Raw genomic sequence first — 244534 nt, 5'->3', positions numbered from 1 at the left:
TCACCTACTGTCATAGGACACTGAGTAGTGTCAGCCACATTATGCCCTCCTCTTCCGGGACCCCGGGCAGTGACAGCCGCACTGTCCCCTCCCCTCCACAACACCGGTCAGTGTCTGCCACACTGTCCCCTCCTCTTATGGGACCACGGGCAGTGTCAGCCATGCTGTCCCCTCCCCTCTGGGGACACCAGTCAGTGTCGGCCACGCTGTCCCCACCTCTCTGGGGACAATGGCCAGTGTCTGCCACTCTATCCTAACTCTCCGGGGACATCAGCCAGTGTTGTCCGCTCTGTCCCCTTCTCTCCGGGAACAGTAGACAGCGTCGGCCGTACAGTAATCTCACTTCGGAGACACAGGGCAGAGTCCACCACGCTGTAACCTCCTGTCATAGGACACTGGGTAGTGTCAGCCACGCTGTCCCCTTCTCTCCCAGGACCACGGGCAGTATCAGCCTCGCTGTCCCATACTCTCTGGGGACACTGGTCAGAGTCAACCATGCTGTCCCCTCCTCTCAGGGGACGCTGGTAAGTGTCAGCTCGCTGTCCACTCCTCTCCTGGGACACCAGACAGTGTCAGCCCTGGTTTCCCCTCCTCTCCAGGGACAATGGTCAGTGTCAGCTGTGCTGTCCCCCCTTTCCCAGGACAGTACACAGTGTAGGCTCTGCTGTCCTCTCCTCTCAGCACCCTGGGCAGTGTCAGCTGTGCTTTCCCGTCCTCCAGGGACCCCAGCAGTGTCTTTTGCGCTGTCACCTCCACTTCGGAGACACCAGGTAGGGTCGTTCTCGCTTTCACCTACTGTCATGGGACACTGGGTAGTGTCAGCCACATTATCCCTTCCTCTTCTGGGACTCCAGGCAGTGTCCACCTCGCTGTCCCCTCCACTTCGGGGTAAATGGGCAGTGTCAGCCTCGCTGTCACCTCCTGTCATGGAACCATGGGCAGTGTCAGCTGCACTGTCCCCTCCACTTCAGGGACACCAACACATGTTGTCTGTGCATATCATGGGGCACTGGGTAGTGTCAGCCGAGCTATCCCCTTCTCTCCTGGGATACAGGGCAGTGTCGGCCGCTCTGTCTTCTTTCCCAGGACACCGGGCAGTGTCAGCCATGCTGTACCTTTCTCTCCCGGGAAAATGGTAGTGTTAGCGGCACTGCATCCTCAACTTTGGGGACACCAGGCAGTGTCATCTGCACTGTCTCTTTTCCCCCAGGACCCCGGAGAGTGTCTGATGTGCTGTCCCCTCCTCTCCCGGGACACTGGACAGTGTCGGTTGCACTGCCCTTTCCTCTGCAGGGACACCGCTCAGTGTCGGCCGTGCTGTCACCTCCTCTCTCAGGACCTGAGAAACAAGCGTTCCTTGCAGTCAGCTTCTGACTAGCTTCTAACCAAGGAAGTTAGAAGCTATTTCCACAGTATGTGTGGAGGCCCAAGGGACAGGCCCTTTGCTCAACTCTCAGAAAGAAGCATTCCTTGGACGTAATTTTAAACTAGTACCTAGGGATCCCTGGGTGGCGCAGCGGTTTGGCGCCTGCCTTTGGCCCAGGGCGCGATCCTGGAGACCCGGGATCGAATCCCACGTCGGGCTCCCAGTGCATGGAGCCTGCTTCTCCCTCTGCCTGTGTCTCTGCCTCTCTCTCTCTCTGTGACTATCATAAATAAATAAAAATTAAAAAATAAAAAAATAAAAAAAAAAAATAAACTAGTACCTAAAGTATCGGAGTTAGAAGCTGCCTCTACTGTAGGTGAGGATGTGGAATGGAAAGGCTCTGTGCTGACCTCTGAGACAAGCATTCGGGCCTGCAGCCTGCCCTTAGCCACTGAGCCCCAGGAGGTACGAGCTAGCTGCACGGGAGTGGAGGCCCATGGAAATGCTATGTAGTGAACTGTGAGCAGCCAGCGCTCCTGCAGAGCAGCTTTGCACTACCCTCTCACCTCACCGACAGGCCTTAGAACCTAGGTCAACAGCACGTGGGGAGGCTTGCAGGAAACGCGGGTGGCTGAGCTCGGAGATACAGGCGTTTCCTAGAGATAGCTTCCGACAGGACTCTACCATAGGGCAGTTGGAAGCTATGTCCACAGTAGGTGTGGAGCCCCGAGGGAGAGGCCCTGTGCTCAACTCTTAGAAGGATTCCTTGAACGCAGCTTTCAACGAGGCTCTCAAATATGGGAATTAGAAGCCAGCTCCAATGTAGGTGAGGAGGTGCCATGCAAAGGCGCCGTACTGATTTCTGAGATGCCAGCATTCCGGCCTTCTGTGCTGTCCCCCCCTCTTCAGGGACACCGGGCATTGTCGTCCGAGCTGTCACCTCCTGTCATGCGACACTGGGTAGGGGCAGCCGCACCGTCCTCTCCCCTGCTAGAACCCCATGCAGTGTCAGCTGCGCTGTCACCTCCTCTGCTGGGAACCTGGGCAGTGTCGGCAGCACTTTCCCCTCCTCTCCTGGGACACTGGACAGTGTCGGCCGAGCTGTCTCCTCCTCTCCCAGGGCACCAGTCAGTGTCGGCAATGCTGTCTCCTCCTCTCTGGGGACATCAGTAAGTGTCGGCCTCCCTATCCCTTCCTCTCTGGCAACCCCGGGGTGTGTCAGCTACGCTGTCACCTGTTCTCCCGGGACCCTGGGCACTGGCGGCCATGCCGTCACCTCCTGCCACGGCACCTTGGGTAGTGTTGGCCGTGCTGTCCCCTAATACCCTGGGACACCAAACAGTGTTGGCTGCAAATCTATTCCTCTTTGGGGCACCAATCCGTGTTGGCTGCGCTGTTCTTTCCTCTTCTAGAACACGAGATAGTATCAGCCTCACTCTCCTCTCCACTTCGGGGACACTGGGCAGGGTCGTCTGCATTGTTACCTCCTCTCCTGGGACCATGGGCAGTGTCGGTCATGCTGTTCCCTACTATCCTGGGACCCCAGAGCATGTCAGTCGCTGTCCCCTTCTCCCCCCTAACCCAGGCAGTGTCAGCCCTGCTGTCCCCTCCTCTCTTGGCACCCCACACTGTGTCAGCCGCGCTGTCCCCTTCCCTCCCAGGACCACAGGCAGTGTCGGCTGCACTCTCCTCTCCTCTCCTTGGACCCTGCGCAGCATCAGCTGCATTGTCCCCTCTTCTCCCAGGACACCAGTCAGTGTTGGCTGCGCTGTCTCCTCCTCTCCTGGGACACTGGTCAGTGTCGGCCGTGCTGTCCCCTCCTATCCCAGAACACCAGAAATTTTGCCCGAGCTGTCCTCTCCTCTCCCAGGACCCCAGACAGTGTCGGCCACGCTGTCCCATAACCCTGGTCAGTGTCAGCCATGCTGTGCCTCCTATCCGGAGACACCAGTCAGTGGAGGCTGTGCTCTCCCCTTCTCTCCCGGGACACTGGACAGTGTCAGCTGCGCTGTCCCCTCCACTTCGTGGACACCGGGCAGTGTCTTACATGCTACCACCTCCTGTCACGTGACACAGGGTAGTGTCAGCCATGCTGTCGCTCCTCTCCCGGGACCCCTGGTATATCAGCCGCGATGTCCCCTCCACTCCTGGGTCCTCTGGGAGTGTTGTCCATGCTGTTTCCTCCACTTCAGGGACCCCAGGCTGTGTTGTCTACACTGTCACCTTCTCTCTGGGACACCAGATAGTGTTGGCCCCACTGTCCCATCCACTTGGTGGACACTGGGCAGTGTCTTCTGCGCTGACACCTCCTGTCACGGGACCCTGGACAGTGTCATCCGCTCTGTCACCTCTTATCACGGGACATTGGGTAGTGTTGGCCGCGCTGTCCCCTCCTCTCCCGGGACCCCGGTCAGTGTCAGCTGTGATGTTCTCCTCTCCCTGGACCCAAAGGAGTGTAGGCCTCACTATCCCCTCACAACCTGGGACCCTGTGCAGTGTCAGGCATGCTGTGACCTACTTTCCCGGGACCCTGGACAGTGTCAGCTGCACTGTCCCCTCCTATCACAGGACATAGGACAGTGTTGCCCACGCTGTCCCTTCCTCTCTGGGGACAACAGTCAGGGTCAGCTACACTACCCTTCCTCTCCCAGAACACTGGAGAGTGTCGGCCCCACTGTCCCCTTCACTTTGGGGACACCAGGCAATGTCGTCCACACTGTCACCTGTGGTCACGGGACACTGGTTAGTATCATCCACCTGTCACCTCCTCTCCTGGGACCTCAGGCAGTGTCGGCCACGCTGTTCCTTCATCTCCCTTGACCCTGGGCAGTGTTGTCTGGGCTGTTCCCTCCACTTCTGGGTTACCGGGAAATGTTGCCTGCACTGTCCCTTTCTCTCTCGGGATATCAGCCAGTGGTGGTGGCGCTGTCCTTTCCTCTCCCAGGACACCAGACAGTGTCATATGCGCTGTCCCCTTCTCTCCAGTGACACTGGTCAGTGCCAGCTGTGCTGTCTCCTCCTCTCCCCAGACACTGGACAGTGTCAGCCCCACTGTCCCATTCACTTCGTGGACACCGGGTAGTGTCTTCTGCACTGTCACCTCCTGTGCTCTGTCACCTCCTATCATGGGACATTGGGTAGTGTTAGCCACACTGTCCCCTCCTCTCCCGTGATCCTGGGGAGTATCAGCTGCAATGTCCCCTCCTACCACAAGACAGAGGACAGTGTCAGCCACGTTGTCCCTTCCTCTCCAGGGACACCAGGCAGTGTCGGCTGTACTGTCCCCTCCTCTCCCAGAACACTACAGAGTGTCAGCTGAGCTCTCCCCAAGAAGTGTCAGTCACGCGCTGTCCCCTCCTCTCCCAGGAAACTAGGCAGTGTCAGTCACGCTGTCCCCTCCTCTAATAGTACAACAGTAAGTGTAGACCATGCTGTCCTCTCCTCTCCAAGACAATGGGCAGTGTCTCCCCTGCTGTCCCTTTTGATCCCAGGACTTTGGCACGGATGGCCATGCTATCCACACTCCTAGCAGTACAATGGGTAGTGTCGGCCAAGGGATCCCTTCCTCTCCCAGGACACTGGGCAGTGTTGCCTGCACTGTCCTCTCATCTCCCAGGACAATGGGCAGTGTCTCGCCTCGGTCTATTTCTCTCCCAGGATACTGGGAAGTACCAGCCTTGCTGTCCACACTCCTAACAGGACAATGGGAAGTGTCGGTCGAGATATCCTTCCTCTCTAGGACACTTGGCAGTGTCGCCTGCAATGTCCCCTACTCTCCCAGGACACTGGGCATTGTTGATCATGCTGTCCCCTCCTCTCCCAGGACACTGCACAGCGTCAGTCGAGATGCCAATCCTCAATCAGGACACTTGGTATCGTCAGACATGCTGTCCCGTCCTTTCCCAGAAGCTGTGCAGTGTTCGCTGTGCTGTCTCCCTCTACAGAACACTGGTCAATGTCAGCCGTGCTGTCCCCTCCTCTCTCAGGACCTGAGAAACAAGCGTTCCTTGCAGTCAGCTTCTGACTAGCCTCTAACATAAGGAAGTTAGAAGCTATGTCTGCATTAGGTATGGAGGCCAAGGGACGGGCCCTTTGCTCAACTCTCAGAAAGAAGCATTCCTTGGACGTAATTTTAAACTAGTACCTAAACTATCGGAGTTAGAAGCTGCCTCTACTGTAGGTGAGGATGTGGAATGGAAAGGCTCTGTGCTGACCTCTGAGACACAAACATTTCCGGCCTGCAGCCTGCCTCTAGCCATTCAACCATGGGAGGTACAAGCTATCTTCGCAGGAGTGGAGGCCCATGGAAATGATATTCAATGAACTGTGAGCAGCCAGCGTTCCTGCAGAGCAGCTTCGACTACCCTCTCACCTCACCGACAGGCCTTAGAACCTAGGTCAACAGCACGTGGGGAGGCTTGCAGGAAACGCGGGTGGCTGCGCTCGGAGATACAGGCGTTTCCTAGAGATAGCTTCCGACAGGACTCTACCATAGGGCAGTTGGAAGCTATGTCCACAGTAGGTGTGGAGCCCCGAGGGAGAGGCCCTGTGCTCAACTCTTAGAAGGATTCCTTGAACGCAGCTTTCAACGAGGCTCTCAAATATGGGAATTAGAAGCCAGCTCCAATCTAGGTGAGGAGGTGCCATGCAAAGGCGCTGTACTGAACACAGAGACACAAGCATTCCAGGTCTGCAGCTTGTCACTAGCCTGTCACCCATGGGATGTAGAAGCTAGCTCCATAGGAGTAGAGAGCCCATGAATGTGCTCTATAGTGAACTGTGACCAAACAGCATTCCTGAAGAGCAGCTTTCCACGACCGTATCACCTACAGGATTTAGAACCTAGGTCAAAAGCACGTTGTGAGACTCGAGGGTAATGTGCCCTACGGCACTCTGAGAAATAAGCTTTCTTGCATGCAGCTTCTGACGAGCCTCTAACATAAAGGCGTTAGAAATTATATCCACAGTAGGTGTGGAGGCCCAAAGGATAGGCTCTGCACTCTCCTCTAAGAAAGCAGTATCCCTTGAATGCAGCTTTCAACTAGCCTCTCGCCTATGGGAGTTAGAAGCCAGCTCCACTAGGCCAGTGAGTGCCATGGAAAGGCGCTGTACTGAACTCGGAAACACAAGCATTCAGTGCCTGCAGCTTGTCGCTTGCCTCTCATCCATGGGAGGTACAAGCCAGGCCCACAGGAGTGGAGGGCCCGTGGAGATACCATGGAGTGAACCGTGAGCAACCAGCGTTCCTGGAGAGCAGCTTTGCTCTACGCTCTCACCTACCAGTCCTGGAACCTAGAATAAATACACTGGTAGACACTCGCGGGCAATGTCGCCTACCGCACACTGTGAAACAAGCGCTCCTTGCAAGGAGCCACTGACAAGACTCTAAGTTAGAAGTTATGTTAGAAGGTATGTCCACAGTAGCTGCTGGGTCCCTTGGGACAGGTACTCCCCTCAACTCTTCGAAGAAAATCTTCAACCATAGCTTACAACTAGCCTCTCACCTATGGGAGTTAGAAGCTAGCTTCACGCTAGGCGAGGAGGTGCCATGGAAAGGTGCTGCCCTGAACACCGAGACGCAAGCCTTCTGGCCATCCGTGCTGTCCCCTCCACTTCAGGAACAATGGGCAATGTCGTCTGCACTGTCACCTCCTGTCATGTGACACTGGGTAGTGTCAGCCACGCTGTCCTCTCCTCTCCCAGATCCCCAGGCAGTGTTGGCTCTGCCGTACCATCCTCTCCTGGGACCCCCGGGAGTGTCTGCTGCGCTGTCAACTTCTCTCCCAGAACCTTGGGCAGTGTTGGCCGCGCTGTCCCCTCCTTTCTCGGGACTCCTGCAAGTGTTGAGCACGCTGTCCCCTCCTCTGCCGGGTCACCAGACAGTGCCGGGCGCACTGTCCTGTCCTCTCCAGGGACACTGCTCGTGTCGGCTGTGCTGTTCCCTAGTTCCTGGGGACACCAGGCAGTGTTGGCCATCTTGTCCACTCCACTTCTGCAACAACAGGCACCGTTGCCAGTGCTGTCACCTCCTGTCACATGACACTGGGTAGTGTCAACCATGCTGTCCTCTCCTCTCCTGGAAGCCTGTGCAGTGTAACACACTGTCCCCTCTTCCCTGGGACCCCAGGCAGAGTCAGCAGCGCTGTCTAGTCCATTACATGGACCCCATCAATGTCGGCCATGCAGTCCCCTCCTCTACGGGGACGCTGTCTGTGTCTGCCATGCCGTCCCCTTCTCTCCAGGGATACCGATCAGTGTTGGCCATGCTGTCTCCTCCTCTCTGGGGACATCAGTTAGTGTTGGTTGTGCTGTTCCCTCCTCTCTGAGGACACCAGTCAGTGTCTGCTGTGCTGTTCCCTCCTATCCTGGGGCACCGGACTGTGTCGGCCTCGCTCTCCCCTCCATTTCGGGGACACCGAGCAGTGTTGTCATTCCTATCACAGGACACTGTGTAGTGTCAGCTGCGCAGGAACCTCCTCTCTGGGCATATAGGGTAGTGTAGGCATCATTGTCCCCTTCTTTCCCGGGACACTGAACAGTGTTAGTCACACTGTCCCTTCCTCTACAAGGACACTGGACACTGTCACTGTGTTGTCCATTCCTCTCCTGGGACACCAGTGTCAGCCATGTTGTCCCCTCCTCTCTGGGGACACCAGTCAGTGTCAAGCACTGTCCCCTCCTATCCCAGGATACCGGACATATCATGAGCACTGTCCCCTCCACTTCAGGTACACAAGGCAGTGTCACCTGTGATGTCCCCTCCTTTCCCAGGACACCAGAAAGTGTCAGTCAGGCTGTCCCCTCCTCTATCAGGACACTGTGCTGTCAGCTGCGCTGTCACTCTTCTCCCAGGACCACAGGTAGTGTCAGAAGCAATGTCCCCTCTTCTCCCGGGACCCAGGGGAGTGTTGAACGTGCTGTCTCCTCCTCCCAGGACACCTGGGAGTGTTAGCTGTGTTGTCCCCTCTTCTCCCAGGAACCCAGGCAGTGTGGGATGAATTGTTCCCTCCTCTTGACCTTGGAAATTCTTGGCATGCTGTCCCCTCCTCTCTGGGACATTGGACAGTGTCGGCCTTGTGGTCCCTCCTTCACAGGACCCAGGGGAATGTCAGCTGTGCTGTCCCCTCCTCTCCCTGGACCCTGGGCAGTGTCCTGCACTATCCCCTCCCCTCTCCAGACCCCGGGGAGTGTCAGTTGCACTGTCACCTCCTTTCCCGGGATCCTGGTCTGTGTCGGCCACACTGTCCCCTCCTCTCCAGGGACACCAGTCGTGGTCAGCCATGACATCTCCTCCTCTCTGGGGGCCCCAGGCATGCCAGATACGACATCACCCTGGCAGGGTCACCTGTGATGACGTCCCTTCCTCTCCAGGGTCCGCCATGACATCCCCCCCTCTCCAGGGACCCCGGGCAGGGTAGGCTGCGAATTCCTTTCCTCTCTGGGGACCCTGGGTGGGGTGGGCCGTGAGGTCAACTCCTTTCCAGGGACCCTGGTCAGGGTCTGCTGCGACATCCTGTCCCCTACTGGGCCCCGGTCGGTGTTGGCCATAACATCCTGACCCTTCCAGGGACCACGGTTGGGGTTGGTCATGATGGCTCAACCCCTCCTGGGACCTTGGTCGGGGTTGTTTGCGTCGACCTGTTCCTTCCCAGGACCCCGGGCGCGGTCAGCTGTAAACTCCCAACCCCTCCCAGGACCCCAGTCAGGGTCGGCTGCGATATACCCTCCTCCTCGGGCACCTGAGTAGGGTTGGGCACGAAATCCCATCCCCTCTCGGGAACTCAGTCAGTGGTCGGCCGCGACACCCCCTTCTCCCCTCAGATCATGGGCAATGTCGTCCGCGATGTCCCCTTTTCTCTGGGGACCCTGGGAAAAATGGACTGCGATGTCCCATCCCGTCCCCTCCTGGGACCCCGTTTGGGGTTGGGCATGACGTCCTGACCCCTCCCGCGACTCCTGGCAGGGTCAGCTGCAACATCCCCTCCTCTCCAAGCACCCCAGTCAGTATCAGCCATGCCGTCTCATCCCACCTGGGACCCCAGTCGGTGTCAGCCATGACATCCTGTCGTCTCCATGGACACTGGACAGGTTCGGCTGTGATATGCCCTCCTCCAGGGAACCCAGTCAGTGTTGGTCGTGTCATCCTGTCCTCTCCCAGGTCCACGGGTGGTGTCAGTCACGACGTCTTGTCTCCTTCCAGGACCCCGATCGGGGTTGGACATGAAGTCCAGTCCACACCCAGCACCCTTTCTGGGTCGGCTGGGATGTCTCATCCCTTCTGGGTGGGTTTGACCGCTATGTCCCCTCCTCTCTGGGGACCCCGGTTGTGTTGGCCATGACATCCCGACCCCTTCCGGGACCTCAGTCGGGGTCGGCCGCAACATCCAGTCCCCGGGCCCTGGTCAGGGTTGGCCGCGATGTCCAGTCTCCTCTCAGGACCCCTGGTGGGACCAGATGCAATGTCCTGTCCCCTCCTGGGGCCTCAGTCAGGGTCTGCCAGGACGTCCCATCCCCTACTGGAGCCCTGGTTGGGATTGGCCAGGATGTCCCGTCCCCTCCTGGAACCCCGGTCAAAGTCAACCACAACTTCCAGTCCTCTCCTGGAACCCTGGTGGGGGTTGGCCATGACATCCTGTCCCCTCTCAGGACCCCTGGTGGGACCAGATGCGATGTCCTGTCCCCTCCCGGGACCCCGATTTGGGTCTACCAGGACATCCTGTCTCGGGGAAACCGGGTGGGGTCTGCCACGACATACCCTCTTCCTTGGGGACCCCAGGTGTGGTTGGTCGCGATGTCCCATCCCCTCCCGGACCCCAGTCGGGGTCAAATCCGTGACATCCTATCCCCTCCCCAGATCCCAGTCGGCGTCACCCACGCCATCCCGTGGCCCCCGGGTGCACCAGTTGGTGTCAGCTGTGATGTCCGTCCCCTCTCGGGACACCAGTTGGGATCGGACGCAATGTCCTGTCCACTCCTGGGACATGGTCAGGGTTGGCTGCAATGTAACGTCTTCTCCTGAGACTCCAGTTGGGGTCGGCCAGGAAGTCCAGTCCTCTCCCAGGATCCCAGTCATGTCAGCTGCAAAGTCCTGTCCCCTGCTGGGAACATGGTCAGGGTTGGCTGCGATGACCAGTCCTCTCTCGGGGACCCTGGCGGGACCCGATGCAACATCCTATCCCCTCCCGGGATCCTGGTCAGGGTCTGCCGCGATGTCCCATCCCTTCCGGGGACTCCAGGCCGGATCGGCCATGACGTCTCCTCTTTCCTGGGGACTCTGGTGGGGTCAGTCGTGACTTCCTGTTCCCTCCTGGGACCACAAGCGGGGTCAGCTGCGATGTACCCTCCTCTCCAGGGACCCCGAACGGGTTCTTCCGTGATGTCCCCTCCTCTCCGGGGACCCCAGTCAGTGTCGGCCACCCCATCCTGACTCCTTCCAGATCCATGGGCAGTGTCAGCCGCGACGTCTTGTCTCCTCCCAGGACCCTGATCGGGGTTGAACACGACATCCCATCCCCTCCAGAAATCCCAGTCAGGGTTGGCCACGACGTCCAGTCCTCTCCTGGAACCCCAGTCAGGGTTGGCCGCGACATCCAGTCCCCTCTCGGGACCCTTGGCAGGACAGGACTCGATATCTTATCTCCTCCCAGGACCCCAGTCGGTGTTGCCTTGATGTTCCATCCCCTCCAGGGACCCTGGTCGGGGTTGGCCACAACCATCCAGTCCCCTCCCGGGACCCCGATCAGTGTTGGCCACAATGTTCCATCCTCTACTGAGACCATGGTCTCAGTCGTCCACGATGTCCTGTCCCCTACCAGGACACGGTCGGGGTTGGCCACATCATCCCATCACCCCCGAGGACCCTGGTCAGTGTCAGGCGCGAGGTTCGTCCCCTACCGGGACTCTGAGGTTGGCTGCAAAGTCCAGTCCCCTCTTGGGACCCCGATCGAGGATGACTGCGACGTCCAGTCCTCTCCCTGGGACCCCAGTAGTGGTCGGACGCAACATCCAGTCCTCCCCCCAGGACCCGGTAGTGGTTGGACACAACATCCCGTCCTCTCCCAGGACCCCAGTTGGGGTTAGCTGAGACAGCCCGTCCCCTCCCGGACCCTTGGTCAAGGCCGATCACGACTTCCATTCCTCTCCCCGGGTACCAGTCGAGGTTGGCCACGACATCCAATCCCCTCTTGGGACCCCTGGTGGGACCAGATGTGATGTCCTGTCCCCGGGACACAGGTCGGGGTCTCCTGGAACTTCCTGACTCCAGGGAAAACCGGCGGGGTCTGCCGTGACATACCCTCTTCTCCAGGGACCCCAGCTGTGGTCCATCGCACACACAGCTGTCCCTTCCCGGGACCCTGGTCGGTGTTGGTCACAACATCCCATCCCCTCCTGGGACCCTGGTCGGGATTGGCTGCAATGTACGGTCTCCATCCGGGACCCTGGTTGGTGTCAGCTACGATGACCCGTCCCCTATCGGGACACCAGTGGGGTCGGTCGTGATGTTCCATGACCTCCCGGGACCCCAGTCGGCATTGGCCGCACCATTCCATCACCCCCGGGGACACCTGTTGATGTCACCATAACGTCCATCCCTTCCTGGGACACTGGTCAGACGCACCGTCCCATCCACTCCTGGGAAATGGTCAAGGTCGGCTGCAACATAACGTCCCCTCCCAGGACCCCAGTCGGGGTTGACCATGAAGTCCAGTCCCCTCCCGGGGCCCTGGTCGGGGTTAGACGTGATGACCAGTCCCCTCTTGGGACCCCTGGCGGGACCCAACGCAACATCCTGTCCCCTCCCTGGACCCCGGGCAGGGTCAGCCACGACATACCCTCTTTCCTGGTGACCCCAGGTTGGGTCGGTTGGACTCCCCATCCCCTCCCGGGACCCAGGGCAGGATTGGCTGTGACATCCCCTCCTCCTGGGGTATCCTGGGCGGGGTCAGCTGCGATGTCCCATCTCCTACCTGGACTGTGGTTAAGGTCAGCAGTGAAGTCCACTCCTCTGGTCGGTATCGTCCGCAATGCCCAACCCCACCCGCGACCCCCATTGGGTCAGCCACAATATCTCTGCCCTTCCATGAGCCACAGCAGGGGTCAGCCATGATGTCCCTACCCCTCTCGGGACCTGGGCAGTGTTGGCCGCGATGTCCTGTCCCCTCCTGGGACCCCAGCCCGTGTCAGACATGACGTCCCTTCCCCTCCCAAAACCTCGGTAGGGGTCAACTGTGACATCCCCTCCTCTCTGGGGTCCCAGGGCAGGGTTGGCCATGACGTACCTGTGATTGGCCGTGAAGTCCCCTACTCTCAGTGGACCCTGGCAGGGTTGGCTGCGAAGACTTGTCCCCTCCCAGGACCCCAGTTGGTGTCAGCCACACCATCCTGTCCCTTCCCGGGACCCAGGTTGGGGTTGGCCGTGACACCCCATCCCCTACCGGGACACCAATCGGGGCCGGCCACGACATCTCGTCCCCTCCTGGGACCCCAGGTGGGGTCAGCTGTGAGGTCCCGACCCTGCCCGCCCTGAACACTGGTCGGTGTTGTCCGCAATGTCCCATCCCCTCCCAGACCCCGGTCGAGGTCAGCCATGACATCCCGTCCCCTCCCAGGATCCCGGTCGAGGTCGGCCATGATGTCCACACCTCCCCAGGGACTCCGGGTGGGATTGGCCACGCCATCCCATCCCCAACAGTGACTCTGGTCGGGGTGGGACATGAAGTACCCTACTCCAGGGGGACAACTGTTGGGGTCAGCCACGATGTCCAGTCCCCTCTGGGACCCGGGTCTGGGTTTGCTGTGACATCCCCTCCTCCCTGGGGACCCTGGGCGGGGTCGTCTGCAACATCCCATCCCCTCCCGGGATCCTGGTCAGCGTCGGCCATGACGTCTCATCCCCTACTGGGACCCCAGTCGGGATCAACAGCGACGTCCTCTCCTCCCCGGGGTCCAGATGGCGTCGGCCTCAACGTCCCGTCCCCTCCTGGAAACCTGATTGGGGTCAGCCGTGACTTCCCCTCCTCCCCGGGGACCCCGGGCATGCTCGGTTGCGACGTTCCCTCAACCCCAGGGACCATGGTCGGGGTCGGACGCGATGTCCCATCCACTCCCGGGACCCCAGTTGAGGTCAGCCGTGACATCCCATCCCCTCCCGGGACCCAGTCGAAGTCAGCCATAATGTCCCGACCCTCCTGGGACCTCTGGCAGGGTCAGATGAGCCATCCCAAACCCCTCCGGGGACCCAGGGCTGTGATAGCTGCAATGTCCTCTCCTCCCCGGGACCCTGGGTGAGGTCAGCCACGACTTCCCATCCTCTCTAGGGAGCCTGGGCAGGGTGGGCCGTGATGTCAACTCCTCTCAGGGAACCCCGGTCAGGGTCGACCAGGATATCCTGTTCCCTCTCGGGACCCAGACCGTGGTAGGCCACGACATCCCTCCTCCCCAAGCACACCGGGTCAGGTCGGCTGCAACATCCCTTCCTCTTTTGGGACCCCAGTCAGGGTCAGACGCGACATCCCAACCCCTCCGGGGTCCCAGGTTGGGGTTGAACATGACGTCACATCCTCTCCCGGGACCCTAGTCCTGGATGGTGTCACATCCTCTCCCTGGGACTCCAGTTCAGCAGGGACATGACTACCCCTCCTCTCCGGGGACCCCAGGAGGGGTGGGCCACGACATCTTGTCCCCACCCAGGAACCTATGGAGGGGTCTGCCATGATGTCCTGACAATCACGGGACCACGGTTGGGAGAGGCCGACATCTGGTCGTCTCCCAGGGCACCAGTCGGGGTAAACCACGATGTCCCCTCCTCCCTGGGGATCCTGAGTGGTATAAGCCATGACATCCCATCCCTACCCAGGACCCCTGTAGGGGTCGGCCACGATGTCCTGACAACTCCTGCCACCCATCCGGGTTGGCCACTACATCCCAATGCTTCCTGGGACCAGATTGCAGTTGGCCGTGAGGTCCCCTCTCCCAGGGGACCCTTAGCAGTGTCAGCCACGACGTCCCATCCCCTCACAGAACCCCAGGCAGTGATGGCTATCATGTCCCTACTCCCTCCAGGGACCCCAGTCTGGGTCAGCCACGACGTCCCTCAGAGTTCAGTAGGACACATTTCCCAAGATCGAACACATGTGTTTTTGATTTGGGTTCTAAGGCCGGTAGGTGAGAGGGTAGTGCAAAGGTGCTCTCGAGGAACACTGGGTGTTCACTGTTCACTGCAAAGCATTTTCATTTAACCTCCACTCCTGTGCCCCTGGCTTCGACCTACCATGGATCAGTGGAAATAGGCAAGGCGCATGACCAATAGGCTTGTGTTCACTACTCTGAGTTCACTACTGCACCTTTCAATGGCACACCCTCACTTAGAGTGCAGCAGGCTTCTAGCTCCCATACTAGAGGCTAGTTGAAAGCTGAGTTTACGAATGCTACTTTCTGACAGTTGAGTACAGGGACTGTCTCTCGCAGCTCCACACCTACTGTGGTCTTAGCTTCTAACTCCCTTATGTTAGAGGCTTGTCAGAAGTTACCTACAAGGAACACTTGTTTCTAAGTGTGGAGTGGCCATATTTCCGACGGCCCTCACATGTGCTTGTGATTTAGCCTACTAAGGCTAGTAGGTGAGAGTGAGGCTGGTTGAAAGCTAGCTTCAAGGTATACTTATTTCTGAGAGTTGAGCACAGGGGCTGTCCCGTGAACGCTGACACTAAATTAAGCCTGTGGACTTAGCTTCCAAATCACATACATTAGATGATGTCAGAGGCAGTGATAGTCAAATGGCAAGCTTCGAGCCCAGAAGGATTCTGTCTCTGAGTTCAATGCAGCAGCGCTTTCCATTCTAGGTGAGTGCACAGAGAGTCTAACTCACATAGCAGTGAGGCTAGTTGAACCCTGGCTTCAAGGACTAGTTATGTCTGATAGTGGAGCAGAGGTTGCATCCCTCACAGTTTCACACAGTCTGAGGATTAGGTCTCCAACGTCCTCATGTTAGATGCCTGTCAGAAGCAGCATGAGCATCAAGTGGCCAGCTGCAGGCACGGAAGGCTTGTGTCTCCGAGTTCTGTCATACAGCTTTTACGTCGCTAAATCCTAAGGCACCATGAGGTTTGCCGGCAGCTCCCAAGGAGCGAGTCTGGCTGTAAGCTGGATTCGAGGCGTACTTCCCTCCGAGAGGTGCGGATGTGACGTGTGGATCCCGCAGCCTGATTTCCTGTACACTTGTCTTCTCACATCCTTGTGTTCGATGCCTGAGTTGTGTGAGAGGCATGAGAGAGTACAAGACTCAAATGTCTGGTGTGTGAACGTTCAATGCACCGTTTTCCTAGGAGCACACTCCTTTCCAATGCAGTTAGACTGCAACTGCCATCAGCGAGAGGTTGATTGAAAGCTGGCTCAAGGCATACTTACTTCTGAGAGTTGAGCACATGCCGTGTGTGGGACACAGGTCCACGCTGCCTGGGGATTGAGATTCCACATACTCAGGTGAGCTGATCTTCAGAAGCTACGTGCGAGGCGAGTCACTAGCTGCAGGCCTGGATGGCTTGGGGCTCCCAGTTCAATGCCGCTTTGGCCACACAGTAAATTCTACCGCACAATGAAGTTAGCCTCTAACTCCCAAAGGATCGAGGCGACCTGTTAGCTGGATGCGAGGCCACTTTTCTCCCGAGTGTTCAGTATATGACCTGTAACTCCCGCATCCTGATTGTCCGTACACGTAGCTTCTGACATCATTATGTTTAATGCCCGAGAGAAGTTGTGTGTGAAGCCGCTCAAGGACTCAGGCCCAAAAGGCTGGTGTCTCTGTGTTCAACACACGGATTTGCATGTATCGTCCACGCACAGAATGGAGCTAGATTCTACTTGCCATAAATGAGAGAGTCTACATGAAAGCTGGATTCAAGACATACTTCCGTCTCAGGGTTGCACACAGCCCGTGTCCGTCACAGTTCCACATGGCCTAGGTAGTGAGTTTCCAACATCATCATCTTAGATACTTTTCAGAAGCTGCGTGCGAGGCAAGTCACTAGCTGCAGGCCTGGAGGACTTGGGGCTCACAGTTCAATGCACCTTTGGCCACAGTAAATTCTATCGCACGATGCAGTGAGCCTCTAATTCGTGTAGGAGTGTTTCTAGGCGTAAGCTCGTTTCGCGGCATATTTACTTCTGAGTGTTGAGTATGTGACCTGTAACTCCCTCATCCTGATTGTCTGCACACGTATCTTCGAACATTATGCTGGATGCCTGACAAAGGTTTTGTGAGAGGCTCCTGAAGGATTCAGGCCCAGATGTCTGGTGTCTACGGTCAACACAGTGTTTTCCTCGGATCCTCCTCGCTTAGGATGGGGCTAGATTCTCACTGCCGTAAATGAGAGGCTAGTTGAAAGCGGGCTTCAAAGCTCACGTATTTCTGAGAGTTCAGCAAAGTGTGTGTCCCTCCCAGTTTCATACATCCTGGGGATTGATTTTCCAACATCATCATGTTAGAGGTTATCCAGAAGTCATGTGCGAGGCAAGGCACACACTGCAGGTATAGAGGACTTAGGGCCCACAGTTCAGTACAGCTTTTGCTGCGGGAAATCCTACCGCACAATGGTAGAACCCTCTTAACACCCACAGGAGTGTGTCTAGGTGTAAGCTCGCTTCGAGGCAAATTTACTTCTGAGAGTTGAGTATACGACCTGTGACTCCCACGTCCTGATTTCCCGTTCCCTTACCACCCACATCATCCTGATGGATGACTGACAGAAATCGTGTGAGAGGCAAGGGAAGCTCGCAGCCCCAGATGTCGGTGTCCTCACATTCAAGACCGGGATTTCCTAGGATGCTCCTCACAAAGAATCGAGCCAGGTTCTTACTGCCTTAATTGAGACCCTAGGTGATAGTGGGCTTCAAGACCTACGTATTTCTGATCACCGAGCAGACGTCGTGTCCCTCACATTTCCACACTCCCCGGGGATTTAGTTTCCCACCTCATCATGTTAGATGCCTGTCAGAAGCAGCATGAGCATCAAGTGGCCAGCTGCAGGCACGGAAGGCTTGTGTCTCGGAGTTCAATACAGCGCTTTTCATGGAACATCAACACCTAAGGTGGAGCTAGCTTCTAACTCCCATAGGACATAGGCTAGTTGATAGTAGGTGCAATGCATACTTATTACTGAGAGTTCAGCAAATGGCTTGTCTCCACGGCTCCACATATACTGTGGACTTAGCTTCTAAATCCCTTATGTTAAAGGATTGCCAGTAGCTACCTGCAAGAAAAGCTTGTTTCTCAGACTACAGTGGCCACATTTCCTATGAACCACCATGTGTGCTTTCGATTTGGTTCTAAGTCCTGTAGGTGAGAGGGTAGTGTGAAGCTGCCCTCAAGATACATTGGTTGCTCACCATTCAGTACATAGCATTTCCCTGGGCCCTCCACCCCTGTACAGCTATCTTGTACCTCCCGTGGGTGAGAGGCAAGTGTCAAGCTGCACGCCTCGAAGACTTGTGTCTCTGAGTTAAAGAGAGTTCTTTCCAAGCTACCTCCTCATCTAAGTGGAGCTACCTCCAAACTCCAATAGAAGTGAGGCTAGTTGAAAGCTGGGTTAGGGGGCAAGATGGCGGAAGAGTAGGGTCCCCAAGTCACCTGTCCCCACCAACTTACCTAGATAACTTTCAAATCATCCTGAAAACCTATGAATTCGGTCTGAGTTTTAACGAGAGAACAGCTGGAATGCTACAGTGAGAAGAGTTTGCGCTTCTATCAAGTATACCTTGTTTTTGGCCACTCTGCACTGAGCAAAATGACTAGAAGGAAAAACTCACCACAAAAAAGAATCAGAAACAGTCCTCTCTCCCACAGAGTTACAAAATTTGGATTATAATTCAACGTCAGAAAACCAATTCAGAAGCACAATTATAAAGCTACTGGTGGCTTTAGAAAAAAGCACAAAGGATTTAAGAGACTTCATGACTGCAGAATTTAGAACTAATCAGGCCAAAATTAAAAATCAATTGAATGAGATGCAATCCAAACTGGAGGTGCTAACGACAAGGGTTAACGAGGTAGAAGAACGAGTGAGTTACATAGAAGACAAGTTGATGGCAAGGAAGGAAACTGAGTAAAAAAGAGAAAAACAATTAAAAGACCATGAGGATAGGTTAAGGGAAATAAATAGCCTCAGAAGGAAAAATCTACATTTAATTGGGGTTCCTGGGGGCGCCGAAAGGGACAGAGGTCCAGAAACTGTATTTGAACAAATTATAGCTGAGAACGTCCCTAACTTGGGAAGGGAAACAGGCATTCAGATCCAGGAGATAGAGAGACCCCCCCCAAAAAAAATCAATAAAAACCACTCAACACCTCGACATTTAATAGTGAAACTTGCAAATTCCAAAGATAAAGAGAAGATCCTTAAAGCAACAAGAGACAAGAAATCCCTAAACTTTATGGGGAGAAGCATTAGGGCAACAGCAGACCTCTCCACGGAGACCTGGCAGGCCAGAAAGGGCTGGCAGGATATATTCAGGGTCCTAAATGAGAAGAACATGCAGCCAAGAATACTTTATCCAGCAAGGCTCTCATTCAGAATAGAAGTAGAGATAAAGAGCCTCCAAGATAGGCAGAAACTGAAAGAATATGTGACCACCAAAACAGCTCTGCAAGAAATATTAAGGGGGACCCTGTAAAAGAAAGAGGAAGCCCAAAGAAATAATCCACAAAACAGAGACTGAATAGGTATTATGATGACACTAGATTCATATCTTTCAATAGTAACTCTGAACGTGAATGGGCTTAATGATCCCATCAAAAGGCGCAGGGTTTCAGACTGGATAAAAAAGCAGGACCCATCTATTTTCTGTCTACAAGAGACTCATTTTAGACTTATGGACACCTCCAGCCTGAAAATAAAAGGTTGGAGAATCATTTACCATTCAAATGGTCCTCAAAAGAAAGCAGGGGTAGCCATCCTCATATCAGATAAATTAAAGTTTGTCCCAAAGACTGTAGTAAGAGATGAAAAGGAACACTGTATCATACTTAAAGGATCTATCCAACAAGAGGACCTAACAATCATGAATATTTATGCTCCTAATGTGGGAGCTGCCAAGTATATCAATCAATAACCAAAGTAGACATACTTAGATAATAATACACTAATACTGTGAGACTTCAACACGGCACTTTCTGCAAAGGACAGATATTCTAAACACAACATCTCCAAAGAAACAAGAGCTTTAAATGATACACCAGATGGATTTCACAGATATTTACAGAACTTTACATCCAAATGCAATTGAATACACGTTCTTCAAGTGCACATGGAACTTTCTCCAGAATAGACCACATACTGGGTCACATATCAGGTCTCAACTGATACCAAAAGATTGGGATTGTCCCCTGCATATTTTCAGACCATAATGCTTTGAAATTTGAACTCAATCACAGAAACAAATTTGGAAGGATTTCAAACACGAGAAAGTTAAAGACCATCCTGCTAAAAGATAATAGGGTCAACCAGGAAATTAGAGAAGAATTAAAAAGATTCATGGAAACTAATGAGAATGAAGATACAACCGTTCAAAATCTTTGGGATGCAGCAAAAGCAGTCCTGAGGGGGAAATACATCGCAATACAAGCATCCATCCAAAAACTGGAAAGAACTCAAATACAAAAGCTAACCTTGCACCTAAAGGAGCTGGAGAAAAAACAGCAAATAGATCCTACACCCAGCAGAAGAAGAGAATTAATAAAGATGTGAGCAGAACTCAATGAAATACAGTCCAGAAGAACTGTGGAACAGATCAACAAAACCAGGAGTTGGTTCTTTGAAAGAATTAATAAGATAAACAAACCATTAGCCAGCCTTTTTAAAAAGAAGAGAGAAAAGACTCAAATTATTAAAATCATGAATGAGAAAAGAGAGATCACCACCAATACCAAGGAAATACAAAGGATTTTAAAAACTTACTATGAGCAGCTATATGCTAATAAATTAGGCAATCTAGAGGAAATGGACGCATTCCTGGAAAGCCACAAACTACCAAAACTGGAACAGGAAGAAATAGAAAACCTGAACAGGCCGATAACCAGGAAGGAAATTGAAGCAGTCATCAAAAACCTCCCAAGACACAAGAGTCCAGGGCCAGGTGGCTTCCCAGGGGAATTTTATCAAACGTTTAAAGAAGAAACCATACCTATTCTCCTAAAGCTGTTTGGAAAGATAGAAAGAGATGGAGGACTTCCAAACTCGTTCTATGAGGCCAGCATCACCTTAATTCCAAAACCAGACAAAGACCCCACCAAAAAGGAGAATTAAAGACCAATATCCCTGATGACCATGGATGCAAAAATTTTCAACAAGATAATAGCCAATAGGATCCAACAGTACATTAAGAAGATTATTCACCATGAGCAAGTGGGATTTATCCCCGTGATGCAAGGCTGGTTGAACACTCATAAAGCAATCAACATGATAGATCATATGAACAGAGAAAAAACAAGAACCATATGATCCTCTCAATAGATGCAGAGAAAGCATTTGACAAAATACAGCATCCATTCCTGATCAAAACTCTTGAGAGTGGGCAGCCCTGGTGGAACAGCGGTTTAGCGCCACCTGCAGCCCGGGGTTTGATCCTGGGGACCCTGGATCAAGTCCCACATCGGGCTCCCTGTGTGGAGCCTGCTTCTGCCTCTGCCTGTGCCTCTGCCCCTCTCTCTCTCTGTGTCTCTATGAATAAATAAATAAAATCTTAAAAAAAAAAAAAAAAACTCTTGAGAGTGTAGGGATAGAGGAAACATTCTTCAGCATCTTAAAGGCCATCTACAAAAAGCCCACAGCAAATATCATTCTCAATGGGGAAACACTGGGAGCCTTTCCCCTAAGATCAGGAACAAGACAGGGATGTCCACTCTCACCACTGCTATTCAACATAGTACTAGAAGTCCTGGCCTCAGCAATCAGACAACAAAAAGAAATAAAAGGCATTCAAATTGGCAAAGAAGTCAAACTCTCCCTCTTTGCAGATATATGATACTGTACATAGGAAACCCAAAAGACTCCACCCCAAGATTGCTAGAACTCATACAGCAATTCGGCAGTGTGGCAGGATACAAAATCAATGCCCAGAAGTCAGTGGCATTTCTCTACACTAACAATGAGACTGAAGAAAGAGAAATTAAGGAGTCAATCTTATTTACAATTGTACCCCCAAAGTATAAGATACCTAGTAATAAATCTAACCAAAGAAGTAAATGATCTATACCCTAAAAACTACAGAACACTTCTGAAAGAAATGGAGGAAGACACAAAGAGATGGAAAAATATCCCATGCTCATGGATTGGAAGAATTAATATTGTGAAAATGTCAATGTTATCCAAGGCAATTTACACATTTAATGCAATCCCTATCAAAATACCATGGACTTTCTTCAGAGAGTTGGAACAAATCATCTTAAGATTTGTGTGGAATCAAAAAAGACCCCGAATAGCCAGGGGAATATTGAAAAAGAAAACCAGAGCTGGGGGCATCACAATGCCAGATTTCAGGTTGTACTACAAAGCTGTGGTCATCAAGACAGTGTGGTACTGGCACAAAAACAGACACATAGATCAATGGAACAGAACAGAGAATCCAGAAGTGGACCCTCAACTTTATGGTCAACTAATATTCGACAAAGGAGGAAAGACTATCCACTGGAAGAAAGACAGTCTCTTCAATAAATGGTGCTGGGAAAATTGGACATCCACATGCAGAAGAATGAAACTAGACCACTCTCTTGCACCATACACAAAGATAAACTCAAAATGGATGAAAGATCTAAATGTGAGACAAGATTCCATCAAAATCCTAGAGGAGAACACAGGCAACACCCTTTTTGAACTTGGCCACAGCAACTCTTTGCAAGATACATCCATGAAGGCAAAAGAAACAAAAGCAAAAATGAATTATTGGGACTTCATCAAGATAAAAAGCTTCTGCACAGCAAAAGAAACAGTCAACAAAACTAAAAGACAACCTACAGAATGGGTGAAGATATTTGCAAATGACCTATCAGATAAAGGGCTAGTATCCAAGATTTATAAAGAACTTATTAAACTCAACAGCAAAGAAACAAACAATCCAATCATGAAATGGGTAAAAGACATGAACAGAAATCTCACAGAGGAAGACATAGACATGGCCAACAAGCACATGAGAAAATGCTCTGCATCACTGGCCATCAGGGAAATACAAATCAAAACCACAATGAGATACCACCTCACACCAATGAGAATGGGGAAAATTAACAAGACAGGAAACAAATGTTGGAGAGGATGTGGAGAAGGGGGAACCTCTTGCAGTGTTGGTGGAAATGTGAAATGGTGCAGCCACTCTGGAAAACTTGTGGAGCTTCCTCAAAGAGTTAAAAAATAGATCTGCCCTATGACCCAGCAATTGCACTGCTGGGGATTTACCCCAAAGATTCAGATGCAATGAAACACCGGGACACCTGCACCCCGATGTTTATAGCAGCAATGTCCACAATGGCCAAACTGTGGAAGGAGCCTCGGTGTCCATCGAAAGATGAATGGATAAAGAAGCTGTGGTCTATGTATACAATGGAATATTACTCAGCCATTAGAAACGACAAATACCCACCATTTTCTTCGACATGGATGGAACTGGAGGGTATTAGGCTGAGTGAAATAAGTCAATTGGAGAAGGACAAACATTATATGGTCTCATTCATTCAAGGAATATAAAAAGTAGTCAAAGGGAATAAAGGGAAAGGAGAGAAAATGATCGGGAAATATCAGAGAGTGAGACAGAACATGAGAGACTCCTAACTCTGGGAAACAAATAAGGGGTAGTGGAAAGGGAGGTGGGCAGGGGGTGGGTTGACTGGGTGATGTGCACTGAGGGGGGCACTTGATAGGATGAGCACTGGGTGTTATGCTATATGTTGGCAAATTGAAGTCCAATAAAAAAAAATTTTTTTTAATCTTTGGTGACCTGAAACTTTGAAGTTGTGCTAGGTTAATTGATAGATTGGGTTAAATTCATCGGATACCTACATCTTTTCAACATAAGGTAAAATACTAAAGCATGAATCACTAAGACACTCAAGGAGGTTTTTTGGTTTTGTTTCCTTAGGTTTTCCTTTCTCCCCCCTTTTCTCCCCGCCCCCCCCCCAGTTTTTCTTTTTATCTTTTGTCTTGTTCAGGAAAACTTCAGATACTCGGGTGTGTTAGTAAACATGTTTCATGCTTTCTTAAAAATTGTATTGTAAACACACACACACACACACACACACACTGTGTTTCTGAAAACTATGACAAGTATTCATACATTTGCCAATCTAAAGAATTCTGGTACAATAGACAGTGCATGTTGGTTCCTACTGACTTTTCACCAGAGACTGAGGTTCCTAGGAGTTTAAGGTCTACCACATGGGGGATGCCTGGGTGGCTCAGCGGTTGAGCATCTGCCTTTGGTTCAGGGCATGATCAGGGTTCTGAGATCAAGTACTGCATCCAGCTCCTTGCAGGGAGCCTGCCTCTGCCTATGTCTCTGGCTCTTTCTCTCTCTGTGTCTCTCATGAATAAATAAACAAAATCTTTTTAAAAAAACAAAGATTCTCTCTCTCTCTCTCTCCCTCTCTCCCTCCCTCCTCACCTTCCCCCCTTCACACAAGTGCTCGCTCTCTAAAAAATGTAAATAAATACAATTTTTAAAAAGTCTGCTACATGGAATCGAGATTGCTGGAAAACAACTCTGTGTGTGAGAAGGTAGGAGACGTGTAGAAGAGGTACAAGGCATGAGAATACATTTTTTGTTGAGGGAAAAAAAATAATTTTGTTCTGAAATGAGCCTGGCTATTTTTTTTTTAACTTTTAAAAAGATGTTATTTATTCATGAGAGACACAGAGAGAGGCAGAGATATAGGCAGAGGGAGAAGCAGGCTCCCTGCAGGGAGCCCAATATGGAACTAGGTCTCAGAACTCCGGGATCAAGCCCTGAGCCTAGCCACCCAGGTGTCCCCCTCCCCTTTTTTTTTTTAAGATTTTATTTACTTACTCATGAGATACACAGAGAGAAGCAGAGACCTAGGCAGAGGGAGAAGCAGGCTCCTCGCAGGAGCCCCGTGTGGGACTGGATCCTGGATCCTGGGATCACAGCTGACCGGACCCGAAGGCAGCCACCCAACCACTGATCCACCTAGGCATCCCATGAAGGAGACTTTTTGAAAAGGAATTGATTGCATGGTCAAGATTGACTGAGATTGGGAGAAGTGAGTTTTACAAGTAACTGATATAACATGGAGATTTGCCTCTTCTCTCTGTTAAAACGACAAGGTTTTCTTGCATTGTTAGTCTACTCTTGATAAGAGATTGTGAACAGAGAAGAAAAGACCTTTTTTCCTTTACTTGCCCAGAACAACAAGGTTTTTATATTCGTTTTTATCCAGTCTTTACCTAAGTAAGAGAGTGAAAATTTCTCAATATTAAAGGAACTATATTTTGGTGACAACTCTATAACCTCCTGTAGAATTGTCTAGGGCCACCTTGGTGAAACAGATACTGAAGTTTTCAGTTTTGTAAGAATCCATGATCCTTTGTAGGCACGTGCCTTGAAACCTTCTGAGATGTTGGTTGGTTGGTTGGTTGGTTGGTTGGTTGGTTGGTTGGTTTGGCTGGCTGGCTGGCTGTTCGCTCATTCATTCATTCATTCATTCATTCATTCATTCATTTTCAACATATTCCCAGAAAGTCAAACCCTAAATAGTCTCTTGACTAATTAATGTAGTTTACCTGCTATGTGAAGTCACAAGAGAAGCATTGTCAAACCAATAATATAAACCCTCTTAGATTATATTGGGTGCATGAATGCTGTCACTGTTCCAAAAATTAAATGAAATTCCTAAAGTTGTAACATGTTCTGGTACAGTGCCATCACTGGACATTCAAATTGTTAAAATGCTGTGTGTTACAGAAAACAATCAGTTTCTTATCGACTGCATTATAATGAGATCTCATTGGGTCTTTAGCCATGTCCATTTTTTTACTGCCCTGTCATTTACAGGTGTTGTTCTGATGCTCTTGCAAAAATATGGTCCAGCTTCAAGAAGATTCACAAAAAGGGCTTTTGACAAATACCGGTCTCTGGTCACCCTGAGATCATAAAACTAAAGTATGAATTGTCAGAACTAAAAGCTGCATTTAAACAGAACAAAAAGAAACATGGAACTGAATGAGTTAAGGACAATGATGATTGTTTTTAATGACTCTTGTTCAAAACATTGTTGATCCCCTCATGTTTGCTCCTCCAGATTGAAGGAAACTGGTCTCTAGAGATATCTGTAACTTACAGAAATTTTATGAAAGTGCTGTTTTGTAAACAAATTAAAATATTTATCTTTTCTCCCTACCTGTAACCCTCCAGAGTTCAGAAACCCTCAGTGAGTATTCTTTCTTTTAATGGCAATTGTAAATCATCTGCTTAGGTTGGGTGGGAATCTGTTCTCATTATAACCAGATACCGCTGGAAGGATTGGTTATATTACCAAGGCCTTGACTAGAACGGCATCTGTTTTTCTTTTTCTTCCTCCCTCTCCTGCCACCACCACCACCACCCACCCCCCCCCCCCCCCGGTTTTATTTTTTAAAGTAATCTCTACTCCCAATGTAGGGCTCAAACTCACAACCTTGATGTCAAGAGTTGTGCTCTCTACTGTCGGAGCAGGCCAGGTGCCCCTGGAATCTCATCCTTAGACACATCCATAGACTCAGATAGGATCAGACAGCTTTAAGAAATTCAGATCAACTCTCCGGAGCCAATCAAGCCCCTTGGAAAACGTTGGCCTGATACCTTCCTTCCAGAGTTCCCCACGGCCTGACCAGGTGAGTGAAGAGTGCCACCTCCTGGCAGATGAAAGCAAGAGTCAGATGCTTAAGGGGACTGAGCCTCCCAGGTGCCCCTAAAAAGGTGCTTTGAAATGCTGGAATTCTTCCTTCTTGCCTTGCCTTTACAAGGATGACAACAGTGACCACTTCCGTCTCCCTGGAGAGGAAGAAAATGTTCCAGATTGCTGAACCCTGGTTTTCTTTTTGTTGTGCCCAAGATGGCTAATCGGAGAAACCACCGAGGAGCCGACACTGATGCAAACACACGAGGGTTTATTTACAAGCTCGAGCTTGGGTCCAAGTATACCCCACACAGAGGAGCAGGGACTTGGACCCCAGGTGGGTTTCAGCTTCGTTTTAAGGGCTGGTCTAGGGGACCTCCAGGAGGGGGGGCGAGAATTTCTCAAGTTCTGTTTACATTTTGATATGGGGCCTTCAAGGGCATTGAGCTCTGTTCTCATTCTAATAGGGGCTTCCTGCCCTTGGCTCGGGCTCTGTTCTTATTCTAATATGGGGCTTTCTAGGAAGTTAAGCTGTAAGCTGTTTTCTTCCTGTAACTGAAGTAATGTAAATGTCAGCTCTTATTCACAGGGGCCCGGGATGGCTGTACTTGTGCTAACGCTGAACTTGAGGGGTGGAATGGCCTTGATTTTTCTCGGCCTCCACACTGTGACCTTTCTCCTGCTGAGCAGCCTTCTCCTCAGTTGCCCTCCAGGTGGAAGAAATACCAGGAATGCACCTAGCTTAGCCAACTGAGGAAGGATTCCCTTGAAAGAAAATCCTTCAAGTTTCTGATGTTCGGTTAAGGCTTCCAACCCGCTGGACGTCCAGCCTTCCGAGTCACATGGCTTGCGTGATTTGTCTCTTGTGGCATCTCATCAGTAGCTTTCATAGTGCTCAGGATGTAGGATTTACAGGGAACAGTTTTCATCCCGGGCTGGGTGGACACTGTGAAGTGGGATCAGGGATTCACACAGGTGAGAAGAAGGCTGAGAGAGAGGCTCAGAAATGAAACCCTTAAAATCCCATGGCCAATTGGTGATGCTACATGGTAAAGACTTACAGCTCTCCACTGGCCCCTTCTGTGAGGAAAGTCAAACCTCTCAGCCCAGCAGACAGAGGAGCCAGGGCAGTGGCAAGGTTGTGGGCTTCAGTGTGAGAACCAGACCCTTCTGGAGGGAACCTTTCAACGTGCCAGCCCTCACAGCTGAGGGAGGTTAGCAGCTAGGGCCAACCTCGGTGGGGGAGGGGCAAAGGCAGAGGCCAGGTATTTTTAATGAGAAAGCAGCTTTCCTGGCCTGTAGCTGACCACGAATCTGTTAGCACAACCTCTCCTCAGGGTTGTGGAGGTGCATATTCCTTGTGACCTCCTGAATGCTGAGGAACTAGTGTGCCTTGAGTGAAACTTTCAGTTAGCCCCTCCAGGTGGGTGGTAGGCTCTAGTCCCATATCAGCCTTGAGATGCAATGAAACTGGCTGTCTTGAACCCTAAGCAGAAGCTTACCTTAATGTCAGCTATCCACTGGCCTCTCGATGAGTGGTTTTTGAACCCAACTCTTTAGTAAGTTTGGAGGGGCCATGTAAGGCACTGTGCACCTCTAAGGGATAGAGACCTTCCTGGAATGCCCCCTCTGACAAGCTTTTCACATCAGGGAGTTTAAATCATATGTTCCAGCAGTGGTGCTGGTGCAAAGGGAAAGCAGTCTACTTATCTCTGAGGACAAATCTTTCTCTGAGGGAAGCTCTGCACTAGGCCTCTCACATAGGTGAGATAGACTCTACCCCCACAACAGCTGTGAAGGATCAGTGGCAATGAACTGGCCATAATTAGACACTCAGGCCTTCCTAGCTGGATAACCTCTACATCAAGGCAGTTCAAAACTATCTCAATAGATTTGGAGGTGTGGTACATATGCGTTGGAGCACCCCTGGGACACCACATTTCCTTGAATGCAGGTTTTTACCAGCATCTTCAAAAAGAAGGTAGAGCCTTCCCCACAGGGTTGCATATGGGCAGCAGAAGGTTGTCTGCTTCACTTGGAAAGAAAAAAAGCCACGCCTTCCCAGAGGTACCCTTCAACAAGCACTCACCCTGAGGGAGCTTAACAGCTAACCCTACAAGTTGGTGTGCTGGCACAGTGGAAAAGCCAGTTACTTAACACTTTAGAAAAAGCTTTCCTGGCCTACAGCTTGCAACTAATCTAACACCGGAGTGAGTTAGAACCTCTCTCAAATGTTGGTGTGGAGGTGCAGGTACAAGGAGATATAGGAACTCTGTGACACAGCATTCTACAAAGGAAATTTCATCTAGCCTTTGTTTTTAGGCAGGTAGGCCTTGGCTCAACAATGGACTGAAGGCCCAGTGGAACTTACTGTCCTACCCTGGGTGCGAGCGTCCTTTGAAGACAGCTTTTCACCCGCCACTCAATTAAGGGGTTAGCAGCTATATGACGTATCTGGAGGGGAACTAAAATGCACTGAAAAACACGCTTGGAGACAAGCCTTTCTAGAATGCACCCTCCAACTAGCTTCTCACATCAGGGAGTTGAAACCTAGTGTCCTCAGCTGTGTTGGAAGCGAAAGGGAAAGCAGTCTACCTATATCTGAGGACAAAGCTTTCCCTGAAGGAAGCGCTGCACTAGGCCTCTCTTAAAGGAGATTTAGACCCTACCTTCCCAGCAGCTGTGGAGGCGCATTGGAAATGACCTGGCATTAACTGTGACTCAGACACTCCTAGCCAGCTAGCTTGTCGATCAAGGAAGTTTAAACCTATATCTACAGCAGTTTGGGATGCCTAGTAAATATGGGCTGGATGGCCTCTGGGAAGCCACAGGTATTTGAATGTAGGTTTCCACTAGCCTCTTCAAAGAGAAGGTAGACCCCTCTTCAAAGGTTGTTTACTGGCAGTGGAAAGGTGTTCTGCTTCACTTTGAAACCAGCCTTCTCAGATGTATACTTCAACAAGCACTGACACCTGAGGGACGTTAGAAGCTAGCCCCATACTTTGGTGTGTTGGCTCAGTGGAAAGGCCAAGGTGTTTAACACTGAAAGAATCTTTCCTGGCCTGTAGCTTGCAACTAGCCTATCACCAGAATGATTTAGAACCTTTCTAAAATTTTCATGTGGAGATGCAGTGACAAACTGATACCGTTAACTTAGACACTAGTGTTCTAGGGTTAGGGTCAGGATCAGGGTCAGGGTCAGGATTAGTGGTTAGGGGATAGGGTTAAAGGTTAAGGTTAGGGTGTAGGGTTAGGGTTAGGATCAGGGTGGGGTTAGGGGTTAGGGTCAGGGTTAGAGTCAGTTAGGGTCAGGGTCACCTTAAGGTTAGCATCAGGGTTATGGTTATGGTTTAGGGTTAGAATTAGGGTTAGGGTCAGGGTCAGGGGTCAGGGGTCAGGGTCCGGTTAGGGTTAGCATCAGGATTAGGGTCAGGGTTAGGGTTATGGTTTAGGGTTAGAATTAGGGTTAGGGTCAGGGTCAGGGGTCAGGGTCCGGTTAGGGTTAGCATCAGGATTAGGGTCAGGGTTAGGGTTATGGTGTAGGGTTAGAATTAGGGTTATGGTCAGGGTTAGGGTCAGGGTCAGAGTTAGGGTAAGGGTCAGGGTTAGGGTTTGGTTTATTGGTAAGGTCAGGGTCAAGGTTAGGGTAAAGGGTTAGGGTTGGCATTAGGGGTTAGGGTTATGGTTATGGTTAGGGCTGGCATTTCGGTCAGCTGTATGTCTTAGGAGCTTATAGTTTGTGTTTGATTTTCCGTTAATGACACATCTAGTATTATGGTTAGGTTAAGGTTAGGATTAAGTTTAGAGTTAGGGCTATTATTTGTGTAGAGTGTGAGTTTATGTCTCGGTATGTGCCTGGTATCTGGGACTCCCAGTATCTTTGGTGGGTTAGATTTAAGCGGTATATTCTGGTGGTTGTTTTGAGGATGGCCTGGCTCTGCCAATTCAGAGGCCTCTCCAGAGAATCCCATTCCAGGCTTCTGCTAGGATGAGAATAGACATGACAGGCATCTCCTGAGCTAAGGAGGGGATTTGTGGCTCTAAGTACTCTTTATATGGATATTCAATTTACTTTCTCTTTTTATCTGTATGTGTGCACCTTTGTCATCTACTAACAGTTGTTATTTTTAAAGTTTTATTTAAATTCCTGTTTGTTAACACAGTATAATATTAGTTTCCGTTGTACAACATAGTGATTCAACACTTGGATACAATGCCTGGTACTAATCACAGGTGCCCTCCTTCATCCCCATCTCCTGTTTTCCCCAACCCCCCTCACCTTCCTCAGGTTTTTATTAGTTTATTCTCTATAGTTAAGAGTGTGTTTCTTGGTTTGCTTCTCTCATTCCCCTACCCTTTGCCAGTTTGTTTGGTTTCTTAAAATCCACATATGAATGAAATTCATATGGTATTTATCTTTCTCTGACTGATTTACTTCAGTTAGCATAATTCTTTTTAGGTTGTAAATGGCATCGTTTCATCCTTTCTGCAAATTGAGTGATATTCCAGTGTGCATATTTACCAAATCTCCTTTATCCATTCATCTGTTGATGGATAGCTTGGCTGTTTCCATAGTTTGGCTATTATTGTTGATAATGCTGCTATAAATACTGGGGTGTATGTGCCCCTTCAAATCTGTACTTTTGTACCCTCTCGGTAAATACCAATTGTGCAATTCCTGAATTATAAGGCTATAATTAACTTATTTTTTAAGTCTTTTATTTTATTTTTTTTATTTTAATTTATGATAGAGAGAGAGAGAGAGAGAGAGAGAGAGGCAGAGACACAGGCAGAGGGAGAAGCAGGCTCCATGCACCGGGAGCCCGACGTGGGATTCAATCCCGGGTCTCCAGGATCGCGCCCTGGGCCAAAGGCAGGCACCAAACCGCTGCGCCACCCAGGGATCCCTATAATTAACTTCTTGAGGAACCTCCATACTGTTTTCCACAGTGGCTGCACCTGTTTGCATTCCCACCAGCAGTGTAAGAGAGTTCCCCTTTCTCCCCATCCTCAGCAATACCTGTTGTTTCTTGTGCTGTTAATTTTAGCCATTATGACAGGTGTCAGGTGATATCTCATGGTTTTGATTTGCATTTCCCTGATGATGGGTGATGTTGAGTGTCTTTCCATGTGTCTGGTGGCCATCTGGATGTCTTGTTAGAAGCAATGTCCATTCATGTCTTCTGCCCATTTTCAATTGGCTAATTCGTGTTTTGGATGTTGAGATTTATATTTTGGATACTCTTTATTGGATTTGTCATTTACAAATATCTTCTCTCATTTCGTATGTTGCCTTTTAGCTTTGGTTGTTTCCTTCACTGTGCAGAACCTCTTTATCTTGATGAAGTCCCAATAGTTTATTTTTGCTTTTGTTTCCCTTGCCTCAGAGGCATATCTAGAAAGAAGATCCTATGACCAAGTCAAAGACATTACTGCCTATCTTTTCTTCTTTTTATGGTTTCAGGTCTCACATTCAGGCCTTTAATCCATTTTGAATTTATTTTTTATATATGGTATAAGAAAGTGGTCCAATTTCATCCTTCTGCATGTGGCTGTCTAGTTTTCCCAACATCATTTGCTAAAGAGACTCTCTTTTAACCATTGGATATTCTTTCCTGCTTTGTTGAGGAGTAATTGAACATAGAATTCTCGGTTCATATCTCATTTCAGTTTTCCATTCTGTTCTATTGATCTATGTGTCTGCTTCTTGTGCCTGCACCATACTCTTTTGATCACTAGAGCTCTGTGATATAACTTGAAGTCTGAAATTGTGATGCCCCCAGCTTTGGTTTTCTTTTTCAAGAAGAAAAAATAGCTTTGGCTATTTTCAGTCTTTCATGGTTCCATACATATTTTAGGATTATTTGTTCCAGCTCTGTGAAAAATGCTATTGCTATGTTGATAGGGATAATTAAATGTATAGATTGCTTTGAGTAGTATAGCCTTTTTAAACAATATTTGCTCTAATCCATGAGCATGAACTGTCTTTCCACTTTGTGTCATCTTCAATTTCTTTCATAAATTTTTTATGGTATTTACAGGTCATTCACCTCTTTGGCTAGGCTTAATCCTATGTATCTTATTGTTTTTTGGTGCTAGTATAAATGGGATTGATTCTGTAATTTTTCTTTCTTCTGTCTCATTGGTACATAGAAATGCAACATATTTCTGCACATTAATTTTACATCCTGCAACTCTTCCAAATTCATGTTTGACTTCTAACAATTTTTTTGATGGATTCTTTTGGGTTTTGTACATAGAGTATCATGTGGTCTACAAATAGTGAAAGTTTGACTTCTTCCTTGCCTATTTGGATGTCTTTTATTTCTTTTTGTTGTCAGGTTACTAAGGCCAAGACTTCTAGTACTATGTTAAATCGGAATGGTGAGAGTGGACATACTTGTCTTGTTTCTGAGTGTAGGAGAAAGACTGTTTTTCCCCACTGAGCATGTTATTGGCTGTGGATCTTGGTATGTGGCCTTAATGATGCTGAGGTATATTCTTTCTATCCCTACCTTGAGAGAGGTTTTTTTTTCCCCCCAAGGAAGAATGCTGTATTTTGTTGAATGCTTTTTCTGCATCTATTGACATATCATATGGTTCTTATCCTTTCTTTTTTTAATGTGGTGTATCACATTGATTGATTTGTGATTGTTGAACCAACCTTGCAATCCAGTAATAAATTCCACTAGATTGTGGTGAATACTTTTAATGTACCGCTGAATTTTATTTGCTAGTATTTTACTGATAATTTTTGCATCCATGTTCATTAGGAGTATTGGTCTGTGGGGTCCTTGTCTGGTTTTGAGATCAAGGTAATGCTGGCCTCATAGAACGAGTTTGGAAGTTTTCTTTCCATTTCTATTTTTTGGAAACGTTTGAGAAGAATAGGTATTAACTCTTCTTTAAATGTCCAGTAGAATTGCCCTGGGAAGCCATCCAGCCCTGGACTTCCATTTGTTGAGAGAGGCTTTTTTTTTTTTTTTAAGATTTTATTTATTTATTCAGAGAGACATACAGAGGGAGAGACAGAGATAGAGGGAGAAGCAGACTCCCTAAAGTGAGCCCGATGTGGGACTTAATCCTCTCAGACGCTCAACCGCTGAGCCACCCAGGTGCCCTGTTGGGAGCGTTTTGATTGCTGAATCTGTTTTTTGCTAGTTATCGATCTGTTTATATTTTCTATTTCTTGGGGTTTAGTTTTGGTAGTTTGTACATTTTTTGAGATTTGTCCATTTCTTCCAGGTCTCCCAGTTTATTGGTATATACTTTTTCATAGTGTTCTCTTACAATTGTTTTATTTTTGTGGTGTTGTTTAGTGATCTCTCCTCTTCTATTTGTGATTTTATTTATTTGAGTCTTTCCTCTTTTTGATAAATCTGGCTAGGGTTTTATCAATTTTATTAATTATTTTGAAGAACCAGCTCTTAGTTTCATTATTCCATTCTACTGTTTTGTTGTTTCTTTTTTTAATATTTTATTTATTTATTTATGAGAGGCACTCACAGAGAGAGAAACAGAGACACAGGCTGAGGGAGAAGCAGGCTCCATATAGGGAGCCTGATGTGGGACTCCATCCTGGGACTCTAGGATCACACCCTGGGCCCAAGGCAGGCCCTAAACTGTTGAGCCACCCAGGGATCCCCAATGTTGTTTCTCTATCATTTATTTCTGCTTTAATTTATTTCCCTTCTTCTGCAGGCTTTAGGTTTTGTTTGCTGTTCCTTTTCTAGCTCCTTTAGGTGTAGGGTTAGGTTGTGTATTGGAGGCTTTTCTTGTTTTTTGAGGTATCCTCTGAAGGGTGGGGCCAGAGTTGAAGACGGAGAGGAGACAGACCATCCAGGGTCAGGGGTGGAGACTCCTAAAATAATGTTTCTGGGTCACAAAGGATGGTCATGTCAGGCCCTGGCCCAGGTGGCTCCTTTGAGGGCGGGGCTCGGGCCTGTGGTGGCTGGAGCGCCAATTTCTCCTTCAGTGCAGCATTCAGCACCTGTTCCTCGGGCACCTGCAGGCTCACCAGGTCTCGGAAGAGCCTCTTGGAGCGCGGCACGTTCAGCCCCTCTGCCATGCTCTCCTCCAAACCTCAGCCTTTGCTACATCCCAGAGATTTGGACAAACACGTTTTCATTTTCATTTTCATTCATTTCCATATATTTTTTAAATTTCTTCTTTAATTTCCTGGTTGCCCCATTCATTCCCTAGTGGGATGTTCTTTAATCTCCATGTATTTGTGGTCTTTTAAATCTTTTTCTTGCAGTTGACTTCAGATTTCATTGTGTTGTGGTTTGAAAATGTACATGGCATGATCTCAGTCTTCTTGTACCTGTTGAGGGCTGATTGATTGCTCATTATGTGATCTGTTCTGGAGAATGTCCCATGTGCACTTGAAAGGAATGTGTATTCTGCTGCTTTAAGATGAAATATTCTTAATATATTTGTTGAGTCCTTCTGGTCCAGAGTGTCAATCAAAGCCATTATTTCCCTGTTGATTTTCTGCTTAGATGATCTGTCCATTGGTGTAAGTGGGTGTTAAAATCCCCTGTCATTGTATTATCATCAGTGAATTTCTGTATGTTTGCTGTTAACTGGTTAATATATTTAGGGACTCCCATGTTGGGGGCATAAATATTTACAATTGTTTGATCTTCTTGATGGATAGTCTCCTTAATTATGAAATAATGTCCTTCATCTCTTGTTGCAGTATTTGTTCTTTCTCCTTTTAAAAAATATTTATTTATTTATTTATTCATGAGAGATACACAGATAGAAGGAGAGGTAGAAACTTAGGCAGAGGGAGAAGCAGGCTCCTCACGGGGAGCCGATGTGGGACTCGATCCCAGGACCCTGGGACCACACCCTGAGCCGAAGGCAGACACTCAACCAATGATCCACCCAGGTGTCCCCAGTGTTTGGTTTCAAATCTAGTTTGTCTGATATAAGTATGGCTCCTTTAGCTTTCTTTGATGTCCATTAGCATGACAGATGATTTTTCATCCCCTGACTTTCTTTTTCTTTTTTTTTAAAGATTTTATTTTACATATTCATGAGAGGCACAGAGAGAGAGGGAGAGAGAGAGAGAGAGGCAGAGACACAGGCAGAGGGAGAAGCAGGCTCCGTGCAGGGAGCCCGATACGGGACTCGATCCCTGGTCTCCAGGATCACTCCCTGGGCTGAAGGCAGCACTAAACCGCTGGACCACTGGGGCTGCCCTCCATCCCCTGACTTTCAATCTGCAGGTGTCTGTAGGTCTAAAGTGAATATCTTATAGGTAGCATATATATGGATCTTTTAAAAAAATTTTTTCTTAAAAAAAAATTTTTTTTCTTTATTTATGAGAGAGAGAGACAGACAGACAGACATAGGCAGAGGGAGAAGCAGCCTCCCCACAAGGAGCCCAATGTGGGACTTGATCCCAGACTCCAGGATCATGCCATGAGCCAAAGGCAGACACTCAAACCGCTGAGCCACCCAGGCATCCCAGATCTTGTTTTTTAATCTGCTCTGATACCCTGAATCTTTTGATTGGAGCATTTAGTCCATCTACATTCAGAGTGATTATTGAAGGATATGAATTTAGTGTTTTGTGTTACCAATAGAGTTGGTGATGTTCTCTGGTCCTTTCTAGTCTTTGTTGCTTTTGGTCTTCTCTTTTCTCCACTAAGAATCCCCCTTAAAATTTCTTGCCAGACTGGTTTAGTGGTTATGAACTCCTTTATTTTTACCTGTCCAGGAAACTCTTTATCTCTCCTTCTACCCTGAATGATAGCCTTGCTGGATAAAGACTTCTGGTTTCATATTTCCCATTCAGCATATTGAATATTTCCTTTTATTCCTTTCTGGCCTGTCAAGTTTCTGTGGACAGGTCTGCTGTGAATCTAATTCATCTTCTCTTGTAGTTAAGAACTTCCCCCACCCCACCCCCACCCCACCCCAGCGCTTTCAGGATTCTTTCCTTTTCTGTATATTTTGTGAATTTGACTATGATGTGCCTTGGCGACAGTCAGCTTTTGTTGAATTTAGTGGGAGTTTTCTGTGCTCTTGGTTTTGGTGTCTGTGTCCTTCCTCAGATTAGAGAAGTTTACATAATTTGTTCAAATAAAACTGCACCCTCCTCTTTTTCTTCTGGGACTCCTATAATATGAGTGTTATATGATGTTTTATATGATATGTTGTTTATATGATATGTTGTTTTAATAAGTTGCTGAGTTTCCTAAGTCTGCATCTCTCGTCCATTACCCTTCTTGTTTTTATGGCTTCCCCTTGGGACTACATCTCAGTTATAGTATTTTTAATGTTGGCCTGACTAGATTTTAGTTCTTTTATCTCTACAGCAAGGGATTCTCTAGTGTCTTCTGTGCTCTTTTCCAGCCCAGTACTATCCTTTTAACCATTGTTTTAAATTCTAGTTCAGACATCTTACTTATATCTGTATTGATTTTTTTTTTGTATTGATTAACTCCCTAGCTGTGAGTACTACCTCATGTTCTTTTGGGGGGATGAATTTCTCCATCTCATTATTTTGTCCAGAAAAGAAAGACAAAGAAAATATAAGAAAAATCCAATAACAATAACAACAAGACCCCCCAAAAACTAGATCCTGGGTGTGTTTTGGCCTGCTTGTTAAAAGAATCTAAATCCCGAAATAAGAAAGAAAAAAAGTAAAGTACAATGAAAGTAAACAAAGAAATAAAGTATATACATAAAAATTAAAATTAAATAATTAATAAAAAGAATTGAAAGATAAATGAAAAAATAAAGAACAAAGTACAAAAGGAAGCTAGATCCTACTGTCCCTATAGTGCTGAAGCTTTGCAGCCCTCTGTGATCAGTAAACTTGGTGGGAGCAAGCTGTTGAGCTGTTTGTGTGGTCTCTGGGGGAGGGGCCCACTGAGCTGATTGTCAGGTGTGCCGTTACCTTAGTGGAGATGTATCCGCAGTGCTCAGAGGCGGGGCTCGGTGTAAGCACCTCTAACCTCCACCAGGCGGCGCTGTTCTGCTCCCTGAAGACTCAGCGCTGCTGGAAGGGGTGAGTCTGGGGCCACTGGGTTCTCTGGCTCTGGAGCTGAACATCCCGCCCCCCAGTCTGCAGTGAGCCTTCACAGAAGAGCCATCAAGCCCTCTTGTCCCCACAGTTCCGGCCAGAACCCTGCATTCACCCTGCCTGTGTCTGAGCTTTTTTTCTTTTTAATCTCAGGCAAGTGACTGGGTTTCAAAACTCCAAATTTTAGGAACTCCCCTGATGGAGAACTGTGCTCTTCCTACCTGGGAGGGTCTCCTCCCACGTCTGCCCTTTACCGGCCTATCCCAGGAAAGCGATCCCAGGACTGCACAGGGGTTTGCAGTTTATGGCCACACAGGGCAGAAAGCTGGCCCCTACCCATTGCTCTCAGCTGGTTTCCCTGCTCCTGTGCCTGGGAACGGTTGGAGCCACCGTCCTTGTGACCCCAGGGATCCTGAGCACACCCTGTTGCTCCAGGGGCTGCCCCCCACTTGACCACCTGAGCACTGTTAAGGCTGGTGTGTCCGCCACTCTAGCAGACTTCTGAAAGTTCTGATTTTGTGCTCTGCTACTTATAATACTGTGCGTAGACCTGTAAGCTGGCTCCCTGCCCCTGCAGGAGATCAACTGATTTTTTTTAAGACTTTGTTTTTCTGTAATCTCTACACCCAACATGGGGCTTGAACTCACGACCCCAGGATCAAGAGTCGCATGCTTTTACCAACCACACTGAGCTGGCCAGGCTTCCTTTGATTGATTGATACCTATTAATTGAAGCAGACATACAGCATGTGTCAGGGCAGAAATTGAGCCCACACTTTGAGGTTTGGTGGAGTCATTTGGACCTTGATAAATGTTAAAGAAAGCATAGCTTCCCCGGGAGCCCAGGGAGTGGGGCCTACACACGTTAAAAGTTGACAATTTCCTTTACTAGTATTCATTTAACTGATGATTTATTTAAAGTGCTATTCAGTGGCAAATGTCATTCTAGGAATGGGATATAACAAGAACGTTCGAGGATTCAGAGGTAGCTAAAGCTCCCCCTTCATGGACTCAGTGTTACAGCTGGATGCAGAGATAGGTAAGCAAGCAAAGAGATATAAAACATGGCACTGGGGTGCCTGGCTGGCTTGGTCAGTGGATCTTGATCTCAGGATTGTGAGGTTTTTTTTTTTTTAAAAAGATTTTATTTATTTTTATTTATTTATTCATGAGAGACACAGAGAAGAGAGAGAGAGGCAGAGAGAGACACAAGCAGAGGGAGAAGCAGGCCCCATGCAGGGAGCCCGATGTGGGACTGGATCCAGGGACTCCAGGATCACACCCTGGGCTGAAGGCAGCGCTAAACCACTGAGCCACCCAGGCTGCCCAGGATTGTGAGTTTGAACTCCATGTTGGGTAAAGAGATGACATAAAAAGAAAATATTTTAAAAATATATGGATGAAAAAAAAAAAACATGACATCAAAGGTAAGTGCTTGCTTCAGAAAAAAAGTCAAACCAGACTATGTCTAACCTACAACCTATTCTTTATCGCCCTTGCTTTCGCTGCTTTGCCCAGATGACGTTTTCCACAAGTGACGGTCCCGCCTGAGTGGGAATGGGCTTCTTTCATTGTAAGACCTGTGTTCCCCCTGGTTCTGCAATGAGAGAAGAGCTGTGAAGGCACGAGTTAGGTGGATCAGCATAAACCTAGGCAATAATCATTCCTGAACCTGGTAGCCAGAGCTCTGCCTCCTTTTAGGACCCAATGTCATAAAAAAAGCCCATTAGTCACTGGCTTGGATGAAGGGTGGAGGCTGAAATAGAATTATGAAGAACAAAATAGGGGGAAAAAAAACAGAAGCTGAAAGAGAGAAGGACAGATTTCACCATCTGTAGCCTTTTGAAGGAATCTGGTGTCCTTTCCTAAGAGGGGGCCCACCCTCTGTAAGATATTTCCTACCACTCCTCGCTCATTGTCCAAACCCAGCAAGCACATCTCCTTGCCTCCAACACCTCTCTGCAGTCGTGATTTGTAGTATCTTCGATCTATTCTATCGTGTGACTAAAGCATCGTGTATGTAACCATCCTGCTGCTGTTTGACAACGTTCAGGGGGATTCCGACTTTTGTTCGTTTTGGGGTGTGTGTGTATCTATCGCTGTGCAGCTGATCCTCAGGCTGTGTCATCCTAACACCAAAATTGCTTGAAACAACAATCTTTATCATTTCTGGTGCTGGCATTGTGTGGCTAGTTGGGTTTTCCTGGTTGACCTTGGGCTCACTCAAGCCCTGACTTTCCGCTGGAGGGTCTGCTGAGTTTGAAGGTCCATCTTGGCCACATTCACATGTCTGGCAGTGGGTCCCAGCTGAGTGCCAGCTGCTTCTCTTGTCCTAGATGCCTCTCCAGCTGGGAGCCAGACCTCAGGGCCACCCTGTGGGGCAGCTCCTGAGGAGTAAGCTGCCCATGGAGGGAGCCCTGGGGCTGCCTGTGTGTGGGAGTCGGGGTGGGGAGGAGGTTGGGGTCCCTCGGTCCCCTCTGCTGCCTGGCCCCCAGGCCGAGCCCCATTCTCACCCAGCCCGAGCCCCACTCTCACCCAGCCCCTACTTGCTAGGGCATGAAGGATGCCTTCAGCATGCTGGTGTGAGAGATCCAGCAGCACAAGGTGCGCAAGCTGAGCCTACGCGGTGAGGGTGGCCCCGGTTGCATGAGCTGCAAGTGTCTGCTGTCCTGGCGTCCCTTCCAGGGCCACACTGATAGCTCCCCTGGCCCTCTGTACCCCAGGAACACAGGCATGGGGTGAGGAAGGGAGGAAGCACCCCCGGAGCCCAGCCAGCTCAGGCTCCCTGGACAGAGGAAGCACAGACCTCCCAGGGCACTTTATATAGACCATGGTGAACTGAGGCCAACGGCCCCCCTGGCTGTCACTCTCTCCCAGCCCCAAATGGCTCGCGGGGCACAGGCTGAGTGACAGTAAAGTCTGTGATGGTCCTGACCCTGGCATCTGGCCGACCTTGGAAGGCATGTGGGAATGTCAGCTTTGTGTGCCTGGCGGCCCCTCTACAGGAAAGGACTGGTCAGGGGCCTGGACGGTGCCCTCCACCTCTCTGGGTGTCTGTCCACGCTGCTTGCACAGAAGTCTGGGAGACACAGAAACAGGCTGGCCATGCATTTTAACACAACACTTTATTGAACTTTCAACAGCAAACAGGGGCTAAGAGCCCAGGGTGCATGCCTTCCCCTGGGGAGGGAGACCTTCCTGTCTTTTAGGGGAAAGCAGAAATCACACAGGGGTATAGGTCCTAGAGCCCCCCACCTTGGAGCCTGGGCAGACTCCAGGTGGGGGCACATTTCCTGAGGTTGGGGCCTGAGAGGCAGTTCTGAGGACAGCAGACCTGACCTGGACCTACAGCTTATGGGCTCCTGCGCTGGTCCCAGCATGTCAGCTGGTCCCCAGCCTCTGGCCACTGGTGCCAGGTGACTGACTTCTGGAGACCCAGCATGTGGAGAAGCCTGCCTTCTAGTGTGGGTGAGGGTGGGGCCCACCGGCCTGCCCCTGCTGCCCCTGCCCTGAGATGTCCTATTATTCCCAGCGCTGCCCTAGGTCAGCAACCTGGATCTGTGGGACATGCCCAGGTCCCAGGAGGCCAAATACTGCTCTGAGAGGGCTTGCTCAGCCTTGAGGCAGAATCCAGGACTGGCTAGGGCCACAGGGGGCTTGATCCCATCAGTCTTCATTCTGGCCCTGGGGGAAGCTCATGTTGAACCTGCCCCCACAGAACCCAGGGAAAGGCCAGCCCAGGTCCCTCTGGGTCAGGGGCTTGTGTCCTGTGTTTGTGTGTGTGGGGGGAGGAGGGGGGTGCTGCCCTCTAGGAAGGACAGTGAGATGAGGCAGGGCATGGTGCCAGCTGGCCAGAGCCTCAGGGCCCCCACACTCACCATCATGCTTGCTCCAGAGGCCTGCAAGCATTGAGCTTCCCTGTGGATGCAGAGGTCAGAGGGTCCCGGGACTGTGCGAGGCCTTGGGGCAGCAGGCTCAGCACTGCCCTAGCTCTGCCCTGGCTGTGCCCATCACTGCCCAGCGAGGGGCTTCAGCTACAGTGGGCACAGGGCAGGAAGGGTGTCCTGGGCCCTACAGCATTGTCTTTAGTGGGCTGGGTGGACCCTGTGATGGGAGTCCCAGTGGGGGTTCCAGGGCCTGGTCTGTAGTGTAGCCTCTGGGGTGGCCCAGGCAGGTGCCAAAGGGAAGGGGACCCAGTGTTCTGGCTTCAAGCCCATGTCTAGGGGCCACCAGCCTGCACCCTCCTTGTTCACTCGAAGGATGAGGAGGGAGTTCCATTGCTGTGGGGGCAGCTGGGCCAGCGAGGGGTCCTGGGCTGGGGGCAGCCAGGCCAGAACTGGAGCCCTCAGTGTTCCTGGACGTAGGTGTGCAGCCGTAGGCTCTGGGGAACTTCCCTCCTGCAGTGGCTCCTCAGCCTTGAGAAAGGAGGAGAGGCCCGCGGGCTGGAGACACTCACTCCAGGCCCAGGGGCCTCGTGGGGGAACTCGTCAGGTCCCGTTGGAAAGAGGCAGACGGGGTTAGCATCTCCAGCAGGCTATGGGGGGCCCCAGGGGTCCTCACGGCTCCCACGTGGCGCCCCAGCCTGACCGTGTCCACAGCCCTCCACACTGCCGGTGCCCAGCCCCAGCGGTGAGTGCCGGCACACCCAGCCCTGGCCTGGTTTCCCTGAGGTTGGAGCAGAAGAAGAGAGGCCCAGAGATGAGGAGGAAGGCCCTGGGGGCTCTGTCCACTGTGAGCAGCCCCAGGAGGCTGAATCGGGAGGGGATAGAGCCCTGAGCCCACCTGGGAGGGCAGGTCACACTTCATCCTTCAGAGCTGGGTCATGGAGGCCAGAAGGTGTCTGAGCACCACCTCGTCCTCCAGGGCCCATGCCTGGGCCAGCAAGTCCTGCAGAAACTCCCTAAGACCTTCCAGGGGCAGCTTCAGGAGGCGCTCTGGGCAGTAGGTGTGAGTCAGACCCAGAGGGGCCCCACCCTGTGGCCCCCAGGTGCCTCACGGGGCAGTGGCTGGGGGTCCAGCTGTGCCCAGGAGCGCCGTGGGCAGTGCTATGGCCAGGGGAGGCCCTTGCCTGCTGCTCCTTTCAGGGAGCCCCCCCTCAATCTGCCTGCCCAGCCATCCCCCCCACCCCCAGGCCAGGGTGTGGCTCAGCAGTGCCCCCACCTTCCTTGGGCACACCTGGGTTCCCGGGGCTCACTTATTCCTGTGCACCTTGAGGATTGCGCAAACCGTGGCTGTGAGCACTTGCTCCTCGTCCAGGATGTAGGCAGCCCAGAGCTTCAGGGTGAGTGAGAAGGGGGTCTAAGGGACAGCAAGATGGGACGAGCGGCCTGAGCAGGGCCCCTGGGGGTCTCAGCTCGGGCTGGGACTCCCAACTGCCCACAGCCCATGTCGCCCTCCTGGCTGCATCCGCCGAGGCCCCACAGGCCTCCTGTGCACGCACTCCTCCCGGGGAGATCCGGGCTCCAGGCCTCTCCACTTCGGACCCTGGCCAGCACCACCCACAAACCATGCCTCGAGGGGACCCCAGGCTGGCTGCAGAATAGGCCGAGGGCTCGTCCACATCCCAGGCTGACGCGGCCTTCCCCGAGGGGAGCTGAGGCAGATAGCCCATCCCCCAGAACCTCCTCAAGGGAACCTCTGGGCTTCCCCAGGATGGGTCTGGGCTGCAAACCTCAATCTTAGGGCCCCGGGGTTGGGTCTGGCTTGTCTGGAGGGTGGAGCTGAGCTTGGCCCTCCCCCGGGGTCCGGGGGCAGGTCAGGGAGCAGGGGTCCTTAGGTGGCCTTACTTGGTCAATGGAACACTGAAGGAACCACTTGGGGGTATAAATGCCAGTGCGCATATGTTCCTCGTCCCGGCGGAGGGGCAGGATGTGCTCCGGCCCACGCCGCGGCCCTGTAGAGCCAGATGGACACACTCCCACGGCCCCCGCCCAGCCCTGATAGCGCCCCCGGCGCCCCCAGGAGGAGGAACTTGACACCAAACTCTGCCGCCCCCACCCCTGCCCCGGCCACAGGGATGGAGCCTCTGGGGAGCTTCTATCTACATGTGCTGCTTCAGCTTGGGGAGGGCTTGGTCTCAAATGTATTCGAGATGTGCCTGGAATCTCAGCAGTTTGGGGAACCATGGAATGAAGAAGCCTGAGAAGGCCCCAGGCCCCCAGTGATCAGGGATGTCCTGGCAGGGGCCTCCTCCCCCGCGCCCTGACCCCAGTGTGCCCACAGCCCTCTGACCCCGACTGGACCTGCTCTTCCCAGAGAGCAGGACTGCCTTCTAGGCCGGGGGTGGCAGGGCCCAGCGACCCTTATCCTCACAGAGACTCTGTGGGGTGGGTGCCCTGGGCTGAGGATCAGGCCCGTCTGACCCAGCACCCATTTTCCTGCAGTGGCCGCCACGGGGGCAGGCGGGTCCCCAGCACCAAGGGGCAGTGAGTCCAGGCCACGGGGAGGGTGATGGGTGTGCATGGCCATTTCTGGGGCTTGGGAGTCAGGCTGGGGGCATACAGTAGGGGAGAGACGCTGCCACCTGGGCTTCGTCTGGCTGTGGGCTGACAGGATGGCCTAGGGGGCAAGAAGGCAGCCAGACAGGAGGCTGCAGGAGTGCAAGACTGGTCTGCACTTGTGAGGCCAGTGGCCCTGGCTCCAGCACACCGAGGGCCACCTAGGGAGGTGGTGCCCTTGCCGGTGGGGAAGTGGGCTGGGTGGGAGTCCCCGCCTGCCCCATGGCTGCAGCTGCCCTGCAGGGAGGCTCTCCTAAGCTCCAATCCCAACCAGCGGCCAGGCCAGCCCCTACAGTGCATGGCGTGCCTCTCATTGGTCATCAGCTGGGCCAGTGACCAGAGGGCCTCTTCCTCAGTCAGGAACATCAGCAGGGTGGCCACGATCTGGCTCATGCCCTGGCAGTAGCCCACCTCCTGCAAGAGCTAGAGCCCCATGGAGGGTGTCCACCCCTGAGGCCCCCCTCTGAGCCCTCCCTACTTGGGCGTCAGGCTCCCAGGATCCCAGAGGGGGCTCCCAGAGGGTGAAGAGAGCAGGGTTCAGGGCCACCCAGACCAGCTCAGGCGCCAGCACCATGTGGCCCTGATACCGAGCCCTGTGGCTACCATGCCATGGCCCCCTTCTTCAAACCAGGAGGAGGGGCCTCCGTGAGGTATGCCAGGCTGAAGGGGACCAGCCAGGTCTGGATACCCCACCATGAGTGCAGGTTGTGGGCCTGACTGTGGCCTCTGAGAGGTCCCACAGGGGTAGTAGGGCTAAGACACCGCCATGGAGCCATGGAGCATCTGAGCTGGGACTCCTCGGGGGACCCTTCTGGAAAGTGCCATGGAAGGGGAGCAGCCTCCTGGTCAGCCATGGTCTCATGGGGACTTCAGGGGAATGGGAGCCTTCCTCCTGCCCAGGTTCTGATTAGTAGTCCTATCTCTTCAGGGTCCAGACCTGAGTTTTAGGATAGCAGTGGTGCACGCGAGGGCCCCAGGCAGCCCCAGCAATGGGGCACTCAGGCACCCTCCTTCCCACAGGGAGGTCTGCACCCCAGTCCCCTGCCTGGGTCCTAGAAGAGAGAGACCCTCCCTTGCATCTTGGGACAGTGGTATCTGGGGTCCTAACTATGAGTCCTGTTGGTCACCAATACTTAGGACAAGGACATGCGCGGGGCAGGAGGCCTGAGGGCAGGGACACTCACGATGTTATACACAGAATAGGCCAACAGCACATGGAACAGGGCTTGCTGCCTAGAAGGGGGAACACCAGGGTGCTCTGCTCAGTCTGGCCCCCCGCCCAGTAAGGCCAGCGAGGTGCAGACACCAGCCATGCAGACCCTGCGGTCTTCAGGGCACCTCAGTGGGGGATGATTCTCTGGGGTCAGGTCTGCACATGGTGACAGGCAGCAATCTCATACATACAGTGGGTTTATCTGCATTCTGGGGTTTTCTGTGTGCCTCCATTAGAACTCCTGGGGTGGGGTGTGCAGCTCCTGGGCTCTCCCAGAGCTGCCAGCACCCCCTCCAGCCCTGGAGCAGCCCCGCACCCTGAATGCCCCCCTGGGAGCCAGGAGCTCCCACTGCCCCTGCTCCTGGCAGCTCCTGACACCTCTCCCCCTGCTCTGGCTTGTTCCCTGTGTCCTGTGAACACCACCAGCCACTATCTGGCCCCTGCGCTGAGCAAACACAGCCGGTGCATCCGTGGCACTGAGTGCATCCACAGCACCTTCCTATGTGTCCCTGAAGTGGATTCTGTGTGGGGGACCCCGTGCCTGCTCATCCCAGAGCATCTTTGGTGCTTCCAGGTTTGAGCTGTCACAAAGGGAGCAGGGAACGTTCATGCAGGTTTGACACAGATACAAGGATTCAAACCACTTTGGTCACTATGAGCACTTTGGGGTATACAGGGGTGAGACCCTGCTCAGCTCTGCCAGAAGCCACCCATCTGCCTTTTCGCAAGGCTGCCTGAGTCTGCACCCCCAGCACCCACTGCCCCTGTACCAGGGCTGCTGGAGGCCAGCTCCCCCTGGGCCAGGGGTCACAGGTCAGCTCTACCCAGCTGCACTCTGAGGGCCAAGGGAGACACAGGGGTCACCAGGCTCCTTGCAGGGAGGAGCATCGACCTCTCGTGGTGAGACGGTCTGAGCGGCCTCCAGGAAGCCCCAGTGCACCTCTGCCTGTGGCTCCTAAGCCCCATCCCTGGCACCCCTCAGGTCAGCCCCTCTGTGTCCCCAGCCACTGCACACTGCACACAGACAGAGCTCCATCCTCTGCTCCATCTACCTGCACCGACCCTGTCTGCGGGCACACTGCCTTCCCCTCCCTCTGCGTGGCCCCTGGGGACTCTATGGGACACCTGGGCTTCTGATGGGAACAGACTGTCCAGAGAACCCCAAGGTGGCCAGAGAAGTGTGAACATGTCCCACACTAAGCAGCTGCAGGAGGCAATGGTGTGGGGGAGATGGTGTGGAGGGCGATAGCGCAGGGGGTGTAGGTGTAGGATGATGTCATGGGGGGGTGGAGTAGGATGATGGCATGGGGGGCGGTGGCATGGGGGGAATGGTGTGGGGGATAATAGTGTTGGGTGATGGTGGGGGGGTGGAGTGAGGGGTATGGTGTGTGGGGTGCTGGCATGGGGGGCATGTAGACACAGGGCATCCCCATTCTCTAAGACACATGCAGACAGGTTTACAGATAAATTCTACCCCAGGTCTGGGGTTTGCTGTGACACATTTGCTGCTGGGGACCCGTGTGGTTAGCGCAGGACCCTGGCTGGACCAGGGGCGGCATCTGGCTGGGCATCATACTATGTATGTTTACAAACAGTGCAAACTGTCTAAGATAAAATGCACAAAATTCAGAAATACATAAAAACACTGAGGGCGGGTGTCACTTTGACCCATCCAACCTTCATTCAGTCCATGTGTGTCCTGGTCCAGCCGCGGCCGTGTTGCCTGGACCCCAGGTCCCCTTACTGCCCCTCCACAACCCCCACCCCTGCCCCCTCCTCTTCACGGGGCAGCTCCACATCCCCTTGGGGTTCAGCTCACACAGTGATACCTGGAGGCCCCATCCTGGTGGCCTCCCCATCCCCAAGACCCCGGGGGGTGGGGGGCACGTGGGTCATCCCAAAAACTTTACCATGCAGGAGTGTTTTGAGGATTTTTTGGTTTTGTTTTTGTTTTTTTGCTGCCATCATTCCCCCTGGCCTTCAGAGACCCCATGTTCCCTACCCAGAAGGCCCCTGGGGCTCCCGGAACCCTGTTTGCCCAGCAGCCTCACCCAACCCCATAGCGGTCCCAGAACATGATATGGTTGCGGAAGGTTCTGTTGATGTCTAGATCTATTTGTTTGATGTCCTGGGAGGAGACCTGGGCCTCCTCCTTCATTTCCTGTGGGGAGAATCAGGGAGGAGGAGCCAGCATCAGGAACACAGAACCCTAACTGTCACCAACTGCCATCCTAAGCAGGGGGCACTGCTGGCCACCATGTGAGTGTGTCCTGCAGAAACCTCCTTCCTTCCCCTGTGAAGCCAGGGACAACACAACTGCCCCCTGTGCCCATGGGGCCTACCTGAGGGCCAGAGCTCATCCTGCTTCGTCTAGCAGGAACTTGGCACCAGCCCACCTGTTCAGTCCCACTTGGGGCTCCAGGCCTATCCAGGGTGCCAGCTCCCATCACCCTGCCCAGGAGGAGCTCAGAGCCCCGCAGCCCTGTCCCTCTCTGGACCCTGGGCCACCCTGCTCCAGGGACAGTGGGACTGAGGTGGGGGCAGCAGAGAGGTGGACGGGGCCCTCATGTCAGAGAGACACCAGGAGATGCTGGGGCCACCCTGGGTCCCCAGGCAGGTGACCTCCCCCGTCTCCCCAGGTTCCCCTCAGCTCTTGCCCAGGCCTCCCCTCAGGGCCATGCATCTGCCAAGAGTGGAAAAGCCCTACCTGGTATTTCCCTGGTTCCTTTTTTTTCTTTTTCTTTTTTTTTCCCCTGGGTTCCTGACTTTAACCTTCTCGATGTCAAGCAAACACAACCACACCTGTCCCCGCACCTGGGGTGGGACCCCTTGTAGACCCAGTGATGCAGCTGCAGAAAGGAAGGCAGTGCTGGTGAGATGGGCCAAGGGTGGCATCTTCAAGTCCAGGGAGTGGGAGGTATCTAGAAGATTCCGGCTTTGGCTCCACGGTGTCTCCGGAGAGGCTGGGTCTCCCTAGAGCTGGGCCCCGTCCCCCAAAAGAGCAGGGGACCATGGCTCTGAACTGACGCTCCTCCCCCACCATCCTTGGGCCTGGGAGGCTTCAGCTCTGGCAGCAGACTCTCCCCAGGCAGGGGACTCTCCCAGGGACGGGGCAGGAGGAGACTGTGGGCGGCTCCCCAGCTCCATCAGGACACAGTGCCCTCGGGGGGTACCCAGCACCCCACCTTCTCACTCTGATGGTAGTGGCCCCATTTCCTGAGCATTGTTAGTCACTTGTAGTCGCACCGGGTCTCCTGGTGATGTTTCTGGAAAAGGACAAATGGGGGCACAGATGAGCCTCCAGCCGTGGGAGGTAGGTGCCACACCCAGTCGCCCTGTGGGGACTCAGAGGAGCCAGAAAGGCACAGGGCCGCTCGTGCTGACCACGGTTCTGGGTCTGGGGCATGTTCCCAGCAGCCTGTGCAGTGCTGGGATAGGGGTTTGGGGAGATACCCCTGGAGACGTCCTGGGGGACGGGGTTTGCGGACAGCTGGCCCTAAGTCTACCATCCACATCCTGCCAGGCGCCCTGGACGGCCTCTCACTTTGGCCTCGTGGGGGCTGGAGACGGGCAGCTCCTTCTCCCTGGAAGGCAGGAGATGCAGAGCCCTGAGGCCCAGGCCATGGCCCCACAGCCCCCACATCTGGGCTCAGGGAGGGCAGGGGCTGCCAGCTGCCTGTGGTTGGGCAGGGGCAGCATTCTGGGGAGTCTGAGAAGGGTTGTTGCTGGTGGTGGGCTGGGCAGGTGCCCCTCAGCACCCCCAGGAGGTGACATGCCCCTGTCCTGGGATGGACCTGCCTGAGAGCTGTCAGCATGGCCCAGGTACCCCCATGACTATCTGGCTGAGGTCCCCCCACCTTCCCGGGGCCTGACTGCCCAGCGTCTAGTTGGCCTCCCCCTGCACCCTAGCCATCCCCCTGCTGTCCCCTGACTCCACCCCTCTTGCTGTCACCTCTGCTGCTCTGGCCCATTTTTACCTCTTATCTTGTCAGAGCCCCTGAGCACAACCCACTCCAGACTCATCCAAGCAGCCACTGGGCAGGGAGCAAGGCTGAGGGGGCCGGGAGCAGCCCTGTTGACCCCACATGGAGTCTCTAGCCTCCTTGATGTTCTTGTGGGGCCATTGACCCAGAAGCCTCCTCCCCTCCAACCAAGGCCACTGGGCTGTCCCCCTTCCCTTAGCCCCTTCCCTCATTCCCACCCCAAGGCAGCCTCCTCCTCCTCTTCCCTCCTCCTGCTCAAGCTGGTCGGCCCCTCCCTCTGCTGCCCACCCTCCCTCCCTAGACTTACCTTGTCCCTGGCATCTACCTGCAGCCGCACAGAAGCTTTCGGGTGTGTGGAGGCCCTGGCCTGGGGGGTGTGAGTGAGGAGCACCCCTCTGACCTCGCCATAGACCATACCGTCCTCCTACAGAAAGCACGCCACTGTCCCAGAGCCCCTCACTCTCAGGAACCCTGGCCAAAGGGACTGGACACTTCCCTCATCCCCCAGCCCCTGGATGCAGGAGGCAGACATCTGACCCTCCCTGAAGCAGGCATGGAGGCCACTCTTCTGAGTACCCAGGGTCCTGCCCCCAGGCCCAGCTCCCTTCCTACCCACTTCCCGGGTTTGCCTCCTGGGTCTCTCAGCGTCAGCCCAGGGCAGACATGGCCCTCAGAGGGCTCCAGGGGATGAGGTCCTGACCTCGGAGCATGGGTCAGCTTCCAGAGAGGCGCTCCTCAGGCGTTCCACCCCTGATATGGATGAAGGAGTGTCCAGGGGACTCACTGCAAAATCCCTGATGGTCCGTGAGCTTCCACAGTGACAGGTCAGCATCATCCCAAGGGTCCTGTGGAGACCTTGCTTGGCAGCCTGAAACAGAGGGGGCCTCCTGGTGGGGACCGATCAGAGCCAGGGACATGGGGAAAGGAAGGAGCAGAATGGCTCCTCTCTCCCCTAAATCCCAAGGGAGCCCAGGACTCTTTGAGATTGGCCAGGCATGAGAGGAAGGGCCTGTATGCCCAGTGGGAGCAGCCTGACAGCCTTACCCGCTTCTTCCAGCAACAATTCCCACCTGGGCCTCACCTGGACCTGGTGACTATGGTCCCCACCTGGGCTCATCGGCTACCAATGACTAGGATCCAGGATGGACCCTCACTTGCTACTGAGCCCAGGACCTCCCCAGGGTCTCACTTGTTCCTGATGACTGTGGTCCTTGTTTGGCTTTACCTGGCTCATCCTTGGCTCTGATCTCCTGGGCCTCACCTGCTCTTGCAGGTATGGTCCCCACCTCTAGTGGGTGCTCTAGCATCTATGGTACCTGTCTGGGCCTCACCTGATGGTATTTGGCTATGCTATCAGCCCTTATCAAGGCCAGCAGGTCCTCCAGGTCCTCTTACATGGTGCTGTAAACCGAACACATCCAAGAATGACACCACATGAAAACCTTCAGAGGACACATGTTTCTGTGTGCTCCGTGTTGGCAGAGCCCCATCTGTCTGATCGGAGCATGGAGACAACCATATAGCTCTGAGGGGGACATGCATGGCTGGAGGATCACACATGGGCACTCACGGTCCCAGGACACGCTGTCATGCTGAGATGACAGAGTTCTCCCACCCTGTTATCAGGAGCACACGGGGGTGCCCAGGAGGCTCCAGGGAACTGCCCACCTGATGCTTGGGGTGACGTCTCCCAGCCCGGGGCCAGCGCTGAGATGGTGGTGGATGGGCCGGCCAGCGAGTGTTCCCGCAGGCTTGGGGGGGATCAAAGGTTTCTCTTAGATTCCACAAGCACAACAACCAAAGGGAAAAAGCAACGAATTGGACTTCATCAAAATTAAAAACTGATGTCAGCCAAAAAAAAAAAAAAAAAACTGATGCCAGCAAGAGTGTGATTAAACTACTCACCCTGAATTCAACGATTTGTAAATAGCCTGAAGGTGGGGCTGGAGGGAGCACAAGGGACTCCATGTTCCAGTTCATGAAGAACAAGCCTGCTCGTGGGCCAGGAGGATCCAGAGAGCCCTGACCGTCCACCCCAGATCACAGGGTGGGGAGGGGGTGTCATCACATGTTGGGGTCCATGCATCTAGGATGGGCTGTAAAGGTCATGGCTTGGGTCTCCCCTGCACAGCACAGGGCTTACAGGGGAGTGAGGGTCCCGGGTGAGCTGCCCGAGCTCCGACCGCAGCCTCCTTTCCTGGACTGGGTGCAGGGTGACAGCCTTCACCCCATGGAGCTGTGGAAGGGCTGCAGGAGCTGCCTCATGGTCATCGCATGAGGGTCAGGGTGTTCTCGACCCCAGGCTGGGAGCAGTGTCCACAATAGCTACACTGTGGGAGGAGCCACGATGTTCTCGGACTGATGAATGGAAAAAGATCCCCAGCACCCCCACCCGGCCCCACAGCCCCACAGTGGCCTGCAGGGACAAGGGAACAGCTGCCACTCACCTGTGACAAGTCGCTGTGTGAGCACCTTCTCTTTATGCACTGCAATACTGGGGAGAGTGGGATAGTTTAGTCACTGTGAGCCGGATCCAGAGGATGAGTGCCTCCAACAGCCTGTGGACTCAGAGTGAATGCCAGGCAGTGGTGGAACCATGGGGTACCACAGTTCCACCCACAATGGGGTCCCACATCATCACTGTAGGTCAGCAGGGTCCAGTAAGCACTTAGCCCTTCACCCTGAAGGCCAAGGGTCCTGGGGGAGGGTCCTGTCACCACGCCAGGTGAGAAGGGGATGCATCCTTAGTTCACATCCTCAGGCCCTCCAGGCCTCCTGTCCTTCTAGGCAGACTGGGGGTCACAGATGTCCTCCCACCCCCAAAGGTTCACAGCATGGGTTTTGCACTTACGAACATTTGAGGGGCTCTTGGGTGGTTCAGTCAGTTAAACGTCAACTCTTGATTTTGGCTCAGGTCAGGATCTCGAGGTTGTAGTATAGAGCCTCACGTGGGGCTCAGGCTCCTGCTGGGTGAGGAATCTGCTTCAGATTCTCCCTCTCCCTCTGCCCCTCCCCACTGAACACTCTCTCAAATAAATCTTTTAAAAATTAACATTGAAGACATTTGAGAAATCTTTATCATCTCTGCAGAGGTGCCTTCGTATGTATAATGGCTGTGTAAATGCCTTTCACGGACCAACCGTGATTTGTATCAGACACCCTTATTTTTTAATATTTATTCAAGTGTACTCACAATGTTACATTAGTTTCAGAGCTACAACTTAATGATTCAACAATTCTGTACATTACTCAGCTCTTACCAAGAGAAGTGTAATCACCATCTGTCCCCGTACAAAGTTATTACAATAGTACTGTTGTACTATTGAAAGCTGCATTCATGGAGCCCTTATTTCTTAGATTGTAAGGGTATGACTAGGGGTATGGATAGTGGTGAGTTAGGGATAGGCATAGAGTAGATTTAGGGACATTTAGGTTTAGGGATACATTTAGGGTTGGTTTAGTGTGTTAGCATATGGGTTAGAGATAGGGGGAAGAGGAGGCGTCGGTGTAGAAATAGGGGTAGTTATAGGGAATGTGTTTGGGGTAAGGGAAGTGGTATGGTAGGAGTAGGGTTATATGTCGGGTAGTGGTAAAGGTAGGAGTAGGAGTTGTATATGGTAGGGTTAGTGGTATGGGTAGGGGTGGGATTGGGGTAGTCTTATAGGTAGTGTAGGGGTAGAGATGGAGTTTGGTTAGGCGTAGGGGTTGGGGTAAGGATAAGTTTAGGGGTATTCGTAGGTTTAGGGGTTGCAGTTAGGGTTAGAGGTAGAGGTAAGCTTAGATAGTGATAAGGATGGTGATTGGGGAGGGGGAGAGGGAAGGTAGAATTAGGGGTTGGAGTAGGGGTACGGCTAGGGGTAGGGGTAAGTGTAGTGGTATGGCTACATTTAGGCATAGGGGTAGGGTTAGGGTTAGGGTTTTTGGGTATAATATGGTTAGGGGTAGGAGTAGGGGTAGGTGTTGGAGAAGGTGTAGGATTATGGGTAGGGTAGGAGAAGGGGTAGGGTTAGGGATATGGGTAAAGTAGGGGTAGGAGTATGGCTATGGTTATAAGTATGGTTAGTGTTAGGAGTAGGTTTAGGGTAGGTATAGAGGTGAGGTTAGGTGTAGTAGTAGGGGTAGGACTAAGTAGGCTTAGGGTTGGTGTTAGGGTTGGTTTAGGGCTAGGCTTGGGTGTACAGTTAGGGGTAGGGATAGAGGTAGTGATGGGGGAGGGGAAGCGTTGGGGTAATCATAGTGTAGAGGGAGGTGTAGTGGTTAGGGTAGGGGTAGGTTTAGGGGTTGGGGGAGGTGTAGTGGTAAAGGGTTAAGGTTAAGGGTAGGCGTAGTAAGAGGATTAGGGTTCAGGGTAGAGTTAGAGATAGGGATAGGGGTAGGGGTAGGAGTAAGGGTAGGTGAAGTGGTAGGGGAAGGAATAGGAGTGAGGTAGGGGTGAGTGTAGGGTTAGGGGTGGGGGAGAGTGTTAGGGGTATGTGCAGGGGTAGGGTTAGTGGTAGTGTTCAGGATAGGTGTAGGAGTAGGGGTAGGTGTGTGTGTAAGAGTAAGTGTAAGTTTAGGAGTAGGGATAGGGTCAGGGGAGGTGTAGGGTTAGGGGTAGGTGTAGGGGTAGGAGTGAGGTTGGGGTAGGGATCTGGTTAAGGGTAGGGGTAAGGGTAGGTAAGGAGTAGCATTGGGGGTGGAAGGGGTGGAGTTAGGTGTAGAGAGGGGTAGGGCCCAGCCTAGGTTAAGTGTAGGTGTTGGAGTAGGGCAGGATTACATGTTGGGTTGGGGGTAGTGGAGGGGAGAGGTGGGAGCAGCATGAGGGGTACCTCCTAGGACAAGGGTTCCTTGAATGCAGCTCTCACCTACCCCCTCAAGTGGGGAGGTAGGGTGTACCCAACAGTAGCTGGGCGGCTCCATGAAATGTGCCACATGTCACCCTGAGAACCAAGCTGTCCCCATTGTAGGACCATCGTCCACCTGACAGTGAACTACACCAGGCCAGGCAAACGCCAGGGGAGATCAAGTGAGTGCTGGTTGTGCTCTGGATGGAAACCTACCTGGGACAGGTCGTCAGGAGACATAGCTCATACTCCTCCCGGGGCATTCAGTCGGAGTGCTACTTGCCTTAAAAGTCTCCATATGTCTGTCCTGGGGACTGAAGTCCAAGCGAGGAGAGTGGAGAACTGGGCTTTGTTACCAGACAGACTTGCATTCGAATCCCGCTCTGTCACTCTTAGTTGGGGGGTTCTGAACACGTTACTGAACTTCTCCAAGCTTCCCCCTCTCTGTAAGCAAGGATGATTACAGTACCCACATGGCACGATAGTTGTGAAGATTAAATAAAATACAAGTAAACACTCAGCGTGATCATCAGCACACAGCAGACAAGTGAAATTTCCTCTCCTCCTTGGGGACCTGTGATTTTCTAAATTCCCCTCAGAAAAATACCAAATACCCTTACAAAGTTAGTAATAAGGGATGGACATTACAATCCCCATTCTGTGCACAGAGCAACAGAAACTTGAAAGGGTCAGACAGGCCACTCTGCTACTAAGTGGTAAAACTAGAATTTGCTCCCAATTCTATCTGATTCCCATCCTGTTTGTTGACAGATCTTACACACTGTTGCCTCTAAGGCACCTTCATCTGATTTATAATTTTCTTTGGGCTGGCTTCAGTTTCTGATTCAGGAACTGTTTCCTTTTCCATTTTAGTCTTCCTCCCCGCCACCCGCAATGACTCAGTTGAATGAACACACAGTATGTGTTCTTGCTTCAAGAATAATGTTTAAAAAAATAATAATAATGTTTTTATTTTTTAAAGTGAAACACAATATAAAATCGTCCCCTGAAAAAAAATACGGAAAAGTTTACACTAAAAGATAGGTTCTCGGTCACACTAGCCCAAGCCCCAAATCTCCCTGCCTAAAGGCAACTACTGTTAGTTTCTTGTGGATCCTTCCAGAAGGAATCTTTGCATTTATAACCAGGGCACAGCTGTAAGGTGGGAATTGAGGAGTTTTTGTATATTAGGAAAATGAGGGATTAGTGTCAATGATACTGCAAGTCAGTTGACTTCTGGGGGGAAGAATCAGATGAGCCCGAAAGAATACTGAGGATAAAGGCTACCCAAAGGCCAAGGCCAACCATTTTGGGAAGAGAAAGGATTTTTATTTCATTAAAGTGCTTTCAGCTCTGAGCTTCTGGACCTAGGTGTCCCATGGACAAACGCTCCAGTGACTGGCTTCCATTTAGAACCAATATCATGTGCCCTCCGGAAACATTGCCCTGAGGAATCTTCAGGTGCAGGGTAAGCCAGGAGCTGGGAAAAGGAGTTAGGCAACCACGCATTTGTCATTTCTGCTTCCTTCTTTAACTGTTTTTCCAGCCACTTCTTTTTGTCATTTCATCTGAGCTGCCCAGAAGCCCTGGGGTCAGAGAGCATGTGGCTGACACGCAGCGGAACACCGACCTCAACCCACCTCTTCTGCCAGCACAGTGCGCTCTTTTCTCGACGTGGCTGAAGCTCTCAGAGTCCGGGATCTAAATCCTAGAACAAACTCTTCAATTACTCCAGGTGAATTACTGGTATGATGCTGAGACTCCACATCCATGTTCGCAGCAGTATGATTCACAAGAGGCAGAAGGTGGAGGCAACCCCCGTCCATGCCTAGATGGCTGGATAACATGATGTGATGCATACGTACGGTGCAATATTATTCAGCCTTAAATTCCTGGCATTTTTTCCCCCATGCACATACTAAATGCTCACACAAAATTAGATTAGTGAAGAACACATTTTGGAAAGTATTTAATTCCTCCTTAGTTACCTTATATTGTTGAGTTTTTTTTTTTTTTTAGTGTTCTGGAGAACACTAACACAACATATATGAACATGCATTAAAAACCAATCTGGAAGTGTCTAAGAAAAATCTGACATGTGGCACAACATGGATGAACACTGAGGACATTGTGACAAGTGAAATAAGCCAGTCATGGAAGGACAAACACAGTATGAGTCCATCTGTGGGATGTAACCAAGGCAGACAGATTCACAGAGATACGGAGTAGAATGGTGGTTTTGGAGGCGCTGCAGGGAGGGGGAGGTAGCAAGGTATGGCCCAGCGGAGACAGGGTCTAGATGGAGGCTGTGATGGCTGCACAACAATGGGAATTATGCTTCGTGCCACTGAAATGTACACTTAAAAATGGTGAAAGTAGCGAAGTTTGTTATGTGTATTTTACCACAGGTTTTAAAAATTGAAAATGAAAACAAGTCAAATGAAAACATGCTGAGACTCCTATAATACTGAGACAAGTAACGAGCAATGCCTCTGCTGGAGTCTGTTTGTGTTGCCACGTGCTGAAACCAAAGTGATTGTGCAGCAGGCATCTGGACACATCTGACTGCCCTGCACCCCTTCCCCATCCTTCTGAAAACAGAATCCTTTTCTTTTGGTGGAGCCATCTATACCATGCAGTTCAGGGAAACTCAGACCAGGCCACATATGCCACCACTCTCATCAGGGTCATTTGAGCAAACAGAAGCTTGGAAAAATTAAGTAGTTTTCATTAGAATTTGTTCCAATGTAAGTTCAAATGGTAGAGTGTTTTTAAAATATGTTTACAGGGGGCCTGGGTGCTTCAGTCAGTTAAGCATCTGCCTTCAACTCGTGTCATGATCCCAGGGTCCTGGGGTCGAGCCCCGTGTCGGGCTCCCTACTCTGCTTCTCCCTCTGCCCTTGCCCTTCCTCCTTGTTTGTGCTCACTCACTCACTCACTCACTCTCAAATAAATAAAGAAAATCTAAAAAAAAAAAAAATACATCTAAAAAGACTTGAACACTAGTCCCTTCAAAAGGTACAGATTAATATCCCTCTCCTGAGTATGAGCTGGACTCAGTGACTCACTACTATCAAAGAAGACGTTGCATAAATGATGAAGAGTGTGTCATGATGATGAATGTGTGGCTAGATCATAAACAACACGTGGCTCCTCTTTCTCTCTCTCCCATGACATGGCTTGCTCTGGGGGATGCCAGCTGCCATGTTATGAGAACACTCAAGCGGCCCTGAGGAAAGGTCAATGTGTGGGAAATTGAGGCTCCCTGCCTCAATTGAGGTGTGGAATGAAGATCTCCAGCCAGCAGCCACGTAATGGCCATCTTGGAAACAGACACTCCCACCCCAGTTAAGCCTCTGGATAGTCAGGTGACTATGGCCCCAGCCAACATCCAACTACAACTTTATGAGGCCCTGAGCCAGAACCACCTAGCTAAGCTGCTCCTCAATTTCTGACCCACACAAATAGTGAGATGATTAAAAACAAATTTTTTTAATTTGTTGTTAAATTTTTTAACTTATTTTTAATCATAGTAAAATACACATAAAATTTACCTCCCTAATCCTTTTTAGGTGTACAATTCAGTGGCATTAAGTACATTCACATTGCTGTGCAGCTATCACCATCATCCATCTCCAGAACTTTTCTTCATTTTGCAAAATCTTTGAATTTCATCTGCATTATCAGCTCTCCTGGGTCTTGAGCCTGCCTTGCCAGCCTTCATAATTGCATGAGCCAAGTCTTTATAAATTCCTTAAATCTCTCTCTCTCTCTCTCCCTCTCTCTGTCATGTGTATACACACACACACACACGCACACACACACACACACACTCATATACATATACACATCCTACCTATTTGGTTACATTTCTCTGGAGAACACTAACACAACATATATGAACATGCATTAAAAACCAATCTGGAAGTGTCTATAATCTTAGAAATGCTCAGTATGCACCCTTTAGGTGCCGTAACCACCTATGACTCCTGTGAGCAAATTCACCCCAGCCCCTTTGGGGCACATCAGCATGGACAGCTGAGTTAGCAGTGTGACATGTCACTTCATTTACTCAAGATGGCAAGAAGAAATGACCGAAACACAAGATTCCTGGCATTTTTCCCCCATGCACATACTAAATGCTCACACATAATTAGATTAGTGAAGAACACATTTTGGAAAGTATTTAATTCCTCCTTAGTTACCTTATATTGTTGAGTTTTTTTTTTTTAAAAAAGGCCACCTATACTACAGTGTATACATATAAATATGGGGTAATGTTTGTGTAAGAGAAGATAGGATCTACATATATATATGTATTTACAAAAGAAATCGATAACACTGTGTCCAGGGAAACAAACAATAAAATTTAAAAAGGAAAACAGGATGGAGATTTGACTTTTCACTATCCAACCTGGTATAACTTCTGCATTTTGAACCACTTGAATATATGACTTATTAAAAAGAATTCCAAAGGAAAATAAACAATTTTGCCTCTATTTCCTCCAAAGTTTGTTTTGGGCAGGCATTTTCACTTAAGATACAACAAATAAGTCCTTGGAGAAAAATTCTGAAAACTGAGCACCACACAGTGCCAGGCCCACAGTGCAGGGGACATGCAGATAATAAATAGGTAAAACATACAGCAAGTTAGAAGGTGATAAGAGCTATAAATAAAAGGAATTGAGCTGGATTAAGGAGGTTTGAGTAATGAGGGGATGAGGGAGCAATAAAGGGGTACAATTTTATTTTATTTATTTTTTAAAGATTTTATTTATCAAAATTTTTATTTTTATTTATCAAATAAATTATTTGACAGAAAGAGAGAGAACATGAGCAGGGGGCAGGGGGAGACAGAGAAGCAAGCTTCCTGCTGAGCAGGGAGCCTGATGTGGGCTTGATCCCAGGACCCCGGGATCATGACTGAGCTGAAGGCAGATGCTTAACTGACTGAGTCCCGCCAAGTGCCCGAAAGGGGTACAATTTTATTTTTTTTAAATAAAATAAAATAAAATTTTATTTATGTATTCATGAGAGACACAGAGAGAGAGGCAGAGACACAGGCAGAGGGAGAAGCAGGCTCCATGCAGGAAGCCTGATGTGGGACTTGATTCCAGAACCCTGGGATCATGCCCTGAGCTGGAGGCAGATGCTTAACCACTGAGCCACCAGGTGTCCCAAAGGGGTACAATTTTAAATAGATTTTTAGAGCAAGCCTAAACACAAGAAACAAACACTCGACTCTGCGAAGTTGAGAGTTTATGATTTTTCCTAGGGTGCTCATTCATCCTGCCGGATCATTTGAAATGATCTGATTCTAACTTGCATTATTTTTCTGATTAAAATTACTTGTAGAATACTAGGACTATCAAATATGTTGTAAAAGAATCTATGGGTAATAGTTGGGTGCAGTGTTCTGAAGTTAAATGCAGCAAGAAAATTTCTTAGAATCATATCAACTCTTATATGGTGGGCCATAGAGACAAGACAACATGCAAAAAAAAAAAAAATCCCTCTGGAATTTACTTGTGTTTAAGAGCAGGGCTCTGATGCTGATGTGAAGTTGTTTGGGACCAGCCTCAACTTTCTAGCTGTGTCAAGTTGGCCCATTTCTTAACCTGTCTCAGGCTCAGTTGCCTTAACTGGAAAATGAGGAGAATAATACCCCAGTCATAGAGTTTTAGGTACCCAACAAGATAATGCATGTAAATGCTCAGTACATGGTAGGCATGGACTGGCACTAGCCAGCCTGCTTTGATTCAGATCCTCATTGCTGTGCTGGCACAGATTGGTTGTGTTGACTTTAAGTGAGCTTTGTAGTACCTCTGTGCTTCAAATTTCCACATTTGAAGAATGGGTGTAATAATAAGTGCTTACTTTCTAGGGTGTTTATGAGACTAAGTTAATACATGTAAAACACTGAGAATACAGTAAGTATATCAGTCTGCTTGGGCTGCTGTAAAAAAAAAATACCATAAAATGGGTGTCTTCAACTACAGAAATTTACATTCTCACAGTTCTGGAGGCTGGAAGTGTGAGATCAGGGTGCCAGCAGGGCTAGATTCTGGTGAGAACCCTCCTCCTGGCTTCCTGAGGACCGCCTCTCCCTCTGTTCATATGGCCTTTCCTCTGGGCATATGTGAGGAGAGAGAGAGAGAGATAAAGAGAGACAGAGGTAGAGGAGAGAGACACGGGGAGGTGGGGGGAGAGATAGAGGGAGAGAGAGGGAGGGAAAGAGAAGGAGAGGGGAAGGGAGGGAGAGACAGAGACAGAGACAGAGAGACAGAGAGGAGGAGGAGGAGGAGGAGGAGGAGAGAGAGAGATCTCAGTTCCTTTTCTTAGAAAGCCACCAATCCTGTGGGATTAGGCCCCCACCAAGTCTCACTGACTGGCAGTTGGACTTCAATGTTTGAATTCGGGGGGGGGGCGGGGGTTAGGGAGGGCACACAATTTAGTCCCGGGCAACAACTGTTAGCTGGATTTATTGTTATTGTAGTTATTCTTATTGAATTTCCTGAAGGTAACTGACATCATATCACCTTTTTTTTTTTTAAGATTTATTTATTTATTTATTCATGATAGATGTAGAGAGAGAAAGAGAGAGGCAGAGGAGGAAGGAGAAGTAGGCTCCACGCTGGGAGCCCGATGCGGACTCGATCCTGGGTCTCCAGGATCGCGCCCTGGGCCAAAGGCAGGCGCCAAACCGCTGAGCCACCCAGGGATCCCCCTATCATACCATCTTTTAAGAGGAGGTTTTGATAGAGAGAAAGTGGTAGGTCAACAGAGGGAAAGGTGAAGTTCTTGGTTGCCTGAAACCCAATTAGCTTTCCAGAAAGCCCCCTTGCAGTGTTACCTGGTTCCAGTCCTAAATTGTATTTTTCCCTGGAAGCAGTGCATTCAAACTGTTCACACAGATATTTTATTTTATTTTATTTTATTTATTTATTTTTAAAGACTTATTTATTTATTTATCATAGACAGAGAGAGAGAGAGAGAGGCAAAGACACAGGAGGAGGGAGAAGCAGTCTCCATGCTGGGAGCCCGACGTGGGACTCGATCCCCGGACTCCAGGATCACGCCCTGGGTCAAAGGCAGGCGCCAAACCGCTGAGCCACCCAGGGATCCCCTCACACAGATATTTTAAAATAAAGAAGTACAGATTTGGTGTACTAGAAAAAATGGGGAAAATACAGAAAAGTAGAGGATAAAACACCGACACTGCACCTCCCAAAGACAAGTACTCAGAGCCATTTGGTGTCTTTCAGTGCAGGCTGGCAGCATCCCCCAGGTGCATGAGGCAAAGAGGGAAGGGTTATTCTCAGGTTGCTCACTGCCGCTTCAGGGTTCTCATGAGAGACCACTGGGCAGGGAGATCCCTGTTGCCCACAACTCTGGAACCATCTTTATTCTGGCCCAATTTCCACTGGGTCTCCAGCTTCACTTTGCTTTTGGGTGGCCTCAGCCTCTAACATCTTTCCACAAGTCCTCTCTTGCTCAAGTGGGCCAAAGACAATCAACAGACCTTAGCTGATAAACCTAAGCTGTCAATTTTTTTTTTTTTTAAACTGAGTTTTTGATGGCTACATGAGCTTCCATCTCAGGTCTGTACCTCAGTGCACTTAGATTAATTTTGCTGGATGCTTAGGTTAGATAAACAACTTTGGGTGGTTTGGGCTGAATGACTGTGGCCCCCCAAATCCACATGTTGTAGCCTAAACCCCAAAGTGATGGTACCTGGAGATGGGGCTTTAGGGAGGCAATTAGAGTTAGATGAGATCATGAGGGTGGGGCTCTCATGGGATTAGTTCCTGCCTAAAAAGAGACACCAAAGAGCACAGGACCAACCTCTCTCGCAGTCTCTGTCTCTCCTTCTCTGCCAGGTGAGCCCATAGTGAGAGGGCAGCCTTTCTGCAAGCCAGGAAGGGGGTCCTCACCGGAAATTGACCCTGATCTCAGAACTCCAGCCTCCAGAATGATAAGAAAATTAGTTTCTGTTTAAGCTGTCCAGTCTACGGTATTTTGTTTGGTGTGGCAGCCCAAGGAGACCAAGACAGTGCTTTTAAAGCTTTTTCAATATGTAAATTACCACCTTAGGACAGAGTCCCTGAGGCTACCCTGTTTCCAGGCGTCTCCATGCATTGAGATGCCATCCCTTCCCCGGGAAGGTCAGTTGTTTGACCTGCTCCCAGTGGAATTAGCCATCACCATCAGCCATGAGCTCCGCAGCTTAGAAATCACCTACCCCCAGCTCCACCTGAGCAGGAGTTTCACTGCTTTTTGCCCAGTGTGCCCCTAACACTTTTTTCTATTTCTATGCAAAAGAAGCCTGGCCAGCTCTGCTCACTGCAACAGGCCCTTAGGAGTGTGACAGCAGGGGTACACCATGGTGGTGGTGGGGGGGGGGGAGTGGCCGCTCTCACACATTGCGGAGGGGAGTGAACGAATGCAACACAGAAATTGTCCTCAAAACAACAAATGTCCTTAATCTCTAACTCTTCAATTCTGCTTCTAAACACATCATATCCTGTAGATGTAATCCCACAGGTACAAAGTGATAATGGGTTCTTTGTAATAAGGAGGTTTTTTGCAACAAAAGATTAAAAACAATCTAAATGTCCAATGTTTTCATCCCGTTGGGGCTCCTATGGCAAAATACCATAAACTGGGCAGTTTATAAACAATGTAAATTTATTTTCACGTTTCTGGGAGCTGGAAGTTCCAGATCAAGGTGCCAGCAAATTTGGTGTCTGGTATACATCAGCTTTCTGGTTCATAGAGAGCCATCTTCTTGCTGTACCCTCACCTGGTGATGCTCTGGGATGCTCTGGGGGGATCTCCTTTATAAGGGCATTAATTCCATTCCTGGGGGTTCCACCCTCACAGCCTAATCACCTCCCAAAGGCCAACCTCCTAATATCATCACTTCGGGCATTAAGATTTAACATGTGAATTTGGGGCAAAGGAGGGATACACAAACATTCAGTGAATAGCACCCAGCAAGAGGGGACTGGTTAAATAAATTATGGCATATCCATAAAATGGAAGGCTAGGACCCCATAATGAGAATGAGCAAGCTCTTATGTACTAATGTGCACATTCTCTAAAATAGTCCTTAAATACAATAGAGCCAGAGCACAGCATGTAGCCATATGCAAAACATACTATCATTTTTAAAAAAGGGAAGGGGATTGCCTGGCTGTCTCAGTCAGTTAAGCATCTGCCTTCAGCTCAGGTCATGATCCCGGGGTCCTGATATCAGGCTCTCTGATCAGCAAGGAGTCTGCTTCTCCCCCTCCCTTTGCCTCTCCGAGCCTGGCTTGTGCTCTCTCCCTCTCAAATAAATAAAATATTTAAAAAATAAAAAGAAAGTTTTAAAAGAGAAGAAGAATCTACATATATACTTACTTATTTTTTTAAAGATTTTTAAAATTTATTCATAGACACAGAGAGAGAGAGAGGCAGAGACACAGGGAGAGAGGGAAGCAGGCTCCATGCAGGGACCCCAACCACTGCGCCACCAGGGCTGCTCTATATACTTACTTATAAATATAGATAATATCTCTGAAAGCATTTATAAACTAGTAAAAGTAATCTCTCACTTCTGGTAAGAGATTAGGTAACTGGAGACAGATGAGAGTAACTTTTGCTGCATGCACCTTTTGGTACCTTTTGACTTTTGAACCATATGGATGCAAAGCATATTAATAAAGAGGAAGAAACTTAAAAAAATTATAGCCCAAGGAAGGTCACGGTGAGTGGGGACAGAGCAAGGAGAAAAAGAAGACAGAAAGGCAGCTGTTGCATGAAATTTGGTCTTATTGTTGATATCTAGGGGGAAATGTTGGGACTACAAAGAATGTATATATGATCATCTAGGTGTGTGTGGCTGGAGAGGGGTGCAAATTCACCAGGCACGCCATCCGTTACCAGCTCGGCCTTCTCCTATTAGTGGTGTGCTTAGAATGGCAGGTGGGTATGGCCTAGAGTCAGGGAGAAATAGCCACCCTTCGGTATTTAAGGTATCATGCATGATATAGAATTCTCCTATAGGGCTTTAGGTTATGGGAGAGATTGTGGTAACTAGTCTCTGTGGACCAGGTGGAGGAAGGTTTACTTCTCAAAGGATGTGTATGAAAGGTTGCAGTCAGGAGTAGGGACGGAAAACAGGTCAGGGAAAGAACAAAAATTAAAATTGTAGAAAACTTAGTTAGGACCAGCCACTGTCCTTGCAGAGGCTACTGCAACATCCAGGCATCCCGTCCTCTGGTAACAGCAGAAACAGAAATCTCCACACTGTTTCTCAAAGTGGCCGCACCATTTTGCATTCCCACCAACAGTGTAGGGTGCAATTTCTCCACATCCTTGCTAACACTTATTATTTTCTGCTGTTGTTTTTTTTTTCAGACTAGGTTTTATTTTATTTTCTTAAAACTCACCGGATGCAGCATGAACAAAGGAGGGATTCCAGAGTTAACTCCTGTGGGCCTGGATGAGTTGCTAAAGTAAGAAATGGATGTGCATAGCACTGGCCTCTGGCCAAGACAAAAAATGTACCATGGATCCAAAGCAAGTTTCAGGGCACTTCGTACCAGCTTGTCAGCATTGCTGATTGATACTGGTGAGACTGGTGATGTACACCTGGTCTCAATGAACCCCCCACTTTGGGCTCTGCCTTTGGGATGGTTCCAGAGCAAGAATCTCCTGTGCGACCAGCAGGGTTTAAGAAGCCCAGCCTGCACATGCAGTTTGGACACTGATTCTAAGATGTCGAGTGTACATGTTGGTGGTTCTTGATCCGAAAGAGAAAGTACATCTGTTCAGCCTTGCAAAGAAAGGACGATGGTGCCCACATCTGGCATCTCCAGACCCTTTGTTGTGATGCAGACTTTGGCTACTCCCTATGCATGACCTGACTTTAATGCTATTGCTACATTTTAGCCTTTTCCTGCAATGTTGTCATTGGGTGTCCTATTAAGCTTCTTTAGGGATCAACCCCTAACTGCCACCATGATGGCAAAGGGGGATGACTGGTTCTATGGTTTCCTGGTGCCCAGCATAAAATATGCTTGTATCATAAATATTTGTTGAACAGCACAGGTTAGAGGTGGTGAGGAGGGAGAGTGGGGACAGGAGTTCTACCAGCCAGCTCCTTCTGCTCCCCACTGAGCCACACAAGTCTGCTCATCAGGGCCTAGTCCATAATAGAAACTATCTTTGTCAAATGAGTACATGAGCAAGTAAATGTAAGAAGAAATAAAATGTTCTATTTACTTGGACTCAGCAATGATCTCAAGGTGCTACAGAACAAAAGAAAGCAAGGTCAACAAGTAAACTGTATAAAGGTTATCTTTTCCCAGGCCTCCTGGACATACCTTTCTTGTTGAGAGATAGAGGGCTGGGGGTGAGAGGGGCAGAGGGAGAGGCAGAGAGAGAATCTTAAGCAGGCTCATGACTCCGAGATCATAACCAGAGTCAAAATCAAGAGTCTGATGCCTAACCACCTGAGCCACCCTGATGCCCCCTGGACACACCTTTCTAAGGAGAGCTTCTCATGGATCCTTTTAGACAAGTTGTCCTGAACTTATTAAGTTGTCCTGAGGCTGACTCTTGGTGAGAGAGCCCAACTGATTTTATTCTCACAGATATCTCACCCATGCTCCTTTCTCAACATCACTATATGGGGTCACTGACCTTCTTTGAACTGCCAATAATGGTTTAAAAGCAGATTTTTTTTCCCTACTAGTTTATTCTTGTCAGTCCTGCCTTTTTAACAATTTCCCTTTTCCCAAAATGGTCCATAATTTTGCTTTGCCCTAAAAACCTCTAAACAGAGAAATTCTCCACTTAAAAGAATATCTTTTGAGGTCCTATATATAAAGAGATTTTAAAGTGCCTCCATTTCTTGGGCTTCTCTCCTTTTATCTTCCTTAAATGCCAATGACTCTCCAATCTGTGAGGTGGTTCTCAAGATTCTTTTTATTTCTATTCGGTAGCCATGGAACACCTTTTGTGCTTGAGATGGGCTTTGACAGAAAGACCTGGAAACTAAGTGTTCATTTTGGATTTTTTCTGAGCATACATAAGAATGAACTCAATGTTTCCCTGAAATTACTGAGAGTGAGGAGTGGAAATGCCCCTAGACTTAGTACTTGGAAAACAAGCGCCAGGTTTCTTAACCCAGCCCTTTTAAAACAGCTGCACAGATAGCATTTGTAACAATAATAATAATTAAGGTGTTAGTAATGCAAAAGAGAACTAAACTAAAGAGTTTATTTTGGGCAAAGGAATGCATTTTGGTTTTTGTTTTTTTTAAATAAGATTTTATTTTATCTATTTGACAGAGAGAGAGCACAAGCAAGGGGAGCAGTAGGCAGAGGCAGAGGGAGAAGCAGGCTTCTGGCTGAGCAGGGAGCCCGACACAGGGCTCGATCCCAGCACCCTGGGATTACTACCTGAGCTGAAGGAAGATCCTTAATCAACTGAGCCACCCAGGCATCCTGCATTTGTTACTTATATTTGGAAATGGGTTTGCCTGATTTCTGGTTACTTCCTTGCCACATATCCAGACAAGAATGAAGCTGCTCTGTGAGAGACTGGCTCAAGAAAGGCTGAAGAGATAGATACACAGTTTCCTCATCCAAAGGTTCTGCCTCAGGCACATTTCCTTCACCATGCTGTGGGGCCAGGGCCTTACTTTTCATGTCTAATCCACACCTACTCTGAGTAAACCTGAGATAATAATGAAGCATTTTTTGTTTTAAAGGTATAGGCATTGGGGACTCCTTCAGGTGCAACTGGAAGAAACTCCAAACTAACTAGATTAAATGAAAAGACAATTCTTGGCTTATGGGAAAGAAAATTAGTTGGCTTCAGGCACAACTTGATCCAGGAGCTCAAATGATGTCATCAGGACTCCCTCTACAAGGCTTCGCTACTGGAGATCACAATGATTACTGGAAACCTAGATTTACATCCTACCAGCTTAGCATTCTCCAAGGATGGAAAGCATCTCCCCAAATTTCTTTGGCAAAAAATGTCTCACGGAGGGCTGTGAATGGTATGGCTTGGGTCATGTGTCCAATTTTTCCATTCATCATGTCCAAGGGCATGGAGTTCCTTGGGAAGTGGCTATAACCAAAGCCGCTCAAACTATACAGGGCAGATTTCCAATGGAAAAAGAAAGGAAGAAGAATGCCATTTCCAGAGACAGAAGGAATGTCAGGCAGAAAAACACAACAGATAATTCCCACCAAAGGCCTTTCAGAGGAACTTAGTGGAACAGGGGGGCAGAAGGAAGGAAGTCAGGGATGGGGTGCCAACGGTGGGACACAATTTTTTTTTTCTTCCAATTTTTTCCTTTCCTCCTTCCTTCCCTCATCTCTCCCAACAATGCTCCTCCCTTGCTGGAAACAGCAGCATCAGAGGCTGTGACTGTGGACTTTGGACACGTTAAGATGAAGATTTTAATAGCGATAGGAACTATGGAGACTGAACAGGCTTCCGGAGAATGAGATCTTGAGTCAGGAGGGAGACTGCTGGCTGCAGGGGGCGCGGTGAAGACAGGCCCTGTAAAGGAGATGCCTGGCATCAAATTATGGTGTTGCAGCAGGGGAGGCATGTTCATTCAGTACTGGAACCTTCCGGGCAGAGGCTGCATGGGGGGAAGAAAGGTCGCAGGAGAGGAGCCTGAGGAGGGGCCCCAGGGGAGACTCCTTGAACCTCGTGCCAAACTATTTGAACTTGACCTTATCTCTAGGTTCAGGAGAGCAGGGGAGGTCTTTAACCCCTGAATTAGTTTTTCAAATATTTTCACCATGATCTCTGGAACAGCTAAGGGGGAGGTGAGGCAGGATTGGGAAAGACTGTTGGCAAGGAGCCCAGGTAGCAATCCAGGGTGGGAATCCCAGTAAGGAGTGACAGAGACCCCTAAGACAGTGGGGAGTAAGGGTGGGATTCCAGAGGGAGCTCAGGTAAAATCCATGGGATCTGGTTCTGCCACAGCGGAGGGAAGAACTGATTTACAGAAGAGGGAGGTAGAGACATGAGTTGCAACCCCTGGCAAATTATTGATAGAATGAATCATCCATAAGAGACAAAGTTCATTGTGTTCTCAGAACAGAAGAAGCCTGACCCTGGGAAACATCAGAAGATACTTGTTGTGTAAGTGTAGCTTTTCATTTCATTCACTTCTCCACAAATATTTATTAGGCTCCTATCGTGTGCCAGCTCCTGTGCTGGATGCCGGGCATAAGGGGGGGGATGGAACCAGCATGGGTCCTGTCATCAAGCAGCTTTCCATATACCGTCCTGGGGCAGAAGGATGACAAACATCGTGTATCGTTAAAGTTTATAAACGGTATTAAGTGTATGAAGGCAATTGATTCAGGCGCAATGAGAAGAAATGAAGAGATAGGGAGCAGAGAACTTCCTAGGAAGAGGGGTCAAACTGAAGCTGGATTCTAAGTGGGACTGTTTGGAGGATCTCTGGGTGGCTCAGCAGTCTCGCACCTGCCTTTGGCTCAGGGCGTGACCCTGGAGTCCCTGGATCGAGTTCCACATCTGGCTCCTTGCATGGAGGCTTCTTCTCTCTCTGCCTGTGTCTCTGCCTCTGTCTCTCTGTCATGAATAAATAAAATCTTTTTTAAAAAAATAAGTGGGGGGATCCCTGGGTGGCGCAGCGGTTTGGCGCCTGCCTTTGGCCCAGGGCGCGATCCTGGAGACCCGGGATCGAGTCCCCACATCAGGCTCCCGGTGCATGGAGCCTGCTTCTCCCTCTGCCTGTGTCTCTGCCTCTCTCTCTCTCTCTGTGACTATCATAAATAAATGAAAATTTAAAAAAAATTAAAAAAAATAAATAAGTGGGACTGTTCACAGCTCCTTCCTCTGGGAGAGCATTTTCAAAGTAACAAAAATTTTGATATATTGATAAGCTTCATTTTGAGTTCACAAATCACTCTTTTCCCCAAGTATTTGCACCCTGAGTAACAACACTTGTTTTGGCATCAAGGGGTCATGACTATAACTCACTTGGTATTTTAAAGTTTACAATATGTATCTTCATACCTGCTGATTGACTTATGTGATATCCCAGTGGTAGATTGCTACAACAGTGGCTCTCACTCAGGGAGGTTTTCCTGTAGCCAACCTCGTGGGTAGACCCCTCCCACACTGATCTTTCGTGTAGCCCCGTGACTTGCTTTGAGCAATGGGACATTAGGAGACATGATGCAGCCCTTGACCACTGGGGCTTGCTGTCTCTTCTCTTGCTCTCAGAGCAAGGCATATGAGGAAGCCTAAACTAGTTTACTGGAAATTAAGGAGCAGAGATAAGCATCCCAGCACGGTCTCCTAGGTCAATCAGCTCCCAGCCAACCGACAAGAGTGACTTCAGATGAACCCAGCAGAAAGACTACCTAGTTCAGAAAATCTGTCTAGCTGAACTCAGTCCAAATTACTAACACAAAGAAACTCTGAGCAAATTAAAGGATTGCTGTTTTGAGCCACTACATTTTAGGGTAGTTTTTTATGCATCAATAGATAACTGATAGGGTGTAATCCTCAAACAGTTTAACTATTTTTGTTTTGCAAATGAGGAAACTTAAAAGCAGGAAAGGTAAATTACTCTGAAGATCTCACCACAATTTGGGGGTAGAAAAAAAATTAAAAAAAAAAAACAATTTGGGGGTAGATCTGAATTCTTACATCACTTCCTAGACTAAAGACCACTTCATCTCTGCAACTTCCACATCTCTCAGAAGATATCCAAACCTTAATCTACTATTTAATGATGGATCTCTAACTCTCCAGTTTTCTTAGAAGGTAACTCAAAGTGATATTAAAAGAATGGGCTTCCATTCAATCTTAAATGATTAAGAACCAAGATTAGATATAAGTATATGAATAAATAAAACTAAACTGATCATTTTCAAAATAGCCATGCAGCCACCCCCAATATTTATAGCAGCATTATCAAGAATAGCCAAAATATGGAAAGAACCAGATGTCCATCAAGAGATAAATGGATGGGGCAGCCCCGGTGGCTCAGTGGTTTGGTGCCGCCTGCAGCCTGGGATGTGATCCTGGAGACCCAGGATCGAGTCCCACGTCGGGCTCCCTGCATGGAGCCTGCTTCTCCCTCTGCCTGTGTCTCTGCCTCTCTCTCTCTCTGTCTATGAATAAATAAATTAAAAAAATCTTTAAAAAAGAGATAAATGGATAAAGAAGAGATTATATATATATATAAGAGATTATATAACCTTATATATTATAGATTATATATATATAAGAGATTATATAATCTCTTATATATAAGAGATTATATATATATATATATATATATATATATATATATATATACACACACACACATACACACAATGGAATATTACTCAGCCATCAAAAACACCAAAATCTTGTCATTTGCAATGATGTGGATGAAACTAGAGCATATTATACTAAGTGAAGTCAGTCAGTCAGAGAAAGATGAATATATGATTTCACTCATATGTGAAATTTAAGAAACAAACCAGATGAACATATGGGAAGGGAAGGAAAGATAAGATGAAAACAGAGAAGGAGACAAACCATAAGAGACTCTTAATTCTAGGAAACAAACTGAGGTTTGCTGGAGGGGAGGGGAGTGGGAGGACGAGGTAACTGGGGGATAGAGTTTAGGAGGGTACAAGATGAAATGAAGACTAGGTGTTATGTGCAGTAGAATCTGGTGTGCAGTAGAATCACCAAATTCTACTTCTGAAACTAATAATACACTTTATGGTTTTTTTAAAAAATATTTTATTTATTTACTCATGAGAGACACAGAGAGAGAGAGAGAGAGAGAGAGTGAGAGGCAGAGACACAGGCAGAGGGAAAAGCAGGTTCCATGCAGGGAGCCTGATGTGGGACCCGATCCCAGGTCTCCAGGATCACACCCTGGGCCCAAGGCAGGCACCAAACCGCTGAGCCACCCAGGGACCTCCAACCCACTCTATGGTTTTTTTTAAAGATTTTATTTATTTATTCATGAGAGACACAGAAAGAGAGAGAGAGGCAGAGACATAGGCAGAGGGAGAAGCAGGCTCCCCACAGGGAGCCTGATGTGGGACTCAATCCCAGGATTCCCGGATCATGCCCTGAGCCAAAGGCAGACACTCAACCTCTGAGCCACCCAAGCATCCCTAACACACTGTATGTTAATTAAATTGAATTTAAATAAATAAATACATGTATAAATAAACCTAACAAAATCTCTGTGCAATATCATACCCAAATCTCCTAACTTTTTGGGAAAAATATTATTTTATCATTCCAAACAACAAACTAGTTGAGAGGAAACAGAAGGACATTTTACTCAACTTGTTAAAAAGAAGTCATTTTGACTTTCTTTAACATGCTTAGAGGAACTACATTTTTCCAGTTCTCTGAAATATTAAAACAATAACAAACCTCAAGTAGGTTAATCTAACACATATATTTCTAAGTCTTTACAGATAGGAAATAATTTGCTTCCCAAGACATAAGAGAAACCCATATCTCTTTAATGTTTTCTGTCCTTTTTTTGCAACTTGAGAATTACTTTAAACTTTCTTAATAATAAAGATTTGAAGATGTTAAATTACTTGCCCAAGATTACAGATTATAAATCATAGACATGTAATCAAATATTTTTCTTTCTGGTGCCAAGTCTCAGTCTCAACTGACCCAACCAAAATAACTATTATATAAGTAAGATAAACTCATAGAAATCCAAACTACACAGAAATATACAGATTTAAAAGTTCCCCCTCATTGTAGCAGGCACTACTGGTTACTTACCTAATATTCATTCCCCATTTCCTTCTTCCTAACAGAGCCTGGATTTTTTTTTTTTCAGTTTCTTATCCTCCGATAAGAACAATTTTTTTCAGTTTCTTATCCTCCGATAAGAATGATAGCCAAATGATTCCAGGGAGCTGGGCACTAGCTGAGTCTAAGGTGTGGTTCTGATTGATTTATTTTTAAATCAATCATAGTGGTCTTGTTGGCTGAGACAGGGACATGTGACGTATGTGACATATAGGAGACATCAGCTGCGGCATGTGTTCTTAAAAGAGAGTGCTTGCGGATGTCATGAGAATGTCCTCTCAGATCTGCAGCTACAGGGAGCAAGAGTGAATGAAGGTTGCTGCAGTGTCTGAGCCTCTGAGCCACTGCTTCCCAGGGGCTGCTTCCAGGCATGAGGGAGTGTGACAGGGATACTGAGACAAGCTTTTTTCTGGGAGACCTGGGGCTCCTCTGCAGATGACTTTGACCACCTCTGCCAGGGACGTAGAGTTTGAGTGTTTCTCCTGAAACTACTGTACCTCTCCCCCAAGAGGGGAGCTGCCTGAGAACAAAGCCTAATTGCTGACAATGGCAATGCCAAAAGATGGAAAGAACCGGGGTCCCCAGTGATCTCCTGAGCAGCTGAGTTAGTAAACCCCAGAATCCCTCTCCCCATGGACTTCTTGTTTTACAAGATAATAAATTCCCTTATCGCATGAGCCACCGAGTTGGGGTTTTCTTTACTTGTAGCAGAAAGCATTGCCACTGATACAGTTACCCTCCAATCCCACTTCCCAGAAAGAACTTTTGATAACAGTTCACTATGAGCCTTACTAGTATATTTACCAACATACATACTATTTTGCAACTTGATTTATTTTGTAACCATTAATATACCATGTATATCCTTCCACATCATTACATATAGGTCTTCCTTCATCTTTTTCATGGCCACATAGAATTCCACATAGGATATGCCCTAATCCATGTGCTTTTGTCCATAATCATTTATCTTGTACCCTTTTTCTTCAGCAAAAGACACAGGGACCCACTGGCAGAGCCTTATCTACAGTCAAATTACCATGTTCTTCTCTTCTCATTAGAAATGGGGTCATATTTAAAGCAGGGGAAATACACTTTTAAGTGAAGACCAAAGGTAGTCTGAGCAAATAAATCAGATTTTAGAACAAGAGAGGGCAGATGTTTTGTAGAAGACAAGATCTCCCAGCAAGTCCTGGTGACAAAGATGCAGCCTGAGACTGCAGAAGAGGGCTACTCTCCAGACTATTCTAGCTCTCCTCCTGCCCTTTCCCCTTCCCTTCCTTGGCTCTGCTCCGTTGACCTGGCCTCCTTCTCAGCTTTCTGAGGGCCCAGAGGGAGGTGGGGAGTGAGCTGGCTTAGCCGGACAAAACGTCTGGCTGGAAGAGGCTGAGATGAGCTGGCTGGGACCCGGTAAGGTAAAGGTCCACCTGCCCCCAGCCCCGGGGGCCTCCGCTGCACCTGCGTCCGGGCCCCGCCCCCGCCTGCCCCCACCCGCCTCCTGTTCTCTACGTGGAAGGACCATCTCCAGCTCTGATAATCCACATCCCTAATCGCTTTTGGTTTTTTACATTTTTTTAAATTCAAATTCAATTTGCCAACATATAGTATAACACTAAGTGCTTATCCCTAATAGCTTTAGATGGGATTGTTTTGAGTCTGTAAACAAACAAAAAAACAAAACAAGATTACCCGGAAGTATTCATTCTAACGTGCTGTTATTATCAGAGACAAATAGCCAGTGTGGTTCCCCTAAGGAGAGCCTCCACCTTACCTTCTGAGAGTTGGGAGGGTCCTCAATTCCTAACCCATAACAAAGGTCTGTTGTTGAAGACTCAACTCTGCACCCTGACCCTCACAGGAACTGCTTCTGGGAAGAGCTGCACTTCCTTGCCCTTCCAGGATGCTTCCCACGTTCAGCCAGCTGATTGCAGTCCCTCTATTGACCTCAAACTGGCCTGACTTTGAGGTAGATTTTGTCTGGGTGGGAAGATAAAAGCAGCTGGCTTGACTTTTTCTGAACTGTTGTAGGCCTCCCTACCTGTTATGGCGAAATTAGAATAGCACCCAACCACATCACACATTAAATATACTTTTTGGGTTTTGCCGTAACTGTTATTTGATCAAAATGGAGACAAGTGAGTAGATTATACCAATGTTTCTATAAAAAGAGGGGGATACAACGATAAATGTGTTTATTTACTTATTTGGAACAAGAAAGGGCACTGGAACTACATACCATCATCAAAAGGAAGTTTTGTTTTGTTTTTTTTTTTTTAAGATTTTATTTCTTTATTTGACAGAGATAGCACAAGCAGAGGGAGAGGCAGAGGGAGAAGCAGGCTTCCCACTGAGCAGGGAGCCTGAACCGGGGTTCCATCCCAGGACCCTGGGATCATGACCTGAGATGCTTAACTGAATGAGCCACCCAGGTTCCCCAACAAGCAATTTTCTATAGAAAAAGGGAAGAAACAAAATAGAACAGAAATAAAAGCTGCACTTCTTTGAATATACTTTGTTTTGTAGATTCAAGGAACCATGTAATACTTTATGTAATTATAAAAAGAACTAAATGATAAAAAAGCAATATCTAATACTGCATGTGAACTTTTTCATTGCCAGCATAACCACACTGTGAAGAACTAAGACCAAGATAACCACCGACACTCTTGGGGCACCATCAAAAGGTACTAGAGCACCAAGTCATGATTTTGAAAACTAGCAAGTAAAAGGAAAGAATCAAACATTTCTCTTGCCTTTTCTACACAAACTCCACTTCAGGATAACCAAATAATTGATGACAGGGTATTTCTTTTTATAGTATCCCAACTATTAAAGGAATGATAAAATTAAAATATCACCATTTTACAACTTTTAATGAATTAATGGATCTAAGCAAAGATCACCAATGGTCGCAAATATCTCAAAAAGAACAACAACCAGATGTGGTGTGGCCCTAATGGATGCACCTCTGAAGGAGGCTTCAAAATACCTGCATCTAAATCCAATCAAGTAACTAGACTGTTATTAGTTACAAGTAGGTACATGTAATTTCCTTCTAAGAACATGTTAAATGATTCCATGAGGTGCCAAATAGCAAAATCCAGACTATAGTAAATTCCAGAAGACAATCAACCTGTTTTATTCAACAAGAAAAACTGTAAGTAAAAGGGAGATGAAGGCAAAAACTTCTAGATTAAGAGTACTTGAGTAGTCATTTGCAATGAATTGACTTTATTTGGATTCTGATTCAAAGACACTATTAAAAAAATCAATTCTATAAATAAACACAAAAGTTTTAACACTGGCTAGATATTTGATGGTATTACTTTTTTATGTTATTTTTGGGTTTTGGGTTTTACGTTTTAGTTGAAATATTTACAAATGAAATGATAGGGTGTCTGACTTTTTTTTTTTTTTTTTTCAAAATGATCCTGGGTTGAGGGGCAGGGGAAGGGGTAAAGGTATAGGTGAAACAAGAGTATCTATGAGTTGTTAACTGTTGAAGCTGAGTGAAAGGTCCAGAGGTTCATTATATACTACTTTCTTTACATTTGTATTTGCTTGGAAATTTCATTGCTAAAATGTTTTAAGAAATCCTTTGAAAAGAATTTTTAGAATTTTGTTTTGAAATTACTTGAGTAGCTCATTTAATTTAGCTATGATTTGTTAGAAATCCATTCATATTTTGGAATGCTTTCCAAGTGGGAAAATAATGGTAATAACAGCAATTAGTACATATCCAGTAGTTAGAATGTACCAAACTAAGTGCCTTGCTCATTTAAATCTTGCCGACAGTCTTTGAGGTTGGTGGCATAATTTTCCCTTTTTTTACATAGGATTACAAAGAAGGAGAAAACTTGAAGCTCAGAGAGATTGAGTAACTCGATGAAAGTCACACAGTAAATGGAGGAGTCAGGATTTGAATACAGGCAATTTGGTTCTACAGCCTATGCTCTTAACTATTATGTTAACCTGTGAATTATTTTCCTGTAGAAGAACATGTTTATGAACACTAGATTGAACAACTTACAAAGTTGACAAATGTGATACTTCGCACACATTTATTTAACATTTATTAACTTTTCGAGCTTTTTTCTTTGCATTTTAGAGCAATATTTTTTTTTGCAAGGTCCCAAATATTTTCATAGGCCCAAGTATGTCACAAGCTCTATGCCCAGAGCCTCTTCTGCCCGGTATACAAGGCAGCCCAACACCTAGGGCAGAAATTGATGAATTATCTGGTGTACTTAAGCCTGATCCTCTTGTCCTGCAGATCTCTAGGTTTTGTCAACTTTCAACATCCTGGATTGCTTCCATAGCCTCCTTTAGTATATCCACAACTCACCTTCTTAAGTGGACTCCAGTCTGTTCTGATCGTGGATTCTGTTTTGAACAGCTACTATTGGTTTGCACTTAGAGAATGCGTTTTGGCTTTCCCGTCCTCCCTCCTCCATACCCCCCACCCCCACCACCATGGCTCACAGGCTGCCTGGCCACCCTTTGGTCAGAATTCATATAGCATGTGGCCCAGAGAAAGGCCACAAGAAGGTCCGAACACATCTCACTTCAGACCTTCTTCCCAGTCCCCACTGATAAAGTTCAGTCTGTGCCTGAGGACTTTGAAAGATTCTATTCAGTGGGATTCCTAGATCTAGCTTCTGTGTCGTGACCACCTGGGTATGGCAATAGTTCAACCAGTGGGCAATAGAAAAACTGAAAGGCCTGCCCATGGTCTGCCCATGGATTCTTCCAACACTGCAGGCAGGCAGGCAGGTCAGGGGCCCCTGGACTCCCTCATGCCCCTCCATCATCTTGTGGTGTCTTATCTTCCATTTGGGGCCATCCTGTGCATTGGTTTTATTATCAGCTAATCTACAGTGTTTTGAGCTAGGAGGAAGGGACAGGGTATAATCTTCCCTGGGCCCTCACTGGCCAGGGAGAGCTACTAGCTGTGAACCCTCCTGAAAGGTAACTCTGAAAATGGGATAAGAGTGCATTCTAAGCAGGATTTAATGAGAATTCTGTAATGAACCAAAAAATAAAAAAGATAAACATAGACCGACTTAAAGATCAAAAGAACAGGGAAACTTCGAATTTGCAGATCAGGTTTTTATAAAAGATTTTATTTATTTACTCATGAGAGAGAGAGAGAGAGAGCCAGAGACATAGGCAGAGGGAGAAGCAGGCTCCACACAGGGAGCCCAATGTGGGACTCCATCCAGGGACTCTAGGATCACGCCCTGGGCCAAAGGCAGGCGCTAAACTGCTGAGCCACCCAAGCATCCCCACAGATCAGTTTTTCCTCCAAAATATGTATTTAAAAATCTGTATTGATAGCAAGCCTGAAGGACTTTGGTTTTGTGATCTCATATGCAAGTGTATTGACAACTCCAAAGGCTCAGGCCTTCCAGCATCGGTTCTTTCCTTCATTAGTGAGTAAGTAAGTGGCTCCTGGCTGAATTGCCTCTATGGTCGCTGCACTGCCCTTAGAACCTTAAGAGGTCTCTGGAATTCAACAGTTGGCCTGCTCAATCCTATCTAGCTTAGGCAATTTTAAAATGGCCCAAGGCAAATAGGACTCAGCACTAGAAACACAGCCTGATATCACCAAGAAGAAAAACAAGAAAAGGACAAAGCCAGACTGCATTTTATCTTGTAAATATTTATGGTGTGATTTGCTCATTCCAAGTGAGAGAGGGCCGGTGCACAAATTAAGTTTTCTACAGTTCTTATGATGTGAAATAGTCGAGTGTGCTAGGCACACTCTGAGCGTGGTGGTGGTATGGTGTGGTGGGGAATGAGTTAAAATAGAAAATGAGATATGACAGGTGTAGGAAGTGGGGTGAGCCAACATGTTGCACAACTCCAGAGGATCCCATTCGTTAGAGTCTAAGTGAGTGGTGCTTCTTGGCATTGTGCAGTGCACCATCTGGGTCCTAGGACACAGGGTAGGCACTCAGTAAATGTTTGTTGAACTTCACTGAATGCAAAGGATGGTTTCATCTTCTTTTAAATTTAAATATGGAGATAAGATAAGCATTTCCTAAAATGTGGCCCACAGAACAGTAGTCCCAGAGGAATATTTTTCCAGAAAAGGGAAATGCTGCAAGCAAATTAGAGAGTCATGATGCACATTATATAATACAAGCTCTAAAAAGCCCTGCAATTAAAATAATTTTTTTCCCCACTTACTTTTGAACTCAGAATTTTCAATCTCATTGGAGCATAGGATTCTCCCTGTTTTGGCTAACATAGCATTTCTACAGATGCTTAAGAAACACTCTATCAGGGCATCTCGATGTGTGTAAACCAAGCTCTGTTCACAATCCTCAAATCCAAATGTGAAGGCTGTTTTCTTAGTTTGCCCATGGGGAAAAAAATCATTTTATTCATTTATATATTCATTTAACTAACACTTATGGAGTGTCTATATTTGTTCCTATGCTAGGAATAACAAAAGATGCCCTAGCCTTCCAAGAATTCATGGTGAAGATAAGAAGACAGAATGCTACACAATTACAATGCTACTGGGAAGGCTGTATGAGGGAACGAGCATGTGCTGCCTCATGCTGCATCACTCACAGTCTAGATCAGTTGGGAGGAGACAGGAAGAATTCACCTGACAGGTGTCTCAAGCTATTTGTGGTGAGGATCCAGTTAGGTTTCATGATTTTTTTTTTTAAGATTATATTTATTTATTTATGAGAGACATAGAGAGAAGCAGAGACAGAGGCAGAGGGGAAAAAGCAGGCTCCCTGTGGGGAGCCCGATGTGGGACTCAATCCTGGGACCTGGGGATCATGACCTGAGTCAAAGGCAGACGCTCAACCACTGAAGCACCCAGGTGCCCCAGGTTTAGTATAAGAAATAGGTATTTGGTCTTCCTAAAACCTTTAGAATTTTTTAAGTAAGAAGAGGATAAAAGTGTCTTGATGTTTTTAACAAACCCCTTTCAAACACATCCAAGTTTATGTCATTGAGTGACTTTGGAAAGCCACAAAGGATGGGAGCTGATTGCCGGGAGAACCAACCAGGTAATTAGAGAATTGGACTCTCCCCCACCTTCAGAGAGGAGAGAGGAGCTGGAGATTGAGTTCAATCACCAGTGGCCAAAATTTAATCAATCATGCCTATGTAATGAAGCCTCATAAAACCCCAGTAGGTCTGGGTGTGGAGAGCTTCCAGGTTGGCAAATATGGGGAAGTGCTGGGAGTGGCGCCCCTAGAGAGGCCACAGAAGCTCTGTGCCCCATCGGACACAGCTTGCCCTAGGCTTCTCCTCGCTCTGTTCATCTGTTTCCTTTATAATATCCTTTATAATAAACTGGTCAATATAAGTAAATGTTTCTCTGAGTTCTGTGAGCTGTTCTAGCGAATTAATTGAACCCAAGGAGGGGGTCATGGAAATCTCCAATCATTAGTCCATGGTCAGAAGTGCAAGTGACAACATGGACTTCTGACTGGCAACTTGAAGGGAGTACAGACAGTCTTGTGGGATTGAGCCCTTGACCTGTGTGGCCTCTGACACTATCTTCAGGGAGATAGGTTCAGAATTCAGTTGAATTGTGACATTCAGCTGTTGTTGGAGAATTGCTTGTTGGTGTTGGGGGAAAACACACACACACACACAGTGGGGTTTCTCTTTTTCAATCCATTGTGAATTGATACCATTGCAAAATACATTAAAAATGGATTACTAGGGCAGCCCCGGTGGCGCAGCGGTTTAGCGCTGCCTGCGGCCCAGGGTGTGATCCTGGAGACCTGGGATCAAGTCCCACGTCAGGCTCCCTGCATGGAGTCTGCTTCTCCCTTTGCCTTTGTCTCTGCCTTTCTCTCTCTCTCTCTGTGTCTCTCATGAATAAATAAATAAAATCTTTAAAAAAAATGGATTACTAAGTCAGTGTGATACTGCCATAAAGAAAGACATATAGATGAATGGAACAGAATTGAAAGTCCAGGAATAAACCCTCATGTTTATGGCTAATTGATTTTCTGTTTGTTGTTTCTGTGCCAAGACAGTTCAATGACAAAATACTACTCTTTTCAACAAACAGTGCTGTAACAACTGGATATTCACATGTAAAAGAATGAAGCTAGATCCCTCCTTACACCATTCCCAAAAATCAACTCCAAACTGACCTAAATGTAAAAGCTATTCTTAGAAGAAAACACAGGAGCAAATTTTGAAACATTGGGTTAGGCAAGGTCTTCTTAGATACAGCACCAAAAGCATTAGAGAAAAAAATAGATTTAACTGTATTTCATGAAAATGAAAATCTATGCTTTTTTTTTTAAAGATTTTATTTATTTATTCATTCATTCAAGACACACAGAGAGAGAGAGAGAGAGGTAGGCAGAAACACAGGCAGGGGAGAAGCAGGCTCCACAAAGGGAGCCCAACGTGGGACTCGATCCCAGGTCTCCAGGATCAGGCCCTGGGCTGAAGGCCAGGCTAAACCACTGAGCCACCCGGGGTGCCCAGGCCTATATTTGTTTTTTTACTTTCTTGATGATGTCCTTCAAAAGCACAGAAGAGGACAGCCTGGGTGGGCAGCCCGGGTGGCTCAGCGGTTTAGCCTGGCCTTCAGCCCAGGGCCTGATCCTGGAGACCTGGGATCGAGTCCCACGTTGGGCTCCCTGTGTGGAGCCTGCTTATCCCCTGCCTGTGTCTCTGCCTCCTTCTCTCTCTCTAATAAATAAATAAAATCTTAAAAAAAACAAAACAAACAAACAAAAAAAAACAGAAACAAAAAAACAACAACCCATAGAATGAAAAAAGGTATTTGCAAATCCTGTATCTGATGGCGGATTTATACCCAGAATATATAAAGAATTCTTACCACTCAATAAAAAGGATAAATAACCCAATTTAAAAAATGTGCAAAGGATCCAAAGAGACATTTATCCAAAGATATACAGAGGGCCAAAGATGTGAGTGGGGTTTAGGAAAATCCATAGGAGACTGTATTTCTCCTACATTTACAACATCAGGAAACCATTAGTACCCAGAGGTCTCAAGGAGCAAGGAAACTGAATAGTTCCAGAATCTATGGAGAGTAGCTGAATGGAAGGGGCTGCCCAGACAGGACTGTACTTTGATAGGAGGAAGCCACAAACCCACAGCTTCCAACAGGAAATAACAGAGGAAATAAATACACCAGCCCACTCTTCTCTGCTGATACCTCCCTTGTTGACCAAACTCTGAGCTTGAGTTTCACAGTTGGAAGAAGGTGGTGGAAACAGGCCTGGGCAAAGAAGAGTATGTGATTTAAGGAGTAGGAGGCAGAGGTAAGATTTATTGTGTAGGCTGTGGATGTGGAAAATTCAAATGAGTGGCAGAGAAGGTGGGAGTGGGAACAAAACATAAGGCTGATTTAGATGTGATAACATTTGCTCTCTGAGCACCAGGATATTGTCTGAGGGGCAGATCCAAGGGGCAGTTCAGCTTGGGGAGAAGTGGCTTAAAACTCCTGTATAGGCCCTGGACTTCTGTACTTCTGTAGGTTTCAAGCATTGCCCTAGACCAACAAACATTTTCTTAAAGGGACAGGTGGTAGGTATTTTAGAGGTCTGCAACACAACTCCTCAGTTGCCCCGGTCATGGGGAAGCAGCCGCAGATAATACTTGAATGAATGGTGTGGCTGTGTTCCAACACAACTTTCTTTATTAAAATAGGCGACGGGCCTGCAGGCCATAGTTTGCCAACCCCTGCCCTAGACATTTAAGAATGTTTTCATCATTTTGCTTTCAGATAGGTTTGATGTATCTATTTGAATGCGCCTTTGCCCAGGTCTGCCTTCTGACTGATAAGCAGCTGGACCTCTTTCAGAGAACCAGGAATGAAATGAGCCAGTAGATTCAGCTCAAATTCCTATTGATGTCAAGAAAGAGGGTGTATGAAGCTGACCAGCCACTCTGAGAAGGGAGCAGGGAGGATAGCCAGCTCCAACATCTGGATTTCCATTTTCCTGAGAAAATGTTATGTTATAGGAAGCTTTCCCTTTCTTGCCAGGAACATACCCTAGTTGGTGAAATGAAGATGAAACTTTGAAGTCACCCAGACTGGAGTCAAACCCTGTCACTTTGTTTCTGAGTGCCTCCGGGAGCCAGCTCTGATGAAGAGGATGCTTGCCTCATGGGTAACCAGAGCTGTTATTATTAAATGTCTGAAATGAGAGTCCAATTCACAGTTCTCCCCTTCTTGATTCCTTTCAGGGCATCTCCCACTGTCTGCGTGCCACCTTCCTTGGCTCTATCGGATGCAAGCCAGTGTGTCTCCCTCATCTCCCTCATTCTAAGCTCTGTAATGACTTCTTTTGCATTGTGTATCACCCACAAAGCTGGTGGAGAGGTGGGTATGTGTATTCATGCAGACAAAAGGAGATGGCAAGCAGCATCACAATGGACAAAATTAACTTCCCCTTTGTGGTTATTATTCCTGGGAGGGACTAGACACGTGATGTTACTCAGCACTTCTTTTCAAGAGAGGGAAACTCGACTTGGATTGGCTTAGACGAAGAACCAGAGAGACCAGACTCTCTTCTGTTTCTCCTCTCTGCTTCTCTGTGTGTGTGTGTTGGCTCTCTCCCTAGGGCTGGTGGCCAGGCCAGAGAAGGCTCCTCCCCCTTGGACCAGAGATGGACTGACACCCACCCCGCTCTCCTTGGTGTCAAGTTTACAGTCCTGGGTAAGGAAGGGTTTTTACTTGGGGTAGTTGGAGGTATAACCAGCAACAGTGGACATAACTCAGCTCTGTCATCAGGGGGGCAGTGAGTTCACAGAAATGCGAGGAATAGCCTGCTGGAAGCCAGGGGTTGGGGTCTGGGGCAAATGAAGGAAACCATCACTCCCAAATGACTTAAATTCTTCACTCTCCACTCCAACCCTTCTAGAGGTCAAATAAAAATATGTGTGCTGCCTCCAAAGACCGCACTGGCTGGGTAGGAGTTCATAACCTTTGAGCTAGAAGATTTCAGGCCTTTCTTCGCAATTCGGCAAATGAATCTGTGACATTTTCAGTAAGCAAACCAAGGTGGGAGAGGCCTTTCCAGGTAGGACAATGCTAATTAAGAAAGATAATTAAGGCGGGGGATGCCAAGTTGGGAGGGACATCCTTTGTGTTTTGTAAAACTCAGCAACTTCTCAAAGCGAGGTCCTAAATGCCTTTTAAAAAGACTATCACTCTAGGCTCGGAAAATTCAGTCATGTAAATTCAATCTGTGCTTATAATTTGTATCCTTTGATTGGTTAGGACTCTCATTGGACTCAATCTGTGTCAAGACAAAGGTAGGGTGGTGGCATGGTCTCCGAGACAAGGGGAAGTGTAAGAGTCCTGAGGCAGGTGATCATAACCTCCACAGAACCTGCCAGATAACTTTGCTCAGGTCCTTGTCAGTGGCCAGAACCTTCCAGGCGGAATTACCTATTATGCAAACCAAGAATGAGCTTAGATAGCAATAAAGCAGGAATATATATATATATATATATATATATATATATATATATAGAGAGAGAGAGAGAGAGAGAGAGAGAGAGACACAAAAAATGGGAAAATATTTGGGAGGAAGAATCTGATCTTGAAAAACATATCAAGGTATCAAGGTGTCCATTTTTTTGGAGAAAGCCAAAACTTTTGGGGACTTTCTCCATGTATTTTACAATGAAGCATCCTTTTTGTTTTAAATCATATATGGGAGACATGGCACCATCATAATCCTTTCAGTGCTTAGAGCCACTAATGGAGCTCATTAGGAGCATCCTGGACCCAGAAGTGGGAGGGAGATATGTGGCCTCCAGTTTCCTCCCCTTCAGGTACCTCTGTCAGCAGTTCCTTCCTGCTGCTCAACCTGCCTCATCACCCCTCCCTGGTAGGACCATTCCCTAGAGTCCCTATTAAAATTTATTGCCCTTTTATTCCTCCCCCAGACACCTCTAATCCACAGTGATGATGGTGTTAATGATGACATAGCATATAAATGACTATAACTAGGTAAACTAGATAAACTTTAAAGTGGCAAGATTGGGGATCCCTGGGGGGCTCAGTGGTTTAGCACTTGCTTTCAGCCCAGGGCGTGATCCTGGAGTCCTGGAATCGAGTCCCACATCGGGCTCCCTGTATGGAGCCTGCTTCTCCCTCTGCCTGTGTCTCTGTCTCTGTCTCTCTTTCTCTCTCTGTGTGTGTGTGTCTCATGAATAAATAAAAACTTAAAAAAAAAAGATGGCAAGTTTCGACTATAATAAAGAAGTATTGATGGCTATCATGTCATTCTTGGTTTTAATTTTTTTTTTCAGTTGTCCTCATCTCAATAATTATAACCATAGTAACAATGGCTAACAATCTGGGCCCTTTTTTGATGTTTCCATTTTCGATTTTCAGACACTCTTCTAAGCACTTTATACTAATGCATGTCTCCCCATAACCTTGCATGACAGTGTTATCTCCAAAACGGTTGAGGAAAAGCATTGATTTGCAAGTACGGAGACTGAGGCAGCAGAGACTGTGTGGTCCAGGGACACAAGGTCCCCCACTGGCAGTTGACCACACCAGGATGTCATACAAAGAAGTCTAGTTCTAGAGTCCTCCATTCAGGTTAGCCAAGCTAATTCCTTGAGAGGAAACCCCATTTCTTCAACTATTCCATTTTTAGAACAAAAATGTTCTACCTCTAAAATGTATTGCCGGTCTATGTACTACTCTTCATCTCTCTCTCTCTCTCTCTCTCTCAAGATTTTACTTATTTATTCATGAGAGACATACAGAGAGAGGCAGAGACACAGGCAGAGGGAGAAGCAGGCTCCCTGAGGGGAGCCCAATGCAGGACTCGATCCCAGGACCCTGGGTCACACCCTGAGCAGAAGGCAGATGTTCAACCACTGAGCCACCCAGACATTCCTACTCTCCATCTCTCTGTCTCTAGTGCTGCCACCAAGAAAAAAACACAAGACGATATCATCAAGAAATAAATTACACCAAACCAAAGTCTTTTTTTTTAAGTAGTATAAAAAGTAGTATTAAAAAAAATGTATTTGAAATAGTAGTATACTATTCTAGCTCATGACATATTTTAACCATTTTCAAGTTGTTAGACAGTTAGTTTGTATCAGTTATCTATTTCTGTGTGACAGATTCCCCCCTAAACAAGACAGCTCGAAACAAGTTTTAAGTTTCTGTAGGGTGAAAATCTGCGAGTGGCTTTGGCTCAGGGCTTCTCAAAGACACAACCAAGATGCTGGGTGGGCTGTGGTCATCTTGAGGTTCAAACTGGGGAAGACCCATTTCCAGGCTTACTCGGCTATTGGTAGAATTCAGTTCCCTGCAGGCTGCTGGTTGGAGACATCAGTTCCTTTCTCCCACTCTCAATAGGTAGATGTCAGTAGGTATCTTGGTATCAGGAGACATCTGCCTATCTATAAAGAGAAAGTGAGGAAGGCTACTCAAGAATTCAGGGTCTTCTTATAATCTAATTGTGCATGCTGTACTCTATTCATTAGAGGTGAGTCAGTAAGTCCAGCCCGTACTCTAGGGGAGGGGATTGCACAAAACTGTGACTACAGGAGGTGGGGATCATACTAGAGTCTGCCTACCACATAGGTTTCCCCCAATTTTTCTACTGCTAACATGCTCTTCTGAATATCTTATTACCTGCATTACATATCATTTCCTTATGATACATTTATTGACTAGAAAGGTAAGAACACCTTTTTTAAAAGATTTATTTATTTGAGAGAGAGAGAGAAAGTGTGAGCAGTGGGGGAGGTGGAGGGAGAGGGAGAGAGAAAGGGAACGAAGCCGACTCCCTGCTGAGTGTGGAGCCCCAAACAGGGCTCAATCCCAGGATCCTGAGATCATGACCAGAGCAGAACACTCAACTGACTGAGCTGCCCAGAAGCCCCTTTTCTAGGCATTTAATATAAATGAAATCACATGCTCTGTGATCTTGTGTCCAGCTTTGAAAGAACTTGCATCATGTTTTCAAGGTTCATCCTTGTGGAGCATATATCAGAACTTCACTCCTTTTTATGACTGAATAATATTTCATTGTACAGATAGACGTTGCTTTGTTTATCCATTCATTAGTTGAGGGACATTTGAGTGATTTTCACTTTTTGGCTATAGGAATAATACTACTATGAACCTTCACATGTAAGTTTTGTGTGGATATATATTTTTTTCATTTTCCTCCAGGGTATACCTAGGAGTTGGAATTGTTGGGTCAATTGGTGACTCTATGTTGCACTGTTTGAGGAACTGCCAGACCCTTTCCTACAATGGCTGCACCATACCGTGTTCCCGCCAGTGGCATATGAGGGTTCTGATTTCTCCATGTCCTCAGCAACTGTTTATCTTTTCTATTATAGCTTAACTAATGAGTATGAAGTAGTATCTTATTGTCGTTTTCATTTGGGTTTCCCTTATGGTTAATGATGTTGAGCCTCTTTTCATGTGCTTATGGGCTATCTGTATATCTTCTCAGAGAAATGTCTGTTCAGATCCTAGGAATGGGATGGATTTTATGGGAGGGATTGGGACCAGAATGAACCTGCGGTGCGGTGAGATCAAGACAGAGTCGTAGGTTTAAGACTTGGTTCCCCCAACTTCTAGCTGTGTGATTTCTGGGTTTCTGAAGATCTTAGCCTGTTTGCAAGTCTTTATTAGATGGGGATAATAATAATAGCTATTTCATGAGGTCACCGCATGGCTGAAATGAGAAAACAGACATGTAGGATTTAGCAAAGCACCTGATACACAGTAAACATGCAATAAATTGGAGCTCTTTTCATGATCTGTAAAGGTAACAACATGATAAGAACTGTGTTTCAGGAAGATAAATCTGGCCATGTTATTATATGAAGTAGATTAAGGAGAGATTGCAGACAAGGCCACCAGTTCAGAGGATCCCCAACAGTTGAAGCCAAAAGGAAGTTTTCTGGCCTTCTTTCCTATTCAAGACAAGTCTTCCTCTAGTTCATGGCCTGAGCAGCCCCAGAAAGGAGTGATCTTGTTGATTTTTCAGGTTGATCAAAGATATTTTCAAAGATATTTAATTAACTCACTAATCCATGAGGAAATAGTGATGAATATGTTTTGAATATTGTGATTAACACTTCATAAGAACTTGAAGAATTTTAAATATGTTTATTAACTGTTTCTCCAGAGAGAGATGACATATCAAGCTTTAGTAATTTCAGGGTCATTTATATTATCAATTAAAATACAGTTTTATCCAATGCCTGCTTATGCATTCAATCCCATACATATCGGGGATCCCTGGGTGGCGCAGCGGTTTGGCGCCTGCCTTTGGCCCAGGGCACGATCCTGGAGACCCGGGATCGAATCCCACATCGGGCTCCCGGTGCATGGAGCCTGCTTCTCCCTCTGCCTGTGTCTCTGCCTCTCTCTCTCTCACTGTGTGCCTATCATAAATAAATAAAAAAAAAATTAAAAAAAAATATTTCAATTCCATACATATCTATAAAGCTCCCATTATGTGCCAGGCACTGTTTCAGGCACCAAGTATATAGTGGCAAACACAAGGTCTTTGCACTCAGAGAGTTTATATCCTAATAACGTGAAATATTAAAAATCTATTCATGTAAAAAATATTTATTGAGTACCTACTAGGTGCTCGGGATGCATAAACAAAACAAACATCCTTGTCCTCATAGAGCTTACATTCTAGTGGGAAGACAGACAATAAATCATGAACAAAATAAATGTGGCAACTCTACAGTTTATTAAAGGTGATGAGTGTCATTGAAAAATAAAGCAAAGCAGTTAAGGGAGAGTGGGGAGAGGGAGCTAGAACTGCAACTTCTAGATAAGTGATCAGGGTCAGTCTCATTGAGAAATGGAAGGAGTTGAGAGAGTGAGCTATGTGGATTTCTGAGGGAAGAATGTACAAGGCAGATGGAACAGCAAATGCAAAGGCCCTGAGGCAGGAGCATTCCTGATAGAAATAAGAACAAGAAGTGGAGCGAGCAAAGGAAAAAGTCCAAGTTATAATGGGAAAGCAGAGAGGGGATAGATCATAGATCGCTAAGGGCCTGGCCCGGTGAAAAGGCCACCATTCGTTTCTGAGAGAAACAAAAAGTGCTGAATGTATTTCTTGCTAAGCAAAGGATGGCTGCATTGTAAGCAAAGCCTGTGAACAAAGAAAGCTGTGGTCTTACATAGTGTTTTGGAAAGTGTAGGCTCAGAGATTCACACTTTCAGAAGCTGGACTGTTTGGGGATGAGCTGACCTTTAGCTAAGGAAACAGGATCACTGAAGCGGGGCTGCGGCTGATTGGCTGACTTTCTATAGTGATGAGCTGTCTCTGAGTGAGAGGTTGTCACTGATTGATTCGAAGATTCTGGCTGTTACTTATACTCGGACCAAAGAACAATGAGTCTTTTCCTTTGTCCAACTTAGAATGAACAAACTTGTCACTCTGTGCTTTGCCAGGTCACTGTAAAGTCTTTGTCTTCTACTTGGAGGGAAACGGGGAGGTTCCAGAGGATTTCCGAGCAGACGGGTGACAGGATCTAATTGACATTTTCAGAGGATCACTCTGGCTGCTGTGTGGGCAAGGGCAGAAGCAAGGGGGATCAGTTAAAAAGGTCACGGCAGTCATCCTGGTGAGAGGAGATGTGGCTTCAGCCATGAGGGTAGTAATGGGGGGCAATGAGAAGGGCCCCCACTTTGAATATAGTTACAAACAGAGAAGATAATCCAATTCGGCTAAATATTATTGGAGTGAAGAGAATAGTATTTACCTTCACACGAGGTGATATGGTAGAAGACATTACAGAGCAACCAGGTGGGGCTCCTTGAGGAGGGGTGAGGGAAAGCCAGCTAGGACCTTAAGGCAAGAGCCGCAGGAGCGCACTTGTGTGTGTGCGTGTGTCAGAGCCAAGACCAGTGCAAGTAGAAGGTGGAAGCGGGTAGAGGGAGAGTTAGAAGTCAGCGAGGGAGAAAAAAGCAGAAGCCAGATCCTTCCAGGCCTTGAGTGCATAGAATGGACTGAGAAGAGAGGGGCAAGAATAGAATCAGGAGTTTGGAAACAGAGACTGTTCTATACTGGACACTGTCATTATGGAAATTCTATGAGGCCTCATCAAAATAATAAAGTAAAATCCAACTGGGAAGTCTTTGTCGTGCCAAAGATTCCGCTTTGTTGTCTACTGAACTATGACTCATATAAATAATGGTACAAGCTATGGGGCAGTTATGGTGTGTGGACTAGTAAAAGAGACAATCACCTGTCCTCTGACCTTTAATGAGAGGTCCAAATTAAGCTTTGCACAGTGGCAGTATCATAGCCAATGAGGTTTATCCGAGGCGCGATCATTGCTAATTGAAAAGTCCAGATTAGCCTAGAAATAATAAAACATTTGAACAGCCAAGAGGCGGAAAAAGGAAAGTCTTGATTAGTCTAGATAATGTCTTTTCCACAACTAAACTGTGATCCATGTCTTCTACCCTGTGATCATGAAAAATGGGGTTAACATTTACTGGGGGGGCTTCCTGAATGCAGGTTTAAAAGGCACAGAGAACACAGGTTGTTCAACATCAGAGGCATGTTGACCAGGTCTCCCATCTTCTAGCATTAGCTCCAAGGATAAGGAGAGTGCCTTATCCACCTTTGCGGCCTTGGGGCGCCTGGCACTGCCCCAGGTAAACAGAGGGAGCTGAATCACCTTTTTGTTGAATCTGGATGAAGCATATGTCATTTAGATGGACAGTAGTGAAGTAAGAGCATATTAACTCAGGGAAGCAGGCATCTTGTAGCGCTTGGTTCATCATCCAGTGCGCGGATTAGTCATATTTCTCTCAATCCTACTACTTCCTTTTTTGTATTTCCTGTCTTTTGAGCACATCATTTCACTCTGAAAACCCCACTCTTATGGGTAATCATAAAGGGAGAAGTCCAATGCAGGCCAATTTTACTCCTTTTTAGCGAATAACGGTTTTTAAAAGTTTGATGGATGTTGAAATTCATATCATATAAAGATCTTAAGATAGTTGGCCAACTTTTTTTTTTAGGGCTTTCTATGTGCATTTTCTTTAATTCCAAACAATCCTAAGAAGCTACTATTAGTGTCATTACAGAGATGTGGAAACCATCACGGAGTGGGCAAAGAAATTTGGCTAAGGTCACAAGCCAGGACAAGGAAGAGCTGGACTTCAAATCAGGTTGTTTGATTCCACAGTGGCATTGCCACTTACTCTAACTCTTGGAATAACTTGGAGGCTCTCACTTGTCTTTGCTTCCTTGTTTGCTCTTGAAATGTTAAAATATGCGGAGAAACAGTAGGAGCTCTATAAATAAAACATGTCTATATATTTTTAAATGATTAAAGCTGGAAAGTTTAATGTGGCACCGGGCCACTTGTTTAGTGGAAGTAAAGGGAGGGCGATCGCTGGCTCCCATGGCAGAAATCCTGCAGCCCTTTGCAGCGAGCGGTGCCTGGCTCACCGCCCATCTGCGACGGTCGCAGCCCAGGGAAGCCCGACCCACACTGCAGCCAGGGAGGGACGGCGGGGGAGCCTGGCTGCAGAGGCAAGAACCGGCCGTGGATTCGTGCGGCCCAAATGATCATCGGGGTGGGAAAAGCCACAAGTCAGGGAGCGACTACGGGGAGTGCGGGGCAGGGGGTGGCGTGTGGGGGGAAGACAGGAAATGCAGCATTTTAAACTCGGGGTGAAGGCTGGCCAGACTGAGCAACCTGTTAAACCTGAAGGAGAGGATTGTATCTTTAGATGAAATCTCGACCACGCACGTCGGAGCTCAGTGACCGAGGGGGAGCCGCTCGTGCATTTGGCAACGTTTTCAGGCACACGCGGTGCTGGAGACACTCCGGGAGAGAGCCGTCGTTCAAGTCCACCCGGCGGGGCGGCGGGCTCTGCCCTTGAGGTCCCCTTCTAAAGAGCCGAGGCGCAGGCAGGCTGCGCTCCCGTGGTCGGACGCTCTCCCGTGGGGGAGGGAGGGGCCTGAAAAGGGAGGGAAGCCTGAGAAATCACGCTTCGCCCGGGCCCGGGCAAACACCGGGGGTTGAAAGCCCGCACAGGCCTCACGAGCGTGCCGGGGTCCCGGCCCCGAGGAGCCCCCGCCGAGCAGCCGCTGCAGGACCCGCCCGCCGCTGCCCGCAGCCCGCTCCCGGCTCCCCGCTCCCCGCTCTGCAGGCTCCAGCCACTGCAGTAGCTCAGCACACCCGGCGGGGGCGGGGCGGGGCCTGGGGGCGGGGCCTGGGGGCGGGGCCGGGGGCGGGGCCGCGGCGGGCGGGCTCGCGGGAGGCGCGGAGGGAGGGTGTCGCGCCGAGGGAAGCGGCCCGCGGCGGAGGGAGGGGAGGCCGAGTCCTGGAAGCGGAGCTCCGCGCTGGGACTGGTTCCTTCGCAGCCATTTTCTGTCCAACCAAACAGCCGATTGGAGACGGGAGCCAACCAGGGCTGCATTGGAGGTTTGTGTCTCGCTTCGGCCAATGATCGCTCCTAAACCGACTCCACTTTAGCTCGAATGAAATGTCCGTCTCCTCCCGGCGCCGTCCCCGCCGCCAACGCCGCCGCGGCCGGGGCAACTCGCCTCCCTCCCGCGCGCCCTCCCGCCCGGGGCCGGGGCCGGGGCCGGGGCCGGGGCCGGGCCGGGCCGGCGCCTGCGAGGCCGCTCCCGCTGCGGGCCCGGCCGGGGAGCGGCTCTTTGTGCGCCGGGCCGAGGAGCGGCGGGACGCGGGCCAGGCCGCCTCCTGCCCGCCGCCGCCGAGCTCCGGCCCGAGGCCGAGGAGGGGGCGCCGGGGCACCGTCAGGCCCGTCCCGGCCGCGTCCCGGCGGCGTCCCGGCCGGCTCCATTTTGTGCGGGGAGCCGGGCGGGGGGCGCCGGCCCCGACCCTGCGCCCTTGACCGGGCGGCCGCGCGGAGTCCCCGGGGGCGCCTCCCTCCCGCCCGCCGGCCCGCGGGGGCATGGCGGGGCCGGGCCGCTTTGTCTGCCCCGGCGCCTCGGGCGGGCGGCGGGCGGCGGGCGTTGGGCGCGGGCCCGGGGCCTGGGCGGGCGAGTCGAGGGACGCGCGCCGGGGGCGGCCGCCCCACACCCGCGGGACTGACAGTCGGCGGGGCCGGGCCGGGCCGGGCGGTGGGGCCGGGCCGGGCGGTGGGGCCGGGACCAGCCCGCGCACCTTCGTGGGGAGGAAGCGAGGTCCCCGGGAGGAAGGAGTGGATTTGGTCTCCCCGCAGTCTGGCTTCACGTAAAGAATGCAGCCATCTGGCGGCTTGCGGTCCCTGGACTTGCCCCGAAGGTGGGAAGGAAGGAAGCCTTTCGGATTGGACTAAGGTTTTAATCTTCGGTGGGAGGCGGGGAGGATCTGCCAGCCCTGAGGAGCGGTAGTCTTCGAGAACAAAGAATTACAGAGCACCCACAAGTCGCAATCTTGCCCAAAGTACTGCAACAGGATAATTTAAACAAGGTTAGGTAGCATACGACCTTAAGCAGAAAGAGCATCCCACCAGCCCGCACGCACTCCACGGTGCCCTGGTTCGTGCCACGAATCACTGGGGTGGTTTGGGCGTTCGTTCTTAGTATGGAAACTCATCGGCAAAATAAAGTGGTAAGATAAGCTGATCGATATTAGTGGCATTAATAAATAAGGGTTTTATTTGTAAAGTATTGAAAGTTTAACCAGAATTCCTTAAAAGGCAATTATTCCTTCCCCGCACTGCTCCTGTAGCTTAATTTAAGGATTCTATTGATGCAAAACTCTGGTTGTTGATGCCAAAGAATGGAGGGTGGAGGAAGGGTCTGCTGCTTTTCTTGGATACAAATTTGCATTTCTTCAAACATTAAACAGATGTATGCATTCCCTTGAGCTTTCACATATATCATAACCTGCCTTTAGGAAAATGTATACCATATGAGGTGACAGTGTTTATCCTTAATATATTGAATTTAAATATATACTGAGTCAACTATTTGGGCGAGAGTGTGTGGTGAGGTGTGCCCACCCCGACCACCCCCCCCCAAACAAAATACATAAATATATATAGCTCCATTATTTAAGTGTACTGAGGATTTCCATTTTCAAAGACACACTTCAAAAAACAAGGAAGGAATCTTCTGGGCAGTTTTGGGGTTAGATGAGAATATTTAAAAAGAAATTAGACATTGCTTTTAAGATTATAGCAGAGTAGACAATGTCAGCCAGTCTATGCTGCCCCGACTGACATTTAAAAAATTCAATTCGTGGCTATAATTTTTTTTTTCTGTTTACTAGATTTCATGCTTGAATGCATATCATTTTCTCTTCCTTTAAAATTAGCACTGAAAGGATATGTTTTTGTTTTGCCCCTCCCCCCAATTTAATTGCTTCACTTGAAAAAAAGGAAAGGAGCAAATGAAAAATGGAGATTGTAACATTGTAATTGATACCAATTTATTCAGCTATTTATGCCTTACAGCGAAAATGAAGTGCTATTCAGATGCAATTTTAGTCCAAAATGGTGGTGCTTTAAAATGATAAATAAAGGTCCTAATTGATTATGTTCCATGTATGTTCTCTTGGCAGCATCTATCTTCTTTTCAGTATAATCTGAGGTGCTTAATTTAAAAGCATTGTATTCTGAGATACTCTTCTCCCCTTTTGAGCTTTTGAACTCCTAAATCTCACTCTAAAACGTTAAGAAAATCATCACCGAAAAATTAAATTGGGGTGTTTGTGTCTTAATTGAATAATTTAGATGTGTAAATTTTGGTCTCGTGCATATAATTTGGGATGTTGTGATGAATATTTATGATGAACATGACTAAATTCAGGGTTATGTTGGAAAAGCAGTTCCTTCCTGCCATAGAATTAACTTGTTTTGCAAGGTCTCCAAAATATATCTACCAATTTAAGAAACTTTGACTGGGTGCCTGCTTTTTTGCACTCTGTTGAATCAGAATAGATGCCTTTTAAATTTTTACTAGGAAGAAAGCCTGTAGGCTATACGGTGTTACTACTAATAGTTGTTTATCTTCTAGGTTGAAATTGGGTGAAGATTGGATCCCTTTTTAAAAAGGTGTTCCTGAACACCACTGACAACACAGTTCTGACAGTATTTCATGACAGTAAGTATGCTTACCACTTTGGTTGTCAATTAAACAGTAATTAGCTGGAAACAAAATTATAAGTAATGTATATTGGAGATCCCAAGTAGGATGAATGCTCTTCAAGTCTAGACAGACAGTATCTCTACTCATTCTTGTTGCTTCTTTCTTTTTAGTGACTTGCACGTATTGTTGTGGGCTCCTAAGAGCTGTGGAAATTACAAGATAAAAAGCTCTTAAGAGTTTGTCTCTTTTGCTAGGACTTTAGTCAAGCACCAAATGGGAAATGCTGGTTCTAAGGGTAGCAGAGGTGAAGAGACCAGTGGTGTGGTATGCCTGGGTAGTTGGGAATGTTGTGGATTTAGCCTTGAAGGATGAGTGGGATGTGGATAGGTGGAAGGTATTGCCGAAAACAAAAGCCTGGAGGGAGGGATGAGTAACTGATTTGTTTAAGGGATGAGAAGTAGATCTACATCGTCCAAGTGGAGATTTCATAGGGTAATTTAGTGAGAGATACCGCTTGCCATGTCCGGATACTTAGTTCTGGATCTGCTACTATATTTGTGATGTCAGGCATGTTACAGCTTCATTGAGCCAGGAATCATGCCTCACTCCTAAAATAAAAGAGCTGTACCTGGTGATCCTTAAACAGGTACATGCTAGCACTAAGATTTTTATCAGCCCTGAAAACAGAGTTGGAAACAAGTTCAGTGAGGTTAAGTGGGGGATCCACTAATGAAAAGCTGTGAAAAACTAGGTTTTGATTTGTTGCTAAAGACTTTGAGAACCATTCTAGGTTCAGGAGCCATAGAAATGGTGTTTTAGTGGGCCCTGTCTTAAAACAGTGTGCACCCTGGTAGGTTGGGTAGTGATGCAGTGGCAGTAAAAAAAGGAAGGGCATATCCAGGAAACTTACTTACCCCTTTTAAGAGGTAACAGCTTAGGTAGAACTTAGAGGAGATAGAATATTCTAAGTATCTGGTATAATACTGATACTGGTATAATTAGCCTGGGAGGGTGGGATTGCAGTATTTGAAAAGGAGATCAGGAGCTCTCATCTTTCGCCTCCTTGCAAGAATGGGGAGGGTGAGTTTCATTTTCCAGAATCCTAAGTTGGCAGTGATGGGATATCAGACATGTACAGGCAGGATATGGTTGTAGGTTTAGGACTTCTAAGCATAGAAGTTGTATTTAACGAATCAATTAAGAGAGTGAGGGAAGAAAGAGGGAAGGATAACCTTGGAGGAAAAAATAAACCAGGGAATGATGTAGCTTTTGAAATCAAGGGAGAAGGAATTCCATGTGTAAGTGTGGGGTCTGATTACCAAGAGCAGTCAGGTAGGATGAAGGCAAGATCATACTGGCAACTTCAAAGAACAGTTTCAGTACCTGATGGGGTAGAGAAGCGCATGCCAGGAGTTGAATGGGGATGAAGAGGTGTATGAGGACTGTCGGGGTGACAGTGATAGCTAGACAAGGGTGTGGAGCAGAATTGTGGTTTTACAGGTCTGTGTGTACTTGTGTGTGTTCAGTGAGGGAGCCTAAACATGTTGAAAAAAGAGTGAAGCAGCTGGTCGGGGGTGGGGGGGGGTGGGGGGGGCACGGAAGATCCAGTAGAGGTGAGGGACCTTTGTGTTCTTATCCTCAAAGAGATAAAAAAGAATTGGTCCAGACGACAGGTGAAGGGGTTATGTGAGAGAGAAAACTATGCCTGAAAATAAAGGTGAGAACTGCATTTGAAGGGACAAAAATAATATTAGGTTACATTTGTTGAGTTCTTATTATGTATCGTGCACTTTGCTAAGTACTTTTTATAGAATAGCTTCGCTTCCCATTGCAACTCCATTTTAAAAATGGGGAAGCCGAGGCACCAAGAGAAGAGTAAGTCAAGACCAACCTGGGTAGTCTGTCCTAAGGGCCAGTGTTCCTGATCCTGAACCCGAAACCAGGTGCCTTGCTTACATCTCACACATAGTGTCCTTACTTGAGAATACATGTTTTTAATATACAACCAGTAGACCCAGAATTTAGAGAGGGCAAAGTAAACATTTAGGCTGATGGACTATAGGAAAAATTATTAGGAAGAAATGCTGTAAAGTACTTGGCATCTGACACCTTGGATTTAAATCCCATTTACTCTGCCACCTTGGGCAAGTCATTAGCCTTTTGTAACCTCAGTTCTCTCATTGCTTCATGGGGTCATGAACATTGCGTGACATATTTAGAAAGTGTTCAATAAATGTTAAACATGTTAAAGAGGGAACTGTTTCCTCCATTTGGGCAACAAATTATTAACATAATTTAAAAACTGCTACATCACAGAATTGTAGAATAAAAATATATTAGCCAGCTGACCATTCCTTTCACATAATATTTTAGAGAACAGTATCAGTTCAACTAAGTAATCAGAATAGTCATTAAACATTAATTAAATGCGATTGAACTACTCTTTGTCCATTCTTACCAGTTCTCTTGGATCTTTTTTTTTTTAATAATAAATTTATTTTTTTATTGGTGTTCAATTTGCCAACATATAGAATAACACCTAGTACTCATCCCATCAAGTACCCCCCTCAGTGCCCGTCACCCATCCCCCCAACCCCCGCCCTCCTCCCCTTCCACCACCCCTAGTTCGTTTCCCAGAGTTAATAGTCTTCATGTTATGTCTCCCTTTCTGAAATTTCCTACCCATTTCCTCTCCCTTCCCTTCTATTCCCTTTTACTATTATTTATATTCCCCAAACGAATGAGACCATATAATGTTTGTCCTCCAATTGACTTATTTCACTCAGCATAATACCCTCCAGTTCCATCCACGTCAAAACAAATGGTGGGTATTTGTCGTTTCTAATGGCTGAGTAATATTCCATTGTATACATAAACCACATCTTCTTTATCCATTCGCCTTTTGATGGACACCGAGACTCCTTCCACAGTTTGGCTATTGTGGACATTGCTGCTAGAAACATCGGGGTGCAGGTGTCCCTGCGTTTCATTGCATCTGTATCTTTGGGGTAAATCCCCAGCGGTGCAATTGCTGGGTCGTAGGGCAGGTCTATTCTTAACTCTTTGAGGAGCCTCCAGACAGTTTTCCAGAGTGGCTGTACCAGTTCACATTCCCACCAACAGTGTAAGAGGGTTCCCTTTTCTCCGCATCCTCTCCAACATTTGTGGTTTTCTGCCTTGTTAATTTTCCCCATTCTCACTGGTGTGAGGTGGTATCTCATTGTGGTTTTGATTTGTATTTCCCTGATGGCAAGTGATGCAGAGCATTTTCTCATGTGCGTGTTGGCCATGTCTATGTCTTCCTCTGTGAGATTTCTGTTCATGTCTTTTGCCCATTTCATGATTGGATTGTTTGTTTCTTTGCTGTTGAGTTTAAACAGTCTTTTTTTAATTTATTTATGATACAGAGAGAGAGAGAGAGACAGAGATACAGGCAGAGGGAGAGGGAGAAGCAGGCTCCATGCACCGGGAGCCCGACGTGGGACTCGATCCCGGGTCTCCAGGATCTTGCCCTGGGCCAAAGGCAGGCGCTAAACCGCTGCACCACCCAGGGATCCCTGCTATTGAGTTTAATAAGTTCTTTATAGATCTTGGAAACTAGCCCTTTATCTGATACGTCATTTGCAAATATCCTCTCCCATTCTGTAGGTTGTCTTTTAGTTTTGTTGACTGTATCCTTTGCTGTGCAACAGCTTCTTATCTTGATGAAGTCCCAATAGTTCATTTTTGCTTTTGTTTCTTTTGCCTTCGTGGATGTATCTTGCAAGAAGTTACTGTGGCCGAGTTCAAAAAGGGTGTTGCCTGTGTTCACTAGGATTTTGATGGAATCTTGTCTCACATTTAGATCTTTCATCCATTTTGAGTTTATCTTTGTGTATGGTACAAGGGAGTGGTCTAGTTTCATTCTTCTGCATGTGGATGTCCAATTTTCCCAGCACCATTTATTGAAGAGACTGTCTTTCTTCCAGTGGATGATCTTTCCTCCTTTATTGAATATTAGTAGACCATAAAGTTGAGGGTCCACTTCTGGATTGTCTATTCTGTTCCATTGATCTATGTGTCTGCTTTTGTGCCAGTACCACACTGTTTTGATGACCACAGCTTTGTATTACAACTTGAAATCTGGCATTGTGATGCCCCCAGCTATGGTTTTCTTTTTTAAAATTCCCCTGGCTATTCGGGGTCTTTTCTGATTCCACACAAATCTTAAAATAATTTGTTCTAACTCTCTGAAGAAAGTCCATGGTATTTTGATAGGGATTGCATCTAATGATTCATTAGTTCACCTACTGTCTTGTCATTCTCCTACATGCCCTTCCTCTTCATTGTCTGGATAAAACTTGACACTGTAGCTTCTCTACTCTTACACCGGGTACATGTGTGACGCCTGGCCATGCTGGTCCCATTGTGCATTTGTGGTCGTCAGCTCCTGCTCAGCTCTTCGCACTGCCCAGTGCTCCCATTCTGTCTCCAGCTGCAGGAACCCCAGCAGCGTCTCCTCCATCCTTGTCTGCTTTGTTTTTACTCAGTGCCCAGGCCTGCTCATCTGACCTCCTGAAAGGCTCTTTCATCAGTCCCCTTGATCCCTACTGCCGTTTTGCTGGACAGCATCTGGGGAGTGTTATCATCTCGCCAGAATTCATGCTCTGACTATGGCCTCATGGTCCTTTGTGGTCTTCTGCCCCCATTCTTGCCCTGTTCTGCCTATTTAGACACTGGACTGTAGCCAGAGTGATCTTTTCAAAAAATCTTTTTTGCACAGTTCTGCAAAAACTTCCTTTTGATTTGTTCTTATGCACAAGGCACTGCTTGATCTAGCCTCTACTTTGTCCATTCTGGTCCACCAGTAGTAGATTTCTATTTCCTTGGCCTGGAACATTGTTTTCCCATTTTTTCCTTGCCTGACCAATTTCTGTCTTTGAATCTCAGTTTAAGTGTCATTTCCCGTGACCACTTCCTTGACTCCCCAGACAAATGTGGCCCCTTTTGCAATAAGCTCTCAAAGCATACAACAAAACACTTGTTTCCCTTAGCACTTGGCACTAGCAATTAGTCAGTTGTAATTATTTAATAGCTATATACATAACGTTTACTGGGTATTCCTGTTAATACTGTGCTGTCTTTCCATGGGGAGTCCCGTCTCGCTCAAGGTCTCATGCCAAGTAAGTAGGAAGGAATTCAAACCAGGTGATAGGATTCCAGAGCCTGTGCTGTGGAAATATTAATAGACTACACTCCCCACTCCTTTCCCCTGCCACTAGTTTGCATAATACCTGTCTTCCCTGCAAGATGAGGACAGAGATCTTGTCTATGCTGTTGACTGCTACATCCCCAGCACATAGCACGGACCTGATAAATACCAGGTGCTTACTTGGTAAATATTTGTTAAGTGGCTTACTTACAATCTGGCTTACAATCTCCACTTTATTTTGAATATTTTTAAAATTTTTTAAATACTTATTTATTTATTCATGAGAGAGAGAGAGAGAGGCAGAGACATAGGCAGAGAGAGAGAAGCAGACTTCTTGCAGAGAGCCTGATGTGGGACTCAATCCCCAGACCCAGGATCACCCCTGAGCCAAAGGCAGATGTTCAACCGCTGAGCCACCCAGGAATCCCTATTTTGAATATTTTAATAGAAGTTTAGACCTTGTAAAAGCCTTCAGGATGTATCTAGCAAGTTTCCCTGCCTCATTTCCCCCTTCAGATGTTTGAGTGGCTAGCTATTGTAAACATAAAAGATGAGGCCAGTTTGTTGAATGGAAGGTACTAATCCTTGGGGATTCAAAGAAGGGAACACTAATATTGGACGTGCAGGATGGAGTAAATCAAAGATTTCAGGAGGATGGGAGAACACTGGGATTAATGGCAGGATTTTAACGGTAGAAAGATAGAGGACAGGAAGACAGAGATGGGGTGAAACGACAAGAGGAGCTACGACTTGTAGACCTAAAGACACACACAGCTAAGCCTGCTATGTGCAGCTTATCCTCAGGGAGGGAGGATGGGATTGCTGTCTCCTGGGTACACCACGCACCAAACATAGCTCTTGAGCAGGTTCCCTTTCTTTGATTCTGACAACAAATACTTGCAGAGTATGTTTTAGAAGACTGAGGTTTCGAGGCTAATGCTGTGAATCCAAATGATAATCTTGCTACTAATTTCAGTGTATGACAAAGGTAATGTGATTTGAACTTTTTACCTTTAATACTTTTTTAGTGTTCTATTTATAAATTAATAAATCTCCCAGGGCCAGCCCGGGTGGCTCAGCGGTTTAGCGCCGCCTTCAGCCCAGGGCCTGATCCGGGAGTCCTAGGATCGAGTCCCACGTTGGGCTCCCGGCATGGAGCCTGCTTCTCCCTCTGCCTGTGTCTCTGCCTCTCTCTCTCTCTCTGTCTCTCTCATGAATAAATAAAATTTTAAGAAAAAAAAAATCTCCCAGATACCCACCCACCCCACCCCACCCCAACAAAGATTTGTTTCCAGTTGTAGGTTCTGAAACAGCGGCTTTGGTCCTTTCTCTTGAACCTTGATCTCTCTAATCTCCCTTAGGGCATTGTAAAAACGAGTCAGTTCACAGCTATCCTAATTGAGCTTTTATGGTTAATAAATCCATCATCAAATCAAAGAGCACTCTTCTAGTATCTCGTTGATATTTTAGGATTAAAATGGCATTTTATTTTTGGGTAATGTTTCACATTAGCTGTTTAATATGGGGAAGGTGATACTATTTCCATTTTATATAGAAATACATTTAACAGGTAGGGATGCTGTTTTCAGGGATCAGCAGGAGAGTCAGTATCAGAGCTCACTAACTGTTGTTTATTACCTTTTAGAAGCCACTAAGAAGTATCAATAAATAGATACCCTCTACTTGTGCAAATTATTAAAGGTAGGTAAACTCTATTCTCTAGCCCCTTAGAAAACTATGTAGATTATGGAAATGTATCTTTATCAACAATTAAATTAGACACTGCAGTCAACAGATGTATCAAAGAAATGCCATGTTATTGAAGACTTGGAAACTAGCCTGCTGTTTTCCTAGTAGATGAAAATCCAACAGCCAGAGAAGGACATGGTACACAAGGATTTAAATAGTGCAGTTAATAACATTAAACTTGTTATCAAGGTCCTGGGCCTGGATAAACATTTAGGGTCAAGTGTTTTTTTGATTTGGCCTGAAAACATGTATAGATTGTACTTAGTTTTACTACTCTTTTTATTCAGGTAATGCATTTACAATTTTTCCACCTACAAATAGCTAGTCCCTTATTGTTTTGTATAGTAGTATTTGCAAAGCAGAAAGACTTCCAGGATTTGCCATGTTGGTGAAATGGAATGGAGACAGTTCAAGGCTTATGGTTGTTTTCTCTAGATTTTCCCTCTTAGAATTCTTTTAGCTCTAAGCAAACTTAATCAGGCTTCTTTCTTTTTGTTGTTGTTAAAGATTTTATTTATTTAACAGAGAGAGCACACAAAGGGGAACAGCAGAGAGAGAGAAAGAAGCAGACTCTCTGCTGAGCCAGCAGCCCAATGTGGGGCTCTATCCCAGGATATCCCAGATCATGACCTGAACCAAAGGCAGACACCCAACTGACTGAGGCATTCAGGCATCCCTAGCAGACTTCTTTTAAAATAGTCATTTTAATTCCCATTCTTGTCTATGGTTATAATTTTATTGTTTTCATATGTAGATCTTCAATCTCCCTGACCCTGCCTTTTTTTTTTTTTTTTTTTTTTCTAATTTTAATTATTTATTCGTGAGAGACACATTGAGAGAGGCAGAGACACAGGCAGAGGGAGAAGCAAGCTCCATGCAGGGAGCCCGATGTGGGACTTGATCCCGGGTCTCCAGAATCATGCCCTGGGCTGAAGGCAGGCGCTAAACCGCTGAGCCACTCAGGCTGCCCCTTTTCTTTTTTCTTTAAAGAATCTGAAGTTTGAGGACAGAGGTAGGACTGTTGAGTAGAATTAGAGGTTATAGGCTCATTTAAAGTATTAGTGTGCTTTTGGGTTGCATGGGCACAGATTTATCCAAGGAATCCATATGCATCCCATACCAAACAACAGTTTGAACCAAGGCATTGCCTCTCGTGGAGCTTTTGTGAGACATCAGAGAAAGTTTGCAGCAGGAGCAAAGTATTTGCATAGGACTATCATGCTTTAGCAAGACAGCAGAAAGTGTTGGAAATCGGTGACTTTTAGGTGACTGCTAAGCTGACTTTGGCTTTGCTTGTCACTCCAGGGACAAGCTAGGTTGTAAGTCAGGGTTGTCTGCACTTATGATGAGTATGCAGTTGAAAAGAAAGAGGTGTGTGTTTTAGATTCATTTTGTTTCCTTGTTGGTCTTATGCCTATCACTTATAGAGTGTAGATAGGGGAATCTTGAATCACTGGAAAATTATCAAAAGGTTTCCAAATCAAGAGATATCTTTTCTTTCAGTAAGCTTAATGTCTTGAAAACTAATTGACCCATCCTATGACAGTTATGAGCATTGAATCTATTACGCTTTTTAGACGTTTTATTGAAGAGTATTATAAAATTTCTTTCCTCGTAGATGGATGGCGACAGTGCTACCACAGATGCTTCTCAACTAGGCATCTCTGCAGACTACATCGGAGGAAGCCACTATGTTATACAGCCTCATGATGGTAAGAAAGCCACGGTCAAAGACATTCACTAGCAGAAACAACTTAGTGGGAATTATATTAATGTGATGCTCCAGGTTACTTTTATCTTTACAGGAAAATTAGCAGTCTTGTGTCAAAGTTCAGTGATAGTCTAAAAAGATGTACCATACTGTTTTTACTAGAAATAGTCATCAAAAGAGAGATGAAGTCTAGAAAAGAATTCTATTAAAGTATGTTTTTGGGGCACCTGGGTGGCTCAGTCAGTTAAGCATCCAATCTTGATATCAGCTCAGATCTTGATCTCACTGTTTGAGTTCAAGCCCCTCATTGGGCTCCATGCTGGGCATACTTAAAAAAGGAAAATATATATATGCTTCTTAAAATTGGCACAGTTTCTTTAAAGATTTGTTACTGATGTCCTGTTTAAGTATTAAGTATGACAAATTCTTACTTAATTGGTAGAGTAAATTAAATAGTTCTTTAGAGGGTGAGTTCCTAGCTATTGTATTTCTAGTACTTATGAGCAGACTATTTTTGGGTTTTATTCAATATTAAGTTTGAACTATGTTAGGTATTAGAATGGCAGTATCATGTTGGCCTATGAGAAATAATGTACTTCAGTGTCATTCTGATGTGTAATATTAAAAAAATGTGAGAGAGATGTTTGTTTTTGAGAGAAAGATATATACATTTTATTTTTATTTTTATTTTTATTTATTTATTTATTTATTTTAGCGAGAGCTTGTGTGTGAGTTGGGAGAGGGGCAAAGGGAGAGAGAATACCAAGCAGGCTCCATGCTCAGAGTGGAGCCCAACTTGGGGTCAGATCTCATGATGAGATCAAGACCTGAGCTGATATCAAGAGTTTGATGCTTAACTGAACTGAGCCACTTAGCCAGCCACCCCGAAGATATATTTTTTAGGAGGCAGTTGGAAGTGGGTAATTAGTTACTTCATCCTGAAACAGAGATACACATAAAAATGTAACTAAAAAAAAAAAAAAAAAAAAAAAGTAGCTCGAATCAGCATAAGTGCCTTTCTTTTTTTAATACATACAAAGAGTGGGAAATTTACTTACAGGATACTGTATTTCATTATAAGAGAATATTAGTGGTACTGTGAAAGCTGCAGTTATATCTAAGTCTGGATAATTTGAGGATTCGTTTTTATATAAACATTGGATCAGACTACAGCTTTGTTCAGAAACTTACATTAGTTTTATCCAATTGGGTCAGTAATATTCAAGTCCACTTTTTCCATTCTATATAAACTTGGTTTTGCATAAACATATAACCTCATAATCTGGCAATTTGCAAGGAACCATAGGTCATAGTCTGTAAGTTTTCTAGTTAAGCTATGTAACAGATATTTATGAGTACCTCTTCTGTGGAAGATAATCTACCAAGTTCTGGGAAGTATATAGAGCTGGTCCCTGGCCTCAGATAGTAAACATCGAATAGGGAGGATGAGAAATAAAAGGAATTATAAAATATGTCAGAAAAGGCTCAGAGAAGCACTTTGATATTCTTTGAGAGATCACTTCTGAAGGTGCTGTGGAGATGTTTTTGAGCTTTCTGGAGAACAGATACGTAAGGTTTTAGCAGGCCAAGTTGAGGATAAAAGGACTTGAGGCCGTGGGTTTGAAACTAATAACTAGGTTCGGTTATGGCTGTGAGAATGTGAAAAGAACTACTATTCTCCTCCCTAAAAGTGATTAGGAAATGAGCCAGAATGGTTCTTAGTTTCAGGTAGTCTTCTCTATCTTGAAGTAAAGATGATGAGAAACTTTAAACCAAGTCCTTTTTGTTTCTTTAGATACTGAGGACAGCATGAATGATCATGAAGACACAAATGGTTCAAAAGAAAGTTTCAGAGAACAAGATATCTATCTTCCAATTGCAAATGTAGCAAGGATAATGAAAAATGCCATACCTCAAACGGGAAAGGTAATGCAGAGGACACATTTTACCCAGTTTCCTTTTCCAGGGAAGAGGGGAACATAGACCTACATGGGTGTGTAGTTCCTGAATACGGTCAGTTGTAGATTTCAGCCATTCAGCCCTCCAGCAAGTCCAGTAGCTCCTACAGTTCTGCACACTTTTTTTCTTTTTTAAAGATTTTATTTTTCTTCATGAGAGACACACAGAACGAGAGAGAGGCAGAGACACAGGCAGAGGGAGAAGCAGGCTCCATGCAGGGAGCCTGACGTGGGACTTGATCCCGGGTCTCCAGGATCAGGCCCTGGGCTGAAGGCGGTGCTAAACCATTGAGCCACCTGGGCTGCCCCAGTTTTACACACTTAGTTACGCTGTTTGCAGTTCTCACACCGGCGCCCCCCACCCCCACCCCAAACAACACTGCGTCCCCTTCCCGACTTGAAGCTGATAAAACAAAATTAAGAATCTCCTTTAAAATAGGTACATTATGAGAACTATCAGGTTTGGGTATATGGAGTTGTAGCTTCTATAATGTTGCAGCAAAATTGGGTCATTTTGGTCTAATGAAAAAATCCTTAGATTTGGAATCAGCTATTTTTATATAATCATAAATATTAACATACATTTAAATTTAACTGGCATGATTTTTTTAAAAAGTAGTTCTGTCTTGAGACAACCATATAGACATTTATACCAACTTACAAAAACTCGTCACTCTACTCATCACTTGTTCTGAATTACAATCCACATTTTTAATATTTTATATTGCACAATAAACTTTTTCTCACTGTAGCTTATAAAGTACTTACAAAAGTAATAAAGCTCACAAAGAAATATATTATTAAAATACATAGCTAAGCCTACAAATTCCAATATGAGAGGTTCTCCTTATGTTCTAAAGGGAAATAAAGCACAACTGCTGATTACTGTTTCTGTGGCTAGGCCTGTGTTGTCTAGTACCTCAGGCCACCAGCCAGATGCAGTTATTGAGCACTTGAAATGTGGCAAGTCTGAATTAAGATGTGCTGTAAATGTAAAACATACTTCAGATTGTAGAGGCTTAGTATGAAAAAAAGAAGGAAAATAATTTTAAAATAGATTCTGTGTTTAAATATTTTGATTTATTGGGTTAAAATAATTATTAAAATTAATTTCACCTTTTTTTAAACATAGCTACTAGAAAATCTAAAGTTATGTGTATAGCTAGCATATTATCTTGCCCACCTACATTTATGCAGCTCTTTACTTTTCTCGGGATGTAAAATGGGCAAGGAGGTAGAAGACAGTACGTTTCAGCAAGGCTTTTATTATTCCTGTTAGAAGTGGCTTTGGAAGACGAATGGATAAAGAAGATGTGGTATATGTATACAATGAAATATTAGCCATTAGAAATGACAAATACCCACCATTTGCTTCGATGTGGATGGAACTGGAGGGTATTATGCTGAGTGAAATAAGTCAGTTGGAGAAGGACAAACATATGGTCTCATTCATTTGGGGAATATAAAAAATAGTGAAAGGGAATAAAGGGGAAAGGAGAAAAAATGAGTGGGAAATATCAGAAAGGGAGACAGAACATGATAGACTCCTAACTCTGGGAAACGAACAGGGGTGGTAGAAAGGGAGGTGGGTGGGGGTGGGGGTGACTGGGTGACAGGCACTGAGGCGGGCACTTGATGGGATGAGCACTGGGTGTCGTGCTATATGTTGGCGAATTGAACTCCAATATAAAGAAAAAAGAAAAGAAAAGAAAGAAGAAAGAAAAGGAAGGAAGGAAAGAAAGAGGAAAGAAAAGGAAAGGAAGGAAAGAAAGAAAGGAAGGAAAGGGAGGGAGGGAGGAAAGAAGGAAGAAGGAAGGAGAAGGAAGGAAGGAAGGAAGGAAGGAAGGAAGGAAGGAAGGAAGGAAAGGAGGGAGGGAGGGAAGGAGGAGAGAAGGGAAGGGAAGGGAGAAGAAAAGAAAGAAAGAGAAAGAAAAGAAAAGAAAAGAAAAAGAAAAGAAAGAAAGAAAGAAACAAAGAAAGAAAGAAAGAAGGAAGGAAAGAAAGAAAGAAACAAAGAAAGAAATGACTTTGGAATTGCATGATTTAATTCATTAGTTTAACTTTGAAACCCCACACCTTTAAGAGAAGAATTGCTTTTATAGTAAAGTGGCAGGTGTATGCTGCTTTTTAATAAACTCAAAATCTATACCTGACACTTAATATCTTCAGTAATAAAAATGTCACAAGATGTCATTATTTCACTCCCTGTAAGCCTTACATGAATTCATTGTTTTGTCTTTTAAAAATTTTTTCTTGTCCTTATTTGTGGAAGTGCTAGGGCAAAGAGGTGATACCTGCATCTAGCCCACACTATACTATATACACTATGGGATTGATTTTCTTGGGGTACTTGGTTAGTAAGATTTCATCTTTACGGGATGGTAGGGACATCCAGTGGTTGCTTTTTTTTTTTTTTTTTTTTTTTTAAGATTTATTTATTTATTCATGAGAGTCACAGAGAGGCAGAGACATAGGCAGAGGGAGAAGCAGGCTCCCTGTGGAGAGCCCAGTGTGGGACTAGATTCCGGATCTTGGGATCACGCCCTGAGCCAAAGGCAGACGCTCAACCACTGAGCCACCCAGGCAATCAATCCCCAGTGGTTGCTTTTATAACCTAAACTTACCTGTTTTCTGTGAATAGTTGTCACAGTGGCTTCTTTCACTGGTATTTGAGTTTTTATCTCACTCCGAGTGTTGGGATTTTGATAGTACACATTTTGTCAATGTAATTAGCATGTTATTTCAAAGATGAAATGTCAACAGCCATGAACTAAAATCTGTATTCTTCTAAATAGCTTTTTATTTTTGTAGGTTGTTATGAATGGGATGGTTATATTCCCTTCAAATTTACCTGTGATTTTTCTCTTCAGATTGCAAAAGATGCCAAAGAATGTGTTCAGGAATGTGTGAGTGAGTTCATCAGCTTTATAACATCTGAAGCAAGTGAAAGATGTCATCAAGAGAAACGGAAGACAATCAATGGAGAAGATATTCTCTTTGCCATGTCAACCTTAGGCTTTGACAGTTATGTAGAACCTCTAAAATTATACCTTCAGAAATTCAGAGAGGTAAGTAAGATGATCTCCATTTGCTTTTAAGAAACTAAGATATACTATTTACTTTAATTTTTTAAATGTATCATCGATCAGAAGAAGCATGTAATCATTTAAATCATTTAAATAGTATGTCAAAAAAGGAAATAGTATATCCTTTCTTTTTCCCGTTGTTACTAATGACATCATTGTTGGGTAATGATTGAGAGCATTGGACTCTGGATTACAACCACCTGAGGCTGAGTCCCAGCTCCACATGTGACATCAGGCAGATTATTTAATACATTAGGCTGTAGTTTCCTGGTCTGTAAAGTGAGGTTACTAATAGTACCTACCTCCCAGGGTTAATGAGTGAACTAAGTAAAATAATCTATGTACAGCCCTTAGCTTGGCATATAGTGAGCACTCAGTAATCGTAAAACATGCTATGGTTATTATTAATTTAAAAGAGGTAGCATCTTAAAGCTTGGGGCCTTCTAGATAAGAAAAAAGGAATTATAACTATCTCTTTTTTTTTTTTAGTTAAATTCTTCTGCATTTCCTTTTGGATTTATCTTTGCCCATGGTATGAATTTTGTGGAGATAAATTGAGATCAGCATATTTATTTCTACACTCCAACTTGGGTGTCAGATTCACATTGCTTTCAGAATACTTTATTAGCTTTAATGTTAGAATCCCATTAAATTAGTGATCTATGCATCAAATGATTAAAGTATGAAGAGAATGTAAAAATTCTTCACAGTACTTTTCCAAATTTTTTCATCATAGAATCTTAGAGTGAATGAATGGAAACTTAGAGCTATATTATGTTTGGTCCAAACTATATTTTTGATTTAGGAATTAAGACTTTTAAACTTGCTGTTATAGTACTGCCCACTTGGCTGAGAGTGGCTCTATATATATAGTTAAATGATAATTTGGATCATTTATAGTAGATATATGAGCTGAACATTTATAGTATTTTGCAGACTACTTCATCTGTAAGTAGATTTCTATTTTCCTTTTGATGTAGTGTGGAATTAGAATAATTTTATTTTTATCCATAAATATTTTAGATTTTCTAGGCCATTACTAACACTGTCTTGTGATGAATACTGCTTATATAAAAAGTTAGCATTTTGAAGGACCTCTTCATATATAATTAACCAGAAGTGTAAATAAATATTCCATGCAGTGTTTGTAATAATAGAAGCTCCTAATTTTAGGAAACAAGCATTTTCATCTAGAAAACAGTTTCTTTTGAATACCAGTGATTACTTATTTAATTTTTCCTTCCCCAGGCTATGAAAGGAGAGAAAGGAATTGGTGGAACAGTCACAGCTACAGATGGGCTAAGTGAAGAACTTACAGAGGAGGCATTTAGTAAGCAGTGTTACGATACATTTATGCAACTAAATTTGTTCTTATAAGTCCTGTAGTTTGTTAGCAGTTATTAATACTAAATGTAATGGTACTTTTGGAATATCAGCCCCGACTATTTTGACATAATACTATTTTGAGTAGTTCTTACTAGTTCATGATCTTCTAGTTGAAGTCAGTGAGGGATAAGTATAGAAATTTAAATTCTGCAGACATTATAATCTTTTACCCATAGTTCTGATTTCCATAGCTTCTAGTTTTTGGTTTAAGATTCACATGAGGGCAGCCCGGGTGACTCAGCGGTTTAGCACTGCCTTCAGCCCAGGGCCTGATCCTGGAGTCATGGGATCAAGTCCCACATCGGGCTCCCTGCATGGAGCCTGCTTCTCCCTCTGCCTGTGTCTCTGCCTCTCTCCCTCTCTCTCTGTGTCTCTCATGAATAAATAAATAAAATCTTTTAATAATAAAAGATTCACATGAGATAGGAATATTGAGAATTGTAGCTTGTAATAAAAAATCTTGTGATTTAAATAAATTTGAACTGAAGGATTTAAAAATAAAAAAACTGAATGGGATGCCTGGCTGGTTGGAGGAGTATGTAACTCTTGATCTTGGGATTTGAGTTTGACCCCCACCCATTGGGTGTAGAGATTATTTAAAAATAAAAAATCTTAAAAAAAAAAAAAAAGCAATATTGTCATTGGTGAAATAAAAGGTCTATGGTGATTCTACTTCTCATATAAAATTTATAGGTATATATTTTGTATTTCTCATATGTAAAATACATGTGCTTAGTTAATGTAAGTGTTGCTCCCAGCTAAGCCTCGTGATATAGGTCTGCCTATGAATTAGAAACCCCATCTAGTCTCTCTGCAGATTTGTACACACAGGCAGTTAGCTCAGCTACATTTTAGAGAAATGAAGATTCAGAAAACTGAAAACTGTACGAGGAAAAATGTTTTTTTAGGGAACTTTTTTTAAAATGCTAAATATGATTTTTGTCCAAGATTACATTGATTAGTGGCAGAATTGTAATGAGACTAATGGCACAACCTTAGGGTTCAGACCCAAAGTCAATGCAATATCTTCCTGCTTTAACTTTTGTCTTCTAGCTAACCAGTTACCAGCTGGGTTAATAACTGCAGATGGTCAACAGCAAAATGTTATGGTTTATACAACGTCATATCAACAGGTAAATACAACCTTCTTTGTATTTTAAGTTATCTAAAAAATTGATTGTAGTCATTGATTTTTATTACAGGTAGTTAATTGCAGCACATTACGGTGGACCCATGAACAACATGGGTTTGAATTGCACGGTTCCACTTATGTGGATTTTTTTAATAGTATTATAGATGTGTTTTTCTCTTCCTTATGATTTTCTTAATAACATTTACTTTTTCTAGCTAGTTTTGTTGGAAGAATACAGTATATAATACATAAAGCATACAAAACGTGTTAATTGACTATGTTATTGGTAAGGCTTTTGGTCAATAGGAGGCTATTAAGATTTTGGAGAGGCAAAAGTTGTGTGAGGATTTTCAGCTGCAGAGGTTGGTGCCCCGAACCCTAGTGTTGTTCAAGGATCATCTGTATTAAGGACCTGATAGGGGATCCCTGGGTGGCTCAGTGGTTTAGCACCTGCCTTCAGCCCAGGGCATGATGCTGGAGTCCCAGGATCGAGTCCCGCATCGGGCTCCCTGCATGGAGCCTGCTTCTCCCTCTGCCTGTGTCTCTGCCTCTCTCTGTGTCTGTCATGAATAGATAAAATCTTTAAAAAAAAAAAAAAAGGACCTAATAACGTTATTGAAAATTGCTTTCTCAAAACATATAATTATATATTCTCTTATTGATTAAAAATATGTACACATATACTCATATTTGCATAGATTTCTAGAAAGATACATAAATTATTAAAGTAGCTCCCTTGGGTAGACAGAATGGAGATTTGGGGGTGAGAAGTGGATTTATTTTCCATTGTCTATTGCTTTTATTTGAATATCTACAATATATGTTATTTTTAAAATATGTATGTTATTTTTAAAATATTTTTTTCTTTAATTCTGCTCAATTTAAATTTTCTGCTCTTAGATTTCTGGTGTTCAACAAATTCAGTTTTCATGATCTGAAGAAATGGTGGCATGGGGAGTGGAGAGAAGCAAAAGAGTCTGTATGATTCTGGAAACAGAGACCTTATAAGGAAGTGATTGGGGAAAAGATGTCTCTTTGTATATTAAATAGCTGTAATGTAGCTTCCTGATGCTTGACTAATTGAGGTGTTAATTCTGACTTGAGAATCTTTTTTCATGAATGATTTTAAAGAAAAATTTGGATTTTAAAGGTATTAAAATATTTTTGTTTTGTACGAGAGTTTGTTGCTCTGTATGACTCCTGTATGCATTGTATATTGCAATTTATTACTGTCAGAGATTTGTAGACAGTTTCTTATTTTCATATTGAATCATGTTACTTTTGTAATTCAAGTAAGCAGCTGGGTTAATTCATGATGTTTGCCCTTTTAATAAAATACAAGGGTAGAGTTCATTTTGAATGCAAGTTGCCTTTATTATAAATTTGAGTTTGTCTTGGTTATATAATATCTTGCATGGTAACCTAGCTAGATTTTTAGCATTTGCCATATTTATTAAAATTAATTTTTTGTAAAACATTCATAGCTTAAGCAGCACCATTTTTTAAAAATGTAATTGAAAAATCAAGTGTAAATGCAGAAGCAAACATTGTCTGCCCTATTAAACTCGGTGCCCGTTAACAGTGTTTACACTGTTCATTGTGCCTGTTAAGATAGTTTTAGTTTATTGGAGCTTTTGTTAAGACCAGATTTGTTTTTGAGTTATGTTATTATGAGTGTTGGAATTCATTTAAGCTTAATGTAGTCCTAGTGCTCTTGAAATGGTGCCCTTTTCATTTTTATATGATTTTTCCAAAGCATATCTTCAAATACTAAAGTATCCTCTTCCAGAAGAGGAATTTTATAGTCTGATGGTAAATGTCCTCGTTTTACCTTTTTAATTGATATGTCAAGTTTCCTAATTATACTATGGGAACCAAGAAACGTCAGACATCATTGTGTGTGTACAGACCTTTCTCTACATGGGTGAGTGAATGCAGTGGAGAACAGAGTGTGTGCTACAGATGGTGTGAAACAGAAGCCCCAACTTCTAGTGCTGTCTTGATCTTTGCAATAAACTAAACTTAGATAATGTAACTTTGTATAATTTAGTAGTATGTACTTGGGTTGTTCCTTTTTTAAAATGAGGATTTGTATATTCTCATCTGGTTTTTTTTGGTGATGATTAACCTGTTTTGGGTTTTGTTTTGTTTTTTTTTTTTTAATATCAACAATTGCTATTGTATAATAGTTTGCCTAAAAGACGATTTAAATGTCATCCTGGAAGGACACTCAAATTTATAAGATAGAAGCAATTTCACAGATATGGGCTGAACAGAAATATTTACCTTGTCAGAGGGAGACTTTGGGGCACATATTTGGGCTAATCTGAGGTTATTAATAACTTCCTCAATACCCTCCCATTTAATTTCAGTATAGAAAATTCAAATAGGCAAAAAAGGGGGAGGGGGCATTAAGCAAAATCAACTATCATCCTACTATGCTGAAATAACCAATGTTAATATTTTGGTAAATATCACTTGTCCTCTTACTTTGCTAAATATGTATATTTTTATAAAAATGGGCTCATACTTGCTTACTGTTTTGTAACCTGCTTTTTTTCACTTAACAATATATTGTAAACATCTTTCCCAGGTCATTACATAGTCTTTTATTTTTATTCATTTATTATTCTGTTAGTATGGCTGAACTATAATTTATTTAATCCTCTATTGGACATTTTGACTATATGCATCTTTTCACAGTTAAAAACACTTCACTGAATCGTGTACATCCATGACTATTTTCTTAAATTCTTAGAAGTAGAATTGCTAAGGTTAACAGATACACAAAATTTTAATGCTTTTGATACTTCCATAGTAGTGTATTTCTGAAATAGTTTCCATTTGATCCAGTACATAACTGATAAAAGCATTTGGTGTTTGGTTATCAGATTCTTTCTCTAAAATTAAAGATTGTGCTATGTTTAATTATCAATATAAACCGAAACAAATTTCTAAATTTAATAATTTGATGGTAGTAATAAAACCTTAGGTGAAATCAGGTCAGGTCAACTTTGGGTTATATGGCCTTTGTCCTAGGAAAGAACACTGACATTCTGCATGTGTCACACACATGCTCTCCTTTTATGCATCTGGGAGGTACTGTCACCTTTTTACGTGGCCTGTGTTACATTTCGTTAAATGTCATGTTTTCTTCCTCTAGAACTTCTTAAGTAGATAAACTCCTACAATAACCTAAAAGTGTTTTCTTTATAACTTTGTAGATACTGCTTTTCTGAGTATCTGAGAAATGGGCTTCAGTGACTAAGTCGTAACAGGACTTGAATAGCTCCTGTCTCCCCTCACTACCTTGTAACAGATGCTTTAGTCTAGAGAGAATTATTATTTTTTGATGCTACCTTCCCAGTGTCATACATTTGGGTATGATGATGTGTTAAGCTGTTTGTATTTCTTTTCCTTCTACAGTGTAATATCTATGCAGTATTTTCCTTTCTTCAAAAATATGCCTTATTGTCTGTTTTCTAGAATGCCTTAGTGATTTAAAGGAGTATCAGTTCTACTGATACTAACTGAACACAGGTCTGAGGGCCCAACTAAAAGATTTCTGCAGTGGTAGAAGTTAAGCATGATAAACTAAATAGCTTCTCCCATTTGCCAAGAATAAAGTCTTATAGTAGAAGGTTTTAAACATCTATATATTTTCTCTTTAGGGAAAGTTATTTTACAACAGTCCAAAACAAGACAATATATGTTGCTTTAGGTGATAAAGTACATTTCTGAATCATTCAAATGATATCAGGTAAGATCTATACCAATAGCTGAGCTATCCTAAATGTATATTTTTGGTTTCTCTGAATTAGGCAACTTATTTATGTTTATGTAACAATTTATGTATATTATCTTAAGCTCAGTATAAAGTCATGATGTGTTCATGAGTAAAAAATAGAACAATCTCAACTAATTTTATTTCTTAAAGAAGTATACTATATTGCCTGAAAAATGTTTAGTTTTAATTTATGGTTTCTTTTAAAGCTGGAAATGTTCCTCTGCTTTCTTCATCAAGTTTAGCTTTCTCTTGCTTGTTATGCTCTAATCACCCCAATCTCTTGGCTCCTTCTGCCATGTTCTTTGCCTCCTCTACCCACGTATCCTTCCCTCTGCCTAGAACATTGTTTCTTTTCCTATGCCTGGCTAAGTCTCGCTCATCCTTCAGGTTTTAGTTTAAGCTTCATCAGGAAAGCCTTTAAAACTTTTGTTTCATACTAATTACCAAATACAGGAAAATGTCACCACCTAAACCTGAGTAGGTTTGTACACAGTATTTGCTGGCTGCCACAGCCCCTCAGAAATTTCTTTCAAGATTACATTTCTCTTTATACCTGATTTTAGGGATTTTAAAACCATAAGGCAGAATCTCTTCAAATCATGGCCACAGATGGCATTGGGATGGATGCTTTTCTCTGGCTTCTAGCCATTACCTTTCAAGAATGTAAACTTGCCTCATGACACAGTTACGTTTCCTTCTGCGCTGCAAAGTAGATGTCTATGCAAGGCACCTTACTGTAAACCCTCCTTTGACAAGGTGAATGCCAGCAAGCTTGCCAAATAGTCAACATGTGCTGGCTTTGTCTGTAGAAACCTAATGGCTATGTATTAGTTTTAGGGGTGGAAATTACAAGTTGATAAGTAATTCCTCCATCTTGCACAACAATACTGAAGATTAAAATATTCTGACACTGCAGCATAAACTTTGTCTTTTCCAGGTATAATTTGAGTCTTCCTTGAGCATCCTCTAAGAGCAAATAGTAAGTCTTCACCTATTTTCCAGGGCACAATTTCAGAGTACATCTGAATGAAAGAGATTTCAGAACCTTAAGCACTAGGTACTTGGTTGAAAATACACAGCTAGGCAAAGACCAGCCATTACAAACAGTGCCTTACAGCCAGAGCAGCTATGCCAAGAGGCCTATTCATGCATCATTCTAGATGCCCAATGCCCAATGTTTGATTTGCAAGAAACCAAGACCAAATCCTTTTTTCAGACCAAAGCAATCACTAATCAAAGAACACAAAGGAATATATTTGGGCTGACATTTAAGAAAATGGCAGAGGAAAAGTATAACTTCAAAAATATGGTTTCTTTGTGTACATTCTAACCTTGCAAGTAGCAGTGCCCACAGCATAGGAGTGCTACCTTGCAGGACAGCACAAAAGGCAGAACTAAGCTCCTATAATTTTTTATAGACTACAGACTCCCACATGAGTAGGAATACTCATGTCAAGGGCAAAGTAAAACAAATTTTAATTTTTAGAGGCGGGGAGAGACGGGAGGAGCAGAGGGAGGAGAAAGAATTTTAAACAGGCTCCACTGGCAGTGTTGAGCCCAACATGGGCTCCATCTCACAACCAAGAGTCCCGCTTAACTGAGCCACACAGAGGCCACAAATTTTAATTTAGACTACTTTTCTGAGAGTAAAGTGGTCTAGGTCGATAATGCCTGGTTCAAAAAACCAGATGCTAAAAACAACAACAACAAAAAACAGATGCTGAATAAAACATGCCATTAAGTAGTATAAAATATTTAAAATATAATACTTTATGAAAGTAAGGCAAAAATCCATAAAAATGAAGTGAAAATAGGAAACCTGTGAGGTAAGTCATCACACCAAAGCCTGCTTTTGCCCAAAGGGTTCTGTTGAACTCTGGAGACTAAACTAGCAGTAGTTGGGTGGTGGACTGGACATAAACCTAGGCTGGAGTCTGGAAGGGCCACCACAGAAGTGGGCAGCAAGGAATATTGCCAATCTCAATTTCGGTGCTGGGTGGAGGAGGATAAATAACCACCTCCCTCAAATTCATAATCACAGGCCAGCCCTCAAGGTTCATGATCTGAAATCACAGACCTTCCAGTTGATAACAAAGTGCACTCAGGTTGGTAGTCCTTGGGTGTCTGGCAGAGCAAACATATTCTCTTATGGGTGTCAATTTTAGCCCATTCTTAAAAAAATAAATCCCTATTTTCTATCGAAAGTAAGTTTAAAGTAAAATGGCACCATGAATGGGGAAAAACACGGCTTATACAATAGACAACAGAATTGCCCACAAAGACTCTTCATATTGGTATCAACAGGGGCACTTGGGGGTTCAGTGGTTGAGTGCCTTTGGCTCAGGTTGTGATCTGGGGTCCTGGGATTGAGTCCTGCATCAGGCTTCCCATGAGGAGCACAAGGAGCCTGCTTCTTTTCTGCCCATGTCTGTCTCTGTGTGTCTCATGAATAAATAAAATCTTTTAAAAAATATTGGAATCAACACAGGAAAATTGATTATAAGTAAAGGAATAGAAAGAAGCATGCAAAATATGAATAGGGAACAAAAGAATACACAGGACAAGCAAGATTTATAAGCCAGATAGAACTCGTAAGAAAAAATAAGAATTGAAAATAAACCAACAAATATAGAGGAGGGAAAAAAAGAATAAGAAAATGAAAAAAGAAAAGGCAGAGTGGGGAATGGGCAAAACAAAAGACATTTTGACAACAGGGACCTAGAAATAAATCCAACTTATGTTTGTAATCACTATAGATATAAATGTACTTAACTATCTAGTTAAAAAGGCAGGTTTTCTTTGGCCTTATCTTTGCATGTGTCTCTTGCAAACTCAAAACATAAGGCCAAAGAAAGATCTAAGATATTCAGATTAAAACTAACCAAATATTTCTTTTTTTTTAAATTTTTTTTTTATTTTTTTTTAAATATTTTTTTTTTAATTTTTATTTATTTATGATAGTCACAGAGAGAGAAAGAGAGGCAGAGACACAGGCAGAGAGAAGCAGGCTCCATGTACCGGGAGCCCGATGTGGGAATCGATCCTGGGTCTCCAGGATCGTGCCCTAGGCCAAAGGCAGGCGCCAACCCGCTGCGCCACCCAGGGATCCCAAACCAAATATTTCTACAGTAAGTAACAACGAAGATGAAGGCAACAAGTATTCATAGAGATAAGAATCACTACATAATTCTTAGAGGTTTAATTCACCATGGACAATCCAAAAGTTCTAAATTTAGGCATCTAATAATAATGGCAAAGAAAAAGCAAATATAACTTAAAGGGAAATTGAGAAATCTAGCTATCATAATGAGATCCTATGACTTATATAAATAAATCTAGAATAAAGTTCTCAACTGGGGAATACATACATATGTACTCTTTTCTCTCTTTTTTTTTTTTAATTTATGATAGTCACACAGAGAGAGAGAGGCAGAGACACAGGCAGAGGGAGAAGCAGGCTCCATGCACCAGGAGCCCGACGTGGGATTCGATCCCGGGTCTCCAGGATCGCGCCCTGGGCCAAAGGCAGGCGCCAAACCGCTGCACCACCAGGGATCCCCATATGTACTCTTTTCAAGTGTACATGGAGCATATATGAAAACTGATCACATAAATCATAAAGCTAGTCTCAAATTTCAGAAAATTAAAATACTGTAGCTCATATTCTCTGGCAAAATATAAAGATTAAGACAGCATAAGCCACCTTAACACTTAGAAATCTACTTTTAAAATAACAATGGGGGGCAGCCTGGGTGGCTCAGCCCAGGGCGTGGTCCTGGAGACCCGGGGTCCAGTCCCACGTCGGGCTCCCTGCATGGAGCCTGCTTCTCCCTCTGCTTGTGTCTTTGCCTCCCTCCTCTCTCTCTCAATCTGTGTGTCTCTCATGAATAAATAAATATTAAAAAAATAAAATAAAATAACAATGGGTTAAATACTCAACCATCTAGAAGGATTAATCAAGTGAGAAGGCACTTTACAAAATAAGTAGGAGTGAAAACAGGTCATAACTACACATGCTGTGGAAACTAAAAACAAAGGTAAAATGGATAACTTCATATCAAAAAAATTTTAATGAAGTGGAGAAATCTTCAGCAAAATTTATTAAATTTAACAAAATTGACTCGAATATAAAATTCTAATGTTCCTGTGCTCTCTAAAGAAATGGAATCAATAGTTAAAAATCTCTTAATGATCAAATGGTTTTAAAGACTAGTTCCGATCTTAAACTCTTCCAGACAATCAAAAAACTCATTTCAGGAGGCTAGAATACTGAATCTAGACCAGGACAGGATATAAAAAGTAGAGTACTTATAAAGTTAGTTTTACTAATAAATGCAGAAGCAAAAATCCTACACAAAATATTGACAAATTGAGTCCAGCAATGTATTATAAAACATACTACAACCAACTTGGGTTTATCCTAGAATTAAAGGTTAGTTCAATATTAAAAAGTTAATCACCATAATTTAATACATAACATTAAAAAACATTAAACCATTTAAATAGATGAGAAAAAAGCATTCAATAAAATGTAACATCCATTCAAAATAAAACTATTAGCAAACCAGAAATAGAATCTTAACTGATAAAGACCATTTATGAAAAAATACTGAGTTGACATCTGAAAGTATTCCCTTAAAATTGGGGCTAAAACAAGGATGTTCACTATCAGTTCTTTTCAACATTGTACTACAGGTTACAGCCAGTGCAGAAATGAAAGAAGAAATTTTTTAAAAGGTAGAAGGATCAGAAAGGAAGAAAACTGTCACTATTTGCTGATAGTAACTACATAAAAAAACTCAAAAGAACATCTAGATACATTATTAAAATAAATAAAAATTTAGCATGGTTGCTGGATTCAAAATCAACACATAGCAACATTATGTTAATAATGACCAGTTAGAACAGAAATTATAAGTTTAAAAAATTTACTATAGCATTAAAAATACATAAGATTCCTAGGAAGAAATTTAATATAATACAAGAAGGCCTTTGTGGAGAAAAATCATTAAAGTTTATTGAGAGTTATTAAAAGAAGACCAAATAAATGGAAACACAGTGTTTTTGGTTAAGAAGACTTATTGCTGGAAAGATACCAATTTTCTCCAGGCTGATCAACAGATTTGATATAATCACAAAAGGTAATACATAAACTGGGATAAGATATATACATGACAAAGAACTGGCTGGTATCCAGAATGTGTAAAGAAATCATATGAATCAATGAAAAAAAGACACACACCTAATAGAAAAATGGGGAAGAGATATGAATAAATATTTCACATAAGAGAAAACACATTCATATATGAAAAAAAACCCCACTCGATTTCATTAGTAATCAGGGAAATGCAAATTAAACCCACAGTAAGACACAATGTAATCACCACCCAATTGGCAAATATAAAAGAGAGTCAAGACCAAGTGTTTGCTAAGATATGGGGCAATGGAGCTCAACCATTGCCAAGGGAATACCAACTGGTACAAATGCTTTAAGAAACAGTTTAGCATGACCAAGTAAAATCTGCTTCTTAGAGCAGTGGTTCTCAAATGCTTGGTCTCAGGCAAGGAGGTTTCCTTATATCCTTAAAAAGTACTGAGGACTTCAAAGAGCTGTTTTTCCCATGGGTTATTATATTTATCAGTTTTTACCATATTAGAAACTAAAACCGAGGCATTTTCTTTTCTTTTTTTTTTTAAAGATTTTATTTATTCATGAGAGACACAGTGAGAGAGAGAGAGAGAGGCAGAGACACAGGCAGAGGGAGAAGCAGGCTCCATGCAGGGAGCCCAGCCCAATGTGGGACTCGATCCTGGGACTCGCCCTGGGCCAAAGGCAGGCACCAAAATGTTGAGCTACCCAGGAATCTCCCCAGAGGCATTTTCAAAACACAGTTATACACAAGAATGCACTTGATTAGTTCTCAGAGTAAAGATGTCATCATATCTGGAAAATATTTAAACTCATGAAAAATGAGAGTGAAAAGGACAAATAATGTTTGAGTATTTTCATGAAAATAATTTTGTCCTCACAAACCCCCTGGAAGGGTCTCAGGGAACCTAAGGGTACCTCAACCACACTTTGAAAACAAGTGCCCTGGAGCAAATCTTGTACATGTGCACCAGGAGACATATACAAGAACTCATTCATTCCTCAAATATTTTTTGAGCATCTACCATGTGCTCTGCATTGTTCCAGATATTGTGAATGTCTCAACAGACAAGATCAGACAAAATAGACAAAATCCTCACCCTCACGGAGCTTACACTATAATTGGCAGAATGTTCAGAGCAGCATTGTTTGATAGCCCAAAATGGAAAACCATCCCAAACTCCACAAACAGAAGAACAGATAAACAAACCGTGATTTAGCATACAATGGAATGCTATACAACAGTGAAAACAAATGAAATACAGTTACATGCATAAACAGGGATAGGAATCTCAAAAACAATGTCAAAAAAGTCACGGAATGATATAATGCAGCATGAAAGCATTTACATGAAAGTTCAAAATCGGGTAAGTCTAAACAATATACTATTAGGGATACATATAGAGATGGTAGAGCCATAAATAAAAACATGGGAATTATTAACAAAAAAATCCAGAAAAATGTTTGCCTTGTGTGATGTATGGGGAAGGACAAATGGGAGGATTCTGGGTATCTGAGAATGTTCTAGTTCTTATGCTGAAAGTTGAACACATGTCTTTATTTTGCAAGAAATATTTTTTTTTTGCAAGAAATATTTTAAAAGAAAAAAGATACGATTATTTACCACATAATTTCATCAACAAAGGGAATATCTCCCCATATTTTAGTCACTGCTGTGTACTGACTATCAGCTAATTATTTCAACTGATGGGGAGAAGTAGCCGATAATAGGAAAAGAGGAACGAGTATGGGCTATTCCTCACAGAAGTTAACTAGGCTCCCAAAGGTCAGGATCCCACAAGATGGCAGCATTACAGGACTGCTCTGCCAAGTTGAATCAGTCACTAGTCTGATTCTGGTTAACTGGTTACTTTGTTCACTGGATATAATCATTTGTATAAAGCAGAGAAAAAAGACAGGTGATGCAAATTCCAAAATAATGGACAAAGATCCTGCCTCTTTACTGAATTCTGTTGACTTTCAATAATACAGATTCCCTTTGGCACATTCTCCTAATAGTGTGCTTACATACAAAGTAATCCAAAAATACAGAAAGTGCATGGTAGTTATTGTTTCTCCACATTGATCAATAACAGGTGTTAGGTTTGTCACACAAATGTCAGAACAATTTTGCAATCATGTCTTTGCCAGGCTCATTGCTAGCAATGCCATCGTGCAGATTAAATAAGACACAGTTAAGGTGCAATTTTTCCTGATTCAGGAAAATAATTATTAATTTGGTATACAATTTCAAAATTTGAAAAGAAGAAAAAAGAAAACAAAAGATCTTGAAACATTTGATCCAGCCCCTTTACCCAAACAGGGCAAGCTACAGTTATTCTTGGGTGAGGCAGTTGTTTTCAAGAGGTCGACTAGGCCTGGCAACAAAAGGCCTGCAACCCATTCCCAGGAAATGGGGAAGTCACAAAGTATTCTCCAGGTCCCAACTCCCCAGCTGGGTCTAATCTAACACAGGTGTGCCAACTCATCAGAAAGTTCCAGACATTGCTGTAGCTATTTTTAAAGTCCCAGAGGCAGCTGCTACAAGACCTAAAATCTCACCCATCTTTAAACTGGAAGGGACAAGGCCACCAGGGGTGCTATACTGCAACTGGTGGCAAGACACCTTTGTAAACACAGGACACAGTGAGTTAGGGTGCTGCTACTCCACCATCTTGGACCCCCAGAGGCAGTGGGAGCGCTCAGGGTCACAAAGTCAGACCTTCAGGACGCTGCCCACTGTCTCACATGCTATGCTGCACTATACGTGGGACATCTGCACTTTTATTATTCTGGAAGGCCAGTATTGGACCTGCAGCTTTTTCCTCCCTCTGCAGTAAGAAACTGAGAAATTAGGAGGGCACCTTTCTCAAGTTCTTAAGGAATTTCCACTCTATCTTCTCAGATACAAGGAATGAATAATCCTTTAGATCAGAGCTGGACATTTACTAGACCATGATTTATACTAGTGGACAGAATTATTCCATGTTCAAGAACAAACAGGGATCCCTGGGTGGCGCAGCGGTTTGGCACCTGCCTTTGGCCCAGGGCGTGATCCTGGAGACCCGGGATCGAATCCCACATCAGGCTCCCGGTGCATGGAGCCTGCTTCTCCCTCTGCCTGTGTCTCTGCCTCTCTCTCTCTCTCTGTATGACTATCATAAATAAATAATAAAAAAATTAAAAAAAAAAAAAGAACAAACACCAGCTCCTACCTTTTACTTTTAACCTGTATATGCTCAGACACAGCAGGTTCTCCTTTGCTTTCCTCACTGCTCACACCGAGGAACAATGGATCCTTTAGCTTTTTTTTTTTTTTTAAAGATTTTTATTTATTTATTCATTCATGAGAGACAGAGAGAGAGAGCAAGCGGCAGAGACACAGGCAGAGGGAGAGGGAGAAGCAGGCTCCATGCAGGGAGCCTGACGTGGGATTCGATCCTGGGTCTCCAGGATCACGCCCTGGGCCAAAGGCAGGCGCTAAACCGCTGAGCCACCCAGGGATCCCTCCTTTAGCTTTCTTGTCTCTGAGTGGTAAGGAGACCAAAAAGGGGGAGTGGGTAGAAAGGGGGCCATTTCCTTCTCTGCAATTGCTTTCATATCTGATATGCCATCAACTCATACTTTTTACACTTTTATCTTCAGGGGTAAACACTCTGATATCTCTAAATACTCTGACTTTTGGTTGAAGCAGAGAAATCTAATTAGGAAGTAACGAATCCTTCCATTGCTTCCATCTCTCATACCTATAACCTCCTACCCTGCTTTCAATTTAAGGCCAAATGCCTTATAACCCTGTATTCTCAAGATGTGGATGTGAGGTTCATGGCAGCAGTGGTCATCAGACTACGAATATGATGACCTTTAAGTTCCAGGCTGCTCAATTCAATTCATTCAAGATACTAAATACACAAAAGAACCTCACACAGTTTCAGATGACCTTGCTGAAATTAACAATCTCACAAGTGGACATTTTTAAAATTTTAGTTCCTCAGAGGACAGGAAAGAAGCAAAGAGACACTAATGAGATACAGGAATCTATCCTGAAGGAGGCTGGTATCCTTGGATTTTACAGCCTTTTCTTTTTTTCATTCAGTTCATAGAATTTTTTTCTCCCCAGAATGTGATAGTTCATGTTTTTCCAGGCATGATTTAAAAAAAAAAAAAAGTCTTTCTGAGTTACAGAAATGCTACAGGGACTCCCAACTGTAACTGGGAAATGTGTAAGGAAGTTATGCCAGTGTCATGTTGTTTTCTAGTAGGGTAAGAATCCTTTGTTCTATAAGCTCAGAGGTGACAATAGTGTTCTGACTTGATACGTACTAATGCTGGTGTCCCATGTCTTGCAGCAATCCCCATGCTTAAATATTAAGTAGGTACGTGATTTTTTCTAATGTTAGACAATTGCCCATGGCTTTGCTACAAGGAAATAATTTGGAAATATATTTAACTCATTTTCTGGATCATCCAATGTTAAAAATCATAATCCCAGCAACACGCACCAATCTCACTAAATGCTCAGATCTTTTTAGATAAAACACTTTTGCCTGAGATCTATACATACCTATATTACATCTCTTTTAGCCAGGCACAATGTGACACATCATTTATTTATCCCAGAACTTCTCTTAGGAACCTAAGTAAGAGCAGGGTAGGATAAGACAAAGTTGGAGTTAGTATTTCCTCCAGAGGCTTACTAAGTCTGCAAAAATCTCTTTCCCTATCAGAGCCTCCCTCCCATTTTGACCCCGATTTGAGAGAGAGGGAGAATATGTAGAGATGTAAAGGTGACAATTCCCTTTAATCATGTGTTAACTTATTTAAGTATCAGCTAAAATGGCTGATATGTAAGAAATATGAAGACCCAGTCTCTGCCTCAAAGACCTACCATTCTGGGAGAGGGAGAAAGCAATAACAAGTACAGATACAATGTTTTTTAGGCTGCTATGACAGAAGGCTTGACAAAGGGTAGTGGGAGCACAAGAAGTGGTCAAATCTACCTGGATTTGGAGGATGTCAGGAAAGGCTTCATAGTGAAATCTTGAAAAAGGACAGGACTCTTGAAAAAATGGAGGCAGGTGCAAGTGGAAAAGGGGACCACAGACAGGAGAAGGTACAGAAAGAGAGAGCAAGCGGTATCACAGAAACCAAGAAAATGTCCAAGTGTCCAGGGAGTGGTTAAGTTATGACAGATAAGAGTAATCACTGGATTTGGGAAATGAGAAGTTATCCCTGACATTTGCTAGAGCCATTTTGATGGAGAAGCAGGACAGAAATCTCACTGCTGTAAATTAAAATGGGTAAGCATAAAGACCAAAGATTAAGAGTGAATAGAGAACAAAAAAGAGGTGACAACAGTTCAGATCGGTTTCCTGGAGCCATGTGCCTTTTCATTTACTAACTCAGCCACAATAAGGGTTAGGAATATATTGGCTTACATTTCTATGAGAATATGACTCCAAACACAATCCACTGACGTGAAAACAAGTTTTGGGACACAGTCTATTTTTTACGAGACTGCCTATGTTATTTTAAGTGAACAACATAAAATCAACATTTCTACAGATTTACTCTGCCATCACTAATTTTTCTCTCATATAGCTCAAAATAATAACACCTGTAATTGGTTATAATAGGAAAGGTGCTTTATTTTACACATCATTGGTACATGATACATAAAACTGTCTAAAATCAGTCTTGGAAAACTTAACTGTCAGTTATACCTTAAGCAGTCAGAGACCAAGTCTATTTTGCAACCTATTTCATTCATGGTCATATTACTACAGTAACTTTAAATACTAATTATCTCTTCATAGCCAATGTTACAAATGATTTTTATGCTACAAGTGCTGCAATTTTTCAAAATAAAAATACCTTCAGTTATAGTAGACCATATCTCTAAGCAGAACAAATCTTTGTGACGCTACAAGTCTTTGAAATAATGGATCAACGGTGTTACCCTCTTATAGATGATTGTATTTATATAAATGGGTTACAGGGCAAGGGGGCCTCATACATGCAATCAGATTATTTCTGTTTTTTTTTTTTTTAATGCAGATAAAAGTGAGTTTATAATACTCTACTTCTAGTTAAATTACCAAAACAGTTTACTAAACTAAAATGAAGCCAATACAATTCTTTAGAAAACGTAATTCTAAGAGCATGCAACATCAAAATCTATTTACTACCTATGTGAACCAAAGTTTTAGAGCCCAGGGAGAGGACTGTGGCACAAAGGCTTGTACATCTGAATTGCTTATCCAGCAGGGAGGAGTAGAGAAAGTCCTTTAACTCAGCATAAATCCTCTTAAGAAAGATATCTGCATGATCTAGCCCACTGCTACTCAGGTAGCCTCACTTAGAAAATGTGCCAATCATAGGAAGCCAAATGTACTTCTCTTATTATTTATGCTAGTCCATTTTATTCATGAACATGCAGCTCAAAGCTCTGTTATTAACTATGAATGTCCGGCCACAGAGATTTCTCAATGGCATTTTTCAGTCACCAATAAATGTGACCAGTGCTTCATGTACAAATGCCAAAAAATTGTGACAGAATCTGGGCTAGTTCTCAAAGTAAAAAACATTTGTTATTTTCACAAATCCCTTGGTACAGAAAGACTGCCTTTCTCACTAGAAAATTGGCTGTATGTTAGAACCACAGGTTCACAGCACAGTTGAGGCATGTAAGCAAAGTAAACTAAACCAGATACTAAATAGGTATAAATGTGCACACTCAAACAAATATTCTATTCTTTGCTTAAAGTCAACTTCGTCCTTGTCATTGAGAGAAGTGCTTCAAGATGCAAATTGTTAATTAATGCAGAGAATAAGGAGTTAAAAGTGAGACCTTTTTCTAATAAAGCCAACAGATCATTAAAATAATTGGACTTGAAACATATACTATCCCTTTCCATTCTTACTCTTTTTTTCCATTCTTACTCTTTTTATAACTAAACACACACATATACAAAAAAATCCTAGCATTTAATATGTGCAAAATTGCTTACCATTTATTTTAACTTTGGTTAAGTATTTGTTTAGCCTATATCAGACATATTATGGAAGCTATACAAATGATTACAAACATAATAATGAGGTAAGTTAAAATTCTACTAGTGCAAAAAGCAAGCATATGCTAAAAGCAAAGCATATGAATTTAACAAATGCAGAATGAAGCTCTCACCAAGGGAGATGCTGACATAACAAACCAGAGAAGCTCCTTGTAAACATTGTTTAAAAAATACACATTTAAAGATTAAAGATTCATACAGCCACAAAAAAGGTATTCTAACAACACCATAGTAGTGCATTTATTTTACCTTTAGAGTTTGGAAATCACTCATCATGTGTCTAACAGTTTGCATATTTTCTTCAAGAGAAACTTAATTAGTGAGACACATTAATTACAAATACTGTAGTATAAAAATCCCAGTTCTTTACAAAAATTATATATTAAAATATTCTATACACTTTAAATTAGTAACTGGAACATACATATATATCAATTCTGCACAATTAAATCCATCTTGGCTGGGAGTATTCTATGTGAAGCTCGAGGACACAGCTACTCAGTCAACTTAAACTGGCATAAGGTTACATGATATAAAAGAGATAGGCCTGGGCCTGTGCAGTTATTGCAGCTCCTAGTGTGAAATACTTTATGTGAAGTTATTGCTCTGTATTTCCAATCCAGATCTGAACAGGCAGTGGAACCGTGACATTCCGAAAAGGTTCAAAACAAGCTACCCGTGGCAGAGGATTCATAATGCCTATCTATATCTTTAAGGTTGCAATGGGACCTGAGTGAGCTGTCTAATGCTTATATTTCAGCTGTAAAAAAGTTTATACAATTTTGAGGTAAAAACAATGCAAAAATAAAACATTTAGAGCATTTACAAAAATCTTACAAATGTTTAAAACACTATTTCAAAATTTGTGTCCTGTTAAGGTGCTTGTTTCTTTCTGCAATAAGAAGGACATAAATACTTCAATTTCAAATTTTAAATTTCGAACATTTTATTAATTTCAGCAAAAGCAAAGTTAGAGCCATTAAGACAGATGTTAAAATGTTCACAGATACACTTTGCTTCTGATGAAAATAGAGAGTTTTAGTGCTGAAAGAAACCTTAAGTGTAAATTCTTTTAACTCTCTCTTCTATTAATGAGGAAATCGAGAACCAGGTAAGTTAAGTGCTTTGGCCAAAAAATATATTCCAATATATCAGGTATAAATCAAGAAAACCCATTATTCTTTTTGTATTTTGCTCTGATTCTTGGACAATAATAAAAATTCAAAACCAGAGTTTCTAAACTCACCTCTTTCTTTCTTTTGTAATTTCTTAAGCTCTGTGCTAACTATAGACAAAGAAATGAATCAAATAGAGGCTTATTAAAATTAGTATCACAAATATTATTCAGTAGAAGACATTGTTAAGAGGACTGCTGCTTATCTAGAATAATAAAGTTAGAGGGAGTACTCAAAGACGGGGCCTTTTACAATGGAGAGAACATCTACTACTATTTAAGACAGCACAGTGTACAACAGCCAGTTACTAGAATCATCTCAATAACTCTAGGATGACTGAGTTACATGGCCTTTAGAAAAGATATTGGGGTAATAAAGCCTTCTAGCTTTTATCTTAATTTTACTATTTTCTTTTATAGAAAAGCAATTATATAACTGTAAGGACGAATCCATATACTGATTTTCAGAGAGTCTTTGCTTCTTTTCTACGTTTATTTGAATCTAAAATTGAGCAAATACATTTTAAGAACAACTTACAAACTCAAACTCATAAGTGCTAGAAATACAGAGAATACTCTTTTAAATGACAAATCTTCATAACCAGTTACTAATAAATAATCATCACAATAGCTTCAGTAAAAAAAAAAAAAATTCAATTTAAAGGTGCTTTTTTATTGTTACCTTGAAGCCATCGAACTTGCGTAGCTGGTCCATATCCCTTTTCATTCTTTGCTGATATCCTGAACACAATGGCAGGCCTGGATGTATAATCGATATGTGCATTTGCAAGTTGCCCGGCAGTTACTATACATGATGTCTTAAGACCACAATAAATCCTCATAAACACCAGCTGACTTGGATTATCTTGTATTTGTGCTGTGCGGATAGCCAAGTAGGCTGAATATTCCAAAATATTTCCAGAAGGGGAAGTCGGAGGTTCCCAGGAGAGATGGATACCTTCAACATTCTTGAAGAGAGGAGAAAAACAAAACAAAACGAGGTAAAAGTTCTGAAATTTTCTCTAATATCACGTATAATGTTGAGTTTAGAACACAAAATACTGTTTTCTGCTACAGTAACTTCATTAGGTACTAGAACTTTTATTAATGATTTTTAAAAACCTACCTCAATTGGACCTACAATGTTTAAATTCATGCTCACATTTCAATATCATAACTAAGCTTAAATGTCTGCCTGTACCATCCTAAGAAAGGGACTTTTCTTACCTGAAAGCAGATCTTTTCTTCTCTAAAGAGGGGCAGGACCTTAGGATAAAATATAATTCAATTTCATGTGTTCTATTAAAATTCTCCAGCACAAACTCTTTGGTTCCATACAACAAGAACAAAGTTAATATGAAGTATATTTCCCTAACTTTCTATAATTTGGATGCTGTAATTCTGCTTGAAATTTGGTCCTTAAAATTACGAATGATTACCAAACATTTTTTAAACCTTTATTTTTTTAAAATATTTTATTTATTTATTCATGAGAGACACAGAGATAGAGAGGCAGAGACACAGGCAGAGGGAGAAGCAGGCCCCATGCAGGGAGCCTGATGTGGGACTGGATCCCGGAACTCCAGGATCACGCCCCGGGCCGAAGGCAGCGCTAAACCATTGAGCCACCAGGGCTGCCCTTTTTAAACTTTTAATTCCATGCCATTTATTTATTTTTTTAAGACTTAACTTTTTTTTAAAAATTGAAGTACTGTTGACACATATTACATTTGTTTCAGGTGTACATTAATCCATCCCTTTTAGAGATATCTCTCATCAGATATTAACAAGAATCTCTAAACTGACAGTTTCACTTCATGTACAAAATATCAATAATTAAATCACCATGCCTTGACCTGACATCTCACCTTTGAAATTCTGACTGCAGAAGGAGCTCCAGGAAAACCGGGAATACAAGTTTTAAATTCACTGATTTTGCTGAAAGGGCCTATTCCACAACCATTGATGGCAGCAACCCTGAATCTGTATCCTGTGCCTGGAACAAGGTCTTGTTTCTTAAGTAAACTGTAGTCAGGTACGTCTGCATTTCCTATCTAAAATGTAATATATGCAAAAGTCAAAAGGTGCAATTAATCATTTTTTCATTAAACAAGAAAACTTTAAAAGAATGAATTTTGTTTTAAGGTTCTAAATCACTTTTATATCCATTTTTTACACATGGAATAATCCTTCCAATCCAAAAGCAACTAAGCCCATAAACTGGTGATTCTTACCCAGAGGAAAAAGTGCTCTTTCCAGTTAAAAACCACTGATTATAAAGAGAAATGTAAGCGTATTCTGCACATGAGGAATATGAAGGTAGAAAAACACTGACAACCACTATAAACAAAGTAACAACTATCCATGTAAACTTAATTAGAGTACAGATCTCAGAAGAATTACTCTCAAATAGTCTAACCGGGAACAATGACAGAAAAGTGACTAGCATGTAGTACACAGCATTTTAAAAATTAATATTCAGTAAATGCCGAATAAATGTTAAATTACTGGACTGCATACTGTGGGTAGGAAGTTCATAACATTCACAACTTTCAAACAATGTTTACATGTTCTCCCTAACTCTCACTGTACCACCATGAGACTGGTAGTGCTAATGCATCATTCCCATTTTTAAGGGAGCTATATCATTTTTATTTTATAGATGAGGTAACTGAGTCTCAGAGAGGTTAAATAGGTGACTTGTCCAAAGTCACATTGTTGAGCACAGGAACTAATAATTCAAACCAAAGTTTACTGGTTTTAAATTTAATGCTCTGTTTTTCTTTTGGGGAAAAACAGGTAGTTATTAGTCCTTAGATATGTTATTTCCTTATATGTGAAATTAAACTACAGCCAGAAATTTCATTAGGTATAATACTAATGAATTATTTACCAGGATTTCTATTTTTGTCAAGAATTGGAAGAATTCTGTATGAAAAAGATATCAAAAGTAATACTGGAGAAACTAAAATGTAACGACAAATGGTAAGTTCTTCATTTGTCCAGGTCTAAGCAATTCACTCTCTGAAATACCCGATGCCAAAAAGAAATTAGTTCAAAGTGCTTTGGAGCTGTCACCTCTTTCATAATTCTAAGGGTTAATGTCTCTTTTATATATGTGAGTTCTTCTTTAAGGGGTTTCAGAATTAAGAGAAATTAGATTGTATTCAATAACATACAAGGGCTTTTACATTTTTTAAAAAATTCTCAGTAAAGGGATGCCTGGGTAGCTCAGTTTATGGTTAAGCGTCCAACTCTTGATTTCTACTCAGGTCATAACATCAGATCTCAGGGTCTTCAGATAGAGGCTCCACGTTCAGTGGGGAGTCCGCTTCTCTCCCTCTGCTCTTCCCCTGATGTGCACACTTGCACACATGCTCTTTCTCTCTCTAAAATAAATCGTTTTTTTAAAAAAATTTCTTAGTAAGAAAAAAAATGCCCCATCCTCTAAACACACCAGGTTACAAAATTAGAGATATTTTTGAAAATCCTTATCTATACTGGCTAGACCATATAATTTATGACTCAGAATCCAGCCCAGTGATTGTATAAGGTTTTTTAAGTGACCTGCTTATGATATGCATAAGAAGTGCCTTAAAAAGGAATACAAGATAATGAGGCATATAAAATTCTCAATTATAGATTGTAAACAGATCCCAATTTCATGCATTCAAGCGATTTGAATCAGGGTTATAAAAAAAGATCTAATTCGTGAAACTTATAACCCACAGCGTGGGAAATATATCAATAGCTACCTTTGAGATGCTTTGCTTTCCTTTTGGCAGCAAATAAAACTGGCTCACCAAAGCTGTATTATTTTTAAAAATTCCTACATCACACCACTGTCGTTCTCCTGCTTTCATTGTGGCCACTGGATTTGAAGGAGTCTCCTTCTAATTTCAGAGAAAGAAAAATTTGTCAGGACTCTTATTGTGCATATAAGACACTTCAAGATTTAATAAATCCATGCAGTGATTTACAAGTAGGTATATGGGTAAACACCACAACATTAATAGCTCATAAGTAAATAAACTCTTAACAGATTAGGTCAACTGACAGTGAAACAGGGATGCCAATTCAAACACAGGGAGTGACAGGCATTCTCCAAGTCAGTAGCTCTGTACTATCAACCTAGCTGGAGTTAGCATGCTTTCCAATCAGTGATATGTTAAAATGCCAGCTGTTTTATAGAACATTGTCATTTCAGAGACTCTCTCAGAAAATGTAATCCCTTTAGTGTGACATTATACCTTGCTCCAGAAGGAGCAAATAAGGAAAAATTCATTCCAAGCTGGCTTATTTCTAGATTCAAAAACAACTAGCAGAAATTCAGTGATCTTTGCACTTGAAATACCTGGGATTCTCCAAACCTAAAAGGAGAAAAAATGTTCAAAACTAAAATGCAATTTGAATATACTTTAGTATATACTAAAGAGGAGCAGATTAAACAGTTTTACATTTTTTACCTTGCTTTAAAACAAATAAACTTCCTCTACCTTAAGCTACTTTTAGTGATAAGTAAATACTTATCCCTGGAACTAACCTTTTTAAGCCATCTTCTTTATAAATGAGACACTGTTTCCAGAAGCTCAAAACAAATGTGCACTTCAGTTATTTATTTCTGTCTTAAATATATAATAGCAGAGGTACATGCTTATAATTCACATTATTTGTTATTTAAGCTATCACACATGACAAAGTGGGCTAACTAGAAAAGTCTTTTAAGGTTTTTTTTTTTTAAAGGAATATCTTTAAACTTTTCATTTTTAAAGTTGTAAAAACTCTCTTCAACAATTTTTATAAAACAACTGGCTCCAACTGAAATAACAAATACCATTCTGGCTGATGTGTTGCAAAATAGATTTAGGAGAAAAAAGTTCCCTTTAATAATTCCTCCCTGAGGAGAGTCTAAGAACACTAGGACTTAACATTCTGGAAAGATGAATGCTGAAGAAGGTAAATATATGATCAAAATCCATAAAATAATGATTGAAAGAAAATTAAAACTACAGACAATTCCTGAAGATTCTAAGAGGTAAATTTTTTTACTATTTATTTCTTTAACTTTTTTATTGGAGTTCAATTTGCCAACATATAGCATAACACCCAGTGCTCATCCCACCAGGTGCCCCCCTCACTGCCCATCACCAAGTCACCCCAACCCCCCACCCACCTCTCTTTCCACTACCCCTTGTTCATTTTCCAGAGTTAGGTGTCTCTAAGAGGTAAGTATTAAGTCAAATAAAAACTCTTACTCATAGCAATAAAGTTGAAATGACTGATAATTTTAAAATAAATTAAAAAGTATATATACACATATGTATGACCCTTATATTTACCTCACTATAACAATTGTGGTATATTTGTGAGGTATATACCGAGCATTTTAAATTTGGTGCCATGCAGACCAATTTTGGCCTTTCATAAAACAACCCGAAGTCAGAGATTATTGGGCTACCCTGTAGGTATATCTAACCCCATACTGCAATATTCTACTGTTCTCCTAATAAATAGCTAGCAATAGGGTCATTAGAGTTTTATATTCTGTAACGTGTCCTTTTACTCATTAACGTAATTTGTGTATATACATATATATGTACACACACACACACAGACATGTGTTTCTGATTATGAAAGAGCGCATTTAACTATACAAAAATACTGAAGGTCTAGAGAGGAAAGTAAAACTTATCTGTGGCCACACAGCCTGCAGAGAGTTATCTGGTATTGTAGTGTGAATTATGTGTGGACTCACATGAGAGTGAGAATGTATGTATCGGGACGCCCGGGTGGCTCAGTGGTTGAGCGTCTGCCTTGGGCTCAGGACGTGATCCTGGGGTCCTGGGATTGAGTCCCACATCGGGCTTTCTGCAGGGAGCCTGCTTCTCCCTCTGCCTGTGTCTCTGCCTCTCTCTCTCTGTCTCTCATGAATAAATAAAATCTTAAAAAAAAAAAAGAGAATGTATCACGTGTATTTTTTAATAAAATTGGGACCACAGTGTATATATATGTGTGTATGTGTATAATTTTTTATGCACCTTTTTTCACTTAACATTATATTGTAAACATTTCCCTATTCAAGCCTTCATTTCTCAATCTCTGGCAAGTCATTACTAGAGGACACCAAAGAATCTTTTCATGAATTCATGCTGAAGTTGCTCAGAATTCCACCTGTAAACACATATGATCTTCAGGTCATATACTTACAGAAAATGGCATCGCTGTAGCATGTGCTTCTACACGGCTGATCTTAGTTGCAGGCAGCGCACATGTTTCATCAACTAAAAACCAAACAATTCATCATGTAAGACTTATGTAATCACTTACCAAACAGACACATTAAAATATAATTTATAAACATACAAAAAATAGCCAGAAGGAGAAAGGCACAATAATTAGATATGAACCCTCTAACTCGAACTAATCTACAAAGTTCATTTCTCAAGGGTTTGATGACTAGCTAGAACTGCAGAGAACGTTTACCAAAGATGAAACACAAGTCCTACTCAAAAGAATGAAATGAGAATTTACAAAAACAGAAATCAAGCTGGGAGAATTGTTACTCCATAGTCTAAAGAATGAATCTTTTCTATGGGGAAAAAAATTTGCTGAATATATTCATGGTAGGAGAATACATTCTGAATGTATTTCAGTGTGTGCTGATTTAAATATTTTGTGGAAGGTGGCAGAGTATATTACAGAATAATTTTAATTAAGTGTTTTATCTGTTTATATATAATTCAATCCAAGATGAAATGCAATCCCCATCCAAACAAATAAGCCTGATGAATTTATATACAAAAATGGTTCAAAATACAGTATGCGAAATACATTTCAAACCTTCAGATTTGGTACTGAATGTTGTTAGTGAAGTTTCATCTTTAACAACTGCCCCATTTGTACTGGATGATTCAGTTTTAATGGTCTGCTGGGTTACCATAGTTTGTGCGCTGGAAACAGAACTGGATACAGAAGTTTCAGGGACTACTGTTCTTAAGTCCAGGCAACTACTTAGAACACCTATATATGCTGAAGTATGAGGACCTAAAATTAAAGTGAAGAGATCAATTATTAACATAATGCCTGCAATAAATGTGCCATCTTATGGTTCTTGTCATACAATTCTTCGTATTTTCAATTTTAAAATTATAAACATGAGTACCACTAATGTCATTCGCATGAATTAACCACCAGCCATAAAATGTTTAGAAAAATAAAGTGCACTACTACATAGATAACAGATGTCCAATTTCTCAGCTCTTTTGTCCACTCTAAACACTGAATCATTGCTCTCGGACTTTCCCTAAATCGTAGATCAAATGTTTTACTTACCATTTTAGGGAAAAATATAGAAGTCACATGTCTGTGATTATGCCCAACCTTTCTGTCTTTTCTTCCATCTCAGAGGATGAACTGACCTCTCTGTTGAGAAAGGATAATCTATCCTCCTGTGCTCTTGGTCTCATTTCTTCCCCATATTTTGGGACCCTCTTTCATCAATCAGTCCTCTCTCTCAGGGTTTCCAGATTCTTTTTCATTAGTAGTTTTTGGCCCTCAATCCATAAACATTATCAAGTCTCTCAAGCAAACAAACACGCAACTTCTTTGACTCCACAAATCTCCCATTACCTTTGCCCCTCGCTGATTCCCTTCAGAGCAGTCTCTACTTCCTTGGCCTCCTCAAACTTGGTCTCTAACCCACTAGGTTAATGAAACGGCTCTGGCAAATGTCAATGGTTTCTAGGGGATGCCTTTTGATTTCTATTTACTTGACCTTTTTTGCAATGTAAACAATGCTGACCACATACTCCTTTTTGAAGCTGTTTCTTTCTATGACTTATAATTACTCATTCCACAATACTGAAGATTTACTATTTACAGATACTGTACTTGTCTCTACAATGCTGAAACAAAGCCGGCATGGTTAATACCTCATCAACTTATAATGATGTGGTAGAGACAGACATGCAAACACAATAAATATATAGTCACAATCTGTGATGCCTGTAAGAAACAGGACACCAATCTCTGGTTCTTTTCCTGACCTCCTAGCAACCCCTTTTCAATCTCTTTGGCTGGTTTCTTCTCTTCAAATGACTCTTTAAATGCAGGTATTCCCAAGCCCTCTCTTATCTTCATTGACACATTTTCCTTTGCTTTAACTACCATTCACAAATCATACATCTCTCAAATACATATGTCCTGGGCATTGTGCCAGGCACTAGGAATCTCACAGTGAACAAGTCAGACAAGGTCCCTGCTCTTGTGGAGCTTATATTTTAGATACTCTTAACTTTTTTTTTTTTTTAAGATTTTATTTATTTACTCATGAGAGACACAGAGAGAAACAGAGACGTAGGCAGAGGGAGAAGCTGGCTCCCTGCAAGGAACCCAATCCAGGACTCGATCCCAGGACTCCAGGATCATACCCTGAGCCAAAGGCAGACTCTCAACCACTGAGCCACCCAGGTGCCTTTAACTTCTAAGTTGTACTTCCAGCCAAAACTACCTAGAGTCTACACCTAAGTATCCAACTGCCTATTAGAAATCTTTACCAATATGTTCTTCAAGTGCCTCAAAAACACTAAGTTCAAAGTTGAACTTACCTTTCCCCCACGTCTGTTCTTGCTCTTACATTTCATCTTGATAAAGAGTACCGTCATCCACTGGACTTCCAACCCCAAAACTGGGAGTCATGGTCAACTCATTTTTATTTCACACATCCAACTAGTTTCCAAGGCTAATAAGAGATGCTAGGTTCTAAAAGCCTGAGAAATAATATATTCTCTCCTCTCCATCCTACCCACTGCTTTAGTCTCTGTGTCTCTTACAGTCCTAAAAGAACACTTTAACAGGTCCCCCAATCATTTCCTACTATAGTTCTTCTGATAGTGAGGCCAGAGTTTCTTTCTAAACAACTACTCATGTCACTCTCCTACTTTGGAAACATATAGCTTTTCAAACTACAGAGAAAAAGTCCAATCTCCTGTTAACCTGAGATTGGGTAGCCATTCTTTCACATATTTGAATGTCTTTGATCTGCCAGATACTATCACTGTACAACCACTCTAGTTTTCACATTTGCTTAGTACTAATTTTATCCAAACTGCTTTCCAACCTAGGATTTAGAGTACATTAAGATTCTGAAATCTCAAAGCTCCTTTTGTTTTTAAGAGTATAAACTTCTTTATAAGACAGACATAAAAAAATCAATATAAGAAGTAGGTGGAGTGGCTCAGTCAGTTAAGCATCTGCCTTCGTCTCAAGTCACGATCTAGGGATCATGGGATCAAGCCCTGTATTGGGCTCCCCACTCAGCAGGAAGTCTGCTTCTCCCCTGTTCCTGCCACTCCTGTTGCTTATACTCTCTCTCTGTTTGAAGGAAGAAAGGGAGGGAAGAAGGAAGATAAGTGGAGGCCTAGGACCAGGCTTTTATAATTTTGACCAAATGATTCTATCAGAAAATCAAGAAAACAACACTTCTCCTTTTCTACATATAATGAAATGAGGAAAAATATTCACGTGAAATAATATTCATCATGTTAAGTTTCCATCATTGAAGAGGATTTAGATTTATATCAGCTGTCAAGATTTTATCAAATTAAAAATACAATCAGGGGCGCCTGGGTGGCTCAGTCAGTTGAGCTTCTGCCTTCAGCTCAGGTCATGATCCCAGAGTCCTGGGATCAAGCCTTGTGTCGGGCTCCTGGCTCAGCAGAGAGCCTGCTTCTCCTTCTCCCTCTGTTATTCCCCCTGCTTGTGCTCTCTCTCTCTGTCAAATAAATAAATAAATAGAATCTTTAAAAAAGAATACAAACACATGTTTCTATGTCACAGATATATCTATCACAATGAGATTTATAAAATTTATATAAATTTTTATATAAATTTCATATATTAAAATCAGGCATAATGCTTAATGTATCTCAAATGGCATGAGGATACTCAAATGAACTCATTTTAAACATAGGGTTCACTGAATTACAAGCTGTCCCATGAATGTAACCAACAGTTCTTATAAATGAACTATCTTTCTGAGAATAATCCAGTTACTTGCGAAACAAATATTTACTAAGTGGCTACTATTAACCAGACATGGATCTGGGTGCTAAGGAAATAAAGATGAACAAGAAAATCCCTGCCCAATGATTTCAGATAGTTCTAAGTGCTAAGAAAATACAGTAATTGGAGAGGGACAATGAACACACTGGCCAACTTCAAATGTCATACAAGAGCTTGCCTCGCCTGAATTCCATAGCTCATTAACTAAGCGTTTCTATTCAGGTTAAGTGGTTCCTTAGTACCCTGACATCATTCTAACGAGGGTCAATACAGTAGGTTTATTATTATTTTGAAAATGGATCAAAACCATGTAACATTTATTTTTCCAAAGACTAAAATTCCCTATTATTATAAAAAGCTTTAGCTTTATTTAAAACACCATCCTTATACCTTCATTTTTCCTTAGCACATCCACGACACAACTATTATGATTAGAAGCATTAGCTGCCAAAGATGAATGCAAAGTGGCATTAGAATCACTTGATGTTTTGAGATCTGGTCTGTTTTTCACAGAAGTTCCTTTCAGAGCTGTGTGTTCAGTTTTTGCACTGTTATCACTGACCTATAAGAAATAAAATAGCTTACAGTAGCAAGCAATGTTCAATTAAATTGAAATACATGTAAAAAACCACGAAAATAATTTACAACTTAAATGCTTTTGAAAATAAATTTACCAAAATATAAAACAGTTTAAATTATACTCTTAAAAAAAAAAAAAAAAAAAAAGGGATCCCTGGGTGGCGCAGCGGTTTGGCGCCTGCCTGCCTTTGGCCCAGGGCGCGATCCTGGAGACCCAGGATCGAATCCCACATCAGGCTCCCGGTGCATGGAGCCTGCTTCTCCCTCTGCCTGTGTCTCTGCCTCTCTCTCTCTCTCTCTCTGTGACTATCATAAATAAATAAAAATTAAAAAAAAAAAATTATACTCTTAGTTTGTATAGGGCTATTCTTTAAATTTTACAATAGTTTAAGAGAACAATTTCTTCACTTAATCTCTATTCTCAAAAGACCAGTTCTGAAGGGGAATGAGAGGGTATATTTTGAGAAAAAACAAAAACAAACAAAAAAAACCACGACATTTTTAGAAGTGGTAGTTAATATTCAAGTAAATATGTATGTAACAAAGGAGACAACACCAAAGCTAACAAGCTTAACATTTTTGTCAAATTTTCTTAACAAGGTCAATATGGGTATTAAAGATCTGATGACTCCTAAAAATAAAATCTCAGTTCAAGCAAATGAACTATTCTGTATGACTGAGTTTTCCAAAGAGAGATTACTATTTAATACATACACATACCAATATTCTTTAACATTAAACATTTTAGATAGGAGACTTCTAACTCTGTTTCTGTCTTCTTATATACACTATAATGAATACATTTAAACTTTTTGATAATTCAAGTTATCAGTGTGAATATCAGTTACTATATAGCAATATTTAGGGTTCTACTGAGCCATAAAAGTGATCTGGCTTCATTCAAAAACCCCAATATGTGGCCCCCTTTTTACTTACCTGTTTTTTGTTACTTTTTTATCTCTCTCTATCTTAATTATCAATTAGAACTCTAGAGTCAGTTATAACTTCTTATGGCCTTAAAGATACTTGTCCATAACAGGCATATTCAGAACACATGCACTTATACCTATCATTTTCCTTGAAAAGAATCTACTGTATATTTAAATAGCAGTTTGCCATATAAAACCAGTGTAAATTTTAGGAAGCTTGTTCATTAGTCTCTACAAATACCTATTGTGAAGCACTTCATAAACAAAAAATAACCTCACGAACATCAATGCTCAACTTAGCAACTCATTCTTTGGTCAACAAAGTACATAGTAAAGGAATATATTTCACATTCCATATTTCAATGGATATGGAAAATTTAAAATGTGTATGATATTTACAAACGTCAAAATACAGATTTCAAGATACTGTAAGTATAAACTATAATGGATTAGCCTCTGATGCTGTGTAATGAGGGTTGACTTTAATCTCTTGGTTAGGGGTTCTTAATGTAGGCTACTGTCATAGTGATCTATGGAGTGTTCCTTAAAACCAGAGTTACCTGGGCATCATCCTAAAGATTCTGCTTCACTAAATCTGGGGAAAGGCTTAGGATTCTGTGTGTTTGTTTTTTAATCTCAGAGGTGATTCTAACATGCAGACAGGGTTGAGAACCTCTGCCCTAGGGTAATATACTAAAAATATTAATAAAAATAGGGATTCTAACCATAAACATTCATTTGCCATCATAATTTTTTTTTTTAAACTTACACTGTTAGGAATGGTGCTATTACTGCCTTGTCTGTGAGGGTCCATTCTGACTCCTGTAGGGATAAGAAAGTTCAGACTGACACAATGCTCTAAATTAGCTTCAATAAAATATATTACAATTAAGGATTTCTAAAAAGTTATGCATTAAAGGTTAAAAAGTAGTATCTTTATCAAAGTTTATCTATTTTAATAGCTTGCTTAATAGTTGACTACAATCCTAAAAGTACACGTAAAATCAAATGTTTTTACTAAGTGCCTGTTACTATATAAAAACACTTTTGAAAAAAGCTGAAATACTAATGAAAGCTAATTAAAACCATCTCCTGAAGTCAAGTAGTATGTCAAATTAAGAAAGTACATCAGAATGAACTGCAGAAAAAAACATTCCATCCTACATATCTATGCATTCTACCACATTATAATGGTAAGACAGGTAAGCTTCAGAGTTGAAATGCAACCTATTTGATTTTTTAAATTAGGCCATAATCACTGGTTTTCCTGCAGTAACTTTTCAAAAAAAGCATGAGCATGCATGCTTTAAGGTGAAATTATGTTACCTTGCATATTTGGTGCTGCTGAAGAATCTGATGATGCAGCTTGGTACGGCAAGTCTGTATTCAGCTGCAAAAGATAGCCCTCAACTGTAGGCACTTCATCCCATTTGACATGGAAAGAGTTGGTAGTGGCTTTGATCAGTTGTACTTGTGATGGTGCCGGTGGTTTCTCTAAAGAACAATATTGATATTAAACATTGGTGTTTCAAATGTATCAACAGTTTTCCTATATAGTTTGTGTGGGCCTGGAGCTTGGAAAATGTTAGCAATGAGTATTTCATCTGTCTACCAAGAGAGAAAATTTACTCAGATAAACATAGCTATCGTAGGTCAAATGAAAACAGTTTGGGGTTCTGATTCTATTTATTTATTTAATTCCTTATACAAATAGCTCTACAAACAAAACAATCTGGTTCCAAGCTATCTGAGTTATTAGAATCAGAAAGAAATGTTTAATCATAGCAGTGAGGGGGAGAAGGGAACCAAGTATTTTATAGTTAAAGCTACATTATTTTACCTTCTTTGTAAGTTTTTAATTTTATGAACCAATTTTCAGCCAATAGCATACATGTTAGAAATACTGTCAATGTTACCAAAGATAATTTGGACATGATATTTAGGAAAAACATAACTTCTTCAAGTTAATACACTTTTTTTTGTATATTTTTTTATTGGAGTTCAATTTGTCAACATATAGCATAACACCCAGTGCTCATCCCATCAAGTGCCCCCCTACACTCTTATCAAAACTTGTACTACCCCAAACAAATAATTACTTTGGTATTAAATATTACCAACATTTCCAAAATTCCAAAACAAATACCAATCATAGACTTTTAGAACCGGGAAAAAGAAATTAACCTGAAATTATTTCTACAATATCCTTGTTGTCTTTTTGTTTACCTACCAACTCAGGGAACTCACAATTCCTAGAGGAGTACATTCCATCTTTAGACAGTTATATAAGAAAAGTAATTCTTCTAATGAGTTGATTATCTATAAGCTATAATGTAGCTTATAGAACTAGTCTATACCTTATCTTATAGAACTAGTCTAATACCTATCTCTGTATCTTTTAGAGAAGGGGTCAGCAAACTGGCTAGCTTATGGGCTGTTTTTGTAAATAAAGTTTTATTGAAACACAGCTGTGATCATTTGTTAATGTATTAGTTATGATTGCTTTCGTCTACAACAGCAGAATTGCATAGTTATGAAGACTATATGGTCTAGAAAGTCAAAAATACTACCTGGCTCTTTACAGAAAAAATTTGATGACTGTTTTAGAGGATAAGTAAACACAGTTCCTTCAACTATTCCCCATTTGAATTTCTCCATAATCCTATTCATAGTCCAGTTTATATTTCTTAAAGTAAGACAACCCATACAAGCAAACAAGAAGACAAGTCCAAGAAGTACACCACCCACATAACAGAATTTACATGAAGAGAAAATAGAGAAAACAGAAGGGTGCAAATCAATGCAATAAATTAAGAAAATTTCCAGAACTAAAGAACATGAGTTTCCAGATTGAAAGGACTCACTGAGTACTCAACACAATGGGTTAAAAATAGATGCACAAGGCACATCACCATGAAATTTAAGAATAGTGGGGACAAAAAAAAAAAAAAAAATCCTGAAAGCTATCAAGGGTGAGAGGGAAGATCACATTTAAAAGGAATAAAAATTAGAAGTGGTTTGGGTTTCTTTTTTTTTTTTTTAAGATTTTATTTATTTATTTATTCATGAGAGACTGAGAGAGAGAGAGAGAGAGAGAGAGAGAGAGAGAGGGAGAAGCAGGCTCCATGCAGGGAGCCTGATGCGGGACTTGATCCCGGGACTCCAGGATCACGCCCTGAGCCAATGGCAGGCGCTAAACCACTGAGCCACCCAGGGATCCCCGTGGTTTGGGTTTCTTAACAAAAAAATGGAAGCTTGAATACAGTTTAACAATGCTTTCAAAATCCTGAAGGGTTATGACTTCCAAAGTAGAATTCTATTTCTATGCAAATGGCCAATTAAGTGTAAGAAAGACGGAACATATTTCCAGACAATGTGAAATCTCAAAATAAATTTATCACCTATGCACCCTTTTCCTGGGATGTGTTCCACAAGAAATGAAACAGTAAACTAAGGACGGGAAAAATATGGGATCCAGGAAACAGGGAATCCGGCACAGGTGAGAGGCAAAAGATATCGCCAGGAAGATGATGAAGGGAGACTCCAAGATGATAGCTGGGCTTGATTTGTGGAGGACAACCATCCCAGATTGGAGCAGGAGAAATTTCTTCAAGACGATGAAATCTGATAGAATATCTGATGCATCTAACCATAATGAGAGAAGATTTAAACAAATAACACAGTATGGATTGAATTAGTGGTAGATACATACAAGTCTATAATAAACAAAAGTGACAATTATGAATCCATGGTAAATAAAAAGTTATACAAGAAAAGTTTCACAAAATTCTACATGGCTCACCTGTGAACAGTGTTTATATGGTCATAAGGTAAACAATGAATACTCATCTAACAAAATTATGGTATAACCATATTGAGAGAATGGGGGTAGGAGAGGTGTATAGGAGAGAGGTGAGGAATGGTGGAAAGAAGAGATAAATCCTTAATTTCCATAGTAAAAAGTGAGCATTTTATGCCTAAACTGAAAAAAATCAAGATAACAATATATGCATGTTATATGGAAAGATGGAAGTAAATACCAAAATAATTGTTTAATGGAGTTGAAAGTAGATGCTTGTGAAGCAAGGAAAATGAGAGGAAGGTGGGAGCAAAGGACTGCTATTTTTCAAAAAAAGCCTTATGGAATTAATCACTCTTTTAAATGTTATCAAATATACAAAGATTAAATAAAGTGGAAAAAAAAAAAGCAAGATGAAGAGCCTTCATTTCTCCAATCCCCAAAATTAATGCTAATTTACCGAGAAGCAAAATCTAAATTTTGACCTTATGATTGTGGCCATGATTACTTTTAGATAGATATTCATGTCTAAAGAAAAGGTTTATGGAAAAACTGGCCAGTCTATAATTTTTAACCTTTTAAAAGTTACAGATCCCTTAGACAATCTGCTGAAAGTGATGTATTCTCTGCCAAGAAAAATTTATACACACACATTTTTCTTTCAATCTCAGAGACTGAAATTTATCCTTGGAGTTCAGGAAATAACTCTCAATTTCAAAGATGCATCAGTAAGGTGGATTTTCTAGATTTCTTTCCTGCTTGCTAGTATGTGCTTCTTCCATAGAAGATATTTTAGTCTCTAACTTAGTTGTTCCATTTATTACTTTTTAAATTAATTTTAAAATTAAACTGTTTTTACATTACCAAAGCAATACATGCTCCTGTAGGAAATACAGATTAAAGAAAAACCTTTCAGAAAATGTTTAATCTAACCTTTTATTTTATTATTATTTTTTTTTATCTCACCTTTTAGATAAAACTTTGGTACACAATGTATCCTTCCAGATTTTTCTGTTTATACCCTTAAAAAAAACCTGGACTCATAAGTATGTTTTATAATCTTCTCTTGTCATGTAACAACGCACATTACATCTCCAGATTTGATTTCTCTACTGGTCTCCAGATTTCTTTATTCATCGACTATGTTTTTGATCTCCTTATTTCAAAATTAGCATAGTCTAAATGGAACTCTTTTCTCCACAAACTGGTTTTCTCCTCAGTCTTCCCCATCTCAGTAAATGGAAATACCACCAAATTACTCAAGCTAAAAACTTCATCCTCCATTCTTCTCTTTGTACCATATGTCACACCCAATTCATCAGTTGGTTCTTTCAAGAACTCCAAAACATATTCTGAATTTATCCACTTCTACCCATCTCCACTGGCACTGCTGTAGTCTAAGACTTCTCTGCCTCCTGTGAAAGTCTCCTAACTGGTCTCCCTGTGTGCACTCTTGCCCACCTTCAATTTATTTTCCACACAACTGCAGTGGCCATTCCAAAATGTACATCAGATCACAACACATGTCTCCTTCAAACTAATAAATAAACTATCTTTGTACTTCATAACCTAAACTCTACCACAATGTTCAAGGCCTTACATGATCGGTCCTGTGGTCACTTCTCTAACCTCCATTCCTATGTTCTCCTTTTTCAGTCAGCTCAAATCTGTTCCCAAATGTGCCATATATTCCTAACGCAGGGCCCTGTACTTGCTGTTGACTCTTCCTACAGTGTTTCTCTCCCAGCTTTTTTTTTTTTTTTAATTTTTATTTATTTATGATAGTCACACAGAGAGAAAGAGAGGCAGAGACATAGGCAGAGGGAGAAGCAGGCTCCATGCACCGGGAGCCCGACGTGGGATTCGATCCTGGGTCTCCAGGATCGCGCCCTGGGCCAAAGGCAGGCGCTAAACCGCTGTGCCACCCAGGGATCCCTCTCTCCCAGCTTTTTCCATGGATAGCGTCTTCTCTCCATTTGGATTATAACCCAAATGCCATATCATATATACCTACTCTGAAGTTAACCTCTTTTCTCCATTCCAGTACTTCCCATCACTATCTCACTGTTCTATCTTACTATCTTCCCATGCTTACCAGAAACGGAACTTATTTTATTAATTTGTCTGATTAGTGCCTGTCATCCTGCTGCCCACATTCTAAGAATATACATTCTTAACATCAGGGACATTATCAGTCTCTCATTGCTGTAGCATTTCACATCTCAGCATGTAAAACAATTTAGAACAATTCCTGATAGGTGTCAATCAGTAAATATTTCCTGAAAAATGGATAAGTTCTGTATTTAAAATTCTTTCATGTTCTAACACTTTTACAGAAATCCTTTTAGGGTCACCCAGGGAGCTCATTGGTTGAGGATCTGACTCTTGATTTTGGCTGTGGTTGTGATCACAGGATCGTGGGATTGAGCCCTATCTTGGGGCTCAACCACCCAGCCAGGAGTCTGCTTCGGATTCTCTCTCTCCCTCTCTCTACCCCACCCCATGCTCTCTCATGCTCTTTAAAAATAAATCCTTTAAAGAAAGATTTTATTTATTTATTTAGAGAGAGAGAATGCATGAGAGGGGTGAGGGGCAGAGGGAGAAGCAGACTCCCCACTGAGCAGGGAGTCTGTCGTAGGGTTTGATCCCGGGACTCTGGGATTATGACCCAAGCAGAAGGCAGACTCCTAACCAACTGAGCTACCCAGGCACCCCTAACTAAATCTATCTTAAAAATCTTTTTATTTTGGAGTACTTTTAGATTTACAGAAAAAAAAATGCAGAGTTCCCATATACTCTTTAGTTTCCTCTAATGTTAACACATTTGTCAAAATTAAGAAATTAACACTGGAGTAATACTATTAACTACAGACTACTCATATTTCACCAGTTTTCTAATTAATGTGGGGTTTTTTTGGTTCCAATCCAATCTAGGGTACCACCCTGCATTTAGTCATTATGTCTCCTTCATCTCCTCTGATTTGTGACTATTTCTCACTCTCCTTATGTTTCATCACTTTTAAATTTTTGAAAAGTACGGTTCACATACTCTGTAGAATGTCTAGGATGTTCCTCAATTTGGGTGTGTTGGTATGTTCTCACAGTGAGAGTAAGGTTATGGGTTTTGGGGTAACACAGAAGTGAAGTTTCTTCTCCTCACATGATATTAGAGGCAGGGGTAAATGATTCAAAGTGACTATCACCAGTGATATTAACACTGATTACTCGAAGATGGTGTTTTCCAGGTCTTTCCACTGTTAAGTTACTATTGGTCCCTTTTCATCTTCTGTGCTTTGGGAGAGAGTCACTAAATCCTGTCCTTTACACTCAAGGACAGGAAAATTAAGAAACTCTCCTGGGGAGGAAAAAAAAGAAATTCTCCTGGAGTGGGAAGTATCTACATATAATATTTCTTCCATTCATTTTTAATTATGGAAGAGAGACGCAGCGGCATTTACACTAAATCTCAAGAGACATGTAGTGCTCAAGTATTTATTTACCTGAAGGAAAAATTTTATTTATTGAATACTCTTACCTACCAGTATCAAGATACCAAAGATCCTTGCAGCAAACTTGACTATTCAGTGCTTTTTTGTAGCCATCTCTTCCACTCCAAAAATACAATCGAGTGCCAATTGCAACAGCACAGTGTCCAGCTCTTGGTCTTGGTCTTGAATTTTTTTTATCTTCCTGAGAATCTGATACCAGGGTGGTCCACTCTGCTGTATCTATAAGATAGAAATATCCATGACTACTCTATTGTTCTTAAACAATAAAGTAACAAAAATGATTTTATTAATAAATTTTATTTCAGTAAGTAACTCTTAAAATACTCACCAAGATTTAGGTAAGAAAATGAACTAGTACATCTCCACTCACAATCATGAGGTGAAGTCTCAATATTCTCCCCCTTATGTGGAACCCATCCACCAAAAATGTACATCCTGAACAACAAAAAGAGAGAACATAAAGTGGTTGATTTTTTTACTAAAGCTTTAATTTTTTTAAGATTTAAAATACTAACAATAGACTTAAATTTCTTATTTGTTGACTCAAAGCTTCAGGACTACTCACTTATCATGATCAAGATAATGGGAATAAGATAATGAATAAAGAGGTCTCCTCTGAAGAGTATACAATTTCATGAAGCAATACAGAATCAAATTATTTCTCTCCAGCAAGTTAAAATGGGGAATATTTCACTTATTTTGAAAATCATTATGTATAATATACTCAGTGTACCTCAGTCAGAAAGACAGTCAAATGATCTATGACACCTAAAATCAAATTTGGAGTTGTATGCATACAGTACCCAAAGAGGATTAAGTCTCTTATAACTTTGGTCACTGATATTACTCAAATAAAATACTTTAAACTATGTCCCTCAGGGCCCTAAGGGTTCTTGAGACATGCCTAATGGCTGCTAAAGGAGAAAGGTTCATCAGGTAGAGTTTAGGGCCCATGTGACCTTATGCCAACAAGAGAAGCTCTATTTTCTTTCTATTTAACATATTAGAGTTCCAATGGAAAAACTACATTTTATAAAAGGGTTCTGATATTCTAAAAACTGTATCTTAAAAAAAAATAAAATAAAAAATGTATCTTACTAAGATTTTTTTATGGCTATTTTTTTAAACAAAGTAGAGTATTCCTTTTTTTTTCCCCCAAAGACTTATTTATTTGAGAAATAAAGAGAAAGGGACCAAAAACATGGAGAGGGAGAAGCAGACTCCCTGCTAAGTGGGGAGGCCAATCCGAGGCTTGATCCCAGGACCCTGGGATCATGACCTGAACTGAAGGCAGATACTTAACTGAATGAGCCACCCAGGCGCCCTATTCTTTTTTTTGTTTTTATTTTATTTTATTTTTTATTACTTTTTTAAAAATATTTTATTTATTTATGACAGACAGAGAGAGAAGCAGGCTCCATACAGGGAGTCCGACGTGGGACTCGATCCCTGGTCTCCAGGATCCGGCCCCGGGGTGAAGGCGGCGCTAAACCGCTGAGCCACCGGGGCTGCCCCTCTTTTTTTGTTTTTAAAGGTTTTATTTTTTTTTTTTATTCACAAGAGACAGAGAGAGACACAGAGAGAGGGAGGGAGAGAGAGAGAGGGGGGGGGGGCAGAGACAGGCAGAGGGAGAAGCAGGCTCCATGCAGGGAGCCTGACGTGGGACTCAATTCTGGGTCTCCAGGATCAGGCCCTGGGCTGAAGGCGGCACTAAACCGCTGAGCCACCCAGGCTGCCCAGGCACCCTATTCTTAAAAAAGAACTAATGAGGCTCTAGTTGTTTCCTAAAACATTACTTATAAGAAAAAGTCCCTACACAAGGAAAATATCTAATTAAATTCTATTTACACAATAATGCACAAATAGGGAACTTGTTGTTTTTTTTTTTTTTTTTTTTAATAGGGAACTTGTTGATGACAGTAACAGCTTTTATGGATTGCTCATTATGTACCAGACACCATTTGAAGCATTTCATATGTATGAATCCATTTAATCTTCAAGACAATCTTGTGGAATAGGTTTTATTATTATCTATATTTTATATTGAGGAAATTGAGGTGCAGACAGATTAAATTTCCTTGCCCCAGATCATACATGACAAGTACCAAAACTGGAGACTTGAATTCAGGCAATCTGGTTACAGAGTTTACATTCCAACCATAATGACATCCCAAGTTCAATCATTAAGCATACATACTGAGTACACATCTGAATACAAATCAAGCATTACCAAAAATAAGTAAAATGAAACACTGAGTTTGGTGTGTCAAACCTGGCAATGGAGGACAGATCACTGTTACAACACTTTGCCTCACACTTACTACCTACTCTGAGCAAGGCACTGTAAGAAATATACAGAAATATAAGAGGCAGCAGGATAAGAAATTGGCACAGTAAATATTTTAGCTTCTATAGGCTTACAATTTTAGCTTTAGTAAACACAATAAAATATTATTAAATTCAATAATCTATTGCTAAGAAATTGGTAGCACTGCTCTTTGTATCTTTCTTGAGTTGGTTTAAAAAAAAGTGGAAAACAAAAACCATACTTGTTTCCTATAACACTGGCTGTATGAAGGCTTCGTGGAAGTGGCACTGTCCCTTTAGTTTCTGGTTTTGACCAAGACATAGTTTCTAGAAGTAAAAATAAGTATATTAGCAATTTGGTTTAATAATAGCAATTTACCTCACCTTGAAGAATTTAAAAAAAAATAAAAAGGGACTTATCAAAAAGAAGCAAAAGTGTTTCAAAACCATTACATGAACTTCATCTTAAAATAAACATTTCCAGCTGACATAAATAGCCAATTATAGTAATCTATTTATATTTGAATGTTAGTATTTGTAATGGAGAAGTGTGTTTAGGGTGCCACCAACTTTGAATTATAACCAGACTAGGGATTTTAACATTTTAAGTAAGAACATACTGTGTAGAAGGTAGTCAAAAGTGAGACACACCTACCCTCCACTCACTCACTTCTAGGATCTCTTTAAAAAAAGCTAGCCATGTTTTTTTTATGGACCAGCCATAATGTTATTAATGCTACATTTCTTGGAGACAGAGTAACCATATAAATTTGATCATCCCCAAGAGGGACACTTTACAGAGTGATAATTGGTACTACTGAAAATTACACAGGACAATAAGCATAAATCAGGGCCATCTCAGGCAAACCATTACATATAGAGACCCTACTTATAAGGAGCACAGGAGAGTTACTGTCATAAGCCAAACATTCATTTGTTTAACTTCACTGATCAGCAACCATTTGCATCATATCTCTGTTGTTCCAGAGCTGGCCACAAGTGCCTTCTATAAATCTAAATGTAACTCAATAAACACTGCAATCAAAAATATTTTTCCATAGCAATTTTTATATTTGCCTTTATCAATCATAACCAATTCCTGAGCCTAAATCAAGGTAAGCTTACCTAAGTCAAGTTGCCATAGATCATCTAGGCGAGCACCACACATTCCACCAAAGACATACATTTTAGGACTTCCAGAATCTTTTTTGCAATATATGACAGCTGTGTGGGATTCTCTTGGAGAAGGCACAATCCCTTTAGTCACTGGAATGCTCCAACCCACAACACCAGAACCATGCTGTAGCTCCAACTCATAGAAATCATTCAAATATCTAGGATATCATGAAATAAATTAAAACATTAACATAATATATACCTTTTATATGATTTTTGTTTCTATTTATAAAGATCATATATGCTTATTGTGAAAAATTCATATAGTACAGAAAAGCATTGAGAGAGCAAAAACTCCATTCCTCATTCATTCAACACATATTTATCAAACACTACTCTTCTGGGGTGTCAGTAGTGAATAGAAGAGATTTTTAAAAACATTCCTGTCATCCTTTAACCAACACTCTTGTCTATTACAGCTGTGATAGTTTCAAAACATAGCTGCAAATTCTCTGACACTCTTCCCATCAGGAGGTAGGGTCTATGTGTCCATCCTCACTCTCCATTCTGGGCAAGCCTGTGACTGCTTCAACTAGAGTATGGTGAAATGACACTAGGTGACTTCCAAAGCTTGGTCACAGAAGGCAGCTTCACTCTAGACACTTGGTTTTGGGATCCTGAAGCACCACGTAAGTCCAACTCCCACAAAAATACCAAGTGGTGTTTATATGTGCAAGTGGAGTGGAAGTGTCATAGGATGACAGCCCCAGTTCAGTTCAGCCTTCAGTCATCTCAGTGGAGGCACCAGATGTGGGAGTGACCGTTCAAGCCTTTACATCTTAGGCCTAGCCATCACTGCTGTGTCCTGTCTGAATGCCTAATGCAGAGTCTCCGAACATAATAAATTGTTGTCATTTTGCATCACTAACTTTTGGGGGAGTTGACTACATGGTACTAGATAACTAGGACAATCACTATTGGCAATAATTGCTAAATATCCTTTGACCTCTCTCTCTCTTTCGACATCCACATATATATAAGTGAGACATATTACAAATGTCCCTTTGTAACTTTTTTCTTTTAAAACATTCACACTATAATGTAGCAAAGCTCTATGTAGCTTTTTTTTAAACTCTAGAAACTGGCATTAAATTTTTCATCCGTGGGGCAGCCCCGGTGGTGCAGTGGTTTAGCACCGCCTTCGGCCCAGGGAGTGAGTGATCCTGGAGACCCCGGATCGAGTCCCACATCGGGCTCCCTGCATGGAGCTTGCTTCTCCCTCTGCCTGTGTCTTTGTCTCTCTTTCTCTCTCTGTCTCATGAAAAATAAATAAAATTTAAAATTAAAAAAAATTTTTTTTCATCTGTGACATGGATGTTTCCAATGTTTTGAGCAAAATAACTTTTTTTTTTAAAGATTTTTTTTTAATTTTTTATTAATGATAGTCACAGAGAGAGAGAGAGAGAGAGGCAGAGACACAGGCAGAGGGAGAAGCAGGCTCCATGCACCGGGAGCCCGACGTGGGATTCGATCCCAGGTCTCCAGGATCACGCCCTGGGCCAAAGGCAGACGCCAAACCGCTGCGCCACCCAGGGATCCCGCAAAATAACTTTTATAGGAATATATTTCCTATCAATTTATTACTCAAATATGAGGGCAAAATTAAAACACTTTAGGATATATAAAGTTTCAAAGTTTAGGGGTCCCTGGGTGGCACAACTGGTTAAGTGTCTGACTCTCAATTTCAGCTTAGGTGGTCACGATCTCTGGGTCATGGGATTGGGTCTGTGTTGGGCTCCCTGCTCAGCACCAAGTCTGCTTTAGACTCTCCCTCTCCTTCTGCCCCTCCCCCCCAAATAAATAAAGAAATCTTAAAAAAAAAAAAAAAAAAAAAAAAAAAACTTCAGAATTTAGCCATAAAATTGTTTTGGGAGAAAATGATTCTAGATATTATTCCAGAAAAATAAAAAGAAATCCAAGAAAGAACACACTGAAATAAGAGAAATGGTAGTACAAAGAAACCAGTAATTTGTAATATGCTTAAACTGATGCTTATAAGTATGGTTGTGAGGTCTAAATAATCATTAATAAAGACTGACCAAAAAATTAACTTCTTAGAGTTATTATAATCTGGAATAAGACTCAAGAATACAAGGAACATATGGGAAAAGGGGATAAGCAAAAGACGGTAAAGACTAATCTATTCTCAAAGATGACAAGATCTTTTCAGTTTAAATGTATGTGATAATTTCTGAGCAACTACTAAGGCAAGCACGGAATTAACATGGTTAGCTTTCAAATCATTAGAAGAAAAAAACAGTAAATCAAGAAAAAGGAAAATGAAACATAACCAAAGCATAGTCTATGGAAAGCAGTTAATAAGACGGTTAGGGGAAAAATACTATAAAACTATGTCAAAAAAAAAGACACTCTGTAAAAAAAATTTTTGGTACATATCACAGAAAAAGGTAAAATTTTCTTAATGTAACAAGTTCCTACAAGATCAAGATTACAACCAATCACACAACAGATAAATAAAAAGACATAAACTGACAGTTCACAGAATGAGAAATAAAAGTTGCATATAACACAAACAAACACAAATACATACACAAATATTCAGCCTCATTACAATTTTTTAAAATCAGCAAATGCAGGAAAAGGCAGGGGGTTGGACGTAGAGAAGCAACAACAAACAGATTAAATGGAAAACAAAAAACAAAGGTAAGAAAAAACACTTCTCTCAAGGGCAGGAAGTATATAAGGAAAACAAAATAAAAAAACCCTGAAACCAGCTATAAGCAATTAACAGCAAGGATAATACAATACTATTTTAATACTATGCCACTGATGTGGCATAGACTGACACAGATCAGAATGGATGCCAGCCAGTAAGCTATACTAGCTCATAGTGATCAATGGTTATTCCTATTTACAAAAGATAAGTCTACAACAAAATCATACACACAGGTTGAAAAGTAGATATAGACGGTACAAACAGTAAATTCACAATCATACTAGGAGGTTTGAACATGTCATTCACAAGCTGATACAATCCAGACTCACAAAATAAAATAGCTTTGAATAATAATGTAAAACAGTGATTTAATAAAGAACCTTGTACTCAATCAATCAGGAACTTAAAATCTTTATGAACACCTATGGAGTAATCACAAAAACTGACATACACCACAAAGACAATCTCCAAAAAAGAGAAATCCAACAGATCACATATTTTTTAATACAATATAATAAAACTACATATTAGCAACAATAACAAAACTTTCCCTTTGGAAAGTTTTACAAATTTATGTCAAATTACTTTTGGGTTAAAGAGTTAATGAAAAGTAGTAACAAGAAGAGTATTATATATCTAAACCTATGGAATATGGCCAAAGCCACAAGCAGAGGAAAATTTGTAGCAATTAATAGAAAATAAAACAAAAAATATATGAATAGGCATTCAAATTACTAGAAATTAGAAAAAAAGTTAGAAAAAAACATCAAAACTATTAAAAGTTTAAAAGAGGGGCACTTGGGTGGCTAGTCGCTTAAGTGTCTTCTTTTGGCTCAGGTCATGATCCCTGGGTCCTGGGATTGAGCCTCCACCACATCCCACTCCCAACCACATCTAGCTCCCTGCTCAGCAAGGGAGTCTGCTTCTGCGCATCTTCCTTTGCCCCACTTGCCCACTCAGGTGGGAGCTCTTGTGCTCACTCTCTCTCTCAAATAGAGAAATAAAATCTTAAAGAAAAATTTTAAAAGAAGTTATAAAAAAATTAAAGAAATGGAATAAAGAAAAAAGTGAAAAATAAAAATAAATCATTAATAAAACTGAAAAATGGTTCTTTGAAAACACCAAACCACTTATGAGTCTGATTAGAGAAAAGACAAAAAACGTTTATAAATGAGAAGAGATTGTGACTACAGAGAGAGATTTTAAAAATATACAGAAAACTGTCTTTTAATTTTTATCAATAAATATAAAAATCTAAATAAAATGGTTGTTTTTCAAGGAAAACATAAATTACCAAATGACTCAAGAGAAAGTAGAAAATCTAAATAGATCAATAACTATAAGAGATACTGAAAAGGTAGTCAAAGATCATCTTCCTAAATTATACCAATCTCAGACAATTATGGGAAATTTCTACTATTCAAGAAATTGTGTCATTTAAGCATAAGATAGAAGGCTTCCTGAAACCTCAGAACAGAGCCCTGACTGTGTTCCTGAGAATAAGAGAATTCTGATACTCAAATCAGATTAAAATAGGACACCACTACCCTAAATAAAGTCAATATACGAAAAATCACTAGAGACTATAGAGAATATATAAATGTTAGCAAATGAATTCAGCAAAGTATGAAAATAACACTGTAATCCAACAAATTGGGATTTAACTACAAATTTAAGATGGCTTATATTTCAAAACTTAATAATTCACACAACCAATGGACTAAAGAAAAGAAACAGTAAGATCATTTCCATGTCAGAAATGAATATGAACATCCACCTTTGGTTAAAATGAGAGAGAAAAAAACTAATTAGAAAACTAGAAATCTTTTAAAACTTCCTTAATCTGATCAAAGGCAAATATTAGAAACCTATAGCAAACATCACAATTAATGACAGAAACGAAAATATATTAATAAAACAGAATAGAGTCTTGAACAAGAGTTGACATTTTTTTTGTAAAAAGCCAGACAGTAAATATTTTACAGTATGCAAGTCACAACTACTCAACTTTCCTCTTTTATTTAATATGAAAGCAGCCAGAAACAACATGTAAATGAATAGGAATGACTGTGTTCCAATAAAGCTTTATTAACAAAGAGCATAGTTCATAACCCCTGGTTTAGAAAGCCTAGAAAAAGACCCATTTTATATGAGGATTAAGATATGATAGAGATGGGACTTCAGTGAAGAAATAAATGGTTTATTTAATAAATGGTGGTAGAGAATTGGAAATCCATTAGGAAGAAAAAGTAAAAATCCTCATAACAGTCACAAAAATATATTCTAAATATATTAATATTTTAAACATAAAGAACAAAGCTATGAATGCACTGAATAATTTTGGGGTAGAAGAATCTTCCTAAAGCACAAAGCAATTAAAGAAAAATACTGTCAAACCTGATAAAACAAAAATGAAAACACTTTTTAAAAAAAGCAAATAGAAGACTTGAAAAATTATGGATTATGGTGATGGATACACAACACAATAAACTGACTAAAATCACAGAATTGTATGTATAAAAAGGATGAATTTTATCATATAAAGTTTATGTTTTAACTATTCAAAAAGGAAAAATAAAGATATGAACAATTTCATAAAAGGAATTGCAAATGTCCAATAAGCATAATCAAGCTCATTATCAGTATTTATTAAGATTTTTATTTATTTATTCGTTTATTTGTTTATTTGTTTATTTATGAGAGCAAGCAAGAGTGTGCATGAACACGTATGGGGAGATGTAGTGGGAGAGGGAAAGGACAAGCAGACTCCGCACTGAGCCTGCAGCCCAACATGAGGCTGGATCTCATGCTCCTGAGATCATGACCTGAGCCAAAATCAAGAGCTGCACATTTAACTGACTGAGCCACCCAGCTGTCACACTCATTACTAGTTTTTAAAAAATAAAAATAAATCCACAAAATGTATTTCACCTATTAGTTTGGCAAAAACTAAGAAGAATGAGACAATTCGATATTGTTAAGGGGGTAGGCAGACCTGCACACTGCTATTAGGAGTATAAAATTAAAATGGCTCTGTCTCTTTGCAGATTGATTCAGGAATATCTAACAAACCTGAATAAATATCTTTTGACCTCATTCCCACCGATTCCGTTTACAAGTATGAATCCTACAATCCAGGTGGCTCAGGCAGTTAAGCATGTGACTCTTGATTTCGGCTCAGGTCATGATCCCAGGAATGTGAGATCAAGCCCTGCAACCAGCTCCATGCAGGGAAGAAGATTCCGTTGAAGATTCTGTCTCTTCCTATACCCACACCCTGTCTCCTCACTTTCTCCCTTTCTCTCTAAAAAACAAAAATAGTCATACTTGTGCAAAGACTGTAATACCAAAAAAGTGGAAATATTTAAATGTCTACCATTTAAATGGTTAAGTAATTTGCAAAATTCAGACTACTTTTCAACCATTAAGAAAAAAATAAGGTCAATTTTTATCTATTGCCCTAAAAGATCTCCAAGATACACTGTCAAAGGAAAAAAAAAAAACAAAAAACAAAAAACAACAAAAACAAACAGGAAACACCCAAAGTTGCAAAGCAAAAAGAAAGATCCCACTTCTATAAAAAAGAATACTTATCTGTGTATGATCAGATCAATGTTTCCCACCTCCCCTCTCCTGCTAGGCAGAACACTCAGTCTAGGATGGCCGACCAATGGAATGTGAACAGAAATGAATCTGCTAGCTTTAACCAGAGGCTTTCAAAAGCACTACATCTATCTATTGCTCCCTCAAGCAGCATAAACTTGAGAAGCTTGCCCATTATATATAATAAACTAAAAAAAAAAAAAAAAACCTGACTAACATATGATACATGAAAAAGGTTCTAAAATATATACATCAAATTGAATTATGTGTTTGCTTGTGTTGGAAGACAGTGATGCTTTGAGAAAGAATTTTGTATATTTTCTAATTTCTTAAATTTTTTACAAGTCTATATCTAGAAAAATCTATTTAAGGTAAGGATGAAAAAGACATGTGCTAGACGTAAAAGTATCTGGGTTATAGTATGTTGGGATAAATTTTTTTCCTTTTCTCTAGTTTCCAAGTTTCCCATGATATCTTATTTAGTGTTATTTTTTTAAGGTTTGGAAAAAACAAAAAAGCTAAGACTAACATCAATGTAATGTCGGTAATATGCTGATGGCAACCTGCAACTACTTTGAAAATGAGGCCAACGATCTTACTTAGCCATCATCATGACATTGAAATGCTGGTATTCAATAACTCTCATTTCACAGTCAAGGAAAACAGTATTAGATTACTTCCACTAAAGGACACCCATGGTAAGCAGTGAATTAGAAAAGTCTTTCAGATTCTAAATTTCCAAAACTTGAGTGCCAAAATGACAATGTGATCAAAACACTATACAAAAAGAGGCAGTGATTAGTTCTGTTTGGAAAAAGGGGGAGAGGATTGTTTCAAAAAGTATTTGCTTGTGTGAACTACCATAACAACTTCCTGTATGAAAAGTGGATATGATAGCCTTTATTTTATAGTGACATTTTTGTCACCAAATTCCCAGAGACATCTAATTTGAAAATAATCATTTGTTATTTTCATTATCATTTATGACAAGTAAAATACACTATGGCTCAATATATACAAATAGGTTGCTATAAATAATTATGTTGATATCATTTAATAAGATGATTTCTGATTAGAAAAGGCATAGTTATGAAAACACATATTCCAGGGACTAGGGAAAACACAACTGCTCACAAATTTGTTTATTGTTAGGTTTAAATGCAAAAGGCTAAGTTTTATCTTTTTAATAACTGGGAGAAATTAAATTTTCTTAATCTAAGTCTTAAACATTTGGTTCGAAAAAGAATCAACATACCTGGGAACATTATTGTTTGAATCTTCACTTTCATTTGCCAGACCACCAAACAAATAGCATTTGTTACCATATAAAGAGAAGCTATGTCCAAGCCGAGGGCAAGGAGGTAAACCAGAAGAAGGGGGGTGGGGTTTCACTTTTTTCCATAACCAACGACTTGCCTAAAAAAAAGCACAATCAGATAAAATGAAGAAAGCATTCCTATATTGTCAATAGTATAACATCATATCAATATATTTTAATCAAAATCCAATCAGAAGGCTCCAATAAGCTCTTCTGAGGACAAATGAGAAGGAAACAGGTAACTTCTGGAACTAAAATAAACACTGCAATAGAAATTCAGTCTAGTCTTCCTGGGGCACCTGGGTGGCTCAGCTGGTTAAGCAGTTAAGTGGTTAGTGCTTGATTTCGGCTCATGTCATGATCTCAGGGACATGAGAGCGAGCCCAGCATTGCATTGAACTCCACATTGGACCTGGAGTCTGTTCGAGATTCTATCTCTTCCTCTCTCTGCCTCTCTGCCCCCCCCCCACCCCCGATCCCACAAGAGAGAAAGAAAAGAGAAAGAAAGAAAGAAAGAAGAAAGAAAGAAAGAAAGAAAGAAAGAAAGAAAGAAAGAAAGAAAGAAAGAATTCAGTCTAGTTTTTCATATTCACAGCTTTCCTCAACAGCAAACCTAAGCAAATAATAATAAACACTAATAGTTCCCAAATATTTACATGAAAAATTAAATATATATCACTTGAAGATTAAATGAAATTTATATACTCTTTTCTGAAACTAGGTAATCCATAGATAGTATATATTTCAACCTTTAAATAAGCATAAATAAAGATCATTTAATAAACCAAACTCCAAAACTTATGCTCTATAGAGGCTCTATTACCAGAACTATTTGCTTTTAAGTAGGTATAATTCACCTATATCTGTCAATTAGCAGCTCATAATAGCAGCCCTATGAACATATGCACAGCTGTCAGAGAGGGCTCTGAGTGTGGCTTAGTAGAATCAAATTTATAAAGGATATGTGAAACTGTACCCCTTAATTTTTGTATGTCTTGCCAGTAAAAAAAAAAAATAGCGTTTATTAGTTTGAAGGTAACAAACTCTACAACGAAGGCAGAGGTTTTCAAAGTATGGTCTGGGGACCAGCAGCAACACATGGGAACTCGGTAGGAATGCCAGTGTTGAGGCCCCACACCAGACAATACCCATTCAGAAAAACTCTGGGGGGCAGGGCGCAGGGATCTGTTTTCACAAGCCCTCCAATGCTTCTGCTGCTGCTAAAATTGAAGAACTAGGACACTAAGATACAAAAAATCTAAACCAGTAACATGTATAACTGATGCTAAGTAACATATCTTATTAATGTTACAACTGTTACACTGGGTAGGAGAAAAAGACTTACACTAGAAACTTTGGCTTTTTAGTGCAGTGGAAACATTTCCTTTGAAACTATAAAATGTGAAACTCATACTATTTTAAATATGTTAATGAAATATTTTGCAATCTTTCAAAGAATTAGGAGCAATATTATTATTAAAGCCACAGAGTGAAATAAATTTGAAATACACTTACCTGCAACTCATATAACTCATTGCTGTATCTTCCATATTCAACCATTCCCCCAAATACTAATATTCTGGTACCATCACAGACAAATCCATGGGCAGCGCAACCTGGAGGGATGTCTCCTCTAACGGCTGGTAGGAACCACTGATTTGTAACTAGTTGCCAAAATAAAATTAAAACCAATTATAATAAAGTTATCACAAACTATGACTATGTACTTTATATGTATCATCTGTATCAGTGATTATTGGAGACTGGAGATGATTTTTCCCCCAGAAGCAAACTAAAAATGTGTAGTTGTCTCTCTGGAGGGAGGGGAGAGACGCTAGTGGGTAGGGATGAGAGATGGTGCCAAAGATCTTACAATGTACAGTGCACGCTCTTATAACAATTCTCTGGTTAAAAGTGGCAATAGGGGATCCCTGGGTGGCAGCAGTTTGGCGCCTGCCTTTGGCCCAGGGCGCGATCCTGGAGACCCGGGATCGAATCCCACGTCGGGCTCCCGGTGCATGGAGCCTGCTTCTCCCTCTGCCTGTGTCTCTGCCTCTCTCTCTCTCTCTCTCTCTGTGTGTGTGACTATCATAAATAAATAAAAATTTATAAAAAAATAAAATAAAATAAAAGTGGCAATAGTGCTGCTGTTCAACAATCCTGACCTATACAATTTAATTCTTACCAAAATCCTACTTGCTGAGTATCATCATCTCCATTTGACATTTAAGTCTGGTAACTTTAGCGCTGAACCTGGGCAACTGGCAGAGCAAAACTAAAACCAGGTCTAACTTATTCCAAAGCCAGGATTTTTACACTATACCAAATTGTCAAATAACTTCTAAACTATGTGTTATAGAGTGCCAAGAGGAGGAGACGGTGAAGAAAAAAAAAAAAAAAAAAAAAACTTTCTCCTACGGCACTATTTCGTTAACCTTTAAATGACCACTATGATTAAGTTATTTGGTCAAAGTTACTGATCATGACACAGACCCAAAATTCGGCAATTAGCCTTATACCGAGGACACAGCTTCCTCTTGATCGCTGGCCCATTTACAAGCTGGGGAACATGAGATTCCACCCTCCTTTTATCCGGAGGCGCTCCGGGAGGGGCAGCAGGGGTCTGTAGCGGTGCTCAAGTGACAGTCCAGTCCCCTCCGCGAGCGCGCCCCGCTGAGCCTCAGCACACAGACCTGACTGTGCAGGAACAGGCGCGGGTCTCGCCCACCACTTCCCCGCCAGTTAAGAGGGTTAGCAATGGAGTAAAAATCTTGGCTCCCACCTGCCAGATACGGCGCTGTATTTGGGGTGAAAGTACCAGGCCTCTCGTTTTCCCTCCTCATCGTCCCCCAGCCATCCCCGCCCTGATTCATTTCCTCCAAAGGAAAGACCGCAGGCAAAGACGAGACAGGCCCAGAGCAGCTTTGGTTTGGAGTTGGTTTGGGCTTTTGACAGGGGCGAGACCCCGGACCCCGGACCCCGGACCCCGGAGTGAGCGAGCCTTCGGGAAGAGGCCCGGGCGGGTGGAAACCGTCTCTCTCTCGCCTACGTCCGCCCGAGGGCTGGGGCGGGGGGGGGGGGGGGGGTCCGGGACCGCCTGCCTGAGGGCCGGCGCTCCCCGCCCTGGGCCCGGCTCCACCCCGCGGGCCTGGGGAAACGGAGCTGCCACCCAGGACACTGTGGGACCCCGGCCGCCCGGCTGAGCCGCAGTCCCCGCTGCCCGCCCGAAGAGGCAGTGACCCGGCGGTGACAGCTGTCAGGGCCTCGGCCGCCGCCTCGCCTCCCCTCCCCCTCCGCGGCTCCCACAGGCGGGGCCGTAGAGCGGCCGCCGCGCCTACCCGTGTTGTAGACGTGCAGCTCGTCCGCAATGCCCTCATTGCCCCCTCCGAAGATGATCATCAGTTCCCGGATGGCCACGGCCCGGTGTCCGTGCCGGGCGCGGGGGACCGGCCCCGTGAAGGAGGAAACCCGCCTCCAGTTGAGGAGGCTGGGAGCCGCCATTTTCCCAACCCCCGCCCCTCTGCCCACAATGCACCGCGCCCGCTCCGGCGCCGCGGCTCCCGGGGGAGGGCGGGGACCCGCCTCCCGCTGGGCGCCGGGGACCGGGTCACGTGACCGCGGGCGCCCGGGGCACGGCTGGAGGCGGGCGCGGAGCGAGGGGCACCGGTAGGGTAGCGTCGCCCTCAGCCCGGGGCGCGGTGCCCGGGCCGAGCGCCGTTGGCAGCGGGCCTTCGGGTGTACAGACACCTCCCAGCAACCGAGTCTCCCCTCCCCACCCTGGGCCCTCCCGGGTCGTCTGTGCTGGAGAAGGCGCAGCGGTTTCCCCCACGGCCACGTTAACTGAGCATCTAGGACGTGCGGGCCAGTCAGCGCCTGAACAGTCACAGCGCCGCGGGGAGAACCGCTTCTCGTGGAGGTTCGAAGTCCCGGGAGCGCGGGGAGGAGGCCGAGAGTCTGGGCCGGCGGGCGCCGAGGATGCCGGCGAACGGAGGGGACGGGCGGGGAGGGAGGACGGCCAGGGGGGCCCGGACCCTTGACGCCTTGTTGGGTGTCATGCCAGGAAGTCTAGCAACAGTCCGCCGCGAAGGGCGTTTTGTTGGTTTGTTTCGGCAGGTGGGAAACTGTGTAGGCTTCCGTTTGATTGCTGGCGGACGTCTGAGAGTCTTCCGTTTGCAAACGCTGCCCTCCCTCCTCGCCCTGGTAACCCCAACCCTCCAGTGACGTGGATACCGGTGTCTCCCGATCGTGCCTGGGGGAGTGCGGCACAGAGGCGTGGAGTAGTTCTCCCATGGACACAGCAGAAGCAGATTGGGACCAGGAATCAAACACAAGGCTCCGCGCTCCATGGCCCCCTTTCCTAACAACTGCACGACCACGGCCTCTGCTCACAGTCATATATGTAATCCTGGTAAGGCTGACAGCTGCCTGATTATCTGGTCCTATAAAGACACTCGAAGAGATACAATTCCAGAAGAAAAAAAAATTTTTTGAAAGCAATTTAAATCTATCTCACACTCTTAAGGAGGTACGGGAGCGGAAATACACACAACATACAGCAAATTTCCTAAAATTCCTCGTCTCTCATCATTTGCAATTTCTCTGCTATGGCTGTAACATCCCCTGTACCCCAGCTCCCTCAGTCATGAGCCTGCCTCTCCACCTCCTCATCCCTCTAAACTTTCCTTTGAGAAGTGATTCTCTACCTTTTTAATTTTTATTTATATATATTTTTAGATTGATTTATTCATAAGAGACACAGAGAGGGGCAGAGACATAGGCAGAGGGAGAAGCAGGTTCCCTGCAGGGAACCAGATGCAGGACTAGATCCCAGGATCATGCCCTGAGCCAAAGGCAGATGCTCAACTACTGAGCCACCCAGGTGCCCAATTCTCACTGTTCTTTCAGCTCCTGCTTCTCAAGTTCATCCTGTCACTGATTACCCCAATTTTGCAATATGGTCAAAGAGAATTTTGGAAAAGAGGGGGAAGATGGCTGGAAACAAAGGAGTCTATGAATATTTATGTATTAATGTTTCTTTGTCGCATACATAAATGTTTCTGTTAGAAAGGATGGATCCAGGGACACCTGGGTGGCTCAGTGATTGAGCATCTGCCTTTGGCCCAGGGCGTGATTCTGGAATCCCGGGTCCCATGTCGGGCTCCCTGCAGGGAGCCTGCTTCTTTCTCTGCCTGTGTCTCTGCCTCTCTCTCTCTGTGTGTCTTTCATGAATGAATAAATGACATCTTAAAAAAAGAAAAAAAGGGGCAGCCCCGGTGGCTCAGCGGTTTAGCGCCACCTTCAGTCCAGGGCATGATCCTGGAGACCCAGGATCAAGTCCCATATCAGGCTCCCCGCATGGAGCCTGCTTCTCCCTCTGCCTGTGTCTCTGCCTCTCTCTCTCTCTCTCTCTCTCTCTGTGTGTGTCTCTCATGAATAAATAAATAAAATCTTTAAAAAAAAAACGAAAGAAAGAATATCTGAAACAATACTGGGAAAGTACTGGGATAAAGCAAGGAACTTTTCATAGAACTTAAAATATTTATTTTTCACTTTTTTTTTTTTAAAGATTTATTTATTTATTTATTCAGAGAGAGCGAAAGAGAGGTGGAGACACAGGCAGAGAGAGAAGCAGGCTGTACGCAGGGAGCCTGACATGGGACTCGATCCGGGGTCTCCAGGATCACACCCCGGGCTGCAGGCGGCGCTAAGCCGCTGCGCCACCGGGGCTGCCCAAACTTAAAATATTTAATAAGAACTGTACTTTCTTTGGAAGTCTAGTGTTGAAATGTCCTAACTTTTATCAATGATGCTGTAAGCAGATAGTAGTTGTGTGTGTGTGTGTGTGTGTGTGTTTAATGCCCTTATAGCAAAAGACTAAGGGCAAAATTGAAAGGTGTAAACCCAATGTTGATATCCAAATTAAAAAAAAAAAAGTCAAAACTGGTCTGTGATATGTGAAAGGCTGAAAATCCCTGAACTGGGGAAAAGATTTAGACAAAATATTAAGAGAAAGGTGATTTCAAGTCATAACTGGTTGCTTAGATAAGGAGGTACATTACAATGGAGGAAGTGTGTATTCATTTCTTAGAACTGTTGTAACCAAATACCACAAACCATGTGGCTTGAAACAACAGAAATTTTTGTCTGCAGTTCTAGAGGCTAGAAACCCAAAATCAAGTGTCAGCATGATCCCTCTGAAAACTGTAGGGAAGAATGCTTCTTTGCTTCTTTCTGGCTTCTGGTGGTGGCCATTGAACCTAGGCATTCCTTGCTGCATCTCCAATCTCTGCCTTCCTCATCACGTGGTTGTTGTCCCTATGTGTCTGTGTCTCGTCTCTGCTTCTAATTCACAGTTACGTTCTAATGACCTCATCTTAACTTGATGACAATTGCAAAGACTTTACATTCAAATAAAGTCATGTTCACGTGTATTGGGCATTAGGATTTCAACCTATCTTTTGGGGGAACACAATTCAATCCATGACAAAGTGCTTCATCCAATGGAAATGCTATTTTAGGGGCACCTGGGGGGCTCCTTGGTTGAGTGTCTGCCTTTGGCTCAGGGTGCGATCCTGGAGTCCCAGGATTGAATCCCACATCTGACTCCCTGCAGGGAGCCTGCTTCTCCCTCTGCCTATGTCTCCCTCTCTCTGTCTCTCATGAATAAGTAAATAAATTTTTTTTAAAAAAAGACGGGGGGAGGGCGATGCTATTTTACCACAGCAGCTTTGGCTTAATTCTGCTTAGTGAGGAATTTAGAATAGGTCTCTGATTCTCAATCTTTGAAACTCTAGGAATGGAAGTTACCACCTAGGAGGAGAATGTAGAAAGAGAAGAGTGAGGCAGAAGAGCACCCTGAAGAACCCAACACTTAAGAGGTAAAAACAGAAGGAGGCACTAATGAAAGAAACAGAGAATGAGGAGCCAGAGAGGTTGAAAGGGAACCAGGTGAGATTAAGAAGCCACAGGTGAAAGGAATTTCACAGAAGTGGAAGTGGTTATCAAAGCAAAAGCCGGGCAGACCAGGTGGCTCAGCGGTTTAGCGCCGCCTTCAGCCCAGGGCGTGATCCTGGAGACCTGGGATCGAATCCCACGTCGGGCTCCCAGCATGGAGCCTGCTTCTCCCTCTGCCTGTGTCTCTGCCTCTCTCTGTGCCTCTCAGGAATAAATAAATAAATCTTTCCAACTCATGGTCTGAGATGGCTGCTCCAGCTCTTGCAATTGCATCTACATTCCAGCAACAGGAAAGAGTAAGGGAGAAGAATGTTCCCTTCTCCAGAACACATTCTGGAATTATATATATTATTTCTGTTTACATCCCATTAGCCAGAAGTTAGTCACAAGGCCACAGTTAGTTGAAGAAAGTCTGGGACAGGGCACCTGGGTGGCTCAGTGGTTGAGCATCTGCCTTCGGCTCAGGGCATGATCCTGGGGTCCCAGGATCGAGTCCCACATTGGGTTCCCCGCAGGGAGCCTGCTTCTCCATCTGCCTGTGTCTCTGCCTCTCTTTCTCTGTCTCTCAGGAATAAATAAATAAAATCTTTAAAAAAGAAAGAAAGTATGGGACATGTTTTTATTTAGAATGGCCATGTCCCCAGCTAATGTTCAAGTTTCTGCTACAGAAAAAGGAGAACAGACATTGGTGTTCATCTTCAGGAGGGTGGCTACAGGAGTCTGGGAAAGTAGTTATGTTTGTTTGTTTCAGCCTCAATAATAAGAAGGAGGGAAGGGAGAATAAGGTTGGAAATGAGAGTTACTTGAGCTAACCAACGAGGCCTACCTGGAGGAGAATTCACACTTGATGGAGCAAGATCCTGAAGGATCAAGAAAAGGTGGATTCAGAAGTACACATAGATTTACATATGCACAAGGGTTAATATATTATATTTCTGTGCTATATATTCTAGATTACATAAATATTTCTATTGTGTAAGTGTACGTGGAAAACAGAAAGCTCTAGTGGATGGTGCTGCTCTAGCCTTTCAAGATTCCCTTAGAGAAGGTCCCTTCATCCCACACTACTTTTTCTCCTTCACTCCTGCTCTCCCATATCAAACACCCATCATGTATCTGGACTTGCCACATAGCAGGAATTAAGATCATGGGATTTAGAATTCAGTGGATGTAGCCATTTACTAGCCGTGTGGTCTTGGTCAAATTATTTATCCTCTTTGAGTCTCAGATTCTTTGTCTATAAGATGGGGATAATAATAGCATCTATTAAAGTTGTTTTGCAGACCAAATGAGATAACATATGTAAAGTACAAGCAGTCCTTGGTTTGCATGGTAGTGTAGCTCTTTATTTATTTTTTTTTCATTTTTCATCCTTGCATTTAATTTTTTTTCATAGAATATAGTTTGTTTTTTTATTTATTTTTTTAATAAATTTATTTTTTATTGGTGTTCAATTTGCCAACATACAGAATAACACCCAGTGCTCATCCCGTCAAGTGCCCCTCTCAGTGCCTGTCACCCATTCACCCCCACCCCCCGCCCTCCTGCCCTTCCACCACCCCTAGTTCGTTTCCCAGAGTTAGGAGTCTTTATGTTCTGTCTCCCTTTCTGATATTTCCCACACATTTCTTCTCCCTTCCCTTATATTCCCTTTCACTATTATTTATATTCCCCAAATGAATGAGAACATACAATGTTTGTCCTTCTCCGATTGACTTACTTCACTCAGCATAATACCCTCCAGTTCCATCCACGTTGAAGCAAATGGTGGGTATTTGTCATTTCTAATGGCTGAGTAATATTGTATACATAAACCACATCTTCTTTATCCATTTATCTTTTGATGGACACCAAGGCTCCTTCCACAGTTTGGCTATTGTATTTTTTTTTTTTAAGATTTGTTTATTTATTTGAGAGAAAGAGAGTAGGGGGAGGGGCAGAGGGAGAGAACCTCTAAGCAGACTCCCCATTTAAGCTCAGATCTTGGAGCCTGGTGTGGGGCTCCATCCCATAGCCCATGAGATCACAACTTGAACCAAAACCAAGAGTCAAACACCCAACTGACTACGCCCCAGTAGTGTAGTTCTGTAAAATGACCATATAAGTTGCAAAGGGATCTTAAATCTCAATGGGAAAGATTGCAATTGTGCTGTGATTTTTTTTTTGAAGATTTTATTTATTTGTTAGAGAGAGAGCATGAGTGGGGGATGGGGAAGGGAGCAGATTTCCTTGCTCTGCAGGAAGCCAGATGTGGGGCTCAATCCCAGGGCTCTAAGATCACAGCCTGAGCTGAAGGCAGATGCTTAACCCACTGAGCCACCTAGGCACCCCTGTGCTGTGATCTTTAAACATTTTCATAAAAGTATTTACTACTCTTACTGTTGGTTTTAAATGCCTAGGGAAATGAGAAAATTAGTAGACCTAGTATTTATTTACTTTACTGTAATTTGAATCATTAAAAACATTGAGAGTTACATTTTTGGGTTTTTTGGATTTTTGTTTGTTTAAAACTTATCAAGAGTGGGGCACCTTGGGGGCTCAGTTGGTTGAGCGTCTGCCTTTAGCTCAGGTCATGATCCTGGGGTCCTGGGATCGAGTCCCACATCGGACTCCCTCCCTCGCTTGCTCTCTCTCTCAAATAAATAGCTACAATCTTTAAAAAAGAAATAAAACTTATCAAGAGTAGTTTGAGTCGTGCTTGCCTTACCATCATAAAACTTACTGTACAGAATGAGCATCTTTTCTGTGCCTTGGCAAATTGTCATACTCCTTTTCAGCTTTGGGATAGCTTTCCATATTTTATTCTTTGCACTTTCAATGTCGTGAAATATCTTTGAGAGCTCCTTTAAGATGAATTTTTTATCCATATCTCTTCCCTGGGAACATCTTTATCCTTTTCTACACAACCAGTTTCTGCATTCATGTTCATAAAGTTACCTTTACTCAATTCTTCTGGCTGCATGTCTAGAGTTGCCTGGTGACAGTGTCATCCCACAGCCAGCTATTTCTTCTCTACCTCCATTTACCTTTGATTTGAACTTCACTCTAGTCATTATCACTTTTTGTTTCTTTGCTACCCTATTATCTTTGTTGGCCAATTCTCTCTATTATTCATTTTTGTAAACATCGCAAGAGTTTATCACCAGGAATTAAGGAGGTGACATGACCACATGCTTTGTACGTAAACTGAATAGCAAATGTCCAGTGACCCACCACTGGCTAACTGATGGAAGCGACATGATTGGTTATGGATCAGGATTTGGGTCTGTTATTTGCATAGTAATTTCATGGACTAAAAGCTAGCAGCAAAGTTTGTTCTTGGGCAAGTACTCACTGTTAATGTACTATGGTAACAGACGCAAACTGTGAACTGTGCAGAGGGCCTGATGTCATTGACCTGAACCATGAAAACTGGTGTTTGTGCCATTGCCACACAAAGCCAGGGCTAGGCTGCACGAGGTGATGCCTGGCAGGTAGTTAGCACTTAGTAGGTAGTAGGCTATCTCACCTGTGTCATCTTTGTCATTCTCATTACATCACTATTGTTTCTGCTCTTCTGAGCCACTGAGGAGTTGGCTGGAGAGGAAGAGGCTGGTACTGGGAGGTGGCAGACGGCTGTGTTTTCAGCCAAGAGTGTAAATTGCCATGTCCAAGGGATACCTTCATTTCAACTAAGGATTCAGGCCAAGGTCTTATTGGCAGAGGTTTAGGAGGGAGTTTTAGGGAGTGGCGGCAGGGGGGCAGGACTCAACAGCAGAGAGGTGGGGCAGGCAGTGCTCCTGAGTTGAAAGAAGCAGATGGTGTCTGAGAGGCCTATTCACAGATCACAGGGCTCTGGCCATGGGTCTTGGCTAGAGAGGTGGCCAAGGCATGACAAAGGCAGCAGGCAAGAGCAAGCCAAGACTCTAAGCCAGAGAGAGCCTACATCAGTTCCCAGAACAGGGAACTCAGAATCAAGGAAGAAAAATACTTCATCAGAGTGAGAAAGAGGGCCAACAGGTAGAGAGGCAGGCATAGGCACAACTGCTGCAGCTTAGGGGGTAGCAGAAAAGAGTCCTGAGCGCCTCAGCATGGGACAAGAAGATGACCAGTCATTGAGTCCCATCAGGAAAAAGAGAGGAACTGAGGCTCCTCTAGTTATACGTCCTACCCCAGGTAGGTGATCTTGGACCCCAGCCCTGGAAGACGAGGCGATAATTGAGGCCATCAGCCAGACCCAGTGTAGTGATTCATTGCTGCTATACTAAGCTGCTTCCTTCCTTCTAGTCCATTTATCAGCCTTAATAGATTTTATCTAAGGCCTTATCTACAAAGCAGTACACTCAGCCAAGGCAGGCCTATTGGGTAAGAAGTAAGGATGAACATTTGACTCTCAACTAATAAAAAAATAAACTCAGATATACATCGTGTCAGCTGATGATACCACAAAAAGAAGATGCATATAAATCCCATAGAACTGCACTCAGACACATAACTGAAATCTGACCAGAGTGACATGCCCACGTGATGGTTTGTTTTCCTCACATGGTTAGGTGTTTCAGAATACTTAGTTCATTGCTGCTCTGGTGACTCCCAGTGCCAGCAGGGAATTAGGCTCCTCCTGTGTTCTTGCTCTGCCCTCCTTAACACATGCAGGGCTACCAGGGGACCCTACCTACATTGTGCAAGGGTATTTCCTATTTGCTTATACAGATCCACCCTCCAATCTTCTTCAACATGTTCAGTGCCCTGAGAGGCTGACTTAAAGATATTATGTCTATTGAGCTCCCCTGCTCTCTGACTTCCAGTATGGTTTAGCCAGTGGGAGGCACCACCAACAGGAGATTGGAAACTTAGGGTAACTAGTCCCCTGGTCCCTTTTGTGTTAGTCAACACAGGCTGCTCCTGTTGGGTAGCCTTGTCCATGTACCTACTTTCCCAGTCCTAGTAGCCACTCCCTTGCCTTATCCTTCCAGGTTACAACCTGCTAATTCCTGCAGTTGCTAATTCCACGCTACTGTGTTTCCTTAATACTGACCTTTTCAAATAGTGCCTTTTTTCAGAGTCTCCACCATTAACCTTCCGGAGTGAGCCATCTGTATCCTGCCAGGACCCTGACAGTTCAACACTAATCTGTGCATGGCTGGTGTGGCCATATGCAGAAGTACAGTGTGGACCTTTTATCTCCAGAGCTGCAAGATGGAGAGTGCACCTCCAGGCATCAAGGTTGGATTTCAGACAGGAAGAAATGGCAAGAAGCCCCTAATGGCTCTTTGCCAGGAACACAATAGCTTTTTAGGAAGTCACAGATGGCTGACTTCTTTCTGCTCATGTGCCACCCTAGATGCAGGATGTCTGAGGAGGTAAGTGTTTTTAACTGGGCAATTGCTGCTCCCACACGAAAGAGTGTTTCTATTTCAAAGGAGGAAGCAGAGAAGGTTATTAAGTAGGCTACTGGTGGCGTTCGCAACATCATATCACTCTTTTGGACTTTTCAAGAAAAAGTTACAAATAACTTACTGTTATAATTCCTTTTCCTAGGGATCCCTGGGTGGCGCAGCAGTTTGGCGCCTGCCTTTGGCCCAGGGCATGATCCCGGAGACCCGGGATCGAATCCCACATCGGGTTCCCAGTGCATGGAGCCTGCTTCTCCCTCTGCCTGTGTCTCTGCCTCTCTCTTTCTCTGTGACTATCATAAATAAATAAATAAATAAATAAAAATTAAAAATAAAATAATTCCTTTTCCTAGTTTATATCTTGAAGAGGGTTGTCTTCATCCAACAGTAAAAATACAGTAGTCCCCTCCCCCCCCTTATTGGCAGTTTCGCTTCTGAGGATTCTGTTACCCTTGGTCAGCCATAGTCAGGAAGTGGAATATCTGCCTTCTGACGATGGATGGTCAGAAGACGATGTAGCCGAACACTGCGTCATAATGCCGGCGTCATTCGTGTCACTTTGTCCACTTCATGTCATCACGTAGGCATTTTGTCATCTCACATCATCACAAGAAGGGTGAGAACAGTACAATGAGATCTTTTGAGAGAGAGAGAAACTACATTCACATAGCTTTTCTTACAGTATATTGTTATAATTGTTCAACTTTATCATTATGGTTGTTAATTTCTGTGCCTAATGCATAGATCACCCCTTACTGTAGGTATATATGTATAGCAAAAACAATAGTATACATAGATTTTTGGAACTCTCCATGGTTTCATGCACCCCCTGGGCGTCTGGGAGCAGACTCCCGGAAGACAAGGAGGGATGACTGTGATGACTTCCATGTATTGAGCCCTTACTCAGTGCTCACTAGGAGGCTCCTGACACTACAGCTGAGGAAACCACAGGTGAGATTCTGAGTGATGTGTTCAGTATAACGTCTGAGCTAACAGTTGGGTCTGTCCATCCCCAGAGCCCATGCTGGCAGCCACTGCACTTACCGGAGTATCCCTTAAAACCTGTCTCTTTCTTTTCTCCTCTTTTCTTCCCCAGAAAAGGATACATGTGCCCACAATGCAGAAATCTAGGTCATAGGTAATAAGCCTCTTACATCCTCAGGACATGGTCCACTAGAAATAAAGGAGAGAGAATCCCCAGTTGGAGACAGTAGGGCATCAAAGAGAAAGTGTACAAAGAACAGTGAGCAGAGAGATTTAGGTCCAGATGGAAGCCAATATGAATAGCAAGCAGAGTCTATGAAAACAACAGAACCATTTCAGTTGTGAGCCCCCCTCTGGAGTACTTTGGTTGTCATCCTCTCTGAACCTACTTAGTTACTGGGTCTCACACTGGGTCAGGCATTCTGCTAGGTGGATGAGAGATGCAAAGGTGGTGGGAGGGGAGCCCCAGCCTTTGGAGGAAACTGGAGTAGACAGGGGTCAGCTTGAGGGCTTTCCCTCAATGATACTTTGGGACATATCTGACTGACCGTCCTGCCGCTCCTGATAGCACATGATTCTGGAAGGGTAGCAGCAAGCCCTGAGCCAAGAAGTGGTGATATTTTTGCTCACGTGAGGGCCATGAGTACTGGAGCAGGAGTGCTCAGGGTACAGTTGTCTGTGCTGCTGCTGGACCTTCTCACTTCCTGCATGCTATCCATGTGTCAGGTGCACCTGCTGCAACCAAAGACGAATACTTCACAACCATGTCTGTTAGCTCAAACGTTGAGTAAAGTTGTGCTTTAAGATACAGCACACCTCCTGGAAGTAAAGAGAAAAGAAGAATAGCATAATATCAAGCCTGCTCCAAAGAAAAACGGCATTCTTGCTGGATCGTATGAGGGCCTTAGGATAGGAGTGTGTGAGGGAACACCACCAGGGCAACAGACAACTCCATCTGCACCCTGACTGGATGCTGAAGGCTGGCCAAGTGAAGAATGCGAAAGCCCTGAATGCAGTTTAACCCTTAGAGTTGCAGCCAAAAATCCTCATATTGAATCATGTGCCTCAAGAGAGAAAAGGGTGAGAGACCTACTGACAGGAATTCCAGTCCTGGCTTTATCCACCATCTTACTTTGGAACTTAGGACTTTAACATGCCCAAGACCTCAATTTGCTGATCTGCAAATTGGTGAACAACATCTCTGTTCAGCCTACCTTATGGGAATGTTATGAGAAGAAAATGAAATAGAAAATGTGAAGATGCTTTGTCAGTGTTCAAAGTCCTGTACAAAGGGAAGGTATTCAGACATTCCCACTCTCCAAGTTCAAGTCTGAAAAAAACAATCAACCCAATAAACCCTTTAGAGCTGCACCGTCCAGTACAGTGGCCACTACTCATGCTGCTGCTCTGCATGTAATAGGTGACTAGTGCAACCAAGGAACTGACTTTTTATTTTATTTTTTTAAGATTTTATTTATTTGTGTGTGAGAGAGAGAGAGAGAGGCTCAAAGACACAGGCAGAAGGAGAAGCAGGCTCCATGCAGGGAGGCTGATGGGGGACTCAATCCTGGGACTCCAGGATCATGCCCTGGGCTGAAGGCAGTGCTAAACTGCTGAGCCACCCGGGCTGCCCAGGAACTGACTTTTAAATTGTACTTCATGTTAACGAATTTAGGTTGAAAAACTGATACTTGATTCAGTTATTGGAAAGCTTTTAAGTATGCTTGGAACAACCTGAGTATGTGAGCCTAATTGTTAATCTGTAAATTATATGAAATATAAATACATACCAGTTGTTTCTGATGAAATTTAGTGTTTGAATTGAGATGTGCCACAAATGTAAGACACACACCAGATTTCAGACTTAATACAAAAAAAGAATGTAAAATATCTTGTTATAATATTTTGTATTAATTCCATGTTGAAATAATATATTGTATATATTGGGTTAAGTAAAATATATCATTAAAATTAATTTTACCTCTTTAGACCTTTTTTTTTTAATTTAATGCTCAGCCCAGTGCCTGGTGCAGAGTTATTCTCTCTCTCTCTCTCTCTCTGTCTTCCTCTCCTTCTCTCCCTCTCTCCCCCTCGCTCTTTAAAAATTTATCTATTTATTTATTTCAGTAATCTCTGTACCCTATGTGGGGCTCAAACTCATAACCTGAATGCTCTTCTGACAGAGCCAGCTAGGTACTTATCTTTGTACTTATCTTAAAATGACTACTAGAAAATTTAAGATTACAGAGTGGCCTGCATTATATTTCTATTGGGAAACACCACTTTAGAAAGAGCCAGTGAGCAGAGGGATCCTCATTTCCTTATAGGAGTTAAGAGAGAGGTTACAGAAATAAATTCCATGATCCCAGGCAATGTGCTGGCACCATTTCCTGGGTTTCTGAGAATCAATAGCAGAAACAGAACAGCCCAGAGCTGGGTGGGGTTCATTCCCTGCCTGATTCCTTTTCATGTTCTGGCTCAAAACCACCTTAAAAATTCTATTGTTATCATTGCCTTGGTGAAATGAGACGACAGCTGTTATCTGGGCTTTAATTTGGGGACCACAGCATTTTAATGACTGGGAGATTTGAGGAGAAACTAGTGGCTATGATGAGATTCTTAAAATCAGTATGAACTTAATTTTTCCATTTCTGCTTTTCCAAAGTTTACTTAGACCCAATGTGTGGTGGAAATTCACCCTCCAAGCATTTGCTCTTCTCCAGCTTTGAATCCTTTCCTCCAGAGCTGCCTTGTTTTTGAGCTGATTTGCACCCAGACTGCCAGAGGAGGATGTGAGAGGAAGTCTGGCCGAGCCAGCCAGCCTGCGGGCACATCTGGAAGTGGTTTCAGGGGCCGCCTCACCCCAGCAGCCAGCGCAGGAGTGGAAGAAACCCGAGCCTCTCCAAAGTCAACGCAAGCAAAGGCGGAAAGGGGGGGGGAGGGCGGGTCGGGGGCAGGGGAGGCACACCCTCTTGGAAATGCGATCCTAGCGGTGGGGCTCCCCAACCCATGGGGCTCTCCAATGGGACCTTAGAAGCCGCGGAAGCAGCGTGCAGGGCAGCAGCCCAGGCCGCCGGGGAGGCTAGGAGGCCAGGATCACACTGCCACACGGCTCTTCCGGACGGAGGAGCTCACAGCCCTGCCTTCACCTGCACCAGGTAAACAGACATGGGTGAGCAGCGTGGCGGTCTTTGCATTGACCTGGGCCCCTGCCCTGGCCCTTTGGTTTGCTATAGGCTCGAGGAGCAGAGGCAGACTGTCCCACACCAGCTTCGCCTTCAGGAGCTCCCAGTCAATGTTTTGCAGTCTTGGCCCAGGCCGAGGCAACCATCTTTCTTTTTTTCTTTCTTTCTTTTTTTTTGCCATTGGAGCAAATCCAGGATACTCTGTGCAAATTTTTCACATGCTGGACTGGACTGCTTTTCCAGACCTGGGTTTAACTCCCCTGCCCAGTGTGATTTACTATGTTCATCATATTTTAGGCATGGAAGTCAGTGGTTAGCTAGGACCTGGATAATGCTAGTATTTAAATGCAGGTATGTTTCTGAGCCACAAAAGATTTACTTGAGCTGTGATTCATGTTTTCAGAATCTGTCAAAGGAAGCTGTTATGTGGGCCGTCATCCTAAAAAAAATAAAAATAAAAATAAATTGGTAGTTGTGGGAATCTAAATGAGGCTTATACAGTAGTTATAGTGTTTGGTTTGAAAATGCTTTTGTAACATTCAAAAACTATCTTATATTCACTTTATGAGCAAATGTAGTACTTTGGATAAGCCTGATAGATAACTTATGATAAGAGTTAAGAAGGAATAGTTAACACGAGTAGAAAGAGAAAGAGGAAGAAAACATGATATTATCGAAACATCTGGCTGTCCTATGGGGGGAAGAAATCAGTCCTCTAGCTGTTTGGCTCCCTGCGTGGTCGGTTATCCAACGTGACAGGGGTTGGCTTATTTTGTCTTTTCCTCCAAATGGCTTCGTGTCACATTTCTGTACAGAATCCTTCTTGTGTTGCCTGGTGGGCTTGCAGCCCCAGGCAAGTGAGGTGCAAGCAGAGCAATGCTGTGCCACAGCGGGAACGTGGGCTCTGGGCCCGTATCACAGAGTTGCATCTATGCGTTGCCACTTACAAACTTTATAAGCTTTGACTCTGACTACTTACTTGTCTGTGCCTCTGTTTCCTCATCTGTAAAAAGGTAATTAAGTGACATTGTAGGTGTAAAGGACATACACAGAATCTACAGAGTGGCGAGACCCCAGGGAAGGTTAGCTTCTCTGGTAGTGCTGATGATGACCATAGTGATGTTGGCAGTGGCCACACATTCTGCGTTGGGTGGTACCCAGCGTTTGACACACTGTTCCCTCTGATGGTGCCATCACCCAGATGTTCTTCATATCCTCATACACTATTTCTCCAGGGCTCTGCTTCCTTCCTTCTTCCCTTCAAACACTTTCTTTCTTTCTTTCTTTCTTTCTTTCTTTCTTTCTTTCTTTCTTTCTTTCTTTCTTTCTTTCTTTCTTTCTCTTTCTTTCTCTCTCTCTATCTCTCTCTTTCTCTCTCTCTCTTTCTTTTTTCTCACCCTGGATCTTTTTATTTCTTCTTCATTCTCTCTCCTTGCTGAGAGAAAGACATGCTTATGAAGCCATAGTTCACATAGTTTTCTTTTTTTTTTTTTTTTAAAGATTTTATTTATTTATTCATGATAGTCACAGAGAGAGAGAGAGAGGCAGAGACACAGGCAGAGGGAGAAGCAGGCTCCATGCACCGGGAGCCCGATGTGGGATTCGATCCCGGGTCTCCAGGATCGCGCCCTGGGCCAAAGGCAGGCGCCAAACCGCTGCGCCACCCAGGGATCCCTCACATAGTTTTCATTTCTAGCTCCCAGGAAGCATAATTCTAAATACTTCTTTTATTTTAACATTTCCCAAAGAATGTTCTGAAGAACATAGCTCCATGAGGAAAATACATTCTGTGAACCATATCAGCCTCTGAGAAATCTCAAGCATAATGGCATTTTAAATGTCCTGAGAAGTCCCGCAGAAGAGAAATCTGCTTAAGGTTGTTTACCAGAGAAGTTCCCAGTTGACCCTGGAACCGTTTTATCACAAAACATTGGTTAACATTCCTTAGAGCGCACTTCGCAGTATGCTATTCTGGCCACATTTGTTTCCTTTTGGTTTCTCTTATAGACATCCTATTTCACATCTCCCATAGCAAACACCCAAGGGGCCATGGTGTTCTTCCTTCCCTAGGTCAGGGCATGAGATGATCACCTGTGCCATATTGATATGTAGAAAGTCCGGCCTCGAGTGGAGAGCCAGGATCAGCAGTTTTTCTGCAAAGGGCTAGAAAGGTGGCTGTGTGAGCCATCAGGTCTGTTTTGCATCTACTCAGATCTGCTGTTGTAGTGTGACACTAGCCATAGACCAAACATCAAAGAATAAACCTGGCTACGTTCTAATAAAACTTTATGTAGAAGAAATGGGCAGGATTTGATGCAGGGGCCATAGCTTGTTGGCACCTGCTCTGAAACCATTTTGTGAAAGAATGCTTCATTCCAGCATGGGAGAAAGAACGAGTCCTCCACAAGCTGAAGACTCCCTCATCTGGCTTCACTGTTCTGTGTATTGTGATGGCTCTTGAGTAAACCTTTCATGCTAGAGCAAAATAAAAAGGCCAGAGATGTTTCATTAAAGACCGAATTCCTGAGTCCTGATTTTGTCCTTTTTTCTCCTTTCATCAGGTGAGTTCATGCTCCTGTCCTGTTCATGACTCTGTAGCTCACACGGTTAAGGTGAAGTGCTCTACAAAAGTGTTCTATGCAGGGGGCAGCCTGGGTGGCTCCGTGGTTTAGCACTGCCTTCAGTCCGGGGTGTGAACACAGGGACCTGGGATTGAGTCCCACGTCAGGCTCCCTGCATGGAGCCTGCTCCTCCCTCTGCCTGTGTCTCTGCCTCTCTCTCTCTGTCTCTCATGAATAAATAAATAAAATTTTTAAAAAAGAAAATGTTCTATGCAGGTGCAAGTCTTACAGAATACAGTTGAATCACAGAGCTTATGTCGGTTGCTTGACCCATAACATAAGGGATTGCAATCAGCAATGGAAAGGGGTTGGCTACAGTATATATTATGGTGGCTAAGAATGTGAACTCAGAGCCAGACTGCCTGGGTGGGAATCTGCCCCTCATGAATTGTATCACCCTTCTGAACTTTTAGCTTCCTCCCTGGTAAATCAGGGATAGTAACTTCATGGGTTGTTGTGAGGAAAGGTCATAAAACAATGCCTCGCACACAGAAATCTCTATGTAAGAGTTACCTGTTGTTAAATCTGCAGCAGAGTCCCTTGTTACTCATTGGGTTTTGTAAATTGCCCAGGCTTACATGGCTAAGAAATGGGGCAGAATCAGGATTGAAACTCAGCTCTTTCTAATGACAAAGTCCATGGCATTTCCACTCAGGTACATGCTCTGCTAGATGTAATTCATTCAATAATATCTTTAAGGAGCCCCCTTTGGGGCACCTGGGTGGCTTAGTGATTTGGTGTCTGCTGTCGGTTCAGATTATAATCCTGGGGTCCTGAGGTCGAGTCCTGTGTGGCCTGGGATTGAGCCCACGTCAGGCTTCCTGCTTAGCAGGGAGTCAGCTTCTACTTCTCCCTCTGCCTCTCCCCTCAGCTGCCTCTCCCCACAGCTTGTGCTAACTCCCTCTCTCTCTCAAATTAATAAATTAAATTTTTAAAAAAGAAGCCCCCTCTTCTTTTTTTTTTTAGAAGCCCCCTCTTTTATCTTTCATTCAGATTTCCAAGTTCTTTCCTAGTCCTCCTTACCTAAACCCATAGCAGACAGGATTAATCAGAGCTCTCCCTTTTTTTTTTAACTTTTCTGGGGTGTTTTGTTTTGTTTTGTTTTGTTTTTAACCAACTCTGGTGATGGCTTTAGATTCCTTCTCAAATTAGCCATATTGAAAGTCCATACCAACTGATTAGAGTTGGCATGTATAGAATAAAATTTAGGGGCTCTGATTTTTAGAATATTACTCTGGAGTCTTCACATTTGCCTTTGCTTCCAAGGCAGAGCTAAGTTGCTTAGCCACTGCCAGGTCTTAAAACATTCTTTCCAGATTTGGCCACAGGCCTGAACTCTTTGGCATCTGGTGAAACAGCACCCTGTTTAAGGTCTTCAGGGGCCCATTTTTTAAACTTAACGGACACTTCTCAGGTCCAGACCAATTCTCCACACTCTCCTTTTCTTCATGGGCCGCAGGACCTCAGCCCTCCCTCCTCTGCTCTTTGAAGGTGCCACCAACCTAGAGCCTTGCCTAGGCAACTCCTCTCTCCAACACTGGCTACGAGGCTCTATCTTCCTGTCTTGAGGACAACCCCACGGGCTCTTTAATGGCAAAGGCTTGGCTACATACTGCTGCAGAGAAACCACAGTGCAGAAGTCACTGAGCTTACAAAGGTGCAGGGGACACGGTACCTGGGGCTTCTTATTTTGATGGTTAGAAAAAGGCTCATAAAAAGACCAGAGCCCTCGACTTTTGTTCCTGGAATGGACAGCCTCCCCTCCTACCCTTTTTCCTGAGTAATGATATGCTGCCCCCTTTCTTCCTGGAACTCAAGAACAGAACTAGAGCCTCTCCTTTTCTTCCTCTCTCACTCATTCAATCCACACCCATTTGTTGAGGCACACAGAGGTGGGCAAGCCACAGTGGACGCGACAGGCACACCCCTAATATTAGAACAGTGTTCTGAGGGCAGGGATAGGGATGGGGATGGGGGTCAGGGGGGCACCCAGCAGGGTAATCAGGTAAGACCTCCTGGAGGAGGTAATGCCTGAATTGAGTCTTGCATTGAGTCCATGGTTTACTGGGGAGAAAGGGGCAGGGCGGAGGAAGGTTGATCGAGACAGAAGGGAATGCACCAACCAAAGTTCAGAGGCAAGAAGCTGTTTCCTCACGTGCAGGAACCATGTTAACCCACAAGGTGCTCTCCCAGGCTCTGCCCAGACGTTCCAGCTTCTCTTGGGCCCAGATCCCTGCCTTTTATTCTCTGGGGTCTTAGGACATCCCCCAGCCGTTCCTGCAGCACATGGCCCTGACTTCCTCCATCAGCTTTCTCTGCAACTCTGGTCCTTCTGCCAAGCCCACACAATCAACTCATATCTCTGGGCTGCGAACTCTTCACGAGCACCTCATCTGTTAGAATGCTTCTGACTGCAAGTACCAGAAACGCTAATTCACAGCAGTTTACATGGAAAATGCCACCATCAGTCATGAGATGAGACTATAACAAGGGAGAGGATGCTAATCAGGTGTGCCAAATCTTTATCCTTTCATTTTTGAAAAGGATTTTATTTATTCCTGAGAGACACAGAGAGAGGCAGAGACCGAGGCAGAGGGAGAAGCAGGCTCCCTGCAGGGAGCTCGATGTGGGACTCCATCCCAGGACCCCCGGATCACTCCCTGAGCCGAAGGCAGACACTCAACAACTGAGCCCCCAGATTCCCAAGTTAGCTGAGAGAGTAAAAATTTCATATTTTTAAAAAATTTAATAAAACAGGCTTTCTCTAGGAAGTACACGCTTTTCAAGGGCTCCACTCCGGCCTTATATTCTGAAAGCTGCTCAGAAAGTTCTCTCTGAGAATCAGCCTCAGGAATTTCTCTTCTTGACTCCCCGCTGCTGAGCCTCCCAATTAGGTGTGCCATGATCTGTTTCCTGAAGTCTCTTGTTCTGTCGTAAAGGGATTTTCGAGTTAGCAACATGCTGGACAGGGAAAAGATGAGCCACCTTCTCAGATTAGTCAGCACTCTCTGATTCTGGCAAGATCTCAGCAGTCACAGTAACTGAACAGTGAGGGGCAAGCAGACCAAACTTGACTGATGCTCCATCAGCACACAGAGCCATCTGTTAGTTGGAACCTGACTCTCCTGCTTCCTGGGGTAGCCGGATTGGCCCTTGAAGACCTCTAGCACCCTGTGATTAAAGAGCATGGGCTTTGAAGTCAGGGAGCCCTCATTTCGAATCCCTGCTGTGCCATTTAGTTAGCTGTGACTTTGAGCAACTTATTGAACCTCTCTGAGCCACATTTTTCTCATGTGAAGCCTGGAGATGATAATATATCCACCTGAAAAGTGTTGTAAGAATTAAAGGAAATGATGGACCTGGTCAGCATAGAGCTGGGTGCAAATTAAGTGTGCAATAAATGATGGCTGTCATTATTACCTGGCCCTGCAAACCTCTCTGCATATGTGTACACAATTCTGGCCCTAAGGAATGCATTTGTAAGGACTCTTGTTTGCAAGAAACTGAATGTCATTTCAAAGCAATTTAAGGAAAAAAGGGGGATTGATTGGTTTGACTAATGGGAATGCCCAGGAAAGAGCTGGCATCAAGGATTCAGTCTCAGACCCTTTTGCCCTTCCCCTCACTCTCTCCCATGGTGCTAGATGGACCTTCCTTCGCGGAGTGGGGATGGGGGAGCATGTGGCCAGAGACTATTCTAAGCTTACATCACCATCTCAGAGAGTTAGCTGAATGCATATGATCTAGAATCATAAGAGGATGAAAAGTACCTGAAATCAATATCCGAAGAGTCCTAAGTAACATCTGCTTTGACTTGATTGCCTCCCGGATGCAAGAGAAGAAGGGGAGCAGGCAAGTGCATGTGTACGGCCTGGGAAAAATAAAAGGGATGTCGTAGCTGGTTCTTTACAATGAATTAAAGACTTGAACCAAATTCCCCTTGAAGAGTTTCCCAAGATCACTGGCGACAAGCTCTCATAACACTCGGGCATGAGGGAGCTCTGGGGTGCTTTGACACTCGCTTTTCCTGCTTCCTTCGCAAGCGCTGTCTGGCATGCTGCTGGTTTCCTCAGGTTATTATTCCTGTTTGCTGACTGCTGCCTCCAGTCAAATGTGAAGTTTAGAAGTTCCTTTGAAGGACCACAGTGAAGAGGGATCAACTTAATTTTAAAACAAACTTTGGGTTTTCAAGACAAATTGTTACTTATAGCAAATTAACTTTTTTTTTTTTTTTTTTTTTTTTTTTTTAATTTTAAGATAAAGAAGTCAGTTTCCAGCTCCTGGGCTGATTGACAAAATGTCACAAAAACAGGAATGAACATGTAAATGTGACAAAATTCAATTTTAGTTTTTCAGACTACACTGAATTTTTAAAATAATCTAAATTATTTTTATAATCTAAATTCTAATCTATTTTTGTAAGCAAAAATTCTAACCACTAAACTTCATCTTTTCATCAAGGGTGCATTTTTAGTCTCTGCTTCTCTTAATGCCACTGCTTATTCTCATGAGTATACAAGGTATTGTAATAAGCATAAAAATTGATTGTAAACTGTGACAACCAGGAAGCAGAGTTATTACAGGTCTTTGAGAAAGAGGTTGTTGGCTTTCTTGGGTTTCAGAGCACAGGTAAAGTACTCCAGAATATTGTGCCAAGATAAGATTTGAATTTGGGGAAATGCTTAGATGAAATTTTGTCATGATGTGTTAGCCATTGTCTTGCCTCTTTAAGCCTGGTGCTACTTGGAGAACATCATGGAATCTTTATTTGATGATACAGCTCACCTTTTAGCCACTGATGGCTGTCCAGAGCTATAATCCTTATAGAAAGCATGAGAGAAAATCCAAAACTTCTATTGAGCTCTCTCTGCTTTCTTTGGAACACACAGTCCTCTAGACTCCAATTCCTTGACAGATTTCAAGTGTTCCTTTGGACACTCTGAAATTGGAATGAAATTTTATTTATTTATAAAATATTATTTATTTATTTACTTATTTATTTATTTGAGAAAGAGCACACATGAGAGACAGAGAATCCACCAGTGGTGGGGAGGGCCAGAGGATGAGGGAGAAGCAGGCTCCCCAATGAGCTGGGAGCCAGATGCAGGGGCTCAATCCTGGGACCCTGGGATCATGACCTGAGCCAAAGGCAGCTGCTTAACTAACTGAGCCATCTAGGCACCCCTGGAATGAAATTTTAAAGAAAAAAATCAGTTCCGCAGAAAGGACCATCTTCTCAACAAATAGTCCCGGAACAACTGGTTGTCCACATGCTAAAAAATGAACTTTGACATATAACACATGCCATGTACAAAAATTAACTCAAAATGTCAATGTAAAATATAAAACTGCAAAAGTCTCAGAAGAAAACAGAGGGGACACTCATCCTGACCTTGGATTAGGTCAACAGCATGATCCACAAAAGGAAAAAAATGAATGAATTTGACATCAAAATTAAAATTTTTTCTTTGCAAAATTCATTGTTAAGAAAATTAAAAGATAAGCCACAACCTGGGGGAAAGTATTTGCAAATCACATATCCAATAAAGGACTTATCCTCAGAATATGTAAAGAACTCTCAAAATTCAAAAATAAAAGCAATGATCCAATAAAAACTAGACAAAAGATTTAAGCAGAACCTTCACCTTTATATTAGCCAGGGTTTCTCCGAGAAACAGAATCAACGGAAAGCATATTCATGTAGAAGAGATTTTTTATAAGAAATTGGCTCATGTGACTTATGGACTCAAGATCTGCAGGGTAGGACTGCAAACTAGAGACTCAAAAGACAATGGTGTAGCTCCAGTCTGAGAGCCAGGAGGAGTAGTGGTGGGCTCCAGTCTGTAGTCTGGCAAGCTTAAGACCCAGGAAGAACATGTGTTTCATTTGAGTCCAAAGGTAGGAAAAAGTCAATATCCCAGTTCAAAGGCAGGCCAGAGAAATTCTCTCTGACTCAGGGAAAGTTCAGCATTTTTGTTCTATTCAGAACTTCAACTAGTTGGATGTGGCCTACTGACATCAGAGAGGGCAATCTTCTTTACTTAGTCTACCACTTTAATATAATATCATCCAAAAGCATTCTCACAGAAACACCCAGAATAATATTTTACCACATTCTGGGTACTCTATGGCCAAGTTCAAGTTGACACATAAAATTAACCATCACAACCATATACAGATGGCAAATAAACACCAAAAAAAAGACCTTTGTCTTAGTTGCATCTGTCCCCCGTTCTCCATGTCCCACAAAGGGAACATGGGCCTCCTTTCCTTGATTTCCCCCAAACACATGGATACATGTCTTCAGATCCGGTGGGGAAGCAGGGTGGAGATAGGGTGGGGATTAGAGGGTGCAGGGCATGACGGAAGACTGGGGACTGGATCTTGGGCATCGCAGTTCTCAGAAGGTCCCTGGGGGCTGTTGGCCACAAGGAAAGAAGTTCTAATGAGCAAGTGGCAGCCCCTACGATGGGTCTTTCTCCTCACATTGTGAGTGCTGCCAACCCCAGGATTCCAGCTCATCATTTACTGGGACCCATTTAACTGTTCTGCTCTCATCCCTGCCCACCCCATCCATGCATGGGAAACTGGCTTCAGAAGAACAAAGAACTTTCTCTCTGAGGGGACCTCTGCTAGCAACGAAAGGAGTCATTATGTTTCTTCATTCTTGTATAGTTTACAGGAATCTGAAGGTAATGCAAGGGCCTTGTATTTTAGAGCTTGTTGTGGATGACTTTGAGTGTCTACTCTCCTTTACTATCAGAATTGCTATGGGAATGTTTGAAAACCTTGCTGTGGGGACTTTAATGAAGATAAAAACTGATGGAGGGAGTTGCATGCATGTGAAATAAAATCTATACTCCTTTACAGACAACACAGTTTGTCTCCACTATCATCTGGCCAGTGTCTTCTTTAGTCCAGTCTATTCCAACCACATTGAACTTCTCACAGTACTTAGAATACTCAGAGCTCTTTTTAGCCTCAGGGCCTTTGCACCTGCTGTTTCCTTTGCACTTTCTATTTCCTTCTGCATTCTCCCCACTGGCTCCTGCTCTTCCTTCTAATCAAATGCCACTCATCAGTGAGGTTTTTCCTGATTTCTCCTCCTGAAACACTCCCCAACTCTGTTGATCTTTATCCTAGGACCTCTGTTGTTTCCTTCACATCTACCATAATCTAATTATTTTGTTACATTTTAATATATATTTTCCCACAGGAGTGAAAGCCCCTAGTATGATAGGGCCTGGGACTGATTTGTTCACTGATGCATCCTTATACACAGTGCTGGGCTTTTAGTAGGATCTCAGTTAATACTCATGGAATGAATGATTGACTGTAGTGTAAGGTATAGTTCTGTTTCCACAAGGAGTCCCTGAAGATGTAAAAATTTCCTTGTCAAAGGAATGCAGTTATAATAGCAGAAAATATGCATGGTGTTGATATTTTCGATCAAGGAGATCTTCTTATGTGACATTTCTTTAGTTGGCACCATCTGACTAGCCAACCAAGAAATCTGACAGGGCTCTTTTGGGAGAAGGTAAAAACAAAAACAAAACAAAACAAAACAAAAACCACTGAAGACAAAAGATTACCTGTTGGGGGATGTTTGTGGTTTTTGTACAGCGAGAAAAAATAATTGGAAGAGAGAGCTATACATCCAAGAAATATTTGTTTCCAAGGTTCTAGATTCAAGACAGTAAAGAATGAGTCCACAGTTTGCCACATACCAGACCATCAAAGGCATGGTCCTTAATAATTGTATGATAACTTTTGGGTTGATTCTGTTTTAAACAAATTTTTTTCTTTAATCCGCAGGTCACAGTTTTTGTCAGCGTGAACACACATGGCTTTGTTACGAAAAAGTAAGATTATAGCTTTTAATAATCATGATTACTAAAAATAGATATTTTAAAGGACTGTGATGCTAGGTCTTGGCTTCTTTTTGAAAGCCTCTTTGATTTTTTTAAAGATTTTATTGATTTATTTATTCATGAGAGACACAGAGGGAGAGGCAAAGAAACATGCAGAGAGAGAAGCAGGCTCCCTGCAGGGAGCCGGATGTGGGACTCATCAGGAACTCCAGGATCACACCCTGGGCAGAAGGCAGATGCTCAACCCCTGACCACCCAGGTGTTCCAAGCCTCTTTGATTTTTATGGGTAGTTTTCCCACAGGCAATTCTTGGCATCATCATTTCAGGATGATGCCTGTGGAAAGATGTTTAGTATTTTGTCCAGAGGTGGATTTATCCTGAGAGGGGTCATACATTTCTATAAAACTTGCAAATATAAATTATTTTCCCACTTTAAATAAATATTCATGTTCCTATCTAATTTAGCAGTTGTAATTTTGCGTTCCTGTTCTTAAAGAGTGACCTTAAATTATATAATCTTCAAATCCCATCAAAACCTGGATTTGCCCTTGATTTTAGATCTAGCAGTTTGTGAATCTGGGAGGGAAACATGGTAAACTAATTGTGTTACTGTTAGCCTCAGGGCAGAGTTGTCTGATGTAGAAAATGGAAAGACAAGATATTCAGCTAGATATGAATTTCAGACTAACTAGGAATAATATTTATTGTAAGTATATCCCAGATATTGCATAAGACATACTAAAAAAAAAAAAAAGAGAGAGAGAGAGAGGTGGTAATAGATGTTGAGTTGCTTCCCCAAACTGGCTGTGTCAAGTAAATGTCAATCAGACGTATTGATAAATTATAGGACCTTGTTCTTTATCTTCTATTTTTCTATTTAAACTGAGTCTAATATCCAGTTGTCTCTGGCTGAATCTGAGAATCCAGAAAAGCCGAGAAGAGCTGGATGTCAGCACAGTAGGATCATTGAGTCTCAGGATTTGGCTCTGGAAGACATCCACGGAGACTGACTCCTTTTTACAGATGTGAAGATAAAGGCCTGGGGACCAGAAAATAGATCAATATGAGGCCAATAAATGTAAATATCTTGCACAAAGATAGGAAATGATAATATGTAACAATTGTAATGTGTTTATTTGGCCTACATTCCCTTTGTTAACTCTCAAAACCTCCATGTGAGACAATGATTAATAATACAGTTACAGTCTTCACTGAGCAGATGAGCAAACTGAGGCCCAGAGAGGTTAAGTAACCTGTCCAAAGCCATACAGGTGAGAAGTGTTAGAAACAAGATTTGAATCTCACTTGAAATCCTAGCCCTTTCCTTTCCTACCAACATTTTCCAGACTTCAGGTATTTGTGTTTCATGTAGAACAATGGGGATCTACCTTTTAGAAGGAGGACTAGCATCTCAATTTTTCATCATCTGTTTTTCTTCTGTCCTATGCATGACTTAACTATTTTAAGTTGATTCATTTAAAGAATTATGTGTACTTTATAATAAAAAAGTGTATATCCTTACTGTAAGGATATATACTTTTGTGTATTATGTGTACTGTATAATCTCCTATCATAAAAAGAAGGTGATTATACAAATATGTATGATTAGAACCATGTTATTCAAATCTGGGTAGCTTTTGTTCCCTCCCTGCAATGAAATTAGAACTAATTTCTCACGCTGTGATTTAATGTTACTTAATGTCATGATCACAAGCCTCCTAAGCCATCTCATGTACAATCAGTGGTACATGCGCTCTATTAGGAGAGCACTGTCCTATATCACTCTGTTCCTTAGCAGATCCCAAGAGCAAGCAAGCATCATAGCTCTGGAACAGATGGTCCTGGATACTTAGACCTGGAAAATGTATTGGGTCTTCTGGCTTCTCACTATACAGAATTTTCTGTACATCATCTTTGACCAGTGTTTAAATTAACTGAGAAGAGGCTGTGTTATAAAAGCTAACAACATATACTCTTAAGAAGTACTGGTTCACCATAAACATTAAGTAAATGTTGGCTATTCAAAGTGTTCATGCACAGAGACTGGCTCAAAAGCCACATCATATAGGCATTAATGTTGTAGCCTCTGCCATCAGACTGCCTGGGTGTAGCCCTGGATCCTCCTTAAACTACATCTTTGTATCCTTGAGCATCAACAGCATCCTGCATGCTCTCTGCTGAAAGAGCAGCTCCAACCACCACTCTCTGTTCATATGACTGTTCTAAACTCTCCCCAAATTTCAACTTGAGAAGTTACACTTGAATGTGTTTCTGTTTCCATTTCAGTTAATCAGGTATTGCTGTTCCTTCTGATTGTGACCCTCTGTGGGATCTTGTATAAGAAAGTTCACAGGGAGACTGCGCTCAGGAATGAGACAGGTATGCTAAGTGAAGTAAGCCAGTCACAAAAAGACAAATACTGTGCAATTCTTCTTATATGAGGTACTTAGTTGAAATCATCCAAACGAAGTATAATGGTTGACAGAGGCTGGGGGGAGGGGCAATAGGGAGTTCTTGTTTAATGGGTATAAGTTGCAGTTTTAGGAGTTTATAAAACTCTTTAAGTTTTATAAGAGTTATGGGGATGGACAGTGGCAATAGTTGTACGACAATGTGAATATATTTAATACATTGTGTACTTAAAAATGGTTAAGATGATAAATTTTATGATTTTTTTTACCACAATAAAAAGAATTTTAAAAAAAGAAAGGAGATAAACAAGCATATAATATTAGGTTGGTATACCTAGGACTGTGGTTTAAACGTGTTCCTTTGATTCCTTTCAGTAGCTGGGTTCAGAGATAAGCAACAATTTGGTTGGATCCCAAGGGCCTGCTTGTAGAAAATCCACCCAAGTCCAGTGATGTTCTAGAATGATCAGTGCTACTCAAACTTTAGCACATATGAGAATCACAATTAGGGTTTGTTAAAACACAATATACTTGGGCCCACTCTGAGAAATTTTGAATTAGTAGATTTGGGTGAGGCCTGAGAATTTTCATTTCTGATAAGCTCCCAGTAGATGCTGACACTGGTTCTTGGACTATGCTTGGGTTGTCTGCTTTGCATCCATCCTTTGAATTTCTGAATGATTTTGCTTATGAAAATTGCCCTCTCTATCTTTTATCTACTGGTTCATTCCCATCAGTACACCAATAGCCTCAGAATTCTCAACTTACAAAAGATCCTGAATTGACCCTATATCCTCTTCCAGCTGTCCTGAGGAGCCAATTCCCTCCTGAGGGGTGGATTCTTTGACATGGCACCTTTACAACTTCTAACCACACAAAATCAATGCCACAAAAATTAAGAAGTACTGGTAGCATGTATATTATATTATATTATATTATATTATATTATATTATATTATATTATATTATATATTAGGACTTTTAAAAATATTTTATTTATTTATTTAACGGACAGCATGAAAGAGCACAAGCAGGGGGAGAAACAGAGGGAGAGGGAGAAGCAGCCTCCCCGCTGAGCAGGAAGCCTGATGTGGGGCTCCAACCCAGGACTCCAGGATGACAACCTGAGCCCAAGGCAGACACTTAACCAACTGAGCCACCCAGGAGCCCCAATAAAGATTTTATTTTTAAGTCCAGCAGGGGGCTCAAACTCACAACCCTGAAATCAGTGGTCACCTACTCCTCCAACTGAGCCAGCCAGATGCCCCTGTTTTTAAATAATTTACTTTTTATATTAATCAAACAAAATACATTTATGGAAAATGCAGAAGATAAAAATATCACCTGTTGCTGTATCAGCCAAAGACAAATACAGTTAATATTTTGGTGCCCTACATACATTCATTTCGCACTTTTTTTTCTTAAGCCAGCTTAGGCTTTGGACAAACATCAGTGAAAAAAACAATGTCCCTGTTCTCACAATGCTGACTTATCTTAGTATTTAAAAAATCATAAAAAAAAAAGTTAAAAACATGTATAATCTGGTCTAAATGAACATAAGGAGCATCTAGAAAGAGAATGATTCCACTTAAAGATGTGTATACAAATGTTGCTAGGGCATTATTCTTTGTAGCTGCAAACTGGAAACAATCCACATGGGAATCCACTATTGAGTAGATAAAATGTAATGTATTGACTCAGTGGAGTCCTTTTCAACAGTGAAAAGGAACACAATATTACAGCTCCCCTATGGACAAACCTCACAGAGATGATGCTACATGAAAGAAGCCACACCTGAAAACTCACATATATTATACAATTCCATGTATAGAAATTTCTAGAAAAGAGGCAACAGTGAAGCATCTGCCTTCAGTTCAGGTCATGATCCCCGAGTCCTGGAATTGAGTCCCACATCGGGCACACTGCTCAGCAGGGAGTCTCCTTCTCCCCCTGCCTGTATGTTCTCTCTCTCTCTTCAAATAAATAAATAAAATCTTTTTTTTTTTTTTTAAGGAGATTTCTAGAAAACGTAAATCTACAGAGACAGAGAAGAGAGCAGTAGTTGCCTGGGGCTGGGAGCAGGAGTGGACTGACTGCAACCCAGTTTAAGGAACCTTTGCAGGGAGGTGGAGATGTTCTAAAATGGGATTGTGGTGATTGATGGTTGTGCAACTCTATCACTTTACGAAAAATCATGGAACTGTATACCTACAGTAGGAAATCTTAAGAAATTTCCAAACTTCCCAAATTTTTAAGAAGTCTGTATTAGTGGGCCTGGGCTGCCTTAACAAAATACCACAGACTAGGTGGCCTAAACAGAAGAAATTTATTTTCTCATAGCTCTTGGAGGCTGCAAGTCCAAGACCCAGGTGTTGGCAGCCTTGGTTTCTCCCAAGACTTCCCTTGTAGGCTCATAGTTCTCCCCATGTCCTCAGATGACCTCTCCTGCGTGTTCACAGCCTTGGTGTCCCTGCCACCTCCTAGAAGGTCACTAGCCCTCCTGGGCTCAGTCCCCACCCTCATGGCCTCATCGTGTGCTTCTGTTGGTCAAATCTTGATCACACAGACTTGCAAGGGAGTCTGCAACAATAGTCTTCATTGTTGGCTATGTGCCAGCTGAAATTCCAATGCTCTATTTCTTTAAAAAAAAAAAAAAGATTTTTTTTTTTTAAATTTGAGAGGGAGGTAGTGAGAGAGAGAGAGAGAGTGAGAGCATGCAGGGGGAGCAGCAGAGGCAGAGGGAGAAGCAGGCTCCCCACTGAGAAGAGGACCTGATATATACATCCCAGGACCACAACCTGAGCTCAAGGCAGATTCTTCACTGACTGAGGCCCCCGGGCGCCCCTTCAATGTTCTGTTTCTTTCTTTCTTTTTTTAAAAATGCATTTTATTTTTTTAAAATTTTTTTAAAGTTTTTATTTATTTATTTATTTATGAGAGACACAGAAAAAGAGAGAGGCAGAGACACAGGCAGAGGGAGAAGCAGGCTCCATGCAGGGAGCCCGACGTGGGACTCGATCCAAGGTCTCCAGGATCAGGTCCTGGGCTGAAGGCGGTGCTAAACCGCTGAGCCACCGGGGCTGCCCCAATGTTCTATTTCTGAGAGAAGAGGAGACTGGATGTCAGTCTGGCAGTCTCTTGCGCACTACGCTCTCTTCCCCTAGGAGGGTGGAAGACAGCTTAATATGGCCCTACTATGAAATTCCTTCGTGTTCTAAGACAATAGATTTGGTGTTTCCAGATGATGACTCTGAGCCTCCTGAGGAGATGGAGGAGGAGATTCCTGTGGTGATTTGTGCCGCGGCAGGGAGAATGGGTGCTGCCATGGCTGCTATCAACAGCATCTACAGCAACACCGACGCCAACATTCTCTTCTATGTGGTTGGACTCCGGAATACTCTGTCTCGAATCCGGTAATTTGTGTGCTATAGACTTTGGCGTTTCCTACATTTCACCTTTTTTTATCTTTCCTTAATGGAGTTCCCTATGTTTTGGGTTTGATAAATGTCATTAATGAATTAACGAGGGCATGACCTAAGGTCTGCTTGGTGACCTGATGGATGTGTTGCCTAGCTAAGGAAGTTTCAGCAAAGCCTCGTTATTCTACTAGAGCAATGCATCATGCTGCCAAAGTGAACTGCCTAATGAATTAAAGAATTGCGGCCCTTAGGCAGGTTATGTGGAAGTCTTTCTAAAATGCTTTCTCTTTTCTCTGCCTTCTTAATTTGGGAGGATATCAATATAATAGCATTTTAATAGGATCCAGAATCATCACTAATTAAAATTTTTGAACCACTAAGCAATCTCTTTCCTCTCGCACAACATGCTAAAAAAATAAGTTGGAAATAGATTTAGAAGAAATAAACAGAAAATCAAAATTTAAAGTAAAGTATTATAAAAATGTGGGATAATTATATAATATTGCTATGGACAACGACTGTGAGTCCAAATATCATGAGGAAAAAATGGACAGATTTAACTGCGTAACAGTTAAAAACTTTTACTTATTTGTTTGTTTATTTAATTTTTGGGGGTGTTGGAATTCGCAGACAAGGGATTTATTTATTTATTTACTTGAGAAATGAACCCAAGAGCAGGCAGAGGGAGAGGGGCAAGCAGATTCTCTGCTGAGCAGGGAGCCCGATATGGGGCTAGATCCCAGGACCCCGGGATTGTGACCTGAGCTGAAGGCAGACACTTAACCTACTGAGCCACCCAAGTGCCTCCAAAAACTTTTAAATGATGAAAAATACTGTAAGTGAAAGTAATCATACGATAAACTAGGCAAAATATTTTCAACATGTATTATAAATGAAGGATTACTACCCAAAGTATATAAAGAATTCTTACAAAAAATTTTTAAACATACAAGCATCTAGTAGAAAAATGAGGATAGAATACAGACAATTCACAGAAGAAAAAAATACAAATGGTCGACAAACATGAAAAGGTATTCTGTGTTACTAATAGAGAAATTCAAGTTAAAATGACAATGACATATAATTTTTCACTCATTGAAATGGTAAAAATTAAATAGGACAACAATATCCAGTGCAGAAAAATGGGCATGCGTATTCTTTTTCTAAACAATGTCTAGGGACGCCTGGGTGGCTCGGTGGTTGAGCCTTTGGCTCAGGGCATGACTCTGGGGTCCTGGGATTGAGTCCCACATAGGGTTCCCTGCAAGGAGCCTGCTTCTTCCTCTGCCTATGTCTCTGCCTCTCTCTCCATGTCTGCCATGAATAAATAAATAAAATCTTTAAGAAAAAAACAATGTACACTTTATAAATTGGGAAAGCATTTTGAGAGGGCAATATGGCAATGTCTAATAAAATTTTACATACTAGAACTGGTGTGGCCACTGTGGAAGACAGTATGGAGGTTCCTTAAAAAGTTTAAAATAGAACTACCCCACAGTCCAGTAATTGCACTACTGGGTATTTACCTCCAAAATCCAAAACACTAATTCAAAGGATACATGTACCCCAGCATTTATAGCAGCATTATCTACAACAGCCAAACTATGGAAACAGCCCAAATATCCATCGATAGATGAATGCATAAGGAATATGTGGTATATATATGTAGAGTGGAATATTAGCTGTAAAAAATAATGAAATCTTGCCATTTGCAATGACACGGATGGACCTAGAGGGTATGATGATAAGTGAAATGAGTCAATCAGAGAAAGACAAATACCATAGGATTTCACTCCTATATGGAAGGTAAGAAACAAAAAACAAGCAAAGGAAAAAAGAGAGACACCAAGAAACAGACTTTTAACTATAGAGAATAAAGTGTTGGTTACCTAAGAGTAAAATCTTAAAAAAAAAAAAGGGCCCAAACTATAAATGTGTACATGTACATATATATGTTTCTATAAAGAAAAAGACCCCAAAGATCTCCATGTGTTAACAGTGACTATCTCTGGGGAGGATGGAGGGATTGGGGAGAGCAGTGATGAAAGGTATAGTTCAGGGTATTTCAAGTATTATTTCCTTTATTCCAAAGGAGAATGGGGGCACCTGGGTGGCTCAGCTGGTCAAGCATCTGACTCTTGGTTTCAGTTCAGGTCTTGATCTCAGGATCATGATTTCAAGCTCCATGTTGGGCTGCACACTGGGCACGAAGCCTACTTTAAAAAAAAAGTTAAGAAAGAATTTATTTTTCTTAAGTTTATTTATTTTAGTAATCTCTACACCCAATGTAGGGATTGAACTCATGACTCCCAAATCAAGACTTGCATGCTCTTCCAACTGAGCTGGTGAGGCTCCCTGAGAATGTGTTCATGTATGACTTAAAAATAGCACTGTTAAGAGGTACTGACTATGGAAGACGCTCACTCCTAATCTAAATGGTCCTTGGCTCCCATGGGTTTTGAGGGCTTCTGCATACATTCTAGATTTTCTGTATCATTTCTCACTCTTCTTATCATTTATTGTTGCAGATTGTTCATTTAGCTTGCTGTTACTGTAATTATCTGTGGGTATGAAACCAAGATAACCAAACCCCAAAGGGTGGCATGTGTGTAATATGTTCTGAGCAAGGGTTTGTACTGGAACAAAAGGCATGAGCTCCAGGGCTTGATGACATCTGAGCAGGGACAGTCTCCCAGCCCTTGGTGGTGTAGTAGCCCCCGGTTCGAATTATTAAGATTTTAAAAACCCTCTTGTCATTGAAGTATAATAATAAAAAAAACCAGAAAATTACATAAATCCTGTGTACAGATTAGTGAATCATCACAAGGTAAACATAACCAGGTAACAACTCCCACCCACATGGTATGGTCAGTCTTTTTAGGTTTGCCATTCCAGCGAGTGTCCAAGGCTATCTCATTGTAGCTTAACTTGAGATTCCTTTATTTCCAATAAGTTTGAGCCCTGTTTTTTACATATTTCTTGGCCACTTAGATGTGCAAGCTTGAGTCTCTTGCCAGTTTTTCAGTTGGATTGTCTTTTTCATATTGACATGACTTCTCCCCACATGCAGATTTATTGAGATATAAATGATATATAACATTGTATAAATGACTTGCTTTTATAGTTCAAATTTTGTAGATCTAAATTTTGTTCAGAAGATTGACTCTTGTCGATTTTTGAGCAACAACAAATGCTACCATGTGTGGCTTTAGTCATTGGCAATTTTGAAATAATTTCTACCAAGAATTGTATTATGAATTGAATTAAAGATAGTCACAAATTGTTTAAGACTGAGCAGACATGAGGAGAGGGCAGAGAGAGGAAGGAAGATGAGATGAGAAGTGAGGACAGGAGGGGAACACAGAGGCAGAAGCAAATCATCTTTGGAGTCCAACACAGCAGAGTAAGGACGTTTCCATCAAGCAGAAGATTCAGAACATCGTGCTTCATAGCTGGACAGATCTGTTGGCCCGGGGCAAACATAGACCAGCGGCCACAGATGCAGCTTTATGAGAAAGAAGAAACACTTTTTGTTCTTTCAGTTTCCTGTGGAGATTATGTGGATCTGGGGAGATATTTGGTTATTACTATTTTGCTTCATTTCCTTTGCAGAGTTATGTGACTTAAAGGGGAAAAAAAGAGGAAAGATTCGAAGCCAGACCAGATGGGGGGAAAAATCAGAAGGATTTATAGACTAAACTCTACTAAGGCTATACGCATTTTATTTTTAACTTTCTAAGAAGCAGCAGATTGACTCTGAGGCAATAGGCAAGTTGAGGAAAGGTTGGAGGTGTATACTAGAGGCATTTTTGTGTTGTGTTTTTTTTTTTTTTTGTCATGTCTTTAGAAAATGGATTGAACATTCTAAACTAAGAGAAATAAACTTTAAAATCGTGGAATTCAACCCTGTAGTCCTCAAAGGGAAGATCAGACCAGACTCGTCAAGGCCTGAATTGCTCCAGCCTGTAAGTAGGAAACACGCATATGCTGAGGACAGTCTTTGGTGAGACCCTTGCTCAGGGGAAAGCACTATGCACATGGAATATTTCTGAAGCAGTGTTAGATCTCCACGAAGCTCTGCTTATTTATAATTTATAAGCCACCTGCTCCAGAAGGATTTAAGATGGTTTAGCTAAACATAATGAAGCTATTAAAGAAGAAATGAAGCCTAAGAAAATGTAGGATGTGTTTGTGTGTGTGAATATGCCTGTAGGGGTTGGGGGTCGGGGCCAAATGGTGGGGCCAGGAGAAAATATTCACAACCCACAGGGTGCTGTGCGCATTGCAGTTGAACATTAAACTTAGCCCAGCGTATCCCAGCAGCTAAGGGAAAAACAATCTATCTAACTATATGATGGATTCCATATCTCGTAGGATCAACTGAGATAATACCTTCAGGAGACACCCACTTTTACCCTAGCATTGGGAATCTTAAGGTATTTTACTGCAAGAGTTCTTATAAAAGGGACTCTTTCTTGTATAAAGAGTAGTGTTGATGGCAGGGTTACCGAAATGCAGCCACCTTCTAATTGTTACTGAAATCTATCCTTGAAAATTTACTGAATTCTAAGCCCTCTGATGATATGATCTTTTCCTAATTCCTTGTGTTTATTATCAGAGTGTGAGCTGAGTTGGGATTTTGGATTAAGTGGTATGCCTAATAAAACTATGACTCCCACCCTCAGCTCATGTTTGTCTGATTTTCTGGTCCAAGGAGCTAAGAGTTTGAGTTTGTGGTTGGGACCCCCGTGCCCACGTGTGTGATTTAGTTGACAATAGTCAAATTACTAGTGTAGAGGAGGGCAGGCGATTTGTGGCCTTAAAAGATGCCTCCGTGACTCCCACTCTAGCAGTTTGCAGAGGTGCAAGGGTCATGCCATGGTCTCGGCAGCTGAGGGCTTCGATCTAGGAGAGCACTGATCTGCCGGCGCCGGTTGCCACCCCAGGTCCACTAACTGGGCACCAGGAGGCTGCAGTGAGATGTCTGCTGCCCGTTTTATGTAGCTCCATACCTGGAGTTGAGCGGAGGCTGTGGTCAGAGCCACGCCTCCAGCAGGAGAAGACACGGAGCCACCTGTCTCTTCCCCAACGTTGCCTCTTTTGTTGTTTTAACAGCTGAATTTTGTTCGATTTTATCTCCCTCTGCTTATTCATCAACATGAGAAAGTCATCTATTTGGACGATGACGTAATTGTGCAAGGTATACTCGCCGACTGCCAAGAACACTCGGAAAAGGAGCAGCTGATAAGTAGAATAACCATCTCCTTCATTTTCCAAATAGCTCAATGCCCAGTGTTTTTGACTGTGTATTCAAGTTGGGAGAATAGTATTGTTAGAAGTTTAGGAATATTTTGATAATGGGGGTTGGTACCCACTTCCCTATAGATTCCGGCTGACTTTCTGAGAGCTACTCTGTCGAAGTCGGCAGTAAATCACTTAGTAGCCTCCTTTTCCCGGCAGCTAAGTGTGGGTGTTTAAGTGATGCTTTCTGTCTGCCACGTGCAAACAGGTGAGCCCCAGTCAGGCCCGCTGGATGCCAAGCTGAGCTTATTGTCAAGTGGCTTTCTGGACAGACAAGCTATGTTATTAAGTAAATGACCAGGCCGCTTGAAAGTCAAATCATGTACTTTTCTTCCTGGGCTAATCAGGGACTGTTTGATGTCCTAAGGCTCCATGTGACTCTAAAACAAATGCTGTAATATTTTAACCACTGATGTTTCTAAATCCAGGTGATATCCAAGAACTCTACGACACCACCTTGGCCCTGGGCCACGCAGCAGCTTTCTCCGATGACTGTGATTTGCCCTCCGCTCAGGACATGAACAGATTTGTGGGGCTGCAGGTGGGCTCGTTGCTTCCAGGCCCTGCCCGGCCCTGCTGCTCCCACCCCTTCCCTTCCCCAGGGCTCAGTCATCCAATCGGGACTGCAGGAGGCAGGAAGCACAGCCCCTGATGATTGTTCAGGATGTAGGTGGCCCGAACCACACTCCCTGTCCCAGATGGAGTTTCCTATGAGAGACTCCTTGAACTTTTGGTTCTGTTTCTGAGTTGTGATCATTGCTTCCCTCCCCACCCCCTCTCAATAGAGGAAAGTACTGATTTTCCTCAATGGTAAAGAGCTCCTTACCCCGGTGGAAATGAGGAAAGTCGAACCTACATGGAGTACGGAAACCAAAAGGATGGCTTTAAAGACAAGGTGCTGTTAAGAATCAAATGCTGTTCTCCACAAAAAGTTCCAGGAAATAATTTTATGTGTGTCACAATGAGATGTGACACTTTGAGGCCTAGGCTTTCAGGCCAGACCCGACTTGGTCAAAAGCTCGGCTCTGTCATTTAGTTGGTTTGTAACCCTGGGCAAGTTACTTACCAATCAGCTTCTCCCTCAGTTTCCAGTAGAGGCAATAAGAGCACTTCCCTTGTAGAGTCATTGTGAGAATTAAGTTAGTTAATACATGTAAAGTTACTCTGTGCAATTATGAGCTAATGTGTGCAGAGTTCCTAGGACAGAGCCTGGTGCACAGAAAGTGCTCAGGTGTCTCCATTATTTCCATGTTACATTTGAGCATCACACGGAGGTGGGTAGGACAGCCTGGGGTGGGGGGGGGGGCAAACAATATGTCACATCCATTCAGCAACTCCCTATGTGCTTACTGTGGCCTGACGCGGTCTTAGGTGCCAGTGATACAGTGAACAACACTAAAATTACTGCAATTGTATAGCTTACATGTTAGTGGGAAGAGACCGTCAGTAAACAAATTATTTAACAGAGGATCAGGGTGGGGCTGCAGTTTAAATTGGGTGATCAGGAAGGCTCACTGAGGTGGTCACTGAGCCTGACACTAAAGGAACTTAGGGAACCACCTCAGCAGGTATTTAGGGGAAACACATTCCAAGAGGAGGTAACAGCAAATTCAAAGATCCTGAAGCAGGAGTGGGTCTTTCTTGTATTGGAAAACTGGGGGGCCAGTGTGGCAGAGGAAGCCAGGGAGAGACCAGGTGTAAGAAAGGTAATGGCGGTGGGGGCAGATGGCATAGGACATGGGAAACTTAGAAACTCTGGCTTTTACTCTGAGATGGGAAGACACTGGAGAGGGTTTGAGCAGATGAGTAACATAGAGACAAAGTTGAAAAGGGTGGAAGCAGGAACAATTCAGGAGGAGTTGCAGAAATCCTGAGTGGTAATTATGGCTTGAACTGGGAGGGCAGCAGCGTGGGCAGTGGTTGGCCTATGATATGTTGTGGAAGACAAGACCAACAGGGCTTGTTGACGGATGTGGATGAAATGTGAGTGAGAAGGAGCCATGGATGACCTCATGACCCTGGGTTTTTTGCCTAAGTATCTGGAGTTGCTAGGAATGAAGGTGGGGGCAGGTTGTAGGGAAGCAGGTTTGGGACAGGATTGGGATCAGTTTGGGGTTGTAAGGGGAGCTGCCTTAATTAAGGCTCCAGGAGACAGAGTTGGCAGAGGTAGCAGGAGTCGGCCACCCAGAGGAGAGGCCAGGGCTGCCTACCTGGACAGTGTTTCAAGCCATGAACTGGATGAGGCTGTCTAGGGAGTTAGTGCTACAGACCAGGCGGGGGCACTGCTTTTGGAGGCTAAGGAAGGAGAAAAGCAGCCAGGGACACTAGGAAGTGGCTAGTGACACAGCAGGAGACCCAGAAATTCTAGGCAGTGGTTTCAAGAAGATGATTATGTTCCAGAAATCAAAGATTTGTTAGTCAAAAGCATATCCTGTTCCTTTATAGAACACGTACATGGGCTACCTAGACTACAGGAAGAAGGCGATAAAGGACCTTGGCATAAGCCCCAGCACTTGCTCCTTCAATCCGGGTGTGATTGTGGCCAACATGACAGAATGGAAGCACCAGCGCATCACCAAACAGCTGGAGAAATGGATGCAAAAGAATGTGGAGTATGTGTAAACCTCTCTGCCCTTCTCCATGCTTGGCAACAGAACTATTCAATTAATTTTCTGTGCATAACTCAGGGGTTTGAAGTATTTCACAGACATCTTAGATCAGATTCTCTTGCAGAACTGATGAGAAAGAATGGAGACATGAAAATCTAGTCTCAAATGATATGTAAACGGAAGCGAGATCCTGCAGAATCTTATACAAACGTTTTTCTAATGAATAACGCAATTTTAAGTCTTCTCCCAGAAGCCTAGTGAAGCTTCTCTACTGAAAATAATTTATCTCAGTCAAGTTTCTCTTTCTTACATAGATTTTTTTTAAAGATTTTATTTATTTATTCATGAGTGACAGAGAGAGAGGCAGAGACACAGGCAGAGGGAGAAGCAGGCTCCATGCAGGGAGCCCGACGTGGGACTCAATCCCGGGGCCCCAGGATCACACCCTGGGCTGAAGGCAGCGCTAAACCGCTGAGCCACCCAGGCTGTCCCATAGACTTGTTTTTAAGAATTATTTTATAAACTCAACTTTTTTTTGGAAGGTTGAATTTTAAAAAATCATTTTTCATTATTGAAATTTTAAAATAGAGAAAAATAACCCTCTAACACAACCACTATTATCATGTCATTGTTATTTCCTATTCATCTTTTATCAGGATATTTTAAATATCATTATCACCTTGAATTTATGAGTGAAGTTTTTCTACATAATATAGGATCAGAATTTGATCTTCTTCTGTATTTGACATTAAAAATACTGAAAATTTTTTAAAAATGCTGAAAATTAAAATGGCAAAATGTTATGCTGAGCTTAGGGTGAATTATATGGGAATTCATGGTATTCTTACAATTTTGTGTAAGTCTGACAATTTTCAAAATATAAAGTTGAGAGAAAAATGAAAAACTATGGTCTTTTTATATAGTGAGAGACTAACATCTTTCAAGAGTAGTAATTTCTACTTTATCTAGTCTGTGTGGTTTGAGGCCAAATGTTTTTCTATTCCATTTCTTAGGGAAAATCTCTACAGCAGCTCCCTGGGAGGAGGGGTGGCCACCTCCCCCATGCTGATTGTGTTTCATGGGAAATACTCCGCAATCAACCCCCTGTGGCACATAAGGCACCTGGGTAAGTATCATAGACAACACAGCTGTGCATTTTATAGATCTTTGAGCACCAAACTGCTAGGGCATCAACTTCCTCAATTCGGGTCCTCCAGGTGATCTTGGAGGTCATCTCAGACACATTATTTAACCTTCATTGCTCACATTCTACAAATGCAATTGCTAAAAAGGGCCTAAGAGGGGACGCCTGGGTGGCTCCATGGTTGAGCATCTGCCTTCGGGTCAGGACGTGACCCTGGGGTCCTGCGATTGAGTCCCACATCAGGCTCTTCGTAGGGAACCTCCTTCTCCCTCTGCCTGTGTCTCTACCTCTCTCTGGGTCTCTCATGAATAAATAAATAAAATCTGTTTAAAAAAATAAATAAAAGATTTTATTTATTCATGAGAGACCCAGAGAGAGAGGCAGAGACACAGGCAGAGGGAGAAACAGGCTCTATGCAGGGAGCCTGATGTGGGACTCGATTCCTGGTCCCCAGGGTTGCACCCTGGGCCAAAGGTGGCGCTAAACCACTGAGCCACCTGGGCTGCCCAAATAAAATATTTTAAAAAATGAAAAAGGGCCTGAGAGGTGTTTCTAGGAATTCATGAGAAGCCATTAGACTCATGCTTAGCATATAGCATGTGCTCCATAATCATTACCTATTATTAAAATAGAACTTTCACTGTCAAAACTTTTTCACTCAGCTTTATTGCCCTCTTGCAGTAGCCAGCAAGGCGAAACCAAATTAGCATGATGGTTTATGATGCATTTAGATGGCTCGCAACTTTTCTTTTAAAAAGTTATTTCCGGACCGTATACCATGTGAGTCTTTTATTCACACTGTTCATTATAGGAGTGCAATGCCCTATGATATGGACTGGAATCGCAACTCTTATTACCTAAGTTGGGCAAATTATTCAACCTTTCTTTGCCTTAGTTTCTCCATTTGTAAACTGAAGCTAATAGAACCTTATAAAGTTTTTATAAGGAATAAATTACCTACTGCATGTAAATTGCTGAGCACAGAGCCTCATGCAGAAGACAGTCACATTCATTCAAACACATGACCACAACCCCATAGCCACAAGCACTGGGCCAGACCTGTTTAGAAATTGGAAAGGTTTTGAATTTTAAAAAAGGTAATGCGATGCATACATTTATGTGATGCAATACGCTGAGTGGGATCTAGGTTTTGCTACTAAAAAAGTTAGTAAAAATTGTTTTCTGACATTTGGGGATTTTAGAATTGGAGACAATGGCTTATGGATGTATATTTACTAAAAATACCTTCCACACTGTCAAGAACTGAGCTCAGTTCTGGCGAAAAAGGTGATTACTATTTCTAATTCTCAGAACAACCTGCAAGGTGGTTGTGTTCCTTACTCTCCTTTTAAAAGAAGGGACATGGGATCCCTGGGTGGCACAGCGGTTTAGCGCCTGCCTTTGGCCCAGGGCATGATCCTGGAGACCCGGGATCGAATCCCACATCGGGCTCCCGGTGCATGGAGCCTGCTTCTCCCTCTGCCTAGGTCTATGCCTCTCTCTCTCTCTCTCTCTGACTATCATAAATAAATAAAAAAATAAATAAATAAAAGAAGGGACACATAAAACTATAGAAGCTGGGTTCCTGGGTCTCCTCTTAAGGATTCTGTATAGATTTGCTTCTGCCTCATTATCGGAATCTTCGATATTCCTGAGCATCTGTATGCACACAGGAGCAACACAGGGGAGCTAAGGACACGAGTGTTCCATCTGGTTTGATTTATAATAATGTTGAGTTCACTGTTAAGTCAAATATCAATGTTTCCATGTAATGAATGTGCAGAAAATCCCATCAAAGTTGTAGGTCTATAAGGATGGTTGTGTAGGAATAGTTACGCGTAGTTTACACTGATAAGGTTAGAACACTCCATGGCCTTGGAATAGAGTCACAATCACATTTTATGAAATATCTCACTCGGAAGAAGGGACAGAATCTTCCTAAGGGAAAGAAGTGATTTTTCTTTTAAGCAGAGTCTACATCTATGCTAAAGGTTCTGGAATCTGCAAAGTCAGCAAAGTAAAGCTACACAGAAATCATTTGAAAAATGATTCAGTTTTAGTGTGTTTTGGAAGCAGAAACCAATGTGACACTAAAGGGTATTAAGTTTAGGTTCAAGCAGAAGGTCTTAAGATTTTAAGAATTTAGGATATATATTTAGCTAAAAGCAAATTCTACTTCCATATGGAGTCCTCCAGTAAGGGGCAGAGAGATGATCTCCCACAGAATCAAGACTCTAAGGTGTTTCTTCCCAAATGAGCATTTCCTTTGTAGTCTTTGGAAGTTGGTAATCATTCCAATTATGTTACCATAGCCTGAAACACCTAAATCCTCTTCTGCAACTGCCTTCACAGCTGTTTATGAATAATAGAAGACAGATTTTTTTTTCTTGCATATGTTAAGCTGGAATAACACAACTCCAGCTATTTACCCTCTCTTAAGGGATTTTCAGTGTTTTTTAATTTTTTTAATTTTTAACTTTCTTTTATTTATGATAGAGAGAGAGAGAGAGAAAGAGGGAGAGAAAGAGGCAGAGACATAGGCAGAGGGAGAAGCAGGTTCCATGCACCGGGAGCCTCACGTGGGATTCGATTCCGGGTCTCCAGGATCGCGCCCTGGGCCAAAGGTAGGCGCCAAACCGCTGCGCCACCCAGGGATCCCAGTGTTGTTTTTTATTTAAAGATTTTTTTATTTTGTAAAGATTTTATTTATTTATTCATGAGAGACACACAGAGAGAGGCAAACACACAGGCAGAGGGAGCCCGTTGAGGTACTCGATCCCAGGACCCCAGGATCACACCGCGGGCTGAAGGCAGGCGTTAAACTGCTGAGCCACCCAGGGATCCCCTAAAAATTTTATTTATTGATGAGAGACAGAGAGAGGCAGAGACAAGAGACAGAGGGAGAAGCAGTTTCCATGTAGGGAGCCTGATGTGGGACTCGATCCCAGGACATCAGGATCACGCTCTGAGCTGAAGGCAGAGGCTCAGCCACTGAGCCACCTAAGCATCCCAAGGGATTTTCAGTTTTAAAAATATATCAAATTCTTTCATAGAAAATGTTAACACCATAGAGGATTCAAAAAAAAATTACATTTGCAAGATCTTAATGTACTTCTGGAAGATATATTCTAAAAATACTCTAACCAATGGCAATATCAGGGTAAACACACCATTTCTAAGTGACTCCTTATGAGGGTAATATCCAAATGGGGATAGTTTTGTGTTAAGAAGTGAATCTTATTCCTCCATCACATTTCATATGGTAAAAACAAGATCATTATAGAAAGATGTTGCCATACTAAGGAGGGGAAATGTAGAGAAACAAGAACACCTATAAACTCTTGGTGGGAGGAAACCTGATATAAGTTCTCCTGGGGATAATCTGGCAATCTCTTACCAAAAATGTGAAGGCATACACCCTTCAATTGAGGGATTCTACCTACAAGACTTTACCCTACAGATGTATCTGTGGACACGCACAAGATATGCACAGAAGACTGTGCAGTGTTCACTGACGTTTGTGAAGGGAAAGAAACCTAGATATCCTCAATAAAGAACTCACTAAAGAAATACAAATAACTATATATCCATTGTCATTAAACAGTCATTAAAAATAATTCAGCAACTCTGCATGTGCCACATCCCTGAACCCCCACACACTCATACAGGTAGAGTATTACTGGAAGGATTTCATAAGAAACTCTTGTAACAGTGGTTATTTTGGCGATTTAGAGTAGGTGGTAAATCTTTCCTTGTATACTCTTTGATTTGCTTAATTTTTTAAATAATGGATTTGCATTCAATTTTCAATATAAAAATCTTACTTTCTAACAAGTCTATTATTTTCTTCTAAACACAAATGAAGGCTGGAATCCAGATACCAGATATTCAGAGCATTTTCTGCAGGAAGCAAAATTACTCCACTGGAATGGAAGACATAAACCTTGGGACTTCCCTAGTGTTCACAACGACTTATGGGAAAGCTGGTTTGTTCCTGACCCTGCAGGGATATTTAAACTCCATCACCACAATAGCTGATATGACTTGACATTTCAAGTATTTCCTATATAAAAATGTGGAATTGTGCATTCGCAGCCCTCTTATTTCATTGTTCTTATGACTAGCACTTTCAGTACAGATGATTCACAATGTACAACACAAAGTCTACTGTGTGCCAATGGTACTCCAGATCACAGAGGCACGGACCCCATACGTATAGGTGGCAACTATGGAAATAAGATGATGTGCCTGAGATATAGTTAGAAGGAAATGTTTAGGTTTCAGCAATTTGCTTAACTCTGAATGACAACTTGTATTCACAATTTAAAAAAATTCCTAAATGTGTTTTTTCACATGTAGGTATTTTTTAACAGGCTGCCAGTCTTTTTTTTTTTTATCTTTTATAAAATACTATTTCATTTAAAACATGAATGTCTGAAAAAATAAAATATTTACAGATTTTCTAATGATTTTCAGTATATATGTTATTCTACAGGTTAAATGTAATACAGGGTAGACTGACCTCACATGTAAAGGGGGAAAGAATACCAGTCGCTCCTGCTGCAGAAAAACTTGCAACTTGGGATAACCGTTCTTAATATTTTTTATTGTAAAAACGATCAGACTTCCAAATGAATTTAAAAACTTTTTCAATATTATTTAATGAAAAAGTCCCATATTATCATGTATAGGATATATCAACATTTACCACTCATTTTTCATATGTAATGAAAAACACCATTATTGTAAGCTTGGAAAATCTTCAAACTCATTCTCTAATGAGTGTCCATCATAATTTAAAGAGTATTTTCTCTACTCAAAGAAAAAAAAATCTAATGTAAGGCTACAATTATTATACACCAAAGCAATTCCTACTTACATGCTTTACATAGTCCCATGAAAAAATAATTCAATTGTTCCTAATCCCTGATGCAAGGCACTTCAAAGCACCCGCATAAAACATCCATGTAAACAGCAGTACAGTACATGAGTTAAATAACTTTTACACAGCTTGACCTAGACTAAGAGAAATATAAAATCCATCATAGCCACAGCTAAAAAGCATGTTAAGATTCACAAGAATTAAAAAAAAAAAAAAAGAAAGGTTCACAAGAATTTGTTTCTCTTATTACATAGAGAAGAACATATAATCTCTTAGAGGAAAAAAAACCCCAAAGCCTCATAAATATTTTTATATTGAAAAACAGCATGCTCCCTGGGTATGTATGAAATCAGGACATTCAGAAGTGACCAGGAGTTAATTGCAGTAGCATTTCTGAATACCTAGCTTCACTATCCACCAGGCCGAGTAGTCTGGACTATTTGTAGCACCATGGAAGAGGCATCAGAAAAATCACAAAGGGATGTTACTTCAAACCAACCCTGCCGTGAAGCTCAGTAAGTCCACAGTAACAGCAATGATGCAGAGATTTTTAAAAAATTACTGACTAGATATACCTAGCAAGAAAAATTGTTATTTTAATACATCTCATGTACATAAAGCACCAGTTTAAATAAGATTATCAAACACTTCCAGCATATTGCTGCTCAGCCTGAGAGTTCATTTCTCACCACTTTCCATGTTGTACCCTTAAAGCCAAGGATAAAATTAGAATGGTGACAGATATTGTAAGAAAAATTCAATTCCTTCCCTATCAAATGTATGTCTCTCAGGTAAAACACAGAGGAAGTAACAAACTTAAAGGTCTACTTCATTCTCTGGAACTTCCCATTCTGCCTGTACTAGGGGATTTACACCCAGGGCTTGGTACCCTGGCAGGGAAGGCCGGGCTAGCCTTGCTGCCCGAAGGCCAAACTACACTTCTGCTGAGCATCTCTCATAAACCAGTGGAGATAAAGAGGTCTGAGTGTGAATACAACTCAAACGCTGCTAACAATTACCCAGTGAGACTCCACTGTGGGTTAACTTCATATACAAAAATGAATACATCCGCCTCTTTACCAGTGGTAATTATTATTAGCATGTCCTTCTTAAGCATAAAAGAAGTAACAGTGTGTCTGGGTTTATGCACAGTTAATAATCAAGTATAAATATTCAGAATGTTTTTTTTTCAGAATGTTTCTTTTAAAATTACAGATTAAAAGTGACTCCCACAAGAAAATCAGTTTCTTCATGAATGAAGTATAGTTTATAAAAAGCTGGAATGATGGTTAATTCAAATACAAAAAAACCCCACTTCTTCCTTTCCCAGTTACTTAGGTTCATACAGTTGATTCTACCACACAACTGTACTATCATTGTATCACCAGAGCAAAATACTAATAAAACGCCTCTGTCAGCAAACTGAGGACTACTTCTTGACAACTGCATTAAAACTGCAGCATTTGAGTAGAGCTGAGAGACACCACTCTTAAGCATGGTTTCCTTCTTCCTGTTCTTGGGTTTCACGATGATTATTAACAGAATGAATGTGGTCTGTAAACGACTGGGTCATCCATTGCCCATTTGGAATGTCACCGAAAGTTGATTCTCCACTGTCAGCTGCCAGGGGGGAAAAGAATGTTAGTGTTAGTTTGTTCTATCTAAAATTGTCACAGGATTCAATGAGATGTGAGCAGTCCAGTGAAGGGAAATTGCTATTAAATAGTTATGCAAGCTTCTTGACTACCATGATAAATAAATCTCTGTTCTTTCGGCAGATACAGGACTTCACAGAGGGACTGTGAATGGGATGACTCGCTAACTTAGAGAGAATGAGCTGGACACACATGTGTGGCGGGACATCAGATAACCACTGTATTTCCATTACTGGCCACTACAGATTTTCAGTGCCATTCCTACACTTCAATAATTCTCTCTCTTAAAAAAAAAAAAAAAAAAAAACCAAAAGCTAACAAACAACAAAAAAAAAACTTGCCCCCCAGTCCTGACAAAACCAAGCATTTAAAAGGAATCCACATATGGAGGGGAACATACTTAGCCCACTGGAAGAGAAGCTGCAAGGGTCCCCATTGCACGGATTTTCTGTATAAGCACCACCATATGCTGCTTCATAACCTGGATCATATTTTTCTTCCTTAACAGCCATCTTCTTTGCATCCTCTGTGAGAAGAGTAAAAGGGATTTAAAATGGATTTTGTACAACGGTTTTGAAAATAGCTTTATTCAAAGGTCATCATGAACGAATCTTTTTCTAGTTCACATATACGGAGATGTATCTTTCATTAGTATCATGTTTTAAACTCTTTATAACATATACTAAATTAACTCCTAAGAATTGCAAAAGCCTATTACATTTAATGTCAAGTGGCTACCATGTTTCTTTCTTTCTTTCTTTTTTTTTTTTACCATGTTTCTTATACCCTCAACATCTGTAAGTGTACCCACAACAGATAGATGACCTTGGTAAAACGAGATTTTAACAGTGACTAATGTCTGAGAACTCATGCTGCAAATGTAACTTTTCTTTTCTCCTGCTTTTAAATTCACAACCTGCTTTCTGTAAGGTATAGATCCATGAAATGAATGAATGGGTTGAAAATGGGAACATACCTTGGGCTAGCTGTAGATCAAATGTATATTGTACCTCTTGCACATCTGTATTTCGTTCAATGCCTTTCAATTGATCTCTTAAGTCTTTCAGCTTAATGTAGTAATGAACTTTGTCCTGGGCCCGAGGAAACTGAGCACATCTTGCACTGGATGATGGCATAACATAGCAGAGCTGGAATCATAAAATTTTACAGTTACATAAATCTTCCAAGTCTACTGAATCCACTCACATAGAGATTAAAAAACTCATACATTTTTTGGTTAAAAATGATGCTCATCACACATTAATATATGCAAATCAATACAAGTAATTGTGTCTGAGCTCAAATTCGTAAAATTTACTTACTACAAAGTCAATAAATAAAAAATGAAGAGGCTTCCCCCTCATGTTCATTTACCAATCATCTTGTCTTTTTAATAGTAAACACATGGTTCACAATTCTAAAGGTGCTAGAAGGCAAAGAGGTATATACACTGAGAATCTTCCCTCCCAGTTCTGTCTCTACCAGTTCTCTTCCCAGGGCAATCACAGTTGCTGGCTCCGGATGTATTCTATGAATATACGACCAAATGTATCTCACATATGTACTCTCCCACACCCTTTTTAAATACACACGAATGGTCACATGCTCTCTATTTCCTGTTCTACATTCCTGCTTTTTGACTCAAAAGCATTATCAGAGAGAATTCTGTCAAATAGCTAAGGAGAAAGACATTTGCATTTATTATTTGGGATAATGGTGACAAACTGTCCTTCATAGAACAGAAAATATATAATACTATATATCACATACATATCAAAGACTGAGGCTGCTCGATTATGGAACTTCTAGTTGCAATTTCTTGCAATTTTTATATTGTCCTCCATAACATTCCATAAAACAAACTTTTTCGTTTGTTTATAAAGCATTTAGAAACTCCTGACTCCTAAAGATATGTAGGTATAAATACTACCAGGTTTTGTAATTACTCATTTTCCCATCCCAAGACATTCTTCAATTAAAATGATGCAGAAATTTGAAAAAAAATTTTGTTTCAAAGCTGAATCACTAACATCATCAGTAACTGCAAATATTTCATAACAAAGAATAAACTAAAACACACAGCACTCCCAAGGTCACTATAGGAGCTAACACTACCTGTCATGATATTATCCAATACTTAGTACTGCACTATTATGGTCACCTACATTCAAGGCGTGTAGCCAAGCCTCATCTGGCTCCTACGGGACAATAAAGCAGTATCTATAGAAGGCAATGAACTCAGCTGCACCAACTTTACCAAAGTAGACAAGTGTAGGCCTCGGTTTTATTATTATTATTATTATTATTTTTTAAAGATTTTATTTATTTATTCATTAGAGAAAGGGGGGCAGCAAAGACACAGGCAGAGGGAGAAGCAGGCTCCATGCAGGGAGCCTGATGTGGTACTCGATCCCGGGACTCCAGGATCACACCCTGGGCCGAAGGCAGGCACTAAAGCGCTGAGCCATCCAGGGATCCCTAGGCCTCGGTTTTAAGAAAGACCACTTACTTTATCAAGCATATATTTACTTAGAAGAAATTTAAAAAGGAGAAGTTCAAATGTATGGAGATGACAGAAACTTTATTCTGAGCTCTCCACAAAACCCTGTCAGCACATGGGCTTCTCCATTATTTAAAATGTTGTCTAGAACACATGGGTCTGTGCATGTATGTTGTTTTTTAAAAAGTTGTAAACAAAACTACATTAAGAAGCAAATTTAAACCTAATGTCTGCAGAAGCTCTGCAGAAATGACAGTTTGAAACCCACTGTTATTCACGACGCCTTTGTGGACACGGCGGCACCAGTAAACAGTACCGGGTGCCAGTCAGGCTAGCTGGATGTCTGTCTGCAACCGAGCTGCATACTATTCATACAGCTCTAGAATGAAATTGGGCTAAGATACACCAGCAGAGGGTAATGAGCAGTTTTACTCATCAGGAGCATGTCTATATTTACATGTTTGTTTCATACTGAAAAAGGACTAACCTACCTGAATTTGCTAATAAAAATATGCCATTAAATTTATTTTCAACTCCTCCCAGTAGTTTAGCCAAATAACATCAGTAAGACATTTTAACCAAAAAAAAAGTTTATTTTTTAAAATAGTTCCTGAATTAATTTGCAACAATTAGTTTCAGTTGACATGTAACTATTACTAAACAAAATACAGTGTTTTTAGAATGGCATGAATTACAATGGATAGGACAAATAAAAAAGGGAAACTAGCTAGAAAAAAAATTCGTATTTAGCTGATTGTTACAAGAATCACTTTAAGTACTTACGGTTTCTGTGTCTGGGATCTTATGGGGTTGAAGTCCAAATTCTAAGTTTTTAACCTTAACTCCAAAAACTTCTTTACTAAAAATTTCATAAATACCTAAAATGAAATACAAACATACTTACATTGCCCATAATGTTAGCAAATAAAAAAGATAAAATTTAAAAGTAAATCTTACATTTTCCATTAAACACTGCTATTCGTGGCTGATATTTCTGTAATTTCTGCACTAGAATACGTCCTCCTTCACGAAATTCTTTACTAAAATTGAATTAAAAAGTAGTCAAAATATAAGTATGGCAATATTAATACGCTAAATTCAGATAGCTTTGAATAAAAGATCTATTCATGTATTTGTTAAGCTCAGCCTCAAATAGGTACATTTAGCATTCTTAGAGTATATGAGGCATCGGCATGATCAGGTTCCAACCTATAAAAATAAATGTAATTACCTGGAAAGATCTTTGCTGCCTGGTGTTGTCCTTTCCACCATATTGGTAAATCCAATACCATACTTTCCTGGTAAAGTGTGATCATCCATATGGTTCAGCTGGACCTCACTCAGGCCTGACATGAACAGACACTTCCCTGTGAAAATGACAGTTCAGTTTATTTCCAGTAAGTCAAAGATTTTTGCCCCATGGATCGACACAGTAGTCTACATTTTACCCTGAAATTACAAGAAAAAAATTTAGGATACTTAAAAAATTACAGATAAATACCATATATCAAGCAATTACTATGTGCTAAGCCCTCTGTGTGGATTATCTCATTTAATGATAATGATCTTCTAAGACATTAATTACCATTTTTATCTCCTTTTCACAGGGCAGATTAATAGCTATCAGAAGTACACTGCTACTCAGCGTAGGAAACTGAAAATCTTTGTTTCCCTTCTAAAAATTTGTGATACTACCCCCTGCCCTCAGAATATCGCAAACAGATAAAAACATACACCAAGAGACCCAGAACATTCAAATGTCCTGATGATGGAAGAAATGAAAAGTTCAAACTGGGATGCCTGGGTGGCTCAGTGTGGATTTGGCTCAGGTCGTGATCCTGGGGTCCTGGGATTGGGCTCCCCACAGGGAGCCTGCTTTTCCCTCTGCCTGGGTCTCTGCCTCTCCCTGTATCTCTCATGAATAAATAAAATCTTAAAAAAAAAAAAAAAAAAAGACCCAACTTCTACAGACATTTTTTTTTTTTTTTTTTAAATAATGGAGATGAAGGCAGTCTGGGTGGCTTAGCAGTTTAGCGCAGTCTTCAGGCATGATCCTGCAGACCTGGGATCGAGTCCCACATCAGGCTCCCTGCATGGAGCCTGCTTCTCCCTCTGCCTGTGTCTCTGCCTCTCTGTGTGTCTCTCATGAATAAATAAATAAAATCTTTATAAATCAATCAATCCTTAGTTCCAAAAACATATTACTAGATCTTTTGCCCTGTTTTTTTTTCTTTTAAAGATTTTATTTATTTGACATAGAGTGAGCACAATCAGAGGGAACAGCAGGCAGAAGAAGGAGAAGGAGAAGCAGACTCCCCCCTGAGCAGAGGACCTGACTTGGGACTTGATCCCAGGACTCTGGGATCATAACCAAAGCCGGCGGACACTTACCTGACTGAGCCACCCGGGCACCCCTGATCTAAATGTTTTATAATGTTACTCTTAGATAATTGACTAGTATTTCCTGAGGGCTTTTGCAGGCCTTTCTCTATTAGGTGGTGTTAGGTAAGTAGACTTCATATAAGATAATACAACAGTAGTTATACTTGGTTTTAAAGCTCGCTCTGGGGCAGCCCGGGTGGCTCAGCGGTTTAGTGCCACCTTCAGCTCAGGGCCTGATCCTGGAGACCGGGGATCAAGTCCCATGTCGGGCTACCTGCATGGAGCCTGCTTCTCCCTCTGCGCCTCTATCTCTCATGAACAAATAAATTAAAAATCTTAAAAATAAATAAAAATAAGCTCACTCTACAAGTATTTTCTGCTAGATACAAAGAATCTGTAGAGAATGTCTCCAACACAGAATTTCTTAACTACTGTAATAACTGACTGCCAGGGAGCAATGCATTTTATCTTTCTTGGGAAATAAGATCAGCAGAAATCTGGAAAGGTCAGTTCTCTGTCTGCTCTGGCACAATGATGTACTATTGTTACTCTCACCATAGATAACAAGTAAAAAAGAAAATTCATTTAAAAAAATATAGTAAAACCCCTATAAAATAACTGACAAAAGGGGAAGTACTGTTTTCTTGCCCTTCATTCTCTTACACTAAAATGTGAACAGTGACATATCCTCTCAAATCTTTTATTAAAAAAAAAAAAAAAAATCTTTTATTTTTGTGTACACCGGCATAGAAAACATATATAGATCTTTACAAATACCCTCTTTTAAAAAACACAATTCGCTTAAAAAATCCCCAAATATTAACAAACATAGTTTAAAAGTATAATAATAAAAAAAATAATTACTTACAGAAATGATTTCCAGGTCCAGGGTAATGATGCCCTTTGTAAGCTGCCATCAGTCCTGGGTTTATGCCAATCTACAAAAAATGTTTATATAGTTAAGTCTTTTTTTTATTTTTTTTTAATTTTTAATTTTTATTTATTTATGATAGGCACACAGTGAGAGAGAGAGAGAGGCAGAGACACAGGCAGAGGGAGAAGCAGGCTCCATGCACCCGGAGCCTGATGTAGGATTCGATCCCAGATCTCCAGGATCGCGACCTGGGCCAAAGGCAGGCGCTAAACTGCTGCGCCACCCAGGGATCCCTATATAGTTAAGTCTTGAAAAATATGGTTTAAGCCTTAGGGCTTCTGTGGAGAGGTGGTGGATAAAACTAAATTTTTTAAAATAAAAATTTAAGACAGCATTATAAGCAATGTTTTTTATTAAGTACCTATTCTTGATCTGAACAAAATATTCCCTTTTTTTTTTTTAAGTAGACTCCACACCTAATGAGGCACCCCCAAAGTATTCCATTTTGAGGAAAAACATTCCCTTTATATTTAAAGTGTTGCTGTTGTTTTTAAACCAGTCTGGGAGCCCTTGAGTGGCTCAGTCGGTTAAGCATCCAATTCTTGGTTTTGGCTGAGTTCATGATCTCAGGATAATGAGCCCTTCGTGGGGCTTCATGCTAGGTGTGGAGCCTCCTTGGGATTCACTCTTTCCCTCTCCCTCTATTTCCTCCTTTGCCCCTACTACTTGCTCTCTCGTTCTCTCTCTCTCTCTCAAACCAACCAAAACAAGAAAAAACAAAAACCAGTCTGGGAGAAAAAAAAAAAAAAAAAAAAAAAGCAGAAAAAGAGCCATAAATACAGAGAGGAAATGGTGTTTGCCAGAGGCAAAGGGGGATGGGCAAAACAGGCAAAGAGGAGCAGGAGGCACAGAACAGGGAATACAGCCAAGGGTACTCTAACAGTATATGTGGACAGATGGTAGCTACACCCGTCAGGAGCGTGGAGTGACACACAGACTTCTCAAATCACTGTCGTACACCTTAAACGAATGTAATTGTACCAACTATGCTTCAATCCAAAAAAAAAAAAAAAAAACAAATTTAAAAAAAAAAACCATTTTACTCCTCATATATCTCCAGGCCCCCCTCACTCTTTCCAACTGGGCTGGAAAGAGTGAGGTCTCACCATGCAGCTCACTCCACATCACCTAGAGCTGTTTGCATGTTGATGTTTCTGAGAGTTACTGACAAAAATCAAAGCTCAAAGTCAGTATTATTTATGGAGAACTCACAGGTGTCATATAATCTAAGCAATCCACATGGATTATTTTATCTGTCACTCCACGAGGAAGGTACTATCACCACCCTTGCTTCACCAGTAATGAAACTGGTGATTAGGAAGGTTAAAGCTTGTCTGAGGTCATACCCCTATATCCTACGGCAGGATCTGAAACCAGACAGCCCCACAGTGGAGCCCATCCTCTTAAACACACCCATATAACACATTCTCATGAAGGAGACACCATTTACCACTAAAAGGATTTTTTAGAAATGATTGTTTTCAACAAAATGCTATGTGCCATTTATAGAACCAAATAGGGACAAAAATCCTTACAATCACAATGTCCAGATTGAAGGTCAAAATGTCTGGGAGGGTCTTGGTTAGAAGTTCAGCTTCTGAAACACCGTTAAAGCGGTCTACCTTCCTTTTCACTTTGAATGTGTCTGTAATTTTTTCTTGCTTTTCTTTTGATTTTGTGGACTTGCCAGATTTTTTGGCTTCAGCAGGCTTTTTAGGTTCTACTGGCTTTTTGGGTTCTTTTGCTCTGGGTTTTCTTTTCCTTCCTTTTGGAGTCTCTGAAACACAATGATTTCCAGGATGTAGATGCAGAAAAATATAACTTATACAACATCAGGCAACTTTCCCAGAAAAGTCACTCTATTAACACTATCTTTCTCTTCTATCTCCCAACCTCAGGGTCCTCTGCACTATTCTCTCCTTCTTCACCCTGGGACTGGGTTCACATGGGCCCATCCCCCACCCTCCTTCCTCTGCTAGCTGTTCTTTGGATGAAATGCCCATAATAACTAAGACTGATTTTCCACACACTCTTACCTGTCATCTTTGCCTCCCCAGGAATACAAGGCATCTATACTATTTTATAGAAATTCTAAATGTAAATACACAAATAGGTCAATAAACAAATGAAAAAATAAGTAGAAAAATAGAAAGAGAAACATTTTAACTCAATTTCCCATTTCCAGCAATAGAAAGCCTCAAATGGCTTGTGGGCTTGTTTTAGACACTGAATGTATATTCTGTTCCACACACAGCTAAAGATGTGAATTTAGAGGTGCTAATGATGAAATCTCTCAGATGAAAGAATTTTTCAAAAGGGAAGAGTAGGGATCTACTTCAGGACCTAAGCAGAGTTTCTCAATCTCAGCACTACTAACATTTTAGGTTGAATAATTTTTAGTTATGGGGGGTTGTCCTGTACCTTACAGAAATTAACAGCAACCTTGGCCTCTACCTAATAGATGCCAGGAGCACCCTGCCAACCATGACAAAGTCATTTCCGACAATGCCCAATGTTCCTTGCAATGTTCCTTGCGCGATGTGTGTGGGGGGTGGTTGGGAGTTGCTCGGTCAAGAATCACTGACCTATAGTTACCCACAAGAAGGCTTGGGTTTTCTCACCCTTAATTCTTTGACATCTCTCAATTTCTTGGGCCCCTCTCCCATTCTACTACTCTTTGGCGGTTCCCTAACCCAGCCTCCTGTCCGTCCTCTCTTCTACCTCACTCTGTTTACTCCAATACTAAGGGATCTACCTCTACACCAATAGGAGAGTCAAGAGCAGGGCCATCTCCAACGCAACGGAGGCAGATGCGTTTTCTGAAATCATACAATGAAATTCTGAGCACATTTCTCCTACGATAATGCTACTTTGGAGAAAGCCATTACCTTTTCTCCATCCCCTCAGGACCTCCTCATTTCATCCCCATATTCTTCAGTCTTGAGTCCATGTTTTGTCTCCATATTCTGCCTCAGCTCTTGCCATTCAATCTATCCTCTACACTATTTCTAGGCTGAGTTTTAGAATGTCAGTCTATGCAAGTCACCCTCTGCTTACATTCTCTCAAAAGCTCCCTACTGCCTTCAGAACAGACTCTACATTCATCAGGTTACAAGCCTATGTTCTGGCTATGCACCAGAGGCCAGTGACACAGAATCACTACTTTTTTTAACGGTCATGCTTTTTTTATCTATGCTTCTGCACATGCTGCTCCTTAAGACTGGAATTTCCCCACTCCACTATTCATGGTGATAAAATCTCCCCACCCTTGGTTCCTGAGTTCTGGGAAGCTGCTTTTGAGCCTTGGTCCAAACTAGGTGTCAACCCTATGAGCTCTCAAGGCATTCTATCCCCCTCCACACCTTTGTGTGTTGAAATATAATATAAAAGAATAAGTAATTCCCTTGTGTTTTCTTTTCTTGTTTTTTTTTTTTAAGATTTTGTTTATTTATTCATGAGAGACAGAGAGACAGAGAGAGAGAGGGAGGGGCAGAAACACAGGCAGAGGGAGAAGCAGTCTCCACGCAGAAGCCTGACATGACATGGGTCTCGACCCCGGGACTCCAGGACCACGCCCCGGGCCGAAGGCAGGCACTAAACCGCTGAGCCACCGAGGGATCTCTACTTATTATTCTCTACTTCTCGATCACGAGATACTTGAGGACAAGATCCATGTTCTTTTATTTCCCAAAACCTATCACAGTGCCTGGTACATACTTAAAAAGAAGTTAGAAATTTTAATACTAAAATAAAACCAGGGGCATCTGGGTGGCTCAGTTGATAAAGCACCTGCCTTCGGCTCAGGTCATGATCCCAGAACCCGTGTCAGGCTCCCTGCTCAGGAGGGAGCTTGCTTCTCCCTCTCCTTCTGACTACCCCTCCATCTGCTTGTATACACTCCCTGTCAAATAAATAAAATCTTAAAAAAATAATAAATGAATGAAATAAAACTAAAATTCATCACTAACCCTTTTTTTCTGTAAGCTGGCTAGTCCAATAGCTAATTTTCTAAACTATCCTGATAAAAGCTACCTTGTACGGGTTCCTGAGCAGGAGCTGGGTCTGGAACTTCTGTGGGCATTTGCTGTTCATTCATCACTGCCATATCAGAAGCTTCTGTCATCATTTGTTGAAATGGGAATGTATAAAAAGCTTGAGCTTGCTGAAGGGAATAGCTGAAAGAAAAATTAAGTATAAAAATATAAAATATGACAATAAAAGCCATTCCCAACCAGGAATTTAAACAATTAACTGTAATAAAAGACTTCAGGATCTAAACACTTAGTAACAGATTGTAATATTTAGAGTTGATAAAATGGTCAAAAGGGAGAAGGAATACCTTTTCCATATGTGCACATTCACCCTAATTTTACCTTGTGCTTACTAACCAAACACTAATTAACTCTTCCACTGTTTAATGACAAAATGTGTCATCAATAAAACTTACCAGTCCTGTCAAGTCAGTCTCTGCTTTCTCTGAAATGAGATCATTAGTGCAGAGAAACTTAAAAGGCACAGCAGCTCATACAGGTTTAAAGTGTCCATAAAAACAATTTGCATCTCTATCTTCAGATTTAATCCCTTTGTCACAAAGATTCTGCCAATCTAACCCTCACCTAGCTTTGCTGATTCACTGCACAACTCTGTGCAAGGTAAAGGTATGTAACATGTTGATTTGATACATGTATTGCAAAAAAAACGATTATTAAGAGTCTTAGCTAGTATCTGCATTGTCAAATAATTACTATTTCTTAAAAAAAATAATTACTATTTTTTTGCAATGAGAACATTGAAAATCTCTTAGAAACTTTCAAGAATATAGTACAATATTAACTGTAACCACCACAATGTACATTAGATCCCCAGACCTTGGTAATCTTTATACCTTTGACCAAATCTCCCTATTCCTACCTTCCCTCCAAGTTAACTTAAGGTTCTCTTTCGGTTGATCTGCCTACTTAATGATTTATTCATTGGATCTATTTTATTTTATTTTTTAAAGATTTATTTATTTATTCATGAGAAACACACACACAGAGAAAGAGAGGCAGAGACACAGGCAGAGGGAGCCTGCCTACGCAAGGAGCCTGATGTGGGACTCGATCCCCGGTCTCCAGGATCACACCCCGGGCTGCAGGCGGTGCTAAACCGCTGCGCCACCAGGGCTGCCCTGGATCTTTTTTAAATTGTTGCTGGGCTTCTACCATTAGATTAAGACTAGAATTTGATATTCTGTACGTATCTGTGAATTTATGGAAAAAAACACTTTAAACCTCTTTTCTGAATATTTTTTAGACGGTTCCCACTGGTCAGTTCAATATAAGGAACACAGGCCTTCACAGAAAACTGCCAAAAAGATCTTACGGTGACTATAAATCACTATTTCAAACTGTTTCCCTCAGCACAAAGCCAGAGGAATAAACCATATATTTTGTGAAACTCAAACTACAACTGATGCCAAATGATGCCATTAAATACACAATGGAAAGAAAACACTAGGAAATAAAATGGGTATCATTTGCCATTTGGAGAGAAAAGTCATGTTTTCTGTGGGTTAACTACACACTTCTTAGTCACAAAGAAAGCAAAGTAGAAGCTCAGAAAGTAGAGATTAAAAAGGCAAACTAGTACACAGTAAATGAGTAAAAACTCATAGTGTATAATTTGCATCTTAATAAAACAGCCTTAATAAACTTAAATGTCCGAGGCAGATACAGGGTAATAGACTGTGGGTGGCTAGGCTAGGATGCTGGGTGCTCATGAGACATACAGGGGCCAAACCCCAGTGGACAAACCAATGGAGAGGAATTTTAGCTTTAAACTATCTTTAAGATAACCTGCTAAAGAAAAGGTTAAGAATTAGAAAGATATTATACTATATCTTAAGAGTTTTATTTCTGGGGTGTCGGGTGGCTCTTGTCGGTTGAGCATCTACCTTTGGCTCAAGTCATGACCTTAGGATCCTAGGATCCAGCCTCACATCAGGCTCCCTGCTCAGCAAGGAGTCTGCTTGTTCCTCTGCCTCTCCTTGCTTGTGCTCTCTCTCTTGCTCTCAAATTAAATCTTTTTTTTAAAGTGTTTCATTTCCTTAAATATATCATGTTCAGTTATGTAAAAAAAAATAACACAGTAATGCAATAAACTTGATACATTAACATGAGAAAATACTATGTAGCATAATTACATTTATTGATATTTTTAAAAGCACACATATTGTTTAATGCAGACTTTAAAGTAGAAAGAACACAAAACAGTATTGTAACCTGAGGCTGCACACCAGAAAAGTATGTAGTAAGTTCTAGAAGCTTGGGGATCCCTGGGTGGCGCAGTGGTCTGGCGCCTGCCTTTGGCCCAGGGCGCGATCCTGGAGACCCGGGATCGAATCCCACATCGGGCTCCCGGTGCATGGAGCCTGCTTCTCCCTCTGCCTGTGTCTCTGCCTCTCTCTCTCTCTCTCTGTGACTATCATAAATAAATAAAAATTAAAAAAAAAGTTCTAGAAGCTCAAATGTGAAAAATGAAGAGAAGTGCTTAAATTGTGCTAGGCAGAAAGTAACATGTCCTCTTCCCCACCCCCTACTTTTCTTTAATAGTATTCATAACTCTTTTTGATGAATTGTAAAAACATCCGTTGTTCAGTGTTTTTTGTGAATGTGTACACATTTAGTTTTATTATAACAAAGCAACTTGTACACTTTTAAGGTTTAAAACTGAGCATATTTCCTTTCCAGTGAAACAAAATGAAAATTTAAAAATACAGGAACAAAATTACAATAGAGAATGTCAATTTCAAGTAAGATCCTAAAGGTTCTGCTGATTCTCCCATTGAGTGGCAAGGCTCAAGTCATCATTAGGAGAGTTTTATTTTAAAAGTGTCATTGGGGGTAGCCCCAGTGGCTTAGCGGTTTAGCGCCGCCTTCAGCCCAGGGCATGATCCTGGAGACCCAGGATCGAGTCCCAGGTCAGGTGCCCTGCATGGAGCCTGCTTCTCCCTCTGCCTGTCTCTCTCTCTCTCTGTCTCTAATTAATAAATAAAATCTTAAAAGTTTAAAAAAATAAATAAATAAAAGTGTCATCGGGCAGCCCCGGTGGCGCAGCGGTTTAGCGCCTCATGCAGCCCGGGGTGTGATCCTGGAGACCAGGGATCGAATCCCACGTCAGGCTTCCTGCATGGAGCCTGCTTCTCCCTCTGCCTATGTCTCTGCCTCTCAATCTGTCTGTGTCTCTCATGAATAATAAAAATAAAACCTTTAAAAAAAAAAGTGTCATCTTAAACTGCAAGGATGTCTGTTAAACATCACAATTAAACATGCCAAAGGAGGGCAGCCCTGGTGGCTCAGTGGTTTAGCGCCTGCCTTCGGCCCGGGGCGTGATCCTGGGGACCCGGGATCGAGTCCTGCGTGAGGCTCCCTGCATGGAGCCTGCTTCTCCCTCTGCCAAAGGAGAAGCCATGTTGTCAAAATGCCCACTTAATCCACCCAAACATCTCAAACCCACCCTTTGCTGACCTTCTATAACCCCATTTTTTAAAGTTTTTTTTTTTTCTTTTTTAAACAAGAGAAAAAGTAGACAGGTACATACTGGTAAGTGCTTACTGTCCATATTCACATAGACACAGTGTAATGTCTGAGCCCAATATACAGAGAAAGGAGGAAAAAGCTAGAATTCTATGTACTACTACACAGGGGCCTAGCACCCTCCAGCTTCCAGCAGAGCTAAGGGAGCAGAAGGTTTTTCTTTTTTCCCACAGATCACAGTGGTATTGATTCCATAAAGTTTTTGTTGAGACAGGAAGAAATAAAAATGAATTTGGAACAGCAAGGGGTAGAGATTCTTTTCCCACTGTACTCTGCTCAAGGTATTTCCCCCCAAAATAAGTTGAGAACCATGATATAAAGGGAGAGAAAAGAGACTTCAAAAAACAGAGCAGATGAGCACAAGAGGAGGGGAAAAAAGAGATGCAACTTGCTCTCAGGGACTGGAGAAAATTAAAAAAGGAAGGTTGGAATCCATCGGTGTTCCATTAGTCATCTTCTTCATCCTCCTCTCCTTCCTCCCCCCCCCCCATCATCATCTTCATCTTCTCCTTCTTCATCCATATCGGGAACCAAGTAGTACTGTAATAGATTTGGCCAAATATCATCTTTGATGACTTTTCCTAACTCATCTGTACCTGCATCAGAATGGTCAGTAAACCAGATGAAGAAGCTCTCTGATTCCTCATGCTGTCTCTTCCTGCTGCTTTTATTCTGTGTTTGACTTGAATGTTTCCTCAAATCCTTTCCAGATTTCCATTTGATTTCAGTAGACTTTGAAGATGGATCACAACTCTCATTCAGATGAAATTCTTTGGAGAGAACTTTCTTTCGAAGTAAGGGTTTTCATCAAAATAAAAATCTATTCTGTAACCTGATTTAATATCTTCAAATTCTGTCACTTCAACTCTTGTTAATAATGCAGTGCCTCTTCATCTTCCTCCCCAAGCAGTACAGACACTTGTGGATGGTTAACCAATGTTACCCCAAAATTGGGGATTTTGGCGATCAATTCCGATCTCTTCTGAAAAAATGGTTGGCGGAGTTTATTTCTGTTATACTTTCAAAATCTCCTCACTGGCTTGTTCATTAAGTCTATTTCATTTTGTACTTCATCAATATGTTCAATTGCTTCTTGCTGTTCTTTTTCTCCCTTCGGCAAGTGCTGAGAGGTTGATGTCTCCTCCGGCTTGGGGGCAGGAAGCAGCCTCGGTTCCTTCGTTTGAGGCCTGAGTGAGGGGTGGTGCCTGGGCTGTGAGGAAACTCCATGAAACCGGGAGAGAGGCATGTCTGGAAGAAGCTCCGATTGTCCTGTTGTTTAGTGTTGATGACACAAATACTCCAATGAAGGTGTGGATACTGCTAGGTTACATGGAGACATCTTACATAGTTACCCTTTGGAAATTCTAGTAAAATGAACTGTAACTTTTGATTGTGGCCAGGTGCAGTTTCCTGAGCTATTAGCAGCCCCTTTCAACTGGAATATGTAAAAGTAAAGATATATGGTTATAATAAGTGAGTGCCAGAAGAATGCACGATGTCTGTTCTTAGTATGCCACACTCTGGAGGGCAACCTTCACCCTTTTCCATTTGCCTCGTTACCTCTCTCAAGAGTTTCACAGAGGAGTCCCATTTCAAGCACTTCACAAAGTCCAAACTTATGATACTTAATTTAGCAGGGATCCCTGGGTGGCTCAGCGGTTTAGCACCTGCCTTTGGCCCAGAGCACGATACCGGAGTCCCGGGATCAAGTCCCGCATCGAGCTCCTGGCATGGAGCCTACTTCTCCCTCTGCCAGTGTCTCTGCCTCTCTCTCTCTCTATGTCTATCATGAATAAATAAATAAAATCTTAAAAAAAAAAAAAAGATACTTAATCTAGGAAAATACCACATTACAAAAGGAATCTGAACTTTAAAAAATAAATTTCTAAAATGTGGTTCCTTTCACATATTTAGGAGTCATTAAATTCTGAAGCTCAGAATCTGAAAACTAAAATTTTAGAAATCAATTGGCTGAAGAAAAAATGAAAAGGAAGAAAAAAATATGAAGTTGATTTTAGAGACATAAATTTATTTATTTTGAAAGAAACCAAGAAACTTACTGATATCAACAATGTCCTTTTTAATCTTTCTAAAAATGATCCCTGGTACTTGACAACCAGTTAAACTAGAAATAGAAAATAAAGAAATTAGGAATAGAAAAACAAAGCTATGAAAAATGTGATAGATAAGTTCTAAAGTAATACACTATCTTTGTGTGTTTAGTCTTAGCATCTCAACAGCTTCCTAAAAAGAACAAAAGCAAAAAGTGTGTCACATACTCTTATTACTTGGCAGAAGCAAGCAATATATCCATACAAAAACCTTCAAGAACTTCAAATCTAGGAAACTGGAGTTCTGGATAATTTAATTTTCTATGATCCAGTAATAGTTCTACCTGTAAGCAGCATAAACCTGTTCAACCTTAATGTGAAAATATTTAATACATTTGCTGTGGACAGGATTGCCACTTTGTAACTCAGAATTGTGCAAAACTTACAGCCTTCATTTTCTCTGTGTGAGGGACAGCAACAGAAGAGCACCTGGCCAAGTCACTCATCCTCTCAGGACCTTTCAGAACCATGAAAATGATTTCTTATATATGGACAATGCAGAGAAAACAGGACTAAATCTGTCCAGATTCCAAACAGACTCTTTAGAGTTTTTATTCTCTGTAACTCCCTGATAACTAAATCTCTAAGAAGCAAGAGGGATGGTCTTATTTCCCTTTGCTCACTTATCTTCTCTATCACGTTTGTCCCTGCACTTCTCTGTGCCACCTCTCCTGTGCTTCCAGCTAACCACCCCCCCAATCCCCTCCCAGGCTGCCATTCACACCGCCCTTCTCCTGAACATCAGTGCTCAAAGCACTGTTTTTTATGGCCACCTGGAATCAACATACTGTCCATTTTCCTGATGAACTACATATTTCCTGACGGTCTTTCTCAAAAACACAACACAGTGGACTGAGGAGTCCAGTTAATTCAGGTTTTGCTGAATTTCAAAAACTCTCTCAGGTTTTCTCTAAAATTAAAAACTCCAACTTCTTTAATCCTCAGTTATTTTCCACCATTTTAAAGATTTAGGTTGCTCTTTTCTAAATACGTTTGCCTTAGTCCCCTTGGCCTGCTGTAACAAATGCCATAAACTAGGTGGCTCATCAGAAACAATTTTCAGGGGCACTTAGGCCACTCAGTTAAGCGACCCAATCTTGGTTTCAGCTCAGGTCGGGATGTCAGGCTCCTGAGACCAGCCGTGCGTTGGGCTCTGCACAGGGTGTGGAGCCTGCTTGGAATTCTCTCTCCCTCTGCCCCTCCCCCCTGCTTTCTCGCTCACTAAAAATAAAAAACCCCCACCATTTTTACTTAATACACTTTTGGAAGCTGGAAAGTCCAAGTTCAAGGCAGCAGATTTAGCACCTGTTGAGGGTCTGCTTCCTAGTTCATATGGGTTCCTTCTCACTAAATCCTTAGAAAATGGAAGACGTGAGGGATCTCTTGGGACCTCTTTTATAAGGGCACTAATCCCATTCATGAAGGCTCCACCCTCATGACCTAATCACCTCCCAAAGGCCCCACCTCCAAATACTATCATAGTGGGACTATTAGTTTTCAACATATGAATTTTGGAATGATACTCATATAGCGGTATTTTATTATTTTCATTTAAATAATAATAATACAACACTGAACAGTTACAAAATAACAATCAATGCTAAATAATACAAATGCTCAACTAAGATGGAATACTACTATAACTATTTAAAGACTATACTTTTTTTTTTTTTAAGGATTTTTATTTATTCATTCATGAGTGACACACAGAGAGAGGCAGAGAAATAGGCAGAGGGAGAAGCAGGCTCCATGCAGGGAGCCTGACATGGGACTGGATCCTGGGACTCCAGGACCACGCCCCAGGCCAAAGGCAGGAGCTAAACTGCTGAGCCATCCAGGGATCCCCTAAAGACTACACTTAATATTGCAAAGTGGAAGTGTGTGCTTCACCATGCATCACTGAGTATTTGTGGTATACAACCTATCAGAAACGCAAAGATTTAGAGTAAGCCAGAATCCTCAACTAATTCAACTATTCTTCATATAGTAGGATTTCAAATATCCTCACTATTTTGTCATTTGTCATTGACTTTCATCAATGACATTGACTTTCATCATTGATTTTTCTGTACCTAGGCACAGGATTGTGGCTCTTTTGGTAAAAGATGATTCGTGGGCAGCCCCAGTAGCGCCACCTTCAGCCCAGGGCCTGATCCTGGAGACCCGGGATAGAGTCCTGCATCGGGCTCCCTGCATGGAGCCTGCTTCTTCCTCTGCCTGTGTGTCTGCCTCTCTCTCTCTGTGTCTGTGTCTCTCATGAATAAATAAATAAAAATCTTTAAAAAAAGGAAAAAAAAAAAAGGTGATTCACCATCCCAGCCAGTTAGGATAGATCTGAATTCTGACTCAAACTATTGATTCCACAAACCTCTCCTAGAGTTGGGTCACTGACAAATTTTATCAGCACCCTCACATTGTTAAACTGTTGAAAAGAACAAGATGGGGTAGAAGTACACGACACACAGCTGACCCTTGATTCTTTCAGCGGTAAACCAGTTTGGAGTTTACCTAACCCGACAGCCATCCTGCCCACAGAGAAGTGGTGTACAGCACACGCACAGTTGTTAGGGAAGCAGACTCTGAGCGACATTGCCTGGGTACACATTCCAGCTCTGTCATTTACTGACTCAAGTTCCTTAGCCTCTTTGTTTCAGTTTCCACATCGGCACAATGCCAATAGTTGTACCTAATTCACTGGTTATGAGAATTAAATTAGTTAACACATGCAAAACACTTAAAACTCCCTGGTATACAGTAATTTTGCTGGAATAATAAAGACAGCAGGAAATGATTACATACTTTAGGTACCCCCGATCATCCTCCTGATGCTAGTCCAATTATCATTATCCAAAATGGAATTAACTTAACTTGGTATGTCCTTTTTTCTGAAATTATACTGTAGCCTAATGGTCACTGGTTCCTTTTAAATATGCTCAAAACCACTGAAAAGTAAAAATTTTGTTTAGGATCAAAGTCAATATATTAGAGGACATACTCCACCTTTGGAAGAAATGGGACCCCACGTGTTTATTTTCAGGCTTCGGGCTCCTCTCCCATTTTCTACAAGTTCTTATGGACTGGCAGTAATCTACCTCTCATTTGAAATATGATTTCTCTTAGAACAGCTGAAAGTTCTCTTAAATGCCCTCATCGATCTTGTCTATTATTATTATTATTATTTTTAGAGATTTTATTTATTTATGAAAGGGGGAGGGGGGCAGGGACACTGGCAGAGGGAGAAGCAGGCTCCATGCAGGGAGCCTGACATGGGACTCGATCCCGATCTTCAGGATTGCGCCCTGGGATGAAGGTGGTGCTAAACTGATGAGCCACCCGGGCTGCCCGATCTGGTTTCTTAAAAACATTCATTCTGCCACTTCCAGTCTACAATCATTTTTCTTTACACAAGAGATAAAAAATTAAGACCAGAACCAGAATTAAGAATTAAAATCTCTAAAAATAATAATAATAATAATAGACAAGATCGATGAGGGCATTTAAGAGAACTTTCAGCTGTTCTAAGAGAAATCATATTTCAAATGAGAGGTAGATTACTGCCAGTCCATAAGAACTTGTAGAAAATGGGAGAGGAGCCCGAAGCCTGAAAATAAACACGTGGGGTCCCATTTCTTCCAAAGGTGGAGTCTGTCCTCTAATTTATTGACTTTGATCCTAAACAAAATTTTTACTTTTCAGTGTTTATTTCCTAATAGCATGCCAGTGAACTATGCAGAAAACCCAGGCCTTTCTTGCCCCAGTTGTCAATATCTAACTAAAAAAGTTCTTGGTTTAACAGTTGTTTTTTTTTTAAGACTTTATTTATTTATTCATGGGAGACACAGAGAGGCAGGGACACAGGCTGAGGGAGAAGCGGGCTCCCTGCGGGGAGCCCAATGCAGGACTGGATCTCAGGACCCCGGGATCACGCCCTGAGCTGAAGGCAGACGCTCAACCACTAAGCCACCCAGGTACGCCAGTCTCTAACATTTCTAGAAAGGCTGATTTCACTTGAGGGTTACTATTCCCATTCTGTATTTTCAGTGGTCTGTATTACACTTTTCCAGTCATTTTTAATTTGACACCCTACTTTCCGTTTTTGGTAAATGTCCTTTTTGTGCTGGAGCTCAGTTGAAACAGTATCCTCTTCTTCCTTTTTTCCTCTCTGGTTTAGCCTTTAAATACTCATGATACTTGAATTATCTTCTTCTTCTTCTTCTTTTTTTTTTTTTAAAGGAGTCCCCATATTAATAGAATTTTTTCCTTGACTTTTTAAAAATGACTCTTCCAAAATAAAAAGTAAATTCATCATACCCATTCCATTCTACTCCTTGAGTAGCATAAAGAGGAGATTGACAAAAAAACAATTTCTCGGGATTTTCTGGGGCCTCGGTCATTTCAGAATCCCAAAGGATAAAGCCCTTACACGACTAACACAAAATTCTCTTTATTTCCTGGGATTGAAACTTTGCCAGTCAAAATTAAAAATGGTCTATAACACGGGATGAAGTTAAAACAGAAATGTCAATTTGTGGATAAACACTGTATAAGACACCTATCACTTTGCTGTGAGACAGTGAGCAAGGTCTTCTAACGTGTAATTCATTTGCTGTTAGACTCAACACAGGTTTCAGTGCTGATGTGAAGTAAGATTACAGAGGTAGGAGCAAGTTCCACAAATTCCAGTAAATTCTTTTAAATGTAAAGTTCTTCTGGGAAGGAAGTGCAATACTTTATTTCAGGATTCGACCTGCAAAGGCAGGATATCAAGCCCACACTTTCTCTACATATACCTCTCCTAAACGCTAAAGACTATTTTGGTAATCTAATCCCTTCCATACAACCCAGATTCACGGCATGCAGGACCCGGTATCAGAGATGCCCTATTTTACAAATATGAACAGACCCAGAGAAGCGAAATGTCTTGCTTAAGTCCAGGACCCATTAGCCACGGAGAGTCAGGAAAATTCATTAGGTCTAAAACAATCTTACTCCAATGCAGAATACTTTTTTCTTTTTAAAGACCCTGTTACCCCATCTAATTATTTTTTCGTTTAGTTCTCTGCCAGGAGTTCAAATTGTGAAATCTCTGCTCTTGCCAAACGTTCTCTCTATGTATCTAACACTCCCCAAAGGTCACACTGAAAGTAGATTCTTAAGTTCGCCTCCAAGATCACAGGAAAGGACTGATGACTTCTTGGGGTATTAGTCACAGTCCAGAATTCAAGAGCTCTAGTACGGCAGTGTTACCTACCTTGGGGCTCCTCGCGGTGCTTTTAGTAAACCTGGGGGTGGGGGGAGAAGCCACGATAAATCTACTAACTCTAAAGTAAAACCTCCAGGGGTGATACGTGTGATTCTCCATCTTTACAGCTCTTCGCATAAGGGAGGCTAAAGGGAAACGCTGCCAGAACGGGAACCGCGAAGAAACATCAAGTGGAGACTGCTGGCTGCTCGCTAACCCATCTAAAAGCCGGCGGGATGCCGGGAGGGCCGGAACAAGGAAGAGCTGAGGCGCCGGACAGGCCGCTGCCGGAGGAACCCGCCACCGGCGGCCGGGGAGGCCCGCGGTGCGCAGGCGCGGCCCCGGCCTTTGTTTTCCGGCCGCGGCATTTAAAGACCCCCGCGTGCGTGCGCGCGCCCGCCGGCCGGCCGGCCGCCGCGAGGGGCGCGGGGGAGGGGCGGCGCTCCGCTCGGCCTTACCTGCCCGCGTTCTCCGCTTCCATCCCCCGCCGTCGCTCCAGCTGGCGGCTGCTCCTGGCGGGCGGGCGAGCGACTGGCCTCCGTGGTACCGCGGCGGGCCAGCGGCCGGACGGCAATAACCAGAGACCAGACACGATGTCTGGTCGAGCCGGGACGGTGGCCGGCGCTCAAGCTCCTCCCCCGACCTCCTAGCCGCTCCCCGCCGCACCCCCCCTCTGCGCGGCGCCTCCGCCTGCTCAAAGCCGAATCCCACGCCTCGTGGCCGTCACGTGACACAGCCAGCCCAATCACGTCCGCTCCCCTCTCGCTGGTTCCCCCTGCGCTCCGCTTGGCCTTTCGGGAAGGGTGGCGGACGGAAAAGGGTGGGACGAGGCGCGCTCTGCTGACGTAAGGTTTCGTGGGCCCCGGCGGGGGCCGGAGCTGGGAGGGTGACGTGCTGGGGGCGCTGTGTGGGTGGGGCCCTGAAAAGGGGCATCCTGGTCAGGGTGATGCAGGCCAGTGCACCTCAAGTTTTATCCTGATTAAAAACAATATTTTGCGTTAATCACCAGGTATCAACTATGAAGTGTGATTTTGGGCAAGTAAGGCTTTGGAGTCAGAATACTTGGGAGTTGAGGTCACTGTGCCCTCTTGGGCCTCAATTTCCTCATATGTAAAAAAAGAGCGATTGTAAAACTGCTTCGTAAAATGTAAAGCTTTACATGAAACATTGCTTTAATTTGTGTATATAAAGATAATAACGTTTCAAGTGTATGATGATTTAACAGCACGTCTTCCTTACAGACCAGCTACTCTTATTTTTCAATGGCTCTTACAGCTAGTTTTTGTTTCATTAGTTTTCAAGTTGTCGCTGGTGTTTGTACAAAGACTTCATGAAATAACTTAATGGAAATAGGCTTTTCTGTTTCTCTAGTTTGCATGATGAAAATCATGGCTGCTGTATTAGTTAATTTTCCCTAGTTAGGCTGTGTAACAAATGACTCCAAAATCTTGTTGCCCGAGCCCTAGGGTGCAAGAGCACATGGCTCCAGGGGTCCCAAATGGACCGGATTTGGTCACATACTTCTGACAAAATCCAAAGGCAGAGAGAGGAATGGTGGTGAAACAAGAATTTATTTCAGCAAGGCCAACACCAGAAAGACAGTAGACTAAGTCTTGGACTATCTCCAAAACACTGAAAATACTTGTAGGTTTATATAGGGAAAATGTAGGAGAAAGTCTGTGGGGTAGATGCAGGTGGGCAGTAAGATCAGGTTGATCATTGTCTTCAGGTCAATCATGCAAGGTATTGCTGGCATCAAGGTAGTCCCTATTGCTTGAGGGGTGCTTTTGGTTCCCAACATGGATGCATTACCCCCTGAGTCTTTTGCTGAGTTAAGAGATAAACTGGAATGAAAAGTTCAGTCAATTAGAAAATACAGACTGTGGTCAAAATGGAGACAGTTGAAGGGCTCTTTCAATCTCAGTGGTTTTGCAGCAACCAAGGTTTATTTCTAACTAATATAACATGGTTGGGAATGACTATGGCTCTTTCTTCATGTGTCTTCTTCATTTTGGGATCCAGAAAAGGGCTTTCATGAGTAAATACAGAATGATTAATTTGTATTATATTGATTGCTTAAATGAAACTTTAAATGAACCTGACTCATGGTAGGTGTCCAGTGAATATCTGTTGAATGAATGAATGAACAGCAGCCCATTCTTTCACTCTCTCTCTCTCTCTCTGGTTTTTCTTTTTCTTTTTTTTTTTTAAGATTTTATTTATTCGTTCATGAGAGACACACAGAGAGAGAGAGAGAGAGAGGGGCAGAGACACAGGCAGAGGGAGAAGCAGGCTCCATGCAGGGAGCCCAATGTGGAAATTGATCCGGGGACTCTAGGATCACGCCCCAGGCCAAAGGCAGACGCTGAATCACTAAGGCATCAGGGATCCCTCTCTCTGGTTTTTCTTACCACTCAGGACCACAGTCCAGAAAAGTTTTGTTTTTTGTTTTTTTAAAGATTTTATTTATTTTAAAGAGACAGCATGCAAAAGTAGGGGGGAGAGAGAGAGAGAGAGAGAGAGAGAGAGAAGATCTAAAGCAGGATCCCCGCTGAGCATGGAGCCCAATTTGGGGCTCAATCTCAGGGCCCTGAGATCGTGACCTGGGCTGAAATCAGGAGTTGGACATTTAACTGATTGAGCCACCCAGGCACCCCAATCCAGAAAAGTTTTAAAGCAGTTATTTCAGAGAGAGAATTCTGGTGACTAAAAATGAGTGTAAAGAGCTGAAACCCTTTCTCAGGATGTTTTCACTTACATGGAGTTACCGTGGGGTGCTCTGCATTCTGGCCTGCCAGCTCCATTCATAACCTGACCAGACTGGGGGCCTCTGCTCACTTTTTAATTTAATTTAATTTAATTTTAATTATTTTATTTTATTTATTTATTTTGCCTCTGCTCACTTCTGCCTTGCAAAAAGAAGAGATTACTGGAAGAAGTGTTGGGAAGCAGGACATCAAACCTGGAAACGATGAAGCAATTGCGGCAAAGAGGTTCCTATCTCATCAGTATCTCTCTCACCCTTTGAAGCTGAATCTGGAAGACAAACTTGCTCTGCTTGTGAGCCTTGCCTGCCAGAGCTTGGGGGAAGCCTAGAAGAATGTCCTTCTGTCGTTGCCAGATGTATCTCTACCTCAAAGAGTTCTTGTATGATAGGACAACAAAAAAGAAGGCCAAGTCACTTCACCTTTTCCCTCTTCTTCCCAATACTCATCTCCCTTTTAAGAATCTAGTAGGCTTGCTTCCTTCCTAGCTAATGTTCTGTCATTCAGTTGCATCATATTTTCAACAAGGTCTACTACTGGGGAGGGGTTTTCAAATTGTAGATTTTCATCCACAAGTGGGTCCTGAAATTAAGCAGTAAGAAGAAATAGAATAAGTGTCAAAGTGTTTGTATGTAATAAAGGTAAGTATTGCTTTACACATACATAGGTACAGGTGTACAGATAGGATCACCAACCTATAAAAGTATTTCTTACTGTGAATCACAATCAAGAAAAGTTTGAAAAGTCATTATAATAGGACTTATTCTTACAAATGATAGCAAATTAGGAAACCTGTGGTTCACACTCCTGTATCTACTCAGCCCTTTATTGCAGGTTTTTACTACTTAGCCTATGTGTTTTTTTAAAAAGATTTATTTATTTATTTATTTATGATAGAGAGAGAGAGAGAGGCAGAGACACAAGAGGAGGGAGAAGCAGGCTCCACGCCGGGAGTCCGACGTGGGACTCGATCCCGGGGCTCCAGGATCGCGCCCTGGGCCAAAGGCAGGCGCCAAACCGCTGAGCCACCCAGGGATCCCCCTTAACCTATGTTTTGTAGAATGGGGGGTTTGTGGTGTCACCTGGGGGGAATAGCTACATGTGTCAAGCAAATGATTTAGAGGAAAATCTGTGTGTCAGGGGGCTTTAACGAACATTCATTTTAGGGGAGGATACAAGGTTTTCTAGGCTTCAGAGAGCTGACTTAATTTTTAATTAATTAATTAATTAATCTATCTATCTTAGAGTGATCAGGGGATGAGCAGAGGAAGAGAATCCTCAAGTAGGCTCCCCACTGAATGCAGAGCCCGAAGCAGGACTCAATCCCATGTCCCTGAGATCATGACCTAAGCCAAAATCAAGAGCCAAATGTTCAACCAGCAGAGCCACCCAGATCCCCTGACTTTCCTTATTCTTAAAATTTATGGGCCTTTGAACATTTTTTTCACAGTTAACATTTAAAAATTTTGCTTATGTATTTTTTAAGTTTTTGTATAGGTGATAAGGGCTTGTGCTGAGTTAACTAGTGTCTCCTAACTCATGTGCACTTGATATCTGTGAATGTAGCCTTATTTGAAAATAGGGTCATAGTAGATGTAATCAAGTCAAGAGGAAGTCATAGTGGATTAAAGTGGGCCCTGAATCTAATGACTGGTGTCCTTCTAAGAAGACAGACACAAGATACATGGACACAGGACCCATTACTGATAGACTATCAGAATGGGAGTTGGGCACTGCATAAAATGTGATTTGAGGTGCATAGCAGAAAACTCAAAAGATAGAAAAGACAATTTTTCTCTTTGGTGGAATTGAGTCTTTACTCAATTGAGTTTGTCATTTAACAGCTTTTTAAGGCAACTTCACTGCTTTTTAGGTGTGCTAAGCCAATATTTTGTGGTACTTATCTTGCCTTAAAGATGTTCTCCTGAGAAGGACAAACATTATATGGTCTCATTCATTTGGGGAATATAAAAAATAGTGAAAGGGAATAAAGGGGAAAGGAGAAAAAAAATGAGTGGGAAATATCAGAAAGGGAGACAGAACATGAAAGACTCCTAACTCTGGGAAACGAACTAGGGGTGGTGGAAGGTGAGGTAGGCGGGGGGGTGGTGAGGGTGACTGGGTGATGGGCACTGAGGTGGGCACTTGACGGGATGAGCACTGGGTGTTATTCTATATGTTGGCAAATTGAACACCAATAAAAAATAAATTTATATAAAAAAAAGATGTTCTCCTGAGATGAACCATAAGAGACTCTTTAACTCTAGGAAACAAACTCAGGGTTGGTGGAGGGAAGGTGGGTGAAGGACTGGGGTAACTAGGGGATGGACGTTAAAGAGGGCACTTGATGGAATGAGCTCTGGGTGTTGTATGCAACTAATGAATCACTGAATTCTGCCTCTGAAGCTATAATATACCATGTGTTAATTAAATTGAATTTCAATTTAAAAAATTTTGAAAAGATGTTCTTCTGAAATTTGTTATGTATTCTATCTCAAGGATTCAAGAAAAAAGTACATACTTTCTTAGTTTATAAGAATGTATAATTTAAAAATAATCTTGGGGCACCTGGCTGGCTGTCGGTGGAACATGGAACTCTTGATCTTGGGGTTGTGAGTTCAAGCCCCATGACAGTATAGAGATTACTTAAATATAAAGTCTTAAAAAAATACATTCTTAGGGTAGAATTCTCCTAATATAAATTATTTTCTGCATTGTTTTTAGAAAATAGCCTCTGACTTTTAGTATGGTATTTAATCAACATCGGCCATTTGCCACAGATAGTCCAAGAATTTGGTTAATGTTTGAAATCTCTTTTTTAAAAAGATTCTATTTATTTATTCATGAGAGACAAAGAAAGAGAGAGGCAGAGACACAGGCAGAGGGAGAAGCTGGCTTCTTGCAGGGAGCCTGATGCGGGACTCAGAACTCTATCCTAGGACTCTGGGATCATGCCCTGAGCCAAAGGCAGGCACTCAACCAGTGAGCGACCCAGGCATCCCTCTTCTTAAGATTATTAAGACAAAGTAAAAAGGTATACACAGGGAGAAAGTATTTGTAGATCAATCTATCTGATAAAAGACTTCTATCCATAACAGATAAAGATGACTAAAATAATAAAACAAAAAATGGATGAAAGATTTAAACAGATACTTCACCAAAGAAAATACAAGCATATAACAGGATTCCCAACATTGTTAGTCATGAGACACCATTGCCAACCTATCAGAGTGCCTAATATTAAAAAGACTAACCAGACCAGGTGTTGGAAGAGGACGGAGAGGATTTGGAACTCTTAAAACTGTTGGTAGGATACGAAACTGTATACCTGCCTTGGAAAAGGGCTTGGCAATTTCTTAAAAAGTAAAATATACACCTACTTACTATATGCTGCAGCCATTCTACTCCTAGGAAAGTATTCAATAGAAATGGAAGCATACGGGGGGTGGTGCTTGGGTGGCTCAGTTGGTTAAGCATCTGACTCTTGGTTTTGGCTCAGGTCCTAATCTCAGGGTTTGTGAAATTGAGCCCTACGTCAGGTTCCACACTCAGTGGGAGTCTGGGTTGGATATTCTCTGTCCCTTCTGTGCTCACTTGCTCGCACTCTCAAGTAAATAAATAATCTTAAAAAAAAAAAAAAGGAAATGGAAGCATATGTTCACAGGCTTGTGAATCTTTTGGGTAAATTTCACTATTCATAATTGTTTTATTCCTATAAGTCCCAAACTAGAAAAACTGAAATGTCTGCCAAAGGTGAATGGCTAAACCAATTGTGTTATAACTATACTCAGCAATAAAAAGAAGTGAACTACAGAGACATGCAATGATGTGAATCTCAAAATAATTGTGCTACATGAAATCAGACCAATATCATACTGTATGGCATGATTCCATTTATATATCATTCTAGAAAATGCAAATTTATCTATTGTGACAGAAAGCAGATCAGTGGTTGATCCAGAGGAGACAGTAAGGGAGGAATTAGAGGAAGAGGGAAATTTTGGGTATACTGGATATCTTATTTTGGTTGTAGTAATGACACAGGCATACACATGTCAAACCTTGTCAATTTGTTTATTTCAAGAATGTCGTTTATGTCAAATATACCTTCCTGTTTAAGGACCTCCGCCCTTGATCCCAGGACCCCAGGATAATGCCCTGAGCCGAAGGAAGATGCTTAACTGAGCTCCCCAGGCATCCCCTCTGTTTAAAAGTTGAGTGTATCCAGACGCCTGGGGCGCTCAGTGGAGGAGCATCTGCCTTTGGCTCAGGGCGTGATCTTAAAATTTCGGGATCAAGTCCCACTTCGGACTCCCCGCATGGAGCCTTCTTCACCCTCTGCCTTTGTCTCTGCCTCTTTCTGTGTCTCTCATGAATAAATAAATAAAATCTTAAAAAAAAAAGTTGAGTGTATCATGATTCATGTTATACATACTATCATAATGCTTCAGAATTTGGTCCGGAGTTAACTCTTTCAACAAAATCAATCCATAGCCCTATGGCAATCTAAATACGCATAGATTAAACAATGCCCACTTCAGTTTTCTTTCATCCCAGCAGCACATAGCACAAGGGAACAGCAGGGCGGGTGTGCCTTTTTCAGATCTCAAAGCGAAGCCTGAGCCTAAGTTCTTGTTTCATGAAGTCGTAGAATGAATGAAGCTCCCAATGGGGCGTGAATAAAGCCACTGGAGTTTCTTAAGGATACGGAAAAAGCTCTCTGGACTGAGAGGGGTGTTGGATGGGTCTTTTATCAAATGACAACCAGGGAACCTAAATCCTTAACATCTCGATTGTTACCATCATGGAGTAAGGACTCCTGATTTTTTTTAAAAGATTTTATTTATTTATTCATGAGAGACAGAGAGAGAGAGAGAGAGAGGCCGAGACACAGGCAGAGGGAGAAGCAGGCTCCACGCAGGGAGCCCGACGCGGGACTCGATCCCAGATCTCCAGGATCACGCCCTGGGCTGAAGGCGGCGCTAAACCGCGGAGCCACCCGGGCTGCCCAGGACTCCTTGATTAACACCTTAAATGGCTTATACTTCCTTTATAGGGTCTAGGAATTCTTTGTTGGTCACAAGCAGCTGTTGTAACGAGACCCCACCTCTGGCACCTGGGACAGATGGTCTGGTTTACCTGCGGCTGCCTCTCACCTCCATGTTTTCGGGACTTTTGTGAGCCTGATTCCGAGGCCCCCGCCCTGCCCTGCGTGTCCCTGTGACTTCACTCACGGGAGGGGGCCCCATCTAAGCACCTAGCGGTCGGCCTCCCAACATCCACCTGCTCCTAAAAGGTGGTAAAAACGCAAAGCACGTCCCGGTCCCAGTGCGTGTGGAGGGGCAAACGGGCCGTACTCTCGCCAGCTCCGAGTCCCAAACTCCACATCGGCCACGGAAACCCTACCGGAGGGAGAGTAAAGATCGCAGCAAGTGTCTGGGACTGGGAAAGCGCGGGGAGGAAGCAGGGAGAAAAAAGGCGGAAAGCTTGAGAACCGCTCCGGCCGCTGGTCGCCGTCTGCCCGTCGAGTCTCCGCCGGCGCCGGCACACCCCCGGCTTCCGGTCCGGCGGGGCCCGAGCCCGTACTTCCGGTTCCGCGGACTGGCCCACGTCCCCTGCGACCCCGGCGTGCACTTCCGGTCGCCCTCTGACCCGCCCCGAACGCCAGTGCCCTCGTCGCGGCGGTCTCCGATGGCCTGGGGGCTAGCGGGGACTGACTGCGGTGCGCGGCCTGGCCCGCTAGTCAGGAGGGCGGGGGTGCCTTTCGGTATCGCCTTCCAGTAGCCTCGCCGGCGCCGCCCGCAAGCCCGCAGGCCCAGCCCCGCGCAGAGTCCAGCGAAGTCCGCGGCGGGCGAGTCAGGGGCGCCTGTGGTCAGGGAGCCCGTGGGGCGTGGGGCGGGGACCACCCGGGGGCCTGAACCGGCCCAACTGCCGCCGTGCGGTCGGCTCCCCGGCACGGGAGCCCTCTAACACCGCCCGCCTACGCCCCCGCGCAGCCCGCCGGCCATGCCCGCGGGCGTGTCCTGGGCCACCTACCTGAAAATGTGCGCCGCCAGCCTCCTGAGCATGTGCGCCGGCGCGGAGGTGGTGCACCGGTACTACCGGCCGGACCTGGTGAGTGCCCGAGGGCCCTCGCTCCCGCCTCCCGGGGCCTCTCCGGGGCCTCTCCGGGCCCCTCCCAGCGGCCCACACCGGACTGAGCCTGGGCCTCATGATGGCGTCCCGTGGCGTTCCGAGCCGTGCGGGGCCTGCTCTCGTGCGGGCCTTAGGCGGCCAGCCACCTGCCCGCGCCTGCCCTTAATCCTCTACCATTTTGCCCCTCGATCCCACTGTGGCAGCCACACCGCTTTCCTTGCTGTTTCTTTGCTCGTCAAGCCTGTCCCCATCTCAAGGCCAGGGTTTTTCTCATCTTGGAATGCTTTCGTCCCAGAGCTTGGGTTGGTTTGCTACTTCAAAACGTCAAGTCTCTGCTCAGCTGTCTGTCCGCAGTGAGAGTCCTTTGGACGGCTCCTAAAGGATCCCCTCCCTGTGTCCCTTGAGGACTTCTCCCAATTTGCAAGTATTTTATTCCTTGGACTCTTTAGTGGTTCTTTGTTTCCTCCACCAGAATGTACTCTCCTAGTGGGACTGCGCCTGCACGGTTCACCCTCCATCTCTAAAAAAGAGCTTAGAATATAGTAAATGCTCAATAGATATTTGATGGAAGAAGAACGAGGGAATACAGGCATTCCAAAGAGGGAGAAATTTAGGTTAATTTTAACATTTTAGGGGCACCTGCGTGGCTCAGTAGTTGAGCCATCTGCCTTCGGCTGTCCTGGGTCCTGGGATGGAGTCTTGCGTCTGCTCCCCACAGGGAGCCTGCTTCTCCCTCTGCCTGTGTCTCTCCCCATCTCTTTCTGTTTCTCATGAATAAATAAATAACATCTTAAAAAAAATTTTTTTTTAAGCATTTTAAGTGTATATTAAATTAGAACGGGGAATTAGAGTTCATTTGAGGAGTTGTGGTTTTGTGAAGGTGGAGGCTAGGAAGTACAGTGGAAATGATTACAAGCGTGTGCTCGGTGTTACTTTACAGGTATGACTAGAATGGTCTGGAGCCCGAGTCACCTCTGCCTGCCTCAGGTCACACAGAGAACCAGGCACCTGTGTTTCTAGTTTCTGTTAACTGGCAGCTACGGTTCTGGAGGTGTTTCTTCTTGTTTTCAGATGAGGAAACTCAGATTCGGAAGATGGAAGGTGATTTCCCAGGATCACCCAGCTTCTTGGGGATTTGAAACCCAAGCTTTCTGTTTAATGTTTCTCTTTTTTGATCCTGTTAATGAGGTGGTACAACAGCCTTGAACCTTCACATTGAGTTCAAGCCTGTGGAGTAGAATGTGAAAGTCCCTCACACCCGCTACTTCTCCAGCCTGTTCCCCAAACGTAGCTCCCATTTTTTGGTTGGTGTGTACCTGCAGACTTTTGCTGTAGTTGAGATATATGTAAACAGGAGTTGAGTGTGCACAGTTCTTTGTAAGCAGCTTGTTTTGGTTAACACCTATCTGAATAGATACGTGTTTCTCTCAATAGCCTTTTTTCTTTCTGACCATTGAATAGCATTTCATAGTATGGATGTTCCATATATTATTTAATCCCATATTGATATTTTGGTGGTATCTAGTTTTTGTACAAACAATGCTGAAATAGCTCTTTCTTACCAGCCGAGATTGCTTCTCTTTTAAATTCTAGGGACGTATCATGGATATGTAGTGGAGACCGAGACGGGCTTTCCACAGAAATACAGTTGAGTCCTTAGCTCCTGAGGAATAGGCATCAGGCAGGCATTATGGAGATAGGAATGCCTGTGATTTGTCCCTGGGAAATGGACCTTCTTTTTTTAAAGATTTTATTTATTTATTTGACAGAGCAGGCAGGGGGAACAGCAGAGGGAGAGGGAGAAGCAGGTTCTCTGAGGAGCGGGAGCCTGATGCAGGGCTCGATCCCAAGGACTCCAGGATCATGACCTGAGCTGAAGGCAGTCGCTTCACTGAGTCATCCAGGTGCCCCAGAAATTGACCTTTGATTCACCCATCTCATTATAAGTAGGAACATGCAAGGTTGTTACCAGCAGCTCCTTCAGCCGTCGAAGAGACAGCATGAAGCCAGAATTCTAGTAGGAGGACCATACTGACATGTCTCAGGCCGCTTCGTCCTGATTGGGCAGTGACATCAGCGGTGGGGTTCTTCTGGAGGGACCTGAAGACCAGGGCTGGCTGGCTATGTGTAGGATGCCGGGTGCTTTACTAACATTTAAGGAATTTATGTTCTTTACTTGCGTCTGCTGGTATTGTTCTAGCAACGACTGTCACTGTTGTAACAACCAATGGTCTGTGTTGGCTTCTTTCAGCCTTTAAGGTGGCGTGAAGGTCTGGGTGGAGTCCAGAGCAGAAGAGGCGTGATGGCTGCCTGGAGGGTGTGCTCAGCACTATCTTAAGGGAGCAACAGTAAGGATGCTTTTTCTGATTGTCCAGCTCAGCTACTCAGGATAGGAATGGAGAAAAGGACTCAAGGCAGATGTTCTGTCCTGGAATACAAAGTGTGCTTTTGCTTGAGCTTCCCTTTGCATTTTTGTTTACTTTTGCGCTACTTTGACTGGTTCTGTTTCCTTAATGTATAATCTTACTATTGAAGACATAGTTAGTCAAAAAATGCAGTCTCAGTGATGTAGGAAGACCTTAGGGCTCAAAGCCAACAGCCAAGAAAGAATTCTTGAGATGTCTTTGGTAGAAAAGTGGTTTTGTTAGAACACCGGGACAGAACTCACGGGCAGGAAGAGCTGCACCAGGGTCATGGGGAGGGCCCAGTGTAGACTCTCAGGTTGGGAGGTGGGTATGGAGAGCGGAAGCCTCCCGGGTGTTTTGGAGACAAGGTTTCCAGGATCCTTAGGAGCCCAGCTATTGTTAGGAAAGATCATTTATTACTGTTTTGTAAAAACTCAGTCATGAGACCCCCTAGATGTATATCAGTGGGCCTTATGCTTGGGGGTGGTTGCCAACATGGATCTTGGGGGTGTAGAGATAAAGAAAGTTTCCAAAGGAGGTTTTCTACATCAGAGTAGACTCACCAGGTCCTGGGGCTGGGCTGAGATCACCTTTGCCCTCAGCAAGGGATCAGCCTCTGGGCGGCTGAGCCTCTGGAGGGAGGTCCGTTTGCCTGTTTGAAGGACTTGGCAGTGGGCTGCGGTAGTGAGGACATGTAACTTTTCTTCTGCCCTGTGTCTCACATCATTAGGACTAATTTTAAAGTGTTCATTTTTGGTTGTCTCCAGACATACCCACATACACGCCAGCTGCTATTTAGAACCTCTGCTGACATTGTTAACTTTTGATGTCAGTAAACTTACCAGTCTTTTAAAATTTGATTTTAAATTTAGTATATTTAGTAAATAAAAGTGCTTTCTTTCAATAAAAGTTGAATTGTCATTTTAGCTGTGTACTATATTGGCAATTCGTGCTACTCCAAATGTGTGCCTAGTGTGTTTAAGTGGATGGTTGTATATACTTTATAGAAATTTGAAACATGCTATTGTATTTTATTTTTTATTAAAGTTTTAATTTTGATTCCAGTTAGTCAACACATAGTGTTACATTAGTTTCAGGTATACAATATAGTATTCTGTATTTTTTTTTTTTTTTTTTTTTTTTTTTAAAGATTTTATTTATTTATTCATGATAGTCACAGAGAGAGAGAGAGAGAGAGAGAGAGGCAGAGACACAGGCAGAGGGAGAAGCAGGCTCCATGCACCGGGAGCCCGACGTGGGATCCGATCCCGGGTCTCCAGGATCGCGCCCTGGGCCAAAGGCAGGCGCCAAACCGCTGCGCCACCCAGGGATCCCTATAGTATTCTGTATTTTATAGGGCTTTGTGACTTCAGATAATTTCCTTTTGTGACCTGGGGGGAAAGATCTCTTCTAAATTAATTAGTGTCCACAGTTCAATGTATTTGAAACAAGCTACATTCTTTCTTGTACTAAGGGTATTGGAATATCAAAATCCTAGGACTAGTTTTAAGATAGGAAACGGTCCAGATAAGTTACTCTGGCTTTTATTCCAGTTCTCATCACTAAAATATTTTTAGAAAGTCATTTTCACTTCAAAATGAGAATTGTGCTGGGAAGCACATCTCTTAGCTCCCTGCCTCTCCTAGGACCTCGACCCCAAACCCTACATTCTTTCCTAAACTATTTTCTTCAGGATTAATTAGTTGTTAGGAGATAAAAGAGTAAAATGAACCAGATCAGGGTGTTTGAACTTCAGGCATCGAAAAGCTATTGAAGCTTTCTGATATGAATGAAATTATGCCGAAATAATCTTGCAGTTTTATATGAATTAATCTGCGTAAAGATTTTATTTCTCTAGTCTTATGAGCTTATAAGGGTCCCAAGCAAAGTCTGTTGAGTTATTCATTCAGCACAGTTTTTGCCTCCCTTTTATAACCAGGGGCATTCCATAGGGTTGTAAGAAAGGTGATTATGATGTCCCTTTCCTCAGGACCTCACAGTTAAGCTGATTGCTGATAGGTTTGCCTCTGACTCATTACGAGCTGTTCCACTTGGATGTGCAGTGAGCATGTTCCACGCTGAGCCCCTGGGCTTCCTCCAGCAGACCTACTCTTCTTGAAGTCTTGATGATGACTCTGACTCTCTTGTTCTTGTTAGGCCAGAGCCGAGGAGTCTTCTTTACCTCCCCTCTCCTACTGCACATAACAGCAAACCCCATTGGCTTAATCTGAAAACTACATCCAGAATCCCACTGCTTTTTACCACGCTGGTTGCTACTGCCCAGTTCACGCCACTGCCAGTCACCTCTCGCCTCATCTTCTGCAACAGCTCTCTGACCTGTCTTTTGCCTTCCACCCTTGCAGTCTTTTCTCGACAGCCACTGTCCTTTTATGCTGGAGTCGCATGTCGTTCTTCTGTTCAGAATTCTCCAGGGATTTTGCATCTGTGCACCCCCGTTTTTCCTGTCCTCATCCCTTCCTAACCTCTCGTTGAATACTTTATACCAGCTGTGTTGACCACCTACTTTTCCTTGCGCATAGGGCACACTCCTGCCTTCGGTCCTCTGCATCTGTAATTCATTCTGCTTGAAACACTCCTAGGTGTATCTGCATACTAGTTTTCTCATCCTCCTTGATGTCTTTGTTCAGAAGTCACCTTTGCAGACAATAAGCACATGAAAAGATACTCTGTATCCTTAGCCATCAAAGAAATGCAAATCAAAACCACAATAAGACCACTTCATCACTGCTGGAATGGCTGTAATTAGAAAACCCAAACATCTCATGACAAGTGTCGGTGAGGATGTAGAGAAATTGGAACCCTCATAACGATGCTGTTGGGAACGTAAAATGGTGCAGCTGCTTTGGGATACAGTCTGGCAGGGACGCCTGGTGGCTCAGCGGTTGAGCATCTGTCTTTGGCTCAGGCTGTGATCCCAGGGTCCTGGGATCGAGTCCCGCATCGAGCTCCCTGCAAAGAGCCTGCTTCTCCCTCTGCCTATGTCTCTGCCTCTCTCTCTGTCTCCCATGAATACATAAATAAAATATTAAAAAAAAAACAACAACAAAAAACAGTCTGGCAGTTCCTCAGACAGTTCAACATAGAGTCATAGGACTTAGCGATTCCACATTTAGGTTTGTACCCAAGAGAAATGAAAACACGTCCATACAGAAACATGTACCAGGGCTCAGTTGGTTAAACATCTGCCTTTGGCTTAGGTCATGATCCTGGGACCTGGGATTGAGCCACACTATCCTTATAATGAAATATTATTCTGTCCTAAAAGGAAGTGAAGTACAGATATATTTGACAATATGGGGCAAACATGAAAACATGCAAAGTGAAAGAAACTAGTCACACAAACCATGTGTTCTATGATTCTTTTTAAATATAATGTTCAGAATAGGCAAATCTGTCAAGATACTAAGTAGATGAATGGTTGCCTAGGGCAGTGGCTTGGTGTGGGGGAGCATTGTATGGAAATGGAAGTGACAGCTGGTGGGTATGGGGTTTCTTTTTGGGGTGTGAAGAAGTTATGGGCCACAGGCTCTCCTAATAAGGATTTATTATCAAGTGCACAGGGACTTTTTGTTCTTTTTTTAAGAAAACTTTTTATTTTCTTTCAGGTCACACTATATTATAGTCTAAGGAAGCCCTGGCATCTATGCTTTTTTTTTTTTTTTTTTTTTTATAGACAATACCTGAAATTCCACCAAAACCTGGAGAACTCAAAACAGAGCTTTTGGGACTGAAAAAGAGACAACACAAACCTCAAATTTCTCAGCAATAGAAACCTCAAAATGCAACTCTGCCAAGGACTCCGTGAATAATATTATAAGTATTAAATGTCTATTTGTAAAGTTTATTGAGTCAGACTGGTTGTCTTTAAGCACCTAATGCAATGCTAACTGAAAGAGGAAGTGCCCAAGTGTTAACTGATGCGTTGAGATTTAATTATGGATTGATCAGTGTTTCTTGAAAGCTGCCAGAGTTTCTATCATCAGCTTTTTGAATGTGGTTGAATAAATACTTATGTTGAGTATCATGTGAGAAAGAGTATTTGCAGTGTTTCCTGCCCTTGTAATTCTGGTTTATTTCTCGTAATAAGCTAGACTATCATGGCAAATGGGAGTTATAAGTTAACTATTATAAAAGTGCCATTGACAATTAAAGCTTAGGATATGGAGTTAGTATTTCTCTAAAACTGGAAAGTGCTATTTGTACTAAACTGAATTAAGTTGAAATATGTAAAGTTTGACGTTCTTTTGGAATTGTGTACCTAACAAAATTATAACAAATGTCCTTTGGACTGTCACAAATTCTTTATCCCCAAATTTGAGAAACCATGTTACCATGTAATAATTATTCCTATAAAATATATTTTAACATAACTGAAAAGCATAAGTGAGCTTTGTTATGGGGTGAACTGTGTCCTCTCCAATATGACTGGTGTCTTTACAAGAGGAAAACACCATGTAAAGACAGGTACACAGGGAGAGCCCTGTGTGACAGCAGGTCAAAGGTTGGAGTGATGTAAGAGCCACCACCAGAAGCCAGAAAGAGGCAAGGAGGGGATTCTAGCCAGAGTCTCAAGGGGTGATCCTGCGGACACCTGGATTCTAGATTTCTGCCCTCCAGAAATCTGAGAGAATAAATTTCTGTTGTTTTAAGCCATCCAGTTCTTTGTTACGGCAGCCCGAGGAAAGTGATATAAATATTTCAGCTCTTCCTGAGTCTATAAATAAAGAACAAAAGTTATTTATAGAGCAGTTGGCTTTCTATTTAGAGCTGTTTTTCCAAAAGAACTTTTTCAGAATTCTACATTCTTAAAGATAACATCTAGGCTTGCTTCTTGCATCTTAGGCTTGCTTCTTAGCTTGCTTCTTAACAAATTGTTACATCACATAAACCTTTGGGGTCATTGTTGAAATCTTAAATCCCGAATGCAATAAAATGTTTTTGTTTTACTCTCCATAGTAAAAACCTTTTCAGTTTAACAGTATAAAGCAACTAAATGAAATTGATTATTTCCAGTCTATATACAAGGTCTTTCTTTTCTGCTGCAGTGTTATTTGCTGCCTTATTGAATTCTATGCATGAAGAAGATCTGTATAACAATGACAGATGAGCAGTGCCCCCCCCCGGGAAAGGACTGGAGAACAGAATTTTGAATTGAGAGTGGTTGTCTTTGCTGATGTTTACTCTGAACTTTCTCTGGATCAAATTTTGTAGCTGCCATCAATTGAATACTTTTTTATTTTTTTAGTTATTATTGTTTTTTAAAGATTTTATTTATTCATGATAAACACAGAGAGAGAGAGAGACAGGCAGAGGGAGATCCTGGGACTCCAGGATCACGCCCTGGGCCAAAGGCAGGCGCTAAACTGGTGAGCCACCCAGGGATCCCTTGAATACTTTTTTAAAAAAAGATTTGAGAGAGGGAGGCAGAGCATGTGCATGTGCAAGCGCAAGGAGGAGGAGCAGAGGGAGAGAGAGAGCGAGCCCTAAGCAGACTGCATTAGGCACGTAACCAGACACAGAGCTTGATCCCATGACGCCCAAGATCACAACCTGAGTTGAAACCAAGTCGGTCGCTTAGCTGAACCACCCAGGCGCCCCTGATAGTCTTTTTCTTTTTTTTTTTTTTTTTTTTTTTTTTTTTTTTTTTTAAATTTTTTTTTTAATTTTTATTTATTTATGATAGAGAGAGAGAGAGAGAGAGGCAGAGACATAGGCAGAGGGAGAAGCAGGCTCCATGCACCGGGAGCCTGATGTGGGATTCGATCCCGGGTCTCCAGGATCGCGCCCTGGGCCAAAGGCAGGCGCCAAACCACTGCGCCACCCAGGGATCCCCTGATAGTCTTTTTCTTAAGAAAAAATTACATACTTTACAAATGGTGAAGCTTGCCACAGCCAATTGCAAGGGCTTTATATCAGACTGGAAGAAGTTTGATATTTTTTTTTTAATTGAAGGAATTAAAAATTGGTTTCCAAAACTCAAATTCAGTAATTCTAACTTCAGTGACTAACTCCCTTAAATAAAATGAACCCCAAAAGTTTCAGGATGGATACCTTATTGAGTACAAATCAACAATAGATAGTTTTTAAACTCTGAACTACTTTCATCAATTGAATATAGTAGGTGGTTTTTTTTTTTTTCCACTGCTAAAGGAACATTTTCAAATTCTACTTCTCCAGTAATTTTAAAATGTGAACATGAAACTGGTGAGCTTTGACAATGCATTTTGTAGCTATTGAGGAGCACTCTCCTCACCACTTTCCAGAATAAAGGGCGGGGGGCATTGCTAACCCTTTTGGAGGAAGAAAGGATCTGCCCCTTTGGGCTAGGCTTGTGCCCTGGGAGGGTGCAGTGGGACCACACTTTAAAGGCACTCCTCATTCCGGGCCCATACCTTTCATTTATAGGTACTGAGTGGTCTGGCTGTTGAGAGCCAAAGTCATGATTTGAATCCACCTTTCCTATAAGAAGGCAGCTTTATGAAAACCGGATGGATTTTCTAGCTATTAAAAATGTACTGAAAGTGAAAGTGCAATAATTTCAGTAAGTGCTGATTCTAATGATTGTGACAGTCACCAACGTAACCTTTTTTTAAGTGGATCCCTATTGTGAAAAATATGTATTGTGGCAGCTGTGGAAATGCATGAACAGATGCCTACAGGAAAGGCCCTGGATGCTTCTCATTGAGCAGCCTTCAGTTATCGTGGCTTCTGCAGTGATTTTACCTGCTAGAGAGTGGCCTGCTCAGGGCCACGCCTCCTATCCGTCAGCACTTTTTTTTTTTGTATGTTTTTTTATTGGAGTTCGATTTGCCAACATATAATGTAATACCCAGTGCTCATCCCATCAAGTGCCCCCCGCTCAGTGCCTGTCACCCAATTACCCTATCTCCTTGCCCCCCTCCCCTTATACGACCCCTTGTTCGTATTCCAGAGTTAGGAGTCTCTCATGCTCTGTCACCCTCACTGATACTTCCTACTTATTTTCTCTTTTGCCCTATA

The 244534-nt window shown here is 43.2% G+C and overlaps 5 protein-coding genes, 2 long non-coding RNA genes and 2 pseudogenes across 20 annotated transcripts; 5 read left to right on the top strand and 4 right to left on the bottom strand.

Annotated features, from left to right (window-relative positions):
* Positions 1–46787: 46787 nt before the first annotated feature.
* On the bottom strand, positions 46788–48858 carry LOC119874588. The gene is made up of 3 exons (XR_005370737.1): positions 48442–48858; positions 48174–48254; positions 46788–47837 (listed from the first exon to the last, which is right to left on the bottom strand). It is a non-coding gene; the product is annotated as an uncharacterized LOC119874588 (long non-coding RNA).
* Positions 48859–67907: 19049 nt separating this feature from the next.
* LOC111090071 lies at positions 67908–83098 on the top strand. Of its 4 annotated transcripts, none has more exons than XR_005369984.1 (5): positions 67908–67954; positions 74258–74322; positions 81651–81777; positions 81854–82325; positions 82531–83098. It is a non-coding gene; the product is annotated as an uncharacterized LOC111090071 (long non-coding RNA). The 4 variants fall into 4 exon arrangements; XR_005369982.1 differs by having other exon boundaries at positions 81651–81989; positions 82231–82325; XR_005369983.1 differs by adding an exon at positions 73497–73604 and having other exon boundaries at positions 67910–67954; positions 81651–82325.
* A 5815-nt stretch (positions 83099–88913) lies between these two features.
* On the top strand, positions 88914–89028 carry LOC119869447 (annotated as a pseudogene).
* Positions 89029–90928: 1900 nt separating this feature from the next.
* On the top strand, positions 90929–112506 carry NFYB (nuclear transcription factor Y subunit beta). 6 transcript variants are annotated; one of them, XM_038558883.1, is made up of 9 exons: positions 90930–91078; positions 93625–93711; positions 100533–100588; positions 102255–102348; positions 104143–104273; positions 107176–107373; positions 108640–108721; positions 109831–109910; positions 110810–112506. In XM_038558883.1, the coding sequence occupies exons 4-9, from the start codon at positions 102255–102257 to the stop codon at positions 110840–110842; spliced, it is 618 nt and encodes a 205-aa protein (XP_038414811.1). In that variant the 5' UTR covers positions 90930–91078; positions 93625–93711; positions 100533–100588; the 3' UTR covers positions 110843–112506. The 6 variants fall into 6 exon arrangements, with proteins under 6 accessions (XP_038414808.1, XP_038414811.1, XP_038414809.1 ...); XM_038558884.1 differs by lacking the exon at positions 90930–91078 and adding an exon at positions 91751–91906; XM_038558885.1 differs by lacking the exon at positions 90930–91078 and adding an exon at positions 91976–92215.
* A 9807-nt stretch (positions 112507–122313) lies between these two features.
* On the bottom strand, positions 122314–160590 carry HCFC2 (host cell factor C2). 2 transcript variants are annotated; one of them, XM_038558879.1, is made up of 16 exons: positions 160390–160590; positions 158567–158715; positions 156989–157149; positions 149403–149611; positions 148520–148604; positions 146299–146405; positions 146001–146189; positions 139989–140156; positions 139432–139484; positions 137545–137716; positions 133933–134136; positions 133300–133373; positions 130848–130985; positions 128961–129146; positions 127775–128060; positions 122314–123481 (listed from the first exon to the last, which is right to left on the bottom strand). In XM_038558879.1, exons 1-16 carry the CDS (start codon positions 160550–160552, stop codon positions 123474–123476), a joined length of 2352 nt encoding a protein of 783 aa, XP_038414807.1. In that variant the 5' UTR covers positions 160553–160590; the 3' UTR covers positions 122314–123473. The 2 variants fall into 2 exon arrangements, with proteins under 2 accessions (XP_038414807.1, XP_038414806.1); XM_038558878.1 differs by lacking the exon at positions 122314–123481 and having other exon boundaries at positions 124469–128060; positions 160390–160589.
* A 9207-nt stretch (positions 160591–169797) lies between these two features.
* Positions 169798–206840, top strand: GLT8D2 (glycosyltransferase 8 domain containing 2). Of its 4 annotated transcripts, none has more exons than XM_038558875.1 (10): positions 169798–169996; positions 183986–184032; positions 186329–186421; positions 189695–189866; positions 193720–193837; positions 194988–195120; positions 195602–195714; positions 197619–197785; positions 198796–198908; positions 202792–203396. In XM_038558875.1, exons 2-10 carry the CDS (start codon positions 184014–184016, stop codon positions 202962–202964), a joined length of 1101 nt encoding a protein of 366 aa, XP_038414803.1. In that variant the 5' UTR covers positions 169798–169996; positions 183986–184013; the 3' UTR covers positions 202965–203396. The 4 variants fall into 4 exon arrangements, with proteins under 4 accessions (XP_038414803.1, XP_038414802.1, XP_038414805.1 ...); XM_038558874.1 differs by lacking the exon at positions 169798–169996 and adding an exon at positions 173311–173522; XM_038558877.1 differs by lacking the exons at positions 169798–169996; positions 202792–203396 and adding exons at positions 173345–173522; positions 205587–206840.
* Positions 203559–226905, bottom strand: TDG (thymine DNA glycosylase). 2 transcript variants are annotated; one of them, XM_038558872.1, is made up of 10 exons: positions 226668–226905; positions 215312–215454; positions 212815–213056; positions 211214–211283; positions 209195–209330; positions 208921–209003; positions 208747–208841; positions 206440–206611; positions 205864–205989; positions 203559–205428 (listed from the first exon to the last, which is right to left on the bottom strand). In XM_038558872.1, the coding sequence occupies exons 1-10, from the start codon at positions 226688–226690 to the stop codon at positions 205298–205300; spliced, it is 1221 nt and encodes a 406-aa protein (XP_038414800.1). In that variant the 5' UTR covers positions 226691–226905; the 3' UTR covers positions 203559–205297. The 2 variants fall into 2 exon arrangements, with proteins under 2 accessions (XP_038414800.1, XP_038414801.1); XM_038558873.1 differs by lacking the exon at positions 226668–226905 and adding an exon at positions 226219–226540.
* On the bottom strand, positions 218478–220598 carry LOC102154806 (annotated as a pseudogene).
* A 7728-nt stretch (positions 226906–234633) lies between the features above and the next one.
* Positions 234634–241905, top strand: C15H12orf73 (chromosome 15 C12orf73 homolog). The gene is made up of 2 exons (XM_038558871.1): positions 234634–235088; positions 241209–241905. Exons 1-2 carry the CDS (start codon positions 234981–234983, stop codon positions 241302–241304), a joined length of 204 nt encoding a protein of 67 aa, XP_038414799.1. The 5' UTR covers positions 234634–234980; the 3' UTR covers positions 241305–241905.
* Positions 241906–244534: the final 2629 nt, after the last annotated feature.

Source organism: Canis lupus, chromosome 15 (genome assembly GCF_011100685.1).
Source record: "Canis lupus familiaris isolate Mischka breed German Shepherd chromosome 15, alternate assembly UU_Cfam_GSD_1.0, whole genome shotgun sequence".
NCBI lineage: Eukaryota > Metazoa > Chordata > Mammalia > Carnivora > Canidae > Canis > Canis lupus.
Note: the sequence above shows the minus strand (reverse complement) of the source record. Positions and strands in the feature narration are given on the sequence as shown.

What these genes read in the sequence shown, in the direction of transcription:
- NFYB (XM_038558880.1), top strand. An exon ending in TGTTATACAGCCTCATGATG is followed by an intron (nt 102,349 to 104,142) that starts GTAAGAAAGCCA and finishes TTGTTTCTTTAG; the next exon opens with ATACTGAGGACAGCATGAAT. An exon ending in ACTTACAGAGGAGGCATTTA is followed by an intron (nt 108,722 to 109,830) that starts GTAAGCAGTGTT and finishes TTTGTCTTCTAG; the next exon opens with CTAACCAGTTACCAGCTGGG.
- HCFC2 (XM_038558878.1), bottom strand. Translation starts at nt 160,552, where the DNA reads ATGGCGGCTCCCAGCCTCCTCAACTGGAGGCGGGTTTCCTCCTTCACG. An exon ending in ATGAGTTATATGAGTTGCAG is followed by an intron (nt 157,150 to 158,566) that starts GTAAGTGTATTT and finishes GCTTTTTTTTAG; the next exon opens with GCAAGTCGTTGGTTATGGAA. An exon ending in TGTGCTAAGGAAAAATGAAG is followed by an intron (nt 134,137 to 137,544) that starts GTATAAGGATGG and finishes CTTTAATTTTAG; the next exon opens with GTCCTCATACTTCAGCATAT.
- GLT8D2 (XM_038558875.1), top strand. An exon ending in GGCCTGAATTGCTCCAGCCT is followed by an intron (nt 193,838 to 194,987) that starts GTAAGTAGGAAA and finishes TTGTTTTAACAG; the next exon opens with CTGAATTTTGTTCGATTTTA. An exon ending in GTGGCACATAAGGCACCTGG is followed by an intron (nt 198,909 to 202,791) that starts GTAAGTATCATA and finishes ACACAAATGAAG; the next exon opens with GCTGGAATCCAGATACCAGA.
- TDG (XM_038558872.1), bottom strand. Translation starts at nt 226,690, where the DNA reads ATGGAAGCGGAGAACGCGGGCAG. An exon ending in TGGACCTGGAAATCATTTCT is followed by an intron (nt 209,331 to 211,213) that starts GTAAGTAATTAT and finishes TCATTTTCACAG; the next exon opens with GGAAGTGTCTGTTCATGTCA. An exon ending in CTTCTCTTCCAGTGGGCTAA is followed by an intron (nt 205,429 to 205,863) that starts GTATGTTCCCCT and finishes CCCCCCTGGCAG; the next exon opens with CTGACAGTGGAGAATCAACT.
- C15H12orf73 (XM_038558871.1), top strand. Translation starts at nt 234,981, where the DNA reads ATGCCCGCGGGCGTGTCCTGGGCCACCTACCTGAAAATGTGCGCCGCC. An exon ending in GGTACTACCGGCCGGACCTG is followed by an intron (nt 235,089 to 241,208) that starts GTGAGTGCCCGA and finishes TTTTTTTTATAG; the next exon opens with ACAATACCTGAAATTCCACC.